The sequence below is a fragment of the Rhinatrema bivittatum genome, chromosome 13 (genome assembly GCF_901001135.1).
Source record: "Rhinatrema bivittatum chromosome 13, aRhiBiv1.1, whole genome shotgun sequence".
Classification (NCBI taxonomy): Eukaryota; Metazoa; Chordata; class Amphibia; order Gymnophiona; family Rhinatrematidae; genus Rhinatrema; species Rhinatrema bivittatum.
In genome coordinates, this window is record NC_042627.1 from 21,848,849 (window position 1) to 22,137,206 (window position 288,358).

Below are 288,358 nucleotides of genomic sequence, written 5' to 3' on the forward strand. Positions count from 1 at the left end.
CCACATGACAGCACCTAGCACTGCCACGCAGCCGGCATACCCTCTTATCTTACATCCGTCCTTATCAGAAGTGCAATACAAAATGCACGGCCAACGCTATCCAAGGTCATTTCCATCATCAGGGTTTCATCTTTTTTTTTTTTTAAACTGAGAAAACACCAAATCACCTTGAGCCTGCAGCCGAAGAAGCAAAAAACAGGCTTACGATTTTTGTTTTGTGTTTTGTTAAAGAATTTTAATAATAAGCTAAAACAAAACCAGTTATTTTAAAAATGTCATCACTGTAAACGCAAGAAACTCTCTCCCTGGATCGTGGCAAAGACGTTTTCCCCTCCCCCGAGGGAGGGATGTAACATCATTGCAGAGCGGGAAGGAGCGGAGATCGGGAGAATGCTGGAAACAGAACCAGTTCAGGGGTCTTCCCCCCCCCCCTTTTTTCATGTAAGCAAGATGGAGTCACGCAGGGGAGGGGGCACCCCAGGCCTGTTCCAGATGACAGGAAAAGCAGGCTCCATGGCCCAGCCCTCAATGATTTCTCTGTCCCAAAATGCAAGCCTTCGTCTGTGTCCGAGTGTCCTCAGCAAACCCTGGCGCTGGCAGGGGGGCGGGGGTGTGTGAGCGCCACGGCTGCCGCCATCACCTCATCAGCAATCCCCCCCCTCCCCGCATGTGAACAGAGAGCACGGGACGCGGTCATCACCAGGGTCTCCTCAGTTTGTATAGACCTGAGTTCCGATAACACGCATGATCTCCTTCTGGATTTTGGGGTCCTGAGTATTTATGTTGGCGTCACCTACTTGTCCATCCTCGTAGCTGCAGAAAGAGAAAACAGAGAATCACATAGATCTGTCAGAAAAAGTTCACAGCAAGAGAGGAAGGACAAACAGAGGCACAAGAAACCTCAGCAGAGTGACAATGGACCCAAACATCTTTGGGGCTGGGTGTCAGGGTCCTCAGTCTCTGTCAAAAGGCCAAGAAGGGGCTCGTAGCACAGACGACCTGCTTGGATCTTAAACAAAAACCAAAAGGGTGAAAAAATAATTTTATAGGTTCATAAATATTTTCTTATTACAGGATTGCCAGAAGCGTCTCTGATACCACAATGGTTACTTAGACATTCTGGGACGTTTTTGTAGTGATAAACGAATTGCTCCAGGAGAAAACAGAAATCTTAGCAGGCTGTCATGCCTTTGACTTAGACTAACACATTTTTAAAGATGGCGCCGGCCGTCCATTGCTCCTACCATGTGACAAGGGCTGGCCAATGGCACCGATAGCCCCTGTCACATGGTAAGGGCAAAGGGCCATCGGCGCCATTTTGATTAGTGGCAGCCGACAGCCCGAGAGCGGGAGATCGATCCCGGGACCCCCACTGGACCACCAGGTACTTTAAAAAAGTTTTTTGGGGGGGGGGGGGGGGGAGGGGGGGGGAAGCTAAAGGATGTGTTTTAAAGGGTCGGGGTGGGTTTTTTGTTTATCGGCTCGGGCGCAGCCGATTAAAAAAACAAAACAAAAAAAAAAAAACTGATCGGACCACATGCAAAAAATTTCCCGATAGTCCCCGAACCCGGAATCGGAACCGATTCTGGTTCCAATTCACATCTCTAATATCTACAATGTCCTCAGATGAAGAAGACGGCGAACTAGCGTAACATTACCCTGAAAACCAGACCTGTCTGCAAACCTCTTCGACCAGAGTGGAGACCCTGCAGTAAGAAGTATCACGACCATCTCACTAAGATTCCTGCAAAGGTTTTGCAACTTTTTCAAATTCTGTTTCCTCTCCCAGAACCATATTTAATGATCAGCCGTGGGACCTTTTTAGGAGTGGCGGATTATTCCTGCTTTGTGGTGTTTGATAGCAGAAACACACAGTTGCACAGCTCTTGCCTAAAAGGAGCAGACTAGAGAGACGAGGCAGTCGACCGCGTCCCAGCTTGGATTCTTCCTTAGCTGAACCCACCCTGGTTGAGATTTTCATCCAGATTTCCACGTTTGCTCTAATCTTGCATTGGTCAGGCTGGCTTCAATTCTTATTTAATTTTTTAATTTTCATAGTTCTTAACACCTCTTCCACCTACTCTACATCTTAGTAACTAGTAATGATGATTAATAGGGACCGAAATCCCATCTAATCTGCCCAGCTGCTATTTTATTAACATTTACCCAAAGTAGATCAAATTCCCACAAGGAACTAACCCTCAGTCCCACCGTGTCCCCTTTACAGTTGCAGCTGCCACCCCGTGCAGGTTTCCCCATGCCATCCAGGAAGCACAACGCAGCCAACATCGTTACTGCCCTGAGCTGCAGCCGTCGCTCGGTGAAGGCTGCGCAATTCCCTTACCATTCTCTTCCCAGCAGGGATCCTCGGTGTTTATCCCATGCCTTCTTGAAGTCTGCCTCTGTCCTTGTTATTACTACCTCCTCTAGGTAGGTATTCCAGGCATCCACTACCTTCTTCGGGGGAAAAAAATATCTCCTGCAATTGTTCCTGAATCTACCCCCTTGGACCTTCAGATGATGACCCCCCTACTTCTGCAGCTTTCTTTCCACTGAAATATCTTGGCTTCCTATGCATTAATATCTTTCAGGTATTTAAATGTCTAATATCATATCCCCCAGTCTCTCATTCCTTCTAGGGTATGCATATTAACTTCCTTCAGTCTCATCTCATAAGGCTTCCAGTACAAACCCTGCGCCATTCTGGTAGCCTTTCTCTGGACCGACTCTAGCCTCTCTCTATCTTTTCTGAGATATGGCCTCCAGAACTGAACACAGTCCTCTAGGTGAAGCCTCACCAACAACCTGTAAAGAGGCATAATTACCTCTCTTTTTTTGCCTACTGGTTATGCCTCTCCCTATACATTCAAGCATCCTCGCAGCTCTGGCTATCATCTGGTAGCTTGAGGTCAACCGTGCCCCTGTATCTGCTGAATAAGCAAAGCCAGGATCGGCTCACATCTTGAAAAGGTGCATCACTCAGGCCTGGATCCTATCTAACATGCATAAGGTCAGATTCGGCTACAACTCGGATTGTGCAGATCGAATCGAGCCTCCCCCAGAAGTAAGGAGGGGATCCAAATCTAATTCAAACCAGTCATCCAGCTTTTTTTTTAAGAGAATTCATAATGTTTCATGGTAGAACTAAAGTGGAAGCAGCTTTGCTTTTCTCCTTCAGCACACACTGTGCAGGAGCGCCCTCTTCTGGCCACCGATAGGATAGCTGTGGAGCAACTTTCTGCCTGAATGGGCCACATTTTCGTGGCAATTTTGAATACCCTTTATAATTAGAATGTATGCAGGTATCTTTACCAAGCGTATTTTGTAGCTAACTTTCAAAGGGATATTACATGGGTAGTTTCCCTTTCAAATTTAGGTAGCATAAAGCATGTCCATTAAAGTGCCCATGTACTGAGCACCTGCTATGTTTGCATGCAGCGTGTGGGATGCTGGGGGAGAATGTGTGTAACCTAGCGCGAGTACTTTTGAAAATGCCAAGTGCGTGAATCGCTTCGCTCTCCTGACCTGAGCATGCCCATTCTTAACGCAGCTAAAAATACATCCACTGTGAATCCTACGCCTGCTTTTTTAGCTGCTCTGAGAAATGCAATTTTCAGAAAGGTCAATTTACCCAGTTGAATTGGTATTTACCTGTGTAAATGGCTTTGAGAATTGGTCTCTTGGAGATCAATTTTGAAAAGGATCTAGGTTGAATTGCTACTGAGGACTACATCGATCGGGATGCGACCTGCGTCCGTGTAGGGCTAAAATCTGCAGGTACTTACAACCCACGAACTTTGGTCTCGATTTTCAAAGCGACCTTATATGCATGGTCTGCTTTGAAAATCTGCAGGTTCACCAGGTGCATGTACAGACATAAATGCACAAAGTTACATCTGCTCCTGAGCAAATGTAACTTTGTGTGTGTAGATTTAAACACACACTCCCAGCCCTCCTAATCAAGGATAAAGGCCCAGACAGGAAAGATCACATTCAGGAGATGAAAGAATGGCTGTGGAGGTGATGTCAATGACTGTATTTCAGCTTCCTGAACCACGGGACGATGATTCAAGGCCTGCTGAGCAGATGATGTGGTCCACCCACTGAAGAAAGGGTGCAGCATCTTCCAGAACAGACTGGCAAACCTCCTGAGGAAGGCTTTTAACTAGGATCATTGGGGGATGGGTGAACAAAGCCTACGTTAAGTAAAAATACTTAGGTAAGAAAATTAAATACTTATTGAGAAATGGGGGAAAAGGACAGCATCTGGAAAGCTGTGTTCACTAATCCTGCAATACGGGAAATGAAGTCTCAGATCTAGAGACAGTCATGAAAGAGGCTGACTTGGTGTCACAGAAACATGGCACATGGAGAACCATGACTGGGCTACAATCTATTCAGGAAAAACACGGTAGGAAGAATGGGAGGAGGAGTGGCAACAGAACTAAGGGCTTTGCAAAGTAAGGAGACGTCACCGAGGGTTAATCTGGAAAGACAGAAACGAACATGATATCCAGATCTCCAGAAGAAATGGATAAAGATTTAATTGAAGCCATTCACTAAACTACTATAAAAGGAGAGGTGCTTTTTCCAGGTGATTTCAAATTGCTGGATTTTGACTGGGACATCCTGGCTGCAGTCCCATCTAAGAACATAAGAAATTGCCATGCTGGGTCAGACCAAGGGTCCATCAAGCCCAGCATCCTGTTTCCAACAGAGGCCAATCCAGGCCACAAGTACCCAAACACTAAGAAGATCCCATGCTACTGATATCAGCAATAGCAGTGACTATTCCCTAGGTCAACTTGATTAACAGCAGTTAATGGACGTCTCCTCCAAGAACTTATCCAAACCTTTTTTAAACCCAGCTACACTAACTGTACTAACCACATCCTCTGGCAATAAATTCTAGAGCTCTACTGTGCATTGAGTGAAAAAGAATTTTCTCAGATTAGCTTTAAATGTGCTACTTGCTAACTGCATGGAGTGCCTCCTAGTCCTTCTATTATCTGAAAGAGTAAATAACCGATTCACATTTACCCGTTCTAGACCTTTCATGATTTTAAAGACCTCTATCCCCCCTCAGCTTGGAGAAGAGATGGCTGAGGGAGGATATGATTGTGGTCTTTAAAATCATGAGAAGTCTAGAATGGGTAAATGTGAATCAGTTATTTACTCTTTGGGGGGGGAAAGGCTGATGTGCACGGAGCAGGAGAGGGACCTTGGGGTGATGGTGTCTAATGATCTGAAGTCGGCGAAACAATGCGACAAGGCGATAGCTAAAGCCAGAAGAATGCTGGGCTGCATAGAGAGAGGAATATCGAGTAAGAAAAGGGAAGTGATTATTCCCTTGTACAGGTCCTTGGTGAGGCCTCACCTGGAGTACTGTGTTCAGTTCTGGAGACCGTACCTTCAAAAAGACAAAGACAAGATGGAGGCGGTACAGAGAAGGGCGACCAGGAAGGTGGAGGATCTTCATCGGATGACGTACGAGGAGAGATTGAAGAATCTAAATATGTACACCCTGGAGGAAAGGAGGAGCAGAGGTGATATGATACAGACTTTCAGATACTTGAAAGGTGTTAATGATCAAAAGACAATGACAAACCTTTTCCGAAGGAAAAAAATCAGCAGAACCAGGGGTCACGATTTGAAGCTCCAGGGAGGAAGATTCAGAACCAATGTCAGGAAGTATTTCTTCACGGAGAGGGTGGTGGATGCCTGGAATGCCCTTCCGGAGGATGGGCATTCCAGGGGCGTGGGATAAACACTGTGGATCCATAAAGTCAAGAGGCTGCCAATGAAGAGTGGGTGACTCGCCAGAATGATGGCTACTGCCTGGAGTCAATACCCTTATTAAATAAACATACACAGGCTTACGGTGACTCCAACATCGCTCTAAGCTTCAACAGCAAGAGGAAATGTGGAAAAAAAGGATTCACACTCACAAAAAGGGGAGTAGCTGGCTTGTTACGGCGGTTACTACCCCAAATCAAATAAGCCTGATACTTCACTTTCAATGCATATACAGCAAAGTTCTCTGATTCAACGGCAGGGGAGAAGAAAAACTGATACTTCACACATCCAGCAGAGCTCTCTGCTTCAACGGCAGGGGAGAAGAAAAGAGGGTTCGCACTCACAAAGCGGGGAGTAGCTGGCTTGTTACGGCGGTTACTACCCCAAACCAAATGGGCCTGATACTTCACTTTCGATGCACATCCAGCATGGCTCTCTGCTTCAACGGCATGGGAGAAGACTTATACGTCACGCATATCCAGCATAGCTCCCTGCTTCAACGGCAGGGGAGAAGAAAAACAACCAATAAGGGCTAATAACATAGTCTGGGTAAAACAAATAAGCATGGGTGCAGCTTGCTTATTGCGGCGGCTACTACCCCTAACGAATCAAGCTAGATATTTCACTTGGATGCAGCTCCATCACTGCTCTCTACATTAAAGGTGGGGGTGGAAGGGAAATAGAACCAAGAGCTAAGAGAAACAGATAAGTATGAGAGAAAATATGTGTGAAGCTTGCTGGGCAGACTAGATGGGCCATTTGGTCTTCTTCTGCCGTCATTTCTATGTTTCTATGTTTCTATGTTTCTTTCGGATAATAGGAGGAATAGGGAGCACTATATCCTGGCTTATTTAAAGGAAAAACTGTTCCAGCAACTGGTAACAGAACCAACATGTGAGGAGACGATATTGGTCCTGGTGCTTACCAATGAGGAGTGTGTGTCTGATATCACAGTCAGTGATTACATGGGATCCAGTGATCACTGGATGGTGTAGTTCAGTATTAGAACACAAGCAGTGGTGGTCATTTAAAGGCGCGAATCTTCGATTTCAGGTCGCCTAACTCGGCACCCCTATCTGCCGGCGGCATCGATGGAGCCGATTGCCCTGCCAACGTTGATGGCTCAGTGTCCATCGGTGTGGCTCCAAGATCCTTTGGTGTCTATGCCACCGATGCAGACATCAATGGCTTGGACTTTCTCACCCTGAAGAGCTTCTCCATCTTGTCAAGGCGAGCGTGATATCCCTTGGTCACACAGGCAGCAGCCCCCCAGACATTGTGCGTAGCCCCCAGGCAGAGGATACATACATCGTGTGAGTCCATGCTGGACAGTCCTCGGGCACTGAGGGCACCGACGAAAACCCGATGAGGCTATGACGAAGTGAACTGAAAGGGCGAAAACAAGAAGCGTTGATGGCGAGTGACCGACGCAAGCGGGCACCAAAGCACCACCACCACGGGGGAAATGGAAGCAAAATAAAACCTACCGAACCGCCAAAAAACCTGGCTGGAGACTAAGGGGAACCAAAGAGGGACCCAAGCCGAGAAAGACACGAAGAATGACCAAACATTTGGTGAAAAAGGTTTTCCAAGGCAATTTTACACAAAATGCCATGAGTTCAGAACATAAGAACATGCCATACTGGGTCAGACCAAGGGTCCATCAAGCCCAGCATCCTGTTTCCAACAGTGGCCAATCCAGGCCACAAGAACCTGGCAAGTACCCAAAAACTAAGTCTATTCCATGTTACCATTGCTAATGGCAGTGGCTATTCTCTAAGTGAACTTAATAGCAGGTAATGGACTTCTCCTCCAAGAACTTATCCAATCCTTTTTTAAACACAGCTATACTAACTGCACTAACCACATCCTCTGGCACCAAACTCCAGAGTTTAATTGTGCGTTGAGTAAAAAAGAACTTTCTCAGATTAGTTTTAAATGTGCCACATGCTAACTTCATGGAGTGCCCCCTAGTCTTTCTACTACCCGAAAGAGTAAATAACCAATTCACATCTACCCGTTCTAGACCTCTCATGATTTTAAACACCTCTATCATATCCCCCCCTCAGTCGTCTCTTCTCCAAGCTGAAAAGTCCTAACCTCTTTAGTCTTTCCTCATAGGGGAGTTGTTCCATTCCCCTTATCATTTTGGTAGCCCTTCTCTGTACCTTCTCCATCGCAATTATATCTTTTTTGAGATGCGGCGACCAAAATTGTACACAGTATTCAAGGTGCGGTCTCACCATGGAGCGATACAGAGGCATTATGACATTTTCCGTTTTATTCACCATTCCTTTTCTAATAATTCCCAACATTCTGTTTGCCTTTTTGACTGCCGCAGCACACTGAGCCAACGATTTCAATGTGTTATCCACTATGACACCTAGATCTCTTTCTTGGGTTGTAGCACCTAATATGGAACCTATCATTGTGTAATTATAGCATGGGTTATTTTTCCCTATATGCATCACCTTGCACTTATCCACATTAAATTTCATCTGCCATTTTAATGCCCAATTTTCCAGTCTTACAAGGTCTTCCTGCAATTTATCACAATCTGCTTGTGATTTAACTACTCTGAACAATTTTGTGTCATCTGCAAATTTGATTATCTCACTCGTCGTATTTCTTTCCAGATCATTTATAAATATATTGAAAAGTAAGGGTCCCAATACAGATCCCTGAGGCACTCCACTACCCACTCCCTTCCACTGAGAAAATTGCCCATTTAATCCTACTCTGTTTCCTGTCTTTTAGCAAGTTTGCAATCCACGAAAGGACATCACCACCTATCCCATGACTTTTTACTTTTCCTAGAAGCCTCTCATGAGGAACTTTGTCAAACGCCTTCTGAAAATCCAAGTATACCTCATCTACTGGTTCACCTTTATCCACATGTTTATTAACTCCTTCAAAAAAGTGAAGTACATTTGTGAGGCAAGACTTGCCTTGGGTAAAGCCATGCTGACTTTGTTCCATTAAACCATGTCTTTCTATATGTCGTGTGATTTTGATGTTTGGAACACTTTCTACTATTTTTCCTGGCACTGAAGTCAGGCTAACCGGTCTGTAGTTTCCCAGATCGCCCATGGAGCCCTTTTTAAATATTGCGGTTACATTAGCTATCCTCCAGTCTTCAGGTACAATGGATGATTTTAATGATAGGTTACAAATTTTTACTAATAGGTCTGAAATTTCATTTTTTAGTTCCTTCAGAACTCTGGGGTGTATACCATCCGGTCCAGGTGATTTACTACTCTTCAGTTTGTCAATCAGGTCTACCACATCTTCTAGGTTCACCGTGATTTGATTCAGTCCATCTGAATCATTGCCCATGAAAACTTTCTCCAGTATGGGTACCTCCCCAACATCTTCTTCAGTAAACACTGAAGCAAAGAAATCATTTAATCTTTCCACGATGGCCTTATCTTCTCTAAGTGCCCCTTTAACCCTCGATCATCTAATGGTCCAACTGACTCCCTCACAGGCTTTCTGCTTCGGATATATTTTAAAAAGTTTTTACTGTGAGTTTTTGCCTCTATGGCTAACTTCTTTTCAAATTCTCTCTTAGCCTGTCTTATCAATGTCTTACATTTAACTTGCCAACGTTTATGTATTATCCTATTTTCTTCTGTTGGATCCTTCTTCCAATTTTTGAATGAAGATCTTTTGGCTAAAATAGCTTCTTTCACCTCCCCTTTTAACCATGCCAGTAATCGTTTTGCCTTCTTTCCACCTTTCTTAATGTGTGGAATACATCTGGACTGTGCTTCTAGAATGGTTTGTTTTTTTTTAACAATGACCACGCCTCTTGCACATTTTTTACTTTTGTAGCTGCTCCTTTCAGTTTTTTCTAACAATTTTTCTCATTTTATCAAAGTTTCCCTTTTGAAAGTTTAGCACGAGAGCCGTGGATTTGCATACTGTTCCTCTTCCAGTCATTAATTCAAATTTGACCATATTATGATCACTAATGCCATCCATGATGTGAAAACTGCAGAAAACAAAAAGAGACTGAAGAGGGACCCACAGTAGACACGTGGAATAGGGCTTGTAGGGCATGCTCTGTGTACCTAGTTAAAGTTCTAGAAACTTTGACATAAGTTTTCCTGTGTAGGGCTCCATCCGATGATGTCACCCATGTGTGAGGACTAACATCCTCCTGTCCTAGGAAAAAGCAGAATTCCTTAACTAATATTTCTGTTCACCGAGGAAGGTTTGAAGTTGGACCACAGATAACTGCTACAAATAAAAATGGAAGGGAGGTAGACCTCAATCAATTTTCAGAAGATAATTTATGGGGAGCAAGCAAAACTAAAAGTAGATAAAGCAATGGGGCTGGAGAGATCCAGGGTATTAAGGTAACTTAGATTTCTGGCAATTCCATTGACTGACCTTTTCAATCCTTCTTTAGAATTGGGAGGTTCCAAAGGACTGGAGACAGGTAGAAGTGGTTCCTCTTCACAAAAGTAGAAATAAGGAGGAGGCTGGGAACTATAAGCCTGTTAGTCTGACCTTGGTGATCAAGTAAATGAAATCACTGCTATTTCTGAAATCCATTTATAAGAACTGAGGTATTATAGTTTAACCGAAGGTAGGTCTTATTATTAGATGAATCTGAACAATTTCTTTGACTGGGTGACTACTGAGAGTTAGATCAGTAGAGAGTGCTAGATGTAGTGTGTTTGGATTTCAGCAAGACCTTTGACATGGTTCCTCATAGGCAACTTATAAACAAACTGAGTGCCTTAGGTATAGGCCTTAAAGGGACTGACTGGGTTAGAAACGTTTTTAGTGGACGGTGACAAAGGATAGTAGATAACGGAATTTATGCCAAGCAAAGTCGAGTTACTAGTGGCATGCCACTGGGATCAGTTCTTGCTCAGGTTCTTATCAATATCTTCATTAGCAATATTGTGGAAGGGCTATCAAGAAAGGTTTGCCTCTTTGTAGATGTTACCAAAATCTGCAACAGGGTAGACACCCTGGAAGGAGTACAAAACATGATGAGGGATCTAGCAAAATTTGAGCAATGGTCTAGAGCAGAGCTTTCCAAACTTTGTGTCGCGACACGTTAGTGTGTCGCCTGCAGTGTGCAGGTATGTCGCGCAAGCCTGGTCCACATAGCCGCTCCCCTCCAGTGTCACATGTATGCGACGTCACGTGATGCCGCACCTTCAACTCCAACGCGAGTTTGGGCTTTTTTTTTTTTAGTGATTCACTTTTTTTTTTTCCAGTTCGTGGGTTGCTTATTATTGGGCGATTTTTGCTGTCAATCACGGTTTTTTTGGGCTTGGTGGGTGGGACTTGAGCCCAGCTGTCACCGTCATTGGCTGCTGCTGCTGCCGATGAGGCCTGGCCACGAGGAGTACTGACTGCAAACAACAGAGTCTGGTGATCATGGAAGGTTTTATGCAGCACGGCAGGCTTGAATCCTGAAGGGAGTGAAGCACTTAACTGGCAACAATCAAAAAGAAGAGGTACATGAGTGTGGGGGCCCAGACATGTGCTTGGGGGGGGGGGGGAAGAGATGAGTGTGTGGGGGACAGACATGTACTGGGGGGGGGGGGAAGAGATGAGTGTGTGGGGGCCCAGACATGTGCTTGGGGGGGAGGGGGGGGGGAAGAGATGAGTGTGTGGGGGACAGACATGTACTTGGGGGGGGGGGGAAAGAGATGAGTGTGTGGGGGACAGACATGTGCTCGGGGGGGGGGGAGAGATGAGTGTGGGGGGGGACAGACATGTACTGGGGGGGGGGGGGGAAGAGATGAGTGTGTGGGGGGCCCAGACATGTGCTTGGGGGGGGGGGGGGGGGGGGGGAAGAGATGAGTGTGTGGGGGACAGACATGTACTTGGGGGGGGGGGGGGGGGAAGAGAAAGAGATGAGTGTGTGGGGGCCCAGACATGTGCTTGGGGGGGAGGGGGGGGGAAGAGATGAGTGTGTGGGGGGACAGACATGTACTTGGGCTTGTTTTTTCATGAAACACTGGCAACACTCAAAAAGAAGGGGTACATGAGTGTGGGGGCCAGACATGTGCTGGGAGGGGGAGATATGAGTGTGTGGGGGCCAGACATGTGCTTGGGGGGGGGTGGAGAGAGAGGAGTGTGTGGGGGACAGACAATTTGTTTTATTATTGTTACTCATAAATTATAACAATAACATTAATCTTGGAATATTAAATATTTTTAATATAAATGAAAGGTTTTTAATGAGATAGGTTGTGTCGTGAAACATTTTATTTATGTATATATTTAAGGAAACATACATAAACTGTCGAAATACGTTTTGTTCGTTTAACCTTTAACCTCTGGTTTGCTAGTAGACTGAATTACTGTGTCGTGAAATTATGTTTGTCTAAATAGCGTGTCACCAACATGAAAAGTTTGGAAAGCTCTGGTCTAGGGTCTGGCAGCTAAGATTTAATGGTAAAAAATGCTGGGTTATATGTTTTGGCTGCAAAAACCCAAGGCAGGTGTTCTGTATAGGAGTGAAGTTCTGTGTGCAAAACAAGAGGATTGGGAGGTGATCATATCTGATGATTTTAAGGAAGCCAAACAGATAGACAATGTGATGGCAAAAGCAAGGAGGAAGCTCCCAAGCTTCTAGGGAGAGGAATAGCCAGCAGGAAAGGGGAGGAAATATTGCCTCTGTATAAGTCTCTGGTGAGACCTCACTTGGAGTACTGTGTACAGTTCTGGAGACTGCACATTCAAAAAGATATAATCCGAAAAAAATTGGTCCAGAGGGCAGCTACTAGAAGTCAATAATTTTCATCATAAAGCACACGGGGACAAACCTTAAAGATCTAAACATGTATAGCCTGGAGGAAAGAAGGGAAAGTTTAAAAACTATTAAGGAATAAATGCACAACAGCTGAATCTCCATCAAGAGAAAGAGGTTCTGGAAGGAGGGTGAAAGGGAGTAGACTCATGTTCTCATTAAACCAGTATTAAGGTGGAGTTGCAGAAATCCACTTCTCATCCCTGGGATAAGCAGCTTGGAACCTATCTGCCACCTCGGGATCCTGCCCCAGATACTTGTGACCTGGATTGGCCACTGTTGGAAAGAGGATACTGGGCTTGATGGACCTTTTGGTCTGACCCAGTATGGCGACTCTTACGTTCTTTACCGAAATGGTGGTGGTTGCATGCAACAGCCTCTCCGTTGAGGTGGCAGAAACATGCCCATCTCTCTGAATACAAGAAAGCATGGGATAAACCCAGAGGATCTCTGAATAGAAGATGTGGACTGGCAAACCGGATGGACGGAATGGTCTTTTTCTGCTGTCATGTTTTCCGTTTCTATACTTTTGAAAAGCAAAAATATGCATGTAAATGCTTTATACACCACAAATCTGCCCCAGGAATGTCTCTTACACGTGCAGGTGCAAAGTAGGCATGAAATTGAATTCCGCATATACTTTTACCTACACAGCTCCCCTGTGGATTTTCAAAAGGCCATTTACGCATATAGAACTGGGTTTTATGTATGGAAATGATTTTCAAAATGTGGCCTATTACAGCTAAAACTCAGGCACACGAATTCACATCCTGTGCACTTTTAGCCAGATTAAAGGGAGCTGTTTCTGGGGGGCGTGTTTGGACTGGGAGGACAACCCATGCATGTTAAATTGCATTTTCAAACGTTGGCATGCAGTTTTGCCCCTATTTCTTTGTCCGCACAAACAGCAAGCGCAAAAGACCCAGATACATTTTGTGCCCACGTGGCTGGAGACTTTTCAAAGGCAAACGGCAATGAAAATAATGCAAAAAAAAAAAAAAAAGTGGGCACAGTTTTGAAACACTGCATCTTTTGCCCAAGGATTTAATTTTCTGCAACTTTTGCAAAGGAAAATTTTTGCAGAAAAAAAAGAGTGCAAGCAAAATCTTCTGTGAAAAGCACTAGGGGGGAGCTTTGCTCAGGAAGGCTAAACGTAGGGATCAGGAATGCAGGTCCCTGCAGACGATGGGGTAAAATCACGGCTGCGTCACGAGTGGAGCAAACTGACAACCTCCCCCCCCCTCCCCCCCAGAACGAGACTCTGCAGAGGTGCGGTATTTGGAAATCCAGAGCATTGCACGTCCTTCCCCCCCCCCCCCCCCCCCCGGCACTTACACAAAGAAGAAGCGAGTGCAGACGTGGTCTGACACCGGGCACACCCAGATATTGCCGTGCTTCTGGAGGTCCTTCGAAGTGATCACTGCAAAAGAGACCAAAAGAAAAAAACAAAAAACCTGAATAGGAGAGAGAATCTGAGTGCCACCGACAGCAAACCCAAGTCACCAAGGGCTCCAGGCTAAAAACCATTTAGAGAGACATCAGAAAAGCTTTGCTGCTGCTAACTGAGCTGTTACTGGGGGGCAGGCGTTCAGCGCCCCCCCCCCCCCCCTTATTCAAGGGCTGCTGCAAGGTTTTCTACCACCCTAGGCAGGGGGAAGTATTTGCTGCTGCTCCCCACCCAGCTTTCCGCCCTCCACCCTCTTACCCCTGACTCTCAGAATACATCGCCCTCTTCATCCTTCTGCACTTCTTTTCACCTTTGAAAACGAGCACTGACGTTCTAGTGCAACGTCCAGTTCACTTGCATATTCAGACAGCATCAACCTCAGCAAATTTTGCATGGGCCTGATGGACCATAGCTTGCAAAGAGCAATCACAAGTGTAGTTTAAGTTTGTCCGATTAAAAAAAAACAACCCAAAAACAGTATCACCTACAATTTGTTTGTTGACCTTTATTTCTCAATGGGAAAAGAAATCCAAGGACTAGCTGCCTGGAAGAAACTACCAGCAGGGGTGGCAGCAACCAAAAAACCAGGACGGAGCACAAGTATGCTCGGGACAGATACAGAGGGGGCATTGGTTAAAGGTGATGGAGAGGAAAGGTAAAAGCAATGGGAAGAGCCTGGAGCTTGGTGGTTCCGGTATGGAAACTTGCATGCTCCATCTCTCTGGAGAGGACACAGCTGACGTGCAAACCGTAGAAGTGCTGCCACTCTGAGCTCTCCGAGAGATGTGGCAGGCTCATCCGGCATGGAGCGTCAGCAGGACCTTGGGATGCTCTCAGTTACAAGCGGAGTGAAATGGGAGGGTTACCCAGTGTTGGCAGCAGACTGACCTGGCTGTAACTCCACAGAGAGAGGATAAGGAGCAATCTTGTGCAGGGGGTCAAACTTGGAAGGCTCATGAGTGAGAAATATCCTTCGTGGCGTGGGGGGGATGATCAGAGTAATGCTGAGAAAACTGTGAAATATCCTTCGAGAGAGCAACGAAGGGAAACCAGGTGGGCCAAATAATTCATGACGTTACTAAGTAATAGGAAAAGCCAGCGAGGCACTGGTTTCCTCAGTATTCACATGCTGGAGGGTGGGCCAGCGTTCTCTCTCTCTGTGGTTACAGGGCTGTGCCCGGCCACACTTTGCCTCCCTTCTGAAACTGCAGTGTTTCCAGTAATGTCACACTGAGATATAGTATGGGCTCGTGCACAGCACCCTTCGCCGATTTCTTAATCACAATGCCCAGACATGCAGAACTTTGACTACTGATGATTTCACCGCTCGCCTACGTAGGTACCAGAATCAGAGTCATTACATTCCGGCGTGATTCACTCTCTTGCAATCATCATCTCTAGATCTGAAGCACGCTCTGCCATTAATTACCAAGGCAAAACTCCCACATCGTGCATTACGAGAGACCTCTGTATTTCTTGTGCTGCTAGCCTAGTACTACCTATTTCCATTGCACACATCACTAGCACAGTAATTCACATGGTTGCCTTTAAAAAGCTCTTGAAAGTTTGATAAGAAGAGGGAAAAACTGTTAATGTGCCATTAGAAGAAGAGAAATTTTAGGAACATAAGAAGTGCCATGCTGGGTCAGACCGAGGGACCCTCAAGCCCAGCATTCTGTGTCCAACAGTGGCTAATCCAGGATACAAAGTACCTGGCAAATACCCAAACAGTAAATAAATCCCATGATAATAACGCCAATAATAAGCAGTGGCTATCCCTAAGTCAGTTTGATTAATAGCAGTTTATGGACTTCTCCTCCAGGAACCTATCCAAACCTTTTTTAAACCCAGCTATGCTAACTGCTTTAACCACATCCTCTGGCAATGAATTCCAGAGCTTAATTGTGCGTTGAGTGAAAACGAATTTTCTCTGATTTGTTTTTAATATGCTACTTGCTAACTTCATGGAGTGCCCCTTAGTCATTGTATTATCTGAAAGAGTAAATAACTGATGCACATTTACCTGTTCCAGACCTCTCATGATTTTATAGACCTCTATCATATCCCCTCTCAGCTTTCTTTTCTCCAAGCTGAACAGCCCTAACCTCTTTAGCCTTGCCTCATAGTGGAGCCATTCCATCCCCTTTATCATTTTGGTTGCCCTTCATTTGAACCTTTTCCAACGTAACTATATCTTTTTTTGAAATACAGTGACCAGAACTGCACACAGTATTCAACCTGTGGTCTCACCATGGAGCGATACAAAGGTACTATGATATTCTCTGTTTTATTCACATTTCTTTCCTAATAATTTCTAACATTCTATTTGCTTTTTTTGACTGCTGCAGCACCCTGAGTCGATGATTTCAATGTATTGTCTGTCCACTACGACGCCCAGATCTTTTTCCTGGGTGGTAAATGCTAATATGGAACCTAACATCATATAACTACAATATGGGTTCATTTTCCTCATGTGCATCGGTTTGCACTTGTACGCATTAAATTTCATCTGCCATCTGGATGCCCAGACTTCCAGGAAGGAGGCAGTGGAAACACCATAACATTTTGGAGCAAAATCAAAGAAAGAACCTCCCCCCTTAAAGGTGAAAAGTCAGCCACTATAAAACAAAGTTGCAAGGTTGTTATTGATTTAGGAAAAAGGCTTTGCTTCTTACCTTCACAAAGTGCTATACAGTTTAAATTTCGACTCTGTAAGAATCGTGATTGGATGGAGCGTGTCTGTGGGGAAAGAAAGATTTGAGTCAACAACTCGTGTTCTGTGCTGCCACCCACACGGCGTTAACTTTGTGCAACTCTCGGCTGGAAATGGGCTCAGCTCCTGTCGCACGCCTACATAATTAAAGCACTGTTAAGTGTGGTTAAGCAGGAGACTGGCAACACTGGGCACTTGAACTCAGTATGTCTAGAGGACAAACATGACCCCAATTAGCAAGAGCGCAATGTGCTTCAAGAACCGCGAGGGCCATGGAGTTCCTCTGCCCCGTTTGTCCTTGGCTTCTCTTTCTGAGACTGACAAAGTTTACCTTCTGCAGCGGTGGATTTCAATGAGGTGGCTTTTAAGAAACCAGCGGCCATCGCTCCTTCCGGAACCAAGCCTGCTGGGTGTGAAGCCAGGCCCGCTCTTCTCGCCACCCTGCGTTTAAATGCCGACCCTTTCCTGCCTTCCAGGGCCTCTGTTACCTGGGGTATGGTGTTCATCCGATTGTATCTCTGAACCAGCTCATCCTTTGAGGGCATCCTGTGCTGTCCTTTTCCCATTCCTGTCAGCAGAATAAAATAGATTTAGGAAAAAATAAATCTCACCTTTCCCTCGAGTCGTTCACCAGACACCTATAAAAGTAATGGCATTTATCAACAGGGGAAGAGGTCACATCACATCACTCCCACGATTAATGTTTTTCAGTCCTTTGAAAGTCTCCTTCATAAATATCCTACAGCAACATGAGTGAGTGGTAATAAAAGGCAATGTGGGAACTGAACAGTATGTACTTTATATTTTTATTTCTAAGTTGCATCAATTTAAAGAGATTCATGGCACTAATTTACCACTGAATGTTTTTTCTATGCTATAGATAGACTCACCTGCTGAAAGTTAAAATAATTCTTAAGATGACTAGTCAGAAGGTTATATTTGAGACTAATCCACTGCTAGAACAGCTACAGTCTGAATGTTTTCCTTAGTAATAATGCATTTGTTCTTGTTTCACAGATGACATTAAAATAAAAAAAGTACATAATGTACAAAATACAGACTACACAACCAATCCCAAAACTATCCGATGTATAATCACGCAGTCAGAAGTGCCTGAAATCAGACACCCCCAAACCCCTTAGGGATGTCTACCCACCTCTCATCCTCCCCATGGCAATATTAAAACCCTCTAACCAAAATTAAAACCTAATGTCAACTGAATGCCTGAGTGAATAACAAAACCAATTGCATAATTCCTCTTAGCTGTTTCTGACCTGCAAGAGCCACTGTTCTTCCACTATTGGGCCTCCATCTCAATCCAAATATTCGGCTAATGTAACCTACACAAGTCTGTCAGTGCTCATCGAGCCTGGCCTGAAGAAACTCATTCAGTTCCAATACTAGGGCCCCACAGAGCTCCAGCAACGTGTCTCCAGCCTAACTTTAGAGAGTCCCAGACACTGACAGCTCTGCTACTACACACAAGCCCTCTCCTACTCCCCTTCGGATTTAGCTTCGAGCTGCAGAAGCTGTCCTGATCACTGCAACCATGGCTCAGATTTAAAGACCAAGCAAGCAAGTCGCAAAAATCCCAGAAAACTGCAGGTGCTTAGAGAGAGAAAATGGATTGTACATGGGTGCCAAATACAAGTTTCGTGTAAAAAAAAAAAAAAAGCAATTTCCACCAACATTCAGTTTAAAAAATTGTTCAAAATAAATTCCACGGCCCTCTTGCTTGCACAGTTTTGAAATCGCACAGGCTTTAACCCATGGCCTAAATTTGGTCCTAAGTAAAAGCGTCTGCAAAAATAATTACCTAACCTAAAAATTCTGCAAAGGGCACAATAGAATTTCTGCCCATGCCTTAAATCTGGTCCTGTACCCCACTTCTTCCGTAGCTTGTCATAGATCAAGAAGATGATAATCAAAAGGCATTTCCACAGATACAGCAGTGTTTTACCCCCTGGAAACAGTTACTGCCCACCCTCACCCGGGGACAACATAATCTGCGTTGTTCTACTATTGTTTTCTCTTAATGCTCGGAGGCATTCCCGGGGACGGAGAGAAGACGGGCTAAGCAACAATGCATGTAATTTTGTATAATCAAAACTCTGCGCGTTGTTTCTGACAGAAAAAGTACCCAAAGAGCAAGCAGGTGCATATCGCTGTGTGTAGTTTTTCCGGGAGCAATAATCGGCATAAAACTACTCGCTGAGTTGTTAGTGATGTGCGGGGGTAAATTTTCTTTTTGTTTTGTTTTTTTTCTTTTTAATTCAAATTTGTTTGTTTAGTGGTTATTTTTGGTTCGGTTTGTTTGCTGAACCAAAATAATACATTTTAAAAAAAAATAAATTTTAAATACAAAATGTAGCCTACTCAGGCCACCCCCCCCCCCCCCCCCCAACATTGCTGGAACTGACCGGGGATCAGCAGCAGCGCCTAGAAAAGCCCCAGTCAGCTTGGTCACTTCCAGCAGTGGCTGAAGAGCCTGAACAGGCTCCCTCTGTGTGGGGAAGGAGGGATATTTTCTGAAAATGTATAGATATTTTAGGTTGTCAATTTTCAGTTTGTTTCATTCAGAGCAAACAGAAATTTGACTTTTTCATTATGAAAAATGCATCACTATTGATTACTGGTGCAAACTATGCAGGTAAAAACTACCAATGGAGTTTGCACCAATGCGGATAGTGATTAATATTATTGCTTTCCAATTGCTTGGATTGAGTCCTACTCTGTTAATTGCTCACTGCCCAGTGAATACATTCCCAGAATCATCTTTCTCATTTACTTGTAGCAGGATGAATAATGACTATTCACTGTCAAGGACATCCATGCTAGTGACAAATAATCTAAATGCATGGGGATACACAATTAGCCCAAAGAACCAGCGACTCTCCCACCTTCACATTATCAGAAAACTGGAAGAGACATGGAAAAGACTGATCTTGACAAGGAGGACAGAGAGAATAAGAAGCTTTTTGCACTGTTTAGTTCATTAAATTCAGTTTGTTAATTAAGTTGAACAGTCTAAAAGCCTAAAGAATTAAGTAAGCTTTGAAATTTATTTAGTAAGAGAATAAAGATCTTGGCAGGATCAGTATGATTCTTGCTATATATATATATTTATATATATATATAATTTTTTTTTTATTTTGCCTCAATCCCTGACTCCTCTCCCCTCCCCAGGCAATCACATCTATGTACAAATCAGTTTCCCTATTTATATATACACTTCTCATGGAAAATCCTTAAGAGTGTGCAGCCTAAATATCCAGCCATTTCAGATTCAAACACAAAGAAAATAAATGTGAAATTGTGTTTTGTTTTAAAGATGACAGTTACAAATGTATATGAAAGATGCACGAATGGACAGTAGCTATGGCTGAAGTTTGATGACTGGTGCTACTGCTCACAAGTTTCAAATTTATGCTAATTCAACCTCTGTGTGTCTACACTATAGGGAGAGTAATATTCAAATAGCCCGCATAGCAATGAAGTTTGCAAGTACATTATATAAGCAGACTTTACAAAGTATTTTCAAAATGAACTTACGTGGGTAATTGGCCATTTGCTGGTGTAAAGGTATATCTCCTCTTTGGAGGGTGTAACTAACGTGTACACTTAGGGGCATAATTTTTAAAAATTATCCCCTTAGTGTAATGAGAAATGTGTTCTTTTTAAATAATTTCCTTTCCTTGAATCCACCAGTCCAGACACATAGGTTATGTCTTCCAACCAGCAGATGGTGATGAACATGTTTGCTGACCTCACAACTTACAGGTTCCTGTGCTGACCTCGGCCTGCCAGTATATCCTGTAACAAGCTAAGAAAAAAACCTCACCAATTGTCCCTCCTGCCCCCAAACAGGGGGCTTCCAATATGGAGTATATAGAATAACCAGAACCAGAGAACCAATTTTTTTTAAATTTTATTTTAAAGCATTCTTAATTGAAACTTACTGCTAAGTAAGAACAAAGCTACCGACATTTCTGACTAAAATATGAAATAGAAGATCAAGAAATTTGACCAAATAGGGTGGGTTTTTGAGTGGTCTGCCTAGATTCAAGGAAAAGAAATTATCAGTTAAGAACAAATTTCTCTTTCCTCTTCATCCAGCCAGACCAATCTAGTCGCATGGGGTGCACCAAAGCTACTTCTCAAAAGGGCGAGATACTGCCAAAAGTCTCAATAATTCTGAGCCAAGGCAGCTTCTCCCGTAGCTTGAACGTCCAGCCAATAACACTTTGAAAATGAATGTAAAAAAGACCAGGTCGCCGCTTTAATAATCTCCTCTGGTGAAACCAATACAAGCTCCGCCCAAAAAGCTGCTTGAGCTTGAGTGGAATGTGCCCTGAAGCGACTGCGTAATGCAATTCCCTTATCCAAGTAGGCTGCTGAAATCACACCCTCCATCTAATGTGCCAACTTAACTTTTAAAGCCTCTCAGCCTGCCCTTGGTTCTTCAAATAGAACAAACAGGTGGTCTGACTTTCTAAAACTGTTTGAGATCGTCAAATAGCTCAAAAGAATTCTCCTTGCATCCTAAAATGAAGTTGAGAACATTCCTTTCTGCATGTATCCCTAGAAAAGGAAGAAATGTCCACAAAATGACTTTCAGAAAAATGACGTTAAGTGTGCAACTTCTTCACCATTTGAAAGACCAAAAAAAATGTTTTCTGCAGGAAAGCACCTGTAATTCCCAAATCCTCCTAGTCACACAGTCAGCCACCAAAATGCAGCCTTAAGAGTGAGAATGTGAATCAAAATCTTCAAGGATTAACCTGCCAGAAATGTCAAACCAAATTTAAATTTCAAGAGGGAATCAGGTCTCTCAGGAGAAGCCTTATATGCTTCACTCCTTTAAGGAAAATGCGGCACTTTCAGATGGAAAGAAAAAAGTTTACTTAAACACGGCAACTGCCACTAACCTGCACTTATATGGAATTTAAAGTCAAACCTTTATCCAAATCTTCCTGTAAAAACCATAGGTTGCTTGGCACCAAAGCCTTTCTTGTCGAAATGTCTCTTTCACAACTCCAGTCTCCAAATATCCTCTCAATGGCGAAGTCAAACTGAACCAGATCGTCATGCAGATCCTGAAACAGCTCTGCAGCAACAGTTTTCTATCCAATTATCTGACCAGGTCATCTCAGTCAAATTGGGAGCTATTAGGATCACCTGCCCAAGATCCTGAGCAGAACTCCTGCCCACCAGAAGCCAAGGAGAAAAGACCTTTACTTATTTATTTGATTTATATGCCACTTTTTAGCACTTTGGAGCGGATTACATTTAGGTACTGTAAATATTTCCCTATCCCCAGAGGATTTACGATCTAAGAGGTCATTTACTAAGTATTTTTCCCATAGACACAGAATGGAAAAAAAGCCTTAGTAAATCAAGCCCTAAGTTTGTATCTGAGGCAAGAGAGGTTAAAAAGACTTTCCCAAGGTCACAAGGTGCAACAGTGAGATTTGAACCCCGATGCGGAAATCCCTCCTGTCCAAGGACATATTGGCCTATCGGGGGATTGGGCATCCCCCGGTGGGCCAGTCGCTCTGGTCATGTGGTCTGCCGAGTGCGGCCGCGACAGAGCTGTGCTCAGCAGACCACGGGATATCTCCTGGGCCGGCCTGGGCAGAAAATCCCTGGGCTGATCTTTACCCAGAATCCACCCCTGCTCCTGTCGTCTGTTTTGAATCAGAGCATCCAGAACGGATGACACTTCCTCTTTCTTCTGCTGAGAAATCTTCCCACCTTGCATTTTTGCTGGCTCCCAACAACGGGGTACAATTACAGCAAATAACTCTTGTGATAAAGTCCTCTCTTCTGGAACCAGGATGTTACGGCTGAAAAAAGCTCATGCAGGTTCTCTACCTCCATGATATGAGCCCACTGAAATGATTTTCAAGAACTTCTCCAGCCAAACCATAAGCGCGTTTGCTTCTGCTGAAACCTGAGAATTCTCTATTCCCTCCTTGTGGTTCCCATCTGTCATCACTGTTGCATTATCCAATAGAACTCTGACCACTGGACCTAGGAGAATAGGTGCAAACTGAATGACAGCCAGCTTTATTACCCTGGATTCCAAATGGTTAATGGACTATTGGGCTTCTTTCAGTGTCTAAAGCTGCTTGCCTCCTAACCACCAAATCAAACTCAATCTTGCCTTCTTTGGAACCACGAGTCTGAGTAGTCCTGTGAACAAGGGACCTACCTGGATAGCAATGTCCTCTGTAAGGGCTTCATACATGATCTCACCCAAGGAACCTAATTCAAAGCCACCGCTACAGACCCCAAAACTTAAAGATAACTCCATACCTTAGGTCTGTCAGTATCCAACAACTCAAGCACTTGCCTCTGGTGTCCTTGAATTTTCTGAAGTGATTACTGAATGTGACCTGTGTCAAAATGAGACCTCAGATACTCCAGGGACTGAGAAGTCTGAAACTTCTTCTTTGCAAGAATTATCACACAGTCCATCTCCTGTGGCACCTGAACTACTCTGGCTGTGGCTGACCTGCTTTCCCAGATCAACTTCGCCTGGACTAACCGATTGTCAGCAAAGGATAAACCAAAACAAAACACCTTCTCATCGTAAGGTCACCGCTACCACCACCATCAACTTGGAAAAGGTCCTTGGAGCTGTCGCTACCAAATCAGAGGGAATTCAAAAATGAAAATGATAACCTAGCTCCACAAATATAATTTTCTTTTATAGGAGTATGAAGATATGCCTCTGTCCGGACTAATGACATTAGGAATTCCCCTTGTTTTACCAATCACTATGACCGATCACAAGGTCTCCATTCTGAAATGTGGAATTTTCAGGGACCTGTTGACCAATTTTAGGTCTAGAATAGGACAAAAAGTTCCTTCCTTCTTGGGAACCTCAAAGTAAATTGACTACCATCCCTGAACTGGAACACTGCAACCGAGCGATCTCTTCCTCTTCTGCTAACCCACAGCTTAGGGATCTTCCCCCACCTCCCCCCCAAAGCTTGCCAGTGCATCTCACACAGAGCACAGCATTGTCTTTTTCCCACACTCTGCTGCAGCTGCCATCACTTCCCTGTCTCACCGCCAAATGGCCCCCAGACAAAGAACCAGACCCAACTCCGCCCTGCTGACAATCAATGCTCCTGCCGACCCTTCCAGTCCTGTGCTCTTTGCTTCCAAATCTCTATTTATTTATTTTTTTTTTAAACTTTAACAGAGACCAAAAAAAACGCACAGCTGGCCAAAGGAGAAACAGCCCTTAAAGAAAATTATACCACTGCTTCCCTTTTCCTATTCTTTTTCTTTTTATCTGGAGAAGAGGAAAAGTCTTCAGGAGGGGGGAAAAAAAGGGGGTGGAGAAGGAGCACCAGTCTAAGTTATACTGGTGCTTGGGAAAATTTTTAAAATTTGTATGAGTTTTAAATTATTGGATGTTCTATTTATCGGCTGTTCTGAAATATGTATTTTTTTAAATTAGTTTTAGGATTTAAAGAAAGAAGTAATGCTACTCTATCTGGAGTTTATGCAGGATATCATCATGTGTGTTGAGATGATTGCCTTTACAATACACTTGTGTCCGGTCAGCTTTAAATTAAGTTGTGGGATATTGTTTCTCGAGACAACTTTAAATATGACTGAATTGTTTCCATAAGTATGTATATGGTTTAAGTGCCGGTAAGTGTTTGAAATAATTGAGTTAAAATATTTTAAAGTGTCACTCATGATGCATGACAGATGTTGCAGGCTATTTAGACATCCATTGTCGGGTACATGCTAAGGAATTATTGAGTGATAAGAGTACAAATAGTAGGGTTCAGGCTTGTATGGCTACTGCCCACCCATGTTAACCTTGGGCCCCTCCAAAAAAACAGTTCTAGCTACGCCACTGGTGGATGGATAAAGACTTATTCAAGGGGACACAAAATGGTAAGGCACATGGTTTGGATCTAGATTAAAGTAGAGGTAGTTAATTCCGTAGACAGACAGAGTGAAGTAGAAATGAGAGCAAAGGTTTTTCTAAGGCAAAATTTTACATCACTCTGCTTGGCCATGATGCATAGGCAAAGCCAATCACACATCCACCATGCACGGGTCTGTGAGAGTGTAGGATATATGACACAAAACAGTACGGTTAGCAGCCTTGTCAAACTCAGGTATCTGTACAGAGAAAATCGGAAGCAGTGAGACATCCCACTAGTGATTCCAGTAGTCCAAATTATACAAGTTTTTTCTTATCACAGTTATAAATGTGCTATTTTTGATCACTCTTATAGCAGCCTAGATAATGAAGCTGCAGAGAGGCACTTAACAGTATCTAAACTTTACGTGTCAGGTATCTGAGATTCTATATGCTACTAGTTATGTTTTATGTGTGATGTCTTATGGTATAAAGAGTGAAGAACCGTAAAAAAAAAAATCAGCAGTACTTTTATATTTTGGAAGGTGCTCTGGGTAGGGTGCTGGATAAGAAGTGACAGAATAATATTTTCTGCCTAACTAGTGGAAGATGGCATCCCTTACACCAGGGGTCATCAACTTATGGCACGCAAGATGATTTCAAGTGGCACAGCAGGGTGGAGGCCTGTCTCCTGGTCCTGGCCTCACACTGCCTGCGACAAACTCATGGTGCTGGCACCCATGCAGTGACAATGAGGAGGTGGTAACGTGAGGCCAATGGCAGGAGGTGGCTTCAGCACTGTCAACAGACAGAGCCAATCACAAGTAGCAGCGCAGGGCCAATGGCAGAAGCCAGGAGTGATCAGCAGGCTGGAGAAGAGGCAGCATGAGGCTACTCATAAGCATGTCTGGGGGCCATGGGTAGTTTAGAGTTCAGGGAGGAGAAAACACAGACCTTAGCCAGGACTTGGAGCGACAGATGGAGATGGCTGCCAATGTTCATAAAGAGAGGCTGCCAAGGGAAGGGGGGGAGAAGGGACACGGGGGCTGGGGTTAAAAGAGACTGAGAGGGCTCCTCGGAGGAGACTGCTAGGAACAGGCCAGGTGTGCCATGGAGGGCTGACATGAGAGCATGAGAGACTGCTGGGAGTGGGGGAAGGAAAGGGGCCTGAGCCAAGAAAGAAACTCTGCTGGGGATGCGGGAAAAGAAGGAGCTGAGAGTAGAAATTGCTGGGAATGGGGAGTTGAGACAATGCTGGGTTTGCAACAATTGAGAACCGCAGTCACCTACCCAATATAAATCTTGGCGCATCGCTTCTGAAAAGTTGCCTATCCCTGCCTTACACCACTCATAGAACCTTGGGTGCTTCAAAGGTCTCGCAATCATTTTTCTAAACAATTATTTGGATAAAACCTTCCCAGAGCCGTTTTACTATATTATAAAACATTATACACAGAATAAGAGTTTTCAAGCAGTTTCAGAAACCTGACAGGATGACATCTCCTGTTGAGGTAGAATAGTTTTCTATAAATAATACTGTTTTTATGATTGCAATATATTTTTTAAATGGCTTTCATTTTGTGCTGCTGTCATAAACCTGCATCTACCCCCTCACTCAACCCAGCCACATTATATTGCGGTCATGCCAATAATCTTCAATGTCTGAGGCTGCCGTAAGATTCAACACATATAGGATAGCCAAGAGTAGTTTATATCCACAGTTCATATCAATTTCCATAGTTCTGATGATTATAGCAAATATTTCCATTCAATTGAATCAGGTTAAACTGGGATGAGAAGCAGCCAAACATAAGAGGTTCATATTCATAAATCCACTGAGTGGTTATGATTACCAAGCACATTTACCTGGATATTCAGCAGCACTTATTCAGCTAGAAATGCCACTGAATGATAGTCTCCCATCGATGATAATGACTGAATTTTCATCAGTACCCTTTGACTAAATTTATATATTTGTTGATGTGATATAAAACCAATCCTTGACCCACAAATGAGACCACAGGTGATGTCAGTGAAACCTGCAATGAAACTGTGGAGCTGGCCTTTCTTTTCTCAGTGTTTTTCCTTTGTGTTTGAGTTTTCTTGGTTTCCAAGTTATGGACAGCCAAGTGACCAAGCTGCCTCCATCTGACTCTGTCCAAGGCCACGTCCTCCCAACTCTTGAGGTCTACCTTACAGGTTTTAGGGTTGTACTTGAAAGTGTCCTTGAATCTGAGTTCAGGATATGGTCTTCCTTATGATTTGTGTATACTTTTCAATTGGCCATAGAGCATAAGTTTGGGAATTTTGGTGTCCTCCATCCTCATGATATTGCCTGCTCACCAAAGCTAAGCTTTCACCACCATTCCCTCCACTTTAGAAATTTGGCACCTTTCAAGGTTTTGCCACCTTATACTACAGGTGGAGCTCAAGGAGTGCTGATGGAGTTGCTCAAATTGCTTGATGTGTCTATGGTATAGCACCTAGGATTCACATCTGGACCACAAGGTGGACCATACTATTGCCTGGTACACTCTTATCCTTAATGAGTAGTCTTGACCCTTTTTTCATCCCATAGACAATGACAGAGCCTGCCAAAGAAAGAACTTGCCTTGGCAATGAGCTGTAAAAATCACATTGTTACTGTTAGCAGTGTTGGAAAGCATGCTTCTGAGATATCAGAATTTGTCAGTTGTGTTCATTTGAGTACCCTCAATGAAAACTGTAGGCTTGACAGCTAGCTGGTACACGGCTTCTGTTTTTTCAGGCTGATGGTGAGCCTGAAGCATCTAGGTGCCTTGGCCAACTAATCTACAATAATCTGGATGTCCTCAAGTGAGTGGGCTACTAGTACACAGTCATCCATACACAAATCCCTAACCAATGATTCCACTACCTTCCAATGAGCCCGCAGATGTCTTAGGTTGAACAATCCTCCATCTGATCAAGACTGGATATAAACTCCTCAATCCACAGTATATCCTGGAAGGCATCCAGAAGCATCACGGAAAAAACCATGGAGAAGAGTGTTGATGCCAGTAAGCAGCCTTGTTTTGTGCCATTTGAGATTAAGAAGGGCTAAGAAGACTTGCCATATTCCTGCACCTTGTTCTGCATCCCTTCATAGAAAGATCTGATGAGCTGGGCAGACAGATCTTGAGGTCCAAGTGTGGTGGGGGTGACCCCAGCTTCTCTTGCTCTGATGGGGCTGTGCACCAGAGTGGCATTGACAAACAACTGGTACCATTTTGAAGTGAAGCATAGCTGGGGTGGGAGCAGCTGGGGATTGTTGCTGCCACATTTGGATCCCGGGTATGGGGTAGAAGTGGGGAGGGCCTAAGGAAGAGGGAGGAATAAAGGAGAAAATACTCACCTGGTTAGGCTGTTTTCAAATCCTATCCATTTTTCTAAAATAAATACACTTTCTATAGATTCTTCTCATGTACATTTGTCTTGACTATATTGTAAGCTCCATGGCGTAGGCACTGTCTCTTTTGTGTAACTGCACAGTGCTATATATGTTTAGTAGTGCTTTAGAAAAAAGTAGTAGTAGCAGCAGTGGCCAAGTTTCTATGCCTATGTTCTAATACTGAACCACACCATCTGGTAATCACTGCATCCCCCACTATGATATCAGAAATACTTTGTATGGTTACTTTTTTTTTTTAATGCACGATAACATGCACAGATTTGAAAACACAATCTATCCACATTATTTTCTACCCCTACTTATGATTCCAGGAACGCCTCCTAATATGGCTAAAAGTGCATGGATTGCGGAATAGCACACGTACTTCTGACCACCCTGAAAAAATTGCCCTCTTAAAATTAGGACGGACAATTAACGCAGGTAAAACACTTTCTACTCGTGTAAAAGGCTTCGAAAAGTGTCCTTTTTATGACTTCTTGTCCTCGAGTTTCTTTTTCTAGGGAAATTGCAATTTTATTGTAGCCTGCTCTATATATGTGAAATGTTTCTACCACATCCTGCCCTTTCCTTCCAGAAACTACATTTTGGGTCGCTTCAGCCTCTGTGTAGGCCTTGTGTTATTTGCGGGCCATGTATTATTTTGGTAGTCTTCTTCTGAGCTGCCTATGTCTTATATATATAAAATCGTGCCACTTTTATATAATCAGGTTGTGTTTGTGCAAATCGTTTTGAAATCCCTACAGCTTGGACTGCTTAGTGATCAACCAGATTCTCAGTTTCATACATGTCATTTTACAATTCATTCTTTTGGACAAATCATTCTGTAATATGCCACACAAAGACACAAGATTATGACATGTCTAGGTGCTGAACGTTTCCCTTTGGCAAGACGGTGAGATAGATGAATATATTTGAATTTCTTCTTACCTGAATATCCAAAAGAAATACTGGAGATGGGGCTTAGATAGATTCCTTTGCCATAGGCTGCTCCATGCAGCTTGCAGGAAAACAGCATGGTGAGCAATACAAGTACAGCAAGGACTCTATGCACCATTAATGCATCTATCCTGCTCTAACTGGCATATAGTTACAGCCCCTAATCTGACAAAGTGAGCACGCCTTTCAACACCTGATGAGACGCAGTCAGGATGCAGCTAAACCCCCCAAGAACATCTGTACATCCATCACGCAGTATATAATAGCATATACAATAGCTGCCACTTCAAAGCTGAATACAGGAAAAAAAAATATTGGAATGTATGAATATCTATCATATTAACTGACTGAAGTACCTCCCCTCTCACAACGTCCATCAGTCATTTGGGAAAAGCGGGATATTTGGAGCATGGCCCTAAGGAGGACAAATGCATAGGACTGCCATTGGTACCATACTTTTTCTCAGCTAGACTGCCCTTGGATGATTGGTGGGTGACCTTTACAAAGGGATCCCCAGTTCCTTACTTGCAATTTTGTGTAGGATGCGTTGACTAATCCATTTCGCAGGATGGAATGCCAGTTCTCAATATGAGATCCACTGCAAGAGAAAAATTCAGAATCTATTCCATCAGTACAGGCCATCTATTCCATCAGTACGTGTTCATTTCTGCCACTGCTTCTACTCACATCAACGCAATTAATTTCATCTTCAACATATGCCACTCACCTTCTGCATTCTCAGAGGTCCATATTCAAAAGATTTATGTGGGTAAAATCTGGCCCTTTAAAAATATTCCCCCTTTTGTGCGGACAATGTTACCCAGACAAAACGGTGCTGAAGGCATGGTGAGGGTGGGCTTACATATTTTGCCAGATGGCGCCATATTGAATGCTACCCTGCAGAATTTGTAAAGATAAATTGATCCACACAAATAGCAGGCCTAAAGTTATCTGGATAACTACGCCCGAACATTCAGAGGACAATGTATCTGGTTTAAATTCTGCTGACTATTCAGATAACGTTATCCATATGACTTACCCAATTGCCAGATTACTGAATATGGGCCTTTGAGTGTATATCTATTGTATTTATTTATTTCAAAATTTGTATATATATATATATATATATATATATATATATATATATATAAATAAATATATACCATTCACCTAGCACAGGGCTAACCAAAATGTTGTACAACACATTTTACAACAATCATACATCAAAGTATCACAATAAACAAGCAAGCAATAATAAAAACCATAAAATAACTAAATCTAAAAATCATCTGTGTATCCTAACTCACTAGAGAAGAGGCAAATAAAAATCACATCCCCTTATATTTCTATATTACCACTTCAAACTGGAAACAGAAGAGGCAAATAAAAACCTGGATCCCTCAAATTTCTATGTCAACACTAGAAACTGGGAAATAACCCAGTTTGAAATGGGTTATTTATTAAATTTCTATAACATCTTTTTCGTAAAAGACTCCAGGCTGGTTTACAAAAGTATAAAAAATTAAAAATTAAGAAACATACCAGGATCATCTTGCTATCAAGTCAATATTCCGTTTTCCTACCTCTCATCTTATAGTGATGGCAAAGGAAATTTGGTTCTTACCTGCTAATTTTCGTTCCTGGAATACCACGGATCAGTCCAGACTCCTGGGTTTTGCCTCCCTTCCAGTAGATGGAGTCAGAGGAAGTTTCACTGACACTGGCATATAACCTGGTGTGCCACCTGCAGTGCCATAGTATCGATCTGTACCCAAGCCAAGATTCATCCCATAACAATCCTAATGAAATAGAAAACAACCTCCCTCAAGGAGCAGGAGAAAAGGCAGAACCCCTCCCTGGAAAAAATATTTTCTTTGCAACTCCAAACCAGAAGAACAAACTTGAAATCTTAAGCAGCTCTGCAGCCTATATACGACAGAAACTCGAGTAGACTCTCCCCCCCAAGCAGGGTGGGACTCTGGATGATCCATGGTATTCCAGGAATGAAAATTAGCAAGTAAGAACCAATTTTCCTTTCCTGTTCATGCCCGGATCAGTCCAGACTCCTAGGATGTACCCAAGCTTCCCTAATTAGGGTGGGACTGTGAAAGTCCCACTTGAAGAACACTCTCACTGTTGTGTCTGTCGGTGCCCGATGCCCTCTCTCCGCCCTCCTTACCTCTCTGGCGCCTCCATCCGCGGGTAGACTGGCTACCGCGGTGTTCTCCTGCCACTTGTCCTCGGGCGTTCCCGGACCGGCTCGACGCTGCAATCGCCATGTTTCCTGGAGGCCTAGGGGCACGGCGTGGCCCCGATTGAAGTACCGGCATTGGCGCGAACCTCGGGAGCATCCCCCGAACATGACATCACCCGCGACGGATATTTAAGGTCTTGGAATTTGCTAACACATCGAGTTAGCAAGGGTTTCGCTACCTAAGCTACTCTGCCTCATCGGACTTACTTGAGGTACCCGCTCCTCGGGGGCCTCGCTCTCTCCTTGTTTTTTTCAGGTGACAGTCTGGAACCGGTACTCGCTCCTCGAGGGCCCTGATCCCAGACTTGCTTCATATACTCCTCTGCCTGGAAGTCTTCACTACCAACTATATCAGCTACATCAGTGAGTTACCATCATTCTCTCTGAGCTTTCCCTGGAACCAGGTACTCGCTCCTCGAGGGCCTATACTTTCTAGCTCATGGGCTTCATTGGGACATTGTGTGAGTGTTACCATCTGCATACCCTGCCTACTCACTATATCTCAGTCTCTCTTCAGCTCAGCCTCCAGGGATCGCTGTTCCAGTATCTGAGGGACTACAGCCCAGCCAGGCTTGCCAGCTCACTACTGCCATCTCTGGTGGTTCAGTATACTGTCTAATAAAGAACTAGAGTGTGTTTGTCTCCTGAGCCTGACCGGTGGTCCCTCTCGGGATCATTCCCCGGGGGCGTGGTCATCTGCCACTGGTCCAAGGATCCACCCTCAACTCTCAAATATAACTACAAATCCTGAACGGATTGCTAACTACTATCTGATTGCTCCTCCCCTTCAGGCATCAGATCAATAACACTCACCAAAGCCAATGGCCTCTGGGGCCTGGACATCCAAATGATAACGTTTGGCGAAAGTGTGCAACAACTTTCAAGTAGCCGCTCATTTCTTGCGGCGACACCTGCTGGCACTCAGCCCAAGAAGCCACCTGCAATTGAACCGAATGAGCCCTCAATCCCACCAGGATAGGACGCCCTTTACAGATATACGCCGAGCTTACTGCCTCCTTCGATCACCTGGTTATCATGAACTTTGAGGCCTTCTGCCCCTTCTTAAGCCCATTCCATAGCACAAAAAGAAGGTCAGACACCCTAAAGCTATTGGTGACCTTGAGGTAACACAGCAAAGCCCGCTTCAAATCCATACATCACAGGTCCCTGGCATGCAGAGTTGAAGCGTTCAAATCTGGAAAGCTTGGAGCTCTACCATCTGACTCAGATGGAACACTGACACAACATTCGGAAGAAAGGAGGGCACCGTCCGCAAGAAGATCCCAGAATCTGAGGTCTTCAGAAAGAGCTCTCTACATGACAATGCCTGTAGTTCCGAAATTCTTCTGGCAGAACAAATTGCTACCAGAAAGACCACCTTCAAAATGAGGTCCTTCATAGTTGCCCTCCTTAGAGGCTCAAAAGGAGCCACACACATTCCTTTTAGAACTAAGTTAATTCCATGAGGGGCATATTTTTCGCCTGGAGGATGCAGATGTTCCCCCCCCCCCCAAAGAAAGTGGATCACATCTGGGTAAGCAGCCAAAGACATTCCATGTATCTTGCCACGAAGACAGGCAAGGCCGCAACCTGTACCTTGAGAGAATTAAAAGCCAAGCCCTTCACCAAACATTTCTGCGAAAAGGTCAAGATGTGAGTTATCGAGGCCTGAGTAGGTCTTACTCCCTGACCCATACACCAGGACTCGAAGACTCTCCAGATCCTCACATAGGACAAGGAAAGTAGAAGTCTTCCTAGCCTGCATTAAAGTGGAAATGACATCCTCCGAATATCCTTTCACTCTCAAATGCCTCCTCTCAAAAGCCAAGCTGCGAAAGAAAAGCGATCCGCCCGATCCAAAAATATTGGACCCTGACAAAGAAGGTTCGGCAAGAGAGCAAGCCACAGCGGACCATTTACTGCCAGGTTGATTAGGTCCGCAAACCACCATCACTTTGGTAAACATACTTGCAGCCGTTGCCAGACCAAAAAGCAGGGCACAAAATTGAAAATGCCTCCAAAGGATCATGAACCACAAGAACAGTTTGTGATTTGAGAAACTCTCCTTTGTGCACTGCTGCAATAACCGAATGCAGAGTTTCCCTACGAAAATGAGGAACTGTGAGGGCCACATTCACCTTCTTTAAATCCAAAATTGGATGAAAGGAACCTTCCTTTCTTAGAACCACAATATATATGGAATACTTTCCCATTCGTTGTTCCTCCATAGGCACGGGAACTATAGCCCCAGATTTTGTAACCAATCCATGGTGTCTTAGCCCACCTTCCTCTTGCTGAATGACGAGCAAGGGGAAACCATGAATACCTCCCACAGCAGACGAGAGAATTCCACCGCATAATCATCTCTTATCATGCTTAGGACCCATTGATCTGTCGTGACCTTGGCACACTCCTCGTAAATGAGTCAGTTGCCCTCCAATAGGAGGAATAGAGGAGTGGACCGGCCTCACTTCATTGTGAGGACTTAGCTCTACCAGAACCCTGGCCGAGATCCTCTCTGCCTGGTTTTCTGCCCCCTCGAAAGGACTGGTTCCAGGACTGTTGCCTCTCAGCTCTTTGTCTCTGGGCTCCTGCTGAGGGCCTACTCTTCAAAACCTTCTATTCAGCCCGAAACGAGACCACTCCACAAAGGAACTCTTTCCTGTTGGCTTATCTCACTGAGATGCTTCATGAGCTCCTCCAAGTCCTCTCCAAACAAAAGTTTTCCCTTGAAAGGCAATGCTCCTAACTGAGACTTTGACCAAACATCCCCCGACCAGTTTCTTAACCAAAGAAGACATCTGGTCGAGACCACTGCATCATAATTCTCGAAAAATTTCTGATAAGGTCATACAAGGCATCCACAATATAAGCCGCTACCTCCTCTAGACAGTCTGCTTGCTTAGTCTCAGATGCAGATAGCATTCTCGTAGTTTACAATTGCTGAACTCAGTGTAGGTTGGCCCTCTGCATGAAGCTACTGCACACAGCAGCAAGTATGCCTAGCACAGAAACTTGAAATTATGTTCTTGAGATGAATTTCCAATTTCCTGTCCTGCATATCCTACAGCACCGCTGAACCAGCCACAGGGATGATGGTCTTCTTAGTGACCTCAGACACTGATGCAACCACCTCTGGGTGACCAAAAGCTCAAGTGTGTCCTCAGGCAACAGATACAATTTTGCCATTGCCCAGCCTACCTTCAGGCCCCTCTATGGAGTGTCCCACTTCCTGACCACCAGCGTTTTCACCGATTTGTGAAAAGGAAAGGCTTTCGCTGGGCCCCTCAGGCCATCCATGTCCAGATCCACCCCTTCTTTATCAGACTCTTCCTGAGGAACCTTGAACCCCAACTCCTCCAGAACATGAGGAATCAAGGGCCACAACTCCTCCTTACAGAAGAGATGCACCACTTTAGGGTCATCCCCTTCAGCAACTGGCACCTGGCTCAGTCCCCCATCTGGGTTCGTCACATCCGGGCTAGTATCAGGGACAGTTGGGTCAGAGTCTACATCCAGACTGCCATGATGTGCCCTCATCCCGAGGACCCTGTGAGCCTGCCTAGAAACCTGATCCTTGGAGCTCCTAGGTCTTTTCCCAGGATGTGGGCCAAAGAGTCCCTGAGCCCGGCCGACTACTTCCTAGCTGCCTTTCTTGCTAAATATGCCTCATGCATAAGCAGCACAAACTCTGAAGAAAACATTATGGGGTCCTCCAATACATCCCTGAAAGGCTCCTCTTCTTCCTATGAATCGGGCTCCCTCCTGTTATCAGAGCTCTGCACTACTGGAGACAACAGGGAAGGGAGATCATCCGATCCCTCGAACAGCCCTGAAGTGCCTTCAGCCGTAGAAAACATGGCTTCCTTTCCTGTGCCTGGCAGGGGGGGGGGGGCTTACCGACTTCAGAGGCACTCCCGTGCCTGCCTTGTGCTTAGATTGCTGCTCCAGTGTGGCTTCTGCCAGCCCTGACCCACCCTTTCCACCAGAGAGGCAGCAGGAGCAAAGTCCGGAGCGGGAAAGCCGCTCACACACATCGCTGTATGAATGGCAAGCACTGCCACATGCCATCCAACAACAGAAATCAAAACCACTACGCCATGCCAGCAAAAGGAGGCCCGACCGCATGGGCAACAAGAACCACCAAGTAGGCAAAGAAGGCCTGATCACATGGCCCACAAACCCTGCCGACTGAGATCTCCTGTCCCAAGAGCTATCGAGCACTCAGGCTCCACCTGCAGCCTCCGCAGCTGCTATAACTCTGCCACTTCCTTCAGCTCCTCTTCTCATTTCTTTTTTAAACTTTAATAATAATCAACCAAGAAGGAAAACAAAGGGTACTTCCCTGTGTGGTAGAAGAGCTGCGGAACTCCAAACGTTCTCCTCGGGGGGGGGAGAGAACTTGCCTTACCAGATATATACCCTCGGTGGTGAAAAGACCGAGCCAGGCAGGGGTCCCCGACCCCTTGCTCATCTACCTCAGGCCAGGAGGGATAGCCCCATCAGGACTTAGCAACCTCCTGAGAGAAATTCCTCAAAGTATCTTCTTAATCCCTTTTTTTTTTTTTTAGACTGCAGGGATTACATCTCTACCATCTGCTGGAGACAAAAAAAATAACTGAGGGACTGCAGGTGGCACGCCGATTTATATGCCAGTGTCAGTGAAACTTTCTCTGTCTCCATCTGCTGGAAGGGAGGCAAAACCAGGAATCTCGACTGATCCGGGTATGAACAGGTACAAAGCATTGATCTAATCTCTCATCTTCCACTCATATCTTTCAAATATTGATCTCATCTTGCAGCTTCCCATTACACCACTAAATCCCACTTCTTGTCTCTGAGATCCATCAACTCACCATTCACTTCTCCTCACCTGCTCCACTTGTATCAACAACACATTCAACTCACCTGCATCTTCCAATCACATCACCACTTCAATGCCATGTTAGAGAAAGACTGTCTATCTACAGGTGGCTTCCAGACACTCACAGGCATATTCCAGGGATTACCAGGTGCATATCCTACATGACTCCAGTTTAGGAAGACAAAGGATAATCCTAAATATCTTCTTCCCATTTTCAGCAGTTGAATAGGGTTGTATTCCTGGACCATGAAGTAAGAATTGTGGTTGCCATGTTAATCTACTTGGATATGTAGAATTAAGGGTCAACAAACAAGTCATACAGGGAAACCTTTTTATGGGACTAACTTAATAAGTAGAATGTTTCATGATTCATTTTTTTTAAAAATAGATTACAGCTACCAGAATATGCTGCAAAATTAAAAAGAACAGAATACAATAATCTACTGAGAGACCCCTGGAGTCATTTAGGTGGTTTGTGGCTTAAGTAAGACAAAACTTGTCAACATACTGGGCTCACGAGTATAAATACTGGCTCTCCCTGGGATAGCTCCAACAACATTTTGGGGAAGGATCTGAAAGGGGGATGGATTTCGTTATCCTAACTAGGAAGGGTGCACTTACTGGAAAGCAAAGGTGCTGCCATAGAGTTTCTTGGCGGTGCGGAACCGGGCTTCCTTGGCTGGTGGACTGCTGAGCAGAAGGAACTGGTGTGAGGTGTGCATAAACTTCAGCTGCTATCCATGTAAGCACAGAGGCAACCGGGTAGGGCACAAAGAGAAATCAGACAGAAAAAAACCAGACATGCAGCATTAATCGTGTATAAATTTCATGCCAGCGAGGATCCCGGTACAGGAGGATTTCTTAGCCCCTCCAGCAGTTCCCTCCTGCTACTCTGGGCTTCCAGCTCAATTGGAATTGGCCCCTGTTGGGCGACAGCGCCATGAGCCTTCACTCAGAGTCACGCCGGGTTTTCGCCCGATTTTGTAATCCCCCACCAAGCCCAGACCCTGCAGTTCCCACCGCCTCTCCCCAACGAAGAATCCTGGCGTCTACCCTCCCCCAGCTCAGGCAGCCCGAGTGTTTAACAATCACCACCCGGGGAGGCACTTCCTCAAATTTTAGAAAGGTTTGGGGAGAGGGAGGTGGGGGTAGGAGACCACAGTCTGGAAAGAGTTTATTAGCACATTTGGGGGGGGGGGGGGGGGAGGGGATAGGCCGCCCTCTAGACTTACCTTTATTTCTTTTGAAGATATTCGGATAAGCAGTGCGTTATCCGGCCACACAAGGCCTGCTCAGAAGCAGGTCTAACTTATTTAAGCTACCCGAATATCGGGAATATCTGACTAAGATGTAAACCGCTATGACGGCTCGACTGAACAGCGGTATAAAAATGTTAACAAATAAATAAATAAAGATATACAAGCCTCTCCTTGCAACACCCCCAAAACACCCCTTTTTTACATGACTAAATTGTAGCCGGATAACTACTTATCCGGTTATAATTTAGCTGGATAAGTGGCTGAATATGCCACATTTGCTATTCAGACGGATAACTTTGGAGTTATCCATCTAAATGGCTTTTGAATATGGACCTTAAGGTGCTTTACTGTGTGATTATTTTGTGTGTGTGTGTGTGGGGGGGGGAGACAGAAATTTCAAGAATGATGTTGCATTCTTGTATTACAAAATATCAGGACCCCCCCAATATTTTCCCCTCCATCTTGCAAGCAGGACAGGCAGGTTTATAAATCTGCCTGTGCAGAGAGTGAGTTGAATTGGGTTCAGATGAGGAGGGGGGGGGTGACGTGCGGCATGCTTTGCCCTGGCCGGAGCTATGGCTAGAGATGGGGAGGCGTGGAGAAGAGGGAAGAATAAAGTCAGGCGGGTGAGGAAAGAAAAGAAAGAAACATTTACCCTACTGAGAGGAAGCTTGACTATGTGTGACCTGTTGCTGGATATTATCCTACAGAGAGAGAAAGGGAGAAGAAAACTCCATGAAGAGGAGAAACCATTACGTTACTGTAAACAGACAGACATGCTTGGCTACTCAGACAAACTACAGAATATATTGAATCAAAACTTAGGCCTGGATTCTCCATTCTCTGCGAGAATGGAGAATCCAGCGGTAACGGGGGGGGGGGGGGGGGGGGGCGGGCCTGCGAAAGCCGGCAGCCATCGCACCACCGCGGGGTTATCGCTGCCGGCTTTCGCGCCCAATAGCGCCACCGTGAAAGGTGGTGCTATTGGGCGCGCTACTGGCGACGATAAACGGTCCTTACCTTATCGCCGCCAGCGAGGATAACGCCGCCTCCGCCTCCTCGCCACCCCCACTCCTCCTCCCCTCGCCGCCCCCGACTCCGCCCCCGACAAGCTATCGCACGCGAAAAGGGACTTTTCGCGTGCGATAGGCTTAGAAAATGACCCCCCCCCTTACTTTGCAGCTTCTCAGTCATTTTCCCCCATTATTTCTGATACGTAAATAAAACACTAAGGCGTGAGTTTCTCAGACACAGAATGAATGCCCCGGGTGCGTGTGTACCTGCAGTAACACCGGTGAGAGGAGGAGCACGTACGCTCACACAGATGTCGCGTGGGGAAGGGGCGGGATAGGGGTGGCTGGGGTATGTTCCCAGTGACATCAGCAAGAGGGAGCTACAAATCCTACTGCAGCTTCAAATGTCATCAGCGAGGAGGAGGTTTAGTAATTGGCTGTACAAGGTGCATGCAGGACGTAGGGTTTACTGCTGACTAGGTTTTTCCATAGGCTAAAGAGAGGAAACGTCATGGGAGGTGTCTCTTTCAGTGATGGTAAGGAGCAATCAGAGAGCATACAGGTGACTCAGCACGTCACCGGGAAGAGCTGGAGAGGAGACGTCTTCCATGGGAGCACAGGAGACGCAGCCAAGGGGCCTTTCCTGGGCTGTCAGGAGAGGAGAGAGGTGGGAGTGAGATCCAGGACATAACGGGAGAGCTGTTCCAGAAGAGTTAATATTCCTAGGTCAGGGGAATAAGAAGCTTGCCCGGAACGCAGTTCCCACCCACAAGGTATTTAAGGATTTCTTTCCGTGTGGGGGAGAAAATAAGGTTTCTGAGGAGGAAGGAAGCCTGTACGAACCTTCAGGAATCCAAACCTCACCTTTTTCACCCAAGCAACTTGATGGATCTGTTTTATTTTTTTCTCTACAGGTTTCTTGGGACTTTGAGTTACTTTTAGAGAAGAACTGTTTTCTATATTCTTGGATGTCTGAACTGTTTTTCTGTCTTTTGTACAAATGGACTGCTTATGTTTGCCTTCAGTAAAATTACATTTTTGCTTTTTTGGATCATAACTCATGGTGTGTGGACTTTTTTTTTTTTCTTTTTTTCAAGAGACTGAGTGTGGTCCTCTTGTGTTTTGGAGGTTAGTCTGTCCCCCCCCTAGCAAAATCTGGATTCCAGAGCTGCAGTGAGTTGGAGACTGCTCTGCAGCATCTGAAGATGAACCTTTGTGAAAAAAGGGGATTATAGGAGTAAATAAAATTATCACCAGGGAGCTGGTTTTTGACACCAGTTTGGTACTTGATGGCCTCAGACAATATCCTTTGTGATTTCCACCCAAAGAGAAGAGAATTGACATGGATAAACATCTGTACCACTGTAATAGGGGATGTGCAAGAGGATCCAGTCTGTCCATCTGCTTCTTGATCTCCAAGTATGAGCCCTGTAAGAAGCATTTACAGATGTAATTCAGAGGTCATTTTTAAACTCCGTGGCCTGCAAATTTTCAGATGGAAACTCCCCATTTGATAAAAGTTTCCCTTTGAAAATCTGGGGCCAGTCAAAGCCACGGGAGGCAGATATAAAGTCGCGCCTTAAACCTTGCACAGGAATTTCAAAACAAAATCCCTGCGCGCTATCTGCTGTCTCTGCCCTCTTCCGCCCCGGGTCCCACTCATTTGCTTAAAAAACATCTGTGCTGTAAAATTGATGGGGGGAGAGCAATTTTCAACCAACAATTCACCCGGGTAACTATTGAATTACCTGGGTACAACTGTTCGAGAATTGCCCTTTTAGTAATAAAAAAAGAGGCAGGTTACAGTCTGAGGGATCTGATGGCCAACTGAGATTTATGAGTCGCTAAAGTAGGCATTTACAAATGATTTAATGTTAATAAGTAGACCTTCATTAAAGGGTCGTTTGCACACTGTCCGTGCTGCTGCAAAATCTATGAATGCTTTTCACCTGCGGACTTTGCGGCACTATTCAAAGCGAACGCATTCACTTGCTCTCACTTTCCTTGAGACCTGCACCTCCTTTTTCTGTGGGAGTTCTGTCTGAGCAACACAACGCACTGACTTTTCAATGTACAGAAGTCCACACCTTCTTACAATCCCTGTCTTACCCCTGCCGCCTCCCCGCAGGAAGGCCCTCTGCTAAACGCGGGTAAAAGTATGCAACACTGTGGCGCAATGCATGCACTTTTTACCTGCGTACAGGGATGACAACTCTCCGACAGCTGATTTCCGCAGGAAAAATAAAAAATGCTTTTTTTTCACCTGCAGAAACAGCTTTGGAACGTTCCCTCTATAGCATGTGAGGCTAGAGAAATGCCAAAGGATTGAAGCTCAGTGCACAAGGAAATCCTACGTGAAAATTGTCTCTATCTACAAGGGCATCACAAAAGGCTTTTGGAGTAGGAGAATCTGGCAGACTAGGACGTGCTGACGTCTGTGATAAGTCCTGTCAGTGTATTAGCAAGTAAGAATCCTCTCCCACAGAAATCATCAAGACTACACTACATTATGGGGTAAATAATCAAATTACCCACTTTACAAACTCTGTGGTAGTTTTTACCCATTTTTTTTAAATCAATATTCGAGACAAAACTACCCAGGTATTTTTGCTTCAATTATTGCCTCCCCTGTAAAGTCACTCGCAGAGGTTTGTGCCCGCTTTCTCTGCGAGTAATTTTTCCATTGAAAACAATACACAGAGTTTTTTGATCTTACAAAATTACTCACATTGTTTCCTCCCCTGACCCAAGTCTGCCCTTTGGAATGTCTCAAGCCATTTTGATTTATTTGTGAAAGGCGGTACAGCAGGATAAATAAACAAATTCACTCAAAACAATGGGGGTAAAAGTACACGTGTTGCTGATCAGCGTGCCCATGTCTATCCTCACTTAGTGTACACTCCCAACGTAGTAGCCTAGTAATGTCACACGCACCCGGCGCAGGGAGGAAACTCATCAAATTAAGGTATCGGGGAAAGGGGGGGGGGAGTAGGGAAAGGGTTGGGGTGACCGATGGGGGTAGGGAGCAGGGGAATACATGACATTGGGGTAGGGGCCCTAGTATTTTTTTTTATGTTAAATTCGGAGGTCTTTAAGGAGGAGGTGGCAAGTTCGGCTGGAAGGCAGACAGGGACACGTTTGGGCCTGCAGGCCCGAGATTTGTACTTTTTTTTTTTTCCAAGAAACGTTACTTAACCAATACTGGGACTTAACCACATAGCCACATAAGCTAAGTCTAGACCTGCTGCCATACACTTATCCAGCTAAGTCCCGTTTGTATATGGATATTCAACGGCATAGCATACCGCATAGCTATGCTACTGAATATCCTTTGTAATTTAGCCGGATAAGTGTTATCTGGCTAAGTTACTTAGCCAGCTGGCCTCTCACTATTTACCCCACTATGTCCAGCAATGGCAAGTAACAGATGCTTAGAACAGGGTAAGCACAGAGTGGGAAAGCCACCTTCATACTCCTCTAGTTTCTAGCAGTCAAATTTAAAGATGCATTGATGTTGGGATGGCATCCCTGACTTGTGTTAAAAAGTCTGGGATTGATCCATCTTCCATAAACATGTATGAGGTCAATATTCAAAACTAAACATTTAAATGGCTAACTTGGCGTTAGATGGATAAAGGAAAATTGGTTCTTACCTGCTAATTTTCGTTTCTGAAGTACCCCAGATCAGTTCAGAGTTTTTCATCCCTATCAGCAACTTTGAGGCACTGCTACATAACCGAGAGTGCCACCTGCTGTCCCTCAGTATTGACCTGTACCCAAGCCAACTATAGAGTAACAACCCCCTAAATGAGGGCGAATGCCAAACCCAAAAGTTGAAGCCCCCCAAACAGAAAAAAACACAAATCAACCCAAGGGGCTAACCACTACCTGGTAAACTTCTTTAGGTTCTATATATATATACATTCTGACAGTTCTTTCCAGTAAGCATGCCTTAACGGTCTTGAGAAAATTAAGGAGATGAGTCTCTGGACTGATCTGGGATACTTCAGGAATGAAAATTAGCAGGTAAGAGCCAATTTTCCTTTCCTGTTTGTACCCCAGATCAATCCAGACAAGTGGGATATACCAAAGCACCCCTACACTGGGTGGGCCTGCAAAAGGCCCCCTCTCAACACACCTTCGCCAAAGGTCGGCTCTCCTGGAGCCTGAACATCTAAACGGTAACAGCAAGAAAAAGTATGAAGAGAAGACCACATCACCGTTCTACAAATCTCCTGCGGCGACACTAATTGACACTTGGCCCACAATGCTGCCTGTGCTCTAATAGAGTGCACACGCAACCCCTCTGAAATTCTTCTCCCCTTATATAAAGGTAGGCCGAAACAATAGCTTCCTTCAGCCAACGCACTATCGTGCCCGTGGAGGCCTCGCATCCATTTCTGGCACCTCCAAACGATACAAACAAATGATCCAACCGCCGAAAACTGTTTGTGAACTTTGCCTCCGGCAACTTTGCACATCAATCCGGGAAGATAGAAGCTCCACAGTCTGCTTCAGGTGAAACGAAGTTACCACCTTAGATAGGATCAAAGGTACCATGCGCAAATACACCTCTCTTGACTGAAATCTTCAAAAATGGTTCCCTACAGGACAAAGTCTGCAGCCCTTGAAAATCACGGGCTCAGAGTATCCTTTTTGATGCAAGCGTTTGCTCTCAAAAGTCAAGTTGTGAGACAAAATTGATCCACCCGATCTGAGAAAATAGGACCTTGACTTAACAGCCCCTGCAAATGAGCCAGTCTCAGGGACCAGTCAATTGTGCGCTGAACCAGATCTGCAAACCATGGATGATGCAACCTCTCTAGCACCCCCAGTACCATCTGGCCTGATGCCTCTCAATGTGTCTAAACACTCGACCTATTAACAGTCATGAAGAGAACACATATAGCAGGATCCTTGTCAGCCATGGAAGAACTCGAGTGTCTATGCCCTCGGCTGCGACCTATCATCTGCAGCGAAGAAACTTGCTGCCTTGACATTGCTTCTTGACGCCATCAGATCCAGATGGGGACTGCCTCAACGAGACTGGATAAGGCCGAAGACAGCTCCCATTCTCCTGGGTCCAACTGCTGAGATAGTCCGTTTGCACGTTGTCCACTCCCGCAATATGTGAAGCGGCTATCCCCTGCAAATGTTGCTCCGCCCAGGCAAAAAGGTCCTGGTCTCCTTGGGCAACCGTGTGACTCTTCATTCCCCCTTGCCGACTGGTATAAGCCACCATTGTCGCATTGTCCAAAAACACTCTTACCATTCAACCTTGGACTTGTGGAAGGAATTCCACCAATGCCCTGCACATTGCTCTCGTTTCAAAGCAATTAATATAGCAGGATGCTTCCACTGGCGATCACAGTCCTTGTGCCAGCCATTCTTGACAGATTGCCTCCCAACCCTTGAGGTTGGCATCCGTAATCCCTATAACCCAGTCTAGAACTTCCAGGCCTATCCCTTTCTCCAAACTGGACCAACACAGCCACCATGAGAGACTGGACCTGGAAGTACCCTGCAGTTGTAAAGGCTGATGAAACTCCTCTGACAACAACTCCAGCGCGACAGCAATGCCTCCTGTAGAGGGTGCATATGGGCAAAAGCCCTTAGCACCAAATTCAACGTAGATGCCATTGAACCCAGGATCTGAAGATAATCCCAAGCCCTGGGCACTGGCATCCACAAAATCCGCACCACCTGGGATTGTAACTTCCGAATCCTCTCTGAGGTAAGAAACCCTGCTGAGCTGAGTATTGAATTGTGCCCCCAAGTATTCCAGCATCCCGGTAGGGCTCAGATGACACTTCACCAAATTCACCACCCAGCTCAAGGACCGCAACATATCCATCACCATGCGCACAGATTGCCAGCATATCTCCTCTGATTTCCCTTGGATAAGCCAGTCACCTGGATAAATATGAACTAGGATCCCCTCCCTGTGGAGAGCTGCTACCACCACCACCATCACCTTTGTGAACATCCAACGTGCAGTCACCAAACCAAACAGGAGGGCCTTAAACTGGAAAAGTTACCCCAGAACCATAACACAAAGAAACTCTGATGTCCTTCCCAAATGGGTATGTGCAGATAGGTTTCTATCAATTCCAACATGGCTCGAAAAACTCCATGAGACAAACTGCTGCAATCACCATCCGCAATGGTTCCATACGGAAAAATGGGGAACTCGCAATATCACATTTCACCTTTTGCAGATCGAGGATAGGATGAAAGGCTCCTTCCTTTTTTGGCACAACACACTAAATCGAGTACTTCCCGCAACCGCACTCCCTGGCCGCTACTGCCAGCAACTGAAGGCGACAACGTGTCCCAAATTGCCACTTGCTTGCCTCAGCCACTGCAATGAGACACCACAAAAGCTTCCGTGATGGGGCAAAAAAATTCTAAAGCAAAGCCATCCCTTAATACCTCTAAGACCCATTAGTCCGAGGTAATCCTGGTCCACTCTTCGTAAAACTGTGATAGACGACCTTCCACTGCCATCTCGAGAGAGTGGACCAGCCTGGCTTCATTGTGAAATCTTGTTGTCGGCCCCCTGGTCGGAGCCCTCAAAAGGATTGCTGCCTACCGGAACTCTAGTTCTGCCCCAAAGACAATGCAGAACGCTTATTGGGACAAAAATCACTACAACTCCCGAAACCTAGAGCAAGGCGGAAAAGACTTCCTGACTGTCATCTTATCCTCCAGGAGCTTATTCCCTTTAGACTCCCCCAAAACCTTCATCAGTTGTTTCAGGTCCTCCCCAAACAACCATTTTTCTTCCTTTAAAGGGAAGATTACAGAGCTGAGACTTGGACCACATATCAGCTGACCAATTCTGCAACCACAGCAGACGTTGCTTCGAGACCGCCGCAGCCATATTCCTGGCCAAAGTCCAGCTCAAGTCATAAAGCGTGTCAGCCTCATATGCAATCCTGACCTCCACCTGAGTTGCCTGGCTATTAACATCAGCGTCTGCTGAAGACTTCTCCCGAAACTTCTGGACCCAGCATAAACAGGCCCTCTGCATCAGACTTCCACAGATCGCCGCTCACCAGTTCAGCGCCAAGACTTCAAACATCCTCTCCCAATGAATCTCGAGCTTCAAGTCCTGCGCTTCCTCTAATGCTACCAAACCCGCAACCAGAATAGTCGACTTGTTAGTGACTGCCGAGACCGAAGCAATTATCTTCAGCAATACCAGCAGCTGCAGGATATCCTCCGTGAGGGGATACAATTTTGCTTTGGCTCTAGCCACCTTGGGGCTCGCCTCTGGGAAGTCCCATTCCAGGTTCACCAGCTTCTTAATCCTTTTATTTATTTATTTATTTATTTAATTTATTTAGAGTTTTTCTATACCAGCATTCGTGATTAAAAATCACATCATGCTGGTTTACAGATAACAGGGGGAGTGAGTCAAATAACGGAACATTAACAAGTGCGAAGGTCGTAAAGTTACATAAAACAGGGTAAAGTTTAACTGTGGGAAAGAATTAGAGCAGAATTAGAGCAGAACATTAACAAGTGTAAGGTCGTAAAGTTACATTAAAACAGGATAAAGTTTAACTGTGGGGAAGGATTAGAGCAAGATGACTGATCAGTTAAGGAATAAATATTTAAATTATATTGTGAAGTCTCTTAGAGGATGTTGTTGTCATTCAAACGGAGTCTGGGAAGGCTAGGGAGAGGAAAGGCTTTCAATGGGCCCTGGAGTCCAAACAACACAGGATCTACCTCTTCACTGTCAGACTCCTCCTGGACCAGCTTTCTTTCCAGTTCCTTCTGCACATCGGAAATAAGGGGCCTCAACTCCTTACAGAACAAATGAACCACCCATGAATCATCTCCCTCCGTTATCGGGACCTCTTCGGCATCAGCCTGATCGATATCCACAGTGAGATCTGCTGGGTCATCCTGATCCACCCCCAGACCAACCCCAAGACCATCTTCTGGGTCAGCCAGGTCCGAATCATCTGAGCCACCAGGCCCCTCAGGATGGTCCAGGCCTGGCTGGTGAAGGAGGTCCTGTGACTCCCGGCCAAGGAGCCCCTCGGCCTCTTTGCAGCAGGGACAAGACGACTGACAGAAATGCCCTTTTATAACCAGTGCTTTTCCTGGTTAAAAAGCCCTAATGCATAAGCAAGACAAATCCTGAGGAAAACTCCACATCATCCTCTCCCCTGTCCAGCCCAGAGCTTGCATCTCCTCTCCACCACCCGCACCCCCGACCGTATCACCGGAGAGAACAGGGAAGTCGAGTCCCTGGGCTCCTGGGAATCCGTCACCTTCCAAGCCGTAGTCCTTCTCCTGCGTTACAGGCTGTTTAGGCTCCCAGTATTTATCCTAACAGGGCCTTGGAAACCTGTGGCTCTCCTACCAGCCTCATTCCCCCCCCCCCCCCCCCCCGGAGGGCTCCTCCCTTCCAGAAATGAATCGCAACATAGTGCCGCTGCATTCAGCTGTCCGAGAGCCAGTCCACCGGCCTGACAAGCTTCCTGCACTGGGAAACCGCTGTCGGCTCCATCTTGTCTCCATGCAGCTGGGCCTGCTGCATAGGAACAGAAGCCGCGATATCGCGGCGCGCAGGAGAGGAGGGGAACACGGCCCAACACAGCCTCTGGCTCCCTGAGCAGCCCGAAACTTTTCCATGCTGGGAAATCGCTGTCGGCTCCATCGTGTCTCCATGCAGCTGGGCCTGCTGCATAGGAACAGAAGCCGCGATATCGCGGCGCGCAGGAGAGGAGGGGAACACGGCCCAACACAGCCTCTGGCTCCCTGAGCAGCCCGAAACTTTTCCATGCTGGGAAATCGCTGTCGGAGCCATCATGTCTCCATGCGGCTGGGCCTGCTGCATAGGAACAGAAGACACGATATCGCGGCTCGCAAGAGAGGAGGGGAACACGGCCCAACACAGCCTCCGGCTCCCTGAGCAGCCCGAAACTTTTCCATGCTGGGAAATCGCTGTCGGCTCCATCGTGTCTCCATGCGGCTGGGCCTGCTGCATAGGAACAGAAGCCGCGATATCGCGGCGCGCAGGAGAGGAGGGGAACACGGCCCAACACAGCCTCCGGCTCCCTGAGCAGCCCGAAACTTTTCCATGCTGGGAAATCGCTGTCGGAGCCATCATGTCTCCATGCGGCTGGGCCTGCTGCATAGGAACAGAAGCCGCGATATCGCGGCGCGCAGGAGAGGAGGGGAACACGGCCCAACACAGCCTCCGGCTCCCTGAGCAGCCCGAAACTTTTCCATGCTGGGAAATCGCTGTCGGCTCCATCGTGTCTCCATGCGGCTGGGCCTGCTGCATAGGAACAGAAGCCGCGATATCGCGGCTCGCAGGAGAGGAGGGGAACACGGCCCAACACAGCCTCCGGCTCCCTGAGCAGCCCGAAACTTTTCCATGTGGGAAATCGCTGTCGGAGCCATCATGTCTCCATGCGGCTGGGCCTGCTGCATAGGAACAGAAGCCGCGATATCGCGGCGCGCAGGAGAGGAGGGGAACACGGCCCAACACAGCCTCCGGCTCCCTGAGCAGCCCGAAACTTTTCCATGTGGGAAATCGCTGTCGGCTCCATCTTGTCTCCATGCAGCTGGGCCTGCTGCATAGGAACAGAAGCCGCGATATCGCGGCGCGCAGGAGAGGAGGGGAACACGGCCCAACACAGCCTCCGGCTCCCTGAGCAGCCCGAAACTTTTCCATGTGGGAAATCGCTGTCGGAGCCATCATGTCTCCATGCGGCTGGGCCTGCTGCATAGGAACAGAAGCCGCGATATCGCGGCGCGCAGGAGAGGAGGGGGAACACGGCCCAACACAGCCTCCGGCTCCCTGAGCAGCCCGAAACTTTTCCATGCTGGGAAATCGCTGTCGGCTCCATCGTGTCTCCATGCGGCTGGGCCTGCTGCATAGGAACAGAAGACACGATATCGCGGCGCGCAGGAGAGGAGGGGAACACGGCCCAACACAGCCTCCGACTCCCTGAGCAGCCCGAAACTTTTCCATGCTGGGAAATCGCTGTCGGAGCCATCTTGTCTCCATGCGGCTGGGCCTGCTGCATAGGAACAGAAGACACGATATCGCGGCGCGCAGGAGAGGAGGGGAACACGGCCCAACACAGCCTCCGGCTCCCTGAGCAGCCCGAAACTTTTCCATGCTGGGAAATCGCTGTCGGAGCCATCTTGTCTCCATGCGGCTGGGCCTGCTGCATAGGAACAGAAGCTGCGATATCGCGGCGCGCAGGAGAGGAGGGGAACACGGCCCAAAGCAGCCTCCGGCTCCCCGAGCTGCCCGAAGCCGCAAACAGAGGAGCTACATTGCTCCCTTCCCCAGCTGAGGCCTGCCCGGATGATCAAACCAGAAACAGCCCCGAGCGGCGGCTGCTGAAAGAAAATGTAACACTTTTTCTTTAAAGAAACAGAAACCACAGCAAAGGAAGAAATTAAAGCGAAAAAAGGAATACTTCCCTGCTGCTGGCAACACCTCTGGGAAGGAGCCTTCCGGGGATAAGAGGGAACCAGGACCCCCTGGCTGTCAGACCCCTGGATCTGCTGTGGGCTAAAGCTGATCAGGGATTACCAACCCCCCTGCTTGCCCAGCTCAACCTGAGGGATGGCCCACGAAGGAACCTGACACCTCAGGAAGCGTCTTCTAACTTCTCTTCTTCTGTCCCTTCTTTCTTTCTTAACTGCAGGTTTGCACCTCTACCACCTGCTGGAGACAGAGAAAAACTGAGGGACTTCAGGTGGCACTCTCGGTTATGTAGCAGTGCCTGAACGTTTTTAGTTCTCTGCCTCCCTCTGCTGGTAGGGATGCAAAATCCACTTGTCTGGGCTGATCTGGGGTACGAACAGGAACATATATGAATTAGATCCATCTATATTGCCCTCATATAATTCTTGTTTTGGGAAACCAGTTATACCATTTGCCTCCACAGTTGTGTGCTGTATGAAGAAGCTTTCCTTCAGATGCCCCCCTACTCCTTCACTATTATTAGGTGTAGTGAATAATAGTTTCCTATGTACTTTCTCCACACTTTCCATGATTTCGTATCTTCCCTTTAGCCACCTCTTTTCCCAGCTGAAAAGTTCTAGTTTCGTTGAGTCTCTCCTCAGATGTTGCTCCAGTTCCCCTAATCATCTTTCTTGCCCTTTTTCTAGGTCACCCTGCCCGGTTCGAGATGAGATGACCTGAACTGCACCCCGTATCCAATGGCTCCCAGATCTCTTCCCTGCATGTTAATCGGCCAAACTAGAACCCGTTCTCGGGTGCGAGATGTTAGAACTCTATTTCTCATGGGGAACCTCATCCGCTCCCTGAGAATCTTCCGAGGACATGCAAATCAAGGGCAAGCAACGTAAAACATGTCTGCATTTTTACGGCTCAGGCGGGGGTGATTGGTCATGGTTTGAGAACGTAGCAACCTTACCTGCGTCATTTCGCGGATAGACATCACACTGTCCAAGGCCTTCTGCAGTCTCTCGTAATTTTTCTTCTGCATTGGACAAAGGGCACAGACCAGGGCGAGAGGTTAAGAACAGGACGCTGAAAAGGTCCCTTTAGGCTCCCGCGATCTCTCACTCTGCTTCTGGGCGAGAGGACAGGGCGGCGCCACCTCGCTACATCTCCGCGCGGGCAGTGACCGGTTCCCACGCCCTGTGCGCTTAGACGCACTCATGACGACGGGACTGCTGCACGGTTTGCAGATCTCGGCATTAAAAGTGACGCAGGGTGCGGTCACTGTAGAACCTGCCATGGGTGACTGACGGCAACGTTCATCCCAGCCCTCCAAGCCGTTACTGAACCGGCTCACGGATTCTTTTTCAGGCTACATGAATATCTTTTGTGACTGGCTGCCATATTATTGTCACCACCTTAAATGTAGGGCTTCTGATTTAGCTTTTAACTGATAAAACACCCCACGGAAAAATAATAAAACAGGTGTTTATTGGATAAACATTGGGAAAGCACCACTTTAACAGGTACTCTCTCACCCCCTTCCCTTGCCTGCCTTGCCCCTCCATTATTTTTGTGCCATTTCTGCACCATTGCCTCCTTGGCTGAAGAAAGGAATGTACTTAATTTGACCAGAAAAGAGGTACTCAGCAATATTTATTTGATTTATATTCCGCCTTTCAGAGGCTTCAAAGCAGATTACATTCAGTTACCGTATGCATTTCTCTGTCCCTACAGCACTCCCAATCTAAATTTGTACCTGAGGCAACGGAGGGTGAAAGTGACTTGCCCAAGGTCGCAAGGAGCGGCAGCGGGATTTGAACCCTGGCTTCCCTGGTTTGCAGTCCACAGCTCTGACTGCTAGGCTACTCCTCTGAGCTACGAAAACACCAATAAACCCAGTTTTTTGGGTTTTTTTTATTATTCTCAATAAGCACTAATTTGTTGGAAAATAAAGACAAATTTACAATTTATAGAACCCCTGGATCAATTTATATGCTGGATCAAGAAATCCCAACCATAGGTAAATGGAGCTCGGATGCATCTGCCAGGCTGTTCGGAAAATATGATGATCAGAAAGCAGCTGGAAAGGGACTTAGCTCCTGAATGAGCCTGTTGACAGCTTGGCAGAGTGGAGCTGGCTTTAAAAAACTAGGGGGCTGAAAGGCTCCAGCATCTCTTAAGCTGCATAGGGTGATGCATACAACGAACACGACACCAGGATCAGCACCCGTCTACAGGAGGCTCCCACCCACCTCTGTCTCGCAGTACACAGCAAGACTTACCTTGGGATTAAAGGCAAGTGTTTTGGGATCATTGGGGTCCACAACGGAAGGGTAAGGCTCAAAGATGATGCTTTTCCTTGGAGATTCCAGGGCTGCTCGGCACATTGCCACCAGCAAGTCAACCACCTCCCAGAAGAGAGAAGAATGATTAGAGACACATCTGGAAAACAAGCTTAAGGTCTCTGTCCATGAAGTGTCTACAGCTTTGATCTAACAGATACTATCTTCAAGTGTGAGTGCCCACCCCAAGAGGGAAAAGCATGGTCAGTGTCATAAAGGTATATATACAGACCTTCATTTTCAGATTTGATTTGATTTTTCCTGGGAATTTCAAAAGTTATAAAAAAAAAATTTGCTGAAAAAATGACATAACACACACAGGAGAAAAATCAGTGGAAAAGTCATTTTTCCACTGTATTTTTTTATGACAGTCGAATTCCCAGGAAAAATAAAATAAAAACTGAAATCGAGGGTCTCTACACGCCTTCAGTCTGTGCTAGCATGGGCCATACAATTCTTATAGCAACCTGATTATGTGGCAATATAGAGCGAATAAGACCCGAATTTGCTTGACAGTCTCTCAAGTGCCGCTGAAAGCTCCACCAGCAGCACCACGAACTATATCACTTTGATTTAGAAGGCGACTTTGTCTTTAAAATTTTGCAAATCTTGAGTCAATTGGGTAATGCAATTGGTTTCCAAGATACGTCTTTATTAAGGGGTTGAATTTGTATCCCTTTTTAACAAATCAGGAGAAGTCTTCGTGCTCCCTCCTCAAACTTACACAAATACTAGTGAGCAAGAACAGTAATAATCTTTTATTGAAAAAAGAAAAAAAAAAGGATAAAAAATGTTTGTTGAATAAAGAATGATATTCAGTGGAGGTTTTTGACCGATGACTGTATCTACTGCTCTATAATCTGATAATTAATTCAGACATAACACCAGCTCTGAGGTCTTTTCCTCCAATTGTTAAAAAATCTTTTCTACAAAAGTTACGAGTGTGGGACTCAGATTGCAGTCTCAGTTCATTTCCAATACACATCAACCATTTTTTTTCTTTTGATATTTAAATTGGTGGATCCTTAAGTTCCTTTTTCTGAGAAATTAAGTACCCACTCACATTTGCTCCTTCTTTTTTGCAAGGGAACTCTTTTGGTTTTTTTTTTAACGTAAACGTGGACTTTTGAAACTAGAAAAGTACGTATGTAATTTTAGTCCCCGCCCCCAGGAACACCTCCACCACATCCAGCTTGTGTAGTGGAACCACGCATGCACTTTTTAGCCACAACGAGGCGGCGAATTTCACCGTTAGAATGCTTTTCACCCACGGGAAATCGCCCTCATATAGAGCCGGTTAAACATAAGAGCAAATGAATTAAACTGGACTCCTCTTGCACGGTATTTCACGTGTTATGCTCTCCCGTCATGTATTGATCATTTTTATAACTAATTGTCTTGTTTTTCCTGAATGCCTGCTTGTACCTCAGCTCCTGTGGCCACTTCCTCTGCAGCTCCTGACATCACTCCCAGCGTGTAGAAGGAGAAGACACACAGCTCTCTGGTACACACCGCTGGCTAGAAAGAAGGAAAAAGCATAGGGGCACATGATCCATGCTCGCCAGATATGTCTTATAAGCATCCAACAACCCAACCTCCAATGGCACTCAAGTCAATGAAGACCTTTTCTTTTCCCCTGTGTAATATGCAGTATGTGCTATGGACAGTAGGCGGGGCTCAGTGCCTGCGAGCAGTCAGAGAAGTACCATTAAGCTTTGCGAAGCTTCTGCTGATCTGCAAGTACAAGACACCTGTCAGCAGGAACTGGCAGGGTCACGCCGTTTGTTTGCAAGGTCACTGCTTGAAGGCTCAGCTACACAGTGAGAATAACCATTAGGTGGGAGGTCCCACTGGATCCTTGAATGGCAATCTTCAGAGGTGAGCAATCATGCAGACAGGAGGATAACTCTTGCCAATTTTCAAAACAACTAACATGCATAAATCTGCATTGAAAATTTTCTGAAATAATGCATGCAAACTCACCCACGCAAAGTTACGCTTGCTCTTTGCAGGGCATAATTTGTGCATGTTAATTTGCATGCCTACTTTTTAAAATCAAAATATGCACTTATATCCAGACTCTAACCCAACTCCACACCCAGAAAGACTCTCTTTTGTGCATATAAAAGTATGCATGAAATTAGGGTGCACATATGCCTTTATACACACAAAGCTCGCACAATTTTATAAAGGAGCCATTTATATATGCATCAATTCATGCTTTATGTGCGTACATGACTTTGAAAATTACCCCCAAAGGAGTAATTTTGTAACATCACCCCTAACTTACACAGCAAAAACCTATGTTACATCAATTTTCAAAGCAGATTTATGTGCATACATCCAACTGGAAAATTATCCACCTAATTCACTCAAAAACACTTAAACTTGCTATTTGGTACGCATACATTTTGCTAGACAAATTTGCATGCACACATTTGAATTTTTAAAAATTGTGTTTGTAAGTGTAAACCCTGCCCAAACTCCACCCTCAGGAACACCTCAGATCAGTCTGGGTAAATTTAGGCACAGGCATGACATCTGCGTATAAGTTTACCCACATATTGGATCAGCAATATTGTAAAAGCACCTTCTCTGTGCAAAAAGCACTGTTGTACCCTCTAAACGGCTCATGCAATAAAACTCACATGAAACAAATTTTAGTGTAGGCTTGAAACTAATCTTAGAAAAATTGTTAAAAAGCCACTTAATGAGCGATACAAAAAAATGTAGTATGCTCATAGCAAAAACTTGCCAGAAATATTGTGGTTGCACTACTTTTATATGCGGAAACCCAAAACCGCATCAGCTGAACAGCATGAGCATGCCGCTTACAGAGGGCAGACAGAAACGCATGACCACCCTCAACTGAACATGCTCAGTTCTTTTTTCCTCTTGGTTCCTCCTGCTGGCTTCCAAGAGGTATACAACTAAGAGCAGGGGTGGGCAGTTCCGGTCCTCGAGGGCCACAAACCAGTCTGGTTTTCAGGATATCCCTAATGAATATGCATGAGAGAGATTTGCATGCACTCTGCCTCCGTTGTATGCAAATCTATTTCATGCATATTCATTAGGATATCCTAAAACCTCGACAGGTTTGTGGCCCTCGAGGACTGGAATTGCCCACCCCTGACTAAGAGGGTCAGTCATAAAAATGCATTAGGGCCTTAGCGCATGCGATAAATAATGCATCGAGAGGTGTGTGCAAATTTTGAAAATTTAGTCAAATGGGAGGAGTTTGGGCAGAGTTTATGGAAATGAGAAGTGCTTAACATTGCGCACGATAGCGTAACGCACATTATCACATGTTTTAGCGCCAGAAATAACTACACCTTTTTTTCGTGGCGTTATGCTGTGCAATATGCCTGAACCGGGATTTGCGCTAAATATCGGAAATCCAGATTCAGGCAGGAGAGAGAGAGAGGAGTGGAGAGAAAGAGAGAGAGCCTCTGGGGAGGCACACATATTAGTCAACTTTTTATACCAATGTAAGAGGGTCAACTAATAAATCAAGGTGAGGTTTTGGTGGTGGTCTAGAGTTTGGGAGGTAGTTTTACATGCAGTCAGAGGTACAAACAGCTTACTACACATCAGTGAAGATTTGATGTGATTTGGAATGAGGAAATGTACACAAAGATGAGATTTATTATTCATTTATTTATACAACTTTTTTATACCGTTATACAGAAAACAAGTTTCTGTCTCCACGGTGTACATGTTAATAATATAAATAAACATAAAAATAAGGATAATGAATTTGAATAAAATTTACATAAACCATCCAATAAAATAAAATAACACTAAAAAGATATCTAAGTTCGTTACTTAAAAGAAACAATAAAAAATAAAACATATAACTCTCAACCTGTATCTTAGGAATGAACCCTATACGCTTATTGAAAACACCATGTTTTTAACTCTTTTTTAAATTTACTCAAATTGGGTTGAAGTCTCAGATTTTGTGGAAGACTATTGCAGTTTTGGTCCTGCGATCGAAATGGCATGGCCTCTCACCTCGCTTAAGTGGACGGATTTAACTGTGGGTATTGCAAGAAGACCTTTTGTTTGTTGGTGGATCTTAACTCACGTTGGGGTGTATGAAGTCCAATCGTCGAGTTTAACCAATCTGTGCTCTCGAGCTAGTTTGAAGCACACTCTACCTAGCTGCTATCAAATTAGGTTGAGAGTACAAATTATAAATCTCATCTTTGTGTACCTTTTATCACTCCAAATCACATCAAATCTTCACTGATACCTACTGTGCTGTTCATACATTTGACTGTGCATGTATAATGTGAAAATATTGTGGATGCAATAAATTTAACGCATGTTGTGGTAAAATACCTACGCGATGTGTTGTGGTATCTTGAAAATTACCCTAACCACGTCCCTTTTCTTTGTTTGTTTTTAGCGCGGGTGCTATTCATGTGAAATTTATAGCAAAATGATGAATCTAGGTCTAAGTCTGTTACATGGGGCTTGTTTGTTATTGCAGAGGAAAGAGGTGGAAGAGCTATTATACTCCAGGAAAGGAGGCCAATTTAGAGTGAAAAGTTCCAGGAGCAGAAAACTGACATGACTGCATGTTTCGAACCCTCTGTTTTTATGTGTCAGTAGAGTAGTGGCAGAGGATGTGGCTGGGGACCGGAGGGTGTATGCAGGGGGAGACCCAGGAGGAAATCTTGCTACCCTGGCTCAGAAGGGCACTGGGATCTGACCATTTTCCCTCTACGACTAGCCTGTAGTCTACGCACCCAAGTGGCAGCACCCCACATAGTCTGCTATTGCATAACAGCTCACAGGCATAGAAACATGACAGCAGGAAAAGACCATACGGTCTATATCTACAATCCCTACCAGCCTTTGGACCGACTCCATAGAGTTTATATGCTTTTGAAGGTGTAATCTCCAGAACTATAACACTGTATTCCAAATGAGGTCTCATCGTGAATTTACACAGGGGCAATATCAGCTTCTTTCTCCTGTTGATTACTCTTCTCCCTATGCATCCAAGCATCTTTCTGGCTTTTGATGTCACCTTCTCCACCTGTTTGGCCACCCTGAGATCATCAGATATGATCACCCCTAGATCCTGTTCTTGATTCATGCATACTTTACTGTACTGTATTGTTCCCTTGGATTTTTGTAGATCAAATGCGTGACCCACACATTTTTTAAGCATTAAATCTTAGCCGACAATCTCTAGACCATTCCTCAAGTTCTGCTAGATTCCTCTTCATGTTTTCCACACCTTCCTGTACGTCTACACTGTTGCAGATTTTGGAATCATCTGAAAATGACAAACCTTTCCTGGCAGCCCTTCCACAATATCGCTTCTGAAAATGTTGGCAAGGACTGGTCCAAGGACTGATCCCTGTGGAACACTACTAATAATGTACCTCTCCTTGGAGTAAACTCCATTTACTTCTGTTGCCACCATTTACTTCTATTGCCACCCACACAACCAGTTTCTAACCCAGTCAGTCAATTTAGGGCGCATATCAAGGGTACTCAGCTCTGAAAATCGCTTAGCAATGTTGATAAGCGATATATACATTTTTAAATAAATAAATGCATAAGGTGCCTATGCGGAAAGGTGTTAAAGGCCTTACTGAAATCCATTTAACGCTCTCCCCCGATCCACTCTCTGGTCACCGAGTCAAAGAAATTGATTAGATTCGTCGGACGCAACCTACCTCTGGACAAAACCATGCTGCCTAGAATCTTGTAATCCATTGGATTCCAGAAACCGCACGAGCTCTGCAGTCAAACTAAACCAACTGATATGCTCCAAAAACCATCTGAGTCTTTGAACACCTAAGCCTTTGAACGCCCACAGTGGTCCTTGGCTACACTAATGATATCAATGACAAAAACAAGACCTTTGTCCTCTAAGAAACAAGGGCTTGGAAAGTGCTTGTTAAAGTGCTCTAGTATGTGTATAAAACACACAAAAATTACAAAAGGAGGAAGGAGGCAAGTTAATTATTATACTACGAGAAGGGCGCAAGGCCGTGGAGGCATGCACCAGTAATATGAAACTTACCTCTTTCTCCAATATATTTTATTAAAATTGATTGGCAATACAAATAAAAATAAGATAGTTTATCGAACACATTTTTAGTAGGTGAGAGCACAGAATTTTGGGAGTACATTTATTTGGATTTCTCATCACAAGCGGAGAGAGATACTGATTATGGGTGTGTCTCCTCTGTCATTCTCTGCGTCAGTGCCCTGTGAAATCTTTCTTTGCATATTTGGAGAGAGGGACTAGTCACTTGCCCCTAGACGCAGTTCCTCTTCCTTGGGAGCCTCCCCCTACTTTTGTTCTACCCAGGGTATGGGGCTGGAGCCCCACACAAAAATCTGTCATGGCCAGACATTTAAATGCCAGCAGAGGAAAAAGAGAAAAGTTCAGCCTTCCAGACAGACCCAGCTGCTAATTCTTTTTTTTCACTTTTTTGTAAATAAGGGTTTACTATTCCTTTCTCAAGGAACAAGTAAACAGCAGGTCCTAGCAGGTATTAAATAGCATCCATTGAACAAGCTCACACTAAGTAGGGTGACGAGCGAGTATCCTGCACTATTTATTTAGTATTCGCTTGGTTACCACACATTTGGATATAACATTCCTTCCTTTGCTTGTCTTTTTAGGATCTCCCTTAAGGTTCAAGTTAAGATCTTCCTGCATAGCTCATTATTTTTAGCATGCGTGGAGGTTTATTGCATAAGTCCATAAACTGGAAATTTTTGTCAATTTTCTTTCAAAAGAGAAACAGAAAAAATAAAAAGGAAACCGGGAATGAAGGTAAACAAGGCTATAAAGTTTTAGGGAGAAAATTCTGCTGCTTTTGCTGAAATTGCTGAGATGAAAGTTTAAAAAAAAAAAAAAAAAGCTTTCAAAAATTTGCAGTTAGAATGTGATTTATAATCTGAGGCCTTGTGATTTACGTGGTTTCTGCAAACCATAAAAGCAAATCTGAACAAGTTCTTCAGCACGCAGAGCAAACAAAAACAAAAATCAGCTTTGCTGCTAAATTCCTACTGCCAAAGGCGATGGAACCACAGGGAAAAAGCATTGGGACTAGAGATGGACACAATTTAACAAAAAACAATCTGAACACCCTTCAGCTATGCCAACTTTGCTGGATAGTCTGGGCACTTTGGAAATGGCCAGTCAGACTCTTCCACTGGTGACTTGGTCCTTCAGTTCATGATGACGACATTTGTACTTTGGGTAAAGTTGATGACAATAATGCTGCTCGTGTTTTGGCACCAGTGCTGAAGAGGATGTGGTAGGCTACTGAGGCCTAAACCTTTCAGCAATCCTTGGCTCTTGACCTGGCTGCAGCCAAGCAAGTAGGCAAGTTAGAGTCCGACTACCATGTCCTGAAACTCCAAGGTGATGACAGACCTACACTTGTCGCAATCTACCACCCACCAGATAATCTGCCAGATTCCTTCCTCCAACTCTCCAACCTCCTATGTGACCTTGCTACTTCTGCCCATAAACATTTCATACTAGAAGACTTCAACTACCATGTAGAAGTCCCTCCCAAATGTGACACAATGAACTTCCAACAAAACATGCAGATCTGTGACTCACTTAATTAATCAACAAATTCCTACCTGCAATGATGGCCTCTCTTTAGACTTGATATTCCACTCCCCTAGTGCCAATTTAGATACTAATACAATAATGGTGGATCCTGTCTCCTGGTTAGACTACTACTTAGTGTGGGTCACACTACCCATGACAGAAAAAAAATATACATTCCTGAGCCCGAACCTTCCTCCTGGTATGTGTCTCTTGTCACTAGTTCCAGCATTTGCAAGCTCCTTAAGCTATTCAAAACAACCACTTCAGAACCAGCAGAAGTCCACCTTCAGGACCAGGCCGAATATCAATTATTTATAAAATAATCAATAAATAGTCTGCTCTTCCAGTCCCAGTACTGGTAATGCTATTGCTATCTATCATGACGCTTTTAGGGACTAAGTGCATGCTCTAAGCTCATAGTCCCTTCTAAATTATGACAGCTTGCGTAAAGGTCTGATTTGACTGCCAACTTCTGTTGTCCATGATATTTTTGGGATCTGATTTTCCAAGCTTTATTCAGACAGAAAATGGAAGGAACCCCTCTTGCCAAACTAGGCCCTTTGTGTGGAAGAAAAATACTTCAGGTGGGGACCTCGGTGCTGAAGACAATCCAATCCCAACCTCGTTATTCAAATGCTTCCAAAAATGGAAGGGGATCCCAACTTGTCTTTTTCCTTTTTATCCACACGCATTTTGTTTTAAGCCTAACAAGCTGGACTTAGTTAGCTTTGCCTAACAAAGTGGGGGAAAGAGTTTATCCCTTACCTAGGGTCAAGGTTCTCTAATATGATTCTCAGTTCTTGGTCTAAATCGCAGAGAACCAGATCTAAAAAATGGAATGAATGTCAAATGCTGAATCATTTATCACCAAAGTGCATCATTCTGACTCTGTTCAAGACTTAATTTATTCATGAATTTAGACGATAATTAAAGGAACACAAGGCATCAGTATACCTCACTGTCCATCCAGTCCAAACTTAAGGAAATCATATTATAAACCTTTAAAACATGTAATTTATTGTGACTACTTTGTATTGATATTGAACCCTTATTTTGTATTGATATTAAACCCTTATTTTGTAGTCACTACTACTTTGTAGTCACAATAAATTACATGTTTTAAAGGTTTATAATATGATTTCCTTAAGTTTGGACTGGATGGACAGTGAGGTATACTGATGCCTTGTGTTCCTTTAATTATCGTCTAAATTCATGAATAAATTAAGTCTTGAACAGAGTCAGAATGATGCACTTTGGTGATAAATGATTCAGCATTTGACATTCATTCCATTTTTTAGATCTGGTTCTCTGCGATTTAGACCAAGAACTGAGAATCATATTAGAGAACATTGACCCTAGGTAAGGGATAAACTCTTTCCCCCACTTTGTTAGGCAAAGCTAACTAAGTCCAGCTTGTTAGGCTTAAAACAACTGAAATATACTGGAAGTGGAGACCACAAAGAGTCACGGAGGGGAAGGCTGCTTTAAAAGGGTTTTCTTGGTTACCTTTAGCATGGATCCATTCTGAAAGACATGCTGCTCATCACAGACCACACAGTATTCATTCAGGGTAGGGATCCGCTGCTCGGCATACTTCATAATCTGGACACATGAGGAGAGAGTAAGATCCAAGAGTTATAGTCTGCTCTCTACAGCCAATACTGACCTCCTTTCAAACAGTAACAACCGCAGACATTTCTTCACTCTCTCAGGCTCTAATAATCCATACAGCACAAGTCTCTACATGCAACAGCCTCAAGTACAGTCAATCCTTTGCTCATTGATACTCATATATTCCAAACGTCTACACAGTATGTCCCAATTATGCTTTTGAATGCTTACAATGTCACGTATAGATATGTTCTTAGTGTCTCCTACGACCATCCCAAGGTCACATAATGCTCTGCCATTTTAGATTACCTGAACAAGGAATCCATATTCTAACGTTGGGATGTTTTTACAGTGCCCGCCAACCTATGGAGAGAACAACAGTAATATGAATTTCCATGATTCCCCTGTGCATATAGATAAGATGACTTCCTACTTGGTCTCTCTCAGTTCAGAAGATACTCAAACAATGAAATTCCATAAACTGCTTTAACAGGATCAAGAAATAGTGCTCAATATCTAGGAAAATGTAAATCCTCAATCTTTCTTATTTTAGCCTTGAACATTAAGAGGTAACATTTCAAAAAGGCATCTAACAGCAAAGTACCCTGATATTCAAACAAAGTATCCACATAGTTTTTGCAAGACAATTGGGTGGTTATCATCTCAAATAAAGGCATAAAGTATGCACATTAGCTACATGCACGCATTTTGAAAACTTAAAAACGTGTATATGTAGTTTTCAACAATGCCTCCAAAACACACCTTGGAACTCCCCTTTTTTTTTTTTTTTTTTTGTTGTTGTTTTTTTAAGGCTGCCAAAAGTACACCCATGCTTTTAGGTGGCTGAAAATCCACTTATGCAGAATTTACCAATCTGCTCAGGTAACCCCCATTCTTACCCACACAGATTCCAACCAAACTCTTGAAAATTTGCTCAGTGTTCATTATGGTCACGACTGAAATCTGTGAATGGGCAGAGTAGGGTAGGGGATTCAGTACTGAAACGGCAGGAACTGAAGTACATTGAAAGAGCGGCCTGTTACACCAGCACTGCAATAACTGAGAGGGTGCTGGCAGAGCTGAATGGGGGCCCAGGTCTGCTCCAGGTTAGGAGTCAGGTGCATTAGCAGAGCTTTGGGTGGATCTCAGTAATGGAACAGGAACAGGCAATGTGGTAGGGATTTAGGTACAGTGGCAGAACAGCGTGGGATTCTCAGCACTGGAAAAACGGAGATATTTCAGGGTGAATCATTTTTGTGCACCAGTAGGTGGATGATGCATAGGTATTAGCCAAGTATATGATATCTGTGTGCTGACATGATGGATGATAATTGGATATTGGAAAGATGTGTGGGTGTTAGGAATAAGCGCAGTTGCTGGAAATAAGGAATGGATGATTACTCAATAGTGCCAGGATACTTGTGTGAGGGCAGGATGGAGGATATTTGGGCCTTGTAAGGGTTAGTGATATGTGGGTGCTGCAATAAGGGGTTAAAGTCATCTAAAGTGGTAGGGTGGTAGTCTGAGATGGACGGTGCTTAGATGCAGGAAGGACTTACCTGAGTGCTGGGTGGATATCCAAAAACCTCCACTTTAGGGTTCTTCATGGTGCAGGAAGTGGATCGGTTCATCAAACGGTTCACCCGAAGATCAGGCACCCCTAATTTGCTCTTTAACATGGAGTCCTGGATGACTGGGAAACTGGGTGATCTGGAAACCAGGGAGAGCAGTTAAAAAAAAAAACAAAAAAACCCAGCAATAAAATAAAAAATAAAAAAACTCAGCAGAAAAAGGGACGGCGTAAACTATACACCAGGAAATCAGCAGAATGATGTCCTTAAAAGAAAATTATCTTCACTAGTCCAGGGAGGACATACTGTGGACACTTTCACATGACGGAATAACACAAAACATTTTCTGGGGGGGGGGGGGAGAGAAATACACCGTACCTATAAATGAACATTGAAACCCCCCCCCCCCCCCCCCCGACTCTCTCATGCGAGAAATGTTAAAGGAACCATGAACTCCTCACAAAGTCCCTACTGCTTCATGTCAGGCACAAACTCTTCTCAAAGTTCCTGCTATTTTCATAACAGGCAGAGATAAATTACTAGGCCAAGACACGACATTACAGAAGGTGCATGCTGCTAGAGCCGGCCGAGTAACTCAGCACCCCAGGCTGCACTCTCAGCCCTTCCTTTTCAGATGATCTTCTTCATATAAATTTAGCAGAGAAAATTCAGATACACAGAAACTGCAGGAGAGCAGAGCGGACCAAGGCTCTGTTATGTACTTCAAATCTCTGGAGAGAAAGGGTCAAGCAAAAAAAACAGAGTGCGGGTTAGGCAGGCAGCGTTCTCACTTTGGGATTGGAGAGAAGATGCTGAGGCCTGCTCTGAATTTCTTGATGGTGCCGCTCGCCTTGAACCAGTTGTGTCGCTTCTCCTGCTGGATCTTCAGCAGATCATTGCTCAGGTGTTTCCACTGCTGGGACGTGAACATTCCCAGGATCCTGGGGATGAAAACGGAAACCAAAACAATGGAGGAGCAGGAATGATGCATGGCCACACCAAAGAGGGCAATCGATAACAGAAAAGCTTAAAGGCCAGAGCCAGCCCAGGGGCTCAGCAGCAGTGCACTGTGGCTGACATGCAGCGGGACCTGAATTCAAGTGCCTCTGCAATACGAGATGCTACCGAGGCAGCGTTCACAGCCCCTAGAGGTAGGGAAGACTCAAACATCTTGCAACAGTGACACCTAGTGGCCAGACTTGGAGTCCACAACTGCACGCTCTGCAGAGAGCGTGATTATGCGGCTCCTGGTTGAGGGCCGTTGCTGCATTAGAGGTAGTTGAAACTGAAGGCGCATGATGCTAGATCCTAGAGCCAGTTCCAACTGAGCTAGAAAAATAACGGAGGAGGAAGAGGAAACTAGTGGGCAGTGAAAAAAAAAATAAATAAATAAAGCTCAGACTAATTTGTCTCTCTCGTGAACTCCTTTTGTCCACAGCGCCAAGTCATGGTCAAATGAAGAACCCAGAAAATAGTCTAAAGATTATTAAGATACACTAAGGAGCTCTACAGGATTCCAGCAGAGTGAACTATCAGTCATCACTGAGGTGCCTTAACAGAGTTGTAAGGAAACAAATGCTCCAACACCGATAAACTCAAACTCTTGTTTCACCAGTAAGGAATAACAAGCCTCTTTGGGAGCTGATGGTGTACAATAGATTACAGCTAATTCAGGTCAGTCTAAATGGAGAAGACAGAATCAGAAAACCTAAGATTTGAGATCGCCCAGGTGAAAGTGTGTCATAAAGCCTGGCCTGACCACTTCACAGCCTCATTAAAATCATCACTGAAGCTTGGGTCAGTCCAAACGCCAAAAGCCAACCAGGAATGACAGTCCTGCCCTCATCAGTCTGCATCGAGTTAGCTTCAGCACGCGGGAGCAGCCCTCCTACCAATCAAAATGAAGAAACACAAAACAAGTAGCTGCAAACTGTAAGGCAGCGGTGCCAGTCTGGAGCATGCTGGGAATACAAGTCGGGTCATGACCGTACTCAGGGTGTGACCGACTCAACACTGAACTGCAGCAGATCCTGAAAGCAGGCAGTAGCTGGATCTCAAACTGCAAACCAGCATTGCTCTGAGCATCGCTTGGCGATGTCAGGTCCTCCGAGTGTGTGTGCGTGTGTGTGTGGGGGGGGGGGGGGGGGGGGGAGAATGGGCAAGTCTTCCCTGAGATTTGGCTACTGTTATGTTTCTGTTTCCATTACCGCTGCTTCTAACCTTTGTGACATTGCTGTTAAATCAGCCTGGCAGCTCCCACTTCTGAGATAATGTCATATTGGCAGCAATCGGACTCCCAACCGCGGTCGTGGGAGACCACATTCCCACGCGCGCGGAGTGAGAAAACCATGTGCAGAAGCAATTGCAAAACGTTTAACATTTTACTCTGTGGGCATTCATTCATCACAGCAAGTTGGGGGGGGTCAACATATAGGCTCCTGCCTACCCCCTCAACCCCTCCTTTCCTTTATCAAGTGTATAATGATTGGTATCGGTGTCCTTACTTTTTAAGCTGAAGACCCAGTCCAAACCCCTCTTTGTTGGAAGGCTGGAAGACCTCGATGGAAGGTTCTAGAAGATGTGAGGAGAGAGATGGATGGAGAGGAGGAAAAAAAAAAAGAGGATGAAATTAGTTGGATCTAGAGGAATGCTGTTCCTGTAAACCTTTTTTCCTGTCTCGATGAAGATGCAAAGCTCTGTGCCAAACTTCTCTTTCTTCTGGGGGTGATGTGCAGTGAAATTGCGGCAACAGAGTGCCACAGCACTTACAATTAACCACACATAAAGAGGCGTTAAGTCACCCCCTCAAATACAAATCATTTTTTAATTGAAAGTGTCAGCGACAGTGCTTTCTGTATTAAGGCTCTTTATAATAAGGAGAGAGGAGTTCCAATGGCCGTAGAAGTCCCAGAGAAAACTGGAAGCTTTGTAGGTTGTGGAAACTTTATGGCAACAGCAAAAAAAATAAAAATAAAAAAGTCACAGTAGCACATCATTTTTGAGAGCACTCAGGCCTCATCTTCAGACAATTTTATGCTGCCCGAGAGGTCTGCGAGAACTTCCCCTCTCAGGCCCTCTGGGCTCGCCTTTCTCTTCTGTGCTCGAGGTCTTTCATTAGCACCGGCACAGACAAGCATGCCACTCCCCCCCCCCCCCCCCCTTTCAAAAAGTCAACTCTTTAGAAATCGGCTGCTCTGCTCTTTTTGTCTGGTTCTTTAAAAAGTATCACAGAAGTCATAGGATCCTGGTTTTATTACTGCATGGTCTGGATTCTTTTCAATTCCACCACTTTTTTTGGCTTGGCCATTAAAGTGAAAACACTTTTTGCACACCTACTCTCGTTAAAGTTGCTTTGCTTAATGAAGATCTCATGTCATTCCTTTACAGCTGTAAAACCACTGTGTAATATTTATCATTATACTGTAAAAATGGAAAACTGCTTCCTATAGCTACGCCATTAAAAGTTTCTATGGTTAGTAGGAGTTGTCCCTCTTGCCATCAGAGTTGACGCATCATGAGCAGTCTGATAAAGCAGAGGCATTCATTTCATGTTTCAAGATCCGCCAGAGATGCATATTTATTTAAAACACTTATATTCTGCTTATAACATACCAGCTGTGCTAGGTGGATAACAAGAAAACATAAAAAAACTCAAGACACACACAATAAATTAACAGAAGGGTAGATATTCAAACGCTACTTAGCTGGACAAATCTGACTTAGATAAATCTTGGCTTAAGTGGCTGCCACTGAATATCCGGCTATACCACTTAAGCTGGATAGGTGACTTATCTGGTAAATAGTTAGCCATATAGTCAGTAGGCAGGCAGTGGGCGTAACTGGGCAGCACTATCTATCCAATTAGTTTAGCCGGATAAGTAATGATATTGAGCCTTATTCGGCTGTTAACTGGATAAATCAGATGTGGCCCTTAACAGGCCCTTAATAAGCTTATCTGCCTATCTTTAATGCTTATCCAGGTATATTCAGCGGCATTGCTGTGCCGCTGAATATCCCATGTAAGTTAGCCGGATAAGTCTTATCCGACTAACTTATATAGCCAGATGTATTTTAAGATTGACCCCACTATAATTAACAACCCAAGTGAATCCATTCAACATATTGCATCTCAGTCATGGATGTCTGCCCCCAAATGAAACTCAATCTTTGCAAAGGCTTCCAAAAATAGCAGAGACTTGAGATTCTTCAGAAGCTGCACATAGTTGGTTAGAGACTGGAACTCCTCTGGCAAGGCAATTCCACAAAATAGAGAATGCCCGATGTCAGGTAGTCTGCAGATGCGTATACTTTACAGGTGGAACGGCTAATAACCGCTCTCCAGCAGAGCAAAGGCCCTGCAAGATACCACCTTGACTATCTGACTATTAATTTAGTATTAAGCTCAGCGACACCTGCAACTAAATAAAAGTCCTGAATACTACATTCAGAAAGATGAACAAAAATAGAAATAAGTAAAAGCTTTTTAAAAATTTCTGCGGTCAATATTCAAAAGCCATTTAAACTGATAAGTCACAAGTTTTCCATCTAAATGACAAACGTGGCATATTCAGCCACTTATCCAGCTCAGTTATAGCTGGATAAGTAGTTTTCAGGCTATAATTTAGCCAGATAAAAAAAGGGGGCGTTCTGTGGAGATATCCAGCTAACTTAAAAAAAGGGGGCGTTCTGTGGAGATATCCAGCTAACTTAGCTGAATATCGGGAATATCCGGCCAGTTTAGCCAGATAACGTTAGACCTGTTAGAGTAGTGCGGAGGCGCGGGAACGGGGCAGAGGGTCCCTTGCTCCCAGCAATCAAATATAAGGTATCGAGGTGGGGATCAGGAGGGTTGGGAGAAGGGGGGGGAGGGCACAACCATGTTGTAAATCCTTGAAGGCTGCCGCTTGATTTGCGATTTTGGAAAACAGCGGAACAGGGAAGGATCTCCGGAATACTTAAAGGATTTGTGGTGTAATGACAGCGCTACTTAGCCGGCTATCTTTAAAGATATCCAGTTAAGTGGCACATTATCCGGCCTCACAAGGCTGGATAACTAAAACTCTATCTGGCTATTTTCAAATATATCTGGTTAGGTTTTTTGTTATCTGGCTACATGTAGCCGGATAACTTTAAGCTTGAATATTCAGTGGGATGTTTATGCCACTGAAGATATATATATGGGACAAATTATCTGGCCAACTTTAGCCGAAAAACTTGTCCACTAAACGGCCTAATTGGATATTAGCCTCTCTGTTTTTAGGTGTTAATGCTCTTCTCCCTGGCGGTCTCTGCTGATCCCCCCTCTCCAGACAGCATGCCTAAGTGGCGACAGAGCCCCTTGCCAGTCCAACGGACATCTGCTCCGAAGCTCACCCTCAGCGCCACTCACTGGCCGGTAAGGGCAGCCACAACAATGCCACTCTCCTTCTCTCCTTCCCTGGGCCTGGACAGACCATCCTCACAGCATGCCCCGCCCCACAAAGCTCTAACAGAAGAGGGAGATCGGAACCCGAAGCCCCGTGCCACAAGGCAAACCACTATAGCCCGAGCCGTAGAGCCAACCCCCAAGCTGCTAACTTTTTACTCAATTATTGAACATTTCAGCTCAGACTGAAATGTCTGGGATTGGGTGGGGAAAATCAGAAAGTCTTAGTTGCAGTAGTGCTATAATACAATGGTTCCTTAGCAGCCATTCTTCCTAGAAGTAAAATGAGGTGGGGAGTATTCCAGGACATAAGAACATAATAAAATGCCATACTGGGTCAGACCAAGGGTCCATCAAGCCCAGCATCCTGTTTCCAACAGTGGCCAATCCAGGCCATAAGAACCTGGCAAGGAGATAAAGGTTGATAAATTGCTGACAAACGGTCAGTTTATATGCACCAGGTCAAACAGAAATCTCTGATTCATCACTTAAGATGCTGCTTTCCACATTTATTGGACAATTAAGGAAGTCACTAACAATAAACTATTGTTATATGCTACGGGGGCAAATTTCAGTCAGCCACATACTGGCAGAGCCCATGGTTTGCTTTTGCACAAAAGTGCATGCAGACTTTGCCCCTGGCATTTGTGCGGCTGGGATTCCGAGTAGGAATTATATGCGTATAACTGAAAATTAAATGATAGTCCACCTTTCGTGACATTTCACGGATTACATTCGGGTACTGGACCCTCAACGCCTGGACTTTTAGCTTTGTGGAAAAGGCAGCAGAGTTAGGCTGAGGGAGATACAAAAAGTACCCGTGTTCTGCATTTTTACAAGGAGATTCCACGGGGAGTTTCCATTTGAAAATGAGCTTGCAGGTCTGTGGTACAAAGGACCCATATCCCCCACCTCAGAGGATGATTTTTGGAGGGATGCAGATTCCTCACCACGAAGTGAGGTGCCTAGACCCCTGGTTTCAAATTTGCTAACCCCGTAGATTCACAATGTGGCTATATTTAGCTGCTGTTAAAGTGGGCCTTCTGGGAGAAGTGGGAGGAAAGTGCACATATAAATAAAAAATTAGTATAGGGGGGCAGTCTTCAAAAAGACATTTTTATGTGACTGAATGAACACGTGCTTATCCGCTTGAGGATTGTGTTGGCTTCACTGCAGCCTTGTGCAGCTTCCCTAGAAATTTATTTTAAGTGAATTTAAGCTACAAATTAGGAAACTGCGTGTTTGTGTGTGTGTGTGTGTGTGAGCTCATGCATGGGAAGGGGCCTTGTTTCGTGTCCATATCAAAGCCAGGTCACCGGTCAGTGAATCCTGCACTCAACACCATTCTGAGCAACTCTAGAGTATTTCTTGCTTCTGTTTACCGGGTCCATCCAGGTACTGGGAGAGGGAGAACCGTAGCCGTAGAACTATGGGTTCAGTCCGCAGAACCTTCCAGGCAGTTGATACCTCCTCCTATACAAAGGAGAGAGAGGAGGAGAGAATGACATATGGACAAATCAATAAAAGGAAAGCAACAGAGAGACGGTAGAAGAGAGAGCGACACCTCTAGCAAATCTTATAATGTTATCTGTACGCAGATGACGTTCAGTTGGTGGTTCCTATGGGAAATGATCAGGTTTCTGTTATTGGGAATGTTAATGATGGCCTGATAGCTCTGGAGAGATGGCTTCAAGATAATAAACTGAAACTGAATCCAGGGAAAGCAGAATTGCTCTGGAATAATCGGAGACGTAGACAGCTATTGATCTCAGTAAAACTGTGTGAGACTTAACCTCTTCCCTTACGGTAAGTAAAGAGCTAGGAATTTGGTTGGCTAGGAATTTAACTAGGAAACTGAGTTTCCTGGGTTGTGCATTCTGCCTTCTTCTCTCTTAGGCAAATTAGGCAGTTAGGTTCCTATCTCTCATAGCTTTCTGATTTAAAACCACAATTGTGCATCAGCTGATAACACTATTATAAGGGGATCTACCAGGGGTGGCAAGAGCTTGTGTTTACAACAGCTGCACCTGATACAGCGTACGACGGTGGGAGTCACGAGGTTTCATCATACTTCACCTATTCTGCACAGGCTTCGTTGGCTGTCAATTAGTGATCATATTCAGTTTGCAACGTTGTCTCTGGCATTCAAATGTTTGTGCAGAGGATCCCCAAAGTATTTATCAAGACATGCATAGCCTTAAGAGCCTTTTAGGGCTCTGCGCTTGTCACAACAACTGTTGCTAGAACCTCCAGGTTGGGAGAAGCGGAGCTGTTGGATACCCGGCTGATTGAATTCAGTTTCTATGGCCCTAAGTAATGGAATTCTTTGCCAAGAATGAGAATGTGAAATTTAGGGAACAGCTAAAGTCCTGGAGCTCCATATTTATTCATTGGCCGCATTGCATAGTTAGCCAAACAAAGCTATCCGCTTGATCGCGCATTTTCTGTGCACAAAAAAAAAAAACAACTTACAGCCGATGCAGCAAAGCGTTTTGCGAGCAGAAAACACCCATCCCTAAATGGGAGAAGTGCTTAGACAGCTCACATGGAAATCCCACGCAGATCAGGGCACTGAGCAGCACTCCCCCATACAGAGAGACTGCCTTTGACCAGCGCACCTTTCTTAGTGCTGGGACCTTAACTCCTGAGTCAGAGCTGGAGTTAGGTTTTCAGAGCTACTGTGCTGGCAATTAGAACCCCTAAAAAAAGGGGGAAAAAGGGTTTTTTTTAAAGTTTGAAAATGTCCCCTGATAAGAACTGAATTATTTTGTTTAATGGTTGCTGCCACGTACCCAGATAAGTACAGACCTATCTGGCTATCTGGTGTAGTTCACCGCAGCTTAGCTGGATAAGTCAGTATTTATCTGTGGACATATTAAAACGTTTAAAAAAAACCCTTTACCCCCTTTTTTAGGGGTCTTAAGTGCCAGTCAAGGACACCCTCTCCCCTTCTCGAGTTTGGCCTGTGCTGAACGCACGTTTTAAAGGCAACCCGCTTTTTTAAAAAAAAATTTTTAAACTCCAGATGCATTAGCGCATCATTAGCTTACTGCATCAGGAGTTAAAAAATTATTTTTAATCTTATTTATTTAAAACGTTTTTATATTCTGCATATACATACACAAAGTAGATCTAGGCGGTTTACAAATGAGAGAGTAACATACGTAATGATTGTAAAGGAATAAAAACAATAATAAAACATTGAAATAAATAAACACGAGGTTCCATCTCTGGTTAAAACATGGAGGGTGGTACCTTGAGTTGTTTGATCGGGGTTATGGATTAGGAAAGGCTTGTGAAAATTGATAGGTTTTAATTGCTTTTTTGAAGTCACGGCAACTGAAAAGGCACGATTGCGTCGTTAAATTTAGTCTAGCTGGTTTTACTGTAGGAATTTGTAAAGGGTTTTCGTCTGCAGAGCGTAAATGACGAGGTGGCTGATAAATGCGTCAAGTGGAGCATAACCATAAGGATGAGGTATTGTTTAGCAAGTCGAAGATTATCATTAGGATAATTCTAAGGCACAGTGTTTTAATACCCAGATTGCTGCATCGACCTGATATTTCATCCACTTGCAAAGTTATAAAGTCACACATGAATATCAGAAAGGTCAGGCTCGGGTTTTCAGTTGTCCAGCAATTTCTCATAGTAAGGGGCCAATTCACGAAACTTCACGGGCACTGACTCACCTCGCAAACTACTTCTGCTGCAGAAATGCGGGTTGATGTATTACGGTGAAAATGCTCTACACCCATGCAAGTTAAAGAGAATTTAATTATGCAAATGAGCAATTCCAGGGGCTGAGAAAAGTTGCACGCAATTCACTAATGTGCACAAACGCTTTTGCAGGAATTCTTGCTCCATCTCAGGACCTGCTGTTAGAGAGAGAAGGCCACGTTCGGCTAGGCAGCTGCCAGCCAGGAAGCAGTGACCGACACCGCTACAGAAATGGAAGAGACTGCCGTCCCCTGGCTTTCAAGGTCACGGAAGACTTTTGGGTGCAGGAGGAGCTGCTGGCCACAGGCTGGCCCAGGAGGTAAGGGAACAGATATGGGCAAGAGCTGGCTAATCCTGAGTGCATGAATGACAGGCCTAAATTTAACCGGCTAGGCGGCATCTGAAATTGAACCTAAGCGGGCAGGCTATGTTAGACATAATACCTCGGGCTGAAAACCAGCCCCCTCACATCCACATTGCATGCACAGACACATACTATACATGTAGGCACAATGTATTTGTTCGCTCTTTACAGACACCCGCTACGGACACTGCTGTAGATACATGGACACAGTTTATATACACATATCCAAACCCACGCTATGTACAGACGCATTTCTGTGTGGTTTGCAACACATGATATAAAAAAAGAATCAGGTCTGCCCGGTGGTGATGGGGTAATGGCACCCACACTTACATCGAGGAAGCTGATATTGATGTGCAGGTCAATGTCCGCATCATCGATGGTCCCATATTCTCTGTGGACAAAATATGGGAGAAGGGGATCAGCGTTTGTGAAGATGGAACGGCAAAGAGGTTGCTGGAGAAAAGATACTTTTTTTTTTTTTTTTTTTTACTTTTAAAAGTAAAATTTGAACTTGAAACAAGTCCACTTTGGCTGTCCTAACTGGTCAGGTTAAATAAATCAATCAATATCAGGGCTAAGTTACATTCTGCCATGAAGTGTGGAGATAGCGCTATAGTAGCGCTGCACACGAACACAAAGAGAAAAAGAAGCCTGCCTTTTTCCCTTGGATCCCCCTCCAACTTGTACTGAGCTAATACTGCACCGTATCACAATAATGCAGCAACCACAGGCACATCCAGTTTGCATCCTCTATTACACGTTATTCCTCAAATAGCTAGTGTGCCCATTTAAAAAAAAAAAAAAAAAGACTGTTAGCACTACAAAGCCTACCACGATGTCTACAAGGCAGAGTCAGATCACCACTGGAAAAATCAAATTAGGCAACTGAGAGAGCAACCCTATCCTCTCCATTCCCTATTGCATAATTCTCTGCCTGATTCTTCCCAACCTCCTTCCACCGATGGCATTACGTTTGAGTCCAGTTCTAGATTTTCTAACACCCATCCCGGTTCTCTGTCGTTCTGGTAGTCCCGACGACTTAAGGAAATGCAGGACTATGAAAGTCAGAAGGCACCGCAATGAGACTCAGAAAACCAGAATGCACGCATGACCTCGTGAGCTCCTGGAGTTCCCAGGCCAGCACTTTCCAGCAAAGTCAGACATACGTGGCAGTTTCTCCAAGTTCAGCATAAACATCCCAGACTCGGGCGAACAGACTGAACCAATCTGGTTCTGAATCATTTTAAAACAGATGCTTTTCGATCCCAGTGTGCAAGCAAAGCTTTATACTCAGAGTGTAGTAAAAGCAGACTCTCAGCCTCCCTGCCAGATCCTTCAGCAACCCCCACCAGCACCACTACTTTACCCAACGTCCCTAACCTCCTCCGGCAGGAAGAGAGCCGCTCTTCTCCTGCCCGCATGGTCATCGCTCTGGAATGGTAGCACTAAGCACCTATGCAGGGCATGGTGTTAAGGTGCATTCAGCGGTGCCATTCTGGGCATAACCAACTTCCTGCTGGCAGGGAAAGGGGGTCCTGTGAAGCTGGTGGGTGCCAGACAGGCTGGAGGAGAGGGATTGTGGTGTGATCAGAAGAAGAGAGATTACATTTCAGTGTCATGCAGGGAGGGAAACTTTAACCGCACAAGATTCGGTAAGGGAAGGGAGGATAAGTGGGGGGAAATGGTGGCTTGGTTCTTCAGTACTGAAGGGAACCCAGAAAGTAAGGTGGAGAGAAATTGAAGGAAAGGAAGAAAACTTGTGGAAACTTGGGATGCTAGATGGCAGGAAGGGTTAGGACTTTTCAGCAACTTCCTCCAGTAACCATTCCCCTTACCGTGAAATTCTATTCATAGTGTTAATTTATTTACCACCCGGTCCATATTCAAAAGTATATTTGGACACTTATGTGGCTAAATTCTAGCCAGTTTAGTCGAGCCAAAGATCTGTTCTAAAGTTAACCCAGCTATAGTTAGCTGGTTAACTTTAAGATAGCCGGCTATATTCAATAGTGTGGCTGCACTATTGAATACACCTCCAAGGATAGTTGGATAAGTTTATCTGGGTAATTTTGCTACCCAGGCTGTATCTGAATATGGATCTCCATGGTCTTAAAGAATGCTGCGGTATGCAAAGGTTTACCGCATGCCTTAGTTTTGAAAGATTATCCATGGGACCTTTTAGTCCTGGTACCTTTTAGTCCTGTTCTCTGTACTCCCATTCCCTGCCCCTGTTCATTCTCTGTACTCCCATTCCCTGCCCCTGTTCATTATATTTTCTACCTATTGTTTGATGTAAACCGACATGATGTACCCTCTAATGTCGGTATAGAAAAGCTGCTATATAAATAAATAAATAAATAAATAACATGGCTTTTGTGAATAGGCCCCTCAGCCAGTAACTTATATTCCCCTGCAGACTTACAACCATTTCTACTACACGTTCATAACTTTAAGCAACACAGCCACGCCAGGTTCATTCAGATATACACACAAGATATGAGAATACTAAAAACAGAACCATGAACCCCAAGCAGAGACAATGGGCAGGCACACCACCTGTCCTCGTAAACATAGAAAACATCCTGCCCTTGTACACGCTCCTTAGGTAACCGACTGTACCTGACAGACACAGAGTTTTCACTGTAGATCTCTTTCACAGCCTCAATGTCTGCATCGAGTTGCGGGTGTCGGTATAAATCCGCCGCACACGTGCCCTGGAAACACAGACAGAGCAGACACGCAGGGGATGTCAGTGATGACATGAAGGCACACCAGCTTGAAAGAAATGTCACGGGTTGCACTCAAAGCTTCCTGGATACATGAGAACCTATAGGGGAGTCCCTAAATACAAAGCAAAATAAAGAGAAGCTCCAGAAAGAAAAATGAAAGAAAATAATGGCCAACCAAAGAGAAATTAATAAGCAGTAGGAGACAAATTTAAGAGGAATAAGAGAAATTAAAGAGAAACCAAAATGGAGAGTAGTAAAAAAGAAAAGAAATGACATTAAAGAGAAACAAAACAAATGGTGAGGGAAATTTTCAAAACCATCTATCACTGAAAATTGCACGAAGTGTATGAGGGTAAAAGTGTGCATGTTGTTCCTCAATGCACACACTTTCACACGCATTTTTGCGAAGGTGTTCCCGGGGTGGAGTTAAGCCAGGACGGGCAACAAAGTGCATAGTTTTGCATTTTCAAAATTATATGCATATTTTTTTTCCAGCAAAAATAACCTGCGAAACAAAACAGGAACTTCTTCCTTGGGCTACTTTCAAAGGGAAGGTGTGCTCAGACATTCGGTTTGGGAACTGATTGCGACACCCGTGATTACAAAGCGTCCCACGGCCCGTGCACCTGTCCACCAGATTTTTAAAACTGTCCTGAAAATAACAACCAGCAAATGTAAAAAAGAAAAATACAATCAGAAATGAAAAAAAACTAAAAATTAAATTAAATTAAGAAACTAAAGTGTTCTCAGGAAACATGTTGACTTGAGAAGACTAGATGTAATGGAGACATAAAGAGAAGAAAAGGTGTATAGAAAAACGACAAGTCCCGTGCAGGGGTGGACTCCACGTAAACCTCCACTCAGCGGACGCTGGCGCAGAATGCAAAGGACCAGCTTTCCAGCAGAGCAGCCTTTCAGCAGGTCACTTTGGAGACACTAAGCCCATCTGAAAACTCTAACTGGTCCCGTACACACTCTTGACTAAGATGAGGTGGGAGAAGACGGAGACGGGAAGATTAAGGAGGAGATGTCCTCTGCTCCTCTCTAAACTACAGAATCGTTCTTGCAGGGAAAGGCCTATCTACAAGCCGAAGAACAATCTGAACTCAGAGCCTTCCAAATATCAACTGGACTGGTTCTTGGCTCTCTTGCCTCCTCTCTGGGTCTTAGTCCTTTCCCCCTGGGCTCAATATAATGTATTTCTGGTGTTTTTACATATTTTTGGAATAGAAGAAATGTCCTTCTCTGAGCCCTGCCTGCTGCTGTTCATTCTGATTAAGACTCTCTTATTTATCTTATTATACTGCCTTGCCAATAAAATCAAAGCAGTTTATAAATCAAATTAATTAGCAGGCACCCACTGACCATTCAATGGACGGAGTGCTTCTCACTTTCTGTCTAGAGACCCACCCCAGCGCTCTCTTCCTCCATATCTGAACCCCAGCACGCATCCCCCCCCCCTTTCCCCGCCTGACCCCCCAGCATTCTCTCCCCTCAACCTCTTCCCCACCCCCACTCTCTGACCCCCCCCCCTCCCCATCTGGACCCCAGCACACTTCCACCCCCTCCCCCTCCCCAGCCCGATCCCAACATCCTCTGAACCCTTTCTCCAGAACTCTTTCCCCCTCCCCAGCCCCATAAGAGCACACTCTATCCCCCCTCCCCAACACTTTTTTTTCCCCCTCCCAGCCCCTTCCCAGCACTCTCCCCCCCCCCTATTGGGCACAACCTGGGCACTTCCCTCCCTCTCTAGCCTTACCTGTGCACTTTCTTACGCTCCACTTCCCCAGCCTGACCCTAGCGCTCATTCGTCTGGAACTTTGCCTGCCTGCAACTGGTGGGGTGTGGCCAGGACAGCCAAGGAGTGCGCGTGAGTACCTGAAGAGCAACAACACACGCATTCCAGCCTAAGCGTGCTCTCTCTAAGCTAGCACTAAGTCCCGAGCCTCACCCAAACCTTGGAACCTAGAGAGCTCCTCGGTGCACCCCCATCAACCGCCAACAGACAAGAGGGCTAAGCCTGCTACATACGCAGATTTCCAAGAACCGCAAGCGCACTGCTTTCTCTAGCATTTAATAATTGCAAACACGGAATTACATGACTTATTTCACTTCTTTCCATTTGGAAACCTTATCGACACTGTAGCAGAGATTGCTCCATTGAAGCATTTTGTTCTTGGCTGATATGTCTTTGGTACCCAGCAGAGAGATACGGAATGGTTAGCCTGGGAAGTGAAGGTATGCAGATGGTCAGCCACTTCCCTCCCCCTCTCCTGATACATGCACGGAAGCTGGGGACGCTGAGAAAGAACACGGCAAACTGAACACGGGGGAATTTCCTTATCCTGTTCGTTCGGGGCCTTCGGCCGCCCGTTCTTTTTCATGCTGTCTGCCAGACTAATTCTGTCTCCCACCTCGGTTTTTATTTTTATGAACTTAATCCCGTGGCTAAAGCACGACAACAGGGCCGAACCGAAACCTCATTAAGGCCGGGCAGCGCCACAGAAAACAAAAGTAAAGAGCCACCGACTGCTCGCAGTGGCACCGTTTCCAGAAAGGGGAATCTGTCTACAGCAGACGGCGTGCAAGCCTTGCCGCGTGACGGGATTAGTGCAGTGACAGCTGTCCCACTTAGGGTTTGCACAGCGACCACGCCAAATGGGGACGGTCAAACTGCAAGCGCAGGACAGGACTGAGGAAACGTTTTAGCGTGCACTAATTGTAAAGAATCACCCTCACTCTCTGCCCTACAAAGCGGCATGGCACAAGGGTACAGATAATGCTCATTTACACACCATGGTCTTAATGAACTCTGCAGTGTGTTCTGAAAGGTTATCCATGGCAACCCTAACTCGGCTTTAGTGAACAGGCCCCTCAGCCAGGTACTTATACTCCCCTGCAGACACAGAACCATCCTTCTACACGTTCAGAACTTTAATCAATACACCCGCACTCTCTCCCATTCAGATATACCACATAGGAAATGAGCATCGTGGTCCACCTTCAGGGGGAGAGGGCAGGAAACAGCGGGAACGTGGACCGCGAGCAGCTTTCAAGGGTTCGGCACCAACATGCGGGAAATTCTGCTAGCAGGGCAAGAGGCCACAGGAGTGACCACCGCTTATTTACCTGGACTCCATACAGGAATTCTTCCGATTCATTGTCTGCATCAGAATCATCGTCGGTCCAGTACTGGCCTTTGCTGTCCTGGCATAGGGCAAGGAAAAAAAAAACCACAAACTTCTCAAGCGTGCATTTACAAAGCAAAGAACAAGGGTTTCTTTTGGCAGTGCCACCTGGGGAACGTTTAGGACACTGAAAGGCTAAAATGCTGCATTATCTAAAAATGCTGCGCACATTCGCTGGGATATGGATGGTAGAAATGCAAAAAAAAGTCATTAAGCATGCCCCATGAGTTTTGTTCTCTTGCTGGAGAAACCAAATTAGGCAAAGCTTTTCTCCAACAGGTTATGTGATATTGATTTGAGGAAAAACCTAAATAAATATCGAAAATCTTGATCGATATAGATAGAATCTTTCAGATCACTTCTCGGCCTTTTGGCTGAGATCAAAGTGCAGTATCTGGCAAATAAGCAGTCAGGCCTAATCAAGATCTGATATTTAGGATTTTCTTTCTCCAACGTCGAACAGGAGATGCCTTTTCAATATGGTACCTTCCATTCCCACATCTTTCCCTTTCATCCACTCCCCACCTCCAGCCAGATGCTCACTTTCTGCTGGAAATGCATCATTTGCCTGTTCTGGGAGAGATTTTTGCTTTCTGCATTTGTGAAAGGGATAATAAGGGGGGGAAATATGTTAACCCGAGTAAAAGAAAGAGGCAAAACCAGCAGATAGTGTGCAAGAAAAGGAAACAAAAACTAAAATGTGTTCCCCTGTTTTCTTCTTCAGCAATTCTTCCTTTCCTCCTTGCTTACTTCCCTCTCTCCATTATTCCATTCCCTTTCCTCACTTCCACTTTCTTCTTTACTTTTCTTTGATTTCTGCCCCTTTTATCTTGTAACTTCCTTTTCCTCTTCCTCCTTTGTTTCCTGCATATTTCCACCATTTCTCTTCTTTCCCTTCTCTATTCCCTGCATCCTTTCCTTTTTAGTTAGGACCCCTCCATCCTCCTGTCTTTCTTTCTCCTTTCTTTCCTTGTATCCATCACTTTTCCCTTGTTCTCTCCTTTACTCCTTGCCTCCCTCTATCTATCTGTCTCCTACCTTTCCTCGCCCTCTCCTTTATCCTCTCCCGCCATCACTTCCTGGTTGTAACGTCTCGATATTTCTTCACTGTCTTTTCCAGTAACGTAAATTTCACAAGAGTTCCTGCCTCCCTTTTCACTTCGGACCTTAGTTCAGCATCCATCCCGCCCTTCCTTGGTCACCCCATTTCCTAAAGGCAATGTCCATAAAATGCAGAAGGATCAGCTAAAGGAACCAGATAGCTGCACAGGTTGAATTTATGCACAGGAATCCTTAGAACCTACCCAACCTCACGGGACATCAAGATAGGAAATGCAAATGTGATCGTTCAAGGGGAGATGTTCCAGCTTATGAAGTGGCCACCCAGTTCCGTTTTCGCCTCACCATTTGCTTTAGTGGTTCACAGGCTCTCCTCTGCCAGGGCTAGGCCTCTCCCCTCCATGCTACCAGCCGGGCTGGAAATGCTGAGGCAGGCATGCAGACAGCTCCGGGCCTTGACCTCAAGGAGGAGAGCAGGGCTTCCTGGGATGTGCTTCTCTCTCTCTCTCTCTCTCTGAGGCAACCGAGTTGCTGTCCTCCAAGTGCAGACAATATTCTGGTTACGCCACTGCCTCACAGCTGGATGCTCATGGTCAGTCGGAAAGGCCGCCCAGCCCCATCTGCAATCTGGCCTCCGTTTACCTTTCCCTTAATAGAACAAAATAAAAGAGAAATAGCCAGGCATACAGAGAAGGATAAAAGAAACACAACTGAAACAAACAAAGAAATAGAAGGGTAAGAGTGCTGGAATATCTCCATATTTCATAATAGCACACTCCTTTCCACTGCGTCTTAAGCTTCCAGGAATGCATTAGCCAGGTGATAGTCTGCGAAACCCCATTCCTTATGTGCAGATCAGCAGACTCGCTGTGTTTTTTACAAGTACTGAAAACTCCAGGCATCCCACGATGTCTGGGTCCAAACAAAGAGGCGTGAGAACACATTACAGAACGCAGCGATGGACTTGTTGTTCTCACTTCAGATAAAAATTCTAGGACAAATAAATATCGAACTGTAGAAAAAAAATATCATGGTCAAGTCCTATTCATTTATCATAAATGTGTTGCCACTGTGCTCTGAGTCTTCTCCAGTTCTCTCCAAAGCCTCCCCTTCTCTCTCTCCCTTCATTTCACCTTCCCACTTTCTCTTCCTTTGGTCTCCTCCTGTCTTTCTTACCCTAATCTCCCACATGCTCGCTTGCCCCAAAGCTCGCCATCCACAATCTACCTCCCCATCCCCCCTTCCTCTTTCTGCAGCGATGTTCTAATTGGGTCTATTCTAGGCTGGGTCAAATGTTCAGACTGTATTAAAGTGAAAACAACAACACATTGCCGTGCCAAAGAATATCCCGGGTAAGTTAGCTGAATAAGTCTTATCCGACGAACTTACTTAGCTCGATATATTTTAATATTGGCCCCAAACTGTATTAAGTTAATCCAATAAATAGGAATTGCCTTATTTTCTTTGGTTTACCGACTTATTTTCTTGAAATTTTACGAAAATTCTACTATGCACATGGGACTTTTTGCATCTCTAAAACATGGGGTCCCTAAACTCGGTCTTTTGAGGGCCACAACATAGTTGGGTTTTCAGGATTTGTGCAGTAAGTATGCAGGAGGGCATTCATTGTAGAAATCCTGAAAACTCGACAGGGTTGCAACCATCGAAGGGGTATGAGTTTGGGCACCCCCTGCTTGAATGTATAGAAGGATGCTCTCCTCACTGTTCAGAGGGAAATGTTCTGCCAAAGAGAGAGAACAAAAGACATTGACATTGTCAAGGAAGAAACAGCTCTAAAGTTGTGAAACAAAGACCAAAAGCCAAGAGATGAATAGCTCCGACACCAGTGTTACACAATGACCCTAAGTCATAAGGGACAGATTGATCCTCTTCTTGGTTATGCCACATTCTGTGTGTCCTCCTGATCTCCCTAAGAAAGTCTGAATTAAAAGTTCTTACATGCAATGGGTCAAAAGCTCAGCCTGTCCCTTACAGTCTGGAGCCAATGATAATTGGCAGTCAAAGGCAATCAAAGGCAGAGAGAAAAGGGACAACGGCATTAAAGGAATGGTGCTAAAGTGAGAGCGGGAGAGAGAATCAACAGAGAACAACCCAACAAAGTCATTAAGAAAGATGGAAGCCTAATCCATCCAATGAAGGACCTGGCACCAATCCCATCACAGAACTGAAACTCAGAGCTTCCCGAGTCCCTGTCTCTCCCAGCAAGTGCTCCAGATGCATCCTTTAAAAAAAAAAATATTTAACAAGTTATTGAAATCCTTTTTGATCCTTTCTTTGGTTCCAGTTTAGCACCTTTTATATGCCCTCTCCTGTTTGCAATCAAGGGCCAGAGGGAAAAGTTGGTAACTGAGCAGCTTGACGGTAATAAGTATTTCAGCTGCTACCAGCACCATGCACTGCAACCCCTAGCAGGTGGTGGGCAGTTGGTGTTGATACTATGATTGAGGAATGCAGGTGTTACTCATTTCAGATAAAATTTAAAAAAAAAAAAAAAAAAAAAGAGTTGGAAGGTGTAATTTTTCTAGAAAAAATACACAATCCAGCAGCTTCTGCTAAGCAGCACATTAAGCAGCTGCCAGGGGAGTCAACTTCCTGTGAAGTCAATTGTTAGAAAACATAGTAACGTAGTAATGACGGCAGAAAAAGACCAAACGGTCCATCCAGCCTGCCCAGCAAGTTTCTTATGGTAGTAACTACCGCTCCATGCAGTTACCCCCCAAGCCTTATGTAATATTAATAATCAAAACCAAGCAACTGTCAAACCCATAACAAAATTACTGCTAGCAACATTCTGACGGGGCGAGCAGCCTTCCTGATAATTCAGGCAATGCTGCTGCTTGAACGTGTTTTGCTTTTGGACTTGGCCATAAAAGCAGTCCTGCGCTTTTTCCCCCTAACGTCTTCGTATCGGTACCCCGGACCATAAAAGTGGGGGCCCAGCATTGGCTATCATCTCAATCCAATTCCCCCCCCCTTTTTTTTTTCCTTCCCACTGTCATCAAAGCGGAGAGCGATGTTGCGGTTGCATCAAGGCTAAAATTACAATGGGTCCAAGAAATATGAACCAGGGAGTCAATTCACCCATTTTGTCACCGGAAAGCAGTTAGAGGCAAACAGCTATGGAGGCAGGCCAGAGAATAAAAACGTTTGCTGTCCACAGCAGGGGATGCACAAAAGGGCATATAGCAATAAACAGGGTAAAAACTGGTGTTTAATGACTCATATTACACCTGCCCCACTTTGAGACCCGGAGAGGTCCATATTCAAAAGCATTTAGTCACCTAACTCAGAGGTTAACCAACTAAATGAATATTTTGGCACATATCCGGCTAAATTCTAGCCGACTAAAAAGTTAGGAGGCTAGAATTTAGCTGGATAAGTTAGGGGCATTTTGGGGGCGTAAATGGGAGGAGCTGAGTTAGCTGGCTAAGTTAACTGACTAACATGGATATTCAGAGTTAGCCGGATGACCACCCTGCTAAGTCTGGTAGGGTCAAAGAGCTGTCCTAAAGTTAACCACCTATATTCAGTCATGTGGTTGCACCATCGAATACACCTCCAGAGATAGCCAGATAAGTTTATCCGGCTAACTTTTCTATCTGGACTGTGTCAGAATATGGACCTCGGAATGCATTAGCTGCCTCATTTCCTTATGCATGAGCCTCACTGTGCCTTTTCCAATGCACAAAATTGCTCGGGTGACGTCAGTCCCCTAAAGGAAAAGGCAAAGAGGGTTCACGGAGCACTGCACAAGCTTGTGACGTCAGCGCGATTCAAGAAGAAACCAAACGCGTCTGCCCATACTTCGGTCTCCTTACAGCCTCGTCTGCATACTCACTGAAGCAATTCTTTGCCATGACACCATAGGAATCAATGGGAAAAATCCCAGCGCTCACACACACACAGAGAAAATAAATGCTTATTACAGATAAGCCACTAATGTCTTAGCATGCTACAGAATATGAGGAACAGCTGACATGCAAGGTCCAAAGTTATCAATGAGGCACTATTTATTTGGCATTTTATTTATTTTATTTATTTATTTAAAAACTTTTCTATACTGTCGCTATGTACCATCGCAACGGTTTACAAATAGGCACAAATAATGTATATTTAGGTGGGTATCGTACATTCTAACAAGTGCCAACTAAAAACGGTAACAATATCGTTAATAAAGATAAATTTTTGGATAGTGATGGATTAGTTCTGGGAAGGTTTATTGAGGTACTTTATTTCGGTCTATGTCTCTACTGTACTATGTATTTATAGTATTGTGGTGCCATTTATTCTGGCTGCGTTTTTCTGTATTTTTCGTTCTCTCTTTCCCTCTCTACCCCACTGTTTCTTTTGGAAAGGCTTGCTTAAAGAGCCATGTCTTTAAGGTTTTTTTAAAGGATTTGATATCACTCTGTAATCTTAGTTCAGTGGGCATTGTGTTCCATAGAAAGGGCCCAGCCAGTGATAAAGCCCTTTCTCTTACTTGGGTTAGGTTTTGCTGATTTTACTGTAGGGATTGTTAGTAGTGCCTTGTTAGCCGAACGAAGGTTCCTTTGCGGTACATGGACAAAGGGGTAACATTCACGGCACACAGTTATTTATTTAATGTATTTAAAACTTTTATATACCGGTATTAGTATGCAAACATCATACCGGTTATCATTCTCATTTAAATAAGCTTAGGCACACTTTTGTCTGTTGGCTGGTGGAGCATGCATGTGCACCCCACCAGCCACTCACCTCCTTACTCGGCTGCAGCAACAGCAGCGGGAGCATGAGCGCGGCTCCCGCTACCCTCTGGACCCTATCTACCTCTTGCTGCATACTATGGCCAGCAGCGGGAAATCCCTCAATATGCTCCTGCTGTTCCTTCCGGTCCCTTCAGGTGCCGGCCCAATGTTTGCTGTACCGACGCGAGGCAGACAGCTGGGGCTCCCGTTCCTGTCGCTGCTTTTCGCCGCCTGTCTTTTGGGCCGCAGAAGTAGGGGCTGTGGCACAATTCGACAGGTAACAATCAGGACTGGCGGGCTGGGCTGGGGAGGGAGGGTAGGAGCGTGCTGATGCTGGACTGAGCAGGGAACTGGGCCGGGGCAGGGGGGGGGGGGTCAGAGTGTGTTGGAGTCAACCTAGGGAGTGGAGGGTCAAGGGTGATCTGGATCCAGGCTGCAAAGCAGAGGGTCAGCAGTGTGCTGGAGTCAGGGTCAGCAGGGAGCGCTGCAATTTCGCTGGGGCAGGGGAGCCAGTGTGTGCCGGTGTCGGCTGGGAAAAGGAATCAGAATGAGCTGGGCCGGTGAGGAAGGAAGTAAGAAAGGACTGCTGGAGTGATGTCGGAGAGAGGGCCAGGGGGTGCTGCAGTCAGGAAGGCCCTGGATTTGGACTGGAGAGGTGGGATCCATGTGTTCGGGCTAGGCTGGGAAGGGGGCAGGTAGAAGGGGGTTCAGATTATGCTGGGGACAGGATGAGGAGGGAGGAAAGGAGTGATGGGACTGAGTTAGGCCTATGTAGGAGTTAAGAGTGTGCAATGGCTGGGCTGGTGAGAGGGAAAAGGGGCAAGGGGTGCTGTGGTTGGGCTGGGAGAGGGATCAAAGTCTGCTAGGTACAGGGAATAGGGGTCTCCGGGGGAATGTCAGTGATTTCAGCTAATCCATCCACATTTCCTAGCCCGCCATGAAATCGGCAAGCCCTGCATTCCTGTCACAGCTTAACAAATCAAGCAACCCCCTTCCGCCCAGGCCAGAAAGGCTGGGACACTGGCGACTCGTCTTTTGCTGGCAAAGGCTCCACTGCTGTATCACCCACTCTCCACCCCCAGCACTCATCCCAGACTAAATGGGGGTGCGGCTTTCATCCATCCAAATCCTGCAAGCACCCTGCCACCTTTTCCAACCCATCCTTTGGGCATATTGATTGGCAGCAGGGCAGCTGCTGGACAAAACATCTCCTTTCCCTTTTGGGCTTGTGGGCTCACGGACTTAACTCAAAAGAGCAGCACGACATGCCCCACCCCCAGCAGCTTGGCTCCCAGGGCAGTCACCCACCCTTTGCCACAGCCCTTGCTGGAGTAGTGCTTTTCAAGCTCCGATCAGGAGGCAACCGTGCCATGTACCAACCAACGAACACATGCGGAGGCCAAGGAGTATCTCTTGCCATTCCCTCTGCTTGGCCTTTTTCTAAAGCCCGCTGTCTAGGATCACCAAAGAGCACAGAAAGCCTGTCAGCTGAACCGTCAAATAACCCTAGTGCCTGTAAAGGCTAGACATGGCATCGGGTACAGTATAAAAAGGCAGGCTTCGCATTGTCTGGTTGACAGCCTGCAATGGCAGTCAGAGGCAGGCCCTTGGCTACCCCCAGCTGCCACTGGGGACAAAACTGGGATAAGGAAACTACCCTTGGTGAGTTCTTATGCCAGTTCCAGTAGACCTGACATGTCTTATCTTTCTGTGTGAGATTAACAATGTCTTCATACCTTATTGATGGATCCAATATGCACTACAGAGAACGAGTCTTCTCTCTAGACAGCCATTTTGCTTTATAGTTAATGGAGTCAGTTTCTTTCTGTTTTTGGCTGCTTTCAGACTAACCCAGACACCACGATTTGGTCCAACCTGCTCCAGGGTACTGGAAGGCAGAAGCCTGGTTAATGAATGATAAACAGGGGGCATAAGAGCTCTGGAAGACTGAACCCATAAGTATTTCCCTGTCTATGTCTGTCGCTGTCCATCATGTCTGCGAGTGTCTCTCCATGAGATGTCCGTGTCTGTCTCGAATCTGCTTACCTTATTTGTGTGTGTATTTGTCCCAACTTTGTGAGTGCATGCACCTTCCTGTACCTCACTGCTATGCATCTGTGCATGGGCACTGTTTTTTTTCCTGTGCCTTGGTAGCAGTCCTGTTGCATGAAAAGGAAAGGCACATGCTGTTTCTGTATTTCCAGGCAGTGTCTCCAATGGGTTTATTTTGCACGTGCAAATACAAACCAGGAAGCAGTTGGGTTCAAAGTCCAAAATGAAAATATAATATAGTAAAACCCAACCCAATATTTTAAACAACTTCGTAATTGTTCTTATGTAAATGTTCAAAAAACTGAAGGAAAAAAGTCATCAGATGCCAAAGAACAATCAATAAACTTTTGCACTTTGGTGAAACAGCATAATCATTAGAAAAAAAACTCCAGTTTTTGTGACTATCGAGTAGAACAAAGTGAAGCAAAGTGTAATAAATCTCAATAGTTTATCTTTCACACCCAAAAATGAAAAATTAACTTCCATCAAAAGGTGATTTAAAAAATGAGGACCTCCTTGAATCCAAAGTTGACACAAAAGCAAGAGTGCAGCACATTTTCCTGAAATGTAGAGAGAACGATTGGCTGGCTTTTATAGAAAAGGTGCTGCACCCTGCTTGGTTTCATTTGCATCAAGAGCTTTGGTAGGTGGCTTGCCACAGAGAAGTTGACTGATATCATAAAATCAACACTCTTTCGTACGAGGTGAGTTCTCTTCTGAGATATTAAGAACCTGCTTAATTCGACAGATAAGCCACTAATGTCTTAGCATACTACAGAATATGAGGAACAGCTGTCATGCAAGGTCAAAGTTATCAATGAGGCACCATTTATTTGGCATTTTATAATCACGTTCTCCTACAAAGGGGTAACATTCACGGCACACAGTTATCATTCTCATTATAAACAGCTTAGGCACACTTTTGTCTGTTGTATTTTCCTCCTGCCAGTGGATCAGAGTCCACGTAGATCTAGGTAGCCAAAATTCGGCCACCTACATAAGAACATGCCATACTGGGTCAGACCAAGGGTCCACCAAGCCCAGCATCCTGTTTCCAATAGTGGCCAATCCAGGCCATAAGAACCTGGCAAATACCCAAAAACTAAGTCTATTCCATGTTACCATTGCTAATGGCAGTGGCTTTTCTCTAAATGAACTTAATAGCAGGTAATGGACTTCTCCAAGAACTTATCCAATCATTTTTAAAACACAGCTAGACTAACTGCTCTAACCACATCCTCTGGCAACAAATTCCAGAGTTTAATTGTACGTTGAGTAAAAAAGAACTTTCTCCAATTAGTTTTAAATGTGTCACATGCTAACTTCATGGAGGGCCCCCTAGTCTTTCTATTATCCGAAAGAGTAAATAACCAATTCACATCTACCAGTTCTAGACCTCTCATGATTTTAAACACCTCTATCATATCCCTCCTCAGCCGTCTCTTCTCCAAGCTGAAAAGTCCTAACCTCTTTAGTCTTTCCTCGTAGGGAAGTTGTTCCATTCCCCTTATCATTTTGGTAGCCCTTCTCTGTACCTTCTCCATCACAATTATATCTTTTTTGAGATGCAGCGACCAGAACTGTACAAAGTATTCATGGTGCGGTCTCACCATGGAGCGATACAGAGACATTATGACATTTTCCGTTTTATTCACCATTCCCTTTCTAATAATTCCCAACATTCTTTTTGCTTTTTTGACTGCTGCAGCACACTGAACAGACGATCTCTTTCTTGGGTTATAGCACCTAATATGGGTTATAGCACCTAATATGAAACCTAACATTGTGTAACTATAGCATGGGTTATTTTTCCCTATATGCATCACCTTGCACTTATCCACATTAAATTTCATCTGCCATTTTGATGCCCAATTTTCCAGTCTCACAAGGTCTTCCTGCAATTTATTACAATCTGCTTGTGATTTAACTACTCTGAACAATTTTGTATCATCTGCAAATTTGATTATCTCACTCGTCGTTTTTCTTTCCAGATCATTTATAAATATATTGAAAAGTAAGGGTCCCAATACAGATCCCTGAGGCACTCCACTGCCCACTCCCTTCCACTGAGAAAATTGTCCATTTAATCCTACTCTCTGTTTCCTGTCTTTTAGCCAGTTTGCAATCAACGAAAGGACATCGCCACCTATCCCATGACTTTTTACTTTTCCTAGAAGCCTCTCATGAGGAACTTTGTCAAACACCTTCTGAAAATCCAAGTATACTACATCTACAGGTTCACCTTTATCCACATGTTTATTAATTCCTTCAAAAAAGTGGAGCAGATTTGTGAGGCAAGACTTGCCTTGGGTAAAGCCATGCTGACTTTGTTCCATTAAACCATGTCTTTCTGTATGTCGTGTGATTTTGATGTTTAGAACACTTTCCACTATTTTTCCTGGCACTGAAGTCAGGCTAACCTGTAGTTTCCCGGATCGCCCCTGAAGCCCTTTTTAAATATTGGGGTTACATTAGCTATCCTCCAGTCTTCAGGTTCAATGGATGATTTTAATGATAGGTTACAAATTTTTACTAATAGGTCCGAAATTTCATTTTTTTAGTTCCTTCAGAACTCTGGGGTGTATACCATCCGGTCCAGGTGATTTACTATTCTTCAGTTTGTCAATCAGGTCTACCACATCTTCTAGGTTCACCGTGATTTGGTTCAGTCCATCTGAATCATTACCCATGAAAACCTTCTCCAGTACGGGAACCTCCCCAACATCCTCTTCAGTAAACACCAAAGCAAAGAAATAATTTAATCTTTCCGCGATGGCCTTATCTTCTCTAAGTGCACCTTTAACCCCTCGATCATCTAACCGTCCAACTGACTCCCTCACAGGCTTTCTGCTTCGCATATATTTTAAAAACTTTTTACTATGAGTTTTTGCCTCTACGGCCAACTTCTTTTCAAATTCTCTCTTAGCCTGTCTTATCAATATCTTACATTTAACTTGCCAACGTTTATGCATTATCCTATTTTCTTCTGTTGGATCCTTCTTCCAATTTTTGAATGAAGATCTTTTGGCTAAAATAGCTTCTTTCACCTCCCCTTTTAACCATGCCGGTAATCGTTCTGCCTTCTTTCCACCTTTCTTAATGTGTGGAATACATCGGGACTGTGGTCAGTAGATGAAGTGGTCAGTATTGGCTGAAAACTGGCCTCTTTGTTAGACTTTTAGTGTCCTTGATGTTTTTCCAGGTTTAGTGGTATCTGTGTCTGATGGGTGTGAGAGTGCAGGCGTGTGAGCGCATGTGTACAGGGGACATGCTTGAGAGAATAATCATGAGAAAGGCATATGAATGAGGTGGTAAGGGAGAGGGGACAGGTATGTACGGTGTGCTGAAATGCTTGTGTGCAGTAGCATTGTTCTGCAATGTGCTGTGGAGATCACACTACTGCCTCTCTAAACGGCTGCATACAGATCTTTAAAAAAAAAACAAAAAACATTTTTCTAAGCCTTTTTTGGCTTCTATTCAGACAGAATCAGTAAAGCAAAAAAAAACAAACAATTAGTATGGAACAGACTGGCTCCCATGACTTTTTATGGGAAGAAAAGAAAAAAAAGGATTTTTTTTTCTTGCTGTAGGATAAAATGGGAGATATGCAGGTAAAGGGGAAACTAGTCAGAGTTACTGCTGCTCTGAGCTAGACTAAAAGTATTTGGGGAAGGGGCCTCTATGAAGCGAGTAAAGCCCACACATCTAGGGAGTGTTTCACAAGTTGTGCACAGAAAAGGAGACAGAGCCTGAACGGTCATGTATCAAGGAAAGTGAGTTAGAGGTATATTAAATAAATAAATAAATAAATAAACAAATAAATAAATAAATAAATAAATAAATGGAAGATATAGGTGGACCACTTCCTGCCTGCTGGGAATAGGCTATATACACATCACAGACATCCTGAAACCCAGCTGGCTGTGGCGTATCCAGGCCAGGTTTGGAGAACCCTATTTTAAATGAAAGGAAGGAAATAAGTAACGTGCAGGTTTTATGGTAGGAAATTGTGTAGGACCTATTTGCTGTGAGAGAGAGCTCCTAGAAAGGGATGCTAAAGGTCCCTGATGTTGAACCTGTGGAACTAATGACCAATTGCACTCACAGATAGGTCACAATTCCCACCCGAAAATATATGAGATCTCACTCATGTTCACCATCATCAACCTTGTAAGTACTGATGTTTGGCAATTTATGACATATGAGTTCAGAATAGTCTACTTGCAGTTCTGATCTCTTGTAGTTCTGACTATTTGAAAGAGCCACACCAAGGAACACAGGTTGAAAATGACTTCTGTAGATAGTACTAGAAGACAGAGCAACCACAAGCTGCTGAGTAGATCTTCTTGTTAGACAGACTGAAACAAATCACAGTGAAAATGGAAGAAGTAATAAGGCAAATTGACAAACCAATAAGCAGCAAATCACCTAGACCAAATGGTATCCACCCCAGAGTTCTGAAAGAAGTCAAAATGAAATTGCAGATTACTAGTACTATGTAACCTATCATTAAAATTGTCCATTCAATTCAAAGACTGGATAGTAGCCAATGTAATCCTGATCTGTAAAAAGGACTCCAGCAGTGATCCAGGAAAACTATAGAAGTTCAGTGCCAGGAAAATCATGGAAACCATTCTAAAAAACAAAATCACGGAACACATAGAAAAAGACATGGTTTAATGGGTCACAGACAGCATAGATTTAAACAAGGGAAATCTTGCCTCACTAATTGATGTTTTTTTAAGGGATTAATAAACGTGGATAATGATAAGCTGGTAGATGTAACATATTTGGATTTTCAGAAGACATTTGATAGCATGCCCCTTGAGGAAATTTTAAAAAGTCACAGATGGGAGGCAATGTCCTATTGAGGACTGCAAACTGGTTAAAAGATAGGAAACATAGAGCAGGACTAAATGGTCAATTTTCTCAGTGGAGAAGGATAAACAGCGAAGTGCCTCAGGGATCTATATTGGGACTGGTGCTTTTTAATATATTTAATATATTTATAAATGATCTAGAAAAGGGAACATTGAGTGAGATGATCAAATCTGTAGCCACAAAAATATTTCAAGTTGTAAAATCATAAGCAGATTGTGAAAAATTGTAGGAGGACCTTGAAGATTAGGCAATCAAACGGCAAATGAAATTGAATGTGGACAACTGCAAAGTGATGCACCTGAGAAAAAAGTAACCCACACTGTAGTTCAGGGATGGGCAAACTACAACTCGCAGGCCATATCTGGCCCATCACTATCTATCTTCCAACTTGCTTATCACTTGTAAAAGTTAAACTATGTGTGACCCGTCGATGCTCCAAGTTGCCTGGCAAGCATCACCCTTGATAATGCACTGATCCATGCAAAATTGAGCCTTGACTGATGTCATGCAGGTCAGAGAGTGTTGGCACCACTTAATGATGCGCTGATGCGATTTCCACTCCCCACCACTATGAAGATGCCCTGTGCCATGGAGTGACACGTTGGAGGGTGGTTTCATCCCTGCCAGAAAGAAGAGACCCTGTACAGTTCTGGTCCCAAAATTCATCTGCCAGCAGGAAGAAGAAAATGATTTAGGTAGAAGGGGTGAGTCAAATGGTGGGTTGTAGAGGAAAGGAAAGGGGGTGAAGGTGGCAAATGACTGAGAGGGAACGGAATGGAAGAGAGTGAGTGGGTGGATGGAAAGGATGAGTGACAGAGGGGAGTGAATGGGGGAGGGAGAGGATGAGTGTTTGACAAGAAAGAGAAGAGAGTTAGTGGAAGAGGGAGAGGGATAGGTGTGGCATATTGTGGACTTTTGGTCAAAATGGCGATGACTCCTCCCACAGGGAGGGGCCCCGTGGGGAACCACAACGATTGGCTAGACTTTAGTAAGCAGACACTGAGGAAAGAAAGCTTTATTATACTGCTGTTGAAGAGTTGAATCTTGCCCAAGGAATGGACAGTGCTGTAGTTCAGCGATATCACAGTACAGCTACGACAGTCTCTATAGTAGATGGTCTCACCCAGATGTAGCAAAGGTCCGGTAGTGATCCGCAGCGCGGGATAACCCGTAAACCTGAAGGATGGAATGAGGAGAGCTGGAGCGTAGTGATACTCACAGAGTAGCAGTGCTGATAACTTCCTTCGGTAGTAGAATGAAGAGAGGGACCCGAGATCCGAGGTGCAGGATACCCTGAGCAGGATAGGCCCTCGAGGAGCGAGTACCTAGGAGTGCTGAGGGTTCCTGAAAGAAAGCAGATAGGACCCCCGAGAGGCGGGTGTCCTTAAGGTTAGGCAGATGAACCCCATAGGGCGAGTAGAAGCGAGAGGCCCCCGAGGAGCGGGTACCCAGAACTTCTGTAGGAGTGAGATACCCCGGAGGGTAGTGGAGAATCCAAGAGGGCAGCTTAGAAGCCGTCAGAGTAGCAAAACCGAAGTCCTTGCTAACTCGTTGAATTGTAGCTGAGCGGAGGTTTAAATACCCGGAGGTACTGATGTCATGCGGTGGAGCTGCCCCCGAGGTTCCCGCCATGACGTATTCATAAACGTAGGCAGCGTGTGCGCGCGTGCCCTAGGAGGCCTCAGGAAGAAGCATGGGGAACGGGGACGCCCATGCTGGCTCGGAGATGCCGAGGATTTCGGCAAACAGCAGCGGAGGCAGCCATCCTTCCCAGGGAGGAGGAAAAGGGTAGGTGAGGCAGAACGGTCGCAGCCGTCTGCGACCGATGGACGCAACAATAGGAAGTGTTTAAATGAGAGGGAAGGGTAGAGAGTTCAGTTTGGAGAAGAAACGACTGAGGGGGGATATGATAGAAGTCTACAAAATCATGAAAGGACTTGAACAGGTTCATGTAAATCGGTTATTTACTCTCTCAGATAATAGAAGTGTTATGGTTAAGCGATGTTTGGGTGGATTCCTGGGTACTGTGGCAGGTGACCACGCCCTCGGGGAGGAGCCCTGTGAGGCGCCACAGTACTGGGCTAAACGCAGACGCACAAACACAGAGTTTGGTTCTTTTATTAAACAGCTTGTAGTGTACCACCCGAGGTGGCAGTAGTGAGGTGGTCTGGAAGTCGCAGTCTCAGGACCCTCGGCAGAGGGGACCCTTCTCACCCCATTGGTATAGGGGAATTCCGGTGCAGGTTTCCCAGCAAGGTAGAACTGTGGATGAGATAGATTGAGAGTTAGATTACTCACTAGATGGTTGCTGTTGGTATGTGATTCCAGTAGGTTGAAGAAGTTAGGTAGCGGCACCGAGGCAGGGAGAACAGGTCCTCGAGGAGTGAGTACCTGATCCCTGTAAGGCACCTGAAATAAAGCAGAGGGCCCCCGAGGAGCGGGTATCCTGGTTAGCAATACCCCGAAGGGCAGAGAGCTTCCAGCGGCAGCACGGAAGCGGCAGAGTAGCTTAGACCGGCCGAAACCAATCCTCTGCTAACTCAACGAGCTAGCAACTTAGTACAGGCTATATACCTGGATGGCGTGACGTCAGTAGAGGGGAACGCCCCCAAGGTTCCCGCCATTGCTGGAATAAAGACGTGGGTGGCGTGCACACGCGCACCCTAGTAGGCCCTTGGGAGGAGCATGGCAGGAGGCAGCACCATAGGCGTTCCAGGGACGCCGGAGAGGTCGGCTTGTAGACACGGCGGCAGCCATCTTCCCTAAGGATGTGGGAGGAGCCATGAACAAGGTGAGGCAAATGGGGCAAAGCCGTCTAGCACGGACAGACACAACAAGAAGGACCAAGGGGCACTCCATGAAGTTATCAAGTAACTCATTTAAAACAAATCTAAGAAAATTATTTTTCATTCAGCGCATAGTTAAGCTCTGGAATTCATTGTCAGAGGATGTGGTTATGGCAGTTAGTGTAACTGGGTTTAAAAAAGGTTTGGATAAGTTCCTTGAGGAAAAATCCATAAACTGCTATTACAGTAATTAATACACAATAGCAGCTTGTGATCTAATGTTTGGGTACTTGCCAGGTACTTATGACTTGGATTGGCCACTGTTGGAAACAGGATGCTGGGCTTGATGGACCCTTGGTCTGACCCAGTATGGCATTTTCTTATGTTCTTATGAGGGAATGGGGGGAGGGTGAGTGACTGGAAAGATAGGGAGTTAGTGGCAGAGGGAGTGTGTGAATGACTAGCAGAGGGAAGGGAGTTAATGAGGGAGGGAGAATAAGTGTCTAAATGAGAGGGAAAGGAGTGAAGAGAAGAAGGGAGAGGGGGAGTGACTGAAAAGGATGCAAAAGGCGTGTGGGAGAGGAAGAGGTTGAGAGAGGGAAGGGGTGAGTGATAGAGGGAAGGAGGTAAGAATGAGGGAAGGGAAGAAGACTGATTGGAAGGGTGAGTGACAGAGGTGAGGGAAGGAGTGAATAGGAGGGGTGAATGACACAAAGGAGGTGAGTGGGAGTGAGGGGTGAATGACAGAGGGAAGAAAAGAGGGTAAGTGAGAGAGGATGAGTGACTGTGAGGGAAAGGGGAACTGAGTGGGAGGTTGAGTGACTGACTGAGAGGGGAGGGAAGGGGATGAATGACTGAGAGGGGAGGGGGTGAGTGGAGGTGGGAGGGTAAATGACTGAAAGGTGAGTGAGAGGGAAGGGAGGAAGTGGAAGAGGGGATTGAGAAAAAAGGGTAGAAAGGTGTGTGCGTGTGTGTGTGTGCATATATGAGAGAGAGAAGAGTTTGCATTTTCCTCACCTCCCCTCCATTAATCTACTACAATCTCAGGGTGACTGGAAATCAAAAGTTCATAGGTGAGATAGTCTGCTAGCTTGGAAAACACCTTGCACCTCTTGCCCTTAAAATGTATCTCTGTTGGGTTGAAAGTTTTGCCAATTTTGATAGAGGCTGGGATCCATGATTGCAGGGGCTCCTCCAGTGCTAGAAATGGTGGCGCATAAGCCTGCTGGCTACTGAAATACCCGGAGCAAGTGCTGGGGGTTTGATTATTGTGCTGAGAAGCTTCAAGGGGGACACCCTCCCACCCCACCCCCCCAGCCCTCATTGTGACCGATTTACTTGTAATGTGGCCCCAGCACAAACAGGTTTGCCCACCCCTGCTATAGTTACATGTAACTATAGCAAAGGAAAAGGATCTGGGTATCATCGTGGAAAATACTTAGAAATTCTTGGCTCAGTATATCACGACGATCAAAAAGGCAAAACAATGTTAGGAATTATTAGGAAGGGAATGGTGAATATAATGGAAGATGTCATAATGCCTCTGTATCGCTCCATGGTGAGACCGCACCTTGAGTACTGTGTACAATTCTGGTCGCCGCATCTCAAAAAAGATATAATTGCATTGGAAAAGGGCGAACAAAATGATAAAGGGGGTGGAATGACTCCCCTGTGAAACAGCTGAAGGGGGAATTTGATAGAGCTATATAAAATCAAGAGTGGAATAAAATGTATAAATGTGAATCTGTTATTTACTCTTTCAAAAAACACAAAGACTAGGGGACACTCCATGAAGTTAGCAAGTAGCACATTCAAAACAAGTCGGAGCAAATGCTTTCACTTAACAAACAATTAAGCTCTAGAATTCATTGCCAGAGGATGTGGTTAAGGCAGTTAGCATAGCTGGGTTTAAAAAAGATTTGGAAAAGTTCCTGACGGAGAAGTCCATAAACTATTATTAACTAAGTAGACAGGGGTAGATTTTAAAAAATAACGCGCGCGGATCCATGTGCGCGCGCTACCCGGTGCACACTCATGGGCGGTGCACGTTATAAAATCACCGGCGGCGCGAGCAAGGGGAGGGGGAAGGCATGGGCCATAATCGTGCGGTGACGCATCGTCCGGCTTCCCCAGTTCCCTCCCAGTCCGTTCCAATTAAGGAGCAGACTGGGAGGGAACTTCCCTACCCCCTTCCCCTATCCTACCCGCCCCCTATCCCTATCCTAGTGCTCCCCCATTTTTTTTACCTTACTTTTTGCTCCTGTAAAGGAGCTGGAGCAGGTTGCAGGCGCCAGCACCGCAGCAAATGGCCGCAGTACCGGGCGCCTCTAGCCCCGCCCCCTGGACTGCCCCTCTGCCGAGGCCTGGCTCTTGTGTGCATAAAACACAGGGGTTACGCGCGTGGCCGGGCCCCTTTTAAAATGCGTGCGGGCCATTAGGGAATAGCCACTACTTGTCACTGCACAATAGCAGCATGGGATCTATTTACTGTTTGGGATCCTGCCAGGTACTTGTGACCTGGGTTGGCCACTGTTGGCCTGATGGACCTTTGGTCTGACCCAGTATGGTTATTCTTATGTTCTCATGTTTTGTGGGCAGAGAGCGAGGGTATGAACAGTTCTGATTATCTTCCTGGCTGCAAGTTAACATCTGTCAAGGGTCTTGGTCTTTTTTGTTTTTAATATATTTCTGTATGTTTTTATTGTAAGCCACAGTATACAAATATTTTTAAAATAAAAACAAACAAAATGGCAGCTGGAAATAGGCATTTGTTCAACATACAGCTGCAGTCTTACCCCCTCAAATTCATTTTCTTGTCTGAGCAGGTTTGGAATTAAGGGTCAGATGCAATAAGCATTTTTCCTCAGAGACACAAGGGGGGGGGGGGGGGGGGAGGGCAATTTTCTAACTATCCGCTTGCTACTTGTGGACTTTGCGCCAATTCTCAAAGCCTTACCCTCTGAAACTTGCCATAGACGCAAAGTACCTGCGATCATCAGCTCCTGTATTTTTCATGAAAAATAACATGCACAGGATTTGAAAATGTAATCTCCGCATGCTATTTCTCCCTCAACCTAAACACGTCCCTAGGAATGCCTCCTCTAGATAGAGAAGTTGTGGAACAAAGCGCATACTTTTAGCGTGGGAAGCTGCTTTTTAAAAAAAACAAAAAAATCAATTCATGCATGCAATCACTATTTACAAGCAGAAATGGCTTTGAAAAATGGACCTCAAAATGGGAACAACTGCTTTGGCGTGTCTGGTCCACTGGTGCTGCCATCCAGCTCAGGATGAGACAAGAGCATCAATCGGGACAAGATAAGAGGGCCCTGAAGCAGGAGAGAGCTGGACTCCCCAATAGCTGATTGGGGTACCCCTCAAAATGCAAGTAATGCACTGCCAAAATGACTCTGCCCTCCTCTCCAGCAGGTGCACAATGGGAAAGGGATACAGCCAAGCCCGGGGGCAGGCTCAGCTGCTAAGCTCACAGGGTACATTTTCAGCAGGGAGCGCAGCAGGCCACACAAACTAAGGCGTCCGGATGTTTCCTTATGCAGATGAAAGCATACTGCATGTTAAGCGATGGAATAAAGCAGATTGAGAGGGGCAAGTCTCCTGTGAATGGACATTATTTTTATTTAACTGAAATACATGCTCGCGATCTCCAGCTATGGCCCCCTGGAACACCGCCTTTCTGTGATCTGAAAGTGCATGCGGACTTTCTGGCAGCTGAAAATCCTCGGCGCTGGCCCTGGCTGATTTGGGCAGGTTCCCTCTCGTTATCTTTCACCCCTGTGAAAGGCATCAAAGTCTTTGAGAATGTGCGACTCTTTGTTTCCTCTTATTCCCTCTCTCTCACACAAACACAAAGGAACCCTGTAACTGTTTTCTTCGGTTCCCTCCCCGCCCTCTCTTTCTTTCGTTCCTGTTCCCTCCTCCTCCCCATAATCAAAGTCACATCTTATTCACCTTAAGAGCAGGACGAATTATTCACAGCTCTAAACCATGGTCCATGGGTGAGTTACAAAAGCCTATCAGAGGATGAGGATCAAGACTGATAAATGTCCCCGTATTCGGCCAGCATTCTGATGACATCATCCCTACGGGATGAGGAAGCCGCGCATCCCAGCACTGGGGTCCCTTCCTCCGCCAGGTACGAACTTATGCACTTGCACTGATTCAGGAAATGAGCCATTTTATTTCATTCTAATCTTGGTCATTTTTCTAAGCATCCTTCCTTCTCTAGTTTTCCTGTCAAAGGCATGCGTTGCTGCATTCGTTCAGTAAACCGACATGAACCTAAGCAAATGTTTTTCCTTGTCTTCATGACCCCCTTTTACGTGCATAATGTGCAGTACAGCAGATCCCCATTTCAGGAAACAGAAAGCAGTCCTTTAAAATCACAGTTTCTTTCATAGAGAATGGCACATGGGTCTCTACATCTTTGTTCCTAAGGGTCTCTGTGGACCCTCAGCAGCATCCATGGTGAAAGGGATGGCTCATTACCCATAAAATCTGCAGCTGGATCTCATCTAGATAGCAGGAGACCCTGGGAGTGAAAGCTTCAGTGCTCAATGCTAACAAGACCCTTGCAGGATTACACCCCAACCTTCCTCCACAACACCACCCCTCCCCCTCCACTCCATCTCCGTCCTGACCTCCTCCTTGCCCTTTCTCTGTTCTTTGTGAGCCATCTGCTATCATTCATGACAATTAGAGAAATTAAAAAATGTATTTATAACTATAATTACTTGTTCTGTTTTCTTATTTTGAAATGATTGCAGAAGACATGGATACTTACAGAGTAGATCTGTATTTAAATCATGTATGGTCAAACTATAATAATGAATGAAGTAGACACATGAACCAATCGAGTGCCTGTTCCTTCCCCCACCCCACCCCCCTCCACTATGGCTCTATTAAACTATTCCATATTATGCCCCCCTCCTGGACTACAGAAGGCAGGGGGGTAACACTACCATTCCCTACAGTCCCTCCTTCTGGAAGTGAACAGGACTAGAAAAGCTGAGCTACCACTGAACCTGCAAGTCCCTTCTGGTCTCTTGCTGAGAGATGCTGGGAATGGAATAGCTGTGACTACACCCACAGTCAGTGCTCCCACATCATTTTCTCATACCTGGTATCCCCTGACTGTTAATTCGACACCCAGGGACTCCTTCAAGACATTACCTCATTGCCAGCACTCGTTCACCTCCTGTTGGGTGTAAAGAGGACTTTGGAAGCTTTTACACAAGAATCAGAAAACATTTTGAATGTTTTTGTCTTACATCTGTTTTTCATTTTCTTGCTCTTTTTTTTTTTTAAACGTAACCCTCCATTTCTTCACATTTTCACAGTTCTTGGCCTATGGCTGATTCCCCAAAGTTAGCCTCATCCAAACAACCCCTTAACTGTAATTATCCAAATCACCAACCATATACATATTTGCACACAATCAACTGGGAAATATTCCCCATTGTGGTCAAAGGCTCCCTTTATGTTATGTACTCCAAGGACATTAGAAGGAGAACAAGCTACCCACATGGAATGCGCCCTAACTCAACCAGTCTAGCATCAGAAAAACTTGAACTAGATTAATGTACTGCTTGGATTGAATATTTGGTGAAATCCTTCACAAGCACTCAAGTGCAGCACAAAGCATAGCAGAATTCCAATGACAAAGCAGCCTGGATGTTTGGATACAGAATAAAAGAACCGCATCTGGGTTTCTGGAACCCATTTGGCATTGACTCAGCACAGCCGTCTGGCAGTGAAGCCCCTGGAAAGAAATGCTTATGTAGTTTAGGTAGGTTGTGGTCCTCTCCATCCCTTAGTGAGAGTAGAGGAGAGGTGGGGTTTTAGATTAAGGCTGGAATTTTGTTACACTTTTTATGCTTTTTTCTTTTACCTGCTATGCTTGCTGTTTCATGTATATTCTTGTAAACTGCCTTGGTCCTCCTTCAGGGAGGTGTAAGAAATAAATATTATCGTTGCTTTGTTTTTGTCCCCCCCGCTAGTAGATACTGGGTACAGTCCTTCTTGTAAAAACCTTGATGGCCCTGTCCACCAGTAAGGGGACGCTGGGAGCAGCTTTTATTTACATCACTCTGCTCCTGCTGCTCTCTAACAGCCACTCCTGCTAGAATAGGAAACATCTTTTCTGCCTCCCAGCCCCTGTCTATGATCCACCTCTCGGTCAGAAGGGCAAACGGTGCAGCCATTCACAATCGCGCAACCCCTAAACAAAAAAAAAACAAAAAAAAGAAATATCGGTCCTGGTACATGGAAGCAGCGAAAAGGGTTGAGAAAGGCACTGAAGGGAAGCAAAAGCCTTCGCCTTGCATCTAGAAAGAATGAAATCATTCCAGCAAATGCACCTGGCGCACGAGACCCCCCCCCCCCCCGGCTCCTTCCGCGGCGAGTGCCGGCCACTTGCAACCTGTCTCGCGGCCGGAAAGAAGAGCTCCCCACCCGCCCGGCGACTGACAGCAAGCAGCAGCTGCTGCGAGACTTCAGATGATGGCACCGGAGCCCCCCCCCCCCCCCCCCCAGCACTGGAATCCACCTCCCCATCCGAGCGCGCGCACACACAGGATCACTTCCCCCCCCCCAATCTCTCTCTCTCTCTTTAACACCGCGGCACAATGCACGGACAACAACAACAAAAAAAAACAACGGAGGAGGGGCCCGGAGGCAAAGATCCATCTTTCTACTTACTGCAATCTCTCCCGCCGGATGCCTGTTCCCGAAGGCCCTGTCACCATGGGAGGGCTTGCACGGCCGAGCAGGAGCGAGCGCGGGTGGACAGGAGGGGAGGGGAAGGAAGAGGAGGCTGCCCTTTGCACATGAAGACCGAAGGGACAAAAAAAAAGAGGAGGAGGAGGAGAGAGAAAAAGAAATCTAGCACAGATGGGCTGCAAGAAATGAAAAGGCTGCTCCAGCCTCCCTCGCTTTGTTGTTTCACTTGGAGAGCGCACGGCGGCCCAGATGGTTCTGCCCATGCTCAGTGCGGCGCCGGGCTGCAGTCACGTGACTCGGTCCCTCGGCCGAACCGGGAGAGCGAATGGAGTAAGAGTCCGAAGAGCAGCCTGCATACGGTGGCCAGACACGATCCGTACATTGTTCCAATCCAATAGGGTTTGGGTCGTGTCCGCCTAATGCTAGGAAGAAAAAAAACACGCGCGCCCGTATTGGACGTGCGGCAAAGGCTGCAATAAAATACGTCTGCAACTTGTGAGCCGCATCAGCCACCGCGCCAGTTGGCAAGGGCTCGCAATCCTGGCTACTGCCCGTTCGGAATGCAATTATTCCCTTTAACAGAATATACAGATTCCACATATTTAAAGTAAAAATCTTTCCCTCGATCATGCTCAGACTGGTAGATGGAGATGGGACATAATGGCTCTGTATCATGAAATTTTAAATTAACAGTTGGAAGGAAGGTTGTTGCAGGGGAAGGAGGGAATGGAAATTCGAGGAAAAGCAGATTTTTCTAGTGGCTTGGGGAGTATTTGACAATTTTTATTGATATCGCTAATACGTTTGCGCTTTGTGTACACACATACTATTTGCTTAGATATATCAGACTATTATAACATCATAGATATTTATGTTTTCTCCTGTAAAAGTAAAAGCAAAAGTAATAAAAGCAGAATATAAATAACCCTGATCCCAAAAGAGTGACACTTAGGTCTAGGGGCCTGATTATCCAACCCATTTACATACCTATAAAACAGGTTGAGGCACGTAAATGACTTGTAAAATTGCATGAGGTTTATGAACATAAAAATATGTACATACACAACTTTGTACATACTGTTATGCACACAAAAAATAGGTGTTCTGGGAGGAAGTTGGCATTTGCACACATACTTTTGATTTAAAAAAATTATGCTCATAAATTAATCCACACAAGTCATGTGCTGCAAAGAGTAGGTATAACTTTGTGCTGGTTATTTTGTGCATATTATTTCAAATAATTTTCAAAGCAAACATATGCGTAACTTCTCTTTGAAAACTGCCATCATGTATGCATTTTGACAAGGCATAAATTATGTGGGCTGTTATAAAAATTATCCTCCCTATGCTTAAATAACCTTAACCTCTACTTATACAAACCTCTACTTACAGAGTACAATAGTGTCCATGTTTTCATGCAGAAGCAGTTGCATAGAGAGGTTTGTTCCTTTAAGCCTAGATGTTTTCACTAGTGACACTTAGGGGGTATAAAGGAGGAGAGTTGCAGTGAGTGTGTGCCTTTTTTATTTTTTTTATTTGGGTTTTAACTGTTGACCATTATCTCACTCACTCTTGCAGAAGCCAATGGCAGCTTGTTTTCCATGGAGGGAGTAAACCATCTGCTCTGCTCCTAGGCCTAATGCCTTTTTGCTGAAGAGCCTCTGGGAGGATCTTGGGATTCAAGTAAATAAGACCAGAACTTCTGGAAGTCTCATCATTTATTTTAACTTCTGAATGGACTAAGAAGTGAATCCTCTGCTATTACAAAAAGCTTGTACTGAATTTTGATGGGAGGTAACCTGTTAAATCTAAGGGCATTTAATTGCTGCTATATCTTTATTTTTTGCTGCCTGTCTGTAAAATTGGCTGTTGAACCTGTAGCTAAATTTATGAGGAAGACACCCTAATTTTGTGTTTAAATACATTTGGCAAGTTGGAACCAACAATACATTTTGGACTGAGCTCTTTTTCAGGGTTTGGGCTTGACCTGGGTGAAGGCTGCCTGAGTACAATCTACACACAATGGGGTAGATTTTCAAAGGGTTGCAGGTGCAACCCCCGAAAACCTACACCTGCCCTCCCCCTGCGCACGCTGAACCTATCTTGCATAGGCTCGGCGGCGTGCACAAGCCCCGGGACGCGCGTAAGTCCCGGGGCTTGAAAAAATGGGCATGGGCGGGACGCTGGCCCGGGAGCATTCTGGGGGCGAGACCGAGGCCTCCGGAACAGCCACCGGGCCGGGGGATGGAGAGCCAGCGCGCGCAAGTTACGCCTGCCTGGAGGCAGGCGTAACTTCTTCAATAAAGGTCAGGGGGGATTAGTTAGGGCTTGGGGGCGGGTTAGATAGGGGAAGGGAGGGGAAGGTGCGGGGGGGGGGGCAGAAGGAAAGTTCCCTCCAAGGCCGCTCCGATTTCGGAGTGGCCTTGGAGGGAACGGAGGCAGGCGGCTCGGCACACGCAGGTTGCACAATTGTGCACCTCCTGCGCGCTGACCCTGGATTTTATAACATGCAGGCGGCAGCGCGCGCATGTTATAAAATCGGGCGTAGATTTGTTCGCGCCGGGTTGTGCAAACAAATCCATGCCCGCGCGCATGTTATAAAATCTGGCCCTATGGGGTAGATTTTCAAAGGGATGCGCACGTAAGATACGCGCACAACTCCCGAAAACCGTACAAGTGGGCGGGGTTGTACACCCTTTAAGGAAAACATCGTAGAACATGCAGGACTCTCATAGGATAGAGCAATGTGCCAACCCACCTGATTGGTTTTCGTCAGCGCACAGCGCATTGGATATAAGGAATCTTTCCGGACACAGGTTCAGTTGACATCCAGACGAGGGAAGTTGAAGATGACAGCTGTTCTCGTCAGCATACTTTGAAGTTATCCAGAAAAAGATGAACCAACTATGGAACTATTTTTGTAACCGAAGTCTCATCGCACATTCCAAGGGAAGTAACATACCTTTAATATCAGCACTGTAATCGTTGCATACAGAGAGTCAGACACCACTTGCTGGTATATCCCCTGAAGAAGGACGCTGGTCGTCTGAAACATGTACATGTTGGGACTATATATGTTTTGAACTGTGATAAGATGGATAGAGAAAAGCTTCTCATCATGTAGAAAGAGCATGTTTTCAAACATATAGAAGAGACCAACATTATATCTTATGGTGGTGAAATGACATTTTAATAGTATTTCAGGAGTATCATCAAAGACTACATTGTTCTGGATGTCTTGCGCACTTCATATGAATTAGGATTGAATTAAGAAAGTGTTTAACACATAAAGGGGCGGATTTTAAAAGGCGCGCAAATAGCCTACTTTTGTTTGCGCTCCAGGCGCAAACAAAAGTACGCTGGATTTTAGTAGATACGCGCGGAGCCGCGCGTATCTGCTAAAAACCTGGATCGGCGCGCGCAAGGCTATGGATTTTGTATAGCCGGCGCGCGCCGAGCCGCGCAGCCTACCCCCGTTCCCTCCAAGGCCGCTCCGAAATCGGAGCGGCCTCGGAGGGAACTTTCCTTTGCCCTCTCCTCACCTTCCCCTCCCTTCCCCTACCTAACCCACCCACCCGGCCCTGTCTAAAACCCCCCCTTACCTTTGTCGGGGGATTTACGCCTCCCAGAGGGAGGCGTAAATCCCCGCGCGCGAGCGGGCCTCCTGCGCGCCGGGCTGCGACCTGGGGGCGGGTACGGAGGGCGCGGCCACGCCCCCGGACCGCCCCGGGCCGTAGCCACACCCCCGTAGCCGCCCCCAAAACGCTGCCGACACGCCCCCGAAACGCCGCGACGACCGGGCCCGCCCCCGACACGCCCCCCTCGGAGAACCCCGGGACTTACGCGAGTCCTGGGGCTCTGCGCGCGCCGGGAGGCCTATGTAAAATAGGCCTCCCGGCGCGCAGGGCTCTGAAAATCCGCCCCAAAAAATATACTAAAAAAAATTTTTGTTTGCATGAACATACATACACAAAACATCGGGAGGAGGTTGGTAGGTTTATGATTATAATATGTCCGAAGGAGGCAGGGTTGCCTACACGATTATATGAAACCCCAACCTACCACCCTAAAAAAATTTTTTTTTGAGTGTCGAGATAATTGAATTCCATGTGGCGTATCCAGGCCAGGTTTGGAGAACCCCATTTTAAATGAAAGGAAGGAAATAAGTAACGTGCAGGTTTTATGGTAGGAAATTGTGTAGGACCTATTTGCTGTGAGAGAGCTCCTAGAAAGGGATGCTAAAGGTCCCTGATGTCGAACCTGTGGAACTAATGACCAATTGCACTCACAGATAGGTCACAATTCCCACCCGAAAATATATGAGATCTCACTCATGTTCACCATCATCGACCTTGTAAGTACTGATGTTTGGCAATTTATGACATATGAGTTCAGAATAGTCTACTTGCAGTTCTGATCTCTTGTAGTTCTGACTATTTGAAAGAGCCACACCAAGGAACACAGGTTGAAAATGACTTCTGTAGAAAGTATGGGGTAGATTTTCAAAGGGATGCGCGCGTAAGATACGCGCGCAACTCCCGAAAACCTACCCCTGCCTCCCCCTGTGCGCGCTGAGCCCATCTTGCATAGGCTCGGCAGTGCTCGCAAGCCCCGGGACGCGTGTAAGTCCCGGGGCTTGAAAAAATGGGTGTTCCGTGGGCGGGGCGCCAGCCTGGGGGTGTTCTGAGGGTGGGACCGAGGCCTCCGGAACAGCCACCAGGCCGGGGGATGGAGAACCGGCGCGTGCAAGCTACGCCTGCCCAGAGGCAGGCTTAACTTCTTCAATAAAGGTCAGGGGGAGGTTTTAGTTAAGCCTGGGGGGCGGGTTAGATAGGGAAAGGGAGGGGAAAGTGCGAGAGGGCGGAAGGAAAGTTCCCTCCGAGGCCGCTCCGATTTCGGAGCGGCCTCGGAGGGAATAGAGGCAGGCTGCTCGGCGTGCGCAGGTTGCACAATTGTGCACCCCCTGCGTGCGCCGACCCTGGATTTTATAACATGCGCATGGCAGCGTGCGCATGTTATAAAATCGGGCGTAGATTTGTTCGCGCCGGGTTGTGCGAACAAATCTACGCCCACGCACATGTTATAAAATCTGGCCCTATGGGGATTAACTGTTGAGCCACATGAGAAAGTCTTCCTGTCTGGTAAAGAAATCACCTTGGAACACAGTCCACTACAACAACTGCTCAACCATCCTTTTAAAGAAATTAGTAGCTGTTCTGCTTGTTGCCAGGTTTCCATGGTCCTCTTGAAAACAAAGGGGCAGCTGTAGGGATCCTCAAGTTGGTACCATGAAAGCAGTGTCAGTCCTAATGTTGCCAAAGGAGCCCTATGGAAGATTCTACCAATTCTAAAGAATGTTCCCCGTGAGGAGGTTGTGGCAAATGATGACTCAGATAGAAAACGTCCTGACTGGTTGTATTTCCCTGCCATGTAAGCTCACTGTTGGTGCAGAGACTAAGTTTAAAGTTCAGGACATTGTATTTAAAATATTTATATACTGCATGCTGTAATATTCACAGCAGTATGTTTCCAAAGTGCCATGGTAATAAAATGCAAATGGTACTAGCTTAAATGAAATGACTATAAATCTATATTATTACTAGTCTTCCTGAAGAAAATGCACTAATCAACCACAATTTATAATTTCAGGAACTGATTAGACATCATCAAATCCTAAATACTATGAACCACGATAGCTTTCTCTTGCTCGATAACAACATTCCTCAGGTGTTCTTTTCTTCTGTATTCCTTCTGTATAATTCATTCATTCCAACAGATTCTATATCAGTTTCCCAGTTAAAACAACTGGGTAAATGCAAACTATTTAAAAAAGGAATAAAACATAACAATGTTTACATTAATTAAACAGAAACAAAATTTAAAACACCACCTATATAACAAGTACACAATCAAACCAGTATAAAACAATCTTAGCAATAACGACCTATATTGCTAACCTAAACCTTATCCATCCAGCTCTAAAATCTTAAGTGTGCAAGTCTATGTGCTTCTGTGTTTTTTTTTGTTTTTCTTCATTTTGATATTCTTCATTTCATCTCTTTTTTTTTCCCCCTGGTAGCTGTGACTGCGCTAAGAACTCTCCTTCTCATTGGACTATCTCTTGGCATTTTCAAATTCTTCCTTCTTAGAGAAACATGGAAACATGATGGCAGAAAAAGACCACGCGGCCTATTTAGTTTGCACATTCAGACCTACTGCTCAGCTCTACCACTCCTTCTGAGATCCCTTGTACTTGTCCCATGCTTTCTTGAACTCAGATACTGTCCTTGTCTCCACCATCTCCATGGGGAGGCTGTTACATGCATCCACCAGCCCTTTCTGTAATTAAATATTTCCTTAGATTACTCATGTCTACCCCCTTTCACCCTCATCTTATGACCCCTCATTCCAAAACTGCCTTTCCAGTGAAAGAAGTCCACCTCCTGTGCATTGGTGCCTTGGAGGTATTTAAATGTCTCCCCTATTCTTCCTTAAGTTCAGGTTTCTCAAAATAGAGAAATTGTGGGTGAAATTTTTATCACCCAATGTTAATGTAATGCTTCAAGTTCCAATTAGTAACTTGGCATCTTGTCCTAGTATCCAGGTATTTGGTCCGTTTAATGGATTCCAGTGCTATTCCACTCTTAAGCTGGTGAAAGTAGGATTCACTAATTAGTGAATGGTCCCTATTCAATAACAAATAGGCAGGGGCTTCCTGACTGGATTCTAACTGTGTGTACACCAGAAAGTGTTTTCCCTCCCAGTGTATATCAGTGAGTTTTCTGGGATGTGTCAGGTGTGGGCCCTTAGCATAGGTACTTTTACATGGCGAACCTCTGGTGTCTCTTCACTCTGTTTGCTCTTTGAGGGTAGCTCCTTCAAGAGGATTTTCAAGCTTTCATCACAAAAAAAAAATTATCACATATTAGTTCTTTCTTTATTAAGATAACATTCTCACTTTACTTTCTCTCCAACTTCTTTGTAGTGGAGGAGATTAGGATCAGCTGACCTCTGAAAATTAATTCTGATTAAGGTGTTTTTACATTCCACAGAGCAAAAACGTTTAACCTTCCCTCCTTGTTCAACCTTAGCATAAGGAATTGGGTGTTTGACTCAAGACCAAACGACTTCTTGGATATAGTCCATGACAGGAGAGAATCCTTTCAGAAGTTCATTGCCCAGTAAAATGTCTTCTCCTGAACTATGGGTGATGATCACTAGGTGTTTCAGTGTCATTTTTCCTATCTGGATGGTGAGCCATACTTTTCCAGAAGTTTCAATAGACTGTTCCCCATAACCTGTTAAGAACTGGTCACAGGGAGTTACCTTGCTGGCAACTTCCCCTCCCCCACCCCCCACCCACCGCAGCATTCAATCTCTGAAAGAGGCTATGGGTAATTAGTGTGTCCACAAGGGAACCACATGGGAATACACCCTGCAATTTAATGTCAGTAGTATAGTCTGCCCAAGAAATATTTATGCTTCATAATAGTGTCTGAAGCTGGGACAGTAATATCCCTCTGAGAAGTTTTACTTAGGACTGCTGACGTAGTCAGTTCAGGGTCACCAGACTCAAGAAGATCCGGTATACTGGCAACGAATGCCTGTGAAGGAAATAAGAAATCAGTTCGACATATCATTATGAAGTGAAGGGGGATCTGGACCTTCCCCCCTGGGAAGTACCTGGGTACTAAGCTGCTCCCGGTCTTAGCCACTTTGGCTAAGACCTTTCTGGGATACTTTGTCAGTATCAGCAGATCGGGCAGCAATTTCTGCATCTAAAATCTAGCCGACAGCGTGGATTTCTCCCAGCAGTTCTTCAAGGGACCTGAATCTACTTTTGTATTCAAACCATTTGATTACTAGCTGGGCATCTGGATACTTGGATGCTTCTGCTGTTGCATGAGTGCTAGACTCATTCTATAAATCAGAGGATTTAGAATTTTCCTCTGAATGCAAGTCAGAGCTAAGAATAGTATTGACCTGCTTTTGCACTGGAGACTTTTTGCTATTAAGTCTGCTTTTAGCAAAAATATCATGACATGGTATTCCATAGGCAGCTAATCTGGCACATGTAGAATTAACATATAGCCAGAATGGTTCTGTTAGAATCTGTTCTAGGGAGTTCAGATTCTGCTGCGTACTTTCTCTAGAATAAGTCATAAATCTCTGGTGAGAATCAGGGTTTCTTTGTTCCTGTGCTCCCTCCTGTGGTGACAGGCAGTACTTTATCTGGCTCAAGGTGAACACTTCCCCCTCCCATTTTCTTTTTATCTGGATGCTCAGATTTGGACATAGCCAGTACAAGGATGGGCCCAGAGGTGGTTCTATAATGAGGCAGCCACTTCAGATGGCAGAATTTTGAGGCGGCAAAAAAAAAAATGCCTCTCTCAGAACGCTGCTGTGGCGTCCACCTCACACTGCCTGCCCCTGCCGTGGTGATGGCTGAAGAACAGAGAGAGGCTCATGGCTGCTGCCGGAGCTCAGGCTGGCAGGGGCTGAAGACTGGAGAGAAGCCCCACGTGCAAGAGAGGCAGCTTGCTTGTGTGTATGTGTGTGTGTGCGCGCTTGTGTGAGAGACAGCTCTTGTGTAGGTGCACTTGTGTGAGACAGCTTGCTTGTGTATGTGTGTGCTTGGGTGAGAGGCAGCTTGTGTGTGTGTGTGTGTGTGTGTGAGTTTGAGAGGCAGCCTGTGTGAGTTTGAGAGGCAGCTTGTGTGTATGTGCGAGTATGTGAGGCAACTTGCTTGTATGTGTGTGAGTGGCAGCGTATATGTGTGTGTATGTGTTTGTGAGAGATTTCGAGCCTGGGGGAGGTGAGAGAGCATGTGTGAGGGTGCTTGGGAGAGAGAGCATGTGTGATGGTGCTTGGGGGGGGAAAGCATGTGTGAGGGTGCTTTCGTCTGGAGCCCCATAGGCTCTGCTTTCTCCCAGAGAAAGGGAGCCTATGGGGGAGTAGAGGGGGAGTGGGATGGGAGGGCAGAGGGGCAAGGGAGGGTGCCATCTCATCCCTCACCTCAGGCAGCAGATTGCCTTAAGCCGCCCCTGGATGGGCATATCACACTCCGTCTGAGAACTCTGGACTGGACTCTGGATTGGAGGATCCAGAAGCAAAAGACACATACTCAGGGAAGTGATCACCCTCTGTCTTCAGAGCATCTGAGAATCTCGGACTGGAGTCTGGATTGGAGGATCCACAGCCAGCCAAAAATTCTAACACCTCTGGAGAATGAACTTGTTCTGTTTTTTTTTTTTTAGATCTGCATGCAACACTGCATTGCTTTGCTTAATTGGCTGAGTATTCTCTTCTTTACACAACTCTTTCCCTTGAATAGCGTTATGTAAAATTGCATGCTGATACTTGCTCACTTGAACTCTAACATCAATTAACTCTTGATCTCCCTCATGCATGATTTGCTGGAGAGATGTCAGTTGTACATTTAAAGTATCAACTTTCATTTTCTGACTCAGATACAGACAGAGCAGATTCTAACTGTGGAATCTGTGCAGCTTGGACTCGATGTAACTATTCAAGTTCCAAGTGTTCACGGCATACATTTATGCATGGGGTATCTATCTATAGCTGAGATTGCAGCAGTCTGCCGACTCATCATTTGGGCATATGATGGATACTGATCTGGCCATGCCGCGTCTCTATCTTGTCCACTAACGGACTGGGACTCCAATCCCTGGACTGTGCATTTAACAATCTGGAAAGCATGAAACACATAGCAGAACTTTTTTTTAAAGTGCTCCCTAAGGTCATTTTCACTTTTCTGGAAAGGCATTCTCAAAACTTTTAAGAGTTTGAACATTCTCACAAAAACAATGACAAGTTTGCATTTCATCTCCGCCTGTATTTCAGGAGAGAAATCAAAACGCCTTTGGTCTTGCGCTCTCTTTTTAGTGGCACAGGCTCTACGCTATCAAACCACGATGAAACACTGCCCATCTTCAGAGCCTCTGAGAACTCCGGACTGGACTGGAGGATCCACAGCCAGCCGACGATTCCAGTACCCAAGAAGAATTGGCTTGCTCTTCTGTAAAGGGGGTCTCCCATTTAGAGCAAGATGGGAAATTTGCACTGAACTTTGAAGGTGCACTTTGCAAGCCAGCAGAGATTTCTCTTAACTCTGGACAGCTGATTCAACCTACAGAATCCTTCGTCTCATTCTTGGAATGCATTAGAACATTTTCAGGCAGCAGTACGGCCTGCTTTTCGGCTGCGTCACTTCCTTGGACCTCAGCCAGCGAACGCAAATCTTTTAACACAGAAAAGTCATCTGTTTGTTGCGCTACCAAGCTCTCGAGTCCTGCAAGCTTATTAATCAAAGGCTTAATCGCGTCATTGTTTGTGTGACACTGCCTAGCCACTAAAGCAAGTTCATGTAAAATGCTTTGTAACTCATATTGAGAATCCGTGGATTTCAATCCTGGTTTTTTTTACCAGGTAACAAATTTTGTATATACACGGAGCTAATTCCAAAAAAACATTTCTTAGAATCAATTAAAAACAAATCATGAGAATAATATCTCTCTTTAATAAGCTGTATGGCAAATATCAAACTTTAATTAGAACGCTGCTAATTATAAAATTAGCAAACGGTATTTAGACAGTTTTATAGCTATGCGGCGTTTAGCCTTACTTTCTTTTTTATACAGCGCAGGGAAAAACAACCTTGATTTTTCCCAGGCAGAATTAATAAATTTCTTTCTTATCTGAAACTGCCAGTAACTCAGAGCAATGCTGATTAACCCATTATAGGCAAGAATAGAAAGACTCGAACTGCATATTATAACATAAGTTTCAGTGGAAACTATACTAAAATGATGTCACTTGTTTTAACAAGAACTTATACTGTTTTAAAAACAGAAAATCTCGGTGCATGTATTTGCGCATCTCCTGAATATCTCAATGGATGACCTCCAATTGTAACAATATCAGCTTAACCCCAAATATTTGCAGTGGTTAACCTCCGACTGTAAGTCAAGTGGAAGCTCCAGTTGTAGGAAGTTTCTGGTATAGATAACCTTAGAGTAGATATCAGATTTAACTAATAGCCTTGTGAAAAAATTAATTAGCTTTTGGAAGCAGATAGGGACACTTTTTATGAGGTAGTCAATTAATTCATTAGCAGCATAAGGTAAAATAAGAGTAATATAGTACAATTTTCTTTCTTTCTTTAGTTTTGTTACAGTTTTAGTTTATAGCACACACACTGTAATGTAAAATAATCAGAACTGATAAGCATTATCTTTAAGCTCAATTTAGCTCTTAAGAATTATACAATTGCCAAAATAGATTAGCCCAGCTGTAAGGTAACTTAAGCCAGTGTACTGCCCAAGCCCAGGGTCACTCCTGTAACAGGACACTGTCTCGACACCAGGGATTAATCCACCAAAATCCCTTTAGTGGATGACAGATAAAACCCAAAAAGTCTCTCAGACTTCTCCATGAGATATGACCAGGGGCGAATTGGCCTATCGGGGGTTCGGGCATCCCCCGGTGGGCCGGTCGCGCTAGTCACGTGGTCTGCCAAGCGCGGCCGTGACAGAGCCGTGCTCGGCAGACCACGTGGTATCTCCTGGGCCGGCCTGGGCGGCGAATCCCCGGGCCGGTCTTCATCGGGAATCCGCCGCTGGATACGACAGCAGAAAAGGGGTAAAATTCACTAATTGGCAAAAAGTCCTTCAATGGGAATAATTGGCAAACAGTTGTTTTCATGTTAATGAGCAACTGTGCTGAGTAAACCTCAGTCATAGCTGACAAGTCACAATTATAGTGGCCTACAGTCAGTTCTGGCAGCACGGCTCTCAAGCCAAGGTTGCTGCAGGTAGTCCATGAAGGAAAACCATGGGGAAAAGCCCTTAGCAAAGGATTTTCGGATAATGATGTCATCGGAATAACTCAGAGTCCTTTTCTCCAAGTCTCTCTTATTGAATATTCAGTTCTATAAGGGTCCAATGTTGATTCAGATTGGACATTGCCACCTCCTATAGAGACAGGATTGGTGGGATGCACATGATGTCATCTGGGTCACAATAGAAAGGAATATTCTCATATGCTCATTAGAGTCCATCAGCAAAACAAGTATTAAAACAATACCCATTTCATAGCTGGTTTCAAGCAGAATACAACATTTCACCAAGGACATGTTCTCAGTTCTAGTCCAAGGTTCTCCTTTAATTTGGGAGGTGATTACAACTCTCTGATATGAAGAAACAAACAGTCTTGCCTCTTTTGTGTAAAAACAGTCTCATAGAAAGTTGCTAAAATATCACATGGCACAATTCCATGTTTGCTTTGCTTTAAGCTGCACTTTTTACTCAGTCTGTGTACTTAGCAGTAGGCCTCCAAAGTTCATGATGCACATGAGCACTGGCATTTACCCTACAGGAGAGACTTGGGAAATTGTCTGAAGGGATTGACGATGTTTTGGATCAGAAGACTGTAAGGTGTGAGTGAGATGATCAGAGTGTGGAGGGCAGTCGTTGAATGAAGCAACTGAGGGAGCATAGAAAGAGTGAATGAGGATAGGGAAAGGGATAGGAGGTGTGTGGTGAGGGGAGGGAGACAGGAGAGAGTGACTGAGGATGTGCTGTTTCTACCTTCCCCAAGGATGCAAAGAATAGGATATACTTATGAATTCCTGATCCTCCCCCATCCCAAGATGGGGGAGGATCAGGATCAGGATGGGGGAGGATCAGGATCAGGATGGGGGAGGATCAAAACATACATATATAGAAATCATAAACATAAATCAAGTTAAAAAATTCTAAGTATCCAACATAAAATAAACAAATTATAATCAATAAAACAATAGACCAACAAAATAATATGGATATACATCCAAAATTTACCCACCAACAGACATTTTTATACCAGCACACCCTTTTTACTCTTTTGAAACCACACTAATCCCCCTTCTTTTTTATAATCACAAACCAAACAAAAATACAAAATACAGAAGATAAAATCACACAGCTGAATAACAAACATCAAAACCCATATCATATAACATACATTCATATAATACATAAAATATATACATAAAAGCCAAACCCCCACCCTCTAAATCCCAAACCAACCCAATACAAAGAATCCTCAAAGGGAAATTCAAACCAATTTTGCTCTTGCAGAATATAAAAACCCAAAGTACTCAAGTAGTCACAATGAGGAATACATTGTTAAAGCATCTCCCAATTTCATTCTTGAAGCACCTCCCCAACAAACTTCAAAGGTATAATGCTTTTCACACAGATGTGTAATATCCCAACAGATAAAATACTTTCACACTGCACCTCTTCACTGGAATCTCATTCTTACAATATCTCCCAGTTTTATTTTTGGAGCTTGGATTTTTTGTATGCATATATATTATGTGAATGTTTGTTTCCCCCATCAGAAAATCCATACCAGGAAGCAGACAGAGGGAGTCAGAGACTCAGCCTTAGTACTGAGTGGACCCCTTAACCAAAAGAAGATACCAGGAAGGGGTTACAAGAGTGATAAAAAAGTATAATAATTTTGGCCCATTTGTCCAAATAACGCTCAAGTCAGTTTACAGCTTTATTAGTACTAAGGTATAAGTCCTTTCTCCAAAGAATTTACATTCAAAGTGGCTACTGCCTGAGGTGCTAGAAGGTCACAAGGAGCATCAGTGGGATAAATGATATTGGAACTTTTGTCAGTGCTCTAACCATTAGGCCACTCTGAACACCTATGGTTCACTCACTTTCAAGCAAGCACTGGCATGTAACAGCTTAATACAGCAGGAAGGAGAAGAGCTGAGTAGGTCATTGTATGTAATTACATAAGCCATGTCCACCAAGAATGGTGCTGCCTTATATGGTATACTTGGGATTTCCACAAGGACTTTTCCATTACCAGACATTTGGAAGACTTTATTTCGGTAGCACTCTGGGATATCTCAGGATGAAGCACTTTGAATCAAGATTTGAAAAATTAAGACTGTCCCACCTGTTCCTTATGACCTGGAGTCAGACATTTAAGCCATTTGAAGGTGAAGAATGCTACATTTGTAGATGCCAGCATGTGAATGTTATGTAGTAATATAACACTTTTCCTTTCCAGTTGTTGTCTGCTAGCATCATCTTCCTGAGCTGAACCACTGAAATGACTCGTGTTATACTTTTATTTAAATATATAGCATAAAAATGTACCAATCTACCAGCAGTTTTAAATACTGAGGTAAAGGAATTAATAGTTTGTGAGATACTGGATGAGATTTCAAAGTCAACATTCTTTAATTTTTATTTGAAAATATAAATATTGCCATAGAGATTTCAGTCTCCCTGCCCTCTAACCAGTCTTAGTACTTACTCAGCAAAGTGACCGAGCCGCCATGCTTAAAAATGAGAGTCCTGACTAGGGGCATTGCTAGGTACTTCAATGATCCAAGGCTCAGGCCCATAGGTTCTTTCCTCCCCCCACTCCCCAACCCCCAAGGCTGTCAACTTTTCCAGAGACCAGGACTGGTTACCTGAGGATCAGGGGTAGGGGGGAGAGACACCTGATACATACATTTGCCAGCACTGCCCCTGAACCTGCCTTCTTTGTTCCTTCTCATCCCTCTGTTTCCCAGGATAGTGTCAATGGACAATCTACAGATGGATCAATAGAACTAACGGGGCTATCAATGATAAGTTATGCACTCATGAATCTGTTTGAAATATCATAAAAAAAGATGGAGCACAATCTGCATAGATACAGGCATTCCATTAATTGTGTGTGTGCATGTGTATTATGGGTGCATTGCTCATTTTTCCCATTGTTACAGAAATCACTCACCTCTTCTTCTGGCTGAGGGTCCCTAACACAGCACATCACACAGCCTTTGGGTTACAATATGTAGAAATTTAGAACTATGGCGTCTTCAATTTGAGGATGAAAACAAACTGACAATGAATCCTCTGAAAAAAGTGAATTACAATTACAATATAGAAAACCTTCCATACCAATACAGCACTAACTGCCAGAATGTAAATAGTTACAACCCTGCCTAGGAAAAGGAAACACTACAAATATTGCACTAGGCCCTAAAACATCAGTAAATCTCTTAGCAGGATAACAGAACAAACTAAGCAGCTACAGATCCCTACATGGAAAGTACATGATGGCAGAATACCTCATCGTGGTCACACATGCAGAACACAGACAAACCACACCAAACACAGACTAAAGAGACCATAAAATAAAAATAGAAATACAAAAAAAAGTTAATAAAACTGCAATAAGCCAGATTCTTTATACAGTACAATAATGGAAAAACAATCATCATCACTCCACATCAAACATCAAACAATAAAATCAAGAAGTATAAAACATCATAATAGTAAAATCATACTCATAGAATAAATATTTCAAAACAACTGACAAAAAGAATATCCAATAATTAAACATTTTAAAAAATGTCTCAAACACCAATAAAATATTTCAAGACAGCAGACACCACAAATAACACCCAATAATGGAAACAAATAAAAGTAAAAAAAATCTCTCATATTCCATACCTGGGAACTTTTGATTTCCAGTCACACTGAGATTGTCATGGATTAGTGGGGGAGGGATGCACAGACTTTTTTTTTCCTTATCTCTCTTTCACATACTCTCCAACACACACACACATACTTGCTTACACACACATGCTCATTCACACACATGCTCTTTCTCTCCCATATACTCTCTCAAATATGCACACATACATGCGCTCTCACACAAATATGCTCTCCCCCCGGAACATAGAGGCAACAGCTACCTCCTTATTGGGCCTGTGCAGCATCTCTCTCTCACACACACAGGCTCTCTCTTTCTCTCAAGTACACAAGCTTTTTCTCTCTCACACATCCACATGCTCCTTCATATGCACACTCTCTCTCTGGAACATATATTTATTTATTTATTTATTTATTTAAAAGCTTTTATATACCGAAGATCATGTACAAGTACATATCGCTTCGGTTTACAGAAAACCAGAATTAGAAATACCATGGGCATAATAGGAAACAGCATTCTCCTCCTTGGTCCCTGCAACATCTCTCTCAGATACACACACACACATATGCTTTCTGTCTCACACACACATATTCACTCTCGTTCTCCCCCAAGAATATGCAGAGTGCAGTCAGCAGCAGCTTTCTTTCTTCAGCAGCTGAAGCAGCAGTCTCATCCTTGAGCCATGCAGGCCCAGCCAAGCAGACATTGCAGCCTCCTTCTTTCCCCACACAGGACTGGCTGATGCTGCAGCCTCCTTCTTTCCCAGCAGGAACCTCGCCTATACAGCTGTACCCGCCTCCTTTCCCCATGTAGGCCTGACAGAGGCAGCTGCAGCCTCCTTAGGCCATGGGGGCCTCACAGACTCTATAGTCTCCTGAAAAAAAAAAAGTTAGCAGGAGGCATGGCTGAGACTTGGGACATGGTCCCTTTGTACCCGGAGCTAACGATGCCCCTGGTCCTGACTTACAAAATCTTTCTTTCTTCTGTTTTATGCCCAAAAGAAATATTGTTATATCAGGTCTGAAATGCGATAGATATAATAAAGTAATACAAATATCAGGGAGAGTGAACTGAAGTCTTTGGAGGGAATGATACAGGGAAGAGGATAAATTAGCATTAAAGGGCACTCCCATCCTTTTCAAGAAAAGTCCTTCTATTTATTTTATTTATTTATTTTGCATTTTTATATACCGACATTCTTGTATCAGATACAAATCATACCGGTTTACATTAAAAACAGAGTATGCAGGAAAATAGGTTTCCTAAGTCAAATACATTGAACATATTTAATAAACAAAGGATTACTAAACACTATGAAAAAGGTTAATTAACAAAGGAAAACTTCTAGTCCTCCCAGTAAAATTTCCTCTTGTTAGCCCTGTATTTCTTGGGACTGTACCAATATCACCTTTAATTCTGGTGTGCTGAAAGAAAGAACACTTGCTGGGGAAAGCGGCTGCAGAGTCTGAGCCCTCTGTTTCTACATGGCTGTGTTGTATCTCCCACCCTACTCAATCCTTGAGCTCATTAGGGCTTACAGTGTGACTGTGAGTATGTCACGGAGCCCCGGCGTGGAGCCAGGGCAGTGCGGAATTCTGAAATGTTGTCCTGGGCTGGGCAAATGAGATTTATGTAGGGGAGGGAGCACTAAAGTTACAACCTTTTCTATAATTGTAATATTTCACTTCTTACAAATTCAAATATATATTTTATTGTTAAAAAACAGCATCTATATTTTGGTTGGGCAAACGAGATTTATGGAGGGGAGGGAGCACTAAAGTTACAACCTTTTCTATTATTTTAATATTTCACGTCTTAGAAATTAAAATATATATTTTATTAAAAAAACATCATCTATATTTTTTGGGAGGGGGGCAGGTTTACAAAGAGAGAAGAAGTATAAATTGTTCTGGATATGACTGAATTCAGTTCTGAAATAGACCACAGGTTAAGAAAAGGGATTTTAAAAGTACGGTACTTAGAAATGGGGGGGTTAGGGGGAGAGGGAGCCCCGGGATCTGCTCCTTTAAATGAAGACGGATGAAGACTGTGATAAGCTCTGTGGCAGGTTACTAATCAGTAACTATAAGGAAGGAAAGAGAAGAGTTTATGATTATATATGAACTGTGCCTAGCTTCTGCAGTAAACGTATACAGAGCTACTGTTCTGTACTGCATTACTCATCCAGCTCCAAGCTACTATTTTTTTTTTTCAACGCCAGAAAGACAAGGTGACCATAGAAATTAACAGAGAATTCAGAAGCCAACTGAACCAGGTTTCATTCTTGATGCAGTCATGCCTTTTGAAGTCTGACTATGGATTAAACAATAAAAGGATCGAAGATGTCTCTTTAAGAGTCTGACGTCACTACTGCAGCGGTAGCGGCTGCATGGCATCCGCGTGCCTGCAGGCTGCCGCGCGCTGGTTGGTTGGATCACTTTCGCCCGTCATAATTTTTTTTTTTTTTTTCATCCGCTGTGTTTATCCGCTAAACATATAGTCCTAGCGCAGGAGGTTTGGGGCGTTCACCGGTTCCCCTTCCCCTCGGCATTGTTACGACCATGCGAGACTGGAGGCCAAGAAGGGACCGAGGTAAGGCGCGGTTTACATGAAATCGTTACTGAACTGTAAAGGAAGTGAAGAGGGTCGGCGGAGGGATCTCTCGGTGGTGAGGCAGTGCGGCAGCTCGCAGAGGGTTCACCTTGAGTGGGCGGCCGGCGCTGGTAGCACTGAAGCTGAGGTGCTCGGGGAGAGAGGACATCGCAGCGGCAGGCGAAGGAGGTACGCGGACAGAGTGGTTTGGAGGGAGGGAGGGTGGGTCCTCGTGGGCACGGAATGGGAGTTGGTGCAGGAAGGAGGAAACTGGGGGGGGGGGGAGGCTCTAGGGTCAGACCCTAAATGCCGGGCCCGTCTGGCTGGCAGTTGTAGTTCTTTGTTAAAATTCCCACGATACTTGGGGAGTGGGAATTCACGGAGCCGAAGAAAGGGCTGCGTCAGCGCGCGCGCGCGCCCGGATAACGCGCTCCTCGGCATTTCAATCAAGCGGTCCCCACCTGCCCGCTCCTTCTGCGGGCTCTTAAGAGTATGGCGCCCGTTAGGCGGAGAACCGGGAGCAGGGGGGGGCTTCGTCCCCGGAAATCAAAGAGCAGCAGGAAAAGTCGCGGTTTATGGGCGCCTGTAGGATTTAGTGCCCTGTACCTAAATCTAGTCCTCCCCCCCCCCCCCAAACCCCCCCCCTCCTCCCATCTTTACCTAGTAAAGTAGAGGTTTGGGGAGTTGGTATTGAAACACGAAAACCATGATGTGTTTCTTTTATGGCCTCCGGTGAGATAAATAGTTACAATATTTCTGGCTGACTCCCATTTTTTTTTTTTGTTTTATGGTTTTCGAGTTGCACTTTGTGTGCTTGGCTTGCAGAGAGGGTTCTGATGATGATGATGATGGAGGGCTTTAGCTGCGTCCTGGTTGTTTGCCTATAACAAATAAGGCTCAGCAGGCTTTTTGTTAATAAACTAAAGGGGGGAACCCGATCTGAAAGGACAGTGACTCCTCGCGTTACGGGATGTGGAGGCTCCGTTGCTTGTGCTCCTCATAGAGGAGCCCTTCGGAGCCTCTGTCTCAAACGCAGCCAGCTCTGCTCTCCTGTCCATCTGTTTATTTTCTAGTTCACAATCTCCACCGCCAAGCCACCTCTCTCTTTTTTTTTTCCTGAAATCATTATGGCAGAGCATTCTAGATCTTTAAAGGGCGTTAGGAGGCCGTTTACTGCAGTATAATCCTAGACAAAAACTTTAAATTGCTCTTTGACCTTGACATGATTTACGCCCTAATGCTGGGGCGATTGTTCCGATTTATCGGTCTTAATTTGATTAACTTCTGGAAAATGTCTGAAGTTGGTGTGCTGTATGTACACTAACGAAAATCTGTTAGATTGTGAGTCAGTTTCAGGTTATTTTTTCTTGAAAGATTATGGAAATATAGATTAGAATCCTCGCGTGATTTTTTTTTTTTTTTTTTTTTTTGTCAAGATGGAAATGTAGGAAGCTTATTGACCTAGCATTTTATTCTTGCTGCAGAATTTTATACAGATTGTGTCTGCATGAAGTGTCTCTGAATTCTGCTTAGAGGAGGCATTGCATGAGTCCTTATTGCTGTATTGTTGGGATCCTTCTTAAGATTAGATTGGAAGCCCTTCAACTTTCAGTGCTGGTCAGAAAATGACAGTAATGGTATCTCATTTCAAAATGAACAATATTTTTTTGAGAGGCTGAAACCATATCTTAGGTGTATATATTGTTGATCCCATGGTTTGGACCCAATTATGCCTTTGCACAGTCTCTAGTCTGTATTATTGGTTAAAGCTTGTTAAAATGGTAAACTCCTCTGCAGAATTCTTGACAGTTAATTTTGGAAGATATTTGATGTAGTCTGGTATTGTCACTTTGACAGGTTCAGGGAATCTAAAGGGCTTGTTGGTTCAGTGTAGTGAACTATTATATGGTACAATCACCCACTTGTATTTGAAAGCTGGTTTCATCTGAATCTCAAATCTAGAAAAAAATCATTAAGCAACATTGCCAACTGCATTACTATTCATTTCAGATCCTGACTTAACTGCTGGTTTTTTCCTGTGATGGATCCCATTTTTATGCTTCAAATATAAACACTTGACAGTCTTAATAAAAACCTTATTTTTCATTAAACTAGAGATTTGTTTTTTTGTATATTTAGACAAATTTTAAATAAAATACTTGGGTATCTGTAAAGATGCATGTATGCTCTTGGCTGGTTTTGCCTGAGGCTTTGTACCTCCTGGGGGACTGGGGAGGGTGGTGGTATTTTCATGACTGTATGCATTGAGGATGGTCTGCTGCATCCATTAGAATCCATTTCTACTCTGGGTATTTCATAGTATATCTTGCTAGGAATTAGAACATTAATAAAACAGTCCAGTTATTCTGTTTGCCTCAGACATGCTAAGAAATTATTTCGATGGGGTGTGGCCTTTCTGTAGTTCTATGTGGGCTGGATTCTTTTTCTTTCAGACTGGCAAGAAGAGAAGCCTTTGATCGTCCTTTCCAGTTTTTAATCCACAGCAGTACTATATAAAGGTCACACCCATGGAGGGGGGGATTAATGCCTCAGCCTCCCAAAAGGGTTTCCTCTGCACAGCATGGGCTGCATGAAAATGCTTAGCGGCATTGGTAGCGCTCTGCAGGCCTGATTTACTAAGGCCTTTCTCACATTCTGTGTCTATGGGGAACAATGCTTGCTACACGAGGCCCCGAGTGTGCTCCATTCTGCAAGGTTTGAGCCATGTTAAAGGCTAAATGTGGCATTTTCTCAGGCTGCTGTTTCTGCCTTGCAGAAATAGACTCCTGTGCATAATTTTGTGCCTCCCAAAGTTCACAGAACAGAGACTTGAGTTCTGGATGCTTGCCATGGTTAAGGTCATCGCTGCCTTGTTGTTGGAAGCCCTGATTATAAATGTATGTAGTAGTTTCTATATGAAAGATCCCTCCTGCTGGATAGAATGAACAAGGTGAAATTAGTTTTATGATATATAAAGTGACCTTTTTTTCAGTGAAAGGTGTTTGTGGGACCCCCCAACCTTCTGCAGGGAATTTATAGATCTAACTGAAGTACTACCACAGAACCCCTGAAATATTTTTAAAAGCTCTTGCTTCCTAACCCCCCCCCCCCCCAAGACGAAAAAAGTCAGTTGTGTAGCTATTCTTAGCTGAAGTTATAAATGAACGAAGGCTGGTCACAATGCCAAATCATGTGGTTCGAGCAGGTCAAGGTCATTGCTTGTCCTACATACAGGTTGTGATGAAGCTTGCTAAACTAGATCAGATTAGCTCTTCATTTCTTCAGAGAGCAAAGGCTGTGGGATGGTATTCATTAGATCCCTGGGCATGTAAATGCTATAGGAGAACAAATTAAGTCTATCCAAATTTGGTGTGTCTAGAGCTGGTGGATTAGTACCATAGTTTTGGGGATAGTAGGGTTGGGCTGGAATGGACTGGGGACTGAGCCTTGCCATAGTGACAGGAGCTTGCTCATGTGCTCCCTGCCACTTCCTCTACCTTCCTTGCTCTATTGGCTCTCTCCTGTGGTGGCTTTCGGTGTCACTGAGATTTGGCATTGCTTCTGGGTTTGTGGGAGCACTGAAAGATGCCTGTGGTGGTAGGAGCAGGTGAAAATGCTCCCTGTGCTAAGGAGGGAAGGGGTGTCAGGTGGCACCCTCTCTCCACCAGGTCCTGGGGAGAGGAATGTAGCTTGAGTGGGGATAAAAAGGTACAGTGGAAGAGGAATGCTGCTGCCATGGGGGGGAGAGAGGGACAGGGGAATGCAGCCACTGTAGGCGGGGGATAGGGCATGTTCACTTTTTTTGCCTAGGGTATCTAATATCCTTGCACCATATTTGTTTGTGATTTCTATAAATTTGAGTTTGGAGTGATCAGTTATTTCTGTCCTCAAATCCTGTCTCATTGCACTTGTATTGTCTGCTTTCTGGGGGAGGGTTAAGGCAAGGAGATGCTATTAGTGTTGTCCAGGCCTGTAGAGCTTATATATTTGGTATTAATAGTTTTGACTTGGAGTTAGCTTGTGCCAGTCAGTTTCTTTCTCTTGTGTGAACACATCCCTATTTCTGGGGACTTTTATCTGTTTAGCCTGGTTTCTGTAACTTTTTTTTCTTATTTTAGCCAGGTTCCAAGTCATGCAGGTAAATGGACAGGAGATTGGCATCTTTAGAATGAATATGTATGTACAAAGAATATCCATGCAAAAAAGTTGTGGATGGTTAGGGGGCTGTATTTGCTGTTACAGCCTGATGGCTGTTAGTGATTATGCACTCTGTCAGCCAGTGACATGGGGTTTATGTTTAGCTGAGTTTCCACAGGTACAGAACGGGAGAAACTCTTTATAATGCATAAGCCCCCTATGGGCTTGATTTAAGTGTTCTAAAAATATTACTTTACTACAAAGTAGCATAGTGATGTGCACAGTGCAGGTGTGCTATGAAAAATGCACAAAACAGTCCTAGTACATTTGTGGCCTAATGGACCTAAATGACTAGCCCTGGAGAAAAATCCCTTTTTTGCAAAAGGGCGCATGTTAAGATGGCAGGAAGGCATTTCTTACATTTGCTTGGCATCTTGTGTTGATCTAGCATGTCAAACTTGAAACCACACATGAGTAATTTGAATGTGTTCTTAATATAGAGACCTCATAGTCGACTAAACAGATGTCGTGCGACCTGCTTGCTTTTTGCCATCTTCACCTGCAAAAGTAAAGCAGTAACTTTCAGGGCTTAGAAATACAAAGTTGAGGGAGGAAGGGTTATGGGGTAAGGAATTCTTATTTCATATTAAAACTTCCACCAGAGCTAAAGGAATGTCCTTTCTAGGTTATTCTGTGGTCCATGAATATGTAGATTCAAAATTCACCATGGTGCCCCACCTCTCCCCACCATTTTTTTTTTTTTTTTTTTTACAATGGTCATGCCTTCTAGGATTTGTTTTGAATGTGAGTTTGACATTTTGTAATTTGCACTTGGACTGTTTTTTTTACAGTTTTGATTGCAGAGGCAGCAGTAGATCTCTTGTAACATCTTGGTATGCTTTCTGAAGTTTTTACAATGCAATACTACAACATACCCAAATAGTCACTTCCTACATGGAGACCACCTCTCCTTCCAGGAAGGCTATTAAAAAAAAAAATGGAATGATTTTGTTTTTGGGGAGGGCGGGACACCCAGACTTTTGATTCCTCGTGCAAAATGATTGCTCTGGACTGTGACTTTCACTATGTAGAAAATAAAAAAATAAAATAAAATAAATCCAGGGCTAACTAATCTGGTTAGCCAAGCTAGTGATTAAACTCTATTTAGTTTTTGTTTGGTTTTTTTTTTGTTCTGGGGGAGTGGGGGGTTATCTTAAATCTTACAGTATGTGCTGCATTATTGAGACAAATTGAGGTGCAGTTGCACTGACTGATCCTTCACAGAATAGTGTGAAAGCATTACTCGTACGTCTAAAGCACAGTGGCTTCCGGAGAGGAGATCTTAAAAGCTGCAACCTTTTTAATTTGAAAAAAAAGAAATTGGAGGCCTAAGCAGAGGACCAGTAGTTGACTGGAAAATCTCGCTAGTACTGCTCACATACTGAAGCCTTAGTTCATGGATTTGTACATAAAGCACCCTGACTCTGCATGCATATTATAAACATTGCAACATAACTTGCAATTAAGTACATTGCCCAAATGTAACTCCAGCCATTGTGATGGCAAGACATGGTGTGGGGGGAGAGGGGCTTACTTGGAAATCCTGCAGCTCTTGTCAGTAGATGAAAGAAAGCTTTAACGCCTCCAGTCTTGGTACCACTGCTTGAGCTGCAGTAGTAAAAGTAATAAATGGCAGCCCCCTGCTGTGCATCTAGTTGAGGGAGGGAAGAGGTCTACCCTTATTAAATGATTTAGAGAAATGGCTCTCTAGTTCCAGGGTGTACCCAACCAGCAGACTGTTTTCCCCTTAGAAATGACATCTTCCTTTCACCCAGCACTGGATGGCTACTGAACCGGAGCTGTGGTGTGCTTGTGATCAAGAGGCACGTACTGAATGAAACGCTGCAGCAGTCGTAATTGGGTCTGGCTGAAGTGCTCGATCTCTTGGTGCAGAGCTGTGCTGCAGGCAGAGTTCCACAGGGGCCATCCAGGCTGGTGAATTGACAAAGATTCTAATCTGAATATTGCCGGATCCTGCGAGAGAACCATGGGAGCGTATTACCTGCAGCCTAGTTTGGATCAACCAAAGATCGTGAGGGGGATCTGGAGGAGGCGCAGGCTTTCTCCCAATCAGTTTGAAAGGAGGGGAGAGAGGCAAAGAGGAAAAATGGTAAATCTGCCTTCTGGTATAGGGGAGGGGTGTGTGTGACAGTTCAGATGCCACTGTAATTGAGGGTATAATTTGTGGTTGACAGTTCAAGAAAAGAGGGTAAGTAGCAGCTTATAATGAAAAGGTGCCTGCTTAGGTTTAGCCATGTCCTGAATGTTAGAAACCTGTGAATTTTAAAATTCTAATTGTAATTTGACTTTTGATTGTAGTCTGACCTTGGAAATAAACTCACAAGATCCTATGGTCTGTTGTACATCTCATCTGATGCCTGGATAACTCCAGATCTCTAGGAGATCTGGTAATCTGAATGATGCATATTTAGAACCATTTCAAATAGGATTTGATTATTCAGCTTTCAACAAATGCTCAAGATGAGTTACAGTTCAGATATAGTAGGTAGGTCTTGCAGTCTTAGGGCTTGATATACTAAGGCTTTTCTCCTATTCTGTATGTATGGGAAAAATACTTAGTAAATGAGCCCCTAAATTGGCAAAGGCACATCTCAACCAAAATCAAAGAAGGCTTCCACAAATTACAAATCCTCAAACTAAAACCTCTACTGTACCACCCTGATTTCAGAACTGTTCTACAATCACTTATATTCACCAGCTTTGACTATTGCAATTCTCTATTGTTAGGACTACCCAAAGCCTCTATCCGACCACTCCAGCTACTGCAGAAGGCCTCGGCCAGAATCCTCACCGGTCACAAAAAATCCGATCACATCACCCCAGTGCTAAACAGTCTACACTGGCTACCTGTAGAAAAGAGAATCAAATACAAAACCCTATCATCTTACACAGTACAATATATAACAGTGAAGGAACATGCCTAAACATTATTAAAAAAAAAAAACCACATCCCAAGGCAATAAAAGAACCACTAGCAAATTACACCTAGACATACCATCAATCTCCACTGCCAAACACTCTTTTTAGAAAAAGAGCTATCTCCATAGCCAGACCCCAACTCTGGAACTCACTACCAAAACATTTAAAAAAGAACTCAAAACATGGCTTTTCAAACAAGCCTTCAAAGACAGAATTCGCTAAACACAAACAATTAAGACCACTTTATAAAATCACGGACCGCTAATCTCGATTACAGATAGTTATATTACCGCCGATGTTAACCCACTGGGTAGATTTTTAAAAATGTTAACTATTTTCGGATAGCTATTCACTGTTTCGATGTTGCTACTTAGTAAGTTAGACTATAACCAATTCAATTACTTAATCATAACATGCCCATATATTGTCGCACCAGTTATATTGTTATACCATACAGATTGTCACACTGGTTACATTGTTATATCAGTGGTTACTCCTCTTGTAATACATTGTTTTACCTGTAAACCGGAGTGAAGGCCTCTAGCTAAACTTTGGTATATAAAAAAAAAGTACAAATAAAAGCTAAATATCTTGTACAAGATCACAAACATTAGTAACAAACAGGATTTGAACTCCACCTTCCCTGTTTCTCAGCCTGCCACTCTAACTACTAGGATATATGCCTTTACCTCAGTTGCAAAACAGCATTGGGGATAGGGTGAGTTCATATAGTACAGAGGAGTTGCTCTAAGTAATGTGCAAACTCTAAGCTGTTTCTCCCTTCATCCCTCAGATTCATTTGCTGTCATGGGTTTTGTTCTCATTGCAGATGCACCTTTTTATTCATGGGGCACCTCCTGATATATTGAAAGCAATTTCTTATGATGCAAAGGGGTTTTATTAGTGATACAAAGTAGCAGTACTCTAACAAAACCTGCTATATTAGGAAAACACCTAATAGTTGTATCAGGCCTCAGCATGCTGAATGAGTTGACTCATTCCAGCCAAGCTGTACTCCATTGAGCTGTGTTGGCTGAATTGTCGTTCAATTTCCATGTATATCTTTTGTGAACAGGTATCCTTCTGGCTCTGCTGCTGGATACGCACAAAAATATAAACTCATGCACACTACCTTTGTAGGCTTTTGAAAGGGGAAGGATATTTTGAAGGAAGTAAAAGCTGAGCCCAGCATATAGCAGCCACCAAATGTATAGTACATTTCTTCAGTGCAAGGCACGTTTATTGGGGGGGGGTTCACAATGTTAGAAAGTGCTTAGGATGAGATGGGTTTGTATTCATTTTTACTGGGACCTCTTGTAAACTGATCTGAGGAATATGCATTGTAGGGCAGTCCATGTTGAATGCTGAGAACATATGGAGGGGGGGGAGGGGGGGAAGATAACTAAATCCCTTGCCTTCAGTGATGATAACCTAATAACTGTGGTAATACAGGGCTAGATATTTTACAGAAAAAGTAAATGGAAACTTGCCTCTTATTCTGAACAAGAATCCTTGTATGCAGTTCTGTTACACTAGGAGAATGTACAACTAAACCTCTTGAATATCCACCTTCTGTATGTACCATTGAGCATATCTGCCAGGAATCTTTCAGGTTTCTAATAGAAATGCTTGTTGCTTTTAACTTCTAAATAATGGGAGATGGGAACCCAGAATTGTCTCCTGATGTAAAGGGCTGAAACATTCAAACTTCTGTTTTCTTAAACCCTCCCCTCCAACTCTCTGGAAGCTGTAGAATTAATGTCCGAAATCTTGCCAGAGGAAAGAACAGAACTTGGGTTGAGCAATCTGCAAGCGTGTTGCTGTCTTGTCATCTTGTAATGCATGTGTGATCTCTCTTTTAGTTAGTAATTTTCCTAGTTTAGAGGAGGAATCCTTTTTCCTATGAGTTGTAAACTAAGTAGCCTGTGGCTTGCTGTAATATGAACATAGGAGCTGCCTGACGAGCTGCACGTAGAAGCGGTGAGTGCTTAGCTGGGCTGGCAGTACTTGCAAGGAGGAACAAAGTGTTGCTGTGAGGTTCACAATAGCAGGGCACACCCTTGTGATGTGCAGGAAGGCTTAATGATTAGTAGCTTTATTTGACTCCCAAAGGGCTGACTAATTTCATGTTACTCAAATCATCTTGGTTGTCATTCTAAAACAGTTATTCTAATAAAGGCTTACCACTGCCAGATCACTATACAAAAATGACATTCGGTTCTTCATAAGTTTTGCTATGAGTATAATGTGGCATAACTTTCATGAGTGTGTATTCCAAGGCTTAAGTGGTTAATTGCATACACTATATGCCTTTACCATTCTGTATATTTTTCAAGTATATTGTTTCACAGTTTAAAATTTATGCTTACCAGAAATGAGGCCTCCTAGTTTTTCTGCTGAGTGGAAATAACTTGTAAGATTACAGCTTTTTTTTTTGCCTTCCAGATCATTCAAAATGTATCTAGGCTGCCTCATTGCCCCTTTGACAGTGGACTTTGAGACACAATGGGGCTTCATTCACAGCTGCGGGATGGAAGAGGGAGTTCTGGTCCTTTCTGGTCTATTGGAATAGAAGTCCTCTAACTAGAGGACATGGGCTTTTATAAACCCAGCTTAGTCTTATGGTTTTAAATCATCATCTGATAGCTGGAGATTACTGTTTAATGGCTGGAACAGGGGAGGGATGCAAAAGATTCTTAACTGGTGAACATTGGCAAACTTTATCACTTTTCATTATAAAATGATTTGCTGGAGTCTAATTGAGAGCCTACAATACTTTACTTTTAACTGAATCTCACAATAATTCATAAAAACTGTTCTCATGCACTCAGCAATGAAAGGATAGGTAAACAGGGTTCATAGTCTGCTCATTGTGCAGCAGCAGTCAAAAAGCTTATAAGGAATAAAAAATAAAATGGATCCATGGTGCGATGGCACCTTGCACCTTTGGATGCCCCATCTTGGTGATATAGTAGAACTAGGAAAGGTACAGAGAAGGACAACCAAAATGATAAAGGGGATGGAATGGCTTCCCTTTGAGGCAAGGCTAAACAGATAAGGGTGGCTCATTCTGAAGAAGAGATGGCTGAGAGGAGAGATGATCATGCATGGGGTGGAACGGAACAGGTAATGTGGGAATCATTCCCAGTAGTACTAGAGGACCCTCCATGAAGCTAATAGGTAACACTTCTTAAAACCAGAGTGTTTTTTCACTTGGTGCACAGTTTAAACTGAGGAATTTGTAAGAGGATGTGGTAAAGCAGTTAGTGTAGCTGTGTCCTTTCTTTAAATTAAAAAAAAAAAAAAAAGACACTTTGCACAGTGTGTGTGTGTGAGTTAGAAGGCTAACCTATGATGCTACTTGTCAATGGTTTTCAGGATATCCACAATAAATCTGCAATGCACTACCTCCAGTCTCATGCACATTCATATTCACTATGGATTTCCTGACAACCTGGCCTGTTTGTGGCTCTTGAGGACTGGGGTTGGCTACTCCTGCACTATATAAATGGATCATCAGTGGGGGTTGGGAGTTTCCATAAAGAACCAACATCAGCAAATCATATTTCCATGAAAATTTTGTAATCTACTCCATATAGTTTCAGCTTTGTATGCTATTTGAGCATATTTCACCAAGAAGAAAAGTAATTGTGCCTCATGAGACATGTCTGTCAGATTAAACTGAGCATGTTATCAAAAATTTCCATAGATAATTCCCTTGAAATAGGCACACAATGCCAAAGTATCACATGTTGGGAGTTTTATCTGTGAAAAAGATGTCTCTGGATATCCAGGCTGGTAAAAGTGAATTCTTACAAGGACTATTGTCATTGTAGTCACATTTAAATACTCAAATTTGATTCTCAATTGTAAAAGTATTCATTAAACATACTTAGTTTGAGGAGTGTATAGCTTAACTCTAGATGGACCCAGGAAATAATGCTGTTTATTTCAATCTCTTGCTAATATGAAATGCATTAATGGCATCCTTGTGGATTGAGTTAAGGTATTTGTGTTCAAAATCTTCATTGTCCTTGAATTAGTTCAGTTCTTTATATTCATCTGAGACCAAAGGGTCCACTCTGTTATGCTTGAATAACAAATTTGCAGTTCTGCATAGACATCAGTTGGTGGTTTTCAGGTATCCAGTTTGCTAATTTGCAGCCGAATGCCCCAGCCACTCGCCGGTGCATGCGATTCAGTATTTAAATTAGGTCCGGCGGTAGATCCAGGTAAAAGGAGGCGCTAGGGATTCTAGCGCGTCCCTAGCGCCTCCTTTTTTGACAGGAGCAGCGGCTGTCAGCGGGTTTGACAGCCGACGCTCAATTTTGCCGGCGTCTGTTCTCAAGCCCGCTGACAGCCATGGGCTCAGAAACCAGACACTGGCAAAATTGAACGTCCGGGTTTCGGCCCGACAGCCGCAGGCCGAATTCAAACTTTTTTTTTTTTTAACTTTTTTTACTCTTCGGGACCTCCGACTTAATATTGCTATATTAAGTTGGAGGGTTTTTACTGCTTTTCTGTGCACTTTCCCGGTGCCGGAAGAAATTAGTGCCGACCTTTGGGTCGGCACTAATTTCTGAAAGTAAAATGTGCGGCTTGGCTGCACATTTTTACTTTCTGTATCCTGTGCGCATACCTAATAGGGCCATCAACATGTTGAGGTCGCTATTAGGTGCCGCGGGTTGGACGCGCGTTTTCCTCCCCTTGCTGAATAAAGGGTAAGGGAAAACACGCGTCCAATAGCAGGCTAACTGTGCGCTCCGGAGCGCACTGTACTGTATCAGCCTGTTTGACACTTCTTGATGGACAATTTCTTTAGAACGGGCATACATGCCGTGTTCTGGCACTCAGAAATTTTTTATTTTGAGTATTGGATATTTATCCCTCCTATTTTGAGGACACTTGTGCATTGATCATTTCAATGTCTTGGCTTTTGCATGAAGAAATATACAAAGTCTAAAATTGCATGAGTAGATTAGTTGTTTGAGGACATATTTGGTTTCCATACTTGTTATAGTTAGGTAACATTTTTTTTTTTTCTTTTTGAATAGCTGACATACTTAAAATATAACTTCCAACTGGTTCTCTGATTCTTCATACAAAATTGGTCATATTAAGGCCATTTGCAATCTCAAAGGTTTTAGTAACAGTCAGAACTAGTGGGATAGTAGCACAGAGCTGGAGTCTTGGTATTATGTTCCATTGGGGGCTCGAAATGCGAAAGCAAGAAAATGGAAATTGAAAAGTCTTGTATCAGTAATGAGTGTGAGGACTAAATCTGATCTCTTCCACCATTTTTTTTTTTTTGGTGTAATGTTTGTCTTGGCCAGCATTGCGTAAACTTGGCTGTCCATGTCCCATCTTGGTCCTGAAGCCTCGCTTAAGTTTGGCTTACAAAATATGCAAGGTGAGACTCTTGAGTATAAGACTTGTGTATATCCTGAACCATACCTTGAGGCTTCAAGACCATGTTGGGGAAGGTCATGTGTAGGAGTACATCGTTCTCAGTGGCTGTAAGTATACCATTGTGATAGACATTGCAGAGGATGTTCTCAAAAGAGAACCTGGGATATATTATATTTCTGCATTTCTTGCACTCTTCCCCCTAATACCAGGTGATTAGGTATTGTACTGACCCAATAGATTGGCAGGTATTTTCTACGGCTGATTTACCCCTTCAAATGCTTTTCAGATGGCAGCAAAGAAGCCTTATAGTCCTATCTAATCCTGTGATTGTGCAAACCTTCAAGCATCCCAGAGGTTTTTTTTAGAATGTCTTTAAAGCTCTTCAAACTTTTTTTTGCATTTCTTTGGAGAAAATATGTAATGCTATACCTGCATGAAGAGCATATGGCTAATGTGCTGTATCGGTCTCTACCTGGCTACTGTACTTTCTGGTGTGATTGCAGAGCAACAGGTTTTGAACTGGAGCACTTTGCTCCTCTGGAAACAATTTTACCTGATTTTGGACTACGGGGACAGTATATTCATGGGAGGCAATAGCAAGGAGTGGGAGTGGTACAGCTCTCAGAAAACCAACTTGGATTTTCACCAAGCTCCTGTATGTTTTGAAATTCCAGGTGTGGTGTTTCCAGGCTGAAATCCTGCCTTATTCAGTAAGCAACTCTAGGACATGAAGCTAAACATGGAGATTATTTGCAGTGTTGCTGGCATGGCCCTCAAGTCTTGCCCAGACTTGCTAAATACCTTTTTAGGTCCTAGGAACTGCCTCTTGCTGGTCCAAAGGCAAACATGATCTGCCTCAGTGTATTTACTCTGCACTTCTCTCCAGTTTTTTTCTATAGTGTTGTAGGGTGTAATAAGGGATCTTTTTGAATAAATTTAAATTTAGAGCACATTCAGAAATGTAACTCTCAAATAATTCCTAACCTACCAAATTATTCCTCTACAGACCAGTCCAAAGTGGTGTTTGAAAATCAGCACAAATTTTTTTTTTTTTTGTGATTTAATGGCTAAATACAAACTTGCAACATTTATATAACTTATCAACTAGATTAACACCATTTCTCCCCTTCCCCCCCCCCCCCCCCATTGATTTTATTTCTGCAGAATGGTTGGTTCCTTCCTTTTTTTTTTAGCACACCTACCAATATATAAACGAAGTAAATTGGGTGCTGCTATATCATGCATTGTGTTATTGAGGAGATCCATAGTATGGAAAGCAGTGTAACCATAAGATGGGATGCACCTGTTGAAAGTATAAAATATTTCAGCAGTGATAAAGGCCAAAAAACAAGGAAACAGATTTTGAATGATCTACATAGTACTGATGACTTGTAAGAAATTTTGAGATTCACTGCACTTGGCTGAAATTACAAAGCACTCTTGTTGTCCTGCATGACATCCACTCTTAAAAATCAGATTCTGGCAGTTACTCAAATATTTTGGATGTAAGATGAGCTGGTAACTAATGGTATAAACACTCTTTTTGAAAGTGAAGATTCAGTTCTGCAGTTGTGATCTTACATACTAGTTGAGACTTTAGTCTTCAGCTACAATATGCTTTCCATTGTAATGGGAATTCCTCATAACACTGACTGCAAAAGTTGATATTTTCCACACTGTCCCAGTAAAGGTTTTTAGCCTTTGGGATATTACTTGTACTATTTTGAGTTCAGTATGGAATGTCTGCAGGAGGCACATCAGAAGTTTGCATTAATGTAATGTCAAAACTTCATGCTGTCCTGGTAGATTTCATTTGCATGTCTCTAAGTGCTCAATGCAGGTAATTACATCAAAGCCCACTGTATGGCCTGTGGAAGTCTAAAATGCTGCTTAACTCATTTGATCAGTCTCCTTTCCATTTGGTAGCACATCATTGTTTAAATGCTTCTTACAAAAGGCCCCTCTCCCCTTCAGCACTCACTAGAATTAGTTAACATAGAAATACCTTAAGCATAATTCACTTTTGCTCATACATATCAAAACTTACCATGTGCTTCATTCATTAGAGCAGGAACATGTCCATCTGCAGGTAAAGCAGGTGGTTCTCCTAGACTTAAGTTCTGATCCTCAAAAACATTGAGAAGGAATTAAGCCTCCTATTTTGTGACGCCCTTATTGGTTTCTAGGAGAAAAACCAGTTTGTCCCCAGTATCTGAGGAATAGCCCTGTAGCATAGAACAGTGGTTCTCAACCTTTTTTCTATTGGGACACACCTGGCAGATAATGCTTACAGGTGTGACACTGGACCATCTCAGGGCCAAATGTAAACACATACTCTCTATCCACAGGACCCCGTCCCCAATGGATGCAGAGCAGAACTAAGTTATTTCAAATCCAACTCACTATATAAAGAGATTCTGGTGCTATCTCAGTAACAAACACAAACTCTCTTACTGTCAGGTGAATTGTAAAATACAAAACCTAGAAAAAAAACAAACTTAAAACTCAGCACATGTGTAGCAAACCTTCCATCCCATTGCAACACTAATCTCAAAAACTCAAACAGCAATAGCCCTTCCTATGAAAAGGTAGCATTGCAGCACCAATGCATGTCCTGTTGAGAATGAGCACGCAACAAAAAGGATTGATACAAATCCCTACCTACTAGTAAAATACCTCACCTCAGTCACACATACAGATTTGACTTTCACAAGTTACAAATGTGGAGACAAACTGCAATGGAAAGCTCAAAACTCCACTCTACATGCAGTGCAGAACTGAAGAGCTGGAAATGAATATATTTCCGCCTACGCTAAGCAAAGTACAAAGACAGAAGAAATGCACATTCCCCAAACAATGGCTCTTGAACCCCATCACTCCCCTTCCATGCCTCCATTTTTCCCCAGTTACTTCCTTTCAATTATCTGCTTGCCCTCTTTCCCTGCTTGACTGTGTACCCCAGCCCTCTCCATTCTACTTCCATCTTCCCAGCTCTCCCACCCTGCACAGGTGAAGAGATGATCAGCATCAATCCCAGACTCAGCAAAGAGTTTGTGTCCCATCAGGAGCTGGCAGTCTTACTCTGATCTGTGTGAAGGAGGGACAGCCTCACACTGGGCCAGGAAGTGAGTAGCTTCCCATCAGGCCCATTATAAAGAGAAGTCAACCAATTCCCAGGTTGATAAGGAGGCAGCCATCTGCTGGCCCTGCGACACAACTGAGTGTACTACACACCTGTTGAGAACATGCTACACAATGTAAATTCATGGTGGTGCTGGACAATGTTGCACTAAGGATAACATCCATTGAAACAGGATATTGTACTGCAGTTAACTGATTCTTTACCTCTCTTTAGGTAAAAAATTGAAGTCACCATGTCGAAACATCATACCACAGATGTGGGGAGTGCATTCATCCAGACTCAGCAGCTCCATGCTGCCACAGCCGACACCTTTTTGGAACACCTGTGCCGGCTAGATATTGACTCCGAGCCCATTGTAGCAAGAAACACGGGCATCATCTGCACTATTGGTAAGTAGCATGGTAGATGGAGGGAGATATCTTTCATGACAGTTGAAATCTAGGCTGAGGTTATAGGGTACCTAGAGTGCTTAGAAGTGAGACGTTGTGAAACATATATTGAAAAGGGCTTTATTGAAAGTGGGTTTAGCTATAGGTAATGGACATATAAGATTTGGAAAATTGCAGTGTTCAGAGGAGAGAAACAGATGAAGGCAAGAAATGCCAAAAGATGCCACATTTTAAAGTATTGGGGAAAAGTCTATCCCAGTGGTTCTTAACCCACACAGGCAGTGTGGTTTTCAGGATATGTACAATGAATGTACTTGAGAAATTTTGCATGTGGTGGAGAGCAGTGCATATTCACTGTGGATGGTCTGAAAGCCAGACTGGCTGTATATGTCCTGAGGACTGGGTTAAGAGCCCCTACTTCCACAGAACTGTTAGGGAAAGCCCTTACCTTGAAAGTTGTAACTTTCTTGCACTACTGTCATGTTTGGCTTTTTTTTTTTTTTTTTGGAACTGTTACCATGAGCTAGGAATTGCCTCCATGTTTCCTAAATCCATTATCTCTGAATTTCACATTTTGGGTGCCTCATTATGGTAGTGGCTTGCAGTAACATAACTGGCATATGTTTTGTGTCAGAGTGGTTTCTTTAGGTGAATCTTTTGGGAGGAAGAGTAACTGGATAAGTGAAGGTCTGGGACTTTTTTTAAAAAACATGGCTGGTCTTTTGTCTCCTTTAGGTCCAGCCTCCCGCTCAGTGGAAATACTGAAGGAAATGATTAAATCTGGAATGAATGTGGCTCGTCTTAACTTCTCTCATGGGACTCATGAGGTGAGCATGGAATGGTCAAAAGGGGAGACAGGTGTGACTTGAGGGAGAACTGCATCTTATCCAACATTCCTAGGTGCAGCTTGCACTTGCTGCGATGGGTATCAATTAAGCACAGTCTCGAGTATTGGCTTGTATAAAGAGTGAAAGAGAATGCCATATAACTCACCAACTAGAGCAAACATTTAGTGCCAACATTTTACTGCAGAGTATTTGGTATGGAAATATTAGTCATGTAGAAAGCAAGCTCTTCTATTAGAAGAAAGGTCACTGTCGGCAGATGAGATTTATAGTGCTATCTGACTTTTCGATGGCCACACCTTCAAGCATGCCCTTTTAGTTAGTACTCGTGCCTCAGAGGCATGCAATGGAAAAGGTTTTGTTTGGGGGGGTGGGGGGTAGAGTCCAATAGGAATTTGGCATCTGTCTTTAATTTAGGACTGTTTGCTGAGCCTATTCATCATGGGGGATGTTTTCCCCATATTGTCTTAAATCATTTTGAAAATGGGTCTACATTTAAATCAGGCAAATCATTTTAAGTAGTATCAGACACATAGTGTATGTATTCAATAGTGGCTTCTGTGTAAACAGCTGCAGAAACGTGGATCAAAGTTACAGGATTTCTAAATGCATTAGGATTGTCTCTTTTTTTTTTTTTTTTTTTTTTTTTTTTTTTGGTCCAGCCCTACTAGTTTTACTACTTCACTAAGGCTTTTTCACACTGCTTGAATGAAGAAACTAAATTTTCCCCTCAATTGTATCTTATAGACTTTTTTAAACAAATTACATAAGCACAGCTAATAAGTCACAACACTGAAATCAAACATTGTTTCTGTTTTGACTTAAGTGACTTCTTGCACATTACCCATGCTTTTAGCATCAAATTAGAATTTTGTATTACTTTATAACAGGTTGACTTAATGATGGGTAAATAGAATGTAAGAACATTTTCTTTATACAAGATTTACTTATTAGGAATGATTGTATAAAAAATTTTGTTATGACCCATTCAATGATATGCATGTATTGCTATCTAAGATTTGTTTGAAAATGCATAAATTAGAATTTTGTTCATGAACATTGTCATATTTTTTTAAAATGTTCCTCTGTCCTTTTTATCCCAATACATAGTTTTTTGTATGTTTGTTTTTCCATTGTCTTAGTTTTGGGAAACTAGGTTGAAATTAACTCTTCATCTTGACTCATTTTGTACATTTCAAAATGCACTTAATCTGATTCTTATTGGAAATCAAGCTCTCTGTTTGGCAGCAAGTAAGGCTTTTCCCATTGCTTTGAGACCTCTCTTCTTTTGACCCCCTTCTAGTTAGTACTTGGAGTACTGCTGAAGCTCTTACAGAGCTTGCACTTTGGCATTTGATGCCACGGCTGAGAAGGTCACAAGAAACTTAATCTGTTCATGCTAGACAAGCCCCTGTTTTATAAATAGATTGCACTGTTCCAAGCTGAGCTGTGTACATGTATGTGCCTTTCAAAGGTCAGGAGCCTACAGCTTGGCTGGTAACTAATGGCTTCTCTCATACCTAATCTCAGGTCTTATGCTATGCCATCTGCTCCCTCTTGTAAATGGCTAATATACCTAACTTTTCCTCTTCCATTAGGAAGCAGGCACATGCAATGAGTGATGGTAACAATGGTAGTGAGCTTTTGTGGTATCCATTTTTAATTTTTTTTAATTAATACATTACAACGTATCCACATCTGCCTTTCCTCCTGTAAATCTAAATTCTTGACTTACCTGGAACAAAAATTGAGGCTTGATTATCCTGGGATGGGAAGAGGAAGGATCCTCCTTATGACCAGAATGCAGCAGTAATGTGTGTTAAAATATTATCTGTACTGAGGTTACAGAAACTTGCATACAAAATTAATTTTAAAATATATCCAAACACAGTAAACAATGGTCAGACAAGATCGTGCCTAAAAATATCAAGATATATTTATATGAAGACTAGTGGCACAACACCACAAAATGACAGGAAACGTAGATGGTGAGGTGTTTGGTCACCAGTTCATTTCTCAGCTTCTCCCTTACCATTAAATGGACTCTTTCGGACCCCCACATCATGCTTGTGGGTAGGTGTGTGGATGGGAGAAACCTAGAACATGATGGCCGATAGAACAGGTGTGGATGGGCCTTCAATAGTCCCTTCCTAGCCCTCAGATCTTCTGATTTCTCAAGTTCCAGGAGTTTGTTTACCATATCAACAAAAGCTGTTTCATGTGTCCAAACATTTATGTAAAATATTTTCTTACTTTACTAAAGTCTATCCCCTTTCACCCTTGTTCCAGAGCCTCCTTTCTGTTGAAAGAGGCCTGCCTCCAGGTTGTATTTAAATGTCTCTATAATATCCCACTTTCCCTTTTTCTCCAGGGTATGTAAGTGGTTGGAAGCAATCTAACTATATATAATAAACTGCATTTTTACTGCTATTCATAGATTCTCTGCCACCAGAGGGAGTGTTAATAGGTATTCCTATCTTCTCCTTGGACGCAATGGTATAAAATAGACAATACATTTGTGTAGCTGTTTGTCAACTCTGCTTCTGTAAGTGGTTGGGGTGGCCCACTTGAGTTCTCCAGGTCTTGTTTTCTCATTCCCTTTTTCTCACCATCCTATTCATTCCCTCCCCTTATCTGCATTATTATTAGCTACCCAGTACCCACCCACATCACAGCCCACCAAGTCTATATGGTGCAATATTTACATGTTTGTATCAGTAAACTGAAACCTTAGTTGCAGACTCAGTGGGCATTTCTGGACACAATGCAAATGTCATCTGCTCTGCTCAGTGTATGACACACTTTTTGATACTGTAGAGAGGTCTACAGTAGCAACTATCATGGCACACTGGATAGTATGACTAAGCCTGTAGTTTATGGGAGAACGTGTATGACCAATTAGCCATAGTGCCCTGTTCTGGGGACAAACTCAAAAGCAGTTGCCCAAATTAAAGTACAGCATACAGTTGTCCAGTCTCTCTCTCAAAGGGACCCAAAGAACAATCTTCTAGGTAATATTTCACTTTTAAGCACTCCTTTCAGAGATGCCACTTCTGCCAATTTCAGCAGTATTGTGCAGCTTCTGACTCATGGATGTTGGTGCAAGAGATCTCTACTGAAGATACCACAACAAGCCTCTGCCTAGTTCTTGACTAAAATCAACCCTTGGGCTTGTACCCCTCTAGTACAGGGAGAATTCACCTTTTCCTAGAAGAGTGGCAGAAGATCAAAAAGGACTGTTGGGTCCTCAAAACTGTGGAGTCTACTGTGTTTCTCCAATAATAAGACCTAGCTTGATTTTCAGGATTTTTGGAGTAGGGCTTGAAATATAAGCCCTAGCTTTTAAGAGGATGAGCAGTTCCACCCCAAGACTTACTGAAAGTCCTGGGGGAAGACAGAGGATTGTGGGAAAAAAAAAAAAAAGCCCCAAACCCACCCCAATCCTCCAGATGTACTTTATTGCACCTCCCCCCCCCCAAAACAAAAACAAACTCTGGTCCAGCAGGGGTCCCGGGAGCGATGTCCCGCTCTCAGACCATCAGCTGCCAGCAATCAAAATGGCACCGATGGCCCTTTGCTCTTTCCATGTGACAGGCTATCGGCACCATTGGTCAGCTTCTGTCACATGGAAGGAGCAATGTGTTTGGGTTTTTTTAACCATACAAACCCAGTTTAATCAAATTAGAAGGGTTGTTTTGGGGGGCAGCCAAAATAAAATTGGCCTGAACCGCGGGAAAACGAGATTTCCTGCAGTGGGCCGATGATAAAGACCGAACTGAAAGGTTCGGCCGAAAATTGAATCTGATTGGTGAATGAAAGAGGAGGCGGACTTAGCCTTGTCCTCATTCACCAATCATGGAAAAAGACATCCCCCAAAAATATGCCCTAACCTGTTTTTCAGAGCAAAAATTAAATATAAGACCTGTCTTATTGGAGAAACACAGTTACTGTTTGCTCCTCTCGTGCCCTCCAGTGCTGCACCATTGAGCCTTCAAACCGGCTAAGTCTCGACATAGTTGTTTGTAGCCAGCAAGCAATAGAACATGTCCTTCCCAAAGACCATTGCAAGGGATTCTACTACTATTTCCTTATCCCCAAGAAGTCTGAATTGAGACATCCTGCATTTGGAGTCTGAACAAAATGAACTCCCTTCACTTCATTCAAATGGGAAACTGGATGTGCACCATGCATCTAGAAGATGCATGTGCTTACATACCACATCCCTTCCATTTGGCAGTACCTCTTTTTGTAGTGGAGACTACATTCGTTTTGGGCTCTCGGTGGCCCTAAGGGTTTTCATAAAATGCTTAGTGGCAGTGCACATTAATTGGCAGGGAATTTCTTTTCTTACCTGGATGACTATTTTAGTTAAAGGGAATTCTCAAACAGGTGTTGGATTCCCTGCAAAAGACTGTTCAGCTCCTTCAGTTGCTAGGATTCATTTATCAACTTAAACCTTGATTATTACTAAAAGAATCAAGTTGATCAGGGCAGGGAGAATTCTTCCTATTGGAATAGGCAGTCTGTCTTCAGGCCTTGATTCAGAACTTAATATAGTGGGATCATATCTCAGCCTGAGAAGTTCTACTGGTCCTGGGACATAAGATGGCAGCAGCGCATGTGGTTCAAATGACTTGCCTCCGTGCAGCCTTCATGCTGCTTGGTATCAGTTGATTCAGCCCTTGTCATATCCAGTGAATGTCAACACAGATATGAAGGGATATTTCTAGTAGTGACTAGGCACAAACATCCTGGCATTAGAAACTGAAGGGGTGCGCCCATCAAGTAATGCTGGCAATGCATGCATCCATTAGGGGATGGGGATACATATATGCAGATTGTTTCAGACCCCAAGGAGTCTAGTCTTCAACAGAACATGTTTCAAATCAATTTGCTGGGGCTGAGAGCAATTGGGTATGCATTGGGGGGGGGGGTGTGTTTCCCCTCCTCGGGCGAAGGATTCTGATCCAAGTAACAGTGTTCTACTTGAACAAGCAAGGGTGCACAGGGCCCTCTGCTAGCAATCCCTAAGAATTTGGGAGTAGGTTTGCAGCCACAAAGCCTTTCTTATAAGCATGTAAGCAGCCTACCTTCCTGCATCTCCAACACGTTGACATTCTTACTGTTTTTTATCCCCACGAGTGGTCTCTAGATCAAATAGTGGCAGTCAGGTGGTTCGCGTTTTCTGGGCTCCACCAATTTGTTCACAGTGGAGGACATATAAAAACTCTGCTTTAGTCTTCATAGCAAGCGCAGATCTGCTCAGAATGCTTTTCAACTCATAGGATGTAGATCTGCTTTGTCATTTCTCCCACTTCATTGGTGACAAGTAGTGCAGAAGGCACTCCAGGCTTGGGCATGTCTGCTCTTCATTGTCCAGCATGTCCTGGAAAAGTGTGATTTTCTGACCTTCACATGAGGTAAGAACTAGTCATCCAATCCATCTTTGCTAACTCAAGAGTGGTGTCTGAACCTTCCCTCTGTGTGACATCAATGAGTGTTTGCCATTCTGTAGGGGAGTGAGATATTGTAATCTCGTCAAAGCCTTCAACTATAAAATTCTTTTTAAATCAAAAAGACATTTGGTGTCTAGCAATCTCCCTGAACCCATTTTTGCCTTTGAACCAAAGGAGTTGCTTCAGTACTTGTTCTTCCTTTCATCTTCTCGTTTCAGTACATCAGTCAAAATTCTAACTAGTGTCCTGCATATATTGGTTAGTGAGTGCCCATATCGGTCCTGGTAATGTCACTCTATGAATGATTGAGCATAATGTATTTAGTGTGTGTGGTCAGTGAGTTGGCAGGCTTGCGCAGAATGGCTTTTCAGGTTAGGGGATTGTTTCTTACTTGTATTGAAATGCATATGTCTTTGTATATGCTTGTTTTCTCATTTGTATTCAGTACTTGGCTGGTGTACAGTTTTACTTTTTAAAAAAATAGTTTAAATGTTCCAAGCGTGTAGCCAGGTTCTTAACTCTTTCCATTCACATTTCTTTGATTCTAATACAGTTGGATAAAGTGAAAAGAGAAGGTGATAGTTGAACTGAGATGTATTTTTCTGCTGTCCCCCTTACCTTCCACCATTTTGGAAACTGCATACAAGGGAGATTACCTAGATGGACATCTCTTCCCTGTTCATAGAAGGGGTCTCTCTTGAGTAACCCTCAGAGTACTGAAAGCGACACATGTTAATGGAAAGTACAGGAGGTAGAACAAACATTTGTGCTCAATATGTCTTTTGGCCCCTCCACCCCCACCCTACATGCTTTGAATACACCAAAGCATACCACATAGTAGCCAAATATTCCCTTTCTGTAGCCCGGATGTAAGCTGTACACACAACTTAACTCCTTTTTAAATCAGGAGTATTGTGCACAGAAATGTTTACACGTTAGTGCACTTCCTTTCAAAATTCTGTGTTAATGCAGGCATTAGCTATTGCTTCCAGGAAAGGGTGTTAAAGCTCTACAGACCAAATGCAAGTCTTTAATGCTGGAAATGTAACTATTGGTCAGAGTAAAATTAACCTCAGCATTTGGGCAGGTCAGTCCCCATGAGTGGGTTATGTACCTCTGCCAGCAGATGGAGACAAAGCAAAAGCTGACATCACAGCCATTTGGTCCCACCCTAACATCAGCCCACCAGTATTGTCCTCAGCAGATGGTGAACATGCATTTCCCTTTGGGGGTGGGGTGGGGGAAGGAATCGAAACAAAATAGCAGAAAGAGGAGATGTCTAGCACTACTTGCTTCCTGAGGTGATACAATGTGGTCCCTCCTTCAGTCTGGTAGCCTTGAGTGGTGTGGACCTAAAACTTCAATTAATGGTTGTAGGCCAAGAGAGGCTCAGTGGTAAGCTTTGTGGGTTGAGTAGCTGTTTGGCTAGGCTCCACTCCCAGGCTTCTCTCCTGAGTGCGTGTTAGACCACAAGGTGATTACCCACAGCGAGAAGCTTGCTAAATCAGCATGCACTTATGTGCCCAACTTTGTGGGTGTTTTTGTCTATACTGGGCACCCAGTTTGGGTGCCTAGTTGGATGTGTGGCCTTGGTACATATACTTGTGTGCACATTTGTACATCCATTTTGGGTGCAGGTTTTATGCACGGATAATCTAGGTGCAAGCTTTTACTGTTCTGAACACTTACAACTTTGATGCCCGCAGTGAAGAAGCCTAAGCGTTTATCCACTTGTGCTGCATGCCACAGCAGAGCCATTTATCTGGGCTTTCTTTAAGCCTATGTCAGCACTGCCTGGATGCTCGTAGATTTATTTCCTTCTGATTTTGCTGATGGCTTATCTCCTTGGTTTGCAGGTAGTGGGATTGAGGGTGGCATGATGGGGGGAGCCCTCCCTTGGTCGATCCACGTACCAAGTCATCAGACACTCACTCAAGATGTTTGGCATGGGGCCTGGAATGGACCAGTCCCCTTTTTTTCCTGGGTAGAATTCTTCCAGGGGTGGTCGTCTGAATCAGCAGTACCTACTAATGTAGGAGCAGAGTGCTCCTCCATCTGTTTCCAGTCAAGTGCTGTGGTGCAGCGTGGTCTGACAAGGTTCAAGTGCAGGTGGATCAAGATACCATTGGTGGTTCTTCTGGTGAGGAAGGTTGATTTCCTCTAGATTTAGAGCCTCTTAGAACTGTTTCTTTCATAGAGATGTTGCTGAGCTTGATCTCTGACCTTGGCTGGGGTCTGATTCCTTGGGGATGCAGGAGGAGGATCCCATGTTGGTCTCCCTATGCAAGGCTTCTTATTTCTTTTCCTCCTGGATGCAATCCAGGAGTTGATCTGGAATGGAGTGCACCAGCAACATCCTTTTTAAAGTATGGGTTTATATCACTTGGTTCCACAGGCCAGAGAGCAGTTGCATTTCTCTAAGGTGGATGCCTTGGTGTGGTCTGCAAGAAATGCTCCACCATCCTGGTAGAGGGAGGTGCAGCATTGAAGAATACTCTGTTATAGAAGGATCGAGGGTATCCTAAAGCAAGTTTTTGAGGCAGTGACAAACTTTTTTTTTTTTTTTTGTTTTTGAGGCAGTTTTTGAGGCAGTGATGAAGAAAAAGCTATAAATAAAATAAACCTGCTTTTTGTGCTTTGGTAGCTCAGGTTACCTTGCATCTTTGTCAAGATTCTGCTAGTGCAGTGTCTGATCTTGGACCTATGATAGAACTACAGGGCTGTGACTTTTCACACAGCCACTAGAGGAGCTGCTTTGGTTATTGCTGCCAGGCAGCAACTGTGGCTGTGCAACTGGTCAGTGGATACAGTTTCAAAGGCCAATCTTACCAAACTTCCTTCAAGGGCTTGCTTTTATTTGGCAATGAATTAGAAAAACTGGCAAGTAAATGAGATCCAGGTCCCTCATTGTCCAGAGGACAAACTCATTGCTCGGTCTTTTCAGGTGAGTGGCCACTCTTGAAAACTACTGGTGTGTTTGGCTTATAGGGGAGGTTCTTCCCAGAGGTCTCAGTCCTTTCACACTTGAGGGCCTCAAAAGGATGTGGGCTCTGGAAGTGGAGCCCATCTGTCTTCCTAATGAAGGTTTGCAGGCTCACCTGGTGGTACAGGAGTTAGGTGGTCATCTATCCCATTTTTATCAAGATGAGTCCAGACTGATTTAAATCAATGGGTTTTCGAAGTGGTTGGGGGTGGTGGGTATGCTCTTGAATTTTAGCTTTCCTGCAGATGCTTTTATGGTTGCCACTCAGAGGTGGGTAGAAATGGAAGTGATCTTACAAAGGCTGTTGAACCTGAACGTGGTGCTACCCGTTCCCAAATTGCAGCAAAATATGTGCTGCTATTCCATTAATTGTCATGCTCAAGAAGGGTCATTTCGACCCATACTGGATCTCAAGGATTTCAACTTACATGAGTCATGCATTTCAGGATGGAAACTATGCGCTCTGTCATAATGGCAGGATTATCCCTTGTGTCTCTAGATCCTATCTGTCAGGAACATCAGCAGTTCTTCCTGGTTTGCTATTTTGGATTGTCATTACCAATTTCAGGTCTTGCACTTTGGGCTAGCCATGGTGCCCAGGACCTCTTCCAAGGTCATGATGGTAGTGGTGGCCTTCTGCAAGGAGGACTTTCTAGTTCACCCCTATCTGGACAACTGGATGACTCGAGCCAAGGATGTGGAAGTCTTCACACCTCCTGCCTGGTAGTCTCCTTGCTACAGGAATCTGGGTGGTGAATCTGGCTAAGAGCAATTGGCAGTAATATCAGACCCTGAAGTATCTCCAGGGTTTGATTCTGTATGGGCAGAGTCTCGAATCCACTTGTTGATGCAAGTTAGATCCCTGTAGAACTTAGTCCAACTGTGTGGCCTTATCTGCATGTCCTGGAAGTGGTTCCCTGGGCGAGAGCTCATATGTACCCTCTTCAGCATGCATTGCTTTCCCGATGGAGTCTGCAGTCACAGAACTATGGTGAAGCAGCTCCTTCCATTAGAGGTGAGGTACCAGTTGGACTGGTGGATACATGCAGATAATCTGAGGAAGGGAATTTCCCTGAAGATGCCAGTTTGGTCAGTGCTTACAAGGAATTGGTGGTACAAGTGTGCTAGAATGCAGCAGAGCGACAGGGGAATATCAAACTGGAAGCACAAGCGGTTCGGTTGCATGCCTGCGATTCAAAGTGGCTAAAGGCTTGGGCAGGCTAGATAATATCGGACAATGCACGATGGTGGCTTACATCAATCTGGGTGGAACAAAGTCAATGGTTATCGGAGGAGATAGATGCACTCATGGTGTGGGTGGCACAGCATCTCCTAAGCATATCCACCTCTCACTGCTGGAAAGGACAATATCTGAGCCGGTTTCCTCAGCAGGAGACACTTGGACCCAGGAGAATAGGAGCTGGATGACTAAGCTTTCAGCTCCTGGTGAACTGCTTGGTGCCTACCAGATCTAGAACCACCTGTTTGAACTGTAACTCTGCAAAGGTTCCACACTTCAATCACAGGCAGGACCCAAAAGGTGATGGGCATAGATGCTCTCATTGAATGGCCCCATGGCACCCTGCTGCATGTTTCCACCCTGGCCTTTGATAGGCAGAATGGTACAGAAGATTGCAAGTCAAACACCATACTTGTAGTGGCTCCGGTTTGGGCTCAAAGACCATGGTACACCAATCTCTAAAGACTTCTGGTGGGCAATCCCCTCCTGCTATCCTCTCTGACAGATCTGCTAATCATGGGCCCATTTTGCACAAGGATCTAGGTCAATTTTGTATTAGTCTGGCCATTGAAAGGGCTCTGAAGTGTGATGGTTTGCCTGTTGTAATTTTCACTCCTCTTCTCTGGGCCGGGAAATCTACTTCTCTAGCTTAAGAGTTTGGAGGGTCATTGAGGTTCTAAACTGCTTGGGGTGGATTTTTTTTTTTTAAACAGTTTGGCACTTAACATCTTGAAAGTTAAAGTTGCAGCCCTGGCTAGTCAATGGAGGGCCTTTGTCTTCCTATCCAGACATGTCCCGTTTCTTGCAGGGAGTTGAGCATCTGCAGCTTCTGATGCCATTGTGGGATCTTAATTTGGTCCTTGAGTTCTTGGCAAGTCTGACTTTTCAACTGCTATGTACTTTTTTTTTCCCTTTTAGCTACTTGACAGTTTTTCTGGTAGCAATCTGTTTGGCACATCAGGTGCTGCAGGTTCTTTCCTGTCGAGAGCATTTACTCTGGGTGCGGTTCAGTGTCTATTCCCGCTTTTTTTTTTTTTTTTTGCTGAAAGTAGTTTCAGAGGTCCATTTTCTCGCCTGTTTTCTGAACAGGTATAGAGATGAAACAGAGTACAGTGTTCTGCGTTCCTTGGACATCAAGCATTTACTGCAGTACTTGGAGATAACTAAAACTGTTCGGAAGTCTGTCTGGCTGTTTGTGCTCTATGGTGGAGGTAAACTGGGGAGCACTGTCGATACAGGCAACAATAGGCTACCGTAATGGCTTCCTTAACCCAGAGGACTATGTGGCTGCTGAGGTTGCATTTCCGAAACAGGTCAGGGCACACTCCATGAGGACTTGGGTGGAATTTGGTTTGTCTGCTGAGAATTTCCGAGCAGTGACATGGTCAGCTTTGCACGCCACCACCTCCAAGCATTACCATTTGATTGTTAGGGAGGCTGCCATGTTCTGCACGAGTGGTATTGATTGGACTGCTGGCAGCCTCCCACCCTTCTCGAGATTAGCTTTGGTACATCCCACTTGTGGGGATTGACCTGCCTGAATGCTGAGGAAGGAGAAATTACTACTTACCTGATTTCCTTTCCTAGAGAAAGGGCAGGTCAATCCTTGACCAGCCCTTGGCTGCCAGTGTTTTAGTTTGTGGTTAACCCCATTCTTTAGTCGAGCTGTGCAGTGTCTGATTCCTGCTCTTAGTTGGTAATTGGCTTCTCTAGCCCTTATTTAGTTTACTAGCTAACGGGCTGATACAGAAAACTGCACGGGAGAGCTGGCGAGTGCACAGGCCACTCTCCTGGGCACGCGATTCAGGAAGCCCAGGTATGCAAATTAGGGCCTGCAGTAAAAAGAGGTACCGACGCTGAATTTTACTGGCGTTGGTTCTCGAACCTGCTGACAGCCACGGGTTCGGAAAACGGACGCCAGCTAAATTGAGTTTTTTCTGCTTTTCTGGACACTTTCCCGGTGCCAGCCAAAACTAACTCCTGCCTTTTGGGCAGGTGTTAATTTCTGAAAGTTAAATGTGTGGCTTGGCTGCACATTTTTACTTTCTGCATCGTGCTCTACCATAGAGCACAAACAGGCAGTTGTTTTAATTCCAGATACATAGCATACCATTAGCTTACTATATTGGGTGCTGACTTAGCGCACAATATGTGTTGAAATTATGAATTTAAAAAAAAATTACTTTTATTACATAAGATCCTGTAGTCTGATATTCAAGGAGAACTCACTATTGGATTAGTGGAGGCCAAACTACAAATAAGAGCTTCATTTAAGATTTCATCTTTCTGGTAACTAAAATATGTTCTATGCCAGAAGTATTCTGCTGTGATTTTCAGGGTATCCACAATGAATTTGTAAGAGGTATACTGGCTCTATTGTATACAAGTAGCACATTCCCATTCATTGTGGATATCTTGAAAATCAGACCAGTTTGGCACTCCAGGATCAGAGTTGTGCCCCTGTTCTGTTCTCATGACCCTTCAGTAACCCATAGTAAGATGCCTGCCTACACTGTCAGATTGAGTTGATGTGGTTCTAGGAAAATCTCTCCAGCTTGTCAGTTGGGTGTCGGGACAATCCTATATTCCAAACTAGCGAATACTTTGTCATTTTAGCTTGGGGAAATGTGAGATGAAATCCAACACTTTTTTTTTTTTTTTTTCCTCAAACCTTGCTAGTACCATGAAGGCACAATCAAGAATGTGCGAGAAGCCACAGAAAGCTTTGCTTCAAGTCCTATTCACTACAGGCCTGTGGCTGTTGCTTTGGATACAAAGGGACCTGAGATTCGAACTGGACTCATAAAGGGAGTAAGTACATATTTTGCTTTCCCTGTTTCTTACCCATTCTGCCACTCTAAAGTCAATGCAGTATGTCTACTAACTTTTTTTTTTTGAGGGGAGGTCCCATGGGTTCCAGGGGGTGGTATCTTCAACCTCACAGTGACATTGAGGTTAACTAATTAGTCACTTTTTGTAATTTGCTTGCAGAGTGGCACAGCTGAGGTGGAACTGAAGAAGGGGGCAACTCTAAAAGTGACCCTGGATGATGCCTACCAGGAGAAATGTGATGAGAATATCCTCTGGGTAGACTATAAGAACATCACCAAGGTGGTGGTACCCGGCAGTAAAATCTATGTTGACGATGGTCTCATTTCCTTATTAGTTAAGGAGACAGGTGTGTGACTAAAGCACTGTAAACACTTTCTCTTATTGAATTCAAAATATATACTGTACTTCTATAGATGTATGTTTGTATAGATTTTATTAAAACTGATTTTGTATAAGGCTTTTTATATATATCTTTATCTTTTTAAATAAAATCTGTACAAACATACATTTATAGAAATACAGTAATTCACCCTATAAAAGAAAAAAGCTGCAGTCCCTGGGTCTCCCCCCCCCCCCCCCCCCCCCCCCTAAAAATTGTCTAGATGTAAAAACCATAAGCATATTGGAGTCCCAACTCAAACTGCATTTTGCCAAGGGCTGGCTGTCTCATGGGGTAAATGGGCCAACTCTGGACCTCAAGAACCACAGAGCAGCGAGGGGAAGGCATGTAAACATGTAACTTCAGAAAGCCATCTATATAAACAGAATCTAATTGCAGCAATGATGTATACAAGCTAAATACATAGTTTATAAAAAGCTTTTGGTATATTTAGGGCCCTTTTTGTTTCTAGTTCATTTTTCTCAAGAATATGGAAAGGGGGGGCAAGTAATATCTCTGGCCCTTTTTGATTTGAAATGCTGGAAAACAAGTGAAGCAGGATATGGCAAATGTCAGGATTTTCTAGATTTCTCAAAAGCTGACAACCCTTCCATGCCTTTTTAACTCAATCCCTGAGCTTATAGGGGGTGTGTATTTGGCACATCCCTTCAATTCTTCACTCTTTTTTTTCTTGAGACTAGGAACTCTACCAGCAGTGGTAACATCCCCCTCTTTCATACTGTATGCAGCAGTCTTATCTGTGCCCTTTTTTCCTACCTGCAATGGCTCCTTCTGCATTGCTGTCTTGTTGGTGCCAGCAGATCCTCCTCAGCATCTTCTATTACTGGGCCTGCTGCAGGTTGTAGACTTTTTTTTTTTCTTCTTCCCCATCCCCCTGCAACTTCTTCAGTGGCACCTTTCAGCCTCTTCCCAGGTCATGCTTCCCCCCCCCCCCCCCCCCCCCCCCCACTCCCTGGCTTCAGTATTACTTCAGAGCAATAGGAACTGTCCAGGAGGGAGGTGAGAAGACCACGCCCCTTGGACAGAGTGCAACATATAGGACTTTGTGTGATTTAGAGGTGCATTGAGGCCACCGGTAGATTCTGGTGGGACTTTGTGGGCCAGTTAAGATGCATCTGTGAGCCTTGGTTTGGAGACACCTGTTGTGAACTAGAACTACATCTCTCCTGCAAAATCTCTTTGCAGCACAGTATAACTGCTCTTCAGAGAGATGTGTGTGGTTGGTGCTTGAGCTCTTGGAGGTAGACCCCAGAATGTTAAACTGCATCCCATTGCATTATATGCACACTTGTGAAAGTACTTCTGTAGATTGGCTTATGATTATGAAACAATCTTATTGTACCATATCCTGCTGAAACCACATCAACTTCCTCTTACACAGAGCAAAAGAACATGCTTAAGATTCATCTACTGCTAGTTCCCACCCTTACCCTGCTTTCACTTTCTTTGCTAGTCTTTCTGCAGCCTGTAGGTCATACCTGAGAAATGAAGTAGATGCATGTATCCTGTACATGCCCAGACAGCTGGGTTTTGCCTCCCAGCAGATGGAGATAGAAGTTTTGACTGTACCCTATACCACGAGGTGCCACCTGCAGTCAGTCAGTATCTCTGACTCCAGCAGATGGTGGAGGTGCAAAGCCTGCAGTCCAAGAGAAAAAAAACAAAACTAAAGACAGAACAAGGATTCACCTTTAGTTTCTACTGCCAGGTCCTAGTGGGACCATCCCTCCCTGGTATCCAAGGCTTCAGAGCAGAAGGTCAGGGACCTGTTAGCTCTTCCAGCCAGCAGCTGGTCTAGGGTGAAACCAGGGATCCCAGCTCACTCACCCTACAGGACCTTAGAGCCTGTAGCCTTCAGGGAAATGTACCTTTAAAGTTTAAAAAAAAAAAAAGCAGTCTTGTGTTCTCTCCTTGAACTGGAATGCTCAGTTGAAGCCAGTGCAGGTATTTTGGGCAGCTCGGTCTGTGTTCCTCTGTTCTCCAGCACTGGGTTTTTGTTTTGTGCTCAGCTGGTTCTTGGTGGTCAAGCTGGAAGATCCTGAATCGTGGGAGCATGGTGGGCCCCATTAACCTTTTGTGGGAATTTCTCTTGCAGGCTCTAATTACTGCATCACTGAAGTGGAAAATGGTGGATCTCTGGGAAGTAAGAAAGGTGTAAACTTGCCTGGTGCTGCTGTGGACCTCCCTGCTGTCTCTGAGAAGGACATCCAGGACTTGAAATTTGGTGTAGAGCAGGGTGTGGACATGGTCTTTGCTTCCTTCATTCGCAAGGCCGCAGATGTTCATGCTGTCAGAAAAGTCCTGGGAGAAAAGGGGGCAAACATCAAGATCATCAGTAAGATTGAGAACCACGAGGGTGTCCGCAGGTAATTATGGGAAGAGTGGCTTGATTTTTATTAAAGCAGGCTTCCTAAATCATGGGTTCCCATAAGTGACAAGCAGCCAGTCAGAATGTGGCTACTGGGGGAAGGAAGGCCAAGCTCAGAATAGCACAGGTGCTTGTAGAGTCCATGCATACTCTAACCTACAGACAGTGCACAGATTCTCAAAGGGAAAATAAATGCATGCCTCTTCTATAAGGGGAAGTACCACAGACTTACACCTGCTTTTTCTGTGAATACTTTTCCAAATAATGCACATTGTTGTTGAAAATGAAACATTGCATATGTTGTGGCATGCCCCAGTTCCTGACATGTCTCTGCTTAATGTGGATAATCCCGATGACTTGTGTACAAAAACCTTTGAAGATTGTCTACTACTGGATTTATCATTTTTCATCTTTGTTTGGCTTGCATATAAAGTGTGTTTAGATGCCAGGGTTTATTTGCCTAGTTCTAGTTGCAAGAATCTGTATCTAGACTGCATCAGTTTCATGGGGCTCCTGTCACTTTGCTCGCTTTTTATACCCTAAGCAATCTTATTTCCCTGTTCCTCCCTTCCTAGTGTTTGAGTAGCATGGGTTTCCCTCTTGCTACCTAAGAGCCAGAAGGGCTGTTTGTCTTTGTTTGAACCTTTACTTGCCACTGTCTCTACAGCGATTTACCTTTTGCAGTGGTAACTATGCAACATTTTTAGGGGGCTGGAATGAGGAGGGGACATTTGCTTACATTCTGCCAGCCTTGCTGATCTACTAAAAATCTTTAACCATAACATTGGACTTTTAGGGCCCTTTTTTTTTTGTCATCTTTATACATTCCCTAGTGTCATTCTTTTCCAAGAAGCTACAAATACTAAGTGAAAATTCAGCATTAGTGTTTGTTCTGTATGCTTATATACACACAAGCCTGAAGAGCTTAATACTCCAGTTGGAAGGGAATGCAGACTAATACCCACATCAATCCCTCCCCTAAGACCAGAAAGAATGTGTGTGTGTGTGTGTGTGTGTGTGTGTATATATATATATATATATATATTTTATTTTTTTTATTTTTTTCTATTTCTATCTGCTTTAGGTTTGATGAGATCTTGGAGGCCAGTGATGGCATCATGGTAGCCAGAGGGGATCTGGGCATCGAAATCCCAGCTGAAAAAGTCTTCCTTGCTCAAAAAATGATGATTGGACGTTGCAATAGAGCAGGAAAACCAATTATTTGTGCCACTCAGGTATTAATCAGTACTCCTTAATTTGTTTTCCTGTCGCTAAGCAGATGCCATCTTGGACGACATCTGGGTGGCTCCTAGACAGAACTTCTCTTCAAGAATAGTTTTCACTCTGGGCACCTCTGTGGGTTCTTCCTGTACAATTACCAATCTTAAGTATATATTATTTTTTTTTTCATCCGTGCTTTTAGCCATACACTGATTCTCTTCTCTCCGTTCTCCTCAAACTTCCACCCAGGTGAAACCCCACAAGCACTTTAAAGTGCGATCATGGCTCCCAAATTGCCAGGATTCAAATACTGCCAGTGTGGCAGGTATGTCCATAACTAATGCACATAACTGTTGCTACCTTTGCCTCGACCCAGACCATGATCAGTCCAGTTGCACAGATTGCAGGAGGATGATGCCCAAAGACAACAAGCTCAGATCACAAAGCTAAGGGAGGAGGACACAAGGTCCTACACCCCTGTGTCGGAGCACCTGTCCTCGCACTCCGTCCTGGGGCTGAAGACTCACCCTGCCAAGCAGGGCAGGAGAGCGTCCTCTTAGGGCCCATTAGATGGTAAGAAAAAGCAGAGCTGAGTGGGGTACCCCTCAGCACTTGAGTTTCCCCAGACCAAAACAAAATGGGCATCGGAGGATGGGCCAGTCAAAACATGTCAGTGTTGCTGGCCTCCAGCAGCATTGATCACATTGGATGACACATCGAAGCAGGGAATACACAAGGAAGAGCCTCTGTGCATGATTCATTGATGCATGCCTCGCAAACATGACTCATCCTGACGCAGTTGCTTCCTAAATGGAAAGCAATACTAACACAATGCACATGCCTCACAGCATCAGTCTATGACACAGGCCAGCTCTGCATACACTCAAATACAGGAGATAGCAATGCATTCACAAAAGCTGCTAAAAAAACAGGCTTCCCACACATCTCTCACACTGGAGTGTGACCCTCAAGTAGTATTCCTGCTGGAAGAGCTGGGCCTGGAGATGTCTGAAGAGGAATCCCTCTCAGATGGCAAATACAGGAGCCCCTAACAAAGGTACAAGGTGTCTCAAAGGGATAAGGGCCAGATTCCAACATACTCTTCGCAGGAGTGCATCGAAGGGCAAAAATGACTAAGACCATGGCGGGTACAGGATGTGTGGAAACCACCACCACTAGAAAGATGCGGCCAGCCCATAGAGACAGAAGTCTGGCTTCATGGGTGATGTACTAAGTCTTCACGATTTTACAGAACTTCACATCTCTCAAAAGTAGTGGTAGGGACCTCCCATCACCTAGCTGCCCCCCCCCCCCCCCCCCCCCTTTGCTGGAGGAATTCCCAGTCTTCAACTCAGGATGATATCAGCCCTCAAGACAAGCCAGAGGATTAGCAGCCACGACTTTCTCTGGCACCGGATTCGGAGCCCAAGGAATCCACCATCTCCAGGTTCCTCCATGATTCCCATCAGACCTGCCTGAACGGTCTTTGCCTCCGGAAGACTTTATCCTACTTTCTCTATTCAATGAAAATGTGGGAGCTTTTTAAAAAATTGAAACTAGGAATGTGCTGGACCCATGATCAGATCTTGAGAATCTTAAGATCTTTACTGTCCTTGCTTTCCATTCAGTGGTTTGTGGTAATGGACAAGACATGGGAGTCCCCATTCTTGGGACCATAGACATTTGAAGATGGATCTCAAGTTCATATGAGAGTCTCCTCCTTACTATGGGACAGCACAACTTCCCCCATGCTTCTATGCTTGTCAAATCAACAAAGAAAAATTAAAAAGTTGCAGTTACACTCTCATACTCCTTCAGGTAAAGACAACAGATACCTAGAAAAGTTTGGATGGAAAACCTTCCAGGTGGCAATGTCAAATGCAAATATTCAGCAACACTCAGTTTTATATCATGCAATACTTTGAGTGTTTACAGTCCCTCAAGCCACATGTCTTTCCTCATCCGTCTGGTAACTCCTTACCACAACTATTCACTGATTTGGAAGAGGGCTTGTGCCACCATCTTCAGACTGTGTGCAAGGCATTTGAAACATCAGCCCACACTTCGTCCATAGTGGCCCAAAGAATTGCCTGGATACAGGCCAACACCATATGTGAGGACATCCACGAGAAGTTGGCAGATCTGCCATGTAAAGACTATTTTATTTGAGGACAGGCTTAGACTCTCAACTAAAAAAAAAAAAAAATGATGGTCCTATCCCTGGCCTCTCCGGCAGAACATCCCTCAACCAGGGAACTTCAACTGGCCTACAGGAAGTCCTATAACAGAGATGCCCCTTCAGGCCATGCATATCAACTGCCCAGACAGCAGCCACAACAATCACAGCCCAGAGCTAGGCCAACGTCAGCAGAGACATCACAGGGTAACAACCAAAAGACACAAGGCTCTTGTAGGTGCGGTCTGGCTGCCGTCAGTTATCGGTGGGAGGCAGCCTGTCCAAACTTTATCATTCTTGGGAAGCAATCACATCAGTTGGGTATTAAGCATAATTCGCAAGGGATACAAATTAAACTTCATGACTAATCCACGCCTCCTGCATCTGGTTCCCTCAACACAAGATGGGGGGGGGGGGGGGGGCTTTGCTAGATTTTAGATCTGTGGGCCATTAAGCACATTCAGAAGTTCAAAATGACATCCCTCAAATCCATCCTGCCATTCCTGCAACTCGACTGGATGTGCTTGCTGGACTTCAAGGATGCTTACTCCCATATACCAATGGGCGTTCATCCTCTAAGCATGGCACTACCAAAACAAGGTTCTCCCCTTTGGACTCTTGTCTGCCCCAAGAATTTTCACCAAATGTGTGGCAGTGGCCCACTTGAGAAGGGGGAATTCAGCAGTTCTCTTATCTGGACAGTTGGCTTCTAGTATTATCTGCAAGGTATTCCCCCCCCCCCCCCCCACCCCGTAGACAGGGCTCAACACAGTTGGAACATTGTGCACACCCTTCAATACGTCGGATCCTGACCCTTCTAGGCCACATGGCAGCCTTATGTAGTACCACACACTTTCACTTGCACCACCAATAGACCCAATATTCTCGGCCTCTAATCAGAAGGGTGAAGCTAACCTGAGCAATGAAGAGGGGCATAACCTGGTGGCTGTCCCACCAACCCTATCAGTGGGGCCTCTTTTTTTTTTTTTTTTTTGGCAATCCAGTACACTAAGTTCTAACCACAGATGCATCAACAGTTGGGGAGCCCATCTACAGCACATGACTCAAGACCTGTGGGCACCATCTGAAAGAATGCAGCAAGTCTAGAGTTGAGGGTGTTCATTGCTCTCAACACATTCCACAGCTAGTTGCTGGGAAAGAATGTTCCTGGATCCTCTGGAGAGAGGCAATTCAAATACTGGAGTGGACAGAGGTGTGCTCCATAATCATTGTGGGTAACCTACCTCCCAGGAGTAGCAAATAAGGAAGCAGACAGATTTCAGCAGGATCTTCCATCTCCAAGAATGGGTTCCCAACTAGGAAAGACATCTTTGAGACATGGGGTCTCCTCTTTGTGGTGATACACAACAGGAAGTTTCAGACGTTTTTCTTGGTCTATCCAAGTCGGGAACGATTCACCCAAGATGAGTTCCTCATCCTATGGGAAGAAAGGACTTCTTAACCAAACCAACAGATAAGTGAATATCCCAACCAATCCAGGAATGCATTGCAGATGTGGCAGATCTCATCCTCCTCACTCTGGCATGGCCAAGGCAAACTTGGTACACCTATCTAGCTCGACTCTCTCATTTCTCCCTATTTCATTAGGGAGCAAAGCCAATCTGCTCAATCAAGAAGGGGGCATCCTATGCACACTTCCCTTCAGCTCAGTGTGGAAGTTGAAAGGAAGGTATTAGATCACCTGCAGTTGCCAACGGGAATCCAGGACATCTTAGTGTTGGAGGCTGCCACAAGAAAATTACCAGTGCAAATGGCGATACATGGCCTGGTGTAATGGAAAAAGAATAGACCCGTTCTCCTGCACACTGGAGATACTGTTGTAGTATTTGCATGTGCTCTACAAAGCAAGTTCAGCAACAGCATCAGAGTTCACAGGAGCGCTATAGCAGAGTATCATCTCCCATTCAGTGGCGTTCCTGTTTCAACTATCCTCTGGTGTCCTGGTTTATGAAGAGGATTGTGAAATTGAGGCCACCCGTGGTAAAACCTGCAGTTCCTTGGGACTTAAACCTTTGGTATTGGAGCAAGTCATGCTTCCACCCTTTTGAACACATGGACTGTAATCATATGAAGTTCTTGACTTGGAAAGTAGTGTTCCTTGTTGCAGTAACATTGGCAAGACAGGTCCGTGAGCTGCAGACCCTGGTTCCCTATCCTCCATTCTTGCAGTTTCGTCACAATAGTCACTTGGCCTAGACTATCCTTCTTGCTGAAGGTGGTCTCTGCTTTCCATTTGAATCAAACCATCATATTGCCCACATTCTTCCCAAAGCCACACACTGAGAAGGAGAGTTTCCTTCACACCTTGGCCTGTAAAAGGCCTTTGGGTTACAAGTGAAGAACACATGCGGTGAACAGATCTTCTCAACTATCTCTCAATCTTGATTCCTCTGGGTTTACTGGTGGCAAAATGGACTTTGTCAAATTGGCCATCACAGTGCATTTATTCCTGTTACTCAAAGCGCTCAGCAGAGCTATCAAATCTAGTCGGGGTGCATCAAGTAACAGCTTTAATTGCTAATCTCCACATTGTACTGTTGCTGAACACTAAGGCAGCCATGTGGTCATTGCTATATACTTTCACATCACACTACTGTCTTGTACAGCAGGTAGCTTCGGACACTGCACTGGGCTCAGCAGTATTACGATACTTGACAGGAAGATGCTGCTGCAGTGCAGGTTGCACACAAACTATTGTGTGGGTTGGACAGTGTCTTTTTCCCTCCCCCCGGCATACACAGCCCTAAGCTGGGGACTCCCAGACAGCCTGGCTAATTTAGCCTTCTTATCGACAGGGGGGAAAAAGCAGGTTGAATTAGCCATGCTGACCAGCCCACCTCCCTGAACAGCCTCTCCACATTCATTATTGACTGAGGACTGGTAATCACGTGAGGACTAAGCAGGCACACAGTCAAAGCTCTGTATTCTTGGTGCAATCCTCTGCCTAGGGGCCACCCAGAGGATGTCCTAGACAGCATGGCTAATTCATCCTGCTATTACGGAAAATACCACTTATGGTAAGCAAACTTGCTTTTCTTATTTTGGGTACTAACACATCTTTATCGTATATTCATTATTCTCTCTAGTACAAGCACAGTGTCAGTCTAAATGTACATTGGCTTTGTTTGATGGTTTTCATCTGGCAAGATCTGTTTTCGAGGGGGGAGAGCCTTTGTCTTCCAGCACCAGATATTGCTGCTTGCATTTTTTTACGTAGATAACTTTATTTAGTAGAAGGAACCAGAAACTGTGCTTATACTACAGGAGAATGCATAATGTAATTGACCAACTGCTATGGTGACCTTTCCTAGCTTGAACATCTTTCAGCCACCATTAGCTTCTATACCACTACTGTTGGAGCTAGCATAGTCTAATGTATGTTTAAATTTAAAAAGTGATCTGAAGTAGGTTCTATTCTGCTTAAGACTTCTGTGGTTCATACCTGTCATTTCATATCTCAGATGCTGGAGAGTATGATTAAGAAGCCTCGCCCAACCCGTGCAGAGGGTAGTGATGTAGCAAATGCTGTTCTGGATGGCGCAGACTGCATCATGCTATCAGGCGAGACTGCGAAAGGAGACTACCCTCTGGAAGCTGTGCGCATGCAGCATGCTGTGAGTAATGGGAGGGTCATACTGTGATGCCTGTCTAAAATGGGCAGTTAATGATGTAGAGGCAGTAAATCTACAGTTCCTGCTGCTCCTTAACTAAAGGGCATGGATTGCTGGAAGAGTTAACTTCAGAGCTTTAGCATTTTGTTGCTTACATTGTTCCCTATTAATGTTACTTATTGTGGTGTAAGTGCTGCACCTTACTTTCCCAAGTGGCTTTTGGAGCAAGGCATGTGCTCCTTCCTCTCCCAATGCTAGAGAGTTTTGGCTCTTGCCAGTGGCTTTGTTTGTGGCTTAAACATGAGAAGTAACTGCACAGGCACTGGAGCTCATTCTGGCACTCTTGAAATGAGCATTCTGCCTCTAAGGTTAGTACCCTAGTTTGGCTCAGTCTTCTGTCACAGTCTCAATTTTCTTTGACCTACCCTTGGTGTATATACAGCACCTTGACAAAAGGAAATCTGAGAGACTCTGCTTAGCCTTGTTAACTAGTAAGGGACTTCCAGCCAGGACCTAAATCTGTTGCCTTGAGCAAGAGTTTTGAGGAGCTGTTCTAGAGCCATCTATGCTCTTCCTCGTTTGCGTACTGATTTAATCCTAGGTCCTATAGAAAGCACTTGCAACTGAAAACATGGTGCATGTGCTATTGAGTGGCCTGGAGTTTCATAAGAACAGTGATTTTTCTTAGATGCAGCTTTTCCAGTTCTTGCTGGCCAAAGGAACAAATATTTCGATTTCTTGTATCTGGATAAGGAGATCTATTGCCAGAGGAACAGCTCCTTCTAATGCCTCTATATAAACTTTCTATTGAGCTGGTATGTGCAGGTGTAGTGTGGCAGAACATTGATAAAGTTCTTCTGTATTTGCTAGAGGACTTAAAGCCTACTGGTCTTCCATGCAACCTAACGAAAGCATTGGCTTGCTGTAAACAATGCTATGTTAATATTGGAAGGGAACTGATTGTAATGTCATTGTCACCTAGTAGGGCATCTGTTTTCATGCTGCTTTTTTCTTTTTTTTTTTTTTTTTTTTTTTTTTTAATTCAGCTGTGAGTTAACTTTTGGATATGGCACTTTCACTGGAATTTCTTACTGACTGAATTGGGTTTGTCATGTTTGAACTGCCAGAAATCTCTGCTCTGCTTTTTTTTTAATGGGTATCTAATGTCCTGAGATGAGCAAGTTACAGCTTTGTGTAGAATTAACTGTTCTTTCTGGATAACTACTGTGAATTATGGCTTTGATAATCCATACTACTAGATTACAGGTACAGTTAAGGCTAGCAAGTGAATTTGAATGAAGTCCTAATGTATTAATATTGTATGGGTTTTAATGCTTTGACCATGTGTACAAGTATGCTGACCTGACACCCCCGCCCTCCTCCTTCCTACTGGTATGAGTGCATTTTAACTCTGCTAGACCATGCACAGCAACTGATCTTCTGGCCTGTTTGGGCTTGGCAGTGCAGAATGGCTGCCTCTGCTTCCTTGTGTGTCTTGTGGAATGGGCAGGTTTCATTGCATTGAGGAGTTCATGTATGCATTCAGGGCTGAAGGCTTACCATCTTTCCTTAAAACAAAACAAAACTACTCTATTAAACCATATTCCCCTGGGCTGACTGATTAGCAGGCTTTGTTGGCCTTTGTGTGCTTAATTTGAATTGTGTAACATCAAGGAGACAGCCATAGTTCATTTCATAAACTTCTTTCAAAAGTCCATTGACTACATAAGTTTGACTAACAGAATTTGCAGTTTCTGCCTATTTGTATTATGTTTTCAAATGTATTTTATTGAGCACTATAGCAACACCTGGATTAAGTCCTGGCTTTAAGTAATTCTCAGAGGGTTGCACCTTGCTTTCAGTGTGTATAGGAGGGATGTTCTAGTTTGGGAAATAGCTAGCCTTCGTTGTAACAAACTAAAGACTTGTCCATCGCTGCTGTTCTTCTAGTTTGACACAGCAGTTAAATTCCACTTCATCATTCTATTTAGGACACTGTTGATAGGGCCCATATTTTTAGAAGATCAGTTATTCATTTTAGATGGTGTGTAAATCTCCTGTGCAAAGATTGCTTTCAGGCTTACCTTGCCATTTTCTGTACTGTTGCTTAGTCCTTGGCATTTGCTTAACTGCTCTGGTCTAATTCTTGTTTTTGCCTCACTGCTTTACACTTCCGAACCCACTCTGGGCTTTATGGTATGTGACACAGATTAGGGTTGGGTTGCTCGCGTTACCATGCAGTTTATAAAAGAATGGCCAGCCATATCACTTGAATGGATTCCAACTTTTCCAAAGGTGATCAAATGGAGAGATCATAACTTTTAATGACATGACTAATAATTTAATCATTATTTTGTTGTAAAAATAGCAAAAGATTAGGATGGTAATACTTTAAAGAATCTAACTTGAATTACTGCTATAAACAGGCTTCAGGGGGTGCAACAATTTATTTATTGATCATTCAGACTTGTAAATCTTACAAAAATTCCCAGTATGTTGCCCATTTATAAAAGGAACTTTGTCCTAAGTCACTGGAATAATTTGCCAAGCAAGATTGACATCTCCATAAAATAAAACTTAAGCCATAGAAGGTGCTCTGGGTCCTTGATCAACAAACTTCCCAATTTGGTTTACTGATCAATTAACTCATTTATATTCTTATGCATGAGCACCCTTGATTCTTGCAGTGAGTTAAAAAATCCATTTAAAATGTCTGACTCCAGTTGTATCAGCACCCACTACCATGTTATATAAAATAACCCTATGCTAGCATGAAAAAAAGCATAGAAGGAAAACATACAGACCATTAGTACCAAGTCACTTGAAACATGTAAAGTGTGTGGGGAGGCCAAGAAGTTGACACATGGGCAAAAAGTGTGCACCTTATGGTGTCTGTGTAGTGTTCTACCATTTTAATTTTTCTCCCAAAATCTTTGAAAATTTGCAAGTTTTATTTTTATTTATTTAACAATTTTATATACCGACCTTCATAGTAGATTACCATATCGGATCTGTTTACAGTTTAACAGAGGGAAAAAACTAGAGTAACAAATTCACGTAAACGAAAGATAACCAAAGCAGGAATAAGTCAAAGTTACAATCAACAGGGGGCGGGAACTTGGAAGCTTGCAACAAGCTGGAAAGAAGAAAAGGCCAGTAAAGTAATTTTACCGTAGAGTACAAGTTACAAACTTAAGAACGGTGCTTTAATTCTATCACTCTTAATGTGGGATCCAGCATTACACCCACCACTGCAATCTCTGGCAAATGTTCCACTTTATTAGGTGAACCATTGCTGGGACTGAACCAAGCAGATATCCCACATCGGTCTTCTGTGTTAACTCTTAGGATAACTTGATTGAAGCACTCCTTGTTAAGCTGTAAATAGGAATGAGTGCTGCTACTGATACATCAGGTTTTAGCTGGTACAGAAGCACCTTTGTAGTCTCATGTGGCAAAGTCAGATTAGCATCCAGCAAAACAAATTGATTTTGACTTCAGAAATATAGAGGAAGACAAGCAAGCATTATTTTGCACTTGGTTTTTGCATGTTTATAGTCCCAGGATGAGAACTCCCTTTAGATATAACACAAGCAGCATTGCAGATTCTGCAAATGCATTCTGGTTTGCAACATCTCGTAGCTAATGAACATAGCACATTATAAAAATCCAGAAGTCAGAGCCTGATCAGGTCTCAGCATATTTTTCTTACTGTGTAAAGATATCTATCCTTTGTCCTTGCACTGTAGATGTATCCATTTTTTTTTACTGATTCTACTACATGGGAAGGCTTTGTTCATTGTTGGTGCTTTCTGTATCAGAACAATAGTGGTTGTGATGAGGCCTAGCAATAAGATTTAGAATGTTAGAAAACCTCAGTCATGTTCATTGTCTGGCTCTGCACCTCCTTTATGAAATGAAACCCCAGCAAGGAATAAGGAAATCAGGAAGTTGGATTCCTGTTGAAAATAGAAAAAGATTTGTCCCTTTTTTTTTCTTTCATAGGTTAATGGTCCCATTTTAATAGTCATGTTCACAGCAAGCGATCACACTGGTCTGTATGATTTTAATTTGATAGTTGTCAGTATAGCTGCTTCAGTACACAGGAAAGCTGTTTAAAAATGTCGCTTGTTTGTAGGAAGCAGAATTAACTTAATTACTATTAATCTACAACTTACTAACATTACTCAGATTCCTTGAATTTAGATATCTTCAGAAATTGAAAGCAAGGAGTTTTTAGCAATGTAATCACAATGCAGGAGCTGCTTGACATAAAATGTGGTTACCCAGCTGTAAGACCCTATTAAATTAGTGTCCTAAGTCAATGATCCAAATTCAAACTTCAAAGTTGTATATTCTGGCAAAGTAGCCTTTAACTGTATAAACTTGTACATATAAAGATTTACCTTCCCTATACTGTGTTAAAAAGGAAAACCTATTTTGGTTTTGACCACTACCTTTGATATTCTGGGAAGTTATCCTGTACCCATTCTTCCCAACATGTTTTCTGTCGTACAACATTATAAACATCTGCCAGGTTTGCAATCCTAACTCACCTGTTTTATGGGTTGTACATGGGAGGAATCTATTTAACTTGTAGTGGCCAGGTAAATCTATGAAAGTACATTGTTGAAATGGGAAGTTCCCCCTCTAAATTCCATTAAAAAGTTTAGTGACCTTAAACATCTGGGATGTTTCCAGATAATGCAGGTTTGCTTAGGGAATGTGGCTTGAAGCCTAATTCTTTTCAAATACTAAAGGGTTTGCTCATGTTAGCAACATGGAGCCCAATGTTGCCAACTGGGTAGCATTTGTGCTTTCTCAAGTGGCTTTGACCAGGAGAAAATTGCTGCTTTGATCACCTTTTGGAGATGTAACTACCTTTTTTTTTTTTTTTTTAATTTATTTTTTTATATACTGCATTTCTTAAAGTTCAACCCAAATCAGTTTTACAGCACAAACTATACAATAAAAATAACTATACAATAAAAATAGATACATTTAAATGTATCACTCAGACCCACCCAACTTGGTACTCAAACAATTCAGAAAACTATTTATATAGCTTCATACTACCTACAAACCCACCCAAGTCTAGACTATCCAGATGTCTTTGGGGGTAGGAGGGAAGGAATTTGAGACTTTGGTCTTATGCCACATCTCTATATTCCTACCCTCTTAAGGGAAAACAAAATAGGGATGGGTGCTGATTTTTAAAAAAAAGTCCCATTTCCAGGGATTCTTAAGTGACTGCTTAGCTTTTTCCTTTTCCAGACTCAAGTTGAGCATTACACATTACTCTTTAAATTAATCAGACTTGACTAGTGTCAGTGGCTCAATCCAAATAATATGCAACAGAGGAAAGCATCTTCTATAGGATTGGGCTTAGATTCTGCAATGTCTCTGCTACTGTAGGGGCACTGTGTATAGAACTAAACTTTTCCCCATAGCTATGGAAGTATGTCTTCATGACCATCTTTCCAGGGGAAGATCATGAAATAGATATAAACTGCTAACAGGGAAACCTTGTATACAAAATGTTTCTGAACCATAAAGCCAAATACTCTATTACTTTGTGTTAAAATATGTGAACTTGTCAGCATTTTTCTTATAAAATTTCCATTCTGTCTGTCTTTGCAATTTCTGAGAACAAATCATTCTACAGTGTTACTATCAGACTCCATGTCATGAGACAGTCCAGTTTTTTTTTGGGGGGGGGGGGATGCAACATACAAGATAAGCACTAGACAGCACTGGGAGAGGAGTTTGAGAGAACAAGACCAGACTGCCCTCTCATAATATGGAGTTGGTTTGCAACAGTGCAAATGAGTGGCTTGTTCTTTACCTGCTATGTGTCACATGTGTGGTCTGTAGTGGCATATCCTGCCTTACAAGGCTATAAACCACTGGGGCTGCCCTGAAACAGCTGTAACCCATTTTAAAGATTCCCCTCCAGTCTCACACCGTTCTTAAGGTCAACTGAGGAGGCAGTCCTGACTGAACAGGAGAGAGACATCGCTCTGTTTAGTGTACTTTCCACACTGGCAACTATTTCTTGGGGAGGGGAATACTTATATAGAAACTCAGTCTTGGGGTTTGTTTTTTTTTATGGTATTAACCTTCCCTTAAGTGAAAGATGCTCCCTTCTATGAGATGAGCCAGTAAATGTTCTCTGCCTACTGTTTAGATCCATTGATGGGACTGGATTAAAACCAGAAATCTGCTTTATATAAAGCAGAGAAAAATGCAGATACTGGGACCCAGAAGCAAGTGGTCAGGAAATGTTTTATTTTCTAAACAGCCAGATAGCCTTATAAGGAGGATTCATGCCACCATAGTGTCTCTTGTATCTGAATGTAGGGTGGCGCAGCTGCCTAAATGTAGTTTAAGTTCCTTCCCCCATTTTCTTAATTTTTTTTCTGCAGTATATCTTGACCATCAAATTCTTTTCTGTGCCATAGCTTGACTAGAGACCAAAAATAATTGTCCATCCCTCTTAGTAAACCAAATCTGCAGAATCCTCTGAACTAATTCCTGGTCTTGTAGCAGCTGTAAATGCTCAGTAATGGAGTCTACTCCCCTCAAATATTCCCAAGGCAAGTTTTCAGTCAGTATCAGGTGACTTAATGCTGTAGCCTGAAGGAGGAGCTGCTTGCCTCTAGAATTGGGATACAGAATATAGCCAACCTTACCCCATGCTCACTAACCTCTTGTCCTAAAACATGGTACATAAGCCCAAATGGGAAGCTTCCCCACCCTACCAGTAATGTGAAGTGTAATGCATAAATGGGCTGGATAACATATTACCTGCTCTTTTCTCTCTGGTATGTGTTCCCTCCTTTCTTCTCTCTCCCTTTGTTGCTCCTTCTTGGCCTGCAGATCGCTCGCGAGGCTGAGGCCGCCACTTTTCACCGCCAGCAGTTTGAAGAACTTTTCCGCACATCTAGCTCCAGGGACCCTGCTGAGGCCATCGCAGTAGGCGCCGTGGAGGCCTCTTTTAAGTGCTTAGCTGCATCTCTGATAGTTCTGACAGAGTCTGGCAGGTAGGGCTCAGAAAAGCATGAGGAGAGAACTATGGATAAGAGTGCTGGCAGGTAGGGCTCCAAGAAAGGGATACTGGTAGCTGTGTAGAGATCTTAAGAAATGTACACTTACTTTCCTTCCACAGGAGATGAAACTGCTCTCAACCAGACACTGGTATGTCACCAAATTTAAAACTAGGTCTTGTAAGAAGTTTGTATCTATCTACAGTGGAATTATACTCCCCATAATAGGAAGTTTTACCTTTTTAAAAAAAAAAAAAAAAAGGCCCTTGGTAGGTATTTCTCTGAAGCCAATGATTCAATTCAAATACCTTAGGATTTTGGGAAGTAGTGGAAGGGAACTTCATACATTTTGTATGGAAGATGAAAAGTTCAAAACAAAGCACTGATTGCAAATATTAATATTGTAAATGTGTAGAAAAGTATTCAGTCTAACATCATGCAATGTGCTGTCAGATTACATTTTTGCATTGGCTTGTTGTGTTTAATAGATCTAGAAACACAACATGGCAGCAGATAAAATCCATCTAGTCTGCCTGATCAGTAAACTGCAGCTTTCTGGTCCTATTTGTCCTGATGTTCAGAAGTGTGGTTGAAGTACAGTGAAACTTACTTCCAAATAAATGGTCAGATTCTAATAGTTCCACTGTTTTATCGCTCTAGATCTGCCTTGTACACCAACCTTCAAGTCCTTATCATAGTACCACTGTCTGGTTAGAGCTCATTTCATCCATCTCGCTGAGGTAGGTGTTGTAAGCAGAGCAAGAGTGACTGGCAGTCGCACATGATCGTGCGGGGAGTGTTAGCTTGAAGGGGTGAGGAGGAACCTGGCAGGTGTTGCAGCAAAAATTAATTTTAATTTGCATGGGGTGCAATGGTTTTTTCCTTCATGTAGTCACAATGTCAATCTAATTTTTGAATGTGGCTTTTCAAACATGAAGAATGACTTTGCATCCATTTTCATCCATCCTGAAAATGGTACTGCAGACCATGCTATTGCTGTGGCATCAGGTGTGTGTTTTGGGTTTTTAAGCCATTCTTTCCTCACCCCATCTTGCTCCACTCTTTGTCACTGGAGTGCTGACTGACCATGAATGTCGTCTTCCCCCTTCGCATGCATGTTGCTCTTCTAGATCGCTCGTGAGGCAGAGGCCGCCATCTTTCACAGGCAGCTGTTTGAGGAACTCCGCCGTGTGTCCCCTCTGACCCAAGATCCCACCGAAGCTACTGCCATTGGAGCTGTGGAGGCCTCCTTCAAGTGCTTCAGTGGGGCCATTATCGTTCTGACCAAATCTGGAAGGTAGGAGGTCAAGTGGAAGCACACTTTTCGGATGGCACAAAAGCAAAGACCACTGTGAATGCAGAGGTTGTGTCAACATGGAGTATTGATGTCATGAAGCAGACTGTTTGTAGTCTGCTTTGTTTTGTCCTTCCCATCAATTTTAGCTGTATTGCTGCCAATTCCTCCCTAAGCCATTGTTACTATCTGTGAAGCGTGCCTTTGAATCCCTAGGTCCAAAACTAAGTTACTGCTTCTTTATCTACTGGCATAACTTGGAATCAAGTAAATTAGCCTTCAAATGCTTTTGAGGTAAGAAGGATAGTTCCATCTGTACCAAGAGAGACAAACTGCAGATCCCCCTCAAAGCAGCATTTCCCAACCTCTCCTGGAGGCACACCTAGCCAGTTGGATTTTCAGGATTGCCTCAGTGAATATGCATGAGGCTTGCATACCTCTCCAATGTATGCAAGCCTCATGCATATTCATTATGGGTATCCTGAAAACTTTGGTTCTAAGGTGTGGCTACCAGGAGAAGGTTAGGAAACATTACCTCAAAGTATCCATATAGCAAGAGCTTTTGCCTTAAGAGCCATTTTTGTAGACCAAGATATGATATAAGGCCATACAAATTATATAACTTTTCCATTTTCAATTCTTTAGCATTGCATGCTGGGACAGCTGATTTTTGGAAGGCTGGCATTACGCTGTAATGGGTATAAATAGCAATGGTTGACAGCACTCTTAACTGAACAGAGTATTTAAAATACCTCTATGCATTGGTACCATAAGCAATGCTGAAACAGGTAAGATGGAGACTTGTGTTCTAGAGGAGTGAAAAACCTTAGTAAACATCAGAAGCTCTAGGAACTAGTAAATACACCATTTTTGGGATGGCTCTGTTCCATAGGAATTTTAAACACATTTTTTGGACATGAAAAACAGAACCTGAGCAGTTGTCTGCATGTAACATCTGTAAGGGTCTGGTTTGGTATTTGAGTATTCTTAGCCCTTCTGTTTGTTTCATGCTTTGAAAAGTACTGTTAAGAATTGTAGTTTCATGCACTTAAGGGATTTTCATAAGTTTATCCTGTCTGATTCTTTGCAGTTATGCCATTTAGTCTAACATTACCAAATGAACTACATTTTTATGAATTTGCAAAAAAGACCATGCAGCTCCTGCAAGTCCCTATGATACTGATCAGTAATTCAGATTGAATACGTGTACTGTTGGAGTCCGAACCTATCACGATTGTGCTTCTGCTTTCTTGGGGGGGGGGGGAGGCACAACAGTGCAATACAACTTCTAAATAATGGGTGTTTTTCATGGTTTAAACTATTTTCTGTTTGGTATGGAGAGGAAATGCATAATGGCACAATTTCCAATACTGATGGGACAAATTGAAAGTATAAAACTTGGTTAGTTTTTCTACTCACAACTCAGTTGTGATTGATCTAGTCTTAACCTGCAAGGACACTTTCACAAACCTGACCAGCTTCCTCCATGTTAATCTGCTGGCTGCCTTGTTTCAGTGTACAGTGTCTGATATTTAAATTCCAAGGTCTCTGAGTGAGTGTGCTGCTTTTCTCCTTTATGTAAAAGTGTGTGGCAAGTTTGACCTGACTTTTCCCAACCTATTGGAGTTGAATGTGCAGACAAATGAAATGAGATTCAACATGGGTGGTTCATTATTCTTCAAAGTTTATACTGACTTAAGGTTTTATTTTTCTGATATTTGCCTGATAATTTGAAACTGACAAGATGCTTCCTCTGCAGAGGAGACTTGTAAAGGTTCTCTTAAGGACCTTCTGGGCCCTGTAATATGAGCAAGTGTGTTTAAAACAGAGCTCATAACTTGACTTGAAAATTGTACTTCAAGCACCATCAAATGTGACTGCTTAAATCTGGAGAAGGTCTGCTAATGTAAAGGTAACCTGGAACACCACTTCCTTCCTAGAATTCCTGAAAACTAAACTACAGGGTTTTAAGTGGCTTGAGTGATGGGAGGGAATGTTGCTAGACAGAATAGTAAAAGTTCAGTGTTACCAGCACGTTGCTTGCTTGGTATCTGGTAAACCTGAGGGAATCTGTGGCCCTAGGCTGAGACAGAAATTATCTCCTTGGATACTAGATAGCCCACATGGGTCTGGTGGTTTTTTTTTGTTTTTTTTTTTTACCACACAATCTTTATCTAAATTGGGTTTTTGTCTTCCTCTTTTACATCAGATCTGCTCACTTAGTATCCAGGTATCGCCCACGTGCTCCCATCATTGCTGTGACCCGTAATGGACAGACTGCCCGCCAAGCCCATCTATACCGTGGGATCTTCCCAGTGCTGTGCAAAGAGCCTGTTCATGATGTGTGGGCTGAGGATGTGGATCTCAGAGTGAACTTTGCTATGGATAATGGTATGTTGCCTGATCTGTTAGTTTTTTACTGTTTGAGCTCCTAAAAGGAATCCCGTGCATTCTGCCTTGAAACTGCTTAAACTCAGTGTCAGAAGCTTGTGTTTTCATCCTATGTGCTATTATAGGTAACCTAAAAATTAGTAGTATAAATCTGAAGGGGAAATCAAACATTTTGTTCTGTTGCTTAAAAAGATCTGGTCTCTGACAGTTCTTACCATTTTAATGCAGTTCTGTGAACACTCCAAAATAACTGCAGCTCAGGAGAGGGAAAAGCATCTTCCTCCTCAGCCTAATCACAAGTTTCACAAGGCCAGTGACCTTTACATTTCTAGAAATGGTAGCAACGAGATCTCATGACTGTAGGGTCATGGTCTGTGTCCTTTCCACCGAAACCTGTTTTCAAGGACAGACTTAGTCTTGACTATGGCCTTTGCGCAGGCTACCTCATTGCACCAGACTAGGAACAGTGGGGAAAAATCCCTGTGGTATTGCAAGTGGCATCAGAATCCTAGCATTGGTTAGGATTTAACGGGAAGGAAAAGAACTACCGATCCCAGAACAATGATAGATTTGGGTAAGCAGTGTGTGGCTTTTTTTTTTTTTTTTAAAGTTCTTAAATATGGTGGCTCAGTAATTAGTGCTGTGCACTGCCATGCAGGAGACCTGGGTTCAATTCCTAGGCCATACTTATGCTCCCTGGGCCAGCTGGGAATGCTGCCGGGGTTTGGGGAGAGCCTCTGCCATTACTTGACACCTGGAGGCCAGGCTTAAGATCCACATTTTACCCAAGTTCTAGAGATGCATTTTATGGCTCCTGGCTGAGGGTTATCACTGAGGTGGGGTGGGAATCCCTGGAAGTTGTAGTTGAAGGCTCATGGTGTTATAGCCCAGTAGAGACTGTACATTTTAATTTAAAAAAAAAAAAACCCTACACACTCCAAAGTTCAGGGTGGGGTACATCTAAAACCCATACACAATACAAATCATAACTAGAACAAACAAACATAATTCAAAAAACAGTGCAACCTTCAACATTCTGTCGACAAACTATGGAGACAGCAAAGGATAATGAGACTTGCAAGTCACAGACCTCTGAATAGGAATGTCTTCAAGGACTTCCTAAAAGCTGAAGTGTCACTTGTATATTGAAGATGGTCAGGTAACGAGTTTCACAGCATGGGTTCAGCTATGAATGCCTGAGTCTCGCCCAAATATGTACAGCGTAAACTTGGCACTTCTAACTTTCTTGGACTATCTGACTGAAGTGACCTTGGTGGCATGTAGGTTCTCAATATAGCATTAATCCACAAAGTCTCAGAATGATTCAATAGTTTGTGGACTAAAGTGAAAACCTGAAGTTTTACTTGCCAGTGTGGGGGGAGGGGGGAGAATCTGGGCAGCAGTGTTCTGAATGATCTGACAAGATCTAAGATGCTTCGGGAGCTGGAAATACTAGTACTTTAAGAATAAGACAAATACTTTTGGTTGCAAAAGGGGTTTGACTGCAACATCCTTAATTTTATAAAACAGCTGTGGGTGCATAGACCAAAAAGACCCATGGAGACGGTGGCCTCTCAGGGACTCACTTTATTGGATAGTCTCAAGGGAACCTCATGAGTTAGTCATATGAGGACATTGAGTCAAGTGCTTCAGCTGAGATACTCGTGTCTCTTCTCACACTGACGGAGGTCCTCATGTCTTGAAAATCTGAATGCATCTGTCCATGCTGATCATTGTTGATGGTAAAACTGCCAGAATTTACCCCCCCCCCCCCCCCCAACATGGAAAATGGCTCTCGTCTCCCTACTGTTCTAATGTCAATTAGATGCAGTTTTGCTAACTTCATGGTTCCTCCCATCAATTCAGGGTAGATGAGGTTTAACCACTTTTTACACATTTTCTGTACTTTTACTTGCAGGTAAGGCCCGTGGGTTCTTCAAGTCCGGTGATGTGGTCATCGTACTGACAGGCTGGCGCCCTGGCTCTGGTTACACCAACACTATGCGTGTTGTCCCAGTTCCTTAAACATCAGCCCAGCAAAGTCACACTCCCTCCCTCATTTGCCTGTTTCCCTTTGTTAGGTCTGCAGATGCTTGCAGTGTTTCATGTCTGTATTGTGGATATAAGCTGCTAAAAAATCAATATCATTAAACAATGGTCATTTGATATCATTTAGGATTTCACCATTCACTTGGGGACTGGTCCATCCGTTTTTTAGAAGATTAGTGTCCTCCTGCAGTCTGACCATTGAACTACTGTATTTGTAGTCTTAGAAATCTGCCCTTGGTATATATTATGCATTTCCCCAGCCCTCTCATTTGTTTACTCCAGCACCAAGAGAGAAGACTAACCAAACTAGTCTCTGGTCTGGTGATTGATGGAACAGCATTTACCGTTTTTGGTTAGTGCGCAGATTCACTACTGAGAGTTACCTGTTTCTTCTCTCCCTCCCTGTATGAAGGTGCTGTTAGTAATTCTGTTGGATGTCAGCACTACACTCCATCTGTGGAGAAGAATGTTACAGAAATAGAGCCCTGCACATATATTGCACGGCATGAGTGTCCTATTACTGAAAGTCCACAGTGCACCCCAGTTGCACACTCAATGAAAAATGTTTTAAAATGTATTGGTATTTATATGCATAGATGTTAAAATGCCATAGCCACTCCATGGAAAACTCTTGCTCTACATTTTGCAGTAAGTGGGAGCTTTATTTCATCCAAATGTAGGCATTGGTACTTTAAAGGCAAGAAAAGGAAGGAAGTGGATCTTGGTGAAAATAGCAACTCCTAATTTTTAGTAGTGCCGGAAATGGACCTTTTCTAGGTGACCTGTAGGCCCTCTTACAGATTCAGGTTTTGCACTTTTGGGAGGGGAGAAGTTTAAGGGGGAAATGAAGAATCAAGACCTGAACTTGTCAGCACCTTTTTGTAACCACTTATTTTGTGGAGGTTACACTTGTTCTATCTAGCACAGTCTCTGCAACCCCCTTCAGCCTTTTACTATCCTCCCTCAGGACTTCTAAACACTGCTGCTATATCCTTTCATCTCCCAACTTCTGCTTTGAGGTCTGTGTTCATGAGCTGCTGGGACTTCTGATACTGCTCACCTGTGAGTTTAGTTTGACTGAGAGGTGCCCTTGCGATCTCCTCCTCTCTCCTTTTGTGTTGTGAAGCTGGACAGATGTTTGCTGTAACAAGGTGTATGAAGTTGTAGAAAGCAGCTGTCCTAAAATAAAAGCTAAAGCACCCATCAGCCTGTCTGACTCTTCTTCAGTGTGTTTGTGTACAGAGTCCATATTAAATTAATCTAATGTAAGTGTATTTTTTCCAAAGGCACCTAGTTGTCATAATTTGGGGAGAGCATCACATGCTATAAAATTGGTTTCCCACATCTCTGGGTTACATAGATTGTTACTGTGTTGAAATTTAGCTAATTCTGGTTCCTCTGAGTGTACTCCTTTCCCTTTAAACAAATTGTATACATCTCCAGTGACTTCAGATCCTGCCATGCCCCCTGGCTTCTGAAGTTATACAGGTACCCTTTTTAACTGGCATTGTGATGGCTCCCAACAGACTTGGAGCCCTGTCTCTGTACTAGTGCTATGCAATCAGAATAACATGAGGTTATGGAGATGCACTGAAATAAAACTGATACTAGAATTTCAGCGTTCAGTGGAATTGTTAAGACTAAGGCAATTCTCAGTATTCCTCTGCCACAAAAAGCAAATAGAGTAAGTTGAGTTTGAGAGCTCTGGATATGCAGAGGTTCCCTCACTTGCAAAGGGGCAAAGCCAAATCATGATCTGATTATTGTAAAAGGAAGCAGATCGGACCCAGAGTGTCTGATCTGCTGCCATATTGTGTGGGGGAGGGGAAAGAGCGATATGTACCAAGCAAGAGATCTTGGACTGATCATAGGTCACATGCAAAGTAGCAAAAGTGCACCATGCCATTGGTCAGAGAATGTTGAGGTGCATAGAGAGGCAAAATGGGGAAAAGGAGACGACACGGCCTCTTTACAAGTTATGGATAATTTGTCACCTAAAGCATTCAATTGTGATGGCTGAATCTGAAAAGATACAGCATAGACTATCCAGGGAAGGGCTACTAAAGTGCAGAACCTGTGCAGTGAGATCTAAGACCAGGAGTGGACTGACTGTGATCTTGGCCCCCAGGCAGTAAGGGGCATTGGCCCCTAACCACCCATCTGAGGCTAAGTGAGTGCTAGGTGCACTACCCTAATTCCATGAATGGTCAGTCTGCAACTGCCTAAGGTGTTACATATATTTTATTTATTTTACAATTTTTATATACCAATGTTCATATATGTATCCCAGAGGAGAGAAGGAATATGACGGTGATGCCCCCAAAGCTGCCATGTACAAGAAGCAAATATTCCGTGGAAAGGTTGTGTATGTATGGTAGGAGTAGCACTAAAAATTTCTTCCAAGAAGTGAGTATATATAACAACCTTCCTGTAGATACATAGGCAGTGGCATACTTGAGCACTCCCAATATTGTTTCACCACTACTCTAAATTAGCTTAGAGCTCCATGCTGTGGGGAAAGGAAATGTCTGCCTCTTTGCTACTGCTCCCCCCTGGCATCCTATTGGCTGCTGTAGAATGCCTGACCAATAGAGCAGCAGCACTGTAGGACAGACGAGCTTAAGGTGCACAGGAGCTGGGAAACTGCTGCTGATAGAGGAGCTGGGAAAGAAGAGCAGACAATTGCTGGAAGATATTGCAGGGGGGGAGATGAGAGTACTGATGTATGAGGGACAGGGAATTTGGTAGAGCTGTGGTAGAGGAAGAGGCTTAGAGGAGCTTGGAGACGAAGGGAAAAGCAGTACAAGCTGGGCTGAGTGGTTAGGTGAAGGGAAGAAGACGGGAGCTTTGGCCAGAGAAGAGGGGCTGATGGTTCTTGAGGTATCATGGAGGAAAAAGGCATGAAGTGAGGAGAAAGATGGAAATAACGAAGAGTTGAAAAAAATGAGCTGTGGAGAGAGAGCTATTTATAGAGAGGTGCACATGTATGAAATGAAGACCAAAAAATGTTAAAAGGGATGAGGCAGAAAACAGGAAGGTCAAAGGTGAGGCATAGGTGCGATCTCCCTTTTTCTTCTAACCCTACAGTCACTAAGGTAAATAAGGGATGTGGGAGGAGGCTGTGGTGACATGCAATATCATAGGCTCAAAATCTCTTAAATTGACAGCTCCAGTATTTAGAGGGGCTGCAGTGAGGGCTTGAATGGAGGTGACTTGATCCCTTCATTTGCAAAAATAAAAATATTCCTGCAAATGTTAGTTCTGGGGTCTCCAAAATGAGAGCAGGAAGTACCACATCCAGCTGTCTCTCAAGCTGGTGAGATACTGAGTGCTGATCTGATAGGGTGGAGGGAGGCATGGGACTGGCTCTGGCCTGGAATCTGTGAATGCCAGCAGAGAGTGGTGAGATGGGAGCAGTTCTAGAAAAGCAAAGTGCAGAGCAGGAAGTAATCCAAGCCCAAGGAGGTGGAATTGCAAAGTGAAAGGTAAGATGAGCCTGCCCATGAATGGAGTTAAGAACAGAGGATTTCCCAGATGGGGTCAGACTAAAGGTCCAGCAGGCCCAGTATCCTGTTTCTAATGTAAATGCAGGTCACAAGTACCTGGCAGGATCCCAAAAGGTCAAAAGATTCCATGCTCCTTATCCCAGGGGTAAGCAGTGGATTTCCCCAAATCATCTTAATGATTTTTGGACTTTTCCTTCAGGAACTTATCCAAACTATTTTTAAACCCAGCTATGCTACTTTTACCATGTCCCCTACAACAAATTCAAGCTTAATTATGCATTAAGTAAAAAAAAAAAAAAAAAAAAAAAAAAAATTTAAATGTATTGCCTAGTGACCTGCTTGTCACCTAGTCGTTTTTTTTTTATTTTTATTTTTGCATTCATCTCGTCCCGTTCCATTCATTATTTTATAGACCTGTACCTTATCTCCCCTCAGCAATCTCTTCTCTAAGCTGAAGAGCTCTTACTACTTTAGCTTTTCCTCATAGGGGAATCATTCCAGCCCTATTCTTGGTCACCTTTTGCTGTGCCTTTTTCTAATTCTGCAATATCTCTTCTGAGATATGGTGACCTAGAACTATGCACAATATTCAAGATGCTTGCACTATGGAGTGAGTCCAAGGCATGATGTACTGTTTTATTCTCCATTCCATATAATTCCTAGCATTTCTTGGTTTACACCACATAACAGGCTGATACAGTACACTGTGCTCCGGTGGAGCACACTGTTAACCGGCATTTGGACGCACGTTTTTGACGTGCTAGCTTTACCCCTTATTCAGTAAGGGGTAATAGCATGTCCAATGCCCCCCCCCCCCCCGAGACTAATAGCGCCCACAACATGCTAATGCATGTTGTTGGCCCTATTTGTAATTCCTGCATGATACAGTAAGTAAAATATGCAGCCAAGCCACACATTTTACTTTAAGAAATTAGTGCCTACCCCAAGATAGGTGTAAATTTCTGCCGGCGCCAGGGAAGTGCACAGAAATCAGTAAAAACTGCTTTTCTGTGCACCCTCCGACTTAATATCATGGTGATATTAAGTCAGAGGTCCCAAAAGTAAAATAAAGTCTCCTGGGTTAAAAACCGGATGCTCAATTTTGCTGGTGTCCGAACCCGTGGCTGTCAGCGGGCTTGAGAACCAACGCTGGCAAAATTGAGCATTGGCTGTCAAACCAACTGACAGCCGTCGCTCCTGTCCAAAAAGAGGCGCTAGGGGCGTGCTGCAAACTTTACTGTATCAGCCTGATAACTGAGCAGAGGATTCAATACATTATCCATGATGCCACCTCGATCTTTTTGTGGGTAGTGACTCCCAATGTGATACCTTGCATTGTGTAGTCAAATTTAGATTGCTTTTCCCTAAGTGCATCACTTTGCACTTGTCCATATTAAATTTCATCTGACATTTGTATACTCAATCTCTTGCAAGGATCTCTTGTAATTTCTCAGTTCTCTTATTTAACAAACTTGTCATCTGCAAATTTGACCTTACTCATTCCCATTTCCAGGTCATTTATAAATGTTTTCCAGATTAGAGTGCTGGGGTCCACTATATCAACTGGCTCAGCTTTATCCAGTTCACACCACCTGCCTCTACCTGATGATGCATGGGAATCTGTGAAGGTTGGGTGAACCAAGCCTGCAGCGGAGGGCAGCTGGGTGAGGACAAAAGGTCTGGGGCGTAGAGGGATGGGAAGATGAACAAGTAGGGGAACAGTAACAGGTCACAGAGGAGGGAGCGGAGCAGGCTAAGGGCATGTAGGGACTGGAGGAAAAGATGTATTAAATCTCTCGCCCCCTAATTAAAAAAAAACCTGTCCATGCAGGAGGGGGAGAATTAAGTGCAGAGGTGGTAAAAAAGGTGAAAGGAGTAAGAGCTGGGGTGGTGACATGAAGGTGGGGGAAGTGGCTAGGCTGTTAAAGGAAAATAGAGCAGGGAGGAGACTCTGGGTGAGCTAAGGTTGGGGAGAAAAACGACTGACTTTGTTTTCCCTATCTTTTGTATTTGCCACATGAGGAGTCCACATTTCCTGCTCTTCTTGGGCACTTAACTATGGGTTGGTCAGTTGCCCTCATCACCCCCTGTGTCCTGGTTTTTTTTTCCCTGAGGGTGCTGTAATTTGAGTTACATCCACCCTAATCATTTTCAAAAGTTGGCTCTGATGTGCCAGCAAACCCAGTTCATTTAGGAAGGTCTGGGATAAACATGGTGGTACAAAACTAGTGTAAAGAAGCCAGAGATCAACTGGTTTTATTGCAGTGGTAGGCAACCCCAGTCTTTGAGTGCTGTAAAGAGGTCTGCTTTTATTTAAAATATGTATAGGCTGCATTATTTTAATTCTAAATTGCTTCCAATAAACTCATTCATAAAAACAGAAAATATACACTAGCATAAAAACCATATTACATATGAAATTTGCATGTACTACCTCCACTGTATATGTATATTCATTGTAAATACCATGAAGCCTAGACCTGTTTGCCTCCCCTGTTTGACTGTATTGAAAAATGAAGCACTTTGAGTAGTCTAGATGGGCCTTTATGGTCCTTATCTGCTGCCATATTCCATTTTTGGGAAATGTTTGGATAGTCTGTACAGTATAATGGGTATTATGGACTGTAATGATTGAATTCTTAGCCTGGCCTGGGAGGTTGTTTTATCTAGAATAGATCAGCTTATCCAAGCATAGCTGTATAAGCTTGAGTATAAAAAATCTCCAGAATGTGAAACTGCATTGTTGCTATACTTATTTGAGTAAACTGCAGTAGCACAATTTGGGCACTAGATGGTAAGCTAAGCCTGTAGTTTTATACTAGTTTACTTCTGCATTTGTTTCTGCATCAAGCTGACCGGCAAGAAAGAGGCTTCTAGTATTAAGAAATTTAAAAATAGATTTCCTTTTAGCTAGTGAAATTGACTCATCAAGTTTAAGGACAGTCACATCTGTGAAAAAAGTAACCAGATAAATGGCCTGGTCATTCAAAGGTAAGCATGCTCTTCTAGTTAGGGATAGGAATTGTCCCTATGGCAATTTCTGAAGAATCACTTTGGATCCAGGTGGTAGGTTAGGTTTAAAGAGGGCAACTGTGGAAGAGGGGGATCTAAAATGACCCTGGGCAGAGCCCTTAAGGCAGCCATATGCATATGAGCCCCTACTCTGTTACTTGTGTCTGAGAGTCACTCCTATTTTGTGACCTCTGGTTGCTGTTCTGCCACCTCAGGTGGACAGTACCTGTTTTTTGGTTTTCTGTCTTGACCTTTTAGATTAACCTAACCTACCACCTGCCAGGTGTACTAAACCCAGATATACTGTAGGAACTTGTTGCTGGTAGCAATTTTACACACTTATTTTGCTTTTGCCTGTGACCTCTGCTTGGAACTTTTGGTAATTGCCCTGAGGGGTGACTAGCTTAGCACCAGCCACTTGGTTTGAGTACCTTGATCCAGGGCCCATCTGAGGAAATACTTCCTGACCTTTAACGAAGAAAGAATATGTAAGCAGCACATCCAGGCTTCTAAGCTCAAGATATTGAGGAAGGATTTGGACTATATGCAATAGGGCAAGTTCTTGTGTGCAAAATCAGATGAGGAAGCAGTAAGCAAATTTTCAATCATTTCATGAAGGTAGTCTTGAACATAATTGGGATGAATGTATCACTGCAAGCACGAGTATCCAAATTTCATACTTGGAACAGCTTAGTACATTACATCTCTCCTTTGTCATTTCCATGTGGGGGTGTGATAGATTATATGACAGAGAGCCTCAGACTGCCTTAATGGACCAGCTCCAGCTATCTGGCCAGTCCACCTTAAGACAGACAGGAAAGGGATCCTCGGGTGGGGGCAATTCCCTGAGGTAAGGAATACAAAGGTGAAGCCCTGAGAGAGTTAGAGAGGCCCCAGGGAGAAGAAGGAAGCTGTAATGGAGTGCTGTGCTCTCTTAGAAAAACTGTTCTTGCATGGTCAGTCTGCTGAGGTAAGCAACCATTTTGATTCTGTCTTGCTGAACTTTTTCTAATTTAAACTGTTGAAAAGCAGAACAGATGCCAGCCTGGTCTGTTCTCCGATCTTCCCCTATCTTAGACTGCTCCAAGGGCATCACAGGGGGGTTGTTTGTGTCAGCTTTTTGGGTCATAATGCACCCAATAAGATCCTTATCTAAGCTTGCCTAACATAATTTATTATATCTAAGTGTTTTGTGTGTATTCAGTTAAGTTTGTTCTCCATTTCAGTTACTGGATGTAGTAGGATGTACGTATCACTAGCCATAGAGATATGGGGAAGAGTCAACATGCTTTTAGTAAGGGGGAAGTCTTGTCATCACTTTTTTTTAGATTTTTGAAGGTATAAAAATAGCTGGTTGCTATGGTATAGTTGTATTTCTGAAGACTTTTGACAGTGTTCCCTATGAGACAACTCAGGCAATTATGAAGTTATGGGGTGGATTGGCAACTGGTTAAAAGACACAGGAAACGGGGTAGGACTAAAATGGTCAATTTTCCAAGTAAAAGGGTCTTTAATTGGAATACAACAATGATTGATACTAGGACCTGTGCTGTTCCTTATTTATAACAAGTAAGGTGATCAGATGCCATTTTAACAAATTTGAATTGTTAGTAGATTGTAAGGTTCTGGAGAAGGACTGCATGAGACTGGGCAACTGCATGTCAAATGACAGTTGCTGTGAAAAAGTGCAAAGTGATTGAGATTGGCAAAAATACTCCTAACTACACGTATACTAGACTGGATGCTGTAATTGCAATTGCTACCTGCCAATAGGACCTTGAATTGCTTGTGACTAAGATGTGATATATGGGAAGCCTAACATGAAGACTTTGGTTCACTCAGCTTATCCAGAATCCTTTGCTGTCTCAACCTAACTCAAACTGCTTGCATACAAGGAACTCAGACTGACCCGAGCTGGAATGGCTTCTGGGAGCCATCTGGAATGAATTCAGACATGATGGAAGGTCATAACAAACACATGGCTGAGCCATGTTCTCAGACTGTCTCGACTTGAGGGGCCCAGTGTAACTGGAGATCCCTATGAGATTAGGAGTCTGATCAAAGGACTGGCACGAGTGACAGAACAAAACTACTAGGATAATTGACTGCCATCAGCAGACACGTGGGCCTAATTGGATCTCAATATGGGAGGTGGGACTAGGAAATCTTAGACATAGGTTGTCTGATTTGGACACAGTACATGTGGTACCTGGTACTCTATGCAGTCCTATTAAGGATCATTGTATGTTTTACCTATAAAAAGTCAGCACTCACTGACAAACACTGAGACATGCAGGGAGAGCCTTTAGAAACATAAGGCTCCCACTCTGTCTCTTCCAGAGGGCCCATGATTGGCTTTCAATATTAAATAATAAACTTAAATTGGTTTGTATTAAATTTGGCCTCTGTGTGTTCTTGGGGCAGCACTTTAAAGCTGATTATTCAACAGATGTTGAAATCCTCAGCTCAGTATGTCAGGGCAGTCAAAAATGCAAATAGAATATTGGAGGGGTGGTATATTTTGTCATAGAACACACACACTTGTAAAAGCAAAACTTTTTTTTAACCAGTTTTTATTATATTTAGTAAATTTTATAAGTAAAGGCACATCAAAAGTGAATATTAATATTAAACACACAGTATCACTATAAGCATTACATAGATTAATCAAGACATAGTTTATTGTAATAGCAGAGACAGAAATGAAGAAACATCTTTACAAGAAATACTTTCCTCATATGCCTGCCGTTGAGATAGTATCTCCCTGTTGTTTCCAAAGAAGAGCTCAGCTGGTAAAGGCAGGCCTCTTTTTAAGTGCCTGGACTGGGACTGATATTTTGTGGAGAGCAAAGCAGTCAACCAGTGCAATCCTGGTCTCTGTGCCTTGTTTGGATTGTAGTGCAAGAGCTCTGAGCATTGAAGTTATGATGGCAGCATTGTTGGTCACTGAGAGGAGTTAGTTGTAGCCCAATTTAAAAAATGGATTTAAATTTATGTAGGTAGTGAGCTGAAGTGGTGCCTTAACTTGATTTCAGAACGCTGCTTGTAGTGGGTGGCAGCTGGAGGAAGGGTAAAAGAGCTTACAGTACACAGAAGGTTCTGAGAAACTTTCTTGTAATTGTGTGTATTTGTAAACTTTTCTCCCTTTGCTGTCTCTTAATTTATACTGCAAGTTGCTCTTGCAGTTATAAAATGGGGATTATTGCATGGCAGGTACATCCACTTGCCCATAGTTTCATGGTGGCTTTAATCAGGTCCTCCATACATTACTGTGTGCAAGAGCCCTCTGTTCTCATATAAAGGTATGGCTGCTGGACACTTAACCAAGCCAAGAAGAGAGGATGTATGGGACCAGCTGGGCACAGCACCATGCTGAGGAGGGTGGTACATATTAAATGTCTACAACAATGTAGCCAAGGGCTGGAGGCCCTGTTAGTCGCACTCTGCTTTATCCCAAGGTTTTTACCAGTAAAGCACAGAAGGGGAGTACGGCTTATTTTCTTATATGCTGCAACTATTCATCTGTGTTCAGTGTGAAATACAAACCATTCACAATGTATACAGTATATGACAATCCCATCCCCTATTTTAAGTGTTGTTGTAAATTGCTTTGAGTGATGTAATCAGGAAGGTGATTAAGTATTTTTTAAATAAAATAGCACTAGTAAAACAAATATGATTGATTAAAAGCTTGCTGAAAACTCAGTCCTTTGATTGTCTTCCTAAATTCTTTCTCCTGTCACTTGTGCTGGTAAAGAATGCCACAGGTTTGGAGCTAGAAAAACTCTGCTCCACATCGTTTGTAACCTACTACTTTGTGCGGGCGGAATTGCTAATAACTTGGATGTGAATGAACAAAGTATGCAATGTGTGGCATGGTTTTTTCTCCATAATTCAACTAACAAATGTGGATGATCATTATGCAATAGTTTGAAAAGGATAACCATCTTCTTAAATTGTACTGTTCAATGCTTGGAGAGCCAAAGAAGAGTAAGCAAAAGTGTTCTGTGGCATAGCCTACGCCAACAATCAAAGGTGCAAACCTGGGCTGGCAAACTCTGGTGCCAGCAAATGGATCTCCGTCTGCCCAGCCAAGGTATGGATCCTAGTGCATACAGCAATGCACACAAGCCATAGAAAAGAGAATGAGTTGCTCTCAGCCTCGTAAAGGGCTGAAGAGTGCAGAGCTAATATTGTATGCTTTAGTGGCTTCTTGACTTGGAACATTTCCTGTGTTGCAAGTCTGTTTCCTGCACTAGTCCCTTGCCTTTGTGAGAGCTATGCCTTCTGCTACTAAAGTGTTAACCCCTGGTTCATTTTCCACTTGATTTTGCTGTTGACTGGAAGGTAAGGTCGCCTCTCAAGTAAGGCTGTGCCAATTGGCCAAAAGATGACGGTGACATTGTATCTTTATTTGATCTCTATCCTAGATGATTGCTAGTCAAGATACTGAATATCGAAACCGAGAAGGGTTTCATGGCTTATACAGGAGAAAGGCAGTGGCCAAACATATAGTTGTGCCCAGGCTTACATAGTTCCCCTGCCAGAATTTAAGAAACCGTGATTGATCAGACAAAACATGTCTGATATTTGTAATGTAGTTTTCCATTCAATGCACAATAAAGCTCTTGAATTTGTTGCCAGAGGATGTGATTAGTGTAGCTGGGTTCAAAAAAGGTTTGGATAAGTTCTTGGAGAAGTCCATTAACTGCTATTAATCAAGTTTACTTAGGGAATAGCCACTGCTATTAATTGCATCAGTAGCATGGGATCTTCTTAGTGTTTGGGTACTTGCCAGGTTCTTGTGGCCTAGTTTGGCTTCTGTTGGAAACAGGATGCTGGGCTTGATGGACCCTTAGTCTGACCCAGCATGGCAATTTCTTATGTTCTTATGCTATTGTGAGATGCATAATAATTTAATCATTAAACCATAGCAATAAAGGAAATAATAAAATGTCCTGTTCAAAAGTTTGCATACCCTTAGTTCTTAATATCATGTATTGCCCCTTTTGCTTAACTGACTTCTTGCAACCTTTTGTGATACAGTAGTTGTGAATGAGACCACCATTCCTCTTAACAAAAAGCTTCCAGATCCTGTAAATTCTTGGGTTGTCTAACGTGAAGTGCATGTTTAGGGATAACTCAAAGTGGCTCAATGATGTTGGGGTTAGGAGACTGATGGCCACTCAGAACCTTCACTTTCTTCTTCTGCTGCAGCAACTGACGTGTTGACTTGGCCTTATGTTTCAGGTTGTCATGTTGGAAAGTCCAAGTGTGCTCCATGAGCAGCTTCCTGGCTGAATGCAAATTTTCCTCAAATATTTTCTAAAAGGATGCTGCATCATCCTATCAATTTTGATTAAATTCTTTGCCACTGTAGCTCCTCCCCCCCCCCCCCCCCCCCAAAACACAGCAGCGATCCACATCCATGCTTCATGGTAGGGATAGTGCACTTCTCTTCATAGGCCTTGTTGACTCCTCTCCAAACATAGCAGTTATGGTTGTGACTATAAAGTTCAATTTTGGACTCATCACGCCAAAAGTTTTGAGGCTTCTCTAAGTGGTGTTTGGTGTATTGTAAGGGGGCTGTTTTGTGGTGGCAGTGGACCAATGACTTTTTTTTTTTCTGGCAGCCCATTTTTGTTCAAGTATTCCCTAATTGTGCATGCTGAAATACCCACACCACTCTTGTTTCAATGAAGCATGTATTTCAGTAGAAGTTTCTTGTGGGTAGTTCTTTGCATCCCAACAAACTTTCCTGGCAGTAGTGTTGGAAATCTTTCTTAGTCTGACTGTGGCTTGGTATTAACAGAACCCATAATTTTCCAGTTCATGAGCAGTGTTTGAACAGTACTGATTGGCATTTTTAAATCTTTGGATATCTTTGTATCCTTTGCCTGATTTATAAAGTTGAACTACTTTTGCTTGCAGCTCCTTTGACAGTTCTTTTGCTTGTCCCATGTTTCAATATCCACCATAGTCAGTGCAGCCCTGGATGAAATGCATAAGGCTTTCTCAAGAGCTAAGAAACTATACATCAAGAACAGCCTGTGCTGCCAAAAAAAGGTTTCACAAGGGCTGGGGGCATAGGGCAAGATTATGCTTTCATGTAGAAAAAAAAAATAGCGAGCACAGTTCAATCTGATGTTGCTTCCTTCTAGAGCACCTCATCTGCACCCCCATCAATAAAAAGTTAAATTGTGTGGGATTCCAGGTCAAGTGGTGCATGATGGCTTGGAAAGGAACCAATGATGATGCATGCAAAGGGTCAGGGAGAGGAAGTTTAAAAAAACATTTTTTTTTAATTCCTCTCTGACGGCTGTGCGGCAAAGGCATCTTTGAGGTGTGGAAAGTTGGTTGCACAAGACAAGTGCTGGTACAGGAGATGCCTGGAGGCGAGAACCGAGGTGGATGGTGACTGTGCAACAAGAATGAGAGAGACGGGATCATAGATCCATCTGTACGTGAGAGTCTGGGATTTGAACACAGCCCTATATTTAACAGGAAGTCAAATGTAGAGCCCGCAGCAACCTGGAAGGTAGCTCCATAGACTAGATCAGATATTCATTTAAAATCTTTATTTCCTCTCTTATGGCTAGGGCAGCTGCTTGATAGAATATACATCACATTATCACAAATGGTTTTACAAAGCAAGATCTATAATCTTTCTGTCATACTTTGTACTCTGTCTGGCCTCATAAGGGCCCATTCAAAAAATCAGTGTGGAAAACTGGTGCTCTGTGTTGAGTGCCCGCTTTCCTCATGTGTGTCCAGCTCCTCTCCTGGGCACAAGATTGAATATTTAAATGAGGGGTTGCACTGCGACGGAGGTGTCGGGGGGACAAACGGGCGCCCAGAAGATGTAGCTTGGCAGTGGGTTAGGAAAACAGATGCTCAATGTTACAAGCGTTTCTTTTCCTAACCTGTCCACAGCCATGGGTTAGGAAAATGGATGCTCGTTAATTGAGCATCCCTCTTCCTAACCTGACTGCCAGCACACTTTTGTTTTTTGTGGTTCCTCTGACCTAATATCACCACAATATTAAGTCAGAGAATGTCTAGACATGCAGTATTTTCTGCTTTTCTCTACATTTTTTTCGGGCTGCTCAGAAATTAATGCCAGCTCTGGGCAGGCGTTAATTTCTGAGTGTAAAACTGCCGGTTGGGTGCTCTTTTTTTTTTTTTTTTTGATCTGGGGAGAATAGCTAATACCCTCATCGATATGCATTTGCATGTGATGAGCACTATTAGTTTCACGGGGGTGGGGGGGGGTTGGATGCATGTGGCAGTGCCACACAGCCTGTAGAAGGGGATTGCCTTCCAGTACATGCCCTGTTTCTGGGAATATGGTAGATTAGTGATAGAACATCTTGCCTAAAGGTCATTATTTTATACTGAAAGTGTGAGATGCTGCATAAAACTGTAACATCCTTATCTTCTTTGGCATGCATCAGGGACGAGATCCCTGTCCATATCCTGACCTCCATTACTCCTGCTTCTGAATCTCCCTAATGTGTGTGTACACTCTACACTCTTGGACAACATTAGGTGATGTCCTATCTCAGGTGGATCTTGCTGTGGCAAATACCTGCTCTGTGATGTTCGCAAAGCTCTAAATGCTGTTTTATCTTGATCATGGGGGCATAAGAAATGCCAAAAACAAAGCATTCTTTACTCAAATATTAGGCACTGGACCCAATTTAATGCTGACCCAGAAGCAAAATCATGTTAGTATAAAATCCAAACTGCCTCTTCACAAAGAATTAATCAATTATTGTTCCTCTTCAGTGCAACAAAAAAATTGCATAGGAATCTTTCATCAAGTAATCCAGCTCTCTTCTAATAGTGGCACCAGAAATGATTTAGCAGTGCTCTTTACGTTTTGTACATCAGATGAATGATTACCAAAATTTCTACTGTATTGTATTGTCCTGTTCCACAGGGAAATACTGCTGCAGCTTTGGTGCAGGAGTGGGTGAATTATAAAGGATGCTGCACAATTTTTTTTTTCTTTCAAGAAGATACATTAAAGAATAAAGTGTCAATATCTTGGCTTATCTTCTACAATGATCTAGCGAGCTATACAATATGTGCGAAGTGCCTCAGTTTCCTGGGGTTGCTCCATCAAGCCCTGTGAGCTAGGCTGTCATTTTCCAGAAATCTGGAATCTGTCCTGAATGGCAAACACTTCCTGGAAGCCGCATCAGAACGGATGCGATAACCCAGCTCCACCTATTTCACCGTGTCCTCCAGCAGTGGTGGTCCCCACTCCCAGCACTTAGCTTCTCAACCTTTATAACATTGCCAGAGTATGGGGTGGAGAAAGATTAGCACGAGACAAGGGGTGTGAGAATCTATCCTCTGTCACCACCTTGTTTGTATCTTGCCTTTTCTCATCTCTCTCCCACACCATATGATAAGCCAGGGGCCCCTAGTATCAGACTGCACCAATATCCCCTCTTAACAGCAGCGAGCACAGGCCAGTGCCAGCTTGCAATTGTGTATACAGATATGAATACTCGTAGCTTATACAAATACACATCTTTTCATTATTTCTTTCTAGGCAGCTTGGTATAAGGAAAATGTATAACTGTATTTTAAACAGACCTAGATTTGTCAGTAACTCTTCTAGACCTGTCTGCAGAGAGCTGAGGGCCTAGGTGAAAAATGTGCTGCCTCCCTGTTGTACTGAATTTCCTCCATCCCCCCTTCTAGGCAGCCTGCAGGGAGTGGAGGGGGACAGAGCAGAGCAAAGAAAAGAAAAGTTGCTCTGCTCCTTAATCCAGGTCATCACCTTCCCTTCTGTCCTGTCCTGTTGCTGTGGTCATTGTTCTCCTCCAGCTGGCCCTTATCAACGGCAGTGGCAGAGATATGAGCTGGGGAGGAGAGAGATCATGGGGGGGGGGGGGGGGGAGGGAAGGTGATGAAGAGGAAAGGAGGAGGATTAATGTGGTAAGGTCAGACTAGGCTGAAAAAGAGATTATCAGGAGTTGATGAGAAGGAGAGCAGTTGAGGGATAAAAGACAGAGGAGCAAAGGGAAATTAGAAGGGGCGGAGAGGGTAGGGGCTGGGGAATGAAAAGATCAGCTGGGAGGGCATCTGAGCATGTATAGAGGTAAGAAGGAAGGGAGAGAGGAGGTACAGGGAAGGGAAGGGAGAGACAGAAGAGCCACAAGGGAGGGAGAAAAAGAGGAGGGCACTGTGGAGGAAAGGGAGAGGGAGACAATAGGGCACAGGCAGGGAGCTAGAGACAGGAGGGCAGCACTGGAATAGGGGCCACAGAGGAGGGAGAGAAGAGAACTGGAGCATATTGAGAGGTGGTACAAGGGACACCGAGATGGGAAGAGTTAAAGGAAAGGGGGAAAGAATCAGCTGCAGGAGGGGTCGGAGAAAAGGGAAAGAGCTAAATGGGAGAGACTGGAAAAGGAGGCCTGGGAAGTGGTGCTGGCAGAATAAGAGAAGAGAAAGGCATGAAAGTAAAAAAAAAATAGATGAGATACAATAGAATGAGAAGAGCAAAGCGATGGATGGAAGAGGAGATAGAGTGAAGTAGCCTGAAGGGAAAATAACGCAGGCTGGAGAGGGGAGAGGTAGGGAAAGGCATAAACAAGAGAGAGAAGACTATGATTTGGGGGAAAAAGGAAACGGAAGATGTCTTATTTTCAAATTATGTGATTATGTGACATGAAAGTTTTTAATGATTTTTATTTGCAATTTTTTAAAATTCTGGCTGTAATGTCCAACATCTCACAATGAGAGTGGTCTACTCTTTATAGCTTTATTTGGGTGAGGGGTGTTGCACGCACTGTAACCTTTGCTTTTCCCTCTGCTGCAGACCCAACCCTGCCTTCCTGAAATCTATAATCCAAACAAGTTGTTTGTGAATGGCACATTTGGAAGGCAGAGGGAGAGAAGAGCTGCTGTGAGGCAGAGAGAAACTTACTGGATGTGCATGTGTGTGTGAGAGAGGAGGCTGTGTGTTTGGGAGTGTGTGTGGGGGCATGAGGAGGAGGATGCATGTTGGTGGGTGTGTATACGTACATACTAGAGAGGTTTTAGTTGTGATAGAAAAGAAAACTGAGTGAGAGAGGCTGTGGTTGATGTGCTAATCCACAACAATCTCAGGGCATCTGGAAATCAAAAGTTCCTAGGTAGGGAGAGCAGGGGACTTTTTTAACATCTGTATTTGTTTTAATTATTGGATGTTATTTGATGTGTCTGGTGTTTTGTTACATTTTATTAGTGTTTGGATAATTGTTATGAGTTTTAATTATTGGATGTTATTTAAAAACAGCTAACAAATAGAATAGTAATTTTATTAATTTTTTATACTGTTGATGTTACATATTTCTTGATTTTATTGTTTGATATTTTATGAGGAATGGTAATGTTTCTTCTTTTTTCCATTGTTGCATTGCATACAGAGCCTGGCTTGTTGCAGTTTCCAGTTTGCATTTAGGGGCGGATTTTCAGAGCCCTGCTCGCCTAAATCCGCCCAAAACCGGGCGGATTTAGGCGAGCAGGGCCCTGTGCGCCGGTGAGCCTATTTTACATAGGCCTACCGGCGCGCGCAGAGCCCCGGGACTCGCGTAAGTCCCGGGGTTCTCCGAGGGGGGCGGTGTCGGGGGGCGGGCCCGGTCGTCGCGGCGTTTCGGGGGGCGTGTCGGCAGCGTTTTGGGGGCGGGTACGGGGGCGTGGCTACGGCCCGGGGCGGTCTGGGGGCGTGGCCGCGCCCTCCGTACCCGCCCCAGGTCGCGGCCCGGCGCACAGGAGGCCCGCTGGCGCGCGGGGATTTACTTCTCCCTCCGGGAGGCGTAAATCCCCGGAGAAAGGTAAGGGGGGGGGTGTAGACAGGGTCGGGCGGGTGGGTTACATAGAGAAAGGGAGGGGAAGATGAGGGGAGGGCGTTAGAGGATTCCCTCCAAGGCCGCTCCGATTTCGGAGCGGCCTTGGAGGGAACGGGGGTAGGCAGTGCGGCTCGGCGCGCGCTGGCTATACAGAATTCATAGCCTTGTGCGCGCCGATCCAGGATTTTAGTGGATACGCGTGGCTCCGCACGTATCTACTAAAATCCAGCGTACTTTTGCTTGCGCCTGATGCGCCAGCAAAAGTACGCCTATTCGCGTTTTTTGAAAATCTACCCCTTAGTGAGGGTCTGTCTGTGTTCTGCATGTGTGATGGAGGTGAGGTATTCTGCTAGCATGCAGTTTCTGTATAGTGTTCTTTAGCAGCCTGGCTTATTCTGTTTTCCTACTGGGAGGTATATTGGTGTTTTAGGGCCTGATGTAATATTTGCATTTTTGTATTTTCATAGGTAGGTTGTTGCTGTTTGACTGCTGGCAGTTAGTGCTGTTTTGATTTGAGGGGCTTATTATATTGTAATTGTAATCCCATTTACTCATGGCTTTCTGAGGGCCAATTCCACACCCAATGTACATTTCAGTAGACTTAATACTATATGAATTATTTTTTGCAGGATTTCCTGTAAATATAATAAATGTAAGTGATATTTTTACATCAGAAGACTGAACATTGAATATTCTTTCATACAAAATCTATTATAAATGCATAATTTTTAATTGTGTGTGTGGGAAGGGCGTGACTGGGGTTGGGGGGGGGAGAGCACATGGCTGTAAGGTTCACTTAGCACCTAGGACTGAATAGCCTTGTACCGGCCCTATGCAGCTGCTTCTCCCCCAGACCACTATGCTGGGGAGCTGCTTTTTCTGGGCGCGCTGCTAATCCTCCTGAAAGCAGCAGCTACAGTAGCGATGGTATGTCTTTCTTCCCACCTGCATGTGCCATGGGACACTACCTCCTCTTCTGGGGCCAGTGCGGTGGGGAAAATGACATGCCGTGGTGCTGTAGGCAGCCCCCTGGTCCACTTAGTGCTCCCACCAGCCCCGAGCATGGGCAGCAGGCAGCACAACGATGATGGGACTGAGGGAGGCCTAGACTGTACGGATAGGCCCTCCTGCCCCAAATCAATTCCTAAAAGTGAGGCAGCTTTAATTTAAGGAGAGGACAACGAGCACCCATAATGATGGAGCTCCGGTTCGGGGTATCTCAGATAATGCTGAGAAAGCAGATGAGGGCTGGGCAAACAATTCTGACGTGCTATTTGCATCTATTTAGCACATCAGAAATTGCCAAGCTGGCTCAGAAGAAAGGATGCTGGGCCAGATGAGTCTGTCTCTTATAGAGGTAGGCAAAGGAATGTCATCTAAATAAAATGGGTTGGGTTTTCTTTAAGAGCCCATTGCAGGAGTGTCACTGAGAGCAGCAAATGCTCGAATGCTGCACTTTGCAGGGGCCCTGTTAGGAATTCTATTTTGGTACAATGATGGGAAATATTCTTGCAACAGTCTTATTTCTTTTATGAACTACATTGCCTTCTGCTACAGTTCTGTATGGACAGTATTTAGTTGCATGTGGTATATAGATATAGTATTATTATAAAATATCTCTTCAGGTCTTTTCACAGCTTACAGTAATGCTGACAGCCATAATCCACCTCTGTCCTTAGACTGACGAGCTTTTCAGTACTCAGTTACTGGAGTCTTTGTAGGGCTTACAATAGGCCCAGAATCCATTGCCTCTCTTTTTCCCTGCAGCACAATAGTTTGGGTGTGACCCCTCCTAGGTTTGAGAAAGATTATACCAAGAGAGCAGAGAAATCTTCATCCTGTGTATAAGGTCCTTGCGTTTATGTGTCATGTGTCAGACTCTAGCTACATGCTAGCTGCCTGTCTCAGGCAAGCGTACCAGCTCGATACTCAAGGAAACCACTCGTACCGCCTTCTCCTTGAGAATTGCAGCGCTGCTTCTGGGGAATGCTGGGTTGCTGCATGGCGCTATAGCATCGAGGTGTTTCTCATACCTAATTGCTTTCCCCATCATGTCCCTATTTTCCGCCGTGACACCCTATAGCCGTCTGCTGACAGGGACAGCCTCTTTCCATAAAGCCACCCATGGAGACTCTTGTCCATGATTAAATGTGTTGATTTTGATTTGCACAGCGCTTTTTTTTTTTTTTTTACTGAGCCATTCAGTACAACTAGGTGAGGCCGCTGCATTCTTTCCCAAACCAGCCAGAAAGATTGAAAGATAAAGAAACAAAAGATCTTTGGTGATTAAACCTCAAAGAAGAGGGCTACACAACTGGACTGGGCTGATCCTCACTATTTGTACGTGCACAGTTGTAAAGTTAAAGTAATAACAGATGAGCAAAATTCTTTTTTTCTTTTTGCCTTTCCTCTTTTTTTCCCCCGACTCCCTCCGTCTCCTCGGCATGACTGTCCTGGGAGATTCTAGCCCTCCTTTTGGAAAGCTAGCCCAGACTGAAGCTGCCAGTCCAGTTCCTTTGCTCCTTTCCTCAGCAGGACACAAGGCCATCCTTTCTGTATCACCAGACAGGAGACTCCAGCTGGGTCTCCTACAGCCCTGCAGAGCAGGCAAAACCATAGGGCTGATCTGGGGGGGGGGGGGGGGGGGAGTATTTTAAGCTCAGTGGAAGTTATTTGTAAGAACTAATGCTCTTCTTTCGCTTTCATTCTGGGGTTAGACTCTAGGGGAAAGGAAGAAAAGCAAAGCAGAGCTAAGCAAACTTTAGGCATGAAATGAGATAGGGCTAAAGAAGTGCCTGACTGAAGCAGGAACCAAAATTAGTACATCAAAGGGGTCCCACACGGACTGCTGGACAGAACAAAACCAGGAATAGGATTTCACGCTTTGAGGACCGCCCAAGCCAGGTTTGTTGTGTGTTGTTTTTTGGATTTTTTTTTCCTTTGTAAAGTGGTCAATATACGCAAAGTAACTCACTGTTATATCAAATGTATGCAAATAGATCATGAATATTCACTGACAACTAGATGGTATTTGGCTATGTCAAACACTAAAGTTGAGAACCACTGGCTTAATGTATAGAGCACTCTTAAAACCAAAATATGAATCCAAAGGGTCTGTATGAGGGACCTGTAAATAAATAGAGCTGACTGGGTGCAATACTAGAATTTTCATTAAAGTGGCCTCCATTGCCTCTAGTAACGAGGATGAGGATATCAGTCTGTGATATCTGTGGGGGTCTGGTTCTGATCGTGGCATAGTCAGTTCAGCCTTTCATCCTTCCCAGGGTGGGATAAAAACTGAGCACTGATTGTAACTGGGGAATAATAATAATTGCTTCTCTGTAAAGACTTTGGAGCAAAGTACTGTAAAAACACAACTGGTTTTGTTACATTCTTTTGCTTGGGTTGACTGCTAATGAAAGAGTTTCTCAAAAGCTTGTTGGGTTCCATGAAATCTGGAATGGTCCATGAATACGAGGGGACGGTTCGACTTTCCCTCTAATGCTATTTGTAGGTGTTTCTAGAAGTAAGTGTCTATTTTCTGTGACCTGTGGTTGGGGGTCCATAGAAATGAATAGCCGTGCTGCTGAGTATCCCTTCTAAGATATCCGGATAACTTAGATGACCAGATATCTCTGAATATTTGCCTATGATGTTTTGATCACCGTCTGACACTCGGATCCTCGCCAGCCACTCATTTAGAGTAGGAGCAACTTATTTTCTCCAAGCACCAGCAATTGTAGAGCAAGAATTAGAATTTTTAACTTTGGGCAAGCAAAACTATTCAAATCCTAAGTCGACAAATACTTTTCAATTGAAGATTTTTCTAGTTTTCAGATTTGTGTGAATTGAGATCACTGAGATTTGAAGTAAATCCCTTTATCTCATTATGCTATCCCTTTATCTCCATAACTGCATTCAGCTGAGGCTGAGAACATGAATATAGGAACTATGTTTATAAAATGATGTCAAGACCCTAGCCAGGAAGCTTGTAGCACTAAAAGAACATGTAATGACCCACTGGGGTTCATTGCCAATAGTGCCCATAGTTTCTGTCCTTTAGCTAGGGACAGAGAGACTGTGGGGCAGTCCCATGGTACCCTGGGAGCCGAGGGTGCAGTGTGGTTTTGGTTCTGAAGTTAGAGGAGGTGCAGGAGGTTTTTCTCATGCTGGAGTTTTTGCCCTACCCTTGGTCTCAGCTACTACCTCCCTGCAGTTCCTGGGCAAGGTCAGGGATCTGTCCTTCCAGTCCACTCACTGGCAGTGGCTAGCTGGGTTTGTATCTGAGACTATTTTTGGATTTCAGAGACTTTTTTTCTTTGTAAAAAGCCTGTGAGATCCCTGGGTGTTGCCTGGGGGGCCCAGGAGAGGGAAGACACGCTGCCCCCTCTACAACCTCCTGGAGGACAGAAGTATGGTGGTGACCCACTGAAGAGACCTTCTGGTGTTTTTTTTGATTTGTTTTGGGACAAGGGACATTTTTTGGTTAGAAGAACCAGGAGGAACAATTCTGCTGTCCCCTTCCTGCCTGGAGAAAGGAACTTCGAGAGCTTGTGTCATCCGGCATGGATCCCTTCATTGTGGGATTCGTGTGGGAAAGAGAGAGAGACAGAGACATCTGGAGAACTGTGAGTAAGACCAACTTGAGATCTATTGAGGACACCCACTTGGGAGTCTTCATTCCTGGGAGAGAGGAAAATTGGGACTCTCTGTGCAGAGACTATTTTGCTATTTGTTTTTCCAGCATTGGAGGAGTTTTTCCTGCCCACATAAGGATACCCTCTCCACTGGGAACCTCATTTGTCCATTCCCTGGAGGGTGACAGTTTCCCCTGCCCTGTCAGTAAGAGACCCTTGCACAGACTTCAGTGCCGGGAAAAATAGAGGAAACTATTCTCAAGATCAAAATCGTAGAGCATATATAGAAACATAGAAATGACAGCAGAAGAAGACCAAACGGCCCATCCAGTCTGCCCAGCAAGTTTCACACTTTTTTTTTTCTCTCATGCTTATCTGTTACTCTTGGCTCTTAGTAACCTTTTGGTTCTATTTCCCTTCCACCCCCACCATTAATGAGAGAGAAGTGTTGGAACTGCATCTAAGTGAAATATCTAGCTTAATTAGTTAGGGGTAGTAACCGCCGCAATAAGCAAGCTACACTCATGCTTATTTGTTTACCCAGACTAAATAATCCAGTCCTTGTTGGTTGTTGTCTGTATATAGATCCACTTTTTTTCATTCACCCTGCCGTTGAAGCAGAGAGCTATGCTGGATATGAGTGAAGTATCAGACTTTCTCCCCTGCCATTGAAGCAGAGAGCTATGCTAGATATGCTTGAAGTATCAGACTTTCTCCCCTGCCATTGAAGCAGAGAGCTATGCTGGATATGCTTGAAGTATCAGACTTTCTCCCCTGCCATTGAAGCAGAGAGCTATGCTAGATATGCTTGAAGTATCAGACTTTCTCCCCTGCCATTGAAGCAGAGAGCTATGCTGGATATGCTTGAAGTATCAGTCTTCCTCCCCTGCCGTTGAAGCAGAGAGCTATGCATTGAAAGTGAAGTATCAGACTTATTTGGTTTGGGGTAGTAGCCGCTGTAACAAGCAAGCTACTCCCCGCTTTTTTGTGAATGCAAATCATTTTTTCCACATTTCCTCTTGCTGTTGAAGCTTAGAGCAATGTTGGAGTCGCATTAACCGTGTGTATGTTTATTGAATAAGGGTATTATCTCCAGGTAGTAGCCGTCATTCCCACGAGCCACCCACTCTTGATTCACGTCCTCTAGACTTTATGGATCCACAGTGTTTATCCCACGCCCCTTTGAAGTCCTTCACAGTTCTGGTCTTCACCACTTCCTCCGGAAGGGCATTCCAGGCTTCCACCACCCTTTCCGCGAAGAAATACATCCTGACATTGGTTCTGAGTCTTCCTCCCTGGAGCTTCAAATCGTGACCCCTGGTTCTGCTGATTTTTTTCTGACAGAAAAGGTTTGTCGTTGTCTTTGGATCATTAAAACCTTTCAAGTATCTGAAAGTCTGTATCATATCACCTCTGCTCCTCCTTTCCTCCAGGGTGTACATATTTAGATTCTTCAATCTCTCCTTGTAAGTCATTTGATGAAGACCATCCACCTTTTTGGTCGCCCTTCTCTGGACCACCTCCATCTTGTCTCTGTCTCTTTGGAGATACGGTCTCCAGAACTGAACACAATACTCCAGGTGAGGCCTCACCAAGGACCTGTACAAAGGGATAATCACTTCCCTTTTCTTATTCGATATTCCTCTCTCTATGCAGCCCAGCATTCTTCTGGCTTTAGCAATCGCCTTGTCACATTGTTTTGCCGACTTCAGATCATTAGACACCTTCACCCCAAGGTCTCTCTCCTGCTCCGTGCACATCAGCCTTTCTTCCCCCATCGAATACAGTTCATTCAGATTTCCACTCCCCATATGCATGACTTTGCACTTCTTGGCATTGAAGCTCAGCTGATATATCTTCAACCACTCTTCCAGCTTCCTTAAATCCCGTCTCATTCTCTCCACTCCTTCCGGCGTGTCCACTCTGTTGCAGATCTTAGTGTCATCCGCAAAAAGACAAACCTTACCTTCTATCCCGTCCGCAATGTCGCTCACAAAGATATTGAACAGGACCGGTCCCAACACCGATCCTTGCGGTACACCACTTAAAACCGCTCTCTCTTCAGAGAGAGTTCCATTTATCATCACACATTGTCTTCTGTCCATCAACCAGTTTGCAATCCAGGCCACCACCTTGGCACTCACTCCTAAGCTTCTCATTTTATTCACCAGTCTCCTGTGCAGGACCGTGTCAAAAGCTTTGCTGAAATCCAAGTAGATGACATTGAGTGCTCTTCCTTGATCCAATTCCTTGGTTATAGAAATTCCTTGGTTATAGAAAGACATGGTTTAATAGAACACAGTCAACATGGATTTACCCAAGGGAAGTCTTGCCTAACAAATCTGCTTCATTTTTTTGAAGGGGTTAATAAACATGTGGATAAAGGTGATGGTAGATGTAGTGTATTTAGATTTTCAGAAGGCGTTTGACAAAGTCCCTCATGAGAGGCTTATAAGAAAACAAAAAATTCATGGGTTAGGAGGCGATGTCCTTTTGTGGATTACAAACTGGTTAAGAGAAAGGAAACAGAGAGTAGGATTAAATGGTCAATTTTCTCAGTGGAAAAGGGTAAACAGTGGAGTGCCTCAGGGATCTGTACTTGGACCGGTGATTTTATATATATATATATATATATATATATATATATATATATATATATATAAATTATCTGGAAAGGAATACGATGAGTGAAGTTATCAAATTTGCAGATGATACAAAATTATTCAGAGCAGTTAAATCACAAGCGGATTGTGATACATTACAGGAGGACCTTGCAAGACCGGAAGATTAGGCATCCAAATGGCAGATGAAATTTAATGTGGACAAGTGCAAGGTGTTGCATATAGGGAAAAATAACCCTTGCTGTAGTTACACAATGTTAGGTTCCATATTATGAGCTACCACCCAGGAAAAGATATAGGCATCATAGTGGATAATACTTTAAAATCGTCGGCTCAATGTGCTGCAGCAGTCAAAAAAGCAAACAGAATGTTAATAGGAATTATTAGGAAGGGAATGGTTAATAAAACAGAAAATGTCATAATGCCTCTATATCGCTCCATAGTGAGACCACACCTTGAATACTGTTTACAATTCTGATCACTGCATCTCAAAAAAGATATAGTTGCGATGGAGAAGGTACAGAGAAGGGCAACCAAAATGATAAAGGGGATGGAACAGCTCCTCTGTGAGGAAAGGCTGAAGAGGTTAGGGTTGTTCAGCTTGGAGAAGAGACTGCTGAGGGGGGATATGATAGAGGTCTTTAAGATCATGAGAGGTCTTGAATGAGTAGATGTGAATCAGTTATTTGCACTTTCGAATAATAGAAGGACTAGGGGGCATTCCATGAAGATAGCAAGTAGCACGTTTAAGACTAATCGGAGAAAATTCTTTTTCACTCAACGCACAATAAAGCTCTGGAATTTGTTGCCAGAGGATGTGGTTAGTGCAATTAGTGTAGCTGGGTTCAAAAAAGGTTTGGATAAGTTCTTGGAGGAGAAGTCCATTAACGGCTATTAATCAAGTTTACTTAGGGAATAGCCACTGCTATTAATTGTATCAGTAGCATGGGATCTTCTTGGTGTTTGGGTAATTGCCAGGTTCTTGTGGCCTGGTTTGTCCTCTGTTGGAAACAGGATGCTGGGCTTGATGGACCCTTGGTCTGACCCAGCATGGCAATTTCTTATGTTAGATACAGGCCGATGCAACACAATGCGCAGGCCGCAACGCACGGCTCAACATATGACTGGATGCGCGTCCATAACCCCCGATGCAAAATGGGGGTTAGCGTGTCCAATAGCATGCATGGTTAATAGCGCTCATCACATGTAAATTCATGTTGATGAGGCTATTAGCTATTTCCTCCCGATGCAAAAAAAAAAAAAAATGTGCGCCCAACACGTACATTTTTATTCTCAAAAATTAACACCTGTCCTGGAGCTTGTAAAATTGAGCGTCCGTTTTCCTAACCCGCTGACAGCCACCTCTCCTGTTCACCCATTGCCGAGGAGGTGCTAGCGGTGCGCAATTTCCCCTAGCGCCTCCTGTTTTTTTACCGCGGCAGCCCATTTGCACACTTCATTGGGCACCCCGGAGAGGTCGATTGGCATGCGTTAGGAGAGTGGGCGCTCAATCATGGGCGTCCATTTTCCACACGCGATTATTGCATGGGCCTGATAGCGAGGAAGGACTGTAACCTGGAAAAAAAGACCTGCCACGGAGTTAAGAACTGGTGCTATTACTTCGTCTGATTCACCTTCACTAAAGGATTTTATTTGGGCATTCAGAGTCTCCTGTGTATTATTGGCACTGTCAGCATTCACAACAGGGGAAAGAGTTACACCTGTCCCAAGGAAAAGAGTTACAGAGACTCCTTTCGGGTCCTGAAAAAAAGATTTCCTTCCCTCCCCTCCCCCCACCCCCATCAACAAAGGATTCAGGTGCTAGGGAAGAGAGACTTGTGTGAGAGCTAGGGTGTGGATCCAGCTCCAAAAGACAAATAATAATAAATGATTTTATGACCCCTGCGGTATATAGTAACAAACTCAAATATGTCTCCCACTCTTTTAAGATTACTGTAGTCATAGTCATATAGAACAAAATGTAACTCTTAGAATACAGAAAATTGCATAAAACTCAATGACTTAGTACCATTGATTTATTTCATGTTAGTAAGGAAGCCTTCTGTAATTTTGACCTATTATTACATGTCTCAGCTGACCAACGTCTATGGGCTTTGGCTTTGTATTTCACAGAGCACCAGAGGCCTATAATTACAGGACAATACATGCTGTAATTGGGCCTAATTGTGAATCCCAGTGGAAAGGTACAGGGCATCAGATGCAAAGTACATAGAAATTCAATAGACTAAAATAAATACATTTGGCCCATTGCAGGAGACGTTTAGGTGCATGGGAACAAGGAGCAACCACAGACTAAACATTGCTGTTATAAACTAGCTTGAAGGAGGATCATCAGGGCAGTAGACTTAGAAAGATATTTTTTTTTATTAAGAAGGATATTGGTATTTAAATATTTTAATTAATATTTTAGACATCTCTTATTAAGCTATTTCACTTAGATGCAGTTCCAACACTGCTCTCTACATAAATGGCGGGGGTGGAAGGGAAATAGAATAAAAAAAGGTTACTAAGAGCCAAGAGAAACATAAGTATGTGAGGGAGAAAACAAATTGCGAAAGCTTGCTGGGCAGACTGGATGGGCCGTTTGGTCTTCTTCTGCCGTCATTTCTATGTTTCTATATGTTTTGCTATTATGCCTGCAATATGAAGGAATTACAGTCTTAATACGTCACACTGCAGTGTGCAATATTTATTTTTAGACAATGGGGTTTTTTTTAATCCTGTCCTTCTGAATGCACTCAGAATGGGTCACAATATAGCATGAAACTGTCTCCACAAACAAACCAAACATACAACAAAGCATGGCAATTAAACAACAATAATTTAAAAGTTAAATAAAACCACAAAGAAGCTCAAAAGCTAATAACCCTCATAGCCGAGGGTTCCAAGGTACAACAGGATTAAGCAAAGGTGAGCAAACAAGCTTTTAGGGAGAGTCGGAAGGACAGAAGGTCAGTCAACATGTGGGTAGTACATGAAGGTAAGTAGAGTTTGGCCATAGATGGTCTTATAAACTTTACCAACGAGAGACTACCAGGTAGGGATGTGATTCTGTCTGCAACAAGAAATAGTGACATTTCCTATTTCATTTCAGGAAGAAAAACAAACACAAATTAGTTTAGTTTGTTGGGTTTTTTTTTAAATTTCATTTCTGTCCCTCTCCCCAGTTTACAGCATGGGCTGCCCAAAAAGGGCTCCCCTCCCCCACATCCACAATGTCATGGCTGCAAGAGGGCAAGAGAGATCCTCAGTGTTGCGCTCGGGGGTGGACCCTTGTCCTGGGACAGTGAAGGAACTCCTCCTGAAAGGGAACAGGAGGTAAGTGCCCCCGGGGGGGGGGGGGGGGGGAGCACTGGAGGAGACAGAGGCTGGGAAGAGCTTCACCACTGGAAGCCCGAGGTCCCCCCCAGGAGGAGCCCGTAGGGACCCGGGCCGCATGGACTTAGGTGGGCCTCGCATGGTCTCCTGAGAGAATGGAAGTCCGGCCTGCCCACGGACACAGGGGGAGCGCGATCGGGGTCAGTTGGAGGCTGGTTGGAACAGGGTTGGTGATGACAAGGCGAGGAGCAGAGCCAGAATCTGGAGACAAGGTCAGGCAGGCAAAGGTCAAGATCCAGAGGTCAGTCCGAGGAATGCTCAGTAAAGCAGGGGTCAGGTACCAGAGGTCAGATGAGGTCAAAGGCAGGCTGAAGTCTTTGCGGCAGGCAGGCAGGTAGATCAGGAACAAGCTGAGGTCTTTGCGGCAGGCAGGCAGGTAGATCAGGAACAAGCTGAGGTCTTTGCGGCAGGCAGGCAGGTCAGGAACAAGCTGAGGTCTTTGCGGCAGGCAGGCAGGCAGGTCGGGAGCAAGCTGAGGTCAGTACCAGTAAGACAGTCCGAGGGTATTCCCTGGGTAGACAGACAGACGAACACAGGAACAGGCAGGACGCAGGAACTAGGATGCAAGAACAAGTCAGGAACAGAACTGGAATAGAAGGATCCTGGAACGAGACTAGGAACAGGTAGGAGCAGGAACAAATGCAGAGGCAATCTTACAGCAAACTGACCTGATTGCCAAGGCAAGGAAGCATGGACAGGAACCTCCTTATACTGAGGGATCAAGCAGGGCGCGCCGCGGAGCTAGGACCCGCCCTTGGCCCTACATGAGTCTGGGCGGTCCACGCGCGTGCCTGGCAGGGCTGGCAACTACCAGGAGGGAGGTTGTCCCGAGACCCGCTATGGAACCACGAAGGTGAGCAGGCCCGCGTGCGGGACGGGCGGGGCGAGTAACACTCAGCTGCTCCTGCCCTGACAGTGCCTTATTGAAAATGGCGCCGGCTGCCCCCCCCCCCCCCCCCCCAAGCTGGCACCATTTGGAGCACAGAAGGAACCCAGCATGGTGCCAGTACTGGTGAGGCGAAAGGGACTGGCGATCGCTCCTGCCCTTGTGAAGGCCCCGGGAGTCTCTCTTCCAAGCAGGAGGAGGTGGAAGGGCCCAGAGTTGACATTTTTAAATTTCCTTTTCTTTTTTCTTTCCTTTTTAAAATTTTTTTTTTTTTTTTTTTTTAACAAATGAGACAAACAAAGAACAAAATGAAAAAAAAAAAAAAAAAAAGAAGATATTCTGTGCTCACTCCTATAATCAGGACATTGTCACTTTAGGAGCACAAAACATGACTTGGGAAGTATTTCAGTGATCATTCACTCAGCCTGGCTCCATCTCCTGTAAGATTTTGAATGCCAAAGTCAAAGTCTTGAACCTTAATATCAGCAATACTAGGTGGCCAATGAAGGTCAAGTAGAATCGGTGTAATATGCTGCCTGCATTTCATTTATTTAAAAATCATATTCTTCCAACTGCAGGCAATTGTTCAAGGCAGATAACAGTAAAACATAAACATTAAGGGGCCGAGATTCACAAAAAGCTGAGCACCTAAATTTAGGAGCCTAAGACCTGGATTTTCTAAGTTCGCAGAACTTAGAAAATCCAGCGGTAATGGGGGAGGCGAGACTGCGAAAGCCGGCAGCCATCACACCACTGCGGTGCGCTGGCTGCCGGCTTTCGTATCGAATAACTACACCTTTTTATGGTGTAGTTATTTGGTGCAAAACTGGCGGCGAAGACATCGCCATCAGCGATGTCTTCGCGGCCTCGGCCCTGGTGCCGCCTCAACTCCTCCCCTTCCGGTACCGACGTCTCCCAGAAGCCGCCCCGATTTAGGTCTCGCACGGGAAAAGGGACTAGTCAAACTAGGCCTGGGCCTACGGCGCTGAACATTAGGGGGCCTGAGCCATTCGGCAATCTCCACTCCTCTTTGTTGCCATGGCGCCGCCACTCGCAGCCCCGCATGGCTCGCGCCCCCTAATGGGGATGAAGGTGCGACTGGGGTGGGGGTGGCGCTCCTCTTTGCACGTGTGGCGTCGCGGCTCTCGGCCCCACATGACTCGCGCCCCCCAATGGGGGATGGTGGCGTGACCAGGGTGAGGCGGTGCGACGAGGGGGGGGGGGGGGGGGTGCAAGGCAGAAGGTGCCTAGGGGCGCCTAATCCCCTTGCTCCGGCCCTGACAATAAGTCACATAGAGGGACTGAAGGAGCTAGAGATGCACTGTAGAGAAGAAGGAATGGAAAGGGGAGATAAGGTACAAGCATTCAAATATCAAGTTCCACAAAGAAGCATTTTCTACAGAATTAAAAGCTCAGTAAGGGGGTATCATAAGAAGCTGAAAGGAGGGGATGTTCAATAAGAACGTGAAAAAAGACATTAGCTGACATAGAGGAAAACTTTCAAAGCTGCTTGCGTGTGCCCATAAGAACATAAGAAATTGCCCTGCTGGGTCAGACCAAGGGTCCATCAAGCCCAACATCCTGTTTCCAACAGAGGCCAAAAACCAGGCCACAAGAACCTGGCAATTACCCATATTGCTACTGCATTTTATAACCTGTGTGGATACGATATGAGCAGGTTATGAAATACAAATACATTTGCCTGCACAAATGCCTGCACATAAAAACCACAAGCTGCACGAGTTCAGACTTATATGAAAAAGTAGCAGCATTTATCCGGATAAGTCTGAAAAGTACTACTTGTCTGTCTAAGTAGTGCTTGTCAGACTCATCTTGTTTTAGATTTATCCACAGGGCCGGTGCTAGTTTTTTTTTTGTTCATTCAGTCTCTTTTCCAGGCCCACAAAAATCAAAAAGTCCAGCTCCCTCCAGTGATACAAACTCTAAAAACTGATACCTGTCCCAACCACTGGGTCTTCACCCCTGCCTGGAATCCATGGCCAGCGCAAGGGTATTAAGTGTGCGCTAGGCGAACCTTATAGCCTTGCCAACCCCCCCCCCCCCCCCCCCCCTCCTCTGCCAACTCCCACCCAGCCGCTCCACACACCCAGTTACACATTTATAACAACAGTTGTACATTTATAATAATTTACATGAAAAATATCAAAGTACAGTATTCTGAGATAAAAATATCACTTACATTATATTTACATGCACTGCTGTGATGCTAACCAGAAATCCCTGCAAAAAAAAAATGTTGGAACCCTTATGGTATTAGACCTATTGTGAAGTGTGTTGTGTGTGGGCTTGACCCTCCGAAAGTCCTAAAATACTAATACACTTCCTAGTAGGAGAATACCTCACCCCAGTCACACATAAAGAGACCCTCACCAAATACAGAACACAGTAACCATAAAGTAGAAATAGAAACATGCAAACAAAACCTGAACTGGAAACCACAAGAAGCCAGATTATCTGTGCAACAATGAAAAAAACAGAACCATCACCATTCCTCAAACTTCAAACAAGAAAATCAAGAAATATAATATAAATACATAATCATAATAGTAAAAACAAACTAATAATATTTCAAAAACAGCTGACAAAAATAATATTGAATAATTGAAAGCTCATATACAATTTTTTTGGTGTCCCAAACGCCAATAAAATATTTCAAAACAGCAGACACATCAAATAACAGCCAAAAAAAAAAAAAACTGAAAAGGATTTTAAAAATTCACACTCCATAACTGGGAACTTTTGATTTCAAGTCACTCTGAGATTGTAGTGGATTACTGGAAGTGGGGGGCACAAACATTATCCTCTCTTTCTTATATATGCTCACACACACTCAAGCATCTCCAGCTCTTCCTTGGTTGGGATCTGCCAGCTGCTCCAATTTCTCTCTCTAACACACAACCCAAGAAGGCTCCTTTCTAACACACACACACCAGCTCCCTTTCTCTGTCCCTCTCACACACACCAGCACCCCTTTCTCTGTCCCTCTCACACACACCAGCACCCCTTTCTCTGTCCCTCTCACACACACCAGCTCCCTTTCTCTGTCCCTCCCACGAACAGACACACACACACCAGCACCCCTTTCTCTGTCCCTCTCACACACACCAGCTTCCTTTCTCTGTCCCTCTCACACACAACAGCTTCCTTTCTCTGTTCCTCACACATTCACATACCAGCTCCTTTTCTCTGTCGCTGGTGAGATGGGGTCCACTGGTGGCCCCGTGGCATTCTGCTTTTCCTACCAGCAGTGGGATCGGGTCCACTGGGAGCCACATGGTCCTATCCCAAAGCTCTTGGTGTTGCCCTCCGGGTGTGCCGCCCTTTACAATTACACACTTTGCACACCCAGTGGCCTGTTTATCCAGATAAGTTCAATTTGTCCATCTACGCAGTGACAAAAGTACTACTTAGCTGGATCAATCAGAATTTAGCTAGATAAGCGTGCAAATGATATAACTGTGTATTTGTACTTCAAATTGTAAAGGAATACACAAGCAGATTTTACTCGTGTCATTTAGATGCATTTACTCCCCATAAGTCGGCTTTTACATGCGTAAATCAGGGGATTTTCTAACCTGCGCCAGCAATGAAATAACCGGTTTTGCCAATTAGATTACCAGCTCACCTAGTCCATCTGCAGCTTGTGGAGACCCTCCTGGCTCTTCAGCCTGATATCCCCCACCCTATCATTTTTTTTCACTTTTTAGACATTTGCAATCACTTACACCAGATACTGAGCAGGAGTAAAAAACGTCCGCGCGTTGCTTTGGCAGGCTCTAAAATAGCAACTTACTCACAGGAATGTTGGCCCCTCCGCAGAATGCCCTGGCCCGCCTGTTTCACACATGCCAAATCTACTAGCAAGTGCCATGTTTCACAGGTGCAGCTTTTGCAAATTCATCTTTAAGAGGAAGGTAGAGCCAGCAGAGGCTCCAGGAGCACGGACAGAGGCAGAACGCAAGCATGCATGGGATAACCTCTCCCTTGACTTGATTTATTATCATTTTGCAATGGTTTTTCTCTCTTTTCTTTTAATCATTCTGTGTATTACTTTGGCAACATATGTGAGATCGCCATGCCAATGAAGTTATCAGAATCTGACAGATACAAAGGAACCTGAATGGCAGGGCAGGGAGAGAAAAGACTTCAGATCACTTAAGACATGAGCCAGCGCAGTAAGTAGACACAAATGAATGGAGCGAGTGGTACTTTTCTGATGACATCTTTTGTGGTTTTAGGTATGAAAATGAGAATACTTCTGTTCTTATTGCCTTGGTTTACAAGATTTATTTATTTTATTTTTTTTACTGTGTTCTAAGTCAAAATGCCAGGTATCAGCTTGATGTTGCTGAAAGTTGCCTTCTTTCATTACATTAGGAAGAGTTATAAATAGAAACACATTTAGGGCCTGGCTCCCCCCACCCCCCATTTTGTCTCCATGAAAAAATAACTAATAAGTCAGGCCCTTATCGTCAATGTTAAAAATGGCAGGTAAGTTGCATAAGCTGCGGGTAACTAAAATATTACTTCTGGGTCCCCCACACATTCCCCACACATGGAGTTGGAGACCATCCTAGAAATATGTTCTAGGATGGTCTCCAACTCCAGACTAAGCTAAGGCAGACTTTTGTAGGCTTAGATTCAGTTGGCTTTTTAAGTAGCCTGTGAGGAACAAGAGTAGAGCTGGAAGGGAGAACTGATACCCATCAGCAGGGCCGGTGCAAGGGTCTGTAGCGCCCTAGGCAGGCCAATGTGACCCACCCTGAGTTGATTGTACCCCTCTGCCAGTGATAGATATATTGAGTTATAGTCTCCCTCTCTGTTTCTCTCAAATTGCATGCACCATGTCGCACAAACCTAGTGAATGCTCCACGGCTGCTGTGAGCCGTTCTTTCACATTTTGAAAACGGCGCCCGTGTGTACCCCAGCAGTGCCCCGCCCACTGGCGTCATCCTAGGTGACTGCCTAGACCTGCCTGTGAGGCCAAGAAGAATGAGCTGCAGAATTGACAAAACCCATTGATGGAACAAATTGCTGCTTGATTTTAAAATATTTTGACAGTAGGGAGGGTATCTGGGCTTTCTCAAATTTGGTGATGCTCGAGCACTTACAGCACCTGTGGAAATGTCGCCTATCGCACTATTCTGTCTCCATTATGCATGTCCTATGCACAGTAACAGAAAGCTTAACTCGGTCCTTACTTGCAGAGGAGGCTGCTTCTTCAACTTTATTAACAGGTAAAACAAATCACAGTCTTACTGTACATAAATTGAATATGACAGTGGCCACCACCATAGCCTGGGGCATGGAAATAAGGGTAGGTAAAATGAAAATAATTATGCAGCTTTGGCCAGGTTCACTGCTGAATCACATAGGCCTGGCCAGTGCAGGGCTGACCAGAGTTGAGAGGAACCAGGAGAAAAAACATCCAGAAACCCCTACTTCCAAGTCAAAGGTTAACCTTTTACAGCCAATGCACTGAATACAGCAGAAGCTCTGAATGGACAGGCTCACCGCCAGTTTGCAAGTATAACAGAAGCCACGGAAAGCATGAAGACAGCATTATTAACAGAAAGAGAAAAATTAATGTGAAAGCAGGACTCTGTGAACAATATTCCCTCCAAGCAGTGACTAGGTATATGCTCATTTTGTTTGTGTGTGAGCAACAATTTTTTTTTAACCAACAATATTTCCCCATCAGTATTAGTGTTGCATTTCTGTATATAGCCCAAAGAAAGTAAGCATGAGAGCAACCTGTGTAAAACCTGTGAGCAATGATCTAAAAAGTATGAGCAATCGCTCTGGCACGCGGTTTAGAGGGAACCAGACTGTGAAAGCCGACAACAGTGAGTAAACAGGACAGCACCTGTGACGACAGAACAGGCATTACTGCTTAAATTTTCAACCAAATGTCATATTTTAGGATTTTAGATTACTAGTGTTAAACTGCCTGGTTCATGAGGAGCACTCAGGATAACGAAAGCAATGTATATTAATCGGAGAGGATCAAGCAATAATGGGTGTTTACAAGGCGGATTGCAAAAGCCTTGCTAAGCTGGCATGTTGCCTATACCTATAGGATGTGACATTCTGCAGGCACTAAGTCAGTGTTAGCTGTAAATCCGAGCAATGCAAAATCATACTCTGACTTATGGATCAGGCTCAGATCCGTCTTAAACGCATCCAGCTGGAGTCACTAACAAAGAAACTTGCAGTGCTGTAACTCAGAACTGCAGCAGGCAGGGGCAGGGTCTACATAACAATCCCACAGCGGCCTGAAAGTGACAGCGTCCCTTCGCGCCTGCTAAAACCCGGCCGGCGACTCGCGCAACCGAGGCGCCGCTCCTTTAAGGGGCAGCCGGGCTGGAAGCCACGCCCCCTCCGTGCATGTGCTCACCTGAGCCCGGGGGTGGCCCCGCCTGCCCGTGAGTGAGCCAGGGGGGGGGGGCGAGAGCTGGCTTCGCGGCGCGCGGTCAGGGAGCGGCTGCGGGGGGGCTTAGCGCGCGGGCGCAAAGCTGAGTGGGGGCGGGATGACGCTCTTCGGGACATCCAAGTAGCCCAGGTAAGGAAGTGCGGGAGCCCGAGCGGCAGATTCGGTTTCTAACCTGTGCCTCCTTTGCCGGTGGTGCTCACATGGATGTTTCGTCTTCTCTGTCTCTGATTTTTTTTTTTTTTCGTAATATGCTTTTTTTTTTTTTTTGCAGTTATAGAAAAAGCTGCAGTCTTATGTGTTTGCAAGTCGATATAATAATATAAAGTGCTTCCATGTTTAAAACGTTTAAATCCTTGATATTATTTTTAGTCATTTTGATCAGCAACAAGGTTTAAAAATATGCCGAGACCTTCTCGGTGATCAAACAATGCAAGACTGAGCAACTGTGAAGGAGAGAAGGCAGGCTTGTTTTAGCACTTAATTGTAGCTGAATAAAGTCAGATACAGTAAAATTGACTCTTTGAAAGTTTCGGCATCGATGGGCTTGGAGCCCAGGACTATTTGATAGCCAGCATCTCCTCCAACATCCTCAGCATGCCCTTCCTTTCAAAATCCCAATACAAAAATAATGTGATTTCAGATCCAAGGGCCTCAAAATTACTGGACAAAAATCTTAAAGAGGCTGGGGATCAGGCAAACTGGTTGGACAGAGCACCAGGAAATAAAGGAGACGTTATTGCTAAAAACCTAAAAGGGTGTTGAAATTTCAGAAAAGTGGAGAGCCCCTGACTTTGTAACATTGTAAATGGCAGCAGATAATGACCAGAACTTCTAGTCCAGTTGAAATTGAAATTCATCCACTGCAAGTAGATGCAAATATAAATTTCCTTATGTAACCCACCATGCCTTTTATTTATTTTATAATACTTTATTATACCTTCAAGATCTCCAAGCAAGGAACGCATCCTAAAAAAGTAAAGCATAACAAACAGCAGTACTTTTATGCCTATATAATTTCCAATTATATACGTTGACCTTCACCAAAGCAAATTTAAAGCTCCAGAACAAACTAAAATGAAGCCATCATCACCCATGGCCCATCCTTTCTTGTTCAGATTTAAAAGAAACCATGAGATGGGTCTGTTCCCATTCCTGGAGCTTGTCATTTTACCTCAATCACTTAAGGCTGCAATTGTTAGGCTCATACTAAAGAAACAACATTTGGAGCCTGAACTTCCTGAGAATTATTGGCTGAGTTTCAATTTACTGACTCTTTGAAAATCTCGGTTTTCTAGTCTTTTTGGAAATACTTCTGTTTTACACCCTGAACGATCAGGCTGCACTCACTGCTCTGCCTAAAGAATTTGTTTACATCAGGACAGGGGGGGAAATAGTTCTTCTGGTATGTTTTAGGCACGAGTTCTTGCACACTATATCCAAATGATCCTATATACAGTGGCTTGCAAACGTATTCAATCCCCCTAAAAGGTCAGCAGATTTGTGTGGATTACAAATGACATTTAACACAGATTGTGCCAGACAGTATGTTTATTGCAAACTAGTATGCTCTTAAAGTAAATTTTCAAAGTGACAATTCATCATTTCTCTTGATTTTTAGTAAAATAAAAAAAAAATCTGAAAAATGTTGCTTGCATAACTATTGAACCTCTTCAGACTAGTACTTGGTAGAGCCACCTTTTGCAGCAATAACAGCTTTTAGGTCTGTTGGGGTAAGTTTCTACCAGCTTTGCAGATATGGCAGAGATGTTCAGTTGGTTGGATGATGCTTATTAGAGATGTGAATCGGAATCTGTTCGGTTCCAATTCAAATCTTACAATTTTTAGTCTGGCACGATTGTTTTTTTTGTTTATCGGCTGCACCCGAGCCGATAAACAAAAAACCCACCGACCCTTTAAAAATGACCCCTTTGCTTCCCGAAAACCCCCCCCCCCCCCCAACTGTTTTAAAATTACCTGGTGGTCCAGTGGGGGCATGGGGAGCGATCTCCCGCTCTCGGGCCGTCAGCTGCCACTAATAAAAATGGCGCCGATGGCCCTTTGCCCTTACCATGTGACAGGGTATCCGTGCCATTGGCCGGCCCCTGTCACATGGTAGGAGCACTGGATGGCCTTTGACGATTTTTTTAAATCATCAAAAAACAATTCACATCCCTAATGCTTATGGACTGCAGTTTTTGGATTGAGATCTGGACTTTGATTTGGCCATTGTATGTAGAACCATTCACCTTTTTGTTGTTCAACGAGTCCTGTGTAGCTTTGGCCTTGTGCTTGGGATCATCGTCCTGCTGAAAGGTGAACTTTCTCCCAAGTTTTAGTTTTTTTTAGCAGATTGAAGCAGGTTGTCTTGCAGTATCTCCCTGTATGTTGCACCATCCACCCATCCTTCAAATTTAACAAGAGGCCCAGTCCCCACGGAGGAAAAGCAACCCCACAACATGATGCTGCCACCCCAGTTCTTTACTGTTAGTATGGTGGTTGCTGAGGAATGGGCAGTGTTAGGTTAGCGCCATTTTGAATTTTGGCCAGAAAGCTCAATTTTTGTCCCATCTGACCACAAAACCTTCTCACATTTTAGCTGGGTCACTAATGCTTTCTGAAAAACTCCAGACATCCTCTGATGTGGTTTTTATTCGGTAATGGCTTCTTTCTGCATACAAATGCAGGCCAGTTGTATGCAGAGCTCTTGATTGGTTGACTGGTACATCTCCACTCCAGTCTCAGCCACTGAACTCTGTAACTCCTTCAAAGTGATTGTTGGCCTCTGTGGCTTCCCTCACAAGTCTCCTCCTTGCTCTGATAAGTTGTGAGGGACAGCCTTATCTAGGCAGTGTCTGGGTGGTATGATGCAGCTTCCATTTCCTCACAATTGATCTAACAGTGTTCACTGGGATATCCAAGAACTTGGATATTATTTTGTAGCCTTTTCCTATCTTGTGCATGTCTATAACTTTCTCTTTAATTTCTTCAGAATGCTCTTTGGTCTTCATTTTCATCTGATCAATGGTATTGGAAGTAGAGGGTCTTTTATCCAGAAAAGCTGATCTTTATTAACTATTCACAGGTAGAGGCCAATTGTTAGGGCAATAACTTTCATCTGTGTAAACTTGGAGCTTTCACAGCACAGGGGTTGAATACCTATGCAAGTAGCATTTTTCAGTTTTTAACTTTTATTTTACAAAAAATGCAGAGAAATAATGAATTGTGGCTTTGAAATTTTACTATGAGCATACTGGTTTGCAGTAAACATACTGTGTGGCATAATCTAAGTGTCATTTGTAATCCATACAAATCTGACGTTTTAGGGGGGTCGAATACTTTTGCAAGCCATTATAATCCCCAGTGGCATATCTTGCATCAAAAATGAATTACCCACCAATGTCAATATCATTGCCCACTTCTACTAACACAAATCTTTTATTTTGTTTGTAATTTAATTTTTTGCAAAACTTAAAAAAAAACCAAAACTTTTAAATCATCAAGCCAAGTAATATACTCTATATTGGTTCTCTTCATTTTTCGCTAGCAGACCAAATCAGTTTGAGTTTTCTGATACATTCAATAATGTGCATATTAGGAGGGGGGGAGGAGAAAAAACCTTCAGACAGAATAGAGGAATCTTTGACTTCTCAAATTGTTCAGTGAATAGTTACCATCACAAGAAAAAAAAAACTCCTTTGTTTAAATTCTTTTGTTGATCGCCTTGCAGAAAATTTGTGAAACAAACCTAAGAACAAATGCTTTTGATACTATTTAGCTTAAACATACTTAGCTTTGAAAAGGAAATGCCAAGATGGCCATGTTTCACAGAGCATGCTGCTTCAGGGCACTATTTTCAGAATTTCTGGTCAGCAACTCACATCTGCATGATTTATTGCCATGTTTCTATAAAAAAAAAAAAAAAAAAAGCATGAAAATACAAAGATTCAGTGGATGCTCCTTCAACCAATCACTGGGCAGCATGTTTTCAATTTAACCAATTGGAATTTGACCACTATATTCTACAACAAATTTTAAAGACCTTTTGTCAACAACTCACATCTGCATAGTTTAATGTCATAATTCTGCAGAGTGTGAAAATACCGCATTTTAATAACATGCTCATTCACCCAATCATCGAGCAGCAGTTTCTTATTCTGACCAATCAGATTTCAACTTCTATATTATTCAAAGTATAATTAAAATAATATATAATCTACCCCATAGCTGAATGATATCAATTTTTTCAGAACTCATTATTTAATTAAAAAAAAAATGGCCCCATTCCATGTTAAGTCCCAAAGGTTGTAGAGAATTAAGTCTGAAAATCCATTGTTGCTCTAGACGTAACAATTGAATCACGTGGTTACCACCATGGGGATAAATCGGAACATGATCTAATACCTAACATTTTAAATTCACTGAAGTTATATCCTTTAAACAGATAATGTTGGACAAGTGGTGCCTCCATTCTTTGTGGGTTATAAAACTTATGTTCAGTTAATGGTATCGTCAATGTTTTAGTGGTTTTGTCCACATATACCAAATTGCATGGACAATACATATGTGTATGTGCTACATATGAGGTGTTACACTTTGAGATACATGTCAACTTGTACGTCCATCAAAAGGATTACTGAAAAATAAAGTCTGATGCATTATTGGGCAAAAAATACATTGCCATAAATTTGATGCAATCAGATTGTCAATCACTATTTACATCCTTACTCTTGAAAATCAAAGAGACCAGACTTTCCCGCAAATTGTGGCTTCTTGTGTAAGCAAAACAAATTGAGGTTTGAAAGCATTCATGTATAGATAATACATTCCAGTATTTTTGAATGATACTCGTCAGCTGATGAGAACGGGTAGAGAATCTCAACAGACAGATTGTGTCTACTGTAGTATCATCCTTTGGTCTTAATAATCTCTGTTAATCACAAAATAAGGTGCATTTTGTAAGCGCGCTTGACTAAGTGAAAGGGGAAACCTTGCTGTTCAAAGAGTGAGGATATAAATAGTGATTGTCAATATGGATCACATCTGATTTGTAGACAATGTAATTTTTTGCCCGATTATGCTTCGGACTTCATTTTTCCAATGTCATGCAGAATTCAGTTTAAGTCAGGTCCTTTAAGGCCTTGTGCTGGGGACCCTTTTCATATCTTTCCAGCCTCATAGTTCCTCATCAACCCAGGTGTCCACTGCATTCTTTTCAGCAAAAATTATTGGTTTTATATTGTCCAAGGGATATCATCAGGTTTGAGAACCAAAGAAGTCAGCTTTTCTTACATTGCTCTGAATCTTTGGAACGCTTTTCCTTTAGCTCTACACTTTAGAGATTTCAAATTTAGAAAAGCCTTGAAGACTTTTCTTTTTGTGAAGCCTTTTTGTTTAAGGTTTCCTTCTTGTTACTGCTGTTCCTAACAAGGCTTTAATTTGACTATGTGATAATGTTTGTGATTTTATTATTATTTTTTTTTTTACTTGCTGTCTGTTTTCAGCCCTATGTTTGCTCATTTATTACCATCTTATTTGTTCTTGTTTTGGCTTGCCTATTATCACAATTGTTTGCTCCAGTTATTTAACTCTTATCCTTTTAATGCTTTTATCTGGGTTTTATTCATTCATTTAATTATATTTATATCTATTCATTCACTTGAGGTTTTATGTTTGATTTACTATATTGTTTGATTTTAGAGTATTATAGTAGTCATTTTTATTGTACATCACATAAATTATAATTGTATGATATGTGACTAATCAAGAATGTAATTTACATAAACAACCCAAAAACAAACGGGAAAAAGTCTTAAGGCTTTTACCCAAACTTTCAACCACTACCCTCCATACGTGTCCTAGGCATGTCCAAAATCCATTCCAGTGAGGCCATTTCAGGCCTTGCCATCTCTGGTTCAAATTCTTAAAAGAATAATGCTTCAGCCAACATGCAGGCCCCCTTCCATATCTTGCAATCAAGCCTTGCAACAATCCCCAGTCACCAAGAGTAGAGAAGCTGTTGTGTTAAAAAAATAAATAAATAAATAAATAAAAAGGGCTGGTGTGACCTGCATGGAGAGATCCTGATTAAAACCCCAACTTCAGTCAGCAGAGGGAAAAGATATATGCTGCTGAGTTGCCCATTTAATTTCATTATTTATGCCCTGCCTTGATTGACAAAGATTCTTTGAACAACGTAGCTCACAGCAGGTAATTGCTACACATAATGTAGCAGTATAAAATTCAGTGACAGTCAACAGGTATTCACCTGAAGACATCAAGCGAAGGAAACACATATAGCTTCCGAGCTTTTATCCTGAAATGATGTCCGTAAGTATGTGAGAAGATTCCAGGGCTCTCCAGAAAGTGACGAATAATGTTCTGTACCTTAACATCTTTAAGCCTGTTCAGAAAGTAATCTTAAGTCAGGGTGACCGTCAGAAATTTACTGTAGTTGTCCTGTTGGTCCATTTGAATGCACAGAAATTAAAGTACCATTATACTTCCATGCATAAATCTGTCGTGAGTATCATGACTATAAAAAGCACTCTCATCGTAAAGTTGAGTTGGAAATGCTATGTTTTTGCGAAAAAAAAGTTATTGGAAATATTAGTGGTGAGGAAGAGCTGCAGTGTGGATTTTGTGTCCCTGAGGTTAAAAAAGAAAACCACTCAATTTGTATGCCTGAGAATGAACGCTTAATGAAATCAGCTAAAACCTACACTTATCCCCAGGCTTTTTGGAATTCTTATACTTTTTTTTTTGCTTCCATTATCTCTTCTGCTGGTTCTTTTCATGCATCCACCATTTTTTTTTTTTTTTGTGAAAAAATATTTGTGGATGCGGCTTCTAGGTTTGTACCCACCTCTTCCTGGAGCCTCATACGATGGCCTCTTGTGAATTTATACCTTTTGAGGTATTTCAATGTCTCTATCACAGTGGTTCCCAAACCTGTCCTGTAGAACCCCCTCTCCCCCCCCCCCCCCCCAGCCAGTCGGGTTTTCAGGATATCCACAATGAATATGCATGAGGTAGATTTACCTACACCGCCCCCATTGTATGCAAATCTAGCTCATACATATTCATTGTGGATATCCTGAAAATCTGACTGGCTGGGGGTCCCCCACGACAGGTTTGGGAGCCACTGCTCTATCATGTCCCCTCCTTCTTTTCTCTCCTTTCCTCTAGGGCAGGGGTCCTCGAACCTTTAAGCGTAGGGCCACATAGGACGTCTCAGATCAATGAGATCGCTGAGGTGTCCTCCCTAGGGTTTGCTGAGCTGGGTTGGGGGTTTCCATTTCTGGCCCTTTCTTTAATTTCAAATAAAATGAGGATGCCCTGCTCCGGCGTTTGCTGAGCTGGGAGGCAGGGTTCCCAGGGGGTAGATGACGACCATTGTCAGTAATAATATTTTTCAATTTCTCGGAATTTGGCAACCCTGACCCTTCTCCAGCATTTGCCCCTGAAGAGACAGGGAGTGAGAGGCAAGGTATAGGTTGGGAGGGGGATAGGGCAGAGTCACTTGTTAGTGTGTAGCACATCCCCTCCTCTTCCTTCCCTCTCCTCTCCCCCTCAGAATGAGGGTATCAAGAATGGATGATGCTTTTCACTATGCAAACACTTCTGTCTGACAGAAACAATTTCACATATGGTTTACCACAATTAAACGCTGATTGTTATTTTGATCTTAAGGTTTTATTCCAAAAAGCCCCAAAATCCTGTCCACCAGGTTTTCAAACACCTCAGCAGTGAAGGGGTTGCAATAGAAGAAGACAGTTGGTTTCATGGCATGCTTAGTGTATTTCTGTCCTCCTGTGACAAACACAGAATGTCACCTGCCGTGCTCCTTTACTACAAGAACAGCTTCAGAAGGTATGTTCAGGAAAATCAGGGGTGCCAGCTCTCGCCGCCTCTCGGGACCTGAAACTGTCCGAGCATTCAGAGGGAGAGCTAAAGTGAGAGGGGAGCGCACTGGGGGGGGGGGGGGGGGGGGGGAGGTACCTCTGGCAACAGGAGCTGGGGAAGGGGCAAAGGAGGCAAGGATTCATTTTTTACTTCCTTGGCCACTAACCCATGATGGAGTCTTTGACTGATTTTGGGGCCTGGGAGCCTCACCAGTCTTGCTGCTTTTGCTAAGGGGGGAGATGTCAAACTTCCTTAATGGCTGAAATCTGGCTGCAAGCAGGAAAGGTATGGTAGGTGGAAACCCAGCTCCAAGGGCCATAGTTTGGGGGCACCTGCTCTGGGGTGTAGGTCCCTAAGTTATGTACACTTTAGGGAAAAGGAGAGATGGGAGGATTTGCTAGACATTTAAAGAAATAGTGCTGTATATGCCATATATTTCCTGAGATGGATGGTGGGCTGGATAGAGAGTGGCCCCCGGGCTAAAGGGTGCACTCTTCAGGGATTGAGAGGGAACCAGCAGTGCACAGCCCATCTGTTCCTTGAACTTTTGGGACAGAGAGAGTGAAGCTCTTGACTCTTTCAGAAACTATTCAAAGTTTTTAAAAGCCTAAAAACCAGCCCTAGCCTTTCAAAAGTGTGACATAGGAACCAAAAGCTGCAAATGCAATTGTTTTTACATGAAGCTACGTGTCAAATGTGTATCTCTGCAGCACTGTGTGTGTCTACTAGTGCTTTAGAAATAAGTAGTGGAACAAGTTTATTTGCTTTGTAATAGGAGATAATAATAAATACAAAGTTTTTTACAATTTTGTTTTCAGCATTTGTGTTAAATAATAATCATAGTTGACACCTCCTTTTTTAGAAGGAAAAGGGGAGATATGATAGAAATATTCAAATATTATAACAGGCAAGTGTACAAAAGTAGCATTTTCCATAGAAAAAGACGACCAAGATTGAAGGACTGTGATGTGAAGATGGAAGGGGGAGGAAATACTTGCTTTGAGATACAGATGATGATGATGCCTGGACAATAAGGGGCAGATTTTAAAAATTTGCGCGATCGCGTACTCTTGTTCGCGCACCAGGCGTGAACAAAAGTACGCTGGAATTTATAAGATACGCGCGGCTACGCGCATATCTTTTAAAATTTGGGGTCGGCGCGCGCAAGGGGGGGTGCACATTTGTGCAACCTGCGCGTGCCGAGCCCAGCGCACGCTGCCTGTTCCCTCCGAGGCCGCTCCGATTTCGGAGCGGCCTCGGAAGGAACTTTCCTTCGCCCTCCCCCCACCTTCCCCTACCTAACCCCCCCCACCGGCCCTATCTAAACCCCCCCCCCCTTACCTCTGTTGCATGATTTACGCCTGCTAAAAGCAGACGTAAATCTGTGCACGCCAGCGGGCTGCTGGCGCGCCATCACACAACCCGGGGGCTGGTCCGGAGGCCTCGACCACGCCCCCGGGCCGGCCCCCGAAACGCTTCGTCACGCCCCCGAAACACCGCTTCATTTCGGGAACGCCCCCAACACGCCCCCCCGCCCCTTTTACGAAGCCCCGGTACTTACGTGCGTCCCGGGGCTCTGCGCGCGCCGGCGGCCTATGCAAAATAGGCGCGCCAGGGCCCTGCGCGCGTAAATTCAGCCGGATTTACACACGCATTTAAAATCCACCCCTAAGTCTATCAGCAGAGGTAAAGTCAAGACAGTGTCACAATCCTCTTACTACTCGTCGTAAAAAATGTCCAAGAGGCGTGGTCATTGTTAAAAAATACCATTCTAGAAGCACAGTCCAGATGTATTCCACACATTAAGAAAGGTGGAAAGAAGGCAAAACGATTACCGGCATGGTTAAAAGGGGAGGTGAAAGAAGCTATTTTAGCCAAAAGATCTTCATTCAAAAATTGGAAGAAGGATACAACAGAAGAAAATAGGATAAAGCATAAACATTGGCAAGTTAAATGTAAGACATTGATAAGACAGGCTAAGAGAGAATTTGAAAAGAAGTTGGCTGTAGAGGCAAAAACTCACAGTAAAAACTTTTTTAAATATATCCGAAGCAGAAAGCCTGTGAGGGAGTCAGTTGGACCGTTAGATGATCGAGGGGTTAAAGGGGCACTTAGAGAAGATAAGGCCATCGCGGAAAGATTAAATGATTTCTTTGCTTCGGTGTTTACTGAAGAGGATGTTGGGGAGGTACCCGTAATGGAGAAGGTTTTCATGGGTAATGATTCAGATGGACTGAATCAAATCACGGTGAACCTAGAAGATGTGGTAGGCCTGATTGACAAACTGAAGAGTAGTAAATCACCTGGACCGGATGGTATACACCCCAGAGTTCTGAAGGAACTAAAAAATGAAATTTCAGACCTATTAGTAAAAATTTGTAACTTATCATTAAAATCATCCATTGTACCTGAAGACTGGAGGATAGCAAATGTAACCCCAATATTTAAAAAGGGCTCCAGGGGCGATCTGGGAAACTACAGACCGGTTAGCCTGACTTCAGTGCCAGGAAAAATAGTGGAAAGTGTTCTAAACATCAAAATCACAGAACATATAGAAAGACATGGTTTAATGGAACAAAGTCAGCATGGCTTTACCCAGGGCAAGTCTTGCCTCACAAATCTGCTTCACTTTTTTGAAGGAGTTAATAAACATGTGGATAAAGGTGAACCGGTAGATATAGTATACTTGGATTTTCAGAAGGCGTTTGACAAAGTTCCTCATGAGAGGCTTCTAGGAAAAGTAAAAAGTCATGGGATAGGTGGCGAGGTCCTTTCGTGGATTGCAAACTGGCTAAAAGACAGGAAACAGAGAGTAGGATTAAATGGGCAATTTTCTCAGTGGAAGGGAGTGGACAGTGGAGTGCCTCAGGGATCTGTATTGGGACCCTTACTGTTCAATATATTTATAAATGATCTGGAAAGAAATACGACGAGTGAGATAATCAAATTTGCAGATGACACAAAATTGTTCAGAGTAGTTAAATCACAAGCAGATTGTGATAAATTCCAGGAAGACCTTGTGAGACTGGAAAATTGGGCATCCAAATGGCAGATGAAATTTAATGTGGATAAGTGCAAGGTGATGCATATAGGGAAAAATAACCCATGCTATAATTACACGATGTTGGGTTCCATATTAGGTGCTACAACCCAAGAAAGAGATCTAGGTGTCATAGTGGATAACACATTGAAATCGTCGGTTCAGTGTGCTGCGGCAGTCAAAAAAGCAAACAGAATGTTGGGAATTATTAGAAAAGGAATGATGAATAAAACGGAAAATGTCATAATGCCTCTGTATCGCTCCATGCTGAGACCGCACCTTGAATACTGTGTACAATTCTGGTCGCCGCATCTCAAAAAAGATATTATTGCGATGGAGAAGGTACAGAGAAGGGCTACCAAAATGATAAGGGGAATGGAACAACTCCCCTATGAGGAAAGACTAAAGAGGTTAGGACTTTTCAGCTTGGAGAAAAGACGACTGAGGGGGGATATGATAGAGGTGTTTAAAATCATGAGAGGTCTAGAACGGGTAGATGTGAATCGGTTATTTACTCTTTCGGATAGTAGAAAGACTAGGGGACACTCCATGAAGTTAGCATGGGGCACATTTAAAACTAATCGGAGAAAGTTCTTTTTTACTCAACGCACAATTAAACTCTGGAATTTGTTGCCAGAGAATGTGGTTCGTGCAGTTAGTATAGCTGTGTTTAAAAAAGGATTGGATAAGTTCTTGGAGGAGAAGTCCATTACCTGCTATTAAGTTCACTTAGAGAATAGCCACTGCCATTAGCAATAGTTACATGGAATAGACTTAGTTTTTGGGTACTTGCCAGGTTCTTATGGCCTGGATTGGCCACTGTTGGAAACAGGATGCTGGGCTTGATGGACCCTTGGTCTGACCCAGTATGGCATTTTCTTATGTTCTTATGCAAAACACAGTATTCACATTCTGGTGGCATCTCAGGAATAGTGACACAAACTCCCTCCATTACCAGGCACTCTATGACATAACACAAAACTCTGCGCAAAAGAAAAAAACAAAACCCAAACACTTGGAACACATGTTGCAAACCTGCCTCATCAAAACAGCCCTAACTCCTAGGACTCAAGCAGCAACAAGCCTGCAAATACTATTTTCGACCTCCAATCCATGAACCAGCTCTGGTCCCTGGCAGCATTTCTGCCGGGCTGTGGAGCAATGGAGATTGAAGGGGGATAATGAGGAGGCAAGCCCTGCTCTGCACACGCTGCATCACAGTCGGCAAAGACTTTTCCTAATCCTTCTCCCTGCCCTGTGGACCTTTTTTTTTTTTTTTTAAATTCCAGATGGGGCATCTCTGGGAGGGGAGAAGCTGCAGCTGAATGTTAATGAGACTGATCTCAGGCCTTGCCTCCTGTACAGAAACCAGGAGTGGCTATGGCTAACCATGGGGCCTGAGAGTGAAGCAGATATTGACTCAGTCTCATGCAAGCTCAGGAGCTCCCCTCATAGAGATCGGGCCTCAGGACTGGCCCCATCTGGGGAAAAAACATCCACAGGGCAGGTGGATTAAATTGTAGTTGACAGCAGAGAGAGGGAGAGATTACCTATTTTTATTTATTTATTTATTTTTTTAATGACCAAACGGTGGCTGACTGGGAGGAAGAAGGAGATATTCTTTCTTTGAGGACAGTACTGTTGTGCTTGGGAGCAGGAATGGGGGAAGAGCAACTTATATTTTTAAAACAATTTTTTAAAACTGTCTACTTTCTTAAAATGAAATTGAAGACTGGGTTAGGGAGGGAGTATATTCCTCTCTCACTCCCCACCCCAATCAGCACTGCAGTTGGTCCACATTATTTAAAGAAGGTAGCTAGTGAGTCCCAGCCACACAGTAGGCTAGGAAACTACCCTAGAACAGCATTTCCCAATCCTCTCTGGGGGCACACCTAACCAGCTGGATTTTCAGGATATCCGTACTACATATGCATAAGATAGATTTGCATACCACAGGTTTCCATTGTATGCAAATCTATCTCATGCATATCCATTGTGGCAATCCTGAAAACTTGACTGCCTAGGTGTGCCTCCAGGAGAGGGTTGGGAAACACTGCCCTAGAACACCAATACACCTCCTATTGAGAAAACAATCTGGACAGCTACAGATCCCTACACAGAAACTACACGCTAGCAGAATACCTCATCTCGGTCACACATGCAGAAAACAGGCCCTCACCAAATATAGAGCAAATGACCGCAATTTAGAAATGGAAACATGTAGACTGTATGCAATGGAAACAGCCATGCACTTTCTCCTGAACTGTGCAAATTAGAAAGATAAGAGTTGTACCTTTCCTAAAAGTAAAAGAGAGAAAGGCTTCCACAATCCATCTGTATAGTAGCAAAGAATGTGGTATCCTGCTGACAGGCTAGAAATGTAATCTGACCAGGAACAATATGAAGCAGAACCTGAGAATTGTCCTCGTTGTTGTTCTTTCTGTCCTCTGTCATTTTATTTTACAGTTATTAAGTATTTTCTCTTCCTGCTCATTTTAACCACTTTATTACTTTGGCAACGTGTACAAATTGTCATGCTAATAAAGTTTTTTGACTAGGACAGAATTCAAGCACATTTGGAACAGATACTGAGGGAGAGGATCAGAGGCTCCTTAATGACAAAGTACTAGTTAGATTCCTCTCTCTATATTGGCGCGTCTTCTTTCTGTAAATAGATAAGTTATTAGAGGAGAAGTCCATTAACTGCTATTAATCAAGTTTACTTAGGGAATGGCCTCTGCTATTAATTGCATCAGTAGCATGGGATCTTCTTAGTGTTTGGGTACTTGCCAGGTTCTTATGGCCTGGATTGGCTTCTGTTGGAAACAGGAAGCTGGGCTTGATGGACCCTTGGTCTGCCCCAGTATGGCATGTTCTTATGTTCATTTTTAGCTAATATCTTGTATTATATCTTTATACTTTTTGAGGATTTGCAGCTTTCGTCATCTCATTCTTCAGGTATTAGTGCTGTCCTATTTCCCATATATGGATGGGGATTCTGGACAGCACGGCAGGTTCTGATTTCTTTGATTCAGAACAGTGAAACTGAATTCAGAACTCGTGGATGCTAACGACTTCTTGGGAGAAGAATATTAATCAAAACTGAAAGGGACACTGAATGTTATAACTGCCACCTGAATATTTGTTTGTTTTGTTATTTATTTAGATTTTTTATATTCTGCTTTTCGGACTTTTTTCAGTATCTAAAGCAAAACCAAACAGTTTGTTAGAATGCCTGCCCTTTTTATTTTTTTATTTTTTTTAAGTACTAAAACTCCAATGTGCTAATAACATAGCTTTCGGAACATTAGACTATGCTAACAGACTGAGTAATAATTGAGTGATGTATTCTGAATATAACATGAAGGATAATGTAATGGAAATGTTAGGTTACAATTCTACTTCAAAACACCCCAATTAATGTGGCTGCATCGACCCAGAGTACACATTTACTGTTGAGATGAACTAGATCATGTATACAATAAACCTAGAAAATCTATTTCCTAGAAATGTACATGCTGTTATATCGTCCTAGAATATGAGCATTGAAACAGAATGGGAATGTTGACCCAACAACTGTAAGACGATATTGTAAACCGTTGTGATCTGATTTTTGGAACGACGGTATATAAAACGCCTAAAGAAATAAGTACTTAAAAACTTTGCATTGCTGCTACTTTTTGATTAAAAAACAAAAAGAAATCCTGTCTGGAAAGAATTCTGCCCAGGCATAGCACAGAGCAGAATGCTTCTGTTTATTTCGTGACGTGACACAATGAGATACATAGAAATGATTTTGCTTTGTGAGTCAGATTAACCTTTGCAGGCTGATCAGTCCAGTGTCTTAAAAGAGAACTGTTGCATTTCAAATTCAAGCCAGCTTTTACAGGTTTAACAATAAGCTTTAGATGCAAGCAGATTGTGCCCTGGCTCACGGGGGTGAACACCCAGCCAGTCGGGTTTTCAGGATATCTCTACTGAATAGGCGTGAGATTTATTTTCATGCACTATATCCTATGTATGCAAATATTTCCCATGCCTATTTATTAGGGATATCCTGAAAACCTGGGGGGGGCGGGGGCCCTGAAGACCGGTTTGAGCACCCGTGCCCTGGTTTGCCTTGTTTAGTTATCCTCTGCTGCTGGGATCTTTTATTTTGATAGAGGCAACATACAGCAGTCAGTCACACCATAACACCCTAGGGTGGGGCATGCTGACATCACTACTCCGTCAGCGGTACCACAAGATGGACACTTCAGCAGCAGGCAGCCCGCCCGCTTCAAGGTAGCAAAGTTCAAGAGTAATTGAAGTGAAAAACCTATTCATCCATCCTTAAGGGAATGTGCCTGACATCTCTCTCTAAGCCATCTGCTTTCTAATACTACTCATCCTGTGCTTTTTAAACCAGGAAAAACTCGGACAACAGTGGGATGGGGTAGGGTGGTGGTGGGGGGGGGGACGTGTTTTTAGATATCCCCCCCCACACACACACACACACACACACACACACACAGTCGATATGATGAGCCCATATAAAATTGACAGGATGTCAGATTTGGTAACTCTTGCCTGCTGACTATGGTGAAGGACCTGTACCTTGCGGGTGGGTGGTGCAGTTGGTAGATGTTATCTATTGACAAGTATAAGTGTTTGCTAGCGAAGCCTTGTGAAAATTTCTAGAACAGATTGTACTTTGATCCGTCAACAGTACCTGTAATTCCAGTAAGTGCAGCGCCCATAAAAGATGGTGCTGGTACCAGGCTGGTGGCTGCTGCTTCCCTTCTTTCCTTTGATTCGGTAAACATAACCTACCGTTGTGGGTCAGTGTGTGAAAAGGCTGTCATGCATCGGACCTGTTCCTTGAAACAGAAAGTAACTGAAAATGCATATGTGGCAATTAAGAAAACTCATAAAGCGAGCATATGTACAGTAAGTGTTTTGCAAGAGGCCTTACTGTAAATCCATATAAAAATCTCTCATTTGGTGTTACAGGGCCTTCACTGGTTGCCCATAAAACATTACTTTCATGTCGCCTTGTAAAGTACAAACATAAAAAGATTAAAAAAAATCATGAGCCACGTGGTTAGAAGGAAATGGAACGAAGACCATAGAAGTAAATCTCGCAGTATTACTAACAGCTGAAATATAGCTTAAGCATGATACATATATAGTAACATAGTAATGATGGCAGAAATGGATAAATGGGCCATCCAGTCTGTCCAGCAAGCTTCTTATGGTGGTAGCTTATCCCCATGTTACTGTTAAGGACAGTGACTGCCGCTCCAAGCCTTAGGATAATCCATTAAAAAAAAAAAAAAATAATAATAATTACCGCTAGCAACATTTTTCCTGGCTGATGAGCCTTCTTGAAGATTCACATGGGGCTGCTTGACGTGCTTTGCTTAGATGAGTCCCTCCCAGCCACAAAGAGCTGCAACCTGTGTACTACTACTACCTACACAGAGACTTGACCGTGATGCACAGCGCTCTTTCTCTTTCTGTGTTCGTATCCTCTTGTGATCTTTTCTGTGTAATCTTCTGTTTTTCTGTAGCCGTATTTCTCTTTGCTGTGGAGATTCCTGTGATCTTCTTTCTTGCTTCTTCTCTAATCTTGTACAGCCATCTTCTGCTTTTGGTCTACAGTTTCATCTCTTTTCTTTGCTACTTTTTCTATCTGCATCTGTGCTTCTCTTTGCTCTGTAGATCCTTCTACGGAGGATTTTCTCATCTTTTTTTTTTTTTTTTCCCACTCCTCCTGTCACCCTCCGTATGCCTTCACTGTTTATATGACTCTCATTTGTGGAAACAATTGACAACAGGCAGAGCTGGCGTAAGAGTACGAGGAACCCAAGGCAAAGCTTACAGCCTGCCGCCCCCCCCGGGTCACACCCTCCCCACACACCATTAAAAATTGTGCATTTATGATAATTTTACATGAAAAAGAACATTCAAAGTATAGCCTTCTGAGGTAAAAATGTCACTTACAACATGGATATTATATTTACATGCACTGCTGTGATGCCAGTCAGAAAAGCCTGCAGAAAACAGTAAAAAGGACCCTTGGAACCGGTATTAGGCCTATTGCAATATTTGATGGGCTCAGCCCTCAGGAAGCCGTGAATAAACGCTCTCGCTGGCAGGGTAGCCTTCCTCCTCCTTCAGGTCTCCTGCGGCCCATGCTGCAGGAACCAGGACCAATCTTATTCCTTCCAAAGTGGGCGGGAGCTGCTACTGCCTCTTCCAGCCCTGGGCCTTTTGCTGCTGCTCCTCTTTCCTCTTCACTGCCGTGTGGGTCCGGAGTTCACACTGCTGGCAGCGGCATGGTCTCCTCCTCCTCCCTGCCCACGGGGGACCACACCACGGCACCGTCTCTTCCAGACTGCATGGGCAGGAAGGAGAAGCCATGTTGTTGCCACCCCTTGAACCGGTGGTGCTCGAGTGCTTCCACCGGCCCCTGACAACAGAGCATGATAATGTTCTCTGGTTCACCGCTGTACAACAGTGATGGCTTTCCTTCCCGCATGACTTGCCCAGCTATAGTAGTGGGTGCTAAAGTAACTTGGCATTCAGTGTTAAAATAAGGACAAATAGAAATACTTATTGGGCCACCCCCTACCAGTCTGGCCACCAGATGTCACTATCCCTTTGGTATAACCCTCTATTAAGGAGCCATCCATACTCCTCAGTCCCTCCCACCTGGAGGTTCTGGATTGGATGCCTCCGCACTATTTAATTTGCCCAGTCATTTTATTACACAGTGGGATTCAGTTAGAAAGAAATTGGAGAGCAAGATGTATTTTTTTTCCACATTCTAGTGGAGGCTCCCAGTCTCACCCAAAGGAGTGTTTTGGTTTTGTTTGGTTTTTTTTTTTTAGAAGTGACACCTCCCCATGCACTCCCTGCCTGAGGATCCTTCTCCTATTTTACAGAGAGAGATTTTAAGCCTGATACCCTTTAGGAGCAAAAGAGCTCTCACCAGGGGATCAGAGACCTGTGAGCCTTCTCTAAGCCTTAGGTAATCAAGCACCAGCGACAGATCCTGCTGCGAGATACAGCGAGGAAGGGGGAGATGTCCAGTTTGACTTTTAAAGTATTTTAAACAGTGTGGGGAGGTTTTTTTTTGTTTGTTTTTTTTTTTGATCCCCCACTTCCCACTGGGATTTCAGTGCAAGGGTAATAGTCTGATCCCACTGACTTCTCCTTAAGAAACGTTCTCCAGAACCAACAGAGATTAAAGGATGAAAGAACAACTAAATTAAAAGAAGGAAGAACAAGAACAGGAGATCCCGTATGGATTGCCATCCAAGGGACCAGGACACGCTGGGTGTCCAGAAAGAAGATATCTAAAGAGAGAGAGGGGGTTTCGGTAAAGTTGGGACACCTCCGATGGGTTTCCCATCAGCCACTGGGAGAGCTTGTGCATTTAAAATCACCATGGACTCTACCCAGTGGTCTGGCTTAAGGACACCTACCTACGGAGAATAAACAGTAATGTGCAATAGGTCAGATGTAAGCTCATACTTCTGGATAATGGACTTAAAGTTACTGATTAATAATAAATTAATTTTAACAGTCAGACCGGGTCCTGTTTGAGGGGTTATACTTAGAAAGTTCACAAATAACTGATTCTTTGTGATCTCCATAAACTCCATCTTGCCCCATGTATAATCTTTTGTATTTGCTGGAACGTATGTAGAAGACATTTTCCAAATGATTATGCACGCACACAATAGCTTTTTTTTTTTTTTTCCTCCATGAAGTATGCTGTTATTTCCCAACAGCATAGCAAGTCTCCCAAATGAGCAGTTACTATCCCCAGTCATGGTTTTGATAGAGAATGTTTCAGATATTTTAAGAAGACAGTTGGACTACATAAACAGTTTTCTAGAAAACAATTGGATGAATCTCTGATCTCGTCTCTTCAGGAACCATGAGAGGCTGCAGTACTGACGAGGTGACAGCATCCTCTGTAAGAATGGACAAACCTAGGAACATCTCATCTGGCTTTTATATACAGAGTATTAAGTGGCTCAAAAGGTCTTCTGGCTGATCCAGAAATCTGGGCCAAGACCCATTAGCTGGGATGCTGTGGAGCTCGCTGGTTCTGTCTGTCAGAATTCAGTCTGTAGGACTAGGCACAGTCTCCAGATGAGGAAGGTGTGAACTTCACACAAACACATTTTATATATCCTGTAAGAAATTTCACGGTTTTTGCTGAAGTCTGCTTTTATAGACGTGTTTGTTCTGCGGTATTTATGGTGTACTGAACGCTGACTTTTTTCCCCATACGGGAGCTGAGTGGCAATTGCAAGATTGAAAAGTGTGATGCAGTTGTCTGCAATTGCCCAAGCGATATCATCTGACATGACTTTTGGCCATGTACATTGCTGGATTGATTGGCGAATCCCTTACTCATTCTCTTGTACCGAGTCACGGTGCTCTGTTGGGAGGCAGTTAATTAGTTCTACTCCGTGCTATTTTTCTGGGAAAAGAGGTACCAGTGCTCTCATTGAAGATGCGTTGTTTTTTTTGTTTTTTTTTGAGGGACCACAGGGCAAATCAAGCAGGTGGAGGAAAAAGGTGCTGGTACTTGGTACCAGCGACAGTACTTTCTGAAAAAAAGCCTTGGTTCTGCTGCAGGCTGCAAGAGAACTAAGCACATTTTACACTAAAAAAATATTCATTTCTGACAAAATATATACACATTTGTACATGCTAAAATTTAAAATTGTGTCCTTTCAAATATCTGTGTTTTATTTCTGTTCATTTGATTTCTCGCTTTTCATAAGACATCAAAGTGAGTCAGTTAGTGCATGTCATATGTTAGTGTTATCTTACACATTTGACTTGTGCTTTGGTTTTCTGGTCATCTTGACCAGTGTCACCAGTGCTCGGTGACACTTTTTTTTTTTTTTTTTTTACAGAATGCATTCCTGTAAATGGGCTTAGTGCAACCTCTCATATGCTGTACCTGCAATGGCTGTCTCGTTGCATGCATGGCTTTAGGAAGGCAGCATCCTTCAGTTTTGTTCATTTTTTTTTTTCACTGTGATGGACAGGCAGGCTCAGTGCTGTCAGATGTGATTTGCTGCAGAGAGAGAGAGAGCTTACAGGTGCTTCAGAGCATTGGTGGGGGGTGGGGGTTGTAGGGTTCACTGTAAACAAGAGATGTTTTGTGCTGGTCCTGCATGGCCCATGTGTTCTACAACTATCCTGGGGCTGAAGCAAAATACTCAACAGTATGTATATAAAATTGTTTTTATCTATTGTTTTGGAAGCAGGTTCAGTAAATGTAATTCTGTGGGGTTTTTTTTTTTTGGGGGGGGGGTTAACAGTTTGAGGGTAATATTTAAACTTACAATTTAGATTTTACATGTGTAAATGCACTCTACCCATGTAAGTGGGCTTTTGAAAATTGCTGTGATAGTTTGTGTTGCAAAGGAGTTACACGTGTAAATGTAAGTTTCCTCCTTTGTGTTTTGCTGTCCTTTATTAATGCTGTGTGCTATAGTTTTTGAAGGCTGGCAGGTTTGCAGAGACAGTAGGGTGTGGTGATGCGGAAATGTGTGCAGGTAAAAGAAATAAGCTGTCATTAAATCAAAGTGATCTTACATTTTGTATTTCGCTGCAAGGTTGATCTTGTTCATTTAATTAAAACGTATGGTTACTTATGCATGTGTGTGTAATTAAGATGCCTACAGTCATGCCTCCTTGTGCTCTTACTCTCTAAGCACTCAGAAGTGAGTGGGGTTTGAGCTTGAGCAGCACTCGGATTCAAAATCTTCACTAGAGCGTTAGGTGAAGCAGGAAGCGGTGTGGGTGGCTGTATAGGAGGGGCTGTACCGAACTAGTGCTCCAGTGTTGTGTTGGGGGGGTGATCTGGTACGTTGTTTTTTGTTGTTGTGTTTTTTTGTTTTTTTTTTACAAGATGTTAAATCATTATTGCTACTACTAATCATTTCTATAGTGCCTTAAAGATATGCAGATGTATAACAGAGAGTTCCTGCTCTATAGAGCTTACAATCTTTCTAGTCAAGATCCACAGACCCCATGGATTGGCCACTGTTGGAAACAGGATGCTGGGCTTGATGGACCCTTGGTCTGACCCAGTATAGCAACTTCTTATGTTCTTATAACAAGACACAGAAGCGGTTCTGGAAACTTTGTTTACCTGGAGTAAAAGGATTAGAGACAAGAAGGCCAGGGTCCATGTTTTTAAAAGCAGACTTTTTTTTTTTTTTTCTTTTTTTAGCCTGGACGTGAATATGGTAAGACTTGAATAGAAACAGCTGCTATCTGCTTGGCATGTCAATTGTATGTGGCAATGGAAGACTATGTTAACATGCTTGATTACACAGCACTATTTTCCTCTGGATTTTGCGTCACTTAATATTCAGTCCAGCTAATGAATGTGAAGGGGCCCATTTTGTTTAATGATAGCAGTGGTTTGCATAATGTTTTACTTCATTATAAGCCAAAACTGTAGCAGTACACCTAATGTAAGATCATGAACAATAGAGCTTTAAGGCAAATACATTTCCACTGTAATTTGAAAGTGGAAATTTACGGTGGAAATGTATTTGTATTGCACCTCTGTTTTTTGATATTACTTCGTTATAAGCTTAGTGGAATATTGATGTGTTACATACATTTTACCTACTGTGCATGTCTGCATCATGAGCAAAATATAGGTCATCAGGGGCATCACTCTTAAAAGGACGCCCTCGGGGTCCAAATTGAAATTAGTTTCTATTGCCAAGCGTTTCTAATTATCACTGTTTCCATCCACAATCCACGTGCTTCCAGTCTAAGCTTAAGATGGCTCTCTTTATTTTATTTTTTCTTTTTCCGGTTATCTCCCCTTTTTTGTACCTCTGCTTTCAGAGGAAGACGTCCAGATGGTCTTGTTTCCCTCTCTCCTTCTCCAAGGATGAATGGAAAGCCCCTCCGAGGCCGATCCTTTCAGGGCAGCCTGTGCCAGTAGGGATTGCCTTCCCTGCCTTGAGGCTCCTGCTCATTTCCTCTGGGCTGTAGCAGCGCACACAATGCTCCTCCGCACTCTTCAGAAGAGAAGGATAATCCTGGTTAAGTTCCACCACAAACAGTGTCGTCTGGGCTGCCAAAATTCCTGCTGTAGATAAACAAATTAATGGGTCAGGCTCCTCTGTGTAATAAATGCTTCCCTTTATTAAAAGATCTAGACAGGTGCACAAATAACAATAATAGGGAGACATCTTGATTGATTGAAAAGAAAAAAAAAATCAAACTATAGACTTTTTTTTTTTTTTTTTTTTTGGGGCTGTGCGGTTTATTTTATTTTCCAGCTTGGTCAGAATCCAGCCAGGATATGAAGTCGTCATGAGCCTTCGTTCACAACTTTTTGGGGGGATTTTTCCCCTGCTGTATATGCACCCCTCCCCCCCCCCCCCCCCCCCCCCCCCCCCTTTAATCCAATCATTGCCTTTGGTTCGTGGCCATGCACCAGGGCTCCCTTCTGAAACCTTGTAACGATGGAATCTAAATCTATCGCACGGTGAGGACTCCTTCCCACCGAGGGGCTGTGAACGCTGGCTTCATGGCATCTCTAGCCCCATCCAACCCAGAAAGTGGAAGACTTGAGCCAAGAACCCAGCATCAGTGGTTTTCAGACCTGTCCCAGAATATCCCCAGACCAATCAGGTTTTCAGGATATCCACAATGAATATGCAGGAGATACATTTGCATGCACTGCCTCGTGCATATTTATTGTGGATGAGATGCTGAAAACCAGACAGGCAAAGTGGTTAGGGCTGTGCTGTTTGAAATGAAATAGGAAACGTCAAGGACATAGCCTGTTTCATGTTCAAAAAACTAAATGAAAGAAAAATTAATGAAACCACCACCTTTCGTTGCCTTTTCAAAAAAAACCCAAAAGCACCATTTTTAAATTCTGCCCCCTCCTCATCCTACCCCATAACTTACTGTTTTACCAGGGTTTCCCCAACCCCTGGTCACTTCCGTCCTGCTGGTGCCTCCTCTTAGTTTGCCAGTGCCACCTTGTTGGAGATCAAAATCTCAGATTGGCAGCACCATTATGGTAGACAGCACAGGTAGGGCAGGGACAACTGGGGGGATCCCAGCAGTGTGGAGGGGGGTGGGGCGGGCCGATAATTTTAGTATGTGCTATTCTAAAATAACGTGCACTAAAATAGAGGATGGTGAGAGAGAACCAGAGGTAGTGATTGTGAGAAGGAAGGGTTTGAGGGAGTGAATCTGAGCGCCAGAAAAGTTGATGGGGGGAGGGAAGATGTATGATAGAGAACCAGAGTGTGGACTGGGGTTGGGAGGGGGGACTAGAAATGGGAGAGTGTGAAAGGAGGATTCATGAGAGGAGATAACTGTGGGATAAGGGAGTTATGCAGGGATGATGGAATGAGGGGATAAGAGAATATGAGAGGAGCTGACGGGAGTGAGAATCGACATGGGGTTTAATGGGAGTGCTAAAAGAATAAAGGGGTGACATTTGGGAAAGAAAGCTGAGGATCTGTTGCTGATTTCATCTCCAGCCCCTACCATGGCCTAGACCATTATTTATACTTGGACTTTACATCACTCGGTTGCCAGAGCAAGATCCTACTTCTGGTCTTTGTAATCTGGCTCCGGCCTTCTTGCCTGAATCCAGAAGAGGAATATAAATATTCTTTGTCTCTGGTTTATGCCTTCAACGTTCCTGGTGTGCTCCAGCTTCCTGCTCTGTTCCAGGTTTCGTGTTCCTTGTTGTATCGGAGACCATCACCATTTCTCATGCTTCACCAGCCATCAACACCTGAGGGCCCAACCCTAGGGGAAGCTGGTTGGCATAGATGGAAGACATTCTCTGTTTTCACTGTCATCTGCCTGGATTTGCTTCTCCAGATGTTCAGCTGTTAATTCCTGGGGCAACCCACAGATGATAAATGCAACATCAAGCTCTAGCCAATATGGACCCCACCGAGTTGCCTGTGGGTTTGGCAACCCAAGGTAAGCTCCTAGGAGAACTGAATCAATTCTTGATAAGCCTGTGGGAGCAAGTTAATGTGTTTGCCCTGAACTTCCAACCCAGCAGGTACCTCCTGCAGCTGTGGCACATCTGCTTAAGGTGCCTCAGGTAGAAATCTCCTGTGCTTTGCCAGAGATCCAAAATCCTGCTGGGACTTCTTGAGCCAGTATTCTTTAGACTTTACCTTGTAGGCCTCCTGTTTTCCTGACCATAAGTTAAGAATGGTGTACATATTTTGCCACTGACTAGGGAGGCTCTGGCCTGGGCCTTCCCACTTTTGGAGGGGAAGGGGGGGAACAAGACTCCTTGATTTTGGATAGTGACGACTCAGACTGCTTGATTTCAGCCTCTCCCTCCCTTTTCCACATGAACAAGGGACCTGTAAGTATGTTATAGAATTCCACTTGGTCACAGAAGAGATGGGCCGGAATAATGAGGCCCTTATTTTGGCTGCTTGCAATGAATTAGTGGATTGGATTAAGGATGAGTTAACCTCCCAGGAGTTGCCTTTAGAGTTCAATGCTTTTGATGTGGTTTCCCGGGTTTTCTGGTGTTCCATGTGCAGTGTGGACAAGTGCAAGCCAATGCATATAGGGAAAAATAACTCTTTCTGTAGTTGCACGATGTTAGGTTCCTTCTTAGGAGTTACCTCCCAGGAAAGAGATCTAGGCATCATAGTGGATAATACATTGAAATTGTCGACTCAGTGTGCTGTGGCGGTCAAAAAAGTAAACAATGTTAGGAATTATTAGGAAGGGAATGGCAAATAAAAAGGTGGAGGTCATAATGCCTCTGTTTTGTTCCATGGTGAGACTACACCTTGAATACTGTGTGCAATTCTGATCGCCACATCTTAAAGATATAGTTGCACTGGAGAAAGTGCAGAGAAGTGTGACTAAAATAAGGGGCATGGAATGGTTCCCCTATAGGAAAGTCTAAAGAGGTTAGGGTTGTTCAGCTTGGATAAGAGACAACTGAGGGGGGATATGATAGAAGTCTTACAACATCATGAAAGGACGAACAGGTTAATGTAAATCAGTTATTTACTCTCTCAGATAATAGAAGGACTAGGGGAACACATAAGGAATTGCCATGCTGGGTCAGACCAAAAATCCATCAAGCCCAGCATCCTGTTTCCAACAGAGACCGAACCTGGCAAGTACCCAAACACCAAGAAGATCCCATGCTACTGATGCCAGTAATAGCAGAGGCCATTCCCTAAGTCAACTTGATTAATAGCAGTTAATGGACTTCTCCTCCAAGAACTTATCCAGACCTTTTTTAAACCCAGCTACACTAACTACACGAACCACATCCTCTGGCAACAAATTCCAGAGCTTGATTGTGTGTTGAGTGAAAGAATTTTCTCCAATTAGTCTTAAAAGTACTACTTGCTAACTTCACGGAGTGCCCCCTAGTCCTTCTATTATCCAAAAGTGTAAATAACAGATTCACATCTACTCATTCAAGACCTCTCATGATTTTAAAGACTTCTATTATATCCCCCCTCAGCCATCTCTTCTCCAAGCTGAGCAGCCCTAAACTCTTCAGCCTTTCCTCATAGGGGAACTGTTCCTTCCCCTTTATCATTTTGGTTGCCCTTCTCTGTACCTTCTCCATGAAGTTAGCAAGTAGCTCATTTGAAACAAATCAGAGAAAATTCTTTTTCACTCATCACATAGTTAAGCTCTGGAATTCATTGCCAGAGGATGTGGTTACAGCAGTTAGTGTAACTGGGTTTAAAAAAGGTTTGGATATGTTCCTAGAGGAGAAGTCCATAAACTGCTATTAATCAATAAGGAATAGTAGCTTGGGATCTATTTAATGTTTGGGTACTTGTGGCTTGGATTGGCCACTGTTGGACACAGGATGCTGGGCTTGATGGAGCCTTGGTCTGACCTAGTATGGCATGTGCTTTGATCATCTTCTGTCTGCACCTGGGCAATCAGAGCCCCAGCCTTTGACCATGAGCCCTACAGCTCTCACAGTCCTGTGGGCCAATCCTGTTCCGTCACTTGAGTAACCTATGGAACTGGGCTGCATTGACACTCTCCTTTCCCAAATTGAGAAAGATAGCAGGAAATGGCTTGGGCTTTGCTTCTATTGTTCTGGCTTCAGACATCTGGGTTTACATGATAATTTCTGACCAAATCTGGTTACTGGTGTCACAGGAGCAGATTCCTTTGGACCTCATTGATGATTCTCTCTATCATGTGGCCCAGCATTGGTCTCCTTGCATTGGTCATCAGAATTTGTAAAAACTCCTGTCCTCATTGACTTCAGAGCAGCGGGCAATTTCATCAGCATAGATTTTGTCCATCTGCATGGAATTCCTACTGACCTAATCCTATACCAGTCTTTCATTAGCGGTTGATCTTTGAATCAAGGGGGGAAGGGTGTGCATGAGTCGCATGGACCTGAATATACTAGTGGGTATGTGGCACTTCAAAACCATTTTGTTCTGGGTCTTCGAATCACCTTCCTGTACAGTTTTTTTTGTTGTTTGTTTTCCCCTGGAGTTACCATAGCTTCAGTGACATAACCACTGATTAGAATTCAGGATAGATTGTCTCCTCCTTTTTTCTCTTCTTGTCTATCCTTATGACCTCTGTAGTGGAAACACCCCCGGTCCTTCCAATGCAATGCCATGCTTTTACAGATGTTTCAGCAAAAAAAGCAAGCAGAGAAGCTCCTATGCAATGATTGTGCCATTTAGCTACTTCCTGGAACCATGCTGCCATGTGGCTGAACATGCTAGAAACTAAGGCCATGTCGGCGTACATTCAGGAAAATCTGGCTCAAAGTTTCATTTGACCATCCAAGTTCCTAGCCAGTGCAGGATTCTTCATACAAAAGAAAGATGGGTCTGTCAGTTTCTGTGTTGACTACTGGGATCTCAATAAGATCATTGCTAAGGATCATTATCCCTTGCTGCTAATCTCTGAATTCTGATAAACTCCAGGGTGCCCAGATTCATTCCAAGCTAGACTTGATGGGAGGGGGGGGTGCTTATAACCTCATTTGAATCCAATGGGGTGATGAGTGAGACTGCCTTCAGTAACCGATGACAGTCATGAGTATACAGTCATGCCCTTTGGACTTTGTAGAGCACCTGATGTCTTTCAAGACCTCCTCTCCCAGTATGTAGTGGTCTGCCTTGACAAAATCTTGATCGTTTCCCCAGACCTGGCCACCCAATGGAGGTTCTTTCTTGCCTTAGCCAACAAATTAGATCTAGTGTGTTTTCAGTGGTGGCTCCTCAGTTATGGGATAATTTGCCTATTTCAATTTGTCAAGAGACTTTCATTTTAGAAAACAGTTGAAAGCATGGTGGTTTCCGGGGGGAAATGTATTGTTTTAGAAGAGCCACATGGTTCTGCATGTAAATGACAGCTAATATGAAATTGATTATTTTTGTATTTATTTTATGTGAATTTTATTTGTGCATTATGTGAAATTTTGTTTTTATGATTCTTATGAATGTTTTATTTTATATTGTAAACTGCTTTGTTTGGTGTTGCCAGAAGGCAATCTAGAAATGATTTTAAATAAACACCAGCTTGTCGCCAAGTTTGAGAAGTGTGTTTTTGAATAGAATCAAGTACACTTCTTGGAATATGTAATCTTGGCTTGACATTTTGAAATGAACCCAGATAAAGTAGCTGCAGTATTTAATTAGCTGGTACCTTTGGATCCTGAGGCACTCCAATGTTTTCTGGGCTTTGCTAATTATTATCAGTGCTTCATCTAAAGCTTCTCCAAGTAGTGGCTCCACTTATGGCCCTTACATGTAAGGGGATGCCAAAGAATTCTTGGAACCCCCAAACACAGCGAGCCTTCAAACATCTGAAGCAATTCTTTGTTTTAGCTCCAGTCCTGCTATGTCCTGAGTCATCCAAGCCTTATGTTTCAGCAGTGGAAGCTTCTGAGGTTGGCATAGGTGCAGTCATGTCACAAAGACCTGATCTGGACTCCTAGCTCCACACATGTGGTTACCTTATTTATTTATTTTTATTTTTTTAGTTTTAGATACCATCATTTGGTAATGCCATCACAACTGTTTACATATTTCAACAGGGGATATTAGGATGGGTATTACAAAGATCATCAACAAGGTAAGATTAAAAGTACATGGGTAATATTCTATATTTAATTGGTAACCAGTGTAGGAAAATAAGGATGGGTGTAATGTGTTCATGTTTTTTTGTGCCAGTTAAGATTCTCGCCACTGTGTTTTGTAGGATTTGGAGTGGTCTGATACAGGAAGCTGGTAGACCAAGTAATAGAGAGTTGCAATAATCAATATTAGAGAAAATGAGCAGTTGAAGTACAGATAACACAAGGCCTGCAATACTTGTTCAGACCAAGGGTCCATCAAGCCCAGCATCCTGTTTCCAACAGTGGCCAATCCAAGTCACAAGTACCTGGAAGGATCCCAAGGGGTAGATAGATTCCAAGCTGTTTATCCCAAAAATAAGCATTGGATTTCTGCAACTCTCTCAATAATTAATGGACTTTTCCCTTCAGGAACCTTTCCAAACCTTTTTTAAACACAGCTATACTAATTGCTTTCACCACATCCTCTGGCAACAAATTCCAGAACTTAATTATGCATTGAGTAAAAAAATATTTTCTCGTATTCATTTTAAATGTATATCCAGAAACTTCATTGTATGTCTCCTAGTCTTTTTACTTTTCAAAAAAGTAAACAACTGATTAACATGTAATTGTTCCATTCCACTCATTTATTTTATAGACCTCTATCATATCTCCCCTCAGCCGTCTCTTCTCCAAGATGAAGAGTCCTAACCTCTTTAGCCTTTCTTCATAAGGGTATTGTTCCATCCCCTTTATCATCTTTGGTTACCTTTCTCTGTAGCTTTTCTATTTCTGTATCTTGTTTGAGATGTAATGACTAGAACTAAACACAATACTCAAGATGAGGTTGCACCATGGAACAATACAGAGCAGGCCGGCACCACCGGGTGTGCAAACTGTGCAGTTGGGAGCAGGTACAGGCCCATGCTACCATTGGTGGACCCAATTGCACTGGTGGCAAAAGAAGCATGAAACCCATGGGGCTGCTGGTGGATCCCCATTCCACCAGCAGTGGAAGAAACAGAAGGCCCGTGCAGCTGCCAGCGGGCTCCATCCAAGAAGACCATCCGGCAACTCCTCCTGAAGTGCTAGCACCGCGAGTGTTGAATTACTACAAGGTCAGCATGTAGGAAGAGCTGTAGAATGGCTGTTCTCCCCAATGAAGACAGTACAGGCTGGCGGCGGCAGAGGAGAAGTGACCTATGGACCCTGACTGCCTGGTCTCTGTGTGTGTGATTGGGAGGCTGCCTGTGGTGTGTGTGTGTGTGAGAGAATGGGAGCCTGCCTGGCATTTGAGTGGATGTGAATGGGAACATCTGGGTTGTGTATCTGTGCAGCTGAAATGAAGAGGAGGGCCTGGCGCTGCTGGCAGATCCCAACCAAAGATCTGGAGATGCCTGAAGGTTTGTCTGAGAGGGAGTATATGTGTGTATGAGCTTGTGTGTATGTGTGTGTATATATAAGAGAGGAGAAAGTTTGTGCATCCCACTCCCTCTAATCCACGACAATATCGGGGTGACTGGAAATCCAAAGTTCCCAGGTATGGAGAGTGTAAATTTTTTAAAATCCTTTTTAGTCTTATTTTCGGTGTTAGTTAATGTCTGATGTTTTTAAATATTTTATTGGTGTTTGGGACATTTATGTGTGTTTTTAATTATTCAATCTTTTATTTGTCATTTGTTTTTGGAATGTTTTTACTATAATTATGTATTTTATTTCTTGATTTTATTGTTGATGTTTGTGAAATGATGATGCTTCTGTTTTTTTTTTATTGTTGCACTGCATAGAGTGTGGCTTCTTGTGGTTTCCAGTTCAGGTTTTATCACTTTTATATTTCTACTTTATAGTTGCTCTATTCTGTATTTGGTGAGGGCCTGTTTATGTTCTGTATGTATGAGTGAGGTGAGGCATTCTCCTAATAGGAAGTGCATAACTGTTTTAGGGCTTTTGGAGGGTCAAGCCCACACCCAACACACATCACAACAGTCCTAATACCATACGGGTTCCAAGTGTGTTTTTGTAGGGATTTCAGGTTGGCAGCAGTGCCTGTAAATATAATGTAAGTGGTATTTTTACCTCGGAATACTGCACTTTGATATTTTTCTTGTAAAATATTATAAACTAGCGATACCCCGCCACGCGTTGCAGTGGCAGAATCGGGTTCTTTTCCCTCCCTTCCCGTTGCTCATTTACCTCAGTCACTCATCCTCCTTCCCCTTGGTCACTCACCCCCCCTTCCCTCCCCTGTCCCCATTCCAACTCTCTCCCCTCATTCTCACCTCCCCCCGCCTACTGCCTACCCTTCAGATCAGAAAACTTTAGTCTTTCTATTTCTGTGGGAACCCCCCCCCACCCAAAAAAACCAAAACCCAATCCCAACCCTTTAAATGAAATAACCCTCCTGCCGCCCCAAGAACTGCCAAAATAATTAAATACAAACCCCCACCCTCGTGACCCCTTCTCAAGATCAGCCAAATGAATTTAGTACAACACTCCACCCCCTCAAGACCTGCCAAAAGTCGGTGGTCCAGCGGGGGTCGAGGAGCGGTCCGGGAGCGATCTTCTGGACTTGGGCCGTCGGCTGCCAGCAATGAAAATGGCGCCGATGGCCCTTTGCCCTTACTATGTCCCTGGGGTCGACCAATGGCAGCGGTAGCTCCTGTGACATAGTAAGGGCAAAGGGCCGTCTGCTGCCAGTGATCAAAATGGCGCCGACGGCCCTTTGCCCTTACTATGTAGCAGGGGCTACCGCTGCCATTGTTAGACCCCAGTGACATAGTAAGGGCAAAGGGCCGTCGGCGCCATTTTAATTGCTGGCATCCAACGGCCCAAGTCCAGGAGATCACTCCCGGACCGCTCCTGGATCCCCGCTGGACCACCAGGTACTTTAGGCAGGTCTTTGGGGGGGGGGGGTTATAGTAAATTAATTTGGCATGTCTGGGGGGGGGGGGCTGGAGGGTGGGGGTGTGTTTGATATATTTTTAGATTTTTTTCCTAATCGCTCCATAAGACGCACAGACATTTCCCCCCACTTTTGTCGGAAAAAACTGCGCGTTATGGAGTGAAAAACACGGTAAATATAAATGTGTGAAAATGGAATGTAACAATGCAATGGGAAACGCTGATATGGAATGGTGAAATCATGAGTGTACCGTGTGTTGCGTTAACGTGGAACAGATGGCGCTGTTTTCCGGACAAAAATGTTTAACCTTTTTTACCTGTCACAGGTGTGACATGTATGTAATGTAAGTATAGAAGAACCTTCCCATATGCGAAATTTGAAAGCAATCTGTGCAGTAGTTTCTGAGATTAGTGATTTTGTACAAACTATTTTACATTTTTATTTATATAGATGCATAACTCTTAACTGTGTGTGGAGCAGACCGAGGGGGGAGGAGGGGGGGGGTGTATGAGAGGCATTGTGCAAGGCTATAAGGTTAGCTGAGGAGGGGGGTGGTGGTGGTGTCAGTTTTTAACGTTTGTATCATTTGAGGGAGCTGGGATTTATTTTTTGGGTGAACCCGGGACAGACAATGAATGAACAAGGGTTAGTGGGAGAGGCAGCACGGTCATTGTTCACACAGGGCAGCAAAAAAAGCTAGCACTGGCCCTGATAGAGGCATTATGATATTCTCTGTTTTATTCTCTAAATTTCTTTCCTAGTTATCCCTATTTGCTTTCTTGGCTGCTGCTGCACACTTAGCAAAAGAGATTTCAATCTGTTTTCAACTAAAATACCGAGATCCTTTTCCTGAGTGGTGACTCCTAATGTGGAACCTTGCATTATGCAGCTATAATTTGGGTTACTCTTCCCTAAGTGCATCACTTTGCACTTGTCTACATTTAAATTTCATTTGCATGCCCAGTCTCCCAGTTTTGCAATGTCCTCTTCCAATTTCTCACAATCTTCTTGTGATTTGACAACTTTGAATAATTTAGTGTCACTTGTTGTTCCCATTTCCAGGCCATTCATAAATATATTAAAAAGCCCAAGTGCACAGGTCAGTGGGAAAGTAATTTAATTATTAAACCTCCAGTGATTACTCTTGAAACGCTTTGGAACTCAATAGTAAGAATGAACTCTTCAGTATCAACACCGACTCAAGCAGTTGCAGAAATAAATAATACCTTGAAATTAGACTCTCAAACTTTAAAGAAACAAGAAGAGTTAACTGTGAATTTGGATAGTCGGCTAAGTAAAGTGGAAACGATTCAATTTCAAAAGATTAAAGTAGAGAGTGATATTTTCAAGAAAATGGAAAATAACATACGGGCATTAAACCTGAGGGTAGTAAATGTCCCCATTATAAAGCAAATGAATGCTGTGGAACTGTTCAAAAATTATATATTACAAGTGTTAAAAATGCCCTCGGAGTGCATGCCTGTGTTGAATAAGGTTTATTATAGTCCTCAGAAGAAAGAACAAATGTATGTTGGAAGAGAAGGAAATTTTACCACCATTGGATGAATCTTTGAATTTAGCAGAATTTCTGCAAAGTTCCCGAGATTATGAGATCAAACAAAGAGGAACTCTTATGATGAACTTTGCTTTCTTGGCGGATAAAGAGAATGTTTTAAGGTTTTTCTTCAAGAATAGATCTGTGACTTTTTATGGCCAGAAAGTCTGGATTTATCCAGATCTGGCCAGGAACACCCAGCAGCGAAGAAAAAGCTTTCTAGTATACAGACAAGTAGTGCTTGATAAAGGGGGGCAATTCCTGCTTAGATTTCCTTGCAGATGGTTTGTCAGATATAATAATGAAAGGTACATTTTCACTGACCCGGAGCAACTTAAATTGCTCTTGGGCGTGCAAGTAGAACCACTGACATAAAATATTTAAAGTGGGGTATTTCAAGAGTCATTTTCTTGATACTTTGTTTTCTTCTGGATAAAACACTCAATTATTTCTTTTGTCTCTCTCCCCATTTCCTATTTTTTTTAAATTAGGTGGACTGTATACTTTGCTTGGGTATTGGATATATGTTAAATGTATTGGTTAATAATTGCTGTAAGCCACCAATTTCTGAACAGTTGTTCTCATAGATAATGTTAAAATTCTATAAAAAAAAAAAAAAAAAGCAATGGTCTGAGAACAGATCCCTGGAGGACTCCACTATTCACCTTTTTCCACTGGAAAAATTTACCATTTACCCCCTTCTCTGTTTTCTATCTTCTAACCAGTTGGCAGTCCACAATAAGTCACATGATTTTTTTAATTTCCTAAGAAGTGACTCATGAGGGAGTTTGTAAAATGCTTTCTGGAAATCCAGATATACTGTATCTACTGGCTCACCTTTATCCGCATGTTTATTTATGCCTTTAAAAAAATATAGCAGATTTGTGAGGCAAGACTTCCCTTGGCTAAATCCATGTTGGCTTTGACCCATTAAACTATGACTATCGATATGAGAACATAAGAACATAAGAAAATGCTATATTGGGTCAGACCAAGGGTCCATCAAGCCCAGCATCCTGTTTCCAACAGTGGCCAATTTTTTTTCTTTATGATAGTTTTCTACCATTTTGCCTGGCACTGATGTCAGACTTGCTGGTCTGTAATTTCCTGGATCACCCCTTGATCCCTTTTCAAAAATTGGCATTACATTGTCAACCTTCCAGTCTTCAGGTACCATAGATATTGATAGTTTACAAAGTTCCAATAGCAGGTCTGCAATTTGATTTCTCAGTTCTTTCAGCACTCTGGGATGTATACGATTTGCTACTCTTTAGTTTGTCAATTTGCCCTAATACATCTTCCAGGTTCATGGAGATTTGTTTGTTTCTCAGAATCATCACCTTTTCAATATCATTTCTGTCATGACTATATCTTAAATGTTCCTCAGTGAATACTGAAGTAAAGAATTAATTTAGTCTCTCTGCTATGGCTTTGTCATCCTTGCGTGATTCTTTTACCCCTTGATCATCTAATGGTCCAACTGACTCCCTCACGAGCCTTTTACTAGGAATGTACCTGAAAAAGTTTTTATTATGAATTTTTACTTTCATGGCAAGCTTCTTTTCAAATTCTTTTTGCCTTCCTTATCAATGCTTTGCATCTGACTTGCCAGTCTTTGTGCAGTTTCCTGTTTTCTTTAATCGGATCCCTTTTCAATTTCTTGAAAGATGTTCTTTTAGATATTATAGCCTCTCTCACCTCACCTTTCAACCATGCCAGTAGTCATTTAGCCTTCTTTTCACCTTTTCTAATGTGTGGAATACATCTATTCTGGGCTTCCAAGATGGTATTTTTTAAAGAACATCCATGTCTGAGCTAAATTCTTAACCACTGCAGTTGTTCCTTTCAGTTTTTTTTCCTAACCATTTTCCTCATTTTATCATAGTCACTTTTTTGAAAGTTAAATGCTGTCATAGATTTATTTTGTACTCCTCCAGTTTCTAAATCAAATTCCATAATGTGATTGCTATTGCCAAGTGACTCAAACACTGTTACTCCTCACACCAAATCCTGTGTTCCACTAAGGACTAGGTCTAAAATAGTTTCCCCTTTTGGTTCTTGTGCCAGCTCCTCCATGACAGTCTTTTATTTCATCTAGGAACTTTACTTCTCTAGAATGTCCTGATGTAACATTTACCCAGTCAATACAGGGGTAATTGAAGTCATTTATTATTACTGTGCTGCTGATTTTGTTAGCTTCCCTAATTTCTTTTAGCATTTCAATGTCTGTTAGTTCATTCTGGCCAGGTGGATAGTAATACACCCACATTACTATTTTTATTCCCTTTTTCACCTGGAATTTCTATCCAAAAAGATTCAACCTTGTATTTTGTTTCCTGCAGAACTTTTATCCAATTTGACTCTCTGCTCTCTTTTAACATATAGTGCTACCCCTCCACCAATTTGATCCATCCTATCATTTAGATATAATTTGTACCCTGGTATCAGTGTCTCATTGGTTATCCTCCTTCCACCAGTCTCTGAGACGGCAATTATATCTATCTCTTCATCCAATGCTATACACTCTCTTAACTCTCCTGTCTTATTTTTTAAATTTCTAGCATTTGTATAAAAAATTTCAAAGTATGATTTTTGTTTAGATTAACAACCTGTTCATCAGTTGACAGGGGTAATTTGGAATCTTTCTGCACTTTTCTTAAATGCACCTGATCCACTTTAGCATTTATTGCAACCTCTCTACTGGGATGCCCTATTGTCCCTGTTCTTAGTATCCTTCAAAGATACATCATTGCAAGCTGTGCACTTCTGAACGACTGTCTGCTTTACCCCATCATCTAGTTTAAAAGCTGCACTAGCTCCCTTTTAAAGGTTAGTGCCAGCAGCCTGGTTCCACTCTGGTTAAGGTGGAGCCCATCCTTCTTGAAAATTATCTCGTGTGGAATGCAATTATGATGTGAGAAACTGAGAATTCCTTGCCATTAAATGGGCTTTGGAAGAGTGGAAATACCTTTCCAATCACAATCCTTAGAGATCATAAAAATGTATTTTATATTTAGGCTGTTAAACATCTCAACCCCGGCAAGCCTGATGGGCCATGTTCTTAGCCCTTTTTCAGTTCATTATCTCCTATCGTCCAAGCTCAAAGAGCACTTAAGGCCAATGCATTGTCCAAACGGTTTTCCTCTGAGACTCCTGTATGTTGCGATAAAGGGCCGTTTATACCAGCCTCCAGGATTGTAGCAAACATAGTTATCTGATGGAGAAAATTTGCCTGTAATCTTTGGTCCAGGAACCTCCTATAAAGATTTGTATCGGGTGTATGTTTTGTACCAAATAATTGCTGTCCAGATGTTCTCAAATGGAGGTATGACACACAAGGATTAAGAGAACTTTTGATCTAATTTTCAGGGTTTTCTGGTGTCCTTCCATGTGCAAAGATTGTACAACTTATATCATGGCCTATCTAGTATGTACTAGAACCAAGATCCCTTGTGCCAAAATCTCAGGTGACTTGTACCTGCTTCATATTCCTTCTGCACCATGGGCTCACCTCACCACAGACTTTGATTTCCATGGACTGTACTGCCATCTTAGTAGTAATGGACCATTTTTTTCCAAATGGCACACTTTATTCCATGTCTAAGCTGCTTTTGGCCCTTCAGTTGGCCATCCTCTTTATTAGGAAGGTGGTCCGTTTACATGGAACCCCCAACCACTATTGTATTGGTTTGAAGTTTGTTGCCGGATTCTGGAGGACCTTTTGTAAAGTTCTGGGTATCAACTTACAATTTTTGTCAGGGTACTATCCTCACACTAATAGCCATAAGAGAAATATTGACCAGGATCTTCAGCAGTTCTTTAGATGTTTCATCTCTGTTCATCAGAATAGTTGAGCCAGATTGCTCCTTTGGGCTGAGCTTGTTCATAAGAATCATGTCCTTGAATCTATGGGGGTTTCTCCATTCTTTATGGTCTTCGGCCGACATCCTGTTTGTGTACCTCTTTCCACTCTGGCCACTGAAATTCCTGTGGCCCAAAACTTGGTGCAACACTCTCAGAAAACCTGGGTAGAGGTGTGGAATAATTTGAAAAGAATTGTGCTAAAGTAGAATACATTTTCTGGCAGTCGTTGTAGACGTGAACCCCAGTTTCAGGTGCATAAACAAGCAAAAATTGTTTTGTGTGCATAAATCACATCTGAGAAACTTCCCCTGTTCCCCCTCCCCCTCCCCCTCAAGTTAAAATGTGCGATCAGCTTGTCCTGCATGCACATTTAACTCTGATTTGCGCACAAAAAATATCACCTTATAAATATTTTTTGTTTGTTAATTTAGTTCTGCACATTGTGCAAATCAGTGCACTTTTTTTAAACTCCCAATTAATTATCATACCATTAGTTTACTGCATCTAGAGTTAAAAAATATTTTTAATTTGTGCATTAAGAAACTGTTGAATTTCAGCACACAGTTTTAACTCACACCTTATTACATTGGGTTAAAAATGAGGACTATTTTAACCATGCAACAGGAATCGCAGCTTACACACACACAATCAATTCATTAATGAATGAAGCAATATTTTTGTTGGACTCGTGCTGCAGGTAAAATGCTTAAAGCAGAAGCTTTGCAAAATGTTACACATTCCAGGAGACCTCCTCTCTGAGTTTTAGTAGCAGAATGTGAACAAAGCTCACCTTATATTTCCTATTTAAAAAAGAAAACTGTGTCTGCCTAAATCAAGGTGCTCTCTGTTTTCTGTGCGAGAGTTGCTTGCTGAAAGTCCCTGCCTGTTGCAAGCTGTCGTGTGTCCCAATGCCACGTGGCCTCGCTTTATTTTAGTAACTGTTCTCTACAAAGCTGGTTCAGTTTTAAAATTATGTACACAAATACCAGCTCTCCCTATCTCCTGGATAGAGGATTAATTGTTGTAGCACTCATTCCTTATATAGTGCTGTGTGTCTCCATGCATAAATACAGTCTCAGAAGTGTTCCTAGCCAAGGCTCAAGGCCATGGGCACCCACCTCCTGAAATTTTGGTAATTCAGCTCTTCAGTCAGCCCCTCTTCCCCCGAATAATCCTTTAAGAGCACATTAGCATTCAAAATATGATTTCAATTAAACTTTACCTCTGCCTATCTTCCCATGTGGTTCTCATCAGGGACTCATCCACAGGCTGTGAGGGGGGTTACCACACCCTGTTATCTCAGTTCTGACATGGTTCACTCCTCATCTGCCTTTTACCAAGCTCTGTCCATGGATTGTACTTTGACAGGACACCTACTGCTCATACATTGAGATGTGGCACTGTTATGATATGCTGGGTGTTTACGTCACTGGTGTGTCTAAAAAGAAGTATTTTTTTGGGGAGGGGAGGTGAGCAAATGAAAATATTTGCACGTCTTGCCCGTCCCCACAGCATAGTCCCCATGCCATTGCGATGTGTTGTCAGGGTCATGATGACCTGATTATTTGCTTTTGATCTCAGAGTTGTTTAGTTTCAGTCTCTGGGTTGAGCATTGCTCCAGTGATGTGGGGAGATCATGGATGTAGATGGTAGGACTAAGACTACATCCCTATTTTCTGCTCTTGGCTGAAGCTGTCTCCATGTTGATCTTCACTTTATAGTTTACAGGGATGATCAAGTGGAACCCATCAAAGTGACAGCTTGTTCCGCACACTGAAGTTCCTTGTTTTTATTCTGTAACCAGAATCTGCAGAGAACCCAAACTTGCCAGAAACTGACTGCAAATCATGGGCCCTACAGGTACATCTGGAAAAGGCACTTATGATTTTTCAGAAAAAAAGTCTCACCATATCTATCTAATACAAATTAAAAATTTTCCTAAATAACCCAGAAGTTTAGCGTACTCTAGGCTCTGCATACCTTGACATGACAATAAATGCATCTGGGAGCTTTAAATTGGCTATAAAATATATTCCTCACGAAAGGCCCAAGGACCCCTTTTTGCAATAAACAAATACCAAACTCATTTCAACCAACCAGTAAAACTACAATTTAAAATTATTCAATAGCAACATTCAACCAATTCTATCTCAAAGTGAAGTCTGGGAGTTCTGCAGGATGGACCAGAAGTCCAATAGAAATCCAGCACCTCGGGTTCTGTAAACATCCCAGAGTCCATGAAAATGCCCTCAATGGGTGCAGAGCAGAACCAGGATATTTCCACTCACGATTCACCAGGACATATATTTTTTTTCTCATTTTGGTGTCATCTCAGTAACGGCAATAAGCCTTCTCTGCTCCCAAGCACATAGTGAAGTAATAAATCCAGGCAGATGCAGAGTCTCTTCCACCTGTGCCAACCAGCTTCCCCTCAGGTTGAGCCCTGGTGGTTGGTGAGACATGAGAAAGGGGGGTAGCCCCCGATACTAAGGAGTGGGAAGCTGGAGCACACTGGAAAACCAGGAGCAGGAACACTGAAGACAAAAAAACGGACATGAAGTATCCTGGATCCAAACAATAAGGATGGAGCCAAAGTGCAAGGATCAGAAAGCTCTGGCAACTGACTGACAAAAAGCCTGAGTGAAAAAACCTGTCTAAGCAGGAAACAAAAGGGGAGAACATGAGGGGCACAGATCTGGACGGACAGGATAGACAGACTGTGTCTCTATTGTATGTAACTCTATCTCATGCATATATTAATTGTGCATATTGTGAAAACCAAGCCTGTCCGTGACTCTTGAAGAACGGAGTTGGCCATCCCTGCCATAGACTAAAACTAATGCTGCAAACTTTACTCCCATCTCTGACTGGGAGTACGATTTCCAGTATTAGGAAAACATGAGTTAAGCCAGAGCATTGCTTGGCATTAGGTGGGTAACAGTTAATGCCTTCGTTAGCATGGGATTTCTGCGTGAGGGCACTAACCAAAATACAGTTTTACATGCACTTTTTTTTTAACTGCAAAACTTGCTGCAACAGGAGTAACATTTGTGCACACAACTGCAGGTAAAACTATGCACCTTATTACGTCGCACCCTTTGTGTGAGGTGCAGGCATAGCTCGCTTCTGTCTGCAGCAGCATGTGCAGCCTGAAACTCCCGTGAAACTTGCAAAGCTGAGCTGCAAGAGCCATTTACAGTCGTCATCAAGCAGTAAATTAAAAAAAAAAAATTGTTTGTGGTGTTTTCAAATAACAGAACTAATAAATCTGCTGTTCATAATGTTCCAAGATTCTTTCCATCTGCACTTGCAGAGAAATGCAGCGATTCACCTGATTACAAAATGGCTCAAGTGTAGCCTAAGCACATCTAATTTATTTACTTCTATGTTGGTGGTTTTCCTTTCCACTCAAGGCAGATTGCAATAAGGATTTCAAAATTCAATAACCATGCACAATAAATTGTGGAGCGAAAAGAGATCAGTTCCAAGAGGAACTGGATGGAGAGTCCATTTCAGAATACAACTTGGACCCTTATTTGCAAACTCATGGACATTTGCCTTGTGTGGAGCTGCCAGGAGCCTTACTGTATATCTGCTTTTCCTTCATGGGTGGCAGCACCATGCTAACACTTTGGCCAGCATTTAAAAAAACCTTTTTAAAGGTGATCCAAAAGCATAGTTGGATATTTAGGAGGCCATAATCAAACTGCCTGCATTTCTGCAAAACCCATGGGTGGCTTTTACCCATGGGGTTGTTTGCCAGAATAATCAAAGCAAAACTTATATGGGTGATTTTTCTCCCCACAGAAAATACCCGCTTTTTGGATGGGTGGTACTTTCAAGGCAAAAATGTGTGAAGTCTTGACTATTCAAATCTACCTGCATGAAGGTCTTCCCTGATCAAAGCCTGCCCCGGGAACGCCTCCAAACATGGTCTTATGTGGGTAGATTCAGACAAGATGAACAAGACTATATACATCCAGGTATGTTTTACCCTTGGATGAATCACAATAAGATGTCCTCACAGAACTAAAACTTTTGCTCTTCTTCAGGAGATTCATCTGAGGAAGATGACACTTTACACGGCAAGGCTAAATCACCTATGGGCAAGAAGGTTTCTTTTGCTCTAGATAGGATCAAGATGTCCCTACTATTCTACCAGAAAATTTTTTAGAATTTTATGATCCAAGCAATCTGCTGTGTTGAAAAAAAATCCACCATCCATCCAACCACGTTGAAATACCACTCAGTATCGCTCACACCATTCCAATTAACAGTACCCACAGTATTTAATCTTTCCTCACACAACCTGAGTTCTGTCGCATTATCCTTGTTACAAAAAGACTTTTCTCTTGCTCCCTATATGAAATATGATCCTTTTCGTATTAGAGCTGGTAATTTATAAGTTCATTTGACGATTGAAGATAGCAGTTTTTTTTCAATCATGCTAATCTACAATGCTCCTGAATCTCACTTGTCTGGAAAACCTCTTGGTTCCACCTGTACTGCCACATCCAGCCATTGCAGCTTTTGAAAATTTGGTCTTGCAAGACTTACAAGAAATGGAGGAGCAGCATGGTTTTTGGTACAACAATTGTGTCTAAAGCCAAATATCTCGCTTGCAATATCTGTCTCTGGAAACATCCATCGTAATTTCACCCAGTGGACAAGGGAGGTGGCATCGTCATATAGGAAGTTGCAGATTACAATCAAGAAGCCGACAAGCAATTATCAGACCTTCACAAAATTATTCACCCATTACTCAAACAGGCTTTACAAGATAAGATCATCACTCCTAAAGAATTCCATTTTTATGGGAGCCTTATCCTCCAGATTCTTGTGTTTTATCTCGTACCCTAAATTCATAAAGATCTCCAATCTCCACCTGGTCGGCCCATCATGTTGGGGATTGGGTCCCTCTTCGAACCACTGTCAAACTATGTGGACCAGTTTCTATAGCCCTTTTTTTTTTTTTTTTTTTTTATATGTACAATACATTCAAATACGTGACTTAATGCATTTTGTACAATTTTACAAGGGATTTACTTTTTTTAATCTCATTGATTGTCATTGAGGACATTACTGTCTTTTATACACCTATACCTCAGATGGAAGCTTTGTCTATCATCACTGACATATTGAAAGGATCCAGCCATCAACAGTTCATTGTCAATTTAGCTACTGTAGCTCTTACAAAATATATGTTCATGTCCAACAACCAATTTCTTTCAGCAAGTAGCAGGCACAACTATAGGGGCCAACATGGCCTCTGCAATAACTTGTCTATATGTGGCCAAATTTGAAGAAACACATATCTGTTCTTCAGAACATTGGTTACTTATTAAAAGCTGGGTTTGTTTCATAGGCGATTATTTTTCTTTATCTGGACAAGCATACAGAACCAACTCAATGAATTTAATGAATGGCTAAACACAAAAGACAATCTTAATTTTACTTTTACTAGCCACCATGAGCAGATTGCCTCCTTGGACCTTCAAATTTACAACTTGGATGGCGTTCTTTCTACAACAATTTACATCAAGCTGACAGATGTAATGCGTAGAATAGTATTTCTAACAGTTTCCATCCATGGCGTTTGAGACAGCATCCCAATAGGTCAATTCCTTTGCTTGAGGCATTTGTTCTAACACACAGGAATATGAGCGGCAAACCTTTCATGACAATTAAATTTAAACTTAAGAGGCTACCCCAACAAGGTTATTAAGCAAACTTTTAAAAGAGCCCTTTAAGTGATCTGAGAGTTTTTACTGGAGATATAATCTTGTACACTTCTTGACCGCACGATATGCATCCTATCATACATGCCCCAAGTTACTGCAGTACAGCATATTATCAGGTGTCATTGGAATATACTCACTACACATGACAAACTGATACACACTCCAGATTTTGCTCACATATGTGGCCAAAACTTGAGAGAGAGTCTAGTTCATACTGCTTCTTTTGGTGCGATACATCTTGTTGATCAAGTCATTGGACACTTCAATTGTGGGGCTTGCTCAGTATATCCCAGTTGCCTAGAAATAGATACCCTTTTTGTTGACTACAACCAGTACTCCTACCCCCTTCAATCTCGGACAGATGTAATACCACTAAAATGGATTGTAACTAAATGTCCATGCAGTCGTTTTTTTTTTTTTTTTTTTTATATATAGGTCATACACGAGGCCTGGTGAAGACCTAAATTATTATACAACATAAGAGCTGTGTCCGGATGGGGAAGTTGGACACTCTGATTATTAGGCATTGACAAGACTGTGTGTGCTCTGAGGACATTAAATTTGCTGTGATTTTTCACATGCCAAAGCAATGAGGAGGTAACATTTCAGCCTTTCTACACAAGAAGGAACAATTTTTCATTTACATATGGAACAGCATTGCTCCCTTTGGTCTCAATTTGACCATAGAATGGGAAACAATTTTTATTAATATTATGAGGCACCCCTATGGGTAGGCCACTAGATGTCCCTAGTTCCCCATATATAGGACTAGGGATTAGCAGCTCCTTCCCTCTGAGGTAGCTGAAGAGGTGGGCCTGGCCATAAGAGGGTCAAGGGGAGTTTTGCAGGAGGAGTTGAGGAGAAAGTTTTGATGGGAGAGGAGCCCTAAAGTGAAGGGACCTTTCACACTGGGGAGGCCTATAGCCTTTCCCAAATTCTTTTGGGAGAATCAAGCCTGTCACATCCTGCCAAGTTAGGAGCTGCGTGGAAGGGAATAAAGCATTTCCAGAGTTTGGGTACAGTGGCCAGGTCACCAATTCCTGACCATACTCTGTCAGATGAAGAAGGAGAAATCCCCAACTGCAGATCAAGGGAGCTTCTTGAAAGACCCTTCCCAGGAGCTTCAGGCAGAGGAGACAGGCGCAGTTTGGGGCATCCTGTGAAGTCTGCGGGACCCAGATAGGACTGGGGATAATTCCCAGGGAACCAGTGACATTCAGGGCCAGGCAGGTGCAGGGAAGCCACCACTCTTCCCAGATCATGGGAGTCAGGACCCACCACTGGAGCCAGGAAATCAGTACTTACACAGGGAGGGAAAAAGGGTAATCTGTGTAAAGACCATCACCACACTTGGAACTTGATTTGCTGTAACATAATCAGTAAACTTTTTAACTGAACACCCATTCTTGTGTTCAGTCTTCTTGATTGTGCATCCTCAGAGAATACCTATCACAAGCAGCAACATAAGGAGAAGTCACTTTCCTGATCTGGGCCATAGCAGAAGCTTCCTCCATAAAAAAAGAACTTACCCCTGGTGATGGTGGCAAGCTCTAAGAAAGCAAATGTTTATGTACCCTCTGAGGAGATGCCCCTCAGGAGAAAAGGGTTACAATCATGTCAAGTAATACCTTCCTCACTTCCATTTTTTTTGATTTATATACTATGTCCTTGTATCATAGCCTTTTCAGAGATACTTTTTGCCAATTTCTGATTGGCTCTTACTTGAATCTATATACTATTTTCTGATTGGTTTATTTCAACGTATTCCTGACACTATTTAACTTACACTGCCGGTGGCGTTCATTTCAATGTGGGAGAGTAGAGACGTGGTAACTTCACTCTGCATTAAAACAATTCGGGATGTTTAAAGTAAGTATGTTTATCAACTAACTTTTAAAGCCATTTGGTTACCTTTAAGTTTTTCCTTTATTGTAAAATGCATTTACTTTTATAGTGATGGACTAATACATACAAGTGCTTTGTTTCTTGGTAAATAACGTGCAGGGGTTAGGGCTGTTCAGCTTGGAGAAGAGACTGCTGAGGTGGGATATGATAGAGGTCTTGAACGAGTAGATGTGAATCAATTATTTACACTTTCGGATAATAGAAGGACTAAGGGGCACTCCATGAAGTTAACGAGTAGCACATTTAAGACTAATCAGAGAAATTTCTTTTTTACTCAGTGCACAATTAAGCTCTGGAATTTGTTGCCAAAGGATGTGGTTAGTGCAGTTAGTGTAGCTGGGTTCAAAAAAGGTTTGGATAAGTTCTTGGAGAAGTCCATTAACTGCTATTAATCAAGTTTACTTAGGGAATAGCCACTGCTATTAATTGCATCAGTAGCATAGGATCATCTTGGTGTTTGGGCGGTTGCCATGTTCTTGTGGCCTGGTTTTGGCCTCTGTTGGAAACAGGATGCTGGGCATGATGGACCCTTGGTCTGACCCAGCATGGCAATTTCTTATGTTCTTATGTAATTTTGACAAAATAAGTCAATTTGGCTGTACCAGCAATTGTTTTTTTATGTTGCAGACAGCCAATGTTAAATGCTACATACTGCGATTTTTCACATGAAAAAATGAGGAAGTTTCATGTCCTCAACAGTGTGCACGATCTTGCCAATGTCTAACAATCAGAGCATCCAACTTCCCTATGCGGACACAGCTCTTATGCTGTATAATTTGGGTCTTCACCGGTCCTCGCATGTGACCTATATAGAAAAGACTGCATGAACTAGACGATCTCTCAAGTTTTGGCAAAACCTGGAGCTTGTTTCAGTTTGTCATGTGTAGTGAGTATATTCCAATGATGTCTGATAATATGCTGTACTGCTGTAACTTGGGGCAGTAGAGAAGTGTACGAGATTGTATATCCAACAGAAAAAATCTTGGTTTGCATTAGATTTAAATTTTAATTTCATGAAAGAGGCTTGCTGCTTAAATTCCTGTGGGTTAGAACATAAACATCTAAAGCGAAGGAATTGGCCTATTGGGATGCTGTCTCTTTAACGACTTGGATGGTAACTGTTGTAGTGTAGAATAGTATTTCTATTGATATAAATTGTAATAAACATACGATCAATACCTGTGCACACAAAAACCAAAATGTATGCACATCCAGGTTTGTTTGTTTTTTTTTTAATGGCAGGAATGGGATTCATGAAATTAAAATAAACTGCCACACAAACCTTTACCAAGTCCACTGGAAATGTGAGTGAAGTCATTAACTTCATTTTATAAATTTCAATTTTTTTCCCACTGCTCTGATGTTAATTCAGTAACAAATGAGATGGCCCTGGCCTCTTCTTTTGAAGTCCAGGACTGCCTAATTTGCAGGGAATAGCAAATGCTTTTTTCAAAAATAAAACAGTAGCCAGCTTTTGTCTATAGTGAGCTTTTGAGCTGGTATTCTTTCTTGAAGTCCCTTGAGAAAAAGAAACTTGGTACTTTGTAAATTCAAAACAAGAATTGGGTATTCATATTAACTGGAAGCAAGTGTTGTGCTATTTGTTAGACAACATTTCCCCCATGAGGATATTCAGTAAGGGGGAGGGTAATATAATTAACTGCTCTGGTAATTTATCAGATATGTATTTAGATTTAAATTGACAATGGCATAGTTTTGCATCAGAGCTTAAGTAAGCAATACATTATGGGCCGGATTTTCAAAAGGTTATGCACGCCGGGCCTAAAGCCCTAGGACATGTGTAAGTCCGGGGGCGGGGACAGAGGCCTCCGACAGAGTGACCATTGCCGCTGCGTTGGAGGATCTGGTGCCGGCAGGCTGCTGGCGCGTGCAACTTGTGCCTGTCCAGAGGCAGGCACAAAAGGTAAATTAAAAATTTTGGGGGAGGGGGGGTTAGAGTAGGGCTAAGGGGAGTAAAGGTTAGGGGGGAAGGGGTGGGAAGGTCAGGTTAGGGAGGAGGGAACAGGGGAAGCCAGTGCGGCTCGGCACGCTCAAGGTGCACAATTGTGCACCCCCTTGCGTGCACCGACCCCTGATTTAATAACTTCAGTGGGCAAGTTGTAACATCGGGTGTCCATGTGCATGCGCCGTGTAGCCCGCTCACACCTTTTTAAAATCTACCCCTATGTATTCATCCATGTAGCCAATAAAAGACAAGGGACCAAATACTAATAAGACTTCTTTACTAATAAAAGAATAGTTTGTCTTGTTTTCAGACACAGAGAGACACAAAGAGATATAGTCGATGAGACTTTTGCATGCAGTTTGGCTCAGAGGAAAAAAATAAGGAAAAGGAAGTTTTTCTTTGCTGTAGGGAATTTGCTGTTTGACTACTTTTTATCCAGTCAGCTGAAACAAGCATAGCCTTTGTTTCATAGCCAGGGTAATTAAGGTAAGTTTTTAGATACACTTTGATTTATTTTCTAGCTAGCTGAACAGTTTTAGGGTAGTCTTTACACTCTATTAGTATTAGGCAAGCAGTTATAAGGCATATTCCATAGGTTTGTTGTAATTTTATGAAGGTTAGTGTGGGAATTTATTTCATTTTTATGAGGTTTTGATAACCTTTAAGGCAAGGTGATCATCTGATCCATGTAGAGCACTGGAAGTCATTGTGGATTCTGCAATCATCCTGCAACTGGACTGCAGAGAAATTCATCCATCGTATTTGACAATAATATGAGGTTGAACTGAAATTATATGCTAATAAACAGGCCTTTTTTTTTTTTTAATTATTTTCTTGAAGTAAAAACTGAGAGGATGGGATTTTGTGTTTTGGTTATGCTGCTAAAAGCTAATTTTCCTTTTCCTGTGCTAATATATTCAGTTTGCTAAAATACCATGGGCTTCTGTCTCCTGTACAGTATAAGTCATAATTGTTATAAGCAAAATCAGTGCATGCACATTTACATATTTCTTGTGATAGTATTTTGTAGTTTTTGGTTTTTTTTTCCCTCCTCTGGGCTTACTGGAAGAACCTCTTATGTGGGTGTGTGGTATATGCCCATTCTAAACCGCTCAACTGTGAGTTGGAATTGTTTGTGGCCCCTCCCATAGCGATGTTTACATAAGTTAACTTTTATGCCACCTCTGACGAGGAGTTAAAAAAAGCAAGCATTAAGCCTTCTAGTTTATGCATACTTTCTTAGATAAGAGAGTAATAAATACATAATGCCTCCATTTACACTGGATTTACAAGAAAGTGCACTATATTATATGCACATGTTTTTGTGTGCAAAATTCCTTCCTACATGGCAAATACACTCTGTGCATAGCCCAGTACACAGTTTTAAGAACATATGAATCAGCCAAATGGGTCAGACCAAGGGCCCATCAAGCAAATTATCCTGTTTCCAACAGTGGCCAGTTCATGTCACAAGTACCTGGCAAGATCCCAAACAGTAAATAGATCCCATGCTGCTATCATGCAGAGATAAGTAGTAGCTGCTAGTCTTTAGGTCTATTTGGTTAATAACAATTTATGGATTTCTCCTCCAGGAACTTGTTCAAACCTTTTTTAAATCCAGCTACACTAACTGCTTTAACCACATCCTCCAGCAATGAATTCTAGTGCTTAATTGTGTGTGTGTGTGTATGAGAGAGAATTTCCCCCAATTTTGAATGTGCTACTTAACGTACTTCGTGATATGTCCCCTAAATTTTGTATTTTATGAAAGAGTAAATAAGATTTACAAGTACCTGTTGTATTCCACTCATGATTTTATAGATCCCTATCATATCCCCCCTCAGCCGTCTCTTCTCCAAGCTGAACAACCCTAGCCTCTTTAGTCTTTCCTCATAGGGGAGCTGTTCCATCTCCTCTATCATTTTAATCAGCCTTCTCTGTACTTTTTCTAATGCAACTACGGTATATCTTTTTTTTTTTTTTTTTAGATGCGGTGATCAGAGATACTAGAGTACTATCTCTCTATCTATCTATCTATCTATATATATATATATATATATATATATATATATATATATATATATATATATAGTACTCTAGTATCTCTGATCACCGCATCTAAAAAAAAAAGTTGTTATCTCTCTATTTCTCTCTCTATCTATCTCTCTATCTATCACTCTAGGTGCAGCCTCACCACGGAGCAATAGATGCAATATGATATTTGCCATTTTATTCTCCATACCATTCCTAATAATTGTTAACATTGCTTTTTGTTTTTTTGGGGTTTTTTTTACTGTTGCCACACACTGAACCAGGATTTCAAAGTATTGTCCACTATGATGCACCAGCCTTTTACCTGGGTGGTAACTCCTAATATGGAAACTAATATGTAACTACAGTGTGGGTTACTTTTCCCCATGTGCATCACTTTGCACTTGTCCACATTAAATTTCATGTGCCATTTAAATGTCCAGTCTTCCAGTCTCACAAGGTTCTCCTGCAAATTTTCACAATCCGCTTGTGATTTAACAACTTGGAATAATTTTGTCTGCAAATGTGATCACTTCACTCATCCCCCCTTTCCAGATCATTTATAAATATATTAAAAGCACATATCCCAGTACAGATCCCTGAGGCACTCCACTGTTTACCCTTCTTCACTGAGAAAACTGACCATTTAGTCCTGCTCTGTTTCCTATCTTTTAACCAGCTTGCAATTCACAATAGGAAATTGCCTCCTAACCCTTATGTTAGTGTACGAGGTAGTTGTGGGTGGATCCTTGGTCCGGTGGCAGATGACCACGCCCCCGGGGGAAGATCCCTAGAGGGACCACTGGTCAGGCTCAGAGTATGGAGACAGACACACATTAGTACTTTTATTAGACAGTATATGGAACCACCAGAGGTGGCGGCAGTGAGCTGGTATATATATATATATATGCGTAAACATCCATAAAGTTCTTTCTGGTATAATACGCAAGTCCTTAACATATACCTCTTTGGCGACTCCCTCTTTGCCTGAAAATCCATTTCCTGTCTGCAGAGATTCTATATTGACATTGTTAAATAACTGCTGCTAAAAGGAAACATCTCGTAGACTGACTGTAGTAACTTTTTTTATAGAAATGTTTAATACTAGGGCAGAGGCAGGGCCGAATTTAATATTTTGGTGCCCATGGGCATAGTGCCATGGCAGCAGCACCCCTTTGAAGTTCTGCTGGCACTTGGCCCTAAAGCAAGCAGAAGCAGACTCCTCTTTGGCATGAATATTTGGTGCCCTATGCAATTACCTATATAAAGTATGCCTATATCTGAGCCCAAAAAACAGACCGGAAGCTGATCCAAGATGGCTGTGTAGCGATCAAAAAACAGAAGAACAGGATCGGTGTATAAAAAAAGAGCCTTTATTCTGACAATATTCAAGCCCAACTCTGGCCGAGTTTTGCTCTATATGAAGAGCTGTCTCAGGGGCTACTAAAATTAAAATAAATATTAAAATTGCAATTAAAACACACACACAAAAAACAATATAACACATATATGTATATTTAAAAATTACACGTAACAGAAAAATAAAGGGGTAGATTTTAAAAGGAGTGCGCACGCACACGTATGCCCGATTTTATAACTTGTGCGCGCAAGTTATAAAATTGGGTCGGCGCATGCAAGGGGGTGCACAATTGTGCGCCTTGCACGCGCCGAACCGCACTGCCTTCCCCCCCCGTTCCCTCCCAGGCCACTCTGAAATCGAAGCGGCCTGGAAGGGAACTTCCCTTCCCCCTAACCTGACCTTCCCACCCCTTCCCCTAACCTTTCCTCCCCCTAGCCCTACTCTAATCCCTGCCCCCTCAAATTTTTAATTTTATTTTTTGCGCCTGCCTCTGGCTATACAATAACCTGCATCTATCCGGGCTTGAAAATATCGTGAGTGAAGTAATACAAAAGTGTGAGTACAATATTAGATTAAATAAAGGATTAAATGACAAATCAAATAGATAATGGTAAATAATTAATTAAAAGAAAGTGGTGGGAGGGGGGTGAGGGGGTGGTGGAAGGTTTTCAAGCCGGATAGATGCAGGTTATTGTATAGCCACTAGGGTTTTATAAAACAAGATTTTAATTATCCTAATATGACCAACGCTTCTTTCAGTTGTTTCTTCATATATTTTTTAAAGGTTTAACTATCCTGCAAACGCTCTATCCGTACACCTTGATAGGCAGAGCGGGAGTAATTCCTTCTTAAATCTATTTCGCATATACACAGTAAGCGTCTTTTTTCTTTTTTTTTTCTGTCTTTGTCTAGCCAATATCACCTCCTATGAGTATATAGATAAGCTTTACATTGACATCAAGGTGTCCTCTGTTTCTCTAACAAGAGTTTGGTATACCAGCACAGAATAGTAATTAAAGTAATTTCTTTTAAGTCACACTAAAATTAGTTTTGTTCTACAAGTATCAAATACCACCTCGTCCGCTACCAAATCACAATACCCTCCTACCTGTATCTACACGTGCGCAGTTTATTCTTCTTTTGTTTCCATTGTGATGTCCACACACACACATTTATTTTTATGGATTCACATAAGAGCTCCTTTTTATTCATTTTTTGATTTATACCTTTTATGTTTTCTGTTACGTGTAATTTTTAAACATACATATGTGTGTTATTGTTTTTTATATGTGAGTTTTAATTGCAATTTTAATATTTATTTTAATGTTAGTAGCCCCTGAGGCAGCTCTTCCTATATCTGAGTCCATGCAGAGGGCTGCTTGTTGGAAAGGCTCTAGAACGAGGGGTCATGAGTGAGGGTAAAAGGGAATAGACTCAGGAATAATCTTAGGAAATCTTTCTTTACAGAGGGGGTGGTGGATGCGTGGAACAGCCTCCTCGAGGAGGTGGTAGAGGCAAAAACAGTATTTGAATTCAAGAAAGCATGGGGATAAATACAGGGGGATCTCTAAGAAAGTGATGGGAGTTATAAAGCTAAACGAATTGGGTGGATGGGCAGACCAGGGGGGCCATATGGTCTTTTTTTTTTTTTTTTTCTGCTGTCATGTTTCTATGTTTCTAAAATCACAATGTGTGAATTATAGTTTATTTCATGTATGTTTATATACATTTTACTGTTTATTGTAGAAGAGCAGTTTTAATTGAGCTCAATAATACAATAGCATCTGTTTTTCCTTGTGTTTCTTCTAATCTCCTGAAGAGCGTGCAGTACAAAATGTCTGCGAGTATTGCATCTTAACTTGCCTGCGAACACTAGTTGTGTCCTGCTGCATGTGAAGAAGAGAGATGAACGCATGCATCCTGTTCCTGCCTATAGTGATGAGCCATGTGCCTCCTGTGTAACCAATTTGCCACCCAACTCAATTGCATTGACATTGGGTTGATTAAGCTACATGTTTGCAAGCTGAGGCTTAGCATGAAGTGCATTCATTTTTATTTAGAAATATACAGGTGAATTTTTTATTTTTTTTTTTTTAAAGCCTAGCGCACGCATCAATCGGGGGGATACACACTCAAGTCAGGCTTGCGCGTGCCGACTGAATTTTAAAGGCCTCCCAGATGTGGCTCATCTCCCACCGCACACACATTTTGAAAAGGGACCAAGGCATGGGTAATTCAGGGCCTGGCCAAGAGATGTGCACTTAAATGGTTGCGGGCTCGGTCATACACCCAGATCCCCTGCTGCGTAAGTTTTTACTTCTGCAAGTCATGCTTAAGGGGTTTTAAGGGTCTGGGGTGAGTGTAAGCAACTGGGCAAACTGGTGGACGAAATGGGGAAACTGTCAACGGTGTGGATGCGTGCCCCTTCTAAAATTCCCCGACTTACACGGTAGAAGCGGGATTTGCGTGCCTAGATACACGCCTACATAAAATTAGGTGCACGTGTATGCGCATCCAGGCTGTTTTATAATGTGTACATATTCGCTCGCAAGTTATAAAATGGCTGCGTCCCTGGGCATGCACCAGTATGAAAATTTTGTGTTTGTACTGCTGATACCTGCATTTATGTTTTCGGCCTTGCAAACAAGACTCTTTCCCCTCTCTCTGTAAAAAAAAAAAAAAAAATTTTTATAGCGTTCTTATTTTTCAAGTTCTTCCTTATTCAATGAATTTGTGCACCTTATTTTTTTTCCAAAGCAGCAGGGCCTTCTACCCATAGAACAACTACAATTTGGAAGCGCAGCCTTACAAGGGGACAGAAGCACAGGAAGTATTTTGATTGCATTTTGAAGGAGACAAATATGCTTAAAATAAGTTATTGAATCAACACCCAAAGCATAGCATGAACAAGCAAACTGTGCAAAACTAAAACTTGCTATGAAAGAGGACTTATCTAATATATAGTGATCTTCATATAGTGCCGCAAACAGCTTACGGTTCTTTTGTGTAATAAGCCCTGAGAAAGCACTAGGGCTTTATAATCATGAGGCCACTTAAAAATACAAAGTTCATTGATTCTTCAAAATGAAGTTATCGAATGCACTTATCTGAAAGGAGTCCACATAAATGTTTCTTTGCGTTCCGTAGTCAATCAGACACTGCAGTGTTTCGGAGCAGTAACTCCTTCTTCAGGGTGACTCGGCGACTGTGGGTATGGACTGTAGTGGACTAATTTTATTTCTGGGTAGTGCGGTCAGTTAACTACTATACATCTGTGAAAGATTCTCTTAGTAGTGCGGTAGGTAACTCACAGCACCGAGAATAAACAGATGTCTCGCGTTAGATTCTCTTAAGTAGTGCGGTCAGCTTTCACAGATGTATAATAGTTAACTGACCGCACTACCCAGAAATAAACTGTTCCAAAAACTCCTTTCCATTGAAAGAGACCTGCCTCCTGTGCATTGATGCCTCAAAGGTATTTAAATGTTTCTGTCATATTTCCTTTATTCTTCCATATAGCAAAATGGTGCCCTCCGCTGTGGAGGCTGCGCCAAAGTTAATTTACTCCAGCGAGTCCCAGTGGAGGGCATCATTTCAAGAAGAAAGAAAAAGGAAGACTCTGAGGCCTGGGCTTCCATCTCTGGGGTGGGCTTGGACACCAGGCCCCAGCATCCAGGCCTAGGTCCAGGCTCTAGCCTAAACTGAAGCCAGGCTCCAGACTGTTCCTCTGTCTAGGGAGAGGCCCAGGTGTTGTGACCCGGCTTCCAGACTGGTGTCAGGCCTGGGTCCAGGCTCTAGCCTAGGCTGAGGCCTGGGTGTTGGGGACCCAGTTTCTGGACTGGCCCTCGGCATTGGCCCGGGCTCTGGCTTAGCTATAGGCATTGGGACTTGGCCTAGGCTGAGATGACTGTGACCTACCGTGGCCTAGGCCTATGCAAGACCGAGGCTTCGGTCTGGGCTTAGGCCAAGGTGACTGTACCAGGCCTCCAAGCCTGGGCCTTCTGTAGGGACTGGGCTGAGGTCGCTGTGACCTATTGCGGCCTAGGCCTACGCAAGGCTGAGGCTTTGGCTTGGGCCTAGGGCTCACCAGCACATCCTTCCTTGGACCAGGTAAGTGGGGGCCAGGGAGGATCCTGGCCCCTGGCATTTTTCTGAATGGTGGGGACCGGAGGACTTGGGAGGCCCCGTTTTTTTATTTATTTATTTTTTAACTAAAGAAACAAACATTAAAAGAAACAAAATTTGTGAAAACCCCTCTCAAAAAAACGAAATTGAAACAATTTTTTACCCCTCCACACCCCTATTATCTAATGAGGCTAAAAGCAGACAATCAGCAATCGGACCTAAGATTTAAAAGCAGCTTCAAAAAGGTGGGTCTTTAGATGGGATTTGAATGGTGTGAGAGAGGGAGCCTGATGCACCAGTTCAGGAAGACTATTCCAAGCACTTGGCATAGCCAGATGGAAAGCACAGAGTCGGGAATTGGCGGTGGAGGAGAAGGGCACAAAAGGAGTGTCTTCTCTGGTTAGCAGAGTACACTTGGGGAAGGGGGGGATGTAGAGTTAAGAGAGGAGAGGAGTAAGGTGCTGCAGAGTGAAGGTATTTGTAGGTGAGAGAGGAGCATGAACTGTATGCGGGAGAGGATAGGGAGCCAATGCAGTGATGTCAGAAGAGGGGTTATGTGCACATGGTGACTTTGGTAGCTGAATTTAGGACAAGTTACATGGAGAGAGAGGGCTTGCTGGGAGACCTGTGAGAATCAGGTTGCAGTAGTCCAAGTTGGAGGAGATGAGAGAGTGTTTAAGGATTCTGGTAGTGTGTTCAGAAAGGAAGGGACAGATTTTGGCAATGTTATAGAGAAAGAAACAGTATGTTTTAGCAGCATTTTGGTATGCATAGAGAGGGAAAGAGAGGAGTTGAAGATGATTCCTGGGTTACGGACTGAGGGATCCGAGAAGATGACCATGTTATTTACAAAAATAGAGAGGAGGAAGAGGGGAAGGGGGGGATTAAGGAGCTCTGACTTGGTTATGTTGAGTTTAAGATTGTAGCAGGACATCCAGGCAAAAATGTCAGAGAAACATGCCAAGATCTGGGACTGGATTTCTAGGTCCCATTACTAGTTTTCAGAACAGCTCTTCCTACAAAGAATCCCAAATCCTCCTGCTTCTAAAGGGCACTGCAGCTGGGGGACCTCATGGAAGCCTGCAATGGCGCATGGTGTGGGGAAGAGTTTGACTGCTGAAATCTGAGGCTGACCTGTACCTGGTGAGTAGAGTTGCTGCATGTTGATGTTCATGTTGCTATGGTCTGTTGCATAGAGAGTGCTGATGTACCCATCATAGTTTACATAGCAATACTGATATTTAGTTACTGGACAAACAACCCTGGGGAGGGGAAGAGCTCTCTATCTTTTCAACCTTACCAATGTTTTAGAGTTGGCTGGGTTGAAGTCATAATTTGCTAATAACGGTTGTATGTAAATGGAAACATTGGCATTAGTTTGGTAATTTAAGTTGTAGGCATTGTTTCTACATTGCTGGTTGTACCTTGCTTCTTCCTCTTATTTCTTTAAATGGAATTGTACAAATAAGTCAACAAACAAGTCATAAGACATACCTTCTTACTGAGCTAACTAAAGAGAGCTATGACTAGTTTTCGAAAGCTATGCATCCTTCAGGTTAGTGCAAAATGAGCTAAGGCTAATGATCTGAATACACATGTAAATTGTAGGTTGGAGTTCATTATTAGTGTATTGCTTTCAAAGATGTAGAGAGCTGTAATGTAAAGGGAGCGGGGCATGGTTTGATTTTTGCTTGTAGGATTCTCCAGCCATCACATACGTATATTCATTTGTTTGTTAGGTATGTCTGGGATTTAGAGAGGTAAGGGAGACAAGAAAATAAACAACATTGAAACATTGACATTTTCCTGCTATTTTCCTGACTGAAATGCTGCAGGGAGGAAGACTCGAGTAAGATTACATTTAAAGCATTGAAGAATCTTGAATGTGCACCTTTATGAATTATTCAATGATTGAAATTTCAAATCTCATCAATGTTTCAATAATCCAGTTGTTATTTTGGATCTCCTTCTCCTGATGAAGCACATTTGTAGTGAAACAGAGGAACCTTTGTCGAGGGGAAATGTTCATACTCTAGCTTTCATGGCCCTGAAGAACCTAATACAATTGAGGAAGAGTTGCTACTAACAATTCTGCAAAATACTTTGTGGAAACGCTGTTACGTGTACAATAGGAAGCACCAGAACTTTTAAGTTTTGCATTGAATCATTTATTCATCTAAAGCCTTTGTGTTTTATGAATTTATAGGCATGCTATTGGTGCTATTAATCTGAATATATTTCAAGTTTTTATTGTGTTTAGTTTGTTCTAATAAGTTGTATAAGTTTTGCTTTTGAAAGGCAATATTTAATATTTTTGTAGGAAGTAGTGATTTTTCTAAACATTCTTTGAATTGTTTGGTTTAGTGAAATTTAATCATTAGTGTTCACAATTTGCTGCCTATAGTGTATCTTTATAACACTGAAGTATACTGCCTTTATATGACCCCAAAAAACTGAGGGAGCTTAACAGAGCTCTGCCATCCTCCTGCCCCGTTGTTATCGGACAATAACCACACCTAGAGTCTCTGGTAATACTTCTTTTTATTTTTACTTTATGCAAGAAAACAGCACAGCTATAAGCTAATCTGAAGAAATCAGGAAATAGACAGATATATCATTTCAGTTATTCATTATTAAACAGTAACTCATTACTTAGTATACCAGTATTAATTGGAGCTTAGCGCTTTTGAGTGGTATTACTTAGAACAGGATGCATTTCCAAATAAGGTAAAACTCAGATTTTGATCAATAAAAGCTCTGTTATCTATAATTCTAGCAAATTCTGTACCTTATGAATAATTTGTCTATGTACCGTTTTTAATTTTATAGAAGTTTAACTACTAGTAGTAAGCAAGCTCTAGTCAACATAGGCTGATGCTGAAGTCAGAGTTCTATCAGAGGTTAATGTAGTTCACAGCATAGAAAACAATTTCTGGAAAATTCTATGAGACCTACATAGTAAACTTAGCTTGGCATTAGAAAAAGCACAAACTGGCCAAAGGCCAGCTTTCTAAGACTCTACAATATACATATACTAGGGTCTGCATCCCTCTTTGCTTCACTCACCAGCCCTGCTGCTGAGCTCTCTGCTCTATTTAGGTGTAAAATGCAAGCAATGGCTGGGTGGGAGAACTAACAAATAATATACTCACAGGCTGGTTGATGACCTAATGAAAGGAAGGGGCGGGGAGCTAGCTATAGAATTTCTGACCACACTTCTCCTGACCCTGTGTCCCCCCCCCCCCCCCCCCCGACTGAGCCTGTCTATGTTAAGTTACTCCCTAAATAGTTTAGAATCGTATGGCAATTTCAAAGTGTGATTTATGACTCCATGACCTACATGTTTGTTATAGAAGTTCCAGGTGTCTTTTGTGTATGTGTGTGACAGAGGGAGTGTGCGAGTGATAGTGGGTATGTTGGGGCTGAGGTGTGTATGCACACTCATTTCCCCCCCCCCCCACCCCCTCATACTGTCCACATATATCCTCTCCTCTTTCCTGGTGTGTGTGGACGGGGGAATATCTGAGTGGGGTTGTGCCAGGGCAGATTCATACACACATGCAGGAGCTCTCTCTCTCATACACTAATGCAGGCACTCTTTCACACACATATATGTAGGTGCTCTGTGTCTCATACACACATTCAGGCTCACACACAGGCGCGCTCTCTCATAACGTTCATGCAGGCATTCTGTCTTATGCACATATGTAGGCTTTCTTTCTTTCACACACACATGCAAGTACTCTCTGTCTCATATAGTCATGCAGGCTCTCTCTGTCTCTCATGAACCCGTGTAGGTTCTTCCCTGTCTCTCATGCAGGCACTCTCATACACACACACAGGCTCTCTCTTTCATATACACAGATATACACACATACCTTAGGCCTCCTCCTTTCTGCTGGGCCTAGGCCACGCCAGCACTGCTCCTTATTTACTGCCGGAGGGCAGGTGGGAGGATATCGATGCTCCTGGTGGCCCTGCAACCACCAGATGCGTCATTCTTCTAGCCAGGTAGGCCTTTTGTCTTTGGGCCGCAGTGGGTAGACCTCCATCTCAGCCCGCCGAGCCCTTTTTTTTTTTTTTTTATTTATTTATTTACAAATTTTTGTATACAGACTTATCCCACAGTGGCAATTTGAACTGCGTTGTGACCCCGCCAAGCCCTTCTTCCATCCGTGGTGAGTTGTGCTCTATCGTGGCCCCTCTCAGCAGACCAGTGTGACCAGCCCCTCAGGGGATGCCCGATCCCCTTCCAATCTACTTCTTCCTCCAAGTTCCCTCCCCTCTCCTTTTTCCTATAATACCCAATTCATTCCACTGCCCTTCTCAACTCAGGCCTTGTCTTCCTGCTGCAGATGGAGCTTGGGAAAACCCCACTAGCTTTTCTGCTGCCAATACCACCACTGTTTGTCACGACGATCCTCATCACCCACGACTCCCTCTGCTGACCGTACTAGTCCTGGTCTTGCCACCACGCTAATACAGATAGCATGGCCCTTCTGCCTCGGCTTCAGCAGTGCACCAGTCTATTTCTTGGCTCTGGACAAGCATTGGGATGCATGTACATGTACCACCATGCTCACCCCGCAGCAGTCATCAGCTGCTGGAACAACAGTGAGATATCTGGTCATCTTGCCCTTTCTGTCCTCCCCTTACAGAACACTAAACAGATATTTATAGCCCAGTGAAGTACAACCTGTGTGTTTCCTGTTCTTTCCCTTTGTCTTATCTCAAACAAAGATCATAACAGTTGCTTTAGCACATCTCAGTTGTTTTCATTGGAATTCAGTTGTTTTTATTGTTATATACATAAAATGTTTTGCTCACATTTTTGGCTTTGTAGCATTTACAGTGGAATCTGAGTTTAATTCTGTTAAATTTAGTAGCGTGCAAGAAAGAAATCACATAGGAGGATGTGACCAGAACAATTCACATTCAAATAGGGCCAAAATGCTGCTGTGATCTTAGCAGAAGCATGGAAATGAACTTACACTTCTCATAAGGTCACCTGGTCAACCTTGCTCTCAGCCTTGGAATATGTTATCAAGTAACAAAACTCCCTTCCTCCACTTAGTTGGTTTTTTTGGGGTTTTTTGTGTGTTTTTTTTGTTTTTTAACTTCCCTTTACACCTTTTCTTCCTTTATTTTGATTTACATCTGACTTGAGTTCTTTCACTGCCAAATAAGTTTATTTAATTTTTAATTATACTTCTATCATACTTATAGAAACTAGTTCTCAAGATGAGTTACAAACTAAAACAATATGGGCCAGATTTTAAAAACTATGCGCATGCAAGGGGGTGCACAATTGTGCAACTTGCGCGTGCCAAGCCGCGCAGCTTCCTCCGAGGCCGCTCCGAAATCGGAGTGGCCTCGGAGGGAACTTTCCTTCCGCCCCCCAGTCCTACCTAACCCCCCCCCCCCCAACTTTAATTTTTAAGTTGTGCCTACCTCCGGGCAGGTGTAGGTTGTGCGCGCCGGCGACAACCGGCCCTCGATCCCGGGCACAGCAGCAAATGGCTGCTGTGCCTAGAGGCTCCGGGCCCGCCCACTCACCGCCCATTTTTTTCATGCCCCGGGACATACGCTCGTCCCTGGGCTTGTATAAATAAAAACATATATGCAATAAATATATTATATGAGCAATAAAATACAGGTACTGCAAACAGCAAAATACAAACAAAAAATAATAAACCACAAATAACTGCAATATAATAATGAATAATGATCAGGACACAATAAGAAAGTAACCCACCCCATTCATCATCCCTTCCTAATCAACACTATAGTTGAACAGCATTGACCATGATTTTAGGAGGTCTGTAAATTAGCTGGATAAACACATCCAGCTATCCTTAGCTGGGATATTCAGCAGTGTGGGTGCACTACTAAATATACCTGGATAACTTTTAGATAGCCGGTTAAGTTTATCTGGCTAACTATAGACCTGAGCAGGTCTGACGTTTCTGGATAATTTAGCCGGATAAGTATAAATATTGCTACTTATCTGCTAAGTAGTTCCTCCCTGTTACACCCAAATCCCACCCACCACTTAGGATAACTACTTAGCTGGATAACCCTAGGGGTTATCAGTCAGGCAAGCACTTACAGAGAATAATAATGCTCAGTGAGGGCCTTATTTGGCTGATAATTAACTGATGTATGGATCATTATTTGCTAGAAAGAGGGTAGGTTTTTTTTGTATTTGTTCATATGGGATAAATTAAAACTTGGCTAAAACATTAATGGTACCCAGCGAACTAAGATCCAAGTGTGGCATCTGAGTCATGAACTAAGCACAGTTGTTTCTTCCTTTCTGGCTGGGATTGAGAACCTGTACAATACAGGGGTTAACACCCTGCTATTTGACGCCACTGGAGACATGATGTTACAATCATTGCCAAAGCAGAAGAATTAAAGCACCTGCAAAGATATTTCTCTTATCTATCCTGTGAAGTTTTTCTAATTAAATGCAGACAAAACTGGCATTGATAACTATTGGATAGAATTATCCTCCATAATTCCATTTGTACAAGGAAACGACACTATTGGTAACTATGACTAACAATGAACAAAAGATCTATTTTTTGTTATGAATATTTTTGTAGTAACTTTTCATGTGAACAATTCTTTTCAGAAAGAATAAACCATTATTTTGGGGCATTTGAATGAATAATCTGTTATAATATGAAAGAGATGGATGTTTATGGATTTTTCTTTCTTTACCAACCTCTTACTAGGGAAGTGGAAAAACCGAATAGAGGCTGGAAAAGAGAGAAAAATCTCTTGCTTTTATGCTATGCTATGCAACAGTAAGAGTGTCTGGTTTTTGAGGACATTGTCCTATGAGAACAAATTGATAGCATTAATAATATCTGAGTTGGTTTGGATATGTAGGAACATCCATAGGAATCTTTTATCCAGCTGGAGAAAGGAGCAGTTTTTCACCCACAGTAAGAAATCCTGTCCAGGACGAATGTCTGTCTGATTTTTGGAATCATAGTAGTCTGGGGTATCAGTGAGAATGTCTTACCAAGGGCAAACAGAGATCAAAAGTAGAAGCTTGAAATTTACATCACAAAATATGAGGTGAGGTTGTGAAGCACCCCGGTGCCTTTATAGGATTCAATGTAATTTCTGTCTGGGGAATTTTAATGCAGTATTTCATCCACAGACAGAAAACTGTTTTTTTTGTAACTCGCTGAAATGTGGAGGCATTGTACATTAGGGTATTGGTGACCATGTGTGTGTGTAGGACAATATTATAGAAGCAGTAACCTTGGAATTATGGTACGAAATGTCACAAAGTATGAAACTCTCTGCTCTGGGGTAACTTGTTCTCCCAGCAGTTTTCTGTCCTCATTTGCTGGGGAAACACTTTAGTTGGGGAAACTGTCAGGTCTCACAATAGGTTGTGCAAAGAATTGAAGACTTTAAATATGTAAAGTGAAGATAAAGCTTATACTGAGGAGTGTGGGATGTTCGAGCAGATTGTGATGTCGTCATTTCAGGTAATATCAGAAAAATAGCACGCAGTGAAAAATACATATTGGAGTATTGTGTTCCCTGAAGAAGCCTATTGAGGGTCCCTTTTTGGGCTATATAAGGATAGGCTGGTGTATTTAAGAAGACGACTGACTTTTCATCCATTGGAACATTAAGGAGATATTAATCTTTTTTTTTGTTCCTTTTTGAAGATTTTGGAATTGTAATAGCTTATACACATTATTATGGGGTAGATTTTAAAAGGAGTGCGCGGCATACATGTGAGCGTGCTACCCGGGGTGCACACATGTACGCCCAATTTTATAACTTGTGTCGAGCTGCACTACCTTCTCCCGTTCCCTCCCAGCTGGAAGGGAACTGCCCTTCCCCTTAACCTTCCCACCCCTTCTCCTAACCTTCCCCCCCCCCCCCAGCCCTACTCTAAGCCCCCCCCCCCCAAAATTTTCTGACCTTTTGCACCTGATTCCGAGCAGGTGCAAGCTGCATGTGCTGGCAGCCTGCTGGTATACGATCCTCCGACACAGCGGCAATGGCCGCTGTGTTGGAGGCCTCTGGCCCCGCCCCCACCCAGCACTTTTAGTAAGGGGACAGGAGGCTGAAGTACTTGTCTGGCAAGTGTTTGGAGGTAAAAAAAACAAAAAACAAAACCCTATGAAAAATTTTTGTACTACACCTTTCCAGACTTGTTTGTAATAATCAAGTGACTTAAAAAAAAAATTGTGCTTGGTAAGAGCTGGAACAAGAGGCATTTCTTTATCTACGTGCACATCAATCTGTGCTTGTTTGAACTTCAGTGATCAAGAAAATTAAAATTGCAGTTGTGCCAATGAGTTAATTATGATTTATTAACCAAATTAATAAATCACAAAAAAAATAAGAGAAAAATCATTTTTATTACACTGGAACAAATTGTCTTTTGGCCATAAAATAAAAATGAGTACTTAAGATAAGTTGACGCAGGTACATTCAGTTGGCAGACATTAACAGTTTGTGCGACTCTTATCAGATCAATTAAATTTACATCCTTGTTGCACTAAATAGGGCTTTATTGTTTAGATAAATGCATGGAGAGATCTCTGTGTTGGTAAATGGATGTTGTTTCAACTTTTTCACTGGAGCTTATGAGAACCCTTTGCGTTTCACTGCACACCGAATCCTGGCTTAGCTTTCTCTGAAGGGCCGATGCAATACAGTGCGCTCAGCCGAGGGCACCGTATAACCCGCAATCGGATGCGGGATAAATAGGCACTAATCTACCCCCAATGCAATAGGGGGATTAGCGCCTATTTAACGCGCGTCCCAAGTGGAGTGAATGAGAGAGCTCTCATCACATGTGAATGAGTTTATTGCTCATTCACTCCGCATGCGGGTGCTGAAAAGTCAGAGCCAGCTTTCCGCGAACATTATTGCATCGGCCCCTTGGAGAGCATCACATTTCTGCTGACCACAGTTACGCTCGTGTTTTCAAGTGTTTACAACTATCATTCTGTCAAGCTGAAAGAAAACTCTGATCCGTAATTAGGATTGCCAAATGGCTCCATTTTTTTTTCTCTGGGATAGTTTGATCCAGTCCTGGTTTTACTCCATTGTGTAGATCTGATTTCCCTATTGAATTCCCTAAGAAAAAGCAAACCAAGTCCCTGCATGCAGTGGAGTAAAACCAGGACCAGAGCATCCTGTTCTTAGGGTTGTCAACTGGCTCCAGATTTCTATCTGTAATACTTTTTCACAACTCTTCTGGCTATCCCAGAATTGTTTTTCTCGACTGTCTCCTACTTATGCTGAAATGTGGTCATTTAAAGTTCTGAAATACTATATGTGATGTGTTCCACGATCTACTGTCCCACTAACCATGATTATTCCAAGGAAAATGCCAGCTTATTTGGATAACACATGAGATTAATTACTTATGAATGGTTCAGTGAAAGTCTGTGTGTGTTCGGTGCTGTGCCCACTAGAGCAGATGACAAACGCAGCCTTTATGATGGTCCCAAGGCTCAAGGTCGCAGTGCCTGCGACACTGCGAGCGTGTGGAGCTTGGCTTTAAATAGGAGTCTGAGTTGATTCCCAGTGACAGGGATTCCTTGTTCCAGTGGAGGCTGCACACCACGCTGTATGAGAACTGGATCTGCATTCAGGAGCCGGACTGGCTCCAGAGAATGTTGGTCTGCAGGAGTTTGCTTAGTATGAATTGTAAGAGAGAAGTCATTGGAGTACGGCGGGATCATATTCTGATGCAGGAGGCACAATTTGCCACTTGTTTCAGAGAGCAAACAGTGTTGTCCCAAAGCCTGGAGAGGATTTTGGTAAGCAGTTTGGGAATCAGAAGAAGCTTGTTGATAAACTGTATTACTTGTAACTGTGTTTGGATTGTTTTGTTTTGCTGTGTGTCTCTTTCCAGAAGGTGGTGTGTACGCATGGTCAAGTAATTTCCAATTGTAGTTTCGGAGCAAAGTAAACTGTGGTGGATGTGTCTTTACAGGGGGTAGAGAGAAGGGTAACAGCCCTAAGGTTTTGGAGCAAGTCTTCTCCCCCATCCACCTCCCGCCAGAAGAATTCTGGGAGACCTGTGAGTAGCCCAGCATCTCCCTGCCGTGCCCCATTGTCCAAATCTGAATTGGAAAGGTTTGGGGGGACTACACCTGGAACACATAGAGAAAGCATGCAAATCAATTAAAGGTCTTAATTTTACAAATTGCTCAGTCTAGGCAATGTAAATGCATTTCAACAGCCCTGTTGAGCCATGTGCAGTTTTGAGGTGCTTTTAAGGAAGGATTACCACTGGCAGGCATGTTTTACTTTTTAAAAAAAAATCTTTTAAGGGAAAAAGTGCGCAGCCATTAAGCTGATGAAATCAGATCTTTCACTAAGTTAAAACGGAAGGTCAGAAGTTACTGGAATGAAAAGCTGAGGTGTGAACTTCCAGGCTTACCCAAATGAAGCTGCTTCTAGAGGATGACATTAGGTCAGTGCTGGCTTTCTGGCACCACCTTTGGATGTATTTTTTTCCCTTGCAGAGCTTATTTTGAATGGAAGGTACAAAGCACACGGTACATTGGGATGTAAATTGGTTTTGTTTTTTTTAAATCAGGACTTGGCATAAGTTTTCCTACAGCACCTGGGTCATATGCCAGTGCTTTGTAGTCTACAAGTGGAAAATGGAGTATGTGTGATATCAATAACTCTTCTCACCTCTCCCTGTTACTGCTCTGTGTGTGCAAGGAGATGGGGATAAAGAGAGAACCTAGACTGGAGGGGTGAGATACAATATGAGTGCACAGCATTGAAAGGTGAGAACAAAAGGAATGAGAGGAATGATTTGGGATGAGGCAATCAGTATGCGATGGATTAATCTGGCTTGTGGGTACAAAATGTGCAACCAGGTTCTCTGGAGCAAGTTAGCCTCCAGCCAGGAACTCGGCCCTCCTTGTTGGATGTCGTGTGTGGCTCCTTGTTCCTGATGCATTTGTGTCCTTTAAACATTTGCTTGAGTGGGGAAACTCAACTTGCTTTTTCTGTTTGCATTTAAGGTTTATATACCATCTTCCTGTCCAAAAAGGGGACCCAAAGCAGAATACATTCACCTTTATTTGGCTTCATTTATTTCAGCACCTCTAACTTTAACTTACAAGACAGTAGTGAACATAATGTGATATTAATCATTAAAATAAATTATAAGGCCGATTTGATGACTCAGTAGCAGTGTTGTGCACGGACATGCAAGAACTCAATTTGCTTCTCAGGCTATCTGTGGAGGCTGCACTCACAGACCCAGAAGGGAGAGAGTCCCAGCCATTGCACAATGGCGACATCTAATGGTCAGACTCTGGGTACCAGTATAACCAGTGTTAGAAGGAGCCACTGTCTATGGCCCAGTCCAAAGGACTCTCACTGTAATGGCTGGGCTAGATAGCTGAGGTTAAAAGCAGAGTGCGGTGGGAGGCGGGAACCCAGGAAGATGCAAATGAATGCTTATAGTGCTGCAGCCCCAGTAGTGGCTAGTTCCAATTTGAGTTGGAAGGTCAATGGAGCAATAAGAAATTGTTACATCAAAACAATTATTCAGTTTATGTATATATGTATTCCTTTGTAGAGCTCCTGTCCAATATTCCTGAACGCAAGTGACCTACCCCACTTCTAAGATGAGATGCCAGTCTTGCATTTGCAAATGTCTCTCAGCTGACATCTGATCTCTAGAACTCTTTGGCTGGAGCTCTATTGTTGGAGGCAGCCCTGCAGCTTGCTCTCAGGTGGCTGTATGCATGGCTGTCATATACAGAAACTTGGATGCCATGCAAGCTTCTATTTTAGTGTAAAGTTTATACTCTGTGGTAGTGATTTTATTATAAATTGCTTTGAGATGATAGGGAAAGGCAGGATACTGAATCTAAAATGTGACCCCCCCCCCCACCTCCCCTCCCCGGGGCTGAGATATCTCAGATAGTGAATACAGAGGCAATATCTCAATTCAGTTTTATGAGTTACATGTCTCTTGTTACATGTTCTCCCCTGAGCGGGGAGAAAGATAACTCTCAAGGCCCTTCGCTTTGCACACTTAATTCCCAGTTCAAAATTATTATATACACCATCTAAATGCGATGCCGAAGGCAGCAGGGAACATAGTCTCCCTGGCCTGACAGAGCCGCCCATTTGCTGATATCAGGGGTAGTACTAGGGATGCACTAAGGGCGCCCCCCCCCTCTGGAACAACGAGGTGAGGAGAGAGTCGCCGGTACAGAGTTGACTGGCCAGCCCACTGACATCTAAACATGGCAGCAACACCAAAGGCAGCGGGGAGCATGGTCTACCTGGTCTGACTGAGTCGTCCATTCACTGGCACTGGGTGTAGCGCTAGGGAAACGCTAAGAGCACCCCCTTGGAATGATGAGGTGAGGAGAGTCGCCGGCGCAGAGTCAACTGGCCTGCCCACCCACCAATATCATCTAACTGCAGTGGCGATGCCAAAGGCAGCGGGGGAGTATGGCCTACCTGGCCTGACCGAGCCACTCGTTCCCTGGCACTTTGTGTAGCACTAGGGAAGTGCTGAGGGCACCCCCCCCCACCCCAGAATGATGAGGTGAAGAGAGAGTCACTGGCACCAAGTAGACTGGCCCACCCGCCAACACCATCTAAACATGGTGACGAAGGTGCTTATACCATGGGACACGAGCATGCGTGCAGACCCGAAGTGCCTAATTCCATTGCATCCTGGACAAAATTGCTACAAACATGGATCAGATGTACATCATTGAGCCTATTTTAGGATGGGGGCTGTAACCATAGGATCTAAGGAGTACACAAAGAAACAAGGATGACCTGCTAGAGGATGTATATCCCATGATCTTTTGCATCTCTAAAACCTGGCTGAATGACAAAAATAATGTTCTCTTAAACCAAATTTCCCACCCTAATCATGAGGTATTTCATTTTCCTAGACCTAAACGAAAAGGTGGAGGTTTATTAATTAGTCAAAAAGAACTTTCGTTAGTACCTTACAACGTAGATATCAACTCTCCCTATGAAGTGGCAATTCTAAAATCTGTGCAACTAAACATAGGACTGGTCTATTGTCCTCCAGGTACACTATAAAAAGATCGTGCATCACTGATTTAATTATTCGCTAAGGTGTTCCTGTCACCAGAAACTACTTTAATTATAGGAGACTTTAAGCTCCAAGTAGATAAAGCACCAAGAACTGCTGCTTGTGAAACATTTCTAGAGACAATGGAAGCTTTGGGGTGGTCTCAATTTGTTTCCAAAGCCACTCATAAAGCAGGACATATTCTAGATCTAATATTTGCCACTACCGGTAACAGTCTAATCAATATTTCTCACACCATTTTACCTTGATCTGATCACCAACTTATAAAGGCAGAACTAACCTTCCTCAACCTGACTCATAAAAGTAGATTGTAAATGACATAGCTGAAAACCTTAGTTCTATCCAGATTAAAAACTATTAACAAAGAAAGGAATACCTCTAAATGTAAGAAGCCCTGGTACAATGATGGTTTAAGATGCAGTAAACAGAACCTTAGAAAAGTAGAGAAACAATGGTGGAAATGCCCATCATCTGAATCCCTAGGAAAATATAAATATCTCCTAACAAAATACCACTCACTAACCAATAAAGCAAAAACAAAGATTACTATGCCAAACAGATTCATGGGGTAATATTTAAATCTAAACTGCTCTTTGATGATAAAAATTTAAATAAGGATCTGTCATCCTCCATCTCGAAACTATAAGAACATAAGAAATTGCCATGCTGGGTCAGACCAAGGGTCCATCAAGCCCAGCATCCTGTTTCCAACAGAGGCCAAAACCAGGCCACAAGAACCTGGCAATTACCTAAACACTAAGAAGATCCCATGCTACTGATGCAATTAATAGCAGTGGCTATTCCCTAAGTATAATTGATTAATAGCCATTAATGGACTTCTTCTCCAAGAACTTATCCAAACCTTTTTTGAACCCAGCTACACTAACTGCACTAACAACATCCTCTGACAACAAATTCCAGAGCTTTATTGTACTTGAGTGAAAGAATTTTCTCCGATTAGTCTTAAATGTGCTACTTGCTAACTTCATGGAATGCCCCCTAGTCCTTCTATTATTCGAAAGTGTAAATAACTGAGTCATATCTACTTGTTCAAGACTTATCGTGATCTTAAAGACCTCTATCATATCCCCCCTCAGCTGTCTCTTCTCCAAGCTGAACAGCTTTTCCTCATAGGGGAGCTGTTCCATCCTCTGTATCATTTTGGTTGCTCTTCTCTGTACCTTCTCCATTGCAACTATATCTTTTTTTGAGATGCGGTGACCAGAATTGTATTTTTCCCTATATGCAACACCTTGCACTTGTCTAGATCTTTTTCCTGGGTGGTAGCTCCTAATATGGATCCTAACATTGTATAACTACAGCAAGGGTTATTTTTCCCTATATGCAATACCTTGCACTTGTCGACATTAAATTTCATCTGCCATTTGGATGCCCAATCTTCCAGTCTTGCAAGGTCCTCCTGTAATGTATCACAGTCCGCTTGTGATTTAACTACTCTGAATAATTTTGATTCATCCACAAATTTAATAACCTCACTCATCGTATTCCTTTCCAGATCATTTATAAATATATATTGAAAAGCACCGATCCAAGTACAGATCCCTGAGGCACTCCACTGTTTACCCCTTTCCACTAGAAAATGTAATCCTACTCTGTTTCCTGTCTTTTAACCAGTTTGTAATCCACGAAAGGACATCGCCTCCTGTCCCATGACTATAATTTATCAAAGATAGTTTGCACTGAATATGCCACATCCTTTTTAGATAAAATCAATGGGTTAAAAAAGCAATTCCCTATCTGTTCTCCCACAAAAGCACCTGATAATTCACATGGCCTAGTTAAGTGGTTCACATTTGACAGAGTAACTAGTCTTGAAACAGTGAAAACATTGCTAAAATTAAGCCTGCTACCCACCCATGTGATCCAACACCAGCCAATTCCTTGAAACAAGTACACAGAGTTATCACTCCGACAATCACAACATTAATTAATCTTTATCTATCAGAAGGAATTGTACCACATGGGTTAAAACAAGCTGCAATAAAGCCAATCCCTAAAAATAAAACTGTTGGGACAACTGTCGACCAATATCTAATCTCTTTTCTATGTAAAATACTTGAAAAAGCAGTATTATCCCAACTTGTAAATCACTTGGATGACCAAGATATTCTCTTCCCAAATCAATTTGGATTTAGGAAACAACGTTCACCTGAGACATTACTCTTTTCTTTAAAGAACTCTGTGTTGTGAGGGTTTGATGCTGATGAATCCTATCTTCTCGTGCTAATCTACTTAAAAGCCGTCTTTGACACTGTAGATCATACCCTGTTGTGCCAGCAGTTGAACAACATTAGAATTGAAGGCAGTTTTCTCATATCATTTTCTCTTCTCTAATAGAACATTCAAATTAGGCAGTCATCATATATCTGATACTTTCTATATCGATACAAGTGTCCCTCAAGGCTCAGCACTCTCACCAACACTATTCAATATTTATATGATCCCACTTTGCAAACTACTGGTGGATTTAGGAATTACATTCTTCCTGTATGCTGATGACATACAGTTTTACATTCCATTTTCCAAATCTGTAGAAAATACAGTATCAACACACACATGTATTAGATCCTGCTGTATTGCTTTATCTCAACTTAAACTAACATGAAACCCTAAAAAAGACTGAAATTATCTGGTTAAGAAGAAACTCTTTGATAGCCCAACCACTGGCTATAGATATAGGTAATTTCCAAATTACTCCCTCAAATCAAGTATGGGATTTAGGTATCCAGCTAGATGAGAACCTTACTATGAAAATGCACATCAACAAATTAATTAATACAGGTTACGCCAAATTGCATGTATTACATCTGTTGAAACCTCTATTAACGTTTGAAGACATCAGAACTGTATTGCAAACTCTAATTTTCTCAAACCTAGACTACTGTAACTCCTCATTTCTCGGTCTTCCTGCATACCTCTTAAAACCATTACAAATACTAAACAATGTCTCAGCAAGGTTCTTGTTAGGATCCAGAAAATTTGATCACATTACACCCTCAATTTCTCTACACTGGCTGCCAGTACAATTCCGAATCTATTTTAAAGTATTAATGTTAATATTCAAAATAATCCACTCTAGTAACACTGGTATGTTAGGTGTGACATCACAACCATACACACTGCAGAGAACACTAAGATCCCAAAATAATGGGCTTCTGACTGTTCCAACAATACAGAGCACACACCTGACGCATGTTGGAGATCATGTGTGTTCCATAGCGGGCCAAAAATTTTGGAATTCTTTACCTGAAATGCTATGTTTAGTACCAGATAAAAAGATTTAAATGTGAATTAAAAACATGGCTATTCAAAAACACGTATAACCTAATTTAAAACAGAATGTAGAGATCGTCAATAAAAAGAACAATAAGATAATTTGTTTTGCATGCATCAATTATTAACAAGAGTTTGTAAGAATCTCAATAGAAAATACAGAAAGCAAAATTGCTTACCTTGTAATAGGTGTTATCCCAGGACAGCAGGATGTAGTCCTCACATATGGGTGACATCAGTAATGGAGCCCTATGTACGGAAAACTTCTGTAAAAGTTTCTATGAAACTTTTGACTGGCACCAGAGTGCCTACTGAGCATGCCCAGCATGTCATGATATTCCCTGCCACAGGGGTCTCCCTTTAGTCTTTGTTTGTAGCAAATAGCGTTAGCCAAAAATAAAATAATAAAACGTATCGGACCCAACTCCGCGGGGTGGCGGGTGGGTTTCGTGAGGACTACATCCTGCTGTCCTGGGATAACACCTATTACAAGGTAAGCAATTTTGCTTTATCCCAGGACAAGCAGGATGCTAGTCCTCACATATGGGTGATTAGCAAGCTAGAGGCTGATTCATTTTGTGCTGAAATGACCGTAAGGTATTGTTATTGAAATGAATCAGTTGAAATCACAGCAGGTTGGATGTAGAAGGAGTTGGGATTAAACTGGAAACAAGTTCTTTAAGACGGATTGTCCATATGCTGAATCTTGTCTTCCTTCTTTGTCTAAACAGTAGTGAGCTGCAAAGGTGTGAAGAGAACTCCATGATGCTGCTTTACAAATGTCCAGAATAGGTACAGAGCGAAGGTGTGCTACTGAGGTTGACATTGCTCTGACTGAATGTGCGTTTACTCGCCCTTGGAGAGTAAGGCCTGCTTTTTCATAACAAAATTGTATGCAATCTGCTAGCCAGGTTGACAGAGTATGCTTACCCACTGCTTTACCTGGTTTGTTTGGATCATAGGACACAAACAGCTGATTTGATTTTCTTTGGGCTGCAGTGCGGTTTAAATAGAAAGATAACGCACGTTTACAGTCCAAAGTGTGTAAGGCTCTCTCTCCCTGGTGAGAGTGAGGCCTAGGAAAAAATGTAGGTAAAACTATGGTTTGGTTTAAATGAAATTCCGTGACAACCTTAGGAAGGAATTTTGGATGTGTACGGAGGACTACTCTGTCATGAAGGAACTTCGTGAAGGGTTCGTAAGTTACTAGTGCTTGTAGTTCACTGACCCTTCTAGCTGATGTAATGGCTATGAGAAATACCGTTTTCCAAGTAAGGAATTTAAGGTCACAGGTATTTATGGGTTCAAATGGAGAACGCATAAGCTTGGTTAAAACTACGTTCAGGTCCCATTGAATGCTTGGGGAATGAATTGGAGGTTTAATGTGAGTTAGGCCTCTCATGAATTTACTGACGAGAGGCTGTGTGGAGAGAGGCGCATCTCCTAGCTTGTTATGATAAGCTGAGATTGCACTTAAGTGTACCCTTACAGATGACGTCTTAAGACCAGAGTCTGAGAGATGGTAAAGGTAATCTAGTAGCGAGGTAGTGGGGCAAGTGAAAGGATCTAAATCTTTCTGAGTGCACCATAAAGTAAACCTTTTCCATTTGTAGGAATAATTCTTTCTAGTGGAAGGTTTACGTGCAGCTATTAGTACCTGAGATATATTAGCTGAAAGGTTGAATGGTTGCAAGATCAAGCTTTCAACATCCATGCTGTCAGGGACAGGGATTGAAGGTTGGGATGGCGCAACTGTCTCTGTTCCTGAGTTATGAGAGTGGGAGCTACTCCCAGGCGAATTGGATCCCTGACTGAGAGATCTAGCAGTGTGGGGAACCATACTTGTCGAGGCCAATATGGGGCTATGAGTATCATGGACCCCTTGTCCTGTTGTAGCTTTACTAATGTTTTGGTTATGAGCGGTATTGGTGGATACGCGTATAACAGGCCTGAGTTCCAATGGCGGGCAAACGCGTCCTTTGGTAGGCTGTTCTGTTGTCGGAGGAGAGAGCAGTAATTGTTCACTTTGTAGTTCAGATGTGACGCAAAGAGATCTATTGTTGGTTGACCCCAGCGTTGAAATATCTTGGTTGCTATCGCTGGGTCGAGGGACCACTCGTGTGGTTGAAAGTGACGACTGAGGCGATCCGCTACTGTGTTGTGGATGCCTGCTAGGTAGGTGGCCCGTAGTAGAATTGAGTGTGCTAAGGCCCAGTCCCATATTTGAGCTGCTTCCTGACAAAGGAGGTACGAGCCCGTACCACCCTGCTTGTTGATGTACCACATGGCTACTGTGTTGTCCGTTTGGATCAGCACAGTCTTGTGTGAAAGGCAGTCCTTGAATGCATATAGAGCATAGCGTATAGCTCGAAGCTCCAGGAAATTTATCTGAAAGGAGGCTTCTTGCTTTGTCCACTTGCCCTGTGTTTTCAGATGAGCAATGTGCGCTCCCCATCCCAAGGTGGACGCATCTGTAGTTAAAGTCACTTGTGGAACTGGTTGTTGGAAAGGTAGGCCTTTGAGCAAGTTGATTGGTGATGTCCACCAGAGAAGGGAAGACTTCAGCTCTGGTGTTATCTGGATGTGAGTGGACAGTGGTTGAATGGCTTGAATCCATTGAGATTTGAGTGTCCATTGCATTAGTCGCATGGTCAGTCTGGCCATGGGAGTGACGTGAACTGTTGAGGCCATGTGTCCGAGTAGGATGAGGCACTGATGAGCTGTGACTGTGTATTGATTGCGAATAGAATGTACTAGGAGAACGAGCGATTGAGCCCGGTCTTTCGGAAGAAAGGCCTTTGCTGTGATGGTGTTGAGATCTGCACCTATGAACTGCAACTGGTGAGATGGTGTGAGATGGGATTTGTCGTAATTGATGAGAAATCCCAAGGAGTGAAGCAATCTTATTGTGAGATGGAGAGAAGTGACAGCTCCGCTCTGTGTATGACTCTTGATGAGCCAATCGTCCAAGTAGGGGAACACATGCACTTGTTGCTTGTGAAGATGTGCCACCGCTACTGCTAGACATTTTGTGAATACTCGAGGTGCTGATGCAAGGCCGAAAGGTAGCACCCTGTATTGGAAGTGTTGACCTTGTACCAGAAATCGTAGGAACTGTCGATGAGGTGGAAAAATGGGAATGTGAGCGTAAGCGTCTTGAAGATCCAGAGAGCAGAGCCAATCTCCTTTTTGAAGAAGAGGTAGCATGGTGCCTAAGGACACCATCCTGAATTTTTCCTTCTTTAAAAATTTGTTGAGATTTCTTAGGTCCAGGATAGGACGTAGACCCCCGGTTTTCTTTGGAATGAGGAAATATCGGGAGTAGAATCCTGTGCCCCACTGAGGCCTGGGAACTCTTTCGATGGCCCTGGCAGTCAGGAGGGTAGATAATTCTGCTTGCAGGATTGTGTAATGATGAGACACTGTCCAAGACGGAATAGGGGGATTGTCTTTTGGTACAGTGAGGAAGTCCAAGTGGTACCCCTGAGATATGATTGAGAGTACCCATTGGTCTGTAGTGATGGAGGTCCAAGTTTGAAGATGGTGAGCAACTCGGCCTCCAACCGGTACTTGTGGATAAGGATTTTGAAAATGACTCATGCCCTCTGGTTGTACTTCAAAATCCGGAAGTGGACGCCGCAGGCGGAGGTTGTTGAGGCCTAGCAGGTCTTTGGCGAGGCTGAGACCGTTGAGCAGGTCTTTGTTGTCTGGGCCTGGCTACTGGTGGATAATACCGCCTAGGGCGGTAATATGGCTTTCTTTGTTCCCTTCTTGGAGGCCTCCTTGAAGGTTGATGTACCTCTTGTGGCAGCTGAGAAAGCTGTTTGAGGGTTTCTGTGTGGTCTTTGATGGTGGCCACCGCCTCCTTGACCTTATCGCCAAAGAGGTTCTCCCCTAAGCAAGGCAGGTCCGCCAAGCGCTCCTGTACCTCTGGTCTCAGCTCTGAAGATTTGAGCCAGGCCCATCTTCTAGCTGTTATTCCGGATGCAGACAATCTGGATGCTGTTTCAAATGAATCATACGTGGCTCGAACCTCGTGTTTCCCTGCCTCTAGGCCTTTATGTACGAGGTTGTGAAATCCTTCCTGAAGATGGTCAGGTAACTGATGAGACAGGGATTCAACTTGTTTCCATAGGTCACGCTGGTATTGATTCATGAAAAGCTGGTATGAATTTATCCTAGATACCAGCATGGCAGCTTGGAAGATCTTCCGGCCAAGATTGTCCAAGAACCTATTATCCTTTCCAGGAGGTATGGAGGCGTGTTGTTTTAATCTTTTGGCTTTCTTTTGAGCCGACTCAACCACCACTGATTGATGTGGTAGTTGAGTTTTTTGGAATCCTGGGATGGGTTGTACTAGATAAGTGGCATCCGCCCGCTTATTTACAGCTGCCACCGAACCAGGGTGTTCCCATATCCTGTACATAAGTTCTTGTAAAACTTCATGAACAGGAATAGCAAGAATTTCCTTGGGAGGGTCCACGAATTGAAGCACCTCCAAGGTTCTTTGCCTGCTGTCTACTTCAGAAATGAGAGAGAAAGGAATTGTTTGAGACATTTCTTTAATAAAGTTGGAGAAAGACAGATCCTCCGGTAGTGACTTTCTTCTGTCTTCTGGCGGAGAAGGCTCAGAAAGGAGGTCTTCATCCGATGAGAATTCTTGGTCACTATCATCCAGAGGGTGCTCCAACGGCCTAGTAGGCTTAGCTGGCATTTCGGATAGTGGAGTCTGAGGTCTGAGGGGTGGCGGGACACCCGAGGGACCTGGTATTGGCTCTTGACTGTCATCTACATCTATAGGTTGTGGTAAAGATGAGAAGCAATGGATTAGTGAGTCCAGCTTGTCCATTAATGGTTGAAAAATGGACTCTTGAGAAGGCATCGAGGGTGCCATCGGGGTCGATGGCTGTAGTGGAATCGATGATAACCGGGGAATCGGCAGTGCTGGATCCGGTGGTTGCGGCCTAGGTAGAACCAGTGATGGAATCGGCGCCATCGAGGAGAGCGGTGATTTCCTTGGCATCGGTAGTGAAGGAATCGGTGATGGAACCGGAGATCCTCCTATGACCGGTGTCGATGGCAGAACCGGAGTGGCAGGCCGTGGCATCGCCTCGATAAAGGCATCCTTAACCGCTTGACGTATGTAACTGTCAAGTTCCGCCCGCATGGATGATGCGAACAGAGCACCCATGGGGGGAGGCGGTGGTGGCGACAGTAGTACGACCTCAGGGCCCTGAGGAGGTACAATTCCTTCCGCCGGAATCGGCGAGGGTTGGCCTGTCGGTGGCTCGGAAGCCTTACTTTGGAGCCGGGCTTTCTTACTCGGTGCCCCGTCCTCCGCCGATGGCTCGCCGGGTATCGGAGCGGTGGTTGCTGTTTGCGGCCTGCGATGCCGATGGCGATGTTTATCTTTTTCGCGCCCTTTTTCGCTACTCGATGTGGACGCTCTGGACGATGGCGAGGGGGAGGAAAAGGGAGCGTCTCCCGACTCACCTGAGTGACGTTTCTTCAATACTACTTTCCTAATCGCCCCAGCCGGAGACGATTGTGTGGAAGTAGACGGAGCAGTAATCAGCTGTATCTTGAATAGTTGCTCCATTTTGTCCATCCGTAGACGTCGACCTTTCGAGGTCATCGTAGCGCATAAGGGACAATTTTTTACATCATGACCTTCACCAAGGCAAAGTACACAGTCTTGGTGAGGGTCTGTAATAGACATATTTCTCGCGCATTTCGGACATTTTTTAAAACCTGTAGCCATTTTGTGGCCGGACAGCCGTCGACGGCCTAGGACTCAGGTAAATTTTGTTTTTAATCAAAAACGGAATGGAACCGCGGAGAACGGTAAAAACTCACCGCGATGACTAAACTAAGGGAGACCCTTTGCGGTTGAAGTTTTTGAAGCTTTCCGTAAGGAAAAATATGTGGAGAATCCCACAGGACTCCTGATAACCGCGAGGCTAATTGCTTCGCGGAAAAAAGAAGACTAAAGGGAGACCCCTGTGGCAGGGAATATCATGACATGCTGGGCATGCTCAGTAGGCACTCTGGTGCCAGTCAAAAGTTTCATAGAAACTTTTACAGAAGTTTTCCGTACATAGGGCTCCATTACTGATGTCACCCATATGTGAGGACTAGCATCCTGCTTGTCCTGGGATAATATGTGAAATTTATTTTATTTTTGTATGTCAACGTCTTATGTCCTTGATCTTCAATTAATATGTATTAGAATAATTCAGTTGATAGTTGTTAATGCCTGATAATACGTCCTATGTAATCCATCATTATTTGCTGATTTATACCTATGAATGTCATTATTGTAAGCCGTTATGATCTTGACATGGAAAGACAGTATATAAAATGGCTAAATAACAACACTGAGTGTTAGTCACTAGGCAGTAGGAAGCACACTGGAAGCTGATTTAGTTTCCAACATTACCTTTACTGAGATGATAAAATGATGAAAATAATCTTTACAGCTGTTTGGTTCACTTGTCAATGTTACAAGTGTCTCTTAGTAAATGTGTGACTCCTCAGTCTTGTTTAAAATGGTAATGCTAATTGATTCAGTCTTTAATCTGATGTTGCTCCCATCATATTGGCATAGGGCAAGTTTATTGCCTCCCTACAGATGAAATCCATTTTTACAAGGTCATTTATCTCCTAGCTCTCCATGCTGTCTTCTTACGCTCCTTAGTCTCCTCACAGTACCTGAATGACACCAATTATTCTCCTGTTCTTCTCTCTAGTATCAAAACAATACTCCGGTTACTCCTCCCAAAATCTCCAGTAGATGTTCATAGACCTATTGGAGTCCTTCCCAACTCCTTTCTCTTCACCTCTGGATAGCTGTGGGTCGTCTCTCCTCTAGATACAAATGATCCTCTGGTTCCTTCTCAGTGAAGCAATCTCCCCCATTGATGTAAGAACAACAAAGAAAAATAACTTAACCGAGGGGTACTTCAGAACTTAAAGAAATCAGCATAAAAAATATAAAAGGGATAGGGAGGTGGAAAGAAACTCCCATATCCAAAATAAGAGGCTCTATGGAGTAATTAGGACTTAAACAACAGAAAAATCAAGGGTCTTCCATGGCATGCTCCCCCTGGGAAGGAAAACAGAAAATCCACAGCATAAGATGATGGTGTGAGTGTTTATATCAAAGGAGTCAAACTGGAACAGCTTGGCACTTGAAGTGCAAGCTATTTCCAATTACAAATTATTTTAGAAAACTTTAAAAACTTGGCTTTTTAAGGAGGCTTTCTGGTAAGTGGTTGGATAGTTGCAAGAGACTTTTTATGTTTTAGTTGTTTTTAGCATGTTATGGATATAATTTTATTATTTTTGTTTTTATTGTGAAACACTTAGCTTGGCATATTATTATAGGTGGAATACAAATTAAATACACCATGTGAACTCTCCCTCATGTGGGAAATACCTACCCAGATGTTTACTATGTTTCCTCCCCACACAATTGGAATATTCTGAATGGTTCTTGGTAGGGATCTGACAAAATATCTATATAAATTAAATAAGAGGATAACAGGTAAGTTTTGCTTTGAGTAATGGAGTCATCCTATAGACTTTGTTGTAATAAGATTATAGAGAAGCGCTGAACTGACGGAAGGTCCATTTTTTTGGCTATCTCTGCAGACTTCCAAAATATTTATAAAGATGAAATTGGCATAATTTCTTCCAGTATAAACTAAAATACAATACCAATCTCAGACTTATAGAGTTACTTATTATTGTACTATATAGGCTTTCTTGTATACCTAAGATGTGCCAACATCTTTACAAAATTTATGAATTTTGTACACATCTTAGGTATACAAAATTTATGAATTTTGTACACATCTTAGGTATACAAAATTTATGAATTTTGGCACATCTTAGGTATATAATTTGGGGTAGATTTTCAGAGCCCTGCTCGCCTAAATCCGCCCAAAACCGGGCGGATTTAGGCGAGCAGGGCCCTGCGCGCCGGTAAGCCTATTTTACATAGGCCTACCGGCGCGCGCAGACCCCGGGACTCGCGTACATCCCGGGGTTTTCGGAGGGGGGCGAGTCGGGGGCGTGTCGGGGGGCGGGCCCGGTCGTCGTGGCGTTTCGGGGGCGTGTCGGCAGCGTTTTGGGGGCGGGTACGGGGCGTAGCTACGGCCCGGGGGCGTGGCCGCGCCCTCCGTACCCGCCCCCAGGTCGCGGCCCGGCGCGCAGCAGGCCCGCTGGCGCGCGGGGATTTACGTCTCCCTCCGGGAGGCGTAAATCCCCCGACAAAGGTACGGGGGGGGTGTAGACAGGGCCGGGTGGGTGGGTTAGGTAGGGGAAGGGAGGGTAAGGTGAGGGGAGGGCAAAGGAAAGTTCCCTCCGAGGCCGCTCCGATTTCGGAGCGGCCTTGGAGGGAACGGGGGGAGGCAGCGCGGCTCGGCGCGCGCAGGCTATACAAAATCGATAGCCTTGCGCGCGCCGATCCAGGATTTTAGTGGATACGCGCGGCTCCGCGCGTATCTACTAAAATCCAGCGTACTTTTGCTTGAGTCTGATGCGCAAGCAAAAGTAGGCTGATCGCGCTTCTTTTAAAATCTACCCCTTTATGAATTAAAAAAAGATAAGCAATAATCTTTCCTAAATCCTTTTTTTTTTTCCATTTAGTAAGATGAATGTGCATGGGAGACTTTTGCTGCTGTCATTTTTTTTTTTTTTATCAGTTGGCATTTCTCAAAAAGTTTTCTTGCTATGTCTTGTATAAACTTGACTTTCAGTAGTTTCTGGGATTCTTGGTTGTTGGGCTGTCCTCTCTGTGAATCAGACTGGTCCTTCCTGGCAAACCAGTTTTCAGTGCTTGAAAATGGTCCCTCTGAGTTTTGTGTGCAGTTGTTTGTGCCACGGGATTAAATGTTCAGCTCACTGATCAGCTTGATAAGAAGGCGCCTTCCCAGTGATGCAGCAAACCTCGTCCCTCTTCCAGATACTGCGTGTCGAGCCTGCTCCTCACCTAACCAGTCGCTTCCTGCACCCAGCTCATAGCGCAATGCAGTGCCTTAGGAATGTGTGACTCCATAGCACTAGGTTGAGAAGGATTCTTTTTTTTTTTTTTTGGGGGGTGGGGGGGGAATGGAGAAAAGTATTTATCTATGTGGAAGGGCTATACTTCATTTGAGGTACTGGAGAACATGGCTGCCTGTCTCTGTGTTTATAAAGAGCCTAATTTTCAAAAGGATTTACATGCTTGAAACTGGATTTTGCATAGGTGAATGCACTTTGCTCTTTATGTGACTTTTGAAAATTGCTACAGTATGTGCTATTGAATTGTCCATAGGTATTATCTGCGTTAAGTGCACTTAACACTAGTAAATGGTTTTTGAAAATTGCTACAATAGTATGTTACATTTACAAAAGTAACTCCTCTGAAAATTCACCTGATAGTTTGAAGGGCTCTAACTTGGCTTTAACTTGGACAGTTTGCTGCTTGCTTCCTGTGTCTGGATGAAGATTAATGATTTCTGCTGGTATCTGGTCTTCTACAGTTTCTCCCTATGCCGCCAATCCACAGTCCTCACCCCGTCACTGAATTCCACCCCCCCCCCCCCCCGATCCTCTTTTCTCCCACAGCCTGAGCAGAGGAGAGTAATACTTCATCCCTGTATCTGGCCGTCCAGCTGCAGTCTTGTGAACCTCACTGATTATGTGAGATCTACGGGACTGCAGCTAGGCGGCAGAAAAGGCTGGATTTAGGCCATGAAACACTGCCTTCCTGCTGCTGAGGAACCGATAATTGGTAAATGTGGGGGTGACTAGAAGGAAAGGTGAGGGGGCATTTGAGAGGACTCATGTTTGAGAGAACTGGAGGGAGGAAGGGAGATATTCAGTTATGGAAAAGTTGGTAGCCATACTAAGTATGTATGGGCGTAGAGAGGCTGCAGCAGAGGAAGGTGTCTCATGTCCTGTGTGTGTGTGTCTCTCTCTCTATTTCCTACAAATAATTCTGAGCTGCCCCAGTGATGTAAAAGTTTGAAGATTAACTTTAAGCTATTTATTCCAGGCAGTAAACCCATCTGTCATGTGAAACCCACTGGTGCTTTTACTTGGTTTGCTGGAGAATTATCCCTTATCCAGATTTAGTTTCTTTCTCATGGCAGATGGGTTGCTGAGTACCTACAGGACTGGGATTTCCAGGATCTTGCACAAAAATTCAGAGACGGAGGGATGCTGAAGGCTTTAATGCAGGAGCTTAGCAGGTACCCTTCTGATTCCCACGGTCACATTTCAGGGTTAGCAGTACATGTGAGCTATGATCTTCTCAGCCTACTGTCTGCAGACAGTTAAACTGCACCTTGTAAACAGAGAGGATGTTTACTATGTGTGTCGCATGTTTCCTAGCTGCTTTCAAAGTTTCCCCGACATGGCTTAAAATGATTTGTGAAGCTTTTTGTATTCTGTAGGGCCAGATTTATAGTTTATCACATCATGGGGGAAAATGGGATCTGTATTCCACTACTAAGGGATCTTTGGTTAGTCTATGAAGTCAAACTATTTGTCCAGCACTAGGGAGTGGAGTGCATGTGGGAGACGGGTGAATGGGGAAGGCAGTCAAGCAGACAACGTCACACTGCTGGTTGTTGTTTTTCTTCTGAAAAATATTTATTTAAAAAATTAGCAATTAGGTTTGCTTTCTGTGTAGGTATTTTGGAATTTGTCCAGGGCAGAACATCTGCATTCTTGCCCTTTCCAGTTCCGATTTCAGTCTAGCCCTGGTGCTATGCATTGAGCTTGGCATGAAAATGTCATCTGCAGCTATGTGAATTCCTGCTGAGGTGAGAGCACATGAGATCTGGTTTTCGGGATATCCACAATGAAGAGGCACACGCTGCATTGGCATACAATGGAGGAAGGGTATATATTGAAACCCAGATCTGTTTGGCCACCTTTGCACTTGTGGATCGGAGGAGTTAAGTGTTGACTCTGTGCTTTTGTGGGTGTTGGACTTCAATGACAGGGCCAGCAAAAAATCGAAATTACCCTTAAAATTGTACATCAGGATGGCTATGATTTTGTTACATCAGTTTCCATTAAGTCATGGACAGGATGTGGGCAATAAATTGCAGAAAAACAAAATAACCACTGAACCATTTAATTTTTATAGGCTTTTCAACTTTAATATTTTAATGTTCTTGCTTACAACTTACGCAGCACAAAAAGGTCATTTGATATACATTTTGCTACTTGCTAAAGTTTTCTATCTCAAGGTTATGGCTTTCATGTAACAGTTTTGCCACCTCTGACATCTCTCAATACATCTTTGTTCGAAAAGAAAGATCTCTTGCAGGTTGTTACTCTGAATTACATTGTCGTCTTAGTAAACATTAAAACAAAATCTCTTGCAAAACTTTCAAGATATAGACAAAACACATTTTTACATTTTCTTTCCTGTTACAATTTGCCAAGGTTTTGAAACAGGTTGTACATTGTAGGGATGTGCAGAGCAAAATTTTATGTTCATATTTCTTATGTCCGAAAGTGGGTCCCACTTGCGGTCAATATGGACATAAAAAAAATTCAATGAGTTGGGTATATGTACATATGTCGCCCATTAAAGTCAATGGGGGAAGGATTTCCAGCCTATTTTTGGCTGCAGAATTGTGGTTTTCTTATCAATTGGCCCAGGAGAGAGTTCCCTTTCCTTTGTGCAGGGAAGTACTCCCTGGAAAGGGTCCACCCCTAGAGTTGGGTGTACCCGGTGTTTACATTGGCGTCCAGTGAATATCGTTGGCGTCTAGTGAATTCCGTTGGCGTCTAGTGAATTCAGACGGTACTTACGCACTTCAGCAGATGACAAAGGAATTGGAGGATCTCTCAGAAATAAGAATACGTGTGGGAACACAAGGCCTGGATGAACAGGCACTTCATTCGAGGACAGAGGTCAATCCCAGCTAGGGACACAAGGCCTGCATGAACAGGCACAGGAACTAGGTTAAAACACTGGTAGCTCGCCAGCATCTTTCTGATGCATGCTAGAATATTGGCAGCGGTATGGGCATGGTCCGTCAGGTGGGTGTGCAGTAAAGCCCACCTCCACCCTCATGCTTGTTCAGGGAAGGACTCCCTGGAACGGGTCCACCCCTAGAGTTGTGTGTACCCGGTGTTTACATTGGCGTCCAGTGAAGATCGTTGGCGTCTAGTGATTTCAGACTGTACTTACGCACTTCAGCTGATGACAAACGAATTGGAGCCTAGGATCTCTCACAAATAAGAATACGTGTGGGAACACAAGGCCTGGATGAACAGGTACATCATTCGAGGACAGAGGTCAATTCCAGCTAGGGACACAAGGCCTGCATGAACAGGCACAGCAACCAGGTTAAAACACTTGTGGGAACACAAGGCCTGGATGAACAGGCACAGCCACTGAGTTAAAACACCTGTGGGAACACAAGGCCTGGATGAACAGGCACCGCCACTGAGTTAAAACACCTGTGGGAACACAAGGCCTGGATGAACACGGATACTCGGATAGTAATTATGTGTTTTTTTAATGTATTTATATTCTTCTTCGAAAACGTTTCTAGCACGTCATACTTGATTACACTCAGGTACTGTAGGTATTTCCCTATCCCCAGAGGAACACAAGGCCTGGATGAACAGGCACCGCCACTGAGTTAAAACACCTGTGGGAACACAAGGCCTGGATGAACACGGATACTCGGATAGTAATTATTTGTTTTTTTAATGTATTTATAATCTTATTCGAAAACGTTTCTAGCACTTCATACTTGATTACACTCAGGTACTGTAGGTATTTCCCTATCCGCAGAGGAACACAAGGCCTGGATGAACAGGCACCGCCACTAAGTTAAAACACCTGTGTGAACACAAGGCCTGGATGAACAGGCACCGCCACTGAGTTAAAACATCTGTGGGAACACAAGGCCTGGATGAACACGGATACTCGGATAGTAATTATTTGTTTTTTTAATGTTTTTATATTCTTATTCGAAAACGTTTCTAGCACGTCAGACTTGATTACAATCAGGTACTGTAGGTATTTCGCTATCCCCAGAGGAACACAAGGCCTGGATGAACAGGCACCGCCACTGAGTTAAAACACCTGTGGGAACACAAGGCCTGGATGAACAGGCAGGCACAGCAATGGAGTTAAAACACCAGTAGGAACATGGATGAACACTGATACTCGGATAGTACAATTTTTTTTTTATGGATTTATATTCTTTTTTTAAAAAGTTTATAGCACTTCATTTATTTTTATATTTATTTGTCATTTTTATATACTGACATTCTTGTATTCAATGCAAATCAT

At 43.5% G+C, this 288,358-nt stretch overlaps 2 protein-coding genes and 1 long non-coding RNA gene across 9 annotated transcripts; 2 read left to right on the forward strand and 1 right to left on the reverse strand.

The window, feature by feature from the left end:
• Positions 1-219: 219 nt before the first annotated feature.
• On the reverse strand, positions 220-99,919 carry PARP6 (poly(ADP-ribose) polymerase family member 6). Of its 4 annotated transcripts, XM_029574731.1 has the most exons (23): positions 99,634-99,917; positions 78,795-79,097; positions 77,332-77,409; positions 74,093-74,187; positions 71,804-71,864; positions 68,772-68,862; positions 64,469-64,535; positions 62,756-62,905; positions 61,953-62,103; positions 60,703-60,756; positions 60,289-60,384; positions 52,608-52,700; positions 51,123-51,248; positions 49,811-49,876; positions 39,748-39,815; positions 38,030-38,078; positions 36,737-36,849; positions 29,523-29,595; positions 28,989-29,058; positions 17,226-17,305; positions 16,700-16,763; positions 13,913-13,997; positions 220-813 (listed from the first exon to the last, which is right to left on the reverse strand). In XM_029574731.1, exons 2-23 carry the CDS (start codon positions 78,795-78,797, stop codon positions 711-713), a joined length of 1,836 nt encoding a protein of 611 aa, XP_029430591.1. In that variant the 5' UTR covers positions 78,798-79,097; positions 99,634-99,917; the 3' UTR covers positions 220-710. The 4 variants fall into 4 exon arrangements, 1 of the variants encoding a protein (XP_029430591.1); XR_003852346.1 differs by lacking the exons at positions 220-813; positions 28,989-29,058 and adding an exon at positions 98,054-98,131 and having other exon boundaries at positions 13,922-13,997; positions 99,634-99,919; XR_003852345.1 differs by lacking the exons at positions 220-813; positions 28,989-29,058 and having other exon boundaries at positions 13,922-13,997; positions 99,634-99,919.
• Positions 99,920-100,053: 134 nt separating this feature from the next.
• Positions 100,054-101,600, forward strand: LOC115074834. Its single transcript, XR_003852348.1, has 2 exons — positions 100,054-100,261; positions 101,233-101,600. It is a non-coding gene; the product is annotated as an uncharacterized LOC115074834 (long non-coding RNA).
• A 16,143-nt stretch (positions 101,601-117,743) lies between these two features.
• PKM (pyruvate kinase M1/2) lies at positions 117,744-170,978 on the forward strand. Of its 4 annotated transcripts, none has more exons than XM_029574381.1 (11): positions 117,744-117,762; positions 133,664-133,839; positions 134,575-134,666; positions 147,043-147,174; positions 147,355-147,541; positions 149,691-149,961; positions 151,048-151,198; positions 156,843-156,995; positions 165,169-165,335; positions 167,542-167,723; positions 169,642-170,978. In XM_029574381.1, exons 2-11 carry the CDS (start codon positions 133,683-133,685, stop codon positions 169,746-169,748), a joined length of 1,599 nt encoding a protein of 532 aa, XP_029430241.1. In that variant the 5' UTR covers positions 117,744-117,762; positions 133,664-133,682; the 3' UTR covers positions 169,749-170,978. The 4 variants fall into 4 exon arrangements, with proteins under 4 accessions (XP_029430241.1, XP_029430239.1, XP_029430240.1 ...); XM_029574379.1 differs by lacking the exon at positions 117,744-117,762 and adding an exon at positions 117,797-117,951; XM_029574380.1 differs by lacking the exon at positions 117,744-117,762 and adding an exon at positions 117,815-117,954 and having other exon boundaries at positions 133,666-133,839.
• The last annotated feature ends 117,380 nt before the right edge of the window (positions 170,979-288,358 follow it).

Bases quoted from the DNA above. Each gene is read 5' to 3' on its own strand.
- PARP6 (XM_029574731.1), bottom strand. The intron at 36,850-38,029 runs GTAAATGTTTCT...TTACATGGATAG, and splicing joins TCAAGCTTCCTCTCAGTAGG to CAGCTGAAGTTTATGCACAC. The intron at 29,059-29,522 runs GTAAGGAACTGG...TTTTCCTGCAAG, and splicing joins CATCCTACACAAAATTGCAA to CTGCATGGAGCAGCCTATGG.
- PKM (XM_029574381.1), top strand. From the start codon at position 133,683: ATGTCGAAACATCATACCACAGATGTGGGGAGTGCATTCATCCAGACT. The intron at 149,962-151,047 runs GTAATTATGGGA...TATCTGCTTTAG, and splicing joins AACCACGAGGGTGTCCGCAG to GTTTGATGAGATCTTGGAGG. The intron at 156,996-165,168 runs GTGAGTAATGGG...TTGCTCTTCTAG, and splicing joins CTGTGCGCATGCAGCATGCT to ATCGCTCGTGAGGCAGAGGC.